Source organism: Crocodylus siamensis, chromosome 1, assembly GCF_052110815.1.
Source record: "Crocodylus siamensis isolate JL-2025a chromosome 1, ASM5211081v1, whole genome shotgun sequence".
NCBI classification, from domain to species: domain Eukaryota; kingdom Metazoa; phylum Chordata; order Crocodylia; family Crocodylidae; genus Crocodylus; species Crocodylus siamensis.
Window position 1 is genome coordinate 88,307,728 of NC_143395.1, and position 288,358 is coordinate 88,596,085.

A 288,358-nucleotide genomic window follows, 5' to 3' on the forward strand; every position below is an offset into this window, starting at 1 on the left:
GCAATAAGCTGGAAAGTAAAGAAGAGTGTTTTCTTTAAATGAAACTTGGGTCAGATCTCTTCCCTAAGTTGTAATGTGTACTTTCTGGAGAACCACACTATCTTGGCAGTGGATGGCCTGCCATGACTGAAGGTAACCCAGGCACTTTTTCTTTTGCTTAGATGTCTATAAACAAGAAATAACATCAGCAGAAATGGACTGTTAAAGTTAAAAATAAGGACTAATAATAGCTATTTTGCTTTAGACAGGGGTGTCCCACTGGTGGTCTGTCGGCTCTTGCGCAGTTGCCACTCTTCATTGTTCCTGTTCCTGCTGCAGCTGCAGGGATCTCTGGTGCAGGATAGCATGGCCCAAGTCAGCTCAGGAAACTTACTGCCTAGATGGGGATAGGGCTGCTTGGGCTGCCACATGGCAGCACCAGCATGGGGGCTTAGGTGAGGAGCTCACACTGCTTGTGCGGTGGTAGCAAGTGTGAGGGGGATGACTTCCCCATATGACAGCAGTGGCCAGAGGTGCTCATTTTACTCTGGAGAGAGGAGGCTGGCAATGCCCATACAGCTGTACATAAACTCACAGCAGCAAGGGGCATTTGCATTGCTAGAGCAAAGGGGTTGCACACAGCTGGGGTCCTGGGAGGCTATGTGGTATGTGGCCCCCAGGACATGAGACCTGCATGTTGTACAGCCTGGGGCTCAGGATCAACTGGGCATGAGGTCCCCAGACACTCTAAAGGTGGACAATCTTGCTTTAAACTAAAGTTTGCAGGTGCTGCTTTATTTACAAAGCCTTTGTGGTTTAAAGTATCCAGAGACTCAGGGTATAAATCTATTTCTGCTATATGTCTACATTGCACATAGTTGTCTAAGTTCTTGACCACATTCAGTCCTGTTTCCCAGGTGCGTGCAGTGCTGAGCAAACCTAGTCATGTAAATAGATCTGCATATGTACTCTGCCTACCAGAAAGGGGCTTCCTTCTTGAATGTGCTTTTAACAGACCATTGGAAAATAATGCAGATAAAATCAAATACTAAGGGAAGATGAAGCTAACTGAACTAGGACAAGCAAAGGATTGGTTACCTGCGTCTTGGGCAAAAAACTTCACGCGTCTTTGTTTTTTTGTGTTTTGTGGTGTGGGGTTGGGGGGTTGCTTTAGGATTTCTTAAAGATGCACTCAATTATCTATGTGCCATGAAATTAATTCTACTTATAAAGTTAGACAATCAGAGCATGCGAATAGTGGACACAGTGTAGTTGAATGGCCCTATCAGACCCCAATTTCTGAATACCACTTGTATGTTCTTTGGTTAGATTGAGGCCTTGTTTTAACCAAAAATTATTTTCTCCACAGACTGTTGTGCTTACTGTTGGCTTCCTGCTTGTCCTTATCTTGCTGATAATATTAAGCGTGTGTGCCGTTCTGCTGTATAGAGGAGGTTTGAACATTCTGCAAATGACTGATAAAGTTCATAGTTGGATTAATAATGAGGTTAGGGAAAGTGTGGGCAGAAGAACGGACCCTTCCAACTGCAGTGAACTCCATAAGAAAATAAACTTCCAGAGGATGTTGAAAAAGGAGCAATTACTGTCCAGAAAATTATAATCTGAATGGATGTGCCATTTTAAGCACTTAGATATTGTGGCAGTGATCACTATAGAAAATCTTGAGAGCAAGAGAGAGAGAGGTTTTCCAGCCCTGGAAATTGCCGAATTGAAAAGGTTAGACTGGATGCAAAGCCTATTCAATGAGACAGCTGCCAGCTGTGTATGTTTGCCAAGTAAATTGTTGGAAATGCTGATTTAAACTGTCCACTGAATACACAAGGCAAATGAAAACTCAGGCACAGATGTCTTGGTCTGGTTGTATGGTGGCTCAGGTGTAAGATGCATCTGCAGTCTCGCCTTTGGGCCCTTTCTTCATGGTGCGCCTTATACCACCTGCCAGGTGGCAGGTTTTCCTACCTTCATGCTCTCCACAGTTTGACCACTCCTACCAGTCCTACCACTTCTACCAGGATTGACAACCACTGCTCTCACAGTCAATGTGACAGGCCCTTCTACAGTGGGTACCTGCAGGAAACTTCACTCCAGGATCTGTGATCAGCTCAAAACAAAGGAACACAGGCCTATAGCACCCAGGCCACCTGAGCCATCAAGTCTAGTCACCTGCTTTTTCAGGCAATGTTAAGTCCAAAAACTGTTTTGTTAAAGAGCAGGAGAGACTAGGGCACCACCAGGGCAGTGGAAAGGAATTTATTATGTTAAAATATGCCGAGATGATCCTAGGAAGGGGATCACCCCCCATGCTGGAGGGAGGCAAAAAAGTGCCCCAAGGCCTATAGGAAAACTTCCTGGTTCCAAATCTGGTGCTCATTTTGGCCCTGAGTATGTGAGCAAAACCCTCCAGCTAGACACCTGAGAGGTTTCTAAGTATTGGTAAAAGCATCACCTCCCCCCAGCTAAACTCCCACCCTCACACCTTCAACTGCAGACAGTGTCTGTTGCTTAAGAAAAAGGTGGAGAGAGGGAGAGGAAAAAATTACTCCAGGAACCAAATAATGCAAGAGTCCTTCTATGCAATCTGTGACAGATGGTAGTGCCAGTGGGGTTTGTGCATGCAACCCTGGAGACCTTTAAGCAGCAATTGCAAATATAGAAGCAAGTCTAGCCAACGACAAGGGAGAAGAATCAGTGTACAGCCAGCTCTCTCAGGAGAGGCTTACAGTGCTGTGCCAGGAGAGAGGTTTAACCTTCAAGAAGATAACCAAGATGCAGCTAGCCAGCCTAAATGAAAAGAGCGGTCAGACCTGCAACTATGGCCCGGTTCCAGATAGGCCTCCAGGACCACAGCCTACTTTGCTAGCAAGGGACTGAAGAGCATCCAAGGAAGGCAGCACCACCATTGGCCGTGGCTACTGGAGCAGCCAGGCTCCACTGAGCCCAGCTGGCCTTACCCAGAGCTGGAAGAGTACATGCTGATACTGAGAGAGGGACCTTGAGAAGGAGCAGCTGAGGGATGGAAGCTGTTAGACTGGAAGAAGGATCATCATGAAGCAATTCAGGTTCCTAGTTCTCACTACTTGGTTTGGGAGACAGTTGAGTTTCACAACTTGAATTGGGTTAGAAACCTTCTTCTGGTGGAAATTGGTCATGAACAAATTTGTATCCATTTGACCTTGTGCCAATATTGTCCATTAGCATAAGTAACCCTTCTCCTAATCAGATATTCATCCCCTGAAGGTATTTAGGAAGAACATGCATTTTCTTTCTCAAGTTTCATTTTGCTAAGGCAAGCCCTTTTAACTCCCCTCATAAATTTTCCATTCCTCTAATGATCCTAGTTAGCTCTGGCCTGCACCTGTTTTAGTTTAAATTATCTTTTAATCAAAGGTATGATAAGAACCTTTATAGAATATTCTAAAAGCAGGGTTTATGAATGGTTTGGACAGTGAGACTTCCATATCTTTCTCTCTCCCTTAAAATGGCCTAAAATTGCCTAAGTCTCATAGCCATATTATATGGCAGCTCATATTAATCTGATCTCTGTTCAGCTCCTCTCTTTCTCTGTTGGCTCCAATTTATGATTGCTAATCTTTTAGCAAAAGTTCTTGGTAGGAATCCCTAAGTGCCTAACTTTGTACTTGTTAATATTTAGCATCATACAGTTTCCTTCACTTTAGTCCACAAGATTATCTAATGTTTCCTGTATAATCTTGGTTGTTCTTCCCAACTTTGTGTCATCTGCAAATGGCATTAGTACATTTCAGTCTTGCACCCAGGTCTCTAATTAAAATCAACAGAACAGGTCCTAAGACACCACAAATAACTTCTCCCCAGGCTGATCACTCCTCTTTCAGGAGTGCTTCAGTGTAAGCAGCTTCTTATTCACCTCAGAATTATAGTATTACTACCTGTCTTCTCCATCTTATCTAGTAATTTCCTGTGAAGTACAGTAGTAAATGCTTTGCTCAACTCTACTGTGTTACTTTTACCTAAGGCAGTTATCCTATCATAGAAGGATTTTAGCCTCATGTGATCGTCCTTGAATAAAATCATGTTGCTTTTTGCCTTGTTTTCTGGTTATCTCCATGTCCAGCATGGGGGGTGATCCCCTTCCCCTTTGAGCCATGTTCCTTTTTTTCCTATGAGATGTGTTCTAGGTTCTTGTATAGTATTGTTTACAAACTAGACTGGAATTACTGACATTACTTTCCCCCTTTTTATCAATATAGGCAATATGTTTGCTCCTCTCCAGTTGACAGATGCATTACAGAGTCATTCTACAGGAGTTGCCATTTCATATGTTTCAATATTCTGGAATGGCCATTATACCCCCTTTTATCATAGTAGTGTTCCAAGTTTTGCTTCTGTCTGAGATCAGTGGTTTTTTTCATTCGCATTAGGAATCCTACCACTATCCTAATTTCATCTTTGTCCTTGCTGAAGACTGAAGCAAAATGTTAATTCAGCACTTGGGCCATGCTTAGATCTTCACTCCATCTTCAGTGTGAAGTGGCCCCACTTATTTTGTCCTATGCTCTCTTTTTATTTGTCTGAACAGCCCTTTGCTGTTTGTTTGTTGGGGGGGGGGTTGGAGGGGGAGATGGGGCAGAATATAGACAAGTTGTCACTTGACTAAGTCTTTGGCCATTCTCACATTAGTTCTGCCTTCTTTGACCATTGAAAAAGATCCTTTTTCCATTCCCTCGATGTCCTTTGCTTACCCTGAAAGCCAAGACCTATTTCACTTTGCACATCTGAATAGCACTTTCCCAGCCCCATAAGTGCCAGTTTGCAATCATGTTTACCCTCTGGTGAAATTGAATTACCTGGGACCTCTGTGTGCATCCCTGCCAGAAACAAAGAGGAGGAGGAGCAGGGTTTCCAATGTTTTAGCCCAATACTCTAGTGGATAGGTAATCCATCTAGATTCTAGGAAGTAGGAGACCCCAGCTATAGGCCTCTCTCACTAAACCTGTTTCCTGTTACAGTACTTCTTCTATAAAGGTTGTCAATATATGCTCAAGAGATCCCAGAGGAAGGCAAAAACTCCCACAATCCAAACCAATCTGACCATGGGGTAAAATTATTTCCTGAACCCAAATGTGATCAGTCTGACCCTGAACGGAGGGGCAAAATCCTCCAGCCAAGAACCTCCAGCTTTGGTCCCAGGATTGGCACTGGTATTGGCACACCCTGCTGTAGGCAACACCCAATGCCTCTGAGGGAGGCTTAAAAACTCCCTGACATGTGTAAGGAGAAAGGAGGAGTAATGGCAACTAGCGAAGCCCCAGAAGCATGGGAAATACCCATAACAGAACATAAGCATAGCTACACCTAGATCATCCCCAACCAGTAACCGTTCAACCTCTTCTTGAACACCTCCACTGATGGAGAGTCCACAAATTCCCTAGGCAGTCGATTCAATTGCCTCACTATTCTCACAGTGAAGAAGGTTTTCCAGATATCCAATCTAAACTTACTTTGTTGCAACTGCAAGTCATTAGTCTGCATCCTCTTCTCTGCAGCAAGAGAGAAAAGGATCTTTCCCTCTTCTTTATGGCAGCCCTTCAAGTATATGAAGGCTGTTATCATGTCCCCTCTGAAGCGCCTTTTCCGCAGGGTGAGCATACCTAGCTCCCTCGGCCTTTTTTCATATAACTTGCTTTCCAATTCCTTTATTATCTCTGTTGCCCACCCCTGGGCCCTCTCTAACTTCTCCTTGTCTTTTTTAAAATGTGGAGCCCAGAACTGTACACAATACTCCAGATGAGGCCTGGGGCCAGGACAGACTCCTGCCATTCTGACATGGACCCATTAATAATTACCCTTTGCTTGTAGTTATTGAGACAGTTACCTATCCACCTTGTAGTAGCTTTATCTAGCTCACATTTCTCTGATTTGTTTATGAGAAGGTCATCTGGGACCTTGCCAAAAACCTTGCTGACGTCCAGATGCACTATATTCACAGCATTCCCTGCATCCACCCATGTAGTTACATTGTCAAAGGAGTTTAACATTGTTTGACATGATTTGTTTTTCTTAAATCCGTGCTGACAAGTGGTCTTCCTTAGGATATGCTGCTGTAATTTCCCAGGTGTTGAGCTGAAGCAACTGGTCTGTAGTTCCCCAGGTCCTCCTTTTTTGCCTTTTTTTAAAAAGGGGCAGTACACTGGCCCTTTTCCAGTCCTCTGGAACCTTGCTGGTCTCCCATGGCCTCATGAAGATCATTGCCAAGGGCTCCAAGATGATCTCTGCCAGTTCCTTCAGTACCCTGGGGTGAAATTCATCCAGTCCTGCTGACCTGAATTCATTCAGACCCATCAAAAACTCTCTGTCTCTTTTGTCATCTCATCCCTCATCTTGCCCCCTTCCTTATCCAGATATTCCTTATTAGGTGTCTGGTTGCAGCTTACAGGAATTAATTGTAAAGACTGCAGCAAAGTAGCTGTTGAATAGCTCTGGCTTCTGTATATCTTCTGTTAGGAGTTCCCCCTGGCTCGTTAGCAGTGGATGCATAGCTTCTTTGTTCTATAAGTACGTTGGCCAGAAAAGGACCCTCTTCTTGTTGTCTTTAATCTCCTTTGCCAGGTACAGCTCATTCTTTTATCTTAGCTTTTGTGATTTTGTCCCCGCAAGTTCTTGCTATTTCGTGATACACTTCCTTGGTGACCTGTCCATTCTTCCACTGCCTGCATGCTTTCCTTTTGTATTTGGGGCATTTTAGAAGCTCCATGTGCAGCTGCATTGGTCTCTTGTAATTTTCCTTGTGCTTCTATCATATTGAGACAGTTTCTTGTTAGGCTTCCAATGCTGTGCCTTTTAGAAGTTCCCAGCCCTCCTGGATGCCTTTATTTTTCAGTATGTCTTCCCATAGTGCCATGTCTTGAGTTAGATGAAATCCACCTTTTTGAAATCTAGCATCCTAATTTTGCTGACCTCATGCTTTCCCTTTCTCAGGATCTGGAATTCTGTTGTATCGTGATCACTTCCTCCCAAGTTACCTATCACCTTCACATCCTCTACCAGTTCTTCCCTATTGGTCAGGACAAGATCCAAAATAGAAGACCCCTATTTGTATTCTCTGCCTTCTGGAACAGAAAGTTGTCCTCTGCACAAGTTAGGAACCAGCTTGACATTTTATGTTTCGCTGCATTGGTCTTCCAGCAGATGTCCAGAAAATTGAAGTCTCCCATCAGTACCATCCCACGGCTTTTAAATAGGTTTCTCATCTTTTTTAAGACTGCCTCATCCACCTCCTCTTACGGATTTGGTGGCCTATAATACATCCCCACCACTCTATCAGTGCTGCATCTTTCACCTTTCATCTTCACCTGAATGCATTCTGCTTTGCTGCCTTCTTCTTGAACCAGGGAACAAGTTTATGTGTTTTTGACATACAAGGCAATACTACCACCTTTTCTCCCAACCCTGTCCCTCTGAAACAGAGTGTAACCCTTGATGTTCACATTCCAGTTGTAAGAGCTGTCCCACGAGGTCTCTGTGATGCCAATCAGTTAATAGTTCTTTTCACAAGGTGCTGCATCCAGCTAATCTTTATTCCCCATATTTCTCACATTTGTATAGATGCATTGCACATATCTTTCGTTTTTACCTGTGTTTCTCTTTTGCACCACTTGTTGCAGCCCTGTAACTCTGTGGCCCTTTCCCAGAGTTAAGTTGCTTCTTTGGACTTCATGGTCTGTTGCTGGAGGGTTTGGATCACCATCCCCTGCAGAACCTAGTTTAAATTAAAGCCCTCCTTAAGAGGTTGGCCAGATGATGCCCAAAGATGCTTTTTATTGTTCTTGTCAGAGAGATCCCATATTTTGATAGCAGTCCTCCTCCCCAGAACATCTACCCACTATTGAAGAAGCCAGAGCCTTCATGTCAATAGCACCATCTCAGCCACACATTCCCTTCCAGAATATAATGGTCTCTGCTAAGGGTTGGAATTGCACTTTGACTCTTGGAGGAGGGGGGGAGGGTCTGGAAAAAAAATTAAACCAGTTAATTGATTAACAAGTCCACCTAGGTGAAGGAGTAATCTGATTGGAGAGCCCCCCCTCCCCCCCCGTTATGATTTTCAAATCTTACAGGGCCCCCCTCTCCCCTCCGAGCTCTCCCTTAATTTGCACCCTGATCTCTGGCTGAACCCTTGGCTTTCACGGGAATAATTGATGAAAATACCACTTGAGCTCCAAACTCCTTAATCCTCCTGCCAAGAACCTCTTGGTTACCTCTGATCTGCTCAGTGTCATTCCCGGCAATATCATTGGTGTCCACATGGACAAGCAGGATGAGGTAGTAGTCTGAAGGATGGATGAGCTGTGGTAGTCCTTCTGTGATGTCCTGGATTCAGACTTCAGGAAGGCAGTGCACCTCCCAGGCCCCCAAATCCAGATGACAAATTGGTGCGTCTGTCCCCCACCATCTGACACCTGAACTGCTTATCCCAGAGCAACTGCTCTCTGCTTACTGCTCAGCTTACTTCAGGATCTAGGCTAGAGCCCAGAAGCCCCTTGTCTAGAGCAGTGTTTATCTCACTGAGTCCCTCGCTACATGTTGCATGTTTTTTTTAATGCAATTCACTGGTTGATCATGCAATAAATTTCCTGGCCACATCTGCAAAGTAATTATCACACAATAAAAATGACTATTCAGTTATAAAAAGAGCCAGCCAGCTATAAAGTAGTGCTTGAAAATGTGTAACAACTCTATAGCTGGTTTCTATCCAGCTTTAATTTGAATGTGCAGCAGGGCCTTGAGATGCACACCATTTAGCTTCTGTTAAATAGAAAAACTTTGAAACTATATATATTTCTTTACGAACCAAGTTATATTTCCTCAGTTGAGTCGAATTCTAGTAATTGAGACGAATTCTGGGGCTGCTTGTTTACTGCACTTTCTTTACTTCTCCTAATAATTTATTTTAAAGAAGAAATTAGACCAGGGATACTCTAAATGACATTTTCCAAGAAAGATCATGTGCCATATTAGGGGAGGTAGTAATCTTTTCATTGTAATTGTGCTCTTACATTTTTTTTAATTAAATGTCCTGAATAAGAGACAGTTAACACTAGCACAGAGAACTGTTCCTGAGTCTGACATGACCTTCCTCATGGCACCATTCTTGTATTTTTGTGTTTGGCATGCTAGAAAGGTTACCACTGAGTACCTCAGCTCCCTATCTTTTGGTTCATCATAATGCTGCTTCATTCTGTTGCTGTTGCTGATTTCAGAACTCAAAACCAGATCATCTGCATAAACAAAATGTGTTGTAGAGGTTTACTACCCCCTCCCCCTCCCCACACCCGCACCCAGCTATGAAAACCAATTGAAATGTAGAAAAAGTTCAGTGAAGGTGTGCGAGGTACCAAGTTACACTGCATTCTTGCTCTGACATAAGAGCACCTAAAATTTCATTGACTGCACTAAGATGTTCCCCCCTGTATACTCTGTCTCTTCTATATGCATTGATGACTTGATTTACCAATGGCTAATACAAACCTGTTATAGTATATTATGTATATGTACTCTGGGACCTTTGAATGGGCTTCATTGTCCTCATAGATTGTAATTGCTTCCATAGTCTTGAATTAAGGTTTGGTTAATGGACTCTAATCTGTCAATTCTTAACTTCGTAGGAAATTGGCTATTGACATAATGAAGAAATGATTTGAGTGCATCATTCCAGTTCATATTTGGGAACACCTTAGCCGGCCAGGGCTGACCCTAATAATTAATAGACTTGAACACTGCATGAGGCTGAAGGTTAAATACTGTCTGCACCTGAAACTTGATCATTATGATAGTGTATTTATAATAATTTTCTTTAAGCCAGTGTGGCTTTAATTATTCTTGTTTAAAACCTTTTCCTCAGTCCTTACATCGTTTTTTAGTTTTGCTCTGCCTCTTGCCAGTCTGTACTTTCTGTTTTGTTTGGGTCTCAACCAGTGGGGTAGGGGGATCTTCTGTCTTCCTGTGTACAACTGCTGGCTGCACAGCAATTCTGGAACCAGGCTGAAGGCAAAGCCCTGCCCACTTCCTCTCTGCTGCTTGAAGAATTCACTCCAAAAATGACCAGTATCGGCCTGACTACCGTGGTTTTGTGTCTTCCCCATGTGACAAGAAGAAAATATGTCAGCTTTTCTTCTTGATGAACACTAACATTTTTTTTTCTCGTACTAGTCATGGAACTTTACAACTAATATCTAACAGAAGCCTGGTGGTTCTGCTTCCTTCAACTTCAGGGCTTATTTAGCCTGCAGGTAAAATTTTCAAAAGTGGTTAAGTGACATAAGAACTGAAGGCCCATTTTCAGAAGTGACTTTGGCACTTTGTAACTTGTCATATTGTATTGTCATATTGACTTCCCAGGGACCTAAGTCAATTGTGAAAATGGGATTTAGGCTCCTAAGTCATGGAGGGCCAGCTCTACAAAGGGATTTACACACATCACTTTGCATCTCTGCATCTGAATTTTAGGCACCTGGCTCCTGGAATCAAATTCACAACCTTGAAATAGTCACCTATGTCCCCTATGCAAGGTCTGGGGAGATTTGGGTGCCTAGGAAGGGGTTCCCTACAGCCAGTTAATTGAGTGGGGATTGGGCAGGTGCCTTGGCTAGCTAATAGGAAATGCTGAAGAGAAGTTTGTGTCTGACAAGCCAAGAGAATAGAATATTTACCCAGGAAGTGGGAGACCTGGGATAAATCCACTTGTTGGTCTAAGACAAGTTCAAACCCACATCTTGTACTTGCCAGGAGAGTGCCCTAACCACCAGGCTCTGGATTAGAAAGCAGGGGAGATACCAACATCCCTTGTCAAAGCTGGGTAACTGGGCAGAAGGAAATGCAAGAGTCATATGGTCAGAGGAAGAGCAAGCAAGAGGGAGCCTGACGCTGCAGTCCAGTCCACTCACCTGATGGAGAGGATACCTAGGTTCTGGTCCAGCTCCCAGGACTGCTTATGGACTTTAAATTTAGCAGTCATTGGATAAAAATCAGAAGCAGAATTGGCATACAGGCTGTACATGACTAAATATTCAACCATGCAAGTGTGTATGGAAAAGTCTGTGTGCCACTGCATTGAATTTAACCAACATTACAGTTTCATTTGGACTCCAACATTCACAGATTTTTAAAGGGAAAACTTCAGACCATGGGACTGGGAGTCAGGACTGTGATGTCTTAGTAGAGGCTCTCCTAATGCCTCACTGTGCGACTTTGAACAAGTTACTGACAAAGTAATTCCTCTTTCACAGCAGGGATGTAGAGGGTGGTTTAATTAGAGCCTGTGCTAAGGTTGATCATTTCTCTTGATGTGATAGAAGTTGGAGAGCATACAGGGACTTCTATACTTATACCTACTTATGTACTTCTGTACTTGTGCCCAGGTCTATTTTTCACCACTGTCATCCAAAGCAGACTTACTTGGAGAAAAAATAATTGCACGATTGATTTTTTTTTTTCTTTTTTTCCCCTCAGCAGCTCAAGATAAAACAGGGCATGCAAAGGTCATATTATGTAAGTCTGAAGGCTGAGAATATGTAACTAGTCCCTGATTATGCTTTTAAGAATACATTTCTACTCAAGCTGCAGATGTTTCATCATATATCATCATCTAGCTCCACCAAGTGTTGAGATTAATCTTCCTGTATAAAAGAGGGAAGAAGGTATTTCTTTTTCTCTAACCCTTTTCCATAGCAACTGGCTAATAAGAAATAATCTGCTTTAAAAAAATCTCCAAATGTTTTAAAAATATCGCATATACAACTTTTGAACATTGCATTGAACGCATGATGGTTTTAAAATTAAAAGCATTGCCCAGAGCAGTTCCTGAGCACAAGAGAAAGAAGTGTATTCACTGCAACCTGTATTTACCTTCTGGTCTTCTGTTGGAATCAGATACAAGCATACCAGCAAATTAAGCCAGGTCGATGACAAGAAAAGTAGAATGCTGGAGCAGTTAGATTCTGGTTGGGTTAGATTTTGTGGGATATTTTTAGAAGTAAAAGAATGAGAAGTGTGTAACAATCCCATCACACACACAGTTTACATTAGCAGGCTTTGTTTCTTCCTCCCCTTCAAGTTTGAGGGCCCTGTTCAGTCCCATGCCCACCCATTCACTCAGAGACATACCTGGGGTAAGCTCCCTTTGTGACTACAGTGACACCCGTTTAAGTCATAGCACCTGACAGGGACAGTTTGAATTTCCTTTCAGTGCATGGACCTAATCTTCCCCAGTAATGAAGGGAGTGTGTCATTTGAAGCAGAATGGGATTAAAGGGGCGGTCTACTTAAAAGTCATACTTCTGCTTGAAAATCTACCTGATATTCTTACAGATGACACCTAAGAGTTAGTGGAATTACCAGCTAGTAGAAGGGAAGGTAAAAAGCCCTGCAACTCCTTCCCCCACAACCCAATTTTTTTACTACATGGGTTTAGTTGCACTTAACCCCCTGCAATGTCAGGATCCACTTTTCAAGTTTCCCAGAGTTCAGTTGTAGGGAGGAAGCCATTCGTTTGGCCCCTTTCTATGCACAAGTGACATTTGGAAACCACTGGAAAATCATGAGTGAGGCTAGGCCACCATGTCATTGATGTTAGTGGAAACTGTGGGTGCTGAATATCTCCAAACAGCAGGCCCAAGGTAACTTGGCACCCAAAAGCTCATGATGCCCAAAATGAGCACTTTGAAACTTTTGTCTGTGTGCTCTCTCCTTTTTTTTTATAAAATGTATTTTTGATTTGTTTCTAGTTTCTTTGCAGCTTTATGATTTTAAATATCTTCCTTTTTCTATAAAAAAGAAATGGACTAAATGCACTTGCCAAGAACAAGGATACAATGCTTATTTTACAGAATGGGAAAGGAGTTTACTAAGTCAATTAGTTGCAAATGATGCTAAGTTTAAAACAGAATTTTACTTAGTGGATTTTAAAATAGGAAGATAAATGTCCTTTTCATTTCCATCCCTAGACCCATTACTATCTGATGACTGATTCAAATGACATTCTATTGTATGCAGGTTTTTTCCCAGCCTCTTCAACAGCCCATTAATGCCTTCCTGTTGAGCATTAAGTGACATGACTGACAGCTTTCACATGTGGTTCATCCTTCCCGTCATCCTTTCCCCAGGGGGAGAATTATCCATGCAGTAAAGTGTTTTGGAAGGCTGCTCTGTGTTTGTATTAGTGAAGGCAAGGCTGAAGAACTGGGCTTTGCCATAAGCACAGAAGGCAGTGATGTTTGTGATTAGTCCTTAATTCCACCATAAAGGACATTTTCAAAAACAACCACCTGTTCTGGGTACTCCAGTTGATGGGTCCCTGACTTTTTATCAGGTAAGGTCTGATTTTCATGTGTGTTAAATAGCAACAGCTGTAATTCAAGACTGAGGGCTACAGGTGGTCTGCAAATGTGGCTGCTTCCCCTGTAGTTACAACTCATGGTAGAAGGGACTGTGTATATTGGGCTAATGCACAAGTCTCCTTCCTTCTCTTTTTTATTTTTATTTTTTTCAAAACAGAAATAATTTAAAGAGCCAGTAAGGAAAGGAGTGTAAGGCTTCATTCTGTGCTGTCAATCCGTAACTGGAATGTGCCTGCAAGTATGATTCAGGCCACAGGGTGGCATTATTGGATCACTGCATACAGGGTATTAATAATCCAGATCTGAAACAAATAGGGAAGGCAGTAAATTGCTTTACAAACCTGAAAGCTGCAAGCCAGTCATGGCTCCCTGGCCTATCCATTGACTAGCTAACTGTCCTGAATATGAGTTCTCATAACTAAGAAATACGTTATCTGGGAGTGGGGCCTTAGACTCCCCTTCAGGTTGTGAACACAGGAAAATAACTATTGAACAGTGATCATATTCCATTCTTTCCTTCACGTATGGATGCTGCCTTGTTATCATGCCTCAGGTAATGACCCTAAGTAGTATCATCCCAACAGTGAAACTCAGGATCTACTCTTTTGTGACACTAGGGTATTTCTGAAGTGAAGGGAAGTACTCCCATTAACCTGAAAAACAGACCGTTACGGTCTTCAGCATTGTTTCTAGCTGACCTGTAGAGAAAGCAGGGATTCCAGGTGACTGGAATTATTATATTTAAAATCTTGAATTTTAGCACTCCTAAGCCTTTGCAAGCTAATTAATGACGTAGCCAATTCATAACCCTCTGCAAGCTGAGGTAAATACTAGTACTCCTATTTCACAGATAGGAAAACTAAGATAGAAAAGAGAGCTTACATGGCTTGATCAGGGCCACAGGAGGCATCCGTGTCAAAACCAGGGTTAGAAGACAGCAGTCCTTTACTTTCAGCTGCACCCTTAGTCCGCTAGACTGTGAATGAAGGCTACGCAGGTATTAGTAGGGACCTACTGAAATCACAATTTTGTGTGTTTTGTGAAAAATGGCAGGCTCTGCAATTTCAGCAGGCTTAGAAAAAAAACAAACAAAACCTTACTAGCAGAGAAAAGGGCAGGAAGCCCTGCAGCCTTGGAGCACAGGGAGGACAAGTGGGCAAGAGCAGGGTAAGATGGAGCAAATGAGAGGCTAAGCCTGTGACAGAGGCTCAGGACAGGTGGCATACTGCTGCAGCATGCTGCAGCCTGAGAAGGATTATGCCATCTGTGCCAGTCTATGGTGTGGGGCAGGACCACCAGGGCTCCGTGGCCAGAGGCATGGGGGAGGCCTACCATGGTAAGCCTGTGAAAATGGTGGCTGGTACCGTGATCTTTGCGTCAGTCTTTCATCAGTCACACGGGATGCCCATGCCTGCTATGGGACAGGGAAATCTGGGTGAGGGGGATCCCCTGCCCTCCATCAATGCTGACCTCGTGAAGGAACACCTTGAGAAGCTGGATACCTTCAAGTCAGCTGGCCCTGACAACCTGCACCCCAGGGTACTCAAGGAGCTGGCAAGCATCATAGCCCAGCCCCTGGCACAGATCTTTGAAAACTCCTGGCGCTCTGGTGTAGTGCCCGAAGACTGGAAGAAGGCCAATGTGGTGCTGATCTTCAAGAAAGGGAGGAGAGTGGATCCGGCTAACTACAGGCCCATTAGCCTGACTTCTATCCTGGGGAAGATCCTAGAAAAGTTTATTAAGGAGGCCATCCTTGAGGGACTGGCCCAGGCTAACATTCTAAGGGACAGCCAGCACGGGTTTGTTGCGGGTAGGTCTTGTTTGACCAATCTCATTTCCTTCCACGACCAGGTGACCTATCACCTGGACAAGGGAGAAGAGATTGATGTCATATATCTTGACTTCAAAAAAGCTTTTGATCTGGTATCCCACGATCACCTCTTGGCCAAACTGCCCAGTTGTGGCCTTGGCTCCACCACGATCCGCTGGCTGGGAAATTGGCTTCGTGGTCGGACCCAGAGGGTTGTGATTGATGGCAGTCACTCATCATGGTGCCGTGTGACCAGTGGGGTCCCTCAAGGCTCTGTCCTGGGACCCATACTGTTCAACATCTTCATTAACGATGTGGACATTGGAGTCAGGAGTGGACTGGCCAAGTTTGCCAATGACACCAAACTTTGGGGCAAAGCATCCACGCCAGAAGATAGGCGGGTGATCCAGGCTGACCTGGACAAGCTCAGCAAATGGGCAGACGAGAACCTGATGGTGTTTAACACCGAAAAATGCAAGGTTCTTCACCTTGGGAGGAAAAACCTGCAGCACCCTTATAGGCTCGGCAGTGCTACGTTGGTTAGCACTACAGAAGAAAGAGACTTGGGGGTCATCATTGACCACAAGATGAACATGAGCCTGCAATGCGATGCTGCGGCTAGTAAAGTGACCAAAATGCTGGCGTGCATCCATAGATGCTTCTCGAGCAAATCCCGGGACGTCATTCTCCCCTTGTACTCGGCCTTGGTGAGGCCGCAGCTGGAGTACTGTGTCCAGTTTTGGGCTCCACAATTCAAAAAGGATGTGGAGAAGCTTGAGAGAGTCCACAGGAGAGCCACGCGCATGATCAGAGGTCAGGAAAACAGATCTTACGATGACAGGCTGAGAGCCACGGGACTCTTTAGCCTGGAAAAGCGCAGGCTCAGGGGTGATCTGATGGCTACCTATAAGTTTATCAGGGGTGACCACCAGGATCTGGGGGAACGTCTGTTCACCAGAGCGCCCCAAGGAATGACGAGGTCGAACGGTCACAAACTCCTGCAAGACCGTTTCAGGCTGGACATAAGGAAGAATTTCTTTACTGTCCGAGCCCCCAAGGTCTGGAACAGTCTGCCAGCGGAGATGGTTCAAGCACCTACATTGAACACCTTCAAGAGTAAATTGGATGCTTATCTTGCTGGGATCCTATGACCCCAGCTGACTTCCTGCCCTTTGGGCAGGGGGCTGGACTTGATGATCTCCCGAGGTCCCTTCCAGCCCTAATGTCTATGAAATCAGCTCACAAAATCACCTGCCTGCTGCCTCATTTTGGATAGGTCCCTAGGTATTAGCAAAAGAGATGGCCCAACTACAGACCTTAAAGCAAAACATGCTATCAGCAGCACAGCATAATTTTGCCACAAACTGGCCTGGGCTTCTCTCAAAAATCATGATATCTTTGACTATGGCTTTAATGTACCCTAGAGTCCACTCCTTGCCTGTGGCTTTTTGGAGTAAGATTGGCATGACAATGATTGTGTTATATATCCAAGATTATCTTTGCAAGGAAAAGGGCTTATTTAAATGTATTTAGAAACTTCTTTTTAAAAGCAGTTTGACCTAGACTGCATTATACTTTCAAATTATATTCTGGTGATACTGAACTCTGGGCTTCACAGGAACCAATGGCTGCTCTGACTTCTGGACAACTTAAAGCTGTGATTTTTTTCCCCACTTCATGAATTAATGAATCTGGTATGTTAGAAGAGAGGTTTTGCTACAAGGGAAGGGGCTTTAGTGGGCACTTTATGCCAGTGATTATAAACAAAGTACCACAGCACCCTGGGCACCTTGAAAGCCTTTTAAGGGTGCCGTGGGGTGCTATGTAATGTTAGCACTGTTAGGTGCGCAAACATGATTCACAAGACAAACCCAGAGATTTCAAACAGGAATCCATGGCACCAGGTTAAAAACATTCTGATCTGTCATTGACTTTCTGAGATCCTCACAACAGAAGAATTGCTCTATTATTTTTCTGTGATCAAAAAACAAGTGAAAACTTAGAGTCGGCATTTGCCAAGGAGTCTTCACCCTAAAAACTCCTTGAGTCTAAAAAAGGTTAAGAACTACTACCTCTGCTATTACTAATTAAATTACTGTGTTTGTGGAGCTAAGAATGTGTTGATAACTTGACAGCCAGGCAATAAAAGATAGGATAAGCTTTTCAAAACTAAGTTGGAAGTGTAACTATACAGTTCCTTTTAGCACTAGCCAGAGTGGTACAAAAGCTTCCACCAGGGCCATCCCTGGGGGTGCAAATAGGGGTGACTGTCCTAGGCCCCGCACTTTGGGGGGCCCTGCGGAGCCAGGCTGGCTTCAAGTCTGGCCGCTCGCCATCCCCACCCCACCACCACCGCTGGTCCGAGCCCCACACAGGCCAATTTGCCCCATGCCCCACACCCTGCTACGATCGTCTCTGGCTTCCACAAAGGGCTGTTCTGCATACAGTCTGGATCTGGCCAGTCCAGGGCCGAGGAGATTCAGTTGAAAGGATAGTCCAAATTACAGAGAAGTGTTGATACTAAGTGCTGCACCCGGGATTTTTTTTTGGAGGGGCTTGAACCCTACTCTCACTGAAAAGGGTTATTAGGGTTAGCCCAAGCTGACCAATAGTGCTGGATAGCACTACCGGCTTGGGGCCTGGCTTGGCTTCAAAGAATATTAGCTAACCAATCAATGAGATTAGAAACAAAAGAAATATAATACCAATAACAACAACAGTATACAAAGCTGTGAGTATATTTACTTTAGAAGAGATACCACCACTTCTGCAATCAAGCAATTAGCTCAAACTCACATACATATGCTCATTACCACTAGGTCCAACAACTCCACAAACAATACAACAGAAGCTTTTCTTCTCACTTATCATAGAGGTAATTTGTAAGACTTCTCCAGCCTGCCCTCCTCTCCACAGAGAGAGAATCATAGAAGTAGGGTTGGAAGGGACCTTGTAGAGATGCAAGTCCGACCCCCTGCCTAGGCAGGAGAAAAACTGGGCTCAAATGACTCCAGCCAGGTAGGCATCAAGCCTCTTCTTAAAGACCCCCAGGGTAGGAGCCAGCACCACTTCCCTTGGAAGTTGGTTCCAGATCCTGGCCGCCCTGACTGAAGTAGTGCCTCCCGGTGTCTAGTCTAAACCTACTCTCTAATAACTTGTGGCCATTATTCCTTGTTACCCCGGGGGAACAAGGTTTCTCCCAAACCCTGCTGGTGAGTTTATAGACAGCCACCAGGTCCCCCCTCAGCCTTCTCCTGTGAAGGCTGAACAGATTAAGGTCCCACAGCCCCTCTTCGTAGGGTCTGCCCTGTTGTCCCTGGATCATGTAGGTGGCCCTCCTCTGGACCCTCTCAATGCTGTCCACATCCCTCCTGAAGTGCGGTGCCCAGAACTGGATACAGTACTCCAGCTGCGGCCTGACCAGTGTCGCATAGAGGGGGAGAATCACTTCCCTGGCCCTGCTTCAGATGCATCTGTGGATGCACGACAAGGTACAGTTAGCCCTACTGACCGTGACCTCACATTGTCGGCCCATGTTCATCTTGGAGTCAATAATGACTACAAGATCCCTTTCTGCCTCTGTGCTCTCAAGAAGGGAGTTTCCCATCTTATAAGTGTGCTGCTGGTTACTACTGCCCAAGTGCAGCACCCTGCACTTGCCAGTATTGAAACGCATCCTGTTTTTGTTAGCCCACCCCTGTGACCTATCCAGGTCTTGCTGCAGTCTTTCTCTCCCTACTAGTGTGCTCACCTCACCCCAGATTTTGGTATCATCAGCAAATTTAAACAGTTTGCTTTTCACCCTGTTGTCCAAATCGCTGATAAAGAAATTGAACAGTGCAGGCCCAAGGACCGAGCCCTGGGGGACTCCACTGCCCACTTCCCCCCAGGTTGAATATGACCCATCCACCACCACCCTCTGAGTACAACCCTTCAACCAATCTGCAATCCATCTGATTGTATAGGCACCAATGTCACAGTCGCCCAATTTTTTAATGAGGATGGGGTGGGAGATGGTGTCAAAGGCCTTGCTGAAGTCCAGAAAGACTACGTCCATGGCGACACCTGCATCCAATGCTTTTGTGACCTGATCATAAAAGGCAATTGGGTTGGTCTGACATGACCTGCCCCTAATGAAACCATGCTGGTTGCCCTTGAACATCATCCCTGAGGACGGCCCATCGCAGTTGTGCTCCATGATGATCTTCTCAAAGAGTTTCCCTAGGATTGAGGTAAGATTGACAGGCCTATAGTTGCCCGGGTCCTCCCTCCTCCCTTTTTTAAAGAGAGAGATATGCCAAGTAAGGCTTTTCAGGCCTCTCTCTCAGTTTAGGCTCTACACTTTTTCTCACAACAGAAAGATTCTTCTGAGAAGCTTTGGAGGCCCTCTCCTCGCCTCACAATAATCCTAAAGTAGCCAGTCTCTTCACATTAGGATTAACCCACAGGCTTTTACCTTTACAAGGAGATCCCCCAGATCTCCAGGGGTGGATGAGGATAGCAGAAGGTATCACCAGTAGAGAACACCTCTCTCCCAAAATACCAAGTACCTTCACCTGTATCCACACCCAAATCACTTGATGCCAAATTTCTCACTAGCTGCACCACTGTGGCTTCTAACATTTTCTTTTATACTCTCTCTCGCATCAGACCGCTCAATGTCATCCAAAGAAAGCAGGTTGCCACTTGTCGCTCATATCAATCAGTTACAATCTTTCATGTTACTACCAATCAAGATTGTTGCTTTCATTTACCTTAGATTCTCCCTGCCATTTTTTATGGTAACACTACTCATGCCTGCTTCTTCTAAGTGGGTCAATAGCTGAAAAGAGGGTTTTGGAAGGGACACCTTTAGGCATGCACATATCTCATGGTACCGAAATCTCTACCGCTACATAAGTAGTAGCGGTAAGGGGTGGGTGAAAGGAGGCATGTCCATGTAGAAGCCAACAGAGAGAGGGAAAATAGCTGAAATGAGCAGATGAGTGCACAGGAAGCATTAAGCAATAGAACAGATGAAAATTGGGTCTAGAGAGAGTGAAATGGAGAATAATGAGAAAAGTAATTAGGTCTCTGAGAAAATGTCAACTGTATATACAAATGCAAAGAGCAAAACAATGAAGGCTATTAATACCTCTATGTGTGGGTATGCCAACAGACTAATGGGTGCCTGTGTGCTGAAAATTGGCCCCAGCTGGGAGGGACAAGATTGGGAAGAAGCTTAGGGATTGGGTTAATGCCAAAGGACAGTATTCAAGAAGGCTGGAGAATATGAAAAATGTAGAGGCTGCTCAAAGGCCAAGTAGTGACCAGATAGCAAAGAATTGCTGTGAGGATATCTGAACTCACAGCTCCTGGATGTTGGCCATTCTGGGATAGGGCTCTTTCAGTTCCTCCTTTTGAAACTGTGTATAAAATATTTAAATATTAATTGAAGCAGAATGTAGAATCAGGGGCTTCCCCTTTCTAGCTGAATGTCCTAATCACTAAATTACAGGGGCATTCTGTCTCTCTCTCTGGCCCAGTAAATATTAATGTGCATCCTGACAGAAGTAGATGCCTCACTACAACTTGGAAGTAGGGCATGTCAGCATATTACAATGCAATGGGATGTGACATCAATGACCAAACCAGTTTGGGCACTGGAAGCAATATTAGCCACATTAGCCATTAGCACAGGGCAATTAATTGTGCTGAAATGCAGGTATATTAGCCAGGGTGGAGCATGCAGAAGGAAAATATTCCTTCCAGATGGGAGCTAGCTTGGCTCTGAATTGGACCAAGTATATACTGGAAGGAATATTCCTTCCAGATAGGAGCTAGCTTGGCCCTGCATTGGACCAAGGATATACTGTACATATCATAACGCCCCTCTGTAAAATTATTCTAGTGACTTTTACAAATCAAAGTGAAACGGCGGTGCTTTTTATTTGGTCCCTTGAGGTCAATCCAGCCAAAGGTTCGGGGAATTAGGGCACAGGTAATTAGCCCAGGTCTCTAGTGATTGTTGTGCTGTCTCTAGCCCAGTCAGTAATTAAAAGCAATGAGAACATGAAGGTCAGGAAACCAGGTCAGGGGTGTGTGGCACTGGCTCTGTGCCCTGCCTCTGCTTCTTGCCTATAAATCTGGCTCCACCTGGCAGTCACCCTCATGCATCTCCCTCAGGGCAGGGTGGGGATTTTCCTTGCATCTAGCTACTTGGCTGCTGCTTGTTAGTTATGCTGCCATTCTCCCACAGAGTGCAGTATCTTCTTGGGGCAGGGTATTTCCATGGGTTTTTTCGGGTTTTTTTGCCTCAGTCCTCTGGCCGATGGAAGGGGATGAACAGTGAGGAGAGGATTAATCCAAATCAGTTCTTCCTGCTTCAGAAGTTCATTGCAGTCTCAAAAGACATCCAACCATGTTCAGATAGTATTTAGTTATGTTATAGTAATAGAATGAGATTCTTGTTTATACTTGGCAATGGGTGCTTTGTTTGAATACAGCTGAAATATTGCCACCACTGGAAAGATGAAGTCCTCAAAACAGGATCTGAAGAATCCAAAGAAAATCTTTAATTATGAGTGTTTTAAAGTTAAAGAAAAGATTTGTGCCCTTGGAGGCTGCAACAAGCCTTAGCAGTAAAGAACTGAATGCACGTGAACTACTTGGGCTCTCTCTTGTGGTTGGCCCCAACAATTTTTAACAGCCTCATAACTCCAGTTACAGCTAATGAAGATGGGCCAGACACAGAGGATCTTCAGCATCTAATGTGGAACTTGGGAAAGGTTAAACATCTAAATCCACAATTACAATCCTGAGCCCCCCTGCTTCCTGCCCCCCCCCCCTTTGCAATGTTCAGTGTTGTGGCAGGTTAATTCCTTTTTTGAACATAGCTCTTAATTTTCAAACTGTAATGATTTAGGCTATTAAATTCACATTAACACAAAGCCTGCACATGGCTTAATTCCTCAGAACAGGACACAAGTTGGACAGAAGTGTCTTGTGCTGGGCCTTGTGTGTACCAAATGTTGAATCCTACTTAGTGTTGAAGGTCATGTGTTTGATCCCTGTTGTAGTCTAGTCTGTGTTTTTACAGTTGTGGTGTATTCCATACCTGTTCCTTTTGATTACAGTATCTCAATTCAACCTCTTCTCTAGGTGAAATAGATGGGAATGTTGGAATCAGTTTTGATGGGAGCTGGGTCTAAACACAATATACCAAAGCCAGTGTTTTTGAAGTATATATGTCCCAGGCAGTAAAACTCAGTCCAGTAAATCTTTTATCCCACAGTGGTAAAATAAAATTGTTATGATGAATGCTGCTAATGGCTGCCACAGAATCTTCTATCTAAAGATAATCCTAGGCTTCATAAAAGTGATTGTGTGTGCCAGGCATCCTCCTTCAGGCTCAGTTGAAGAAGAAATCAAGACTTTTGTGTAGTAAAGCCATCTGGAAACAGTGAGACTACTGTATGATGATTAAGTTGCATGGGAAGTTACAGCCAAGGGTGGACTCAAGGGTTCCCTTGACTGCAAATGCAAGGACAAGGATATTAGGTGCAGTCTCTGTGCATCAGTTTTTTGGGCCTCCGGAAAGGAAGCAGAGAAACGGAGTCTTTGGCACAGAAATCACCGGAATGGTAGTCTTGAGGAGCTATGACCTGGGAAATTGCCTGTTGCCACTTGCTTCTACTGTCTTCAGGGAAACAGCACTGGGTGCTTGATTTTGTAACAAATAAGACTATACCAAGAACATACCTAATTGTTACTGTTTTATCTTCCTAATGGAAACAACAATGCAAGGCCCTGAGTAACCGCTCAGGTAAAGAGGCAACCAAACGGTTAGCAAAAAGCAGCTCTTGAAAGTTTTAGACTACTTCAAAGATGGTATAGATGTTGTTTTTGCAAACTAGTCCCTCTGAGTCTTGTCCACAAGCAAAGGTACTGCTGACACTTCACCAGATCATAACAATCATAAAAAATGACTGATGATTCAGGAATAAAATACATATCAAATATTTAAGCATCAATACGGTGAAAGGAATGTTACAAAAAATCCTCACTCCTATGAAGAATCTGCTGCAGGAGATTGTCTATCTGTAAGAAAAAATACATTTAGAAAAGAATCAGTACCCAAAATATTAAAGGGGTAGAAGCTACAGTATTTTAAAAGTTTTAAGAGAAAGCTGTTCAATCCAGCTAGGTTCGAGATGTCAAGACATAATTTTTGCAGGTCATCTTTGAAGAGGAAAAAAGATTCCAACCCTGCAAGACAGCCTGAAATGTGAATGTCGGATAACTCTGAAGTCTATTAAAGGAGGAAATGGACATTAACGTAAGTCAATGAGCTTTGAGAGAGCTGATTCTCTGGAAAATTAGCTGGATTGCCAGGGTAACCAGATCACAAAAGGCCAAGGAACACCATCAGTGCGCTGAAGGATGCCAAGATTTGCTGAAAAGTTGTATGGGCAACCTAAAATTAAGAGACAAACTGGATGTCCTAGAAAACAGGTTTTACTTCAACAATGTCCCTTTGCTGGAGTCTGTGGCATCATGGAGGCATGTCTACAAGAACTAATACGCAAGCACTTTGGGGTGCATCCACATGAGCGTGCATGTGCCCTTTGAGATGCTGCAACAAGCATGTGCAGGAAGGAAAAAACGTTCCCTGCACTGCAGATTTGCAGTGTGGGGGCAAAAAAACTGCAGGGGGAAAAAAGCAGGGCAGGACACGGTCCTGGACTGTGCCCTGAGGCAACCAGAGGCTTGGTTCTCCACAGAGATGCTCTGGTAGCCATGCTGCGCAGGGGGGCTCTGCCACAAAGCCCCTGTAGCCCCCACAGCCCCTGCTACTGCCGGTGAGTGCCAGGCTTCTTTTTTTTTTTTTTTTTTTTTAAGTGCCAAGAGGCTGGGGTGGGGGTGCAAGCGGAGGGTGGGGCCAGGTGCTGTAGGCATTGGAGGGCTTGGGGGGTGGGACTGGGTTGGGCAGCCATTGAGCCAGCAGTCTGCAGAAGCCAGCAGGTGGGGCAGCAATCTGGAGGGCTGGGGGAGCAAGCAAGGATGGAGCATGTGGGCCCTGTTGGGGGGCTGTGGCCCTGTGGGGGGCAGTCTGAGCTGTGCAGGGGAGCTGTGCCCTGCAGGGGGCAAGGAATCCACCCCTCCTGAGCAGTCCCCCTGCACAGTCCTTCCGTAGTCCACCAACACTTACCCAAACACCCCACGGCCCCCCACATCCTTCCACAGGCACTGACATCCTCCCAGCACACACCCTGCATGCCCAGCTGCCAGACAGGATGATACCTGCAGGCAGGAGCTGTGGCTGCAGGGGCAGCTGTTCCCACATCCTGGTTAGAGAAGGGGTCACAAGGAGCTCTAACTGCTTTATGGTAAGAAAACCAAAGGCAAACAGTAAAACATATAGGTATTTAGAATTCACTTCATTATGATGATAGAGACACTGGTAGACTTCCAAATTACTTTAACACTGTAGATCTATCAACAAAACATTGCCCAACTGATCATTGTCTCTCTGTCTCTCACTTTCTATCTCTCTCTCTATATAATGGTCTTTTGTTTTAATTGTGGTAGAACATGGATTTCAGGGTATTTTACGGAGTGGCTTTGGGATTTTTTTTATCAGGGATTTTTCTGTTTGCAAATAGTGAACACCAGAATTCCTGCTAGGGAGGCAAGTGGCAGGACCCAAGCAGAGGAGCCTGCTCAGAGCCTGGACCTTGGACCCAGCTGGAGGTGGCTGCCCTCCTGGCCAACTGGGGCCAGGAGGACATGCTTTGACAGTTCAAAGCAGGCCACCACACTAGGAACATCTTCTGGGCAATAGCTGCCCAGATGGCCAGACAGGGGGCACACATAGCAGTAGTGCCACCCAAAGGCCAACTCTGCAGCCACAGCCGGCTGGCAGCTGTCCCAGAGGAGCAAATACCTCTACTGGCTGTGCAGTGTCCATCTAGGTCTGGCAGGTGAACAACAGGTCACAGCCAGGCAGCAGCCCCCACTGTCAGACTGCTGCAGTGGGTAGATGGTGCAGGGAACTCTCAGGCTGCTTCAGCAGTCCAGCTGGGCCCCAAAAGCTTGTGAGTCCTGAGCTACATGCCAGGGCAACTTTTTGTACCGATGGGGCCAAGACAGGGCAGCTTTTTATACTGCTGAGGACAGCCCAGGTGCTGGCCCTGGGCTCTAGCTCCCCCTGGATGCAGATCTTGGAGGAGCCAGGCAGGTTTATTTGGCCCCAAGTGGCACAATTTCCCCACACCAAAGTGCATGTCAGGGGAACATGCGATGAGGCAAAAAGCCCCAGGTCAAATTTGCACCACTTCTATTTGAGCGATTGCAAGTGCATGTGCCTGCATGTGTGGATGTGCCCCCGGAGAATTTCTCACACAGCTCAAAACAGGACCTTTCAAGTGCTGGCCCAGAAATTAGGCCTAAGGCAGTTTCATAGATTTCATAGACATTAGGGCTGGAAGGGACCTGAGAAGATCAAGTCCAGCCCCCAGCCCAAAGGGCAGGAAGTCAGCTGTGGTCATAGGATCCCAGCAAGATAAGCATCCCATTTGCTCTTGAAGGTGTTCAATGTAGGTGCTTGAACCACCTCCAATGGCAGGCTGTTCCAGACCTTGGGGGCTCGGACAGTAAAGAAATTCTTCCTTATGTCCAGCCTGAAACGGTCTTGCAGTAGTTTATGACCGTTTGACCTTGTCATCCCTTGGAGCCTTCCCCCAGATACTGGTGCTCACTCCTGATAAACTTATAGGTGGCCATCAGATCACCCCTGAGCCCACGCTTTTCCAGGCTAAGGAGCCCCATGGCTCTCAGCCTGTTGTCATAAGGTCTGTTTTCCTGACTTCTGATCATGTGCATGGCTCTTCTCTGGACTCTCTCAAGCTTCTCCACATCCTTTTTGAATTGTGGAGCCCAAAACTGGACGCAGTACTCCAGCTGCGGCCTCACCAAGGCCGAGTACAAGGGGAAAATGACGTCCCGGGATTTGCTTGAGAAGCAGCTATGGATGCAAGCCAGCGTTTTGGTCGTTTTACTGCAGCATCGCATTGAAGGCCCATGTTAATCTTGTGGTCACTGATGACCCCCAAGTCTCTTTCTTCTGTAGTGCTAACCAGCGTAGCACTGCCAAGCCTATAAGGATGCTGCAGGTTTTTCTTCCCAAGGTGGAGAATCTTGCATTTTTCAGTGTTAAACACCATCAGGTTATCGTCTGCCCATTTGCTGAGCCTGTCCAGGTCAGCCTGGATCACCCACCTGTCTTCTGGCATGGATGCTTTGCCCCAAAGTTTGGTGTCATCGGCAAACTTGGCCAGTGTACTTCTGACTCCAATGTCCACATCATTAATGAAGTTGTTGAAAAATATGGGTCCAAGGACAGAGCCTTGGGGGACCCCACTGGTCACAGGACACCATGATGAGTGACTTCCATCAATTACTACCCTCTGGGTCTGACCACGGAGCCAATTTCCCAGCCAGCGTATCATGGTGGATCCAAGGCCACAGTTGGCCAGTTTCGCTAAGAGGTGATCACGGGATAACAGATTGAAGGCTTTTTTGAAGTCAAGATATATGAGATTGATGTCCAGCTGATAGGTCACCTGGTCATAGAAGCAAATGAGATTGGCCAAGCAAGACCTACCCGCAACAAACCCGTGCTGGCTATCCCTTAGGATGTTGGTGTCGGCAGTCCATTAAGGATGGCCTATTTAGTAAACTTTTCTAAGATCTTCCCCGGGATAGAAGTCAGGCTGATGGGCCTATAGTTAGCCAGATCCACTTTCCTCCCTTACTTGAAGATAGGCACCACATTGGCCTTCTTCAAATCTTCGGGCACTACACCAGAGCGCCAGGAGTTTTCAAAGATCCATGCCAGGTGCTGGGCTATGATGCTTGCCAGCTCCTTGAGTACCCTGAGGTGTAGACTGTCAGGGCCGGCTGACTTGAAGGTATCCAGCCTCTCAAGATGTTCCTCTTTGAGGTCAGCATTAATGGAGGACAGGGGATCTCCCTCACCAGAACCTCCCTGTCCTGTAGCAGGCATAGGCATCCCATGGGACTGATGAAAGACCAACGCAAAGTACCCATTTAATAGATTGGCTTTTTCCTGGGCATCGGTTGTCAGTTGCCCCATCTGGTTCAGCAGCGGTCCAATGTTGCCCTTGCTTTTCCTCCAGCTCCCCACATATCTGAAAAAGAACTTTTTATTGTCCTTGATGCTTGAAGCTAGTTGGAGTTCAGTTGCAGCCTTGGCTTTCCTGGTTTGCTCCCTGCAGGACCGGACCAGTGCAGAATATTCCTCCTTGGAGGTGAATCCTGTCCTCCATCCTTTGTAGGCCTTTCTTTTTAGCCTTAGGAGGTCTGCTAGATCCCTGGAGAGCCAGGGGGGCTGCTGTGCCCTCTTGCTGCCTTTGCTCCATGATGGAAAAGACTTAGTTTGTACATTGAGGATCGCTCCCTTGAGGAGCAACCACTCTTCTTGAACTCCCCTCTCCCTAGGGTCATGGTCCCTAAGGGCCTGACTGACAAGCCTCCTGAGCTTGTCAAAGTCGGCTTTCCTGAAGTCAAGGATTTCCATGTTGCTGACTGAATTGCCAGCTTTACGGCGGATGGTGAAGGTGATCAGCTTGTGGTCGCTGTCACCCAGCTTCCCATCGATCACTAGGTTGCCGATGAGGTCATTCCCAGTAGCCAGAACCAGGTCAAGCAGTGCTTTGCCTCTCATTGGTCCAAAGACTTCTTGAGTCAGGTAGAGTTCATCCACACGTGAGAGGAAACTTTGTGACCTCTCGGATTTTGCTGAGTGATCCTCCCACGAGATGTCCGGGAAATTGAAGTCACCAATGACAACCATGGTCCTGGAGCACGTGGCCTCAGACAGTTCCTGGGCGAACTCCTGGTCAAGCTCAGGACTTCAGGTGGGAGGTCTGTAGTAGACTCCCACCGTTCTGTCCCCTGTGCTGTGTTCCCATGGATTTTAACCCACAGGGTCTCCAGTCGTCCACCCTGGTCACCAATATCAGTTTGCAGGGGCATGTAGCTTTCCTTAGCATAGAGAGCTACACCCCCGCCCCTTTTATCTACACGATCACTCCTGTAGCAGGGTACAGCCATCTATACCTGTGGTCCAGTCATGGGTGGAGTCCCACCAGGTCTCCGTTATCCCTATGATGTCATAATTATTTGCACTGAGCAGGAGGACGAGCAGGAGCGGGATGAGTGGGAGCATTATCCCTATGACACCAGTGCCGCAGTCTTTGGTTCACTACCTGGATCCTCCTCTCCCTCCTCAGCCCATACCCCCAGACTGGGAGGATCAACGAGAACACCACCTGTGCCCCCAGACCCCTTAGCCCCACTTCCAAATCCCTGTAGTGCCTCATGACCCTGCTGGGAGCGCTCCAAGCTGTGTCATTGGTGCCGACGTGAATAAGGAGCATGGGGTAGTGGTCTGTGGGCTGGAGGAGCTTAGCGATCCTCTCCACAATGTCTCGTACACAGACCCCCGGGAAGCAGCAGACTTCCTGGGCTAAGGGGTTGGGGTGGCAGATTACCTTCTCAGTCCCCGTCAGGATGGAGTCTCCCACAACAAACACTTTACGTTTTGTCTTGGGGAGAGTAGGGGCGGTAGCTGCAGTTGAGCCTATGTTGCCTGCGGGAGCTGGCAACTCAGCAGGCTCTGCTGGAGCAGCAAGAGGTGTGTACGTGTTGCTAAGCTCCAGCAGGGCGGGGGCCTTGGTGTGACAGGCCTTAGGGCCCTTGACCACCTTGGTCCATGCCCCTGACTGGACAGAGTGGGAGGTCCCAGAGTCCTCCTTTGTCCTGGAGGGAGACCATGGTCTACCCTCCGGCTCCTGGGGGAGAAGGACCTGGCAGTAGGAATCAATCTCCTGCTCGCAGTCCCTGATGGCATGCAGTCTCTGGACTGTGGCCTGGAGCTCCTCCAGCTGGCGCGCCAGAGACCCCAAAAGGGAACAAACCCCACAAGGAGAGGTGGTCATGCTCCCGGGCCCCAGAGCCTGAAAAAGGGAAGGCAGCCCCTGCAGCCAAGAGCCAGGGGCTCCATCTGCGTGGAGCCCAGAACCATGGGTTCTGTCTGGGTGGCTGTCTCTGAAGTGCCGGAGGGGGGGGCTGCAGAGCCCGAGGGGATCTTCGGGGTGCGGCATGTGCCCATTCGTGTCATGCCTCTGGTAGGCTGGCTATGGCTGGACTGTCTACCCTGGGGGGCTCACAGGCAGGGCCTGAGCCCTCCCGCACAAACCTTGCGCTAACTCACACACCAGCAGACAAGCGCACCTGTTTGTGCAGCCTGTTCGCGTGGCTCCCTGGGGGGCTGGGTGAAGTAGGGGCCTGGGCAGGGTAAGACCTGGCCCGGCTCCACTCAACTGCTTCCTCCCACTCGCTAAGGGGTTAACCCCCTCCCACCACGGGCCCTGCTTACCTCCAGCTGTGCTGGGGGTCAGCGGGGGCTCCATGGCTGCTGGGGGGTCTCTGGGGTGCTTCGGGGGAGCGGGGGTGCAGCAGGCTTTCACCCGCCTGTCTGTTGCTGCTCTGGAGCCTGACTGGGGCTTTTTTGCTGTTGGTGGGCCCTTTTAAACTGCGCTAATGTGCACTGGGCCTGCCGTCGAGGAAGCTGCTCTCAAGCAAGGGTGGGCCCTTGTTGGGCAGAGCTGTTATCCCTCCGTCATGTACTATCATGCATATGACTGAATCCTGTGACCACTGTGCAGAAAGGAAAGAGAAAAGAGGCAAAGCTTAATTTTAACATCAAGGACAAAACAATGAGGTAAAATGAGATAAGCCAAGTAATAAAACATTGCATTTTAACTTTTAGTTAGTCAGCAAGGGACAAAGGAGGTTTTTTTAAGACTGCCCAGAAAACTAAGGATGAATCCAAGCTACAAATCCAAAATATTTTTGTTTGGGCTCCAAATCAAAATATTTTTCTCACGGTTTAGGAAGATTTCAGACCAGTGGCCGGGGGTAGAGTTCTGTTAGCTTTTCCTGTTCCAGCTGTTTGACTTTGTATAGATAATTAAATAGTCATTAGGCTAGAGAGATGGACACTGAATCTATAAGCCAAAGAACAGCCATTTACAGACAATGTGAGAGAACGTGCAAGAGAATGGCAAAGCAGGTGCCTGTACCTAGGTTTCTCAAATCCTAAGCCAGTGCCCTCACCTGTAGAGCAAACAGCTCACTCTTGCTAAAACTGGCAAGTACCCAAGAGTAGTTATAGTTTTGACAAATTGACAATTTTTTTATAAAAAGCATTTAATCAAAACATTCCTGCTCACCTCTAATCTAAATACCATATTAGTGGCAGACTCACCCCATGTGAAATTTCTATGTGGGAGAGTTGACTGTTGCTTTTCAAACCAATCAAGAGGAGGTCCTGATTTTAGAATTTGCTATGGAAAGTCTCTATGGCCTACTATGCCAAAGGTTACCGATAGTACTCAGCCTGGGGGTAAAAGAAAATTAAGGGAAGGGTTCAAGAACAGCTAGGGAAATTAGGAAGCCTACAGAGCAGGTTATTCCAAGGATCTAGATGAAATGAGAACCATCAAAAAGGAAATCCCTCAGGTTCCAGTATCAAAAGAGGGAGTAATGCACTCAAAGCACAAGTGATATGGGAGAATAAATAAGGATAGTGAGAATGGACCAGATGGACTGGGCCACCCTTGGAACCTTTCAATTCACAGTTCAATAGGATGTAAAGACCAGAAGGCAATTGGCACACAGGGTTTTGGGGGGTGGCAAGTGTTACCTTCTGAATCTGCATTGTGAAGAACCCAACAGGAAAGAGGTACCAGTTTTTCAGAAACTTTGGACACATTAACATAGCAATGGCAAGCTGTTGTGTTGACTCTTCTCTTTCACTCTGTGCAGTTCTCTCATAGAATTGAGGCCAGAGAGAACTATCAGATCCTCTAATCTGACCTCCACTATATCACAGACCATTAAATTTCACTGACTCATCTCTCAGTCCGATGGCTTGGATTTGACTACAGCATAACTTTCCTTTTGGCTAAAGTCTATCTTACAGAAAAGTGTCCAGTAGCAAGAGATGGAAAATCCATCATTCCCCTGGGTGCTCTGTTTCAATGGTTAATCATCTTCCCTGCCACAAATGTGTGCCTAGTTCTGAATTTGTATTCGTCTGACTTGACCTTCCCATTATTGGTTGTTCTAAGGCTTTCCTTTCCTAGCTTAAGAAGATTACCTTTAGTATCAGGAATTTTCTCCCCATAAAGTTATGCAATGAAATTGAGCCCACTCTTAATCTTGTTTTTCAGTAGAAAAGCAAATGAGCTCTATAAGATTCTTGCTGTAAAACAGTTTCTGTAGGCCTCAAATCATTTTTTGTCATTCTCTTCTGCAACCCTTCTAGTTTTTTCCATACCTGTTTAACAAGTGGACACCAAGATTATGTGCAGTATTCCAGCACTGATCTCACTAACCTTGGACATCGAGGTAAAATCACTTAACTATTCCTACCGCTACTCCCAAATATATACACATCACTGGATCACATTAGTGCTTTTGTTACAAAGCCACATAGGGAGGTTTCTGTTCATTTGCCTGTCTCCCATGACTCTTAAATCCTTTTGAGAGACTTTAAGATCTCACAAATGACCCCCTTCTGGTTACTCAGTGAGTAACCAATGGTTATGAATTACATTCACTGATTTCCACTTAGGCCACTAGAACTTCATCATGCCCTTATCTCCATCTGTTTTCCTAATAATTTATCAGGCAATGCTGCTTAGTTCAGCATTTCTTCCACTAAATACAGATTACATATTCACCACCACCCTTTGATTTTAATGAAAGTAGGGCTAAACACACACACGGAAGCCTTTCTGTACAGGTTCTTATAATCAAAATAGGTGAAGATCAGCCTAACAAAAACATAATCTCTTGTTTATCTTATGGCATGTGCCTACTCGCAAGGAGACCTGACCTTGGGCAGTAGATAGCAACTGGAGTTTTATATGAGTACTACAGAGTTGTAAGTGCCATCTCTTCTACCAGCTACATTATTAGAGAAGATGACAAAATGTTGAGCATCTCTGATGGCAAAAAATTAGGGTGTACATGTGGAAATACCCAGAAAACTTGGCATCTCAAAGACACAGAAGAGTCAAGCCAGCAAGCCAAGTCCCTTTGAAACCTTGTACTCTTTCCCTTTCAGAACCATTTGTTAAGGGTTTATCTGTTAGAAGTTCAAGAATGAACTGATTCTGTACTAATTGCTGAATTAAAAAGATCTGTTTATATCCCTTCTTAAACCTCACAGTGTGAACCAATAAAACATTTCCTGTTCAGGCTCACTACCTACCTCTGACCTAGTTTTAATCACAAAAATAAACCCAGGAGCCAGAATGGGGTTGCATGATCCAAATATACCCAATTATTGCACAGGCCATTCATTTTGGACCCAAGTTATGCTATACCTTATCAAAGGTCCAGACTGAGTGACCTGATTCAGAGTCAGCTTTCTAACCCCAACAGATCTAATAGAGTTTCAGGTCTGTTATAGGAGCCAGCTCATGCAGAGATGAGCTCAAATTCCAAAATGATCACTGCTTTCAAATTCCAGGGAGGTTCAATCAGGAGGGCAGAGGAAAGGTGTTTCGGGGCAAGATGTTCCCCCTCCCCCACAGGCATACATCTTACTATGAATGAGATTTAAAAAAAAATCAATCTTTGATTTTTATGATTTTTTAAAAAGATGCTTTTGTCTCATTTTCTTCAAAATTCCCCTTCCCACAGATGTGTTTTTCCCATTTTATTAATTTTCCTGTTAGTGGCATACAAATGCAGATTCACAAACCTAGAGCTGAAAAAAGAGAAACATTTCACATGCTGAAGAAATGTATCTGACATCACTTCAGTCTTGCTAGTCTGCTCTCTAGTGTCTTGTCCCTCATTTGCGGCTTCTGCTTAAAGATAAGTTTCACAGAACAGAACTGGACAACAGTACTGTTGTCACCAGGTAGTTCAAAGATCTGTTCTCAGATGATACAGCTTAACACTAGTACAAGTGGAGCTGGATAGGGTCTAAACCAGCCCTACAGCAAAAATTAATATTACAATTATAAGATGTTGACAAAACAATTTTCATATTAATATTCACTGCAATAGCCCCATTTCCTGAGTGGAGGACCACTGCAAGAATATGATGTTATTGCCATCTACGGGCAAGGAGTTGTGTTACCATTCATATTTCACCAAAAAGACATTCCTTTAATTGCTGTCAGAAAATTTCAGTGGGTTTCAACGCATTTTTTAAAGGTCCTGGAACAACTAAGATATATGATCTGAAGAAAAATTAATCAAGCAGTAATTATTTATCATGGAATTTGTGATAACCTTCATTTTGCACTCACTGGAATTTTTCATTTGTGTCTAAACAACTTATTTTTATGCTAGATTGTGAGCAGACCAGAACAGTCATAATAATAAGTGTACAAAGATACAGTGTACACCTGGGGACCTGTGTTCCCAAAACACTGTTCTACCAAAACACTGGAGCTTGCAAGTAAAAAGTTATTCATATCATATATGCATTTTGAATGTCATCTTTAAAGACAGCTGGAAAATATTGACACAAAATAAGGCACAAAATATCTTACAGTGACCCTGAAAACAAAACAATTTATTTCTATTATAAAGTAAATGTAACCCTCTTTTTCTAAAATCTGCTGTAGGATCAAAGGTTTTTCTAGTGCAATACATTCTGTATTACTTTATTGGAGAATATGCAAAACTCCCTTAAATATATAACAAAAATACTTCTTGTCTATTGCTTTTAGCCCAAGAGCTATTTTTGCCTTTAAGAAAGAATGTGATGCTTTTCAGTAAGTACAGCACATCCATATTAACCCTTTCTTTACTGAAAGCTTTTAAAGATTTTGGGGGGAGGGGGTTAGAAATATTACTTTTGCAAGAAATACAAACAAAATGGAACTTTATTTCCTTAGGAGCCTGGAAGGCTGAAACCCTGCTATCATCTAACAAAAAGAAGTATTTTTTGTTAAACCCCAGCTAGCCAGGGATTTATACAGCACGCATCTTCATGGCATTAGGTTATGATGATCAAATGAGGCTGACTGCTAGAATTCTCTGTGAATGGACAAAAGATTTGGGTCATCTTTTAGGCCCAAGCTCTTGTTCTTTACCCTGGCAGGAGCCGTGAGAACTGTGGAGGAAAAAAGCTGAGGCCCTGAGGGCAAAGACTGCCCCATGTCCTGTCACTACACAATGATCAAGTGGCTGAGACATTACAGTGCCAACATGTCTGAAGGAAGATGTATCCAGGCTTCTTTGGACAAGGAAGGTCACTGCCAAACTAAACCTTGAAGGAGCAGTGGTAGAATCAAAGACTGAAGGAAAAAAATCCTCCCTAAGGTCAAAACAAAAGAATTTAGAAAGCATTTCTGAAAGAAAAAAGATCATAAAAATTAGTGCAAGAATAGGCACTTGCAATTATCACAAACATGAGGAAAAGGCACCTATTTACGCTGGCAAATAACCTCCTTTCATGCTGTTTTAAGAGAGATGCATAAATTGGCCTGCGCCTTATGAAAACTGTTTTTGGAATTAAGGTATCCTGAAGTCAATCCCATCATTACCATATACTGTACCATCAACATTGGACTTGTATCTTAACTTTACCACTATTTTAGTATAAGTTGTTTCATAAAAATGTGTGTTATATTTCCCTAGAATATTTAATTTAGGAATATTTTGGTTGATGTGTATACCATATTTCTATGGCCTTTCAAATATTTAGCCTTTTCTGCCTATTGTCACAGATTCATTGGTTCAGAGACATCCCCTCCTTTTAAGCAGATTGGTATCAGCGGTAATCTGAAACAGATTTGGTGACCCCACAGCATTAAATCATGCTTTGTGGTGCTTTATTCCTGCTCCAGAAGACTTTATGCATTAGTGGGTACATAAAATTGCACCGAAGAGATTGACTACACACTGAAAAGTAATAAATGACTCCATATGGTCTTAATTTTTCAGTGCAGTGCACCACTGTTTTAAAGCAATTTGTGTTTAATTTTCCAATTAAAAGACTTTAAATAGATTTTTCTAACACATGGACATGGGCATATATTCACTTCAGGAGTTCTCCCCAGCTGAGAGGCTGGGCAAACTAACAGCTTTCACAGTCAACTGCTGCCCTTGGTCAGCTAGCTAGCAAGGGGACAATTAGCCAAGGTAGTTAATTTTCCCCTCTTTTTACTCAAAAACTGCTTGTGTCGTCATTGCTGCAAAGCAGCAAGGAGCACAGTCTCTGCAAACAAACTGAATAGCACACCTTCCTCCTTAAGCCTCTTGTACTTGAGCACGTCAGTTCTGAACTGCACACCCACCCCAGGTTTCCACTCTACTTGCTAAAAAAATTCCACTTTTATAAAGCAAGCTTTTGCAGTATCTCTTCATTCACATCATTTAAGTTAAACATGCATTTATGTTATAAAAACTATTTAGAAATAGCAACCTCCTGATCAGACCTGTTCCCTGTGTATATTCATAGCCACATTCATTCATATATGCTCACTTAAGTGATATAGAGGTCAGATTTTACTGGGGTTTTTACTCCTGTTAGCTCTTCATATAGTAAAACAGCTGAAAGTGAGCTGGACCAAAGTTCATTTTTGTAGATCAGGAAAAGAGCTATTTACTAAATGGAAATCAAATATTGTTGCAAAGGGGGTCACTTAGCGCATAATACGTTTTACAGAACCTTTGTTATTGCTGACACATATGAAGAAAAGGCTCAAGTCTTCAAAAGTATTTGTAGGGCTAGCAATTATGAACATTTACTCAGTTTCTACTTGGAAACTAAGCATGTTTAACATGGAAGTCACTGACTCAAAGAACAAGGGGCTCCATAGATAGGTATCTACTGAATGCATGATTTTGCAGAAATCGCAAAATTGGGCATTGTCCATGAAATCCACAAAAATCAGGAAAAAGAACAAAAGCAAAAAATAAAAAAACCATTAGGGGTACACCGATAGAGAATTTTTGGGCCAATACCGATGGCTGATTTTTAACGAGCCATACTGGCCCATACCGATCTGATTCTGATATGCAGTTGGGCAGCATGGAGAGCAGCATCCGGTTGGTAAGCAGAAGGGGTGAGGGGGGAGGGAAGGAGCATGGGGGGGGCAGATTAAAGCCGCTGCAGTGAGGGAGGGAGTGGGGTTGGGGCAGGGGCAGGGGCTACACAGCCAAAGAGGAGTGGGGGACAGAGCCATGACTGGCTTGCCCAGAGGGTGTGGGGTGGGCTCCTGCTGCTGCACGCACCCTGGGAAGGCATGAGGGGGTGCCCCTGGATCTGCACATGGAGTGAGGTGGGTGGGCTGCTGCTGCGGGCTGGGGTGTTGCTGGGCTCTTTGCAGAAGGGGGCTAGGCCAGGCTGCACTCAGGGTGGGGCTATAAGGGGGCTGCAGCCACCCCAAAATTGCCATCGCCTCCCCGTAACCCCCAATCTCAACGCTGCCACCACCTGCCCTGAGCACAGCCCGACCCAGTCCCCACACCACGAAGAGTCCGGTGGCACCCTGGTTCCAGCCTGTAGCGGCAGCCCACCCCCGCCCCACACACAGATCCAGGGGCACATGTCCCCCATTCCCTTCTGGGGTGCATGCCGTGGCAGGAGCTGCTGCCCACTTCCTCCCCACCCCAGAAGAGCCGCTCATGGCTCCATCCTGTGCTCCACCCCGGCTGTGCAGCACCTGCCCCTCACTGCAGGGGCCTCAATCTGCACCCCCCATGCCTCTTTCCCCACAACCGACTTGCCAGCCAGACCTGGCTGCTCTCTGGGCTGCGCTCCTGGCCGCCTGCGTGCCGTGGCTGCACGCACATGCAGGGCATTTATTGGTGGCTTTATCGGCCACATGAACAAAAAAAAAGCCGATTGCCAATACAGTCAATTTTCCTTATATCGGTGCTGATAAAATGCTGGTTCCCCAGCAGGAGCCAGCAGTCCTCATGACCGCTGTAGCCCAGCCTTGCATCCTGCCATGGGAAAGGGGAGCCAGCAGTGCCAAGGGGAGCAGCCAAGATGGCAAGCTGCCAAGTGACTGAGACGGCCCTGCCCCTCACTGCCAATCACTAGTGAGGGGCAGGGCTGCACAACACAACCCTCTCAGCCAATCAGTGGTGAGGGGTGGGTCCATCGGGGCCCCCGCAAGCAATCGGCAGTGAGGTGCAGGCTTGCCATGAAAAGGCATTGAAATTGGCTCCATGCACCACAAATGGCCTGAGAAAATCCCTTTCGCTCACTGTGACTGGAGTAGATCCCTTGTCATAGGGCCTTCCCACAGCTGGGCCTCTAGCCTGCTGTGTAGGGCACTCTCCTGGGAAGTATAAGATTTGGACCCCATCAAATGGAGGAAGAAACCAAAATCAGGTTCCTATTTATTGTGCAACTGCTCTATTGACTGTTATACAAAGGGCAGGAACTGCTGCTTCCTCCTCTAGGAACCATGTTTTAAAGAAGTCAGGCAGCCAGGCACAGGTTTTTCAAAGAGCGAATGATAGGTGCTGGCCTCAAGAGTGGCTCCTCCGTACAGCCAGCTCAAGCAGTAAGCCCCAGTGACCAGCAGGGGTGAAGATGCATACGCATCTTCAGTGTTCCTTAGCCTTCTCTAAACAGCTTGTCTCTTACTGTGCTGTATGTTTTGCATCCTGTTCAGAGGGAAAATGAGGCATCCATGCAGTGGACAGGCAACTTAGAACCTACCACCAGTTTCTGGATGCTACTGTGGAGCCCAGGTAACCAAGTTCTTTAATGAACCCAGCCCAGGGAACCTTGTTCTTTAAAATTTTTAACATTTCACAGAAGCTTCTTTTTAAAATGTACAGGAAAAAAAACAAAGAGTCCAAACAAGCATGGAAGATGCTAAATCTTCCCAAAAATAATAACTTGTTTTCACTCGAAAAGATCAAGACATGCCTAAATACATCTATGGATTTAATCGTGTATCTGCTAAATAGGTTAAACGAACCCTACAGAGCTCAGTGGCAGCTTGACCAGGCTCTACCAGTCAGTGGAGGTCAAGTACTGCACATTAGCTGCATACGCTCCCCAAGTGCTGCTCCCACCCTTTCCCCTGGCCAATCTGTTGCTCTGCTTCTTGCGTCCTGCCCTGGGCTCCCTGCCCATTTCACCCCTCTTCTTTCTACTCGCTGCCCTCTGTGCTGCAGTGCCACCTGTCCCTTTCCCCATCTGCTGAAAGGTTTTTTGCTGCGCAAGACCGAGGACCGCAGCACATTTGCCCCGCTTTGAGCCTCTGGATCACAGGTCTGTCTCAGCAGACATTCTGCAGCTTGACCGCAGTCGTGGGCTGGATGCAAACACAACAGGGTCCCTGCCTTGCACAAGGTCACACCACACGGCCCTACCTGTCCTTTCTGGCTTTAAAAAAAAGAAATCCGTAAGGCATATAGCAGTGCCCCTTCCACCTTGCTCTCAGCAGCCAGGGCCTTGTCCGGGGGGGAGTAGTCCCTCTCTTACAGCGTGACCAATGGCCAGCCTAGGTACAGGTGCAATGCAGAGATGCCCAGTGCCCCTCACTTCCCCCCGGGCTGGCTCGCCTCACCAGCTCGGAGGCCCATCCCCAGGCACCGGGGGAGGCGCTGCAAGCTGCATGCATGTATGAATGCAACACACACACACGTGGCCACTGCTCTGCTCCCCCCATCCCCTGTCTATGCTCACGCCCGGAGCCTCCCCGCCCGATGCATTCCCCACTCCCCACACGCAGGTGACCACCCCGGGGCGGCGGTGACGGGCAAGCACCCTGAACCGAGCTCGGCCGCATTTTACTCGATTGTTTATTATTTTGTAGTGGGCGGGGGAGGGGTGTCCGGCTCGACCAATCCGAGACGCCTCGGCCTTGACGGACGGCGCGTTCCGGCCAATGGCGGGCAGAGGGCGGGTCCCTATGGTCACGCGCTTATTTATAGCATGACATCATCTGTTTGCACGCCGCAGCCTAGCTTGGTGGGGAGGGCGGAGCCGTGGGGCGGGGCCTGTGGGGATGGGAGGGGGAAGCGCGGGATGGGCACTGCAGGGGGGAGGGGCGCGCAATGGTAAATGCTGGTGCTGCTAGGGGTCTGCCTGGGCCTGGACCCCAGCCCCACCACCCCCTCGCCTGGCTGCTTGGACTCTACAGTTCCTGCCCACTAACTCTGTTGTGGGGAGCATGGCAGAACCTGGCAAGGGTACTAGGAGGGGTCCTGCTGAGCCCCTCACCTGCCATGTATTTATTTCTAGCAATTAATGCCTTGCTTTCCACTTGCTCTCTGTGCCTCCTACCTTTCTGTGAAGCAGGCTGAGCAGGAGCTTCTAGAGCAGGGAGCATGCCTTCAAATATCTCTGTGAAGTGGCTATTCTAGTATAATGGCAGAGTGATTAAGTAATGAGCAGGTTTTATCATCGCTCTCTGGGGAAACTGAGGCAAAGGTTAAGTGACCTGGTGAGGCTTCAGGGTGAGTCAGTGCCAGAGTGAAGACCAGAGCCCTGTTTCCCAGCTCCTTTGAGGAGCCATAGCTAACCAAATGAAGCACCACCAAAAGCGGTCAGAGGTGTAGGGAACTGAATGAGGAAAATAATAAGGAAGACTGTTTAGTGCTTCTTTGAATTGTGTGTACACGGTAAAAACCTTAATCCTAAAGGTTAAATGCTTTAATGTTATCTAAAGAGAAGCATAAAAGAATGGTTTCTCCCTTTTTAATGCTTGGCAGGTCTTAGCAATTAGGTTCATTTTGCCAGAATGTACAAATTGAACTAGTCCAGGGTACCCCAAGCATTCAAAACCCCAAGTATTGAAAATACATGAGTCTGACTTCAGAAAATCATATATTAGCTTGGAAGTTACAAGATTTAAAAAGATGTTGATTCTGTCTCAGGGTGGTTTCTTTGTGATTTATGCTTTTTGAGCTGCAAGAGTTCATTGGGGGCAGATATCCAAGCTTTACTCTGCATCTATGAGCATTTGAAGCTGCTTATCTGAAATGGAGGCTGACATGGCCACTCAACAGGTCTTCAGGAGCAAGGTTTTAAGAAAAACGCTGAATATTACAAATGGCATAATAAGCTTTTGAAAGTTGGTGATACAAGTTGTTGTTTTTTTATTATAGACACGTTGGGGGGTTCTTGTTTTAGATGTAGTAGGTGGGTGCAAATTTACTTCTCCCATCCTAAGGAAGGTCTACATCTTTTGGCCATTAGTCAGTCCAGAAACTATATGAATTCAATGACAGATTTTCTTAAGCAAGGACAAAAAAATTGAGAGATGTGGTGGACCCAGGGAGTGCAGCACCAGGACGTGAGGCACAGAATGGGCCACAATTGAAAACTGGAGTAGAATCTCCCCATTTCCCTGATCTGCTTCACAATTCAACAGGACTTTTCTCTTTGGCCCTCTGCAAACTTTCCCTTAGATCAGTCAGGTGTTTGCTTATGCCAGCAACTGCAGTCTCTGGGGCTTGTACCACATGGACATCTGAAGATACTTCTTACTGGATGAGGTTCTTATATACATGGAATATTTACCATTTAAAACTTCTCAGCCTTAGGGCCTAGGCCGCAGTTCTTAGCCAAGTCAACTTGGCAGAAAAATGTTCCATAGCAGTTGGGAAAATAATCCTCTCTCCCTTTCTGCAGTAGCAAATGCAACCACTTCCTCTTCTGTTACACTCACTTTTCTCCTCCTTCCCCTCATTAGAATACTCGGTCTGTTTATTTTCAGTTAAAACCCCTCTTTCAGACTTGCTCCTAAACCATGGGTACAAGGAAACAGTGTGGGGTTGCTGTAGTCACCTCTCACAGACTTCTGACACATTCACTGTATAAACTGGTCCCTTGTTTTATTTTATCTGCATGTTGGATGCTGTGCAGTGAATAAGGCAGCTTGACACATGTTAGTGAGGATATAATAAAAAAGATGTGATGCGTTATAGAAGAACTGTATTGTGCTGCATGAGGCAGAATTAAGGTCACATGGCAGCTATAACTTTTGAGTTTACTGACTTGTACATTCTTCCTTTTGCTACCCCAGATATTCCTTTTCTGAATGGATGATTGTTATGTAATAATATTCAACAATAATAGATGTACAGTAATAGTATGCTATAACCACAACGTAACATTATTTTATCTAACAGCAATATACTTTACGATACTTTTACGCAGTAATTAGGAAATGTCTAAGGTTCCCAATGCAACCTTTACCCTGCCCACCACGTGCTCATGAAAGACCATTTATAATCTAATGCTGGGAATTTTGTTTGCATGAAAAGTTCACAAAGGGTGTCAGCCCTATGAAAAAGTTAAGATACTAGAGGAAAAAAAGGAAGATACTCCTACTATGGGGATATTTAATGAGCATTTTTAAGGATACTGCTATAAGCTAGTGCACTATCTTGGGAAAAACTAACTTTTTGAATCACCAGAACGAAAGAAGATTTCTGACAGAGCCAGGCAATGGGATGTCTTGGTCAAGTCTGTGGATGAGTGCTCAAATGAGTGAATCTTTTAAAAAAATCCCTTCCAGTGATTCCCATGGGATCTGCCAGCATACATAGAGAGCAAGGGAGAGAAGCACACACATACACAAGATGTGGCTTTGCCTGGAAGACCTTGCTCTAATAGATTACATGGCTGGGATTTTCAAAAAGGTTCAGTACTGGCCTAACCGTACTCCCGTTCATCTTCTTTCATATGACAGAAATGGTGTCTGTATCTTTATCTTTGTGTGCTTTGGCATCTTTGTTAATTGGGGAGCTCTTGGCTGTCATTGATGTTACCAGGAATTTCTATGTGGAAGTAACTCCTGTCAGTCCCCTCTATTCCCATTGAAGTTGGTGATAAAACTTCCAAAAACTGAGCCCTTTGGAAAATCCCATATATCAGTGTTTGAGGGACCATAAGGCATAACCTTAAGGCTTTGGACTAAATTTTTCTCATTATGCTACTAACTACAATGGGACTACACGGGACTGTGATATGCAGAATTTGGCTCATTTCCCCATGCCCTATGCAGAAGCTTCCCTAGGTAAAAATTACCAGAGTAATTTTTAATTCTGGCTCTACAAAGCAAAACTATAGAAACTAAGTTCTGACACTAAGTTCTGAAGAACCAGTGTCTTGTGGCAATTCCCTCTGATAAGGACTGCATAGCTGGGGGAAGGACATGAAAGGGAAGAATGATCCTGTGGTTAAGGCCTGGGATTGGGATTCAGGAGATCTAGTTTTAGCTCCAAGGTCTGCCACAGACTTCCTGGCACATGACCTCAAAAAAGCCACTTTAATCTCTCTCTGCCTCAATCCTCCATCTGTTTAATAGGGTTAATACTACTTCCTTACACCCTTTGTCTATCTTGCTTATTCATACTGGGCATTGTTTAGTACATGCACAGAGCACACCTAGCCTCTAAGGGCTAAATGCAGCTATGGGGTAATGTCATACAAACAAACAAACAAACTAAATATAATATAATATAATTTGGGCCAAGATTGTCATTTTTCAACTTAGCCCTAAGTGCATCCTCCTGAGACAGTGTGGGAGGATGACTGGAGATTCAGGGATGCATCTCTTCTCTCATCTCTCCATATCTCAGAGCCCACTTGAATCACCAGGTGGTCCAGGAGAATAGTAATAGGTGCTCATCTGGCCCAGCTTGGATAACTGCTGACATCTGGTATCCTTCAGCGGCTGTTCAAATATGGATTGATGGTCTGAGCACGTTTTTACAGTGCCTTGAGAAATGGGGTCTGGGCCATAACTCTTAGGAGCTAACACAATACAAATAATAGTAATCAGTATAGCTTTCATGAACAAATATCAGTATCCCATACGCACCCTATTCATAGACTGAATCACCCTTGTCTTCCTATCAATGGCCTCTCTAGGACAGAATCCAGTGACAGACACATGCACTTTGATGATCCAATATGGACCAAAATTGAAGTCATGTACTGAAATGTGTGCTGCTTTAATTGAAAATAACCTCTGTTATTTACGCCTGCATTATTTATTCCAGTGAATAAAGATTTGCCCCTTACATTTGGATAAATTCAGCTCTATTGTCATACATACTAAAATGTACTAAATCTTGTAGCTGAAATCTCAGCTGTAGCTTATATTTATTGATCCCTCCTTCACACACATAATGCAGCAATGGTGAAACACTCTACATGGGGCCTGGGTTTGTAATGGAGCAAAACCGCATCAATATGGCCAAATCTGAAGGCCCTCCCTAGTATGTAGTTGCCTGCAGAAGGCATGTCAGATGAGGGTCTTACTGTTTTAAAACCATTTAAAATCAAGCTGTGTGCAAACCCCATTGCTCATACATAACTCTAAATAAATTAGAGATAATTTTAATTTGTCTGTTGAGGTCATTCTATCTAGAAACACATTAGAGGCAAACTTACTTTTCAGGCAACTGTCTCTATCCAGGAGCTAGGAAGACATTGCTTTGGTCCTAAACCAAACACAACAAAACAGTAAATACAAATCCCTGCAATTACTAATGCAGATATGCTGCTCAGTATTTATACCTGCATTCAAATGAATAGACTCATATTTAGTAATCTCTGGCTTTTATCAAACCAAGTAATTGGCATAGCCTTCCTTCAAGCTATTTGGGAGGTATTTCTGGTACAGTGTGTACTTGAAAGAGAAAGTGGAATGATATGCACATGTGTACATGCCTGAACATGTGCGAAGTGCTGAATGAAGTTAAAGGAACTTTCAATTTAGGTTTTCTAAAAATAGCTTTCAATTTAAGAGGAACAGAAAATTTAGAACAAAAATTACAACAAACCTTCACCCCCCGCCCTCTTCTCTGCTGTGTGGAAGCTAAATGTTCAACTGTTTTGCTGTAAAGTAATTGAAAACAATACCTGCTGAAATGATGTACTAGTGCCTGAGCACCCTGAGTAGGTTTGACTGAAAGCAAACTATAAACAAAACTGAATGTACTGCACCGGTGCCTGGGGCTTGAGATCAGACATGCAGAAACAAGGGGAATGATAATAAAAAACAGTATTACTTTGCACATGTATAGCTTTTCATCTGAGAATCCTAAAGCCCCTTCCCAACCCTAATCAATACAGCCTCACAACTCTACTGTGAGGCAAGCATGTTCCACGAGCCCTGTGTATGAAGAAGATGAAACTGAGGCAACAGCCAAGATCCCCAAGGTCACTCAGAGTGGGGGTTAGAGCTGAGAAAAAAAGGAAAGCAAATCGGCTGTTCAGGGTGCTTCATGTTTAGTCAGTGAAGGTGTTTGTAGCACAGGCATGGCTTTTTCTGAAGCAGCTTTAACAAAGCAGTGTCTCTTTAAGCCTCCAGAGCTCTCTACATTATGCTCTAAAAGAGGCTGATATTATATACGCTAGTCCTCTCGGCGTCCTGACTTCGCGGGGGGTTGCAGCCAGGCTATTACCCCAGCATTTGCAGGGGACAGAGGCCGATCTGGCCGAGAAAACCGCTTTCTGTCCTGCTGTCGCTTGCAAACTTGTCCCTGGGCTGCCTGCAGCCTGGCTCTTCCCTCCCTGTGGGCGGGGACCAGGCGGCTGCGGGGTTAGGTTGAGACTCCCTGCGTGTGTGTATAACTTTGTGTTGCCGCCGCTGGTTGTTAGGAGAAGGAATGTGGAAGTCAGCGGCCGGCGGGGTGGCGGGCTGCTCGGGCCGGCTGCCGCGGCGATCCCCGCCCTCCCCGCGCCGCTCGCCGAGGCCCCGCGCGGCCGGCGGCCCCGTCCTGCCCGGCCTCTGAAGGGAAGGCGGCCGGGAGCCGGAGAGGCGGCGGGCCAGGGGCAGGAGCCGGGCGGACGCTGGATCCGGACGCGGGCTGGGAGCGGAGGTCGCTGCTGGCGTCCCCCGGGCCGGAGCCTCGCGCTGCCGCGCTCTCCGCCGCTTCCCCCGGTGGTTTTTTCAATGACTTGAGCGACGCTGGGGGGTGGGGGGAGGAAAAGAAAAAACCTGTCAAGATGGCAGCAGCAGGAGCAAGGAGGTTATGAACGTGGTGTTGATGCTGGAGCCAGCCTCGTCCTCCTGGCAGCCCGGCGGCCCCCGGACCTGTTGGAAGACTGCACATTTCACTGGGTTTGGTTCGGATCAGTTGTTTTTTTGGTGATTTTTGGTGGTTGTTTTTTTTTTGCGCCGCCCCCCGCAAGAAGGAGGGGAGGAAGCCCAGAGTGGCGGCTCCTCACCTGTTCCGCTGGATGTGAATTGTTATTGGTATTATTTTTCGCTTTATTTTTTTTTTCGGAGGGGAAGGGAGGGGGGCGGACATAGGAAAGCGACCTGCGGAGCTGTGAGCCCCGTCGGAGGCGGCCAGGACTTCGGTGTGAAGGAGGCAAAAAAGTCATCGGTGCCACTGGAAGGACGTGGCTCCTGCCGCCCGCGGGCAGAGGAGCGCGGGCAGCCGAGCGAGGAGGAAGCGCGGTGCCCACGCGGCGGGGCCGGCCTGGCGCTGGGGGCTGCGGGGAGGGGGCGCTGCCTCCCGCCGCCGGGAGCCGCACGGAGTGAAACATAAACACACACACACCGCACACACCCGCCACACGCAGGCGACACATACACCAGATACACGCGCACGCACAGCACAGCACAACACAACACAACACAGGCGACGCATACGCATAGACACAATCACACAACACACACATAGACACAGACACACGCACACGAGAACAGGGCGCACAGCTACACGCGGGACGCGCGCGCACGGACAGACCCCCCCCCCGCCCCAGAGCCGGCTGCTGGCGGCGCCCGGTCCCAGCCCGCGGGGCGCCACATCTGGTGCATCTGGCGGCGCTCGCGCTCGGCGTGTGCGGGCCGGGCGGGCGGGGGGCGTGGTGCGGGCGCGGGCGGGTGCTGTGCTAGGCAGGATCTTCATGGCGAGCGGGGGCATGTGCGCCCGGCTGCCCCCGGCCTGCTAGGCAGCGAGAGCAGCGGCAGAGCAGCGGCAGCCGCCCGGAGGAGCCGGAGCCGGAGCCGCGAGAAGATGGCAGAGGCGTCGCCGCCCGCGCCCCCGTCGCCGCTGGACGTGGAGTTGGACCCGGAGTTCGAGCCCCAGAGCCGGCCGCGCTCCTGCACTTGGCCGCTGCAGAGGCCCGAGCTGCAAGGCAGCCCGGCCAAGCCCGCGGGGGAGGCGGCCGCCGACGCCGCCTCGATGATCCCCGAGGAGGAGGACGACGACGAGGACGGGGGCGGCTCGGCCATGGCCATCGGCGGCGCCGGGCCCAGCGGCGGGGACGCGGCGCTGGTGCCGGACGAGGCGGCGCGGCTGCTGGCCCCGGGGCCGGGCGCGGGGCCGGCCGGGCTGGGCGCGGGGCCGGGGGCCGCCGCCGCTTCCTCTTCGGCCCCGCGCAAGTGCTCGTCGCGGCGCAACGCGTGGGGCAACCTGTCGTACGCCGACCTGATCACCCGCGCCATCGAGAGCGCCCCGGACAAGCGCCTCACGCTCTCGCAGATCTACGACTGGATGGTGCGCTGCGTGCCCTACTTCAAGGATAAGGGCGACAGCAACAGCTCGGCCGGCTGGAAGGTAGGAAGGAGTGGGGCACCCGACCCGCGAGAGGCTGGGCTGGGGGGCTGCTGCTGAGGGGCGCGCCTGCCCGGCCCTTGCGCGACGAGCGGGGGGAGGGCGGCGGGGGCCACCTGCTCTCCTCAGCCGCTGGGGAGTTCCTCCAAACAGAGACTGTTCTGCCTCCCTTGATAGTTGTCTGGCTTTTCCTACGTGTTAGGGCAGCTGGGGGACCCGTCTGCTACAGAAACACACCGCCCTGCCCATCTCTCTCCCCCCCTTCACTCTGGGCACACGTCCGAACAGCCGGGACCCCGTCCGGACCAAGAGGGAAGGGAGACGGGATCAGCTTTTCTTGCAGATTGTTTACCTCCTGCCTTTGAGAGCACATGGGGTCCGGGCAGTTTTGTTTTTATAAAGAGCTTTCTTTAAAAAAACACGCACTCCGGTGCTAATATTAGACAGCCAAACTTCTTTCTTTCTTTCTCTTCTCTCCTCTTCCTTCTTTCTTTCTGAGCACCCCCCCCCCCAAACTGGTTGCTTTCAGTATTTATTGCGTGTTCTTCTGTGCATATGCCACATGCCCCGTCCTTTAAGCATTCCAGCTGCGCAGAAAGCAGTGTCACTGGCATGATGCAGGGTGGCTATTTAGCAAGGAGGAAAAGGCTGGCTCTCTTCAGTTGCGGCACAGTGCCAATATTGCAAGCCTTTACGGCTAAGCGTCTGACCCAATGCCAGGTGGAGGATTTTTTGAGGAACTTTGATCCTGATCAATGAGGATTGACATTTCCCATCACCTTTTTTCAGTTTTCTCAAATCGGGGAGAGTTTGTATAATAGGCAGAGATAGATCGCATGAAATATTGTCTAAGCTGGAGGATTCCCATAACTCATTCTCATGTTTGAGGCATGGTAAGGGTGGTATGTAAAAGACTTCCCCCCTTCCAAATGGAACTATAGAGGAGAAGTGTTTGTGCTGTATTTGACACAGAAGAAATGTTTTAATTAAAACAAGACCAGTAGCTTTCCTGATTCAAGCCTAGAGTTTCAAAGCCACAGATGTAGTTTAAGCTTTGAGGCCTGTTTTACATAGCACATTTTTATGAGACTCTACAAGCACCATGTAGAAATCTAATATGACACTCCTGGCTTTTCTGCGGTAGCTTGCTATCATTTGCAGAAGTATGGTTTGCAGACCTCAGCTGTTTTCATACCATATCTGTTATGACAAAGCCAGCCTTTTATACTTTTGAGTTTTCAGGAAACTCTTTCAGACCAACCAAAAGAACAAGTTTGTAAAGCAAAAAGCCTGATACCACTTCCATTCAAATGAGTGACAAAACTCCCATTGACTTAAGGAGAAGCGGGATTTGGGCCATAATGTAAAGTGCTGGCATTGATTAGTATGCTTAATACAGTTGAAATTTTTCTGACAATTTATACTGTTAATTTGATATTGATTCCATTTCTGAGCAGCATTAACTGGTACTTGGAGCTAATTAAAACGTTAAAAAGTTGGTTCCTTTGAGATTTCACTGATACGGTGTAGTTCAGAACTTTCTCATCAGAGGATGCATACGTGGTGAAAACTCAGAATCTTGCATGGTGTTGAGGGCAAGTTATCTTTACTACTCGTGGTGACCCATTTGATTGTCTTAACAATCAGTGTGTATTTTGCCTGTGGATGGTAGAGGCCTGGTGAAAGGGGCAAAGGAGAGGTCAGATGCTAATTATTTGCCAGGCAGCCCAGCCTGATGGTGAGTTTAATTCCTGGAGAGGCTAGAGTTCCTTTTAAGGTGTGCATGCACCTTTAAAAGAGGAATAGATCTGCTTCTTGATTAGAACATTAATTTGTGTAAAGCCACTGCTGTTAAAGAGAGGCTGCTTTTCACTCTCTTCAGTACCTAAAACATATTCTGTCTTTTTTTTTACCAGCTTTGTTTCCCTTATGTGTAAGAGCTTTGTGACTGATACCAGTTTTTCATGCTGGATGTTTGGAAATCAGAGGGAAACTGACATTTCAAGTCTGGTAGATATTTCTGTATCATAATGTTTTTTCCCTTTGTCTAAAATATTTTTACAGAAATCATTTCATTTTTGAAGACGAGCACATTTAGCAATGATATTCCCCTTTGGCATCACAATGGAAAATTGTCATTTTAAACAAAGGGAAGAAAATAACTTATTTTTTCTCATAATACATATTATTATATATCAAATATTAATCTTGCTTCCGGTGATACCTGTGATAAAAACATAAGCTGTAAAATAGCTGGGATTATTCTTCCCAAAACAATTATTTTAAAAGTTATAAAGTTGTGACTCTCAGGCAGCTGTGTTTTGGTTTGGTTTTTTGTTTTTTTTGGTCTATAGTATTAAAGCAGAGGTGAATATTCAGTTGTGATTAGGAAGGCAAATATTGCTTTTCCTCTCATTCAGATAAGGTTTGCCCAGTTCACACACTAAGGCTAATTTGCTCCCCATGCCCTGGTGGAACGTTAGCTAATCTAATATTGCCTGATGGATAACTAGAGAATAGCACAGTAAATCTCCTTAGACCCAACATATGCCGTGCACTCTAGTATATCCATGTGCAAGCCATTTTAACACTACCTTGCACACTTCTAGACCATTAGACAGTGATTCAGATACATGACTTGGTACCTGTCCACTGCTCTGGATAGTTATAAAAGTGAACATTTTAACTTCTGGTTTTCTGTGAAAAAATCTTTGAGGGAGAGTGTACGTGCTGCAGTATGTAATGCCACGCATTTAAGTGAATTACATGTAAGGTGTGTTTTGTAGTTTCTTGTTCACCGGGGTTATATCTGTGGCAGTTTTGTAAACTATAGTATCTAATTTCCAGAGTCTTGCATTAAAACTGTGCATGCACAAAATCACTGTCACCACTGCTTTTTATCAACTTTATTAAAATGTTCAGGACTCAGTAACTTTCTTTGCTTAATATGCCCTGAAATGGAAACTACAACCCCCTCTGTGTATGGATTGGAAGAATGCCTAGTTTCACTGTAGCTTTTGCAGATACTTTGGTATCTCTCCCCATAATGTTGTTTTTGTGATTTCTTCTAACAGTAGCATGTGAAATGTAGTCCTTCCTACATAAAGAGTACACTAGGGGGACTATTTTCTTTGTGGTTGAGTACTATCCTAAGACTGTGAAACTGGTCTTTTTATACATAGCTACCAATAATCCTTGAATTTAAATGCAGACCATTTGCTTTGCTTTGTTTTTGCATCACAAGCCTAATTGTTTTCCACCTGTTGCATTTATCTTCCTTATGAAAGGTAAATACCAGCTGCTGCTATTTTTAAAAAAAAATTTTGGAAACTTGTGTTAAGAAAATGATGTTGTGTACAAGAATTTCTTTTAATTCAGCTTTGCTTTTACTGACTAGCTTCTACTGTAGTTCATTAGGTTTTAAAAATAAGGCGGGGGTGGAGGTCTAGTCTCTATTGCTGAGAGAAGAATGAAAAAAAAAACAGAAATTTGTGTGGAATGCTAAGATACATTCAAGTTTGGTCCTTTTTTGGGAGGGGAACAGGACCACTCTCTTCCCTTTCCAGTTCTTTGGGAGCCACTCTTGGTTCTCTAACAGGAGCAGGAGACTAAACTTTTCTGGGACCCTGTCTTCCAATTTAATAAGTAGCAAGGGTAATTTTCCCAGCCTTCCTCTCTAGTCTTACTTTTAGTTCTAAAGTAGTTTAATAATTCACTCAGAAGAGTTTTTGGGCAGAGAACTGTAATCTGACACTTTAGGTACTAACCTATAAAGCATTTCAACAAAAGCTTAATTTTAAGCATACGACTAGCCCCTTGCGAGTTTGGTGGGACCATTCACATGCTAAAAGTTATATATATACTGAGTGCTTTGCTAAAATATGCTCTTAGCATGCCATGCTTTAACAAATTATTTAGTAAGTTCTGTTACAGTGCACGGAGACAAAATAAAGAGAAGACAGTTCCGGCCCCAAATTCTGAATGGACAGATGACACAGTTTTTACATTAGATGAGAGGAAGAGGCTTCAGTGTCAAAGTGATAAATCTTTTCCTTTTTCTTTTTAAGCTTCCAGTAGAAGATAGAGGCATTAAAGCACATAAACTGATGACCTTTGTCATCTTACACAGTATTCATTATTTCACCCACCTCTGCTTTAGGTCTCTGAATACCCTAGATCTAAGTTTTCACTTTCTCTGTAATGTATAGTGAGGTAGTTAGCCATGTTAGTTTGAAGTGAGGCAGAAGGCAGGATAGGGTGGTACTTTATAGAGTTAGTCTGTAAGGTGCCACCCTGCTCTGCCTTCTACCATGTGTATCCAGGGAACTCTTACTAAAGATGCAAGAGGTGTTGGGTAGCTCTCCCAAAGGCGAGCTAGTGAGGAGGGCCTTTACTTGCTGAAGGCCATTCCCAAGAGTGGCTCCCAAGATGCGAGTTTATCACCTTAGTCAATGCCACTGACACCAGTGCAATGCTTGGCCCAAATAGCAAAACTGTTAACTGACCTAGAGCAGTCTTTGTACCAACTGGACTCACTTGCAAGTTTTAAAACTGAAGGGTGAGAATTTAGGTCTAACACCAGCTACCATATATGCCTGTCTTGAAATGTATGGTTTAGGTTAGCTAAAATTGGAATGTAAACTATGTTACCATCTTTTATTGTTGCTACTTTTTTCCCTAGTCCAGAGAAACTGTGGAATGCTATACATGTGCCTGTGCATTTAAAATGCAAATAATTAGGGTTAGCCTCATGGTTTTGCTGACCTGGAAAAACCAGAATTCAAAATCCAGCAGCAGTCCTTTGATTGAGGCTTGCAGGAGCTGGAATGGTTGCATACATTCCTGCCTCTGAATCTAGGATTAATTGACTGGTTGTGGAGGGAGCTGTATTAAATCCCCTTGGAGCAGTAGAGCCATTTTTATGAAGTTTGAGCAGAGCAGATGAGGAGGATAGAAGAGTAACAGTGGAACCAAACCAAACTATGGGAATATGTACTTTGGGAGGGGAGTGGGGAGGACAGGAGAGGGAAGGGAGTAGGGCTTAGAGGGACTGTCCTAAAGATGAGGAAAACTAATGAGGAGTGAGTAAATCACTTTCTTGGCTCACAAACCTGTGCAAGGTGCCCTATAGGAATTTGTTTGCCAACTATTTTATAAAAAAGGCATGAGAAATTTTCTACCAGGATTGCTGGTTATTTCCAATACAGTTACTATAGGTCTTAGTGCAGTGGTCACCAACCAGTGGATCTCAATCCACCGGTAGGTCTCAGAGCTTCTTGCGGTTGATCTCAGAGCCTCTTGGAGTTGATCTGAGGCTGGGGTGCCCAGGTACATGCATGCACATGCCCCAGTCCAGCAGGTCAGTCCATGGGGGAGGGAAGGGGCGGGGGCTAGATTGAGGCCCCCTTGGTGAGAGACAGTGCTGCAGAGGCAGGAGCAGGAGCAGGGGTAAATTGAGTGGGGCCCTGGCCTGGTGCAACTTACCTTCTGGGGAGGTGTGCCCCCAAATAATATTTTCTCCCTCTGCCTCGATCTGCCCCCACCTCCTTCCCTCCCCACAGACTTACCTGTTGGGTGGGGGGAGGGGGAATGGCAGGAGCACACAGTAGATCTTGGGTTGCTTTTAAATGTCAAAGGTGATCTCCTACTTAAAAAGGTTGGAGACCAATGTCTTGGTCTTGGTAATGGCAGCTTTCCAAGGTGGAAACTGAAAAAGTTGCATAATGCAAGTTGCAACTTAGACTAAAGTGTTTACCTGCCTCTCTCCTGCCTTTGTAAGACCTTTTGTCATATAAAATATATCCAAGAACAGTGCATGAAATGGCAGCTTTAATTTCTTTTGGTGGTATTAAGACTAGTTGAATCTGGCTGATCGAAGGTAAACTCTGTGTTCTCCTTTTAATATTTCCTTTTGCAAAGAAAACTGGTTCAAAGAAAAACTGGAACTCTCTAGTTTGCAGTGGAGATAGGCAGCAGTCTCTGTAGATCCCATGACAGAAGGCATATGCAAAGCTCTTGATAAGTACTGAGCCTGTGGAGTGGGCCTACCTGATAAGGCAACACTCGGGTTAGGATGTTTTTGATGTGGCTTTAGTTATGACTGATGATACATGCATGTTACTGTGGTTTACTAGCAAAATAAAACGTTCAAGTAAGGAAAGAGTTAGTCTGTTCGGTAATGCTTGCTCAGCACCACCATGGTTAATCAATTAACTTAGTAGTTGAATTATTTTTAACCACTTATTTCCTCTTTTTGTGCACTTCTTTTACCAACTTGTGCTGTTTATTTTTGTATGTTTCCCCAATCATCCCCCCTCCCCTGCACTTTTCAGTCTTCTCTAAGCTAGGAAAATTAAGCATGTTTAGCAAAGTCCTTAGATACTGCATATTAACTCGTATGTTTTTAAACACCACTTAGCACCTAATGTGAGCAAAGGGTTTGCCTACAGGAGGGGATTTACCTTGAAGTGGGATACTTTGTTCTAACTGCTTTCAACAAACTGGCACTTCATAGCCCATCTAAACAAACATCAACTTTTGCTTCATTTATTCTAAGACATTGTTTCTGCATTGGCTAGAATTTCCTTTGAAGTATGAACACAGTAATTGTGGGTAGGTATCCCAGTCTCCTCTGCAGTTCTGTGAGGCAACGTGCATTGTGGGATTGTCCCTGTGATGCTGGTAGAATACTGCCAGATAACTGAAAGGCATTTATGTCCAGGGATCAAACTCTCAAAATCTCAAACTCTAAAAATCCTGTCGTTCCTCTCTTCCCATTATCCCCAAATCAGATTATGCATGCGTGCATGTGGCACCCCTTGTGTCTTGCTCCCAGCAACCCCAAGCAGGACCTCTTGCAGGCTAGAATGCCACTCATCTGCAAGGGAAACCTGCCTATTCTGCAGAGAACCCAGGCATCCAGGGGCCCTGGCTCCACAGGGAGAGGGAACCCAGGTATCTAGGGCCCTGGGCAAAAGGCATAATCTGTAAGCATTGTCGGCTACAGCAGCCAAAAAAAGCTGATGGCCAATAATGTAATTTCCCCTTTTATCAGTGCTGATCTGATAGGTAACCGTTATATCGGTGCACTTCTGGTCGCTAGTGCTTCATAGGCCTCTTTCCCCTCTGCTAAATTTTCAGATCTGTGGGGAGTGCCCCCCTCTTCAGCTGTATGCCCGATCAGGCCAGCATTTAGGGTTGGTCGCAGCATCCCAGGTCCTACCCAGTACATGGCCCTAGACCTGGCGTGCCATGTCCAACCTTCACATCCTGGCTCTGGAGACACACCATAGGTTGAACTTGACATGCTGAGTCTGGGACCATGGACTGGCCCACTGCTGTGTGCTGCATCAGACCCAGCACGTGGCTCCAGAACCTGCATGTGATCCTAGGTTCAGCGCACAGCTGGCAAGCCAGTGCACAAGGTTGGACCCACTGCATGGCCTTGGCCTCTGTTCTAGCATTCCAGATCAGCTCCACCACATGGCTCCAGGACCGGTACACCAGGCTGGGCCCTACAATGCAGCCCCTAGTCTTGAGAGCCCAGACCTCAGAAACTTACCTGTACTTCAAGGTAAGATCTTTTCTCCTTCCTGGGGCCTTGCAAAAATAGTGTGTGTTTTGTATTTGGAGGCATGTTAAATGTGGGAGAAGAATGAGGTGCTTATTTTACCAACTGAGCAGCTGCAGGATGTGCCTTTGGGAGACCGAAGGTGGACAGAGGTGGATGGTGCTTACTAGCAAGAAGGTTTAAGGCCAGCAAACAATGTGTGACTAAGATTATACCTGCAGTGTTCTGCATAGCATCTGCAAAACCCAGGGATAGAGCTTTGCAAAGATCAGAAGAGGAATATTCAGAGACTTTTCAACATGCTTTGAGCAGTTTGTAAGACACCTTTTCCTATATGGTAATCACCAGGGGCACATTTTCAGAGGCCTTGGGCATCAACTTTGAGGAAAGGGCATTCTGTTTTTTGATATGTGCCTTTCCTAGCATTCTGTATTATTTACTGTAGCTGATGGTACATATCAGCAATAATACAGAATCATGAGCTCTTGGGCTGTCTGGGTTGTTTTTCTGATGAGGTCTTAAGTTTGAGGGCTCTGCCTGCCATGGTCAATTTTAAATAGGAGAGTAGACTTTATTATGCAGGAAATACATTCTATACCCCTTGGTTAATTTTACATAGAAAAGCATCAGGGTGGTTAGGCTTCAGCCTGCATGCCACAAGTGACCTGGGGAGCCTCTGTGTATGCCATATGGCAGATTGGAGCTGGGCAGGGAACACATTTGCAGGTAGGGCAGAGCAACAGATCAGGCAGGGAGCAGAGGGCAGGGAGCAGAAAGAGCAACAGATCAGGTAGGGGAATGGGATCAACAGTAACAAGGGGGCTTTCTCTGTAGCACACTTGAGGGGTGTTATATATTTTTGCTGCATGGATTTTGTGTGATTTGTGTGCCTTAATGAATTTATAAAGTTGTGGATTTGTCTTTCCACCTCAGGGCCAATGTGAATGCCTGGGTGTACTGGCCTAGCGGTTTAATGATCCAAATGCAGGTTTTGTTATACATGGTATGTAGAGCCTTTATAGAGCTTTGTGAATTTTTCAAGTAGTGGAGGTTGGATTTTCATTTTAATGGAAATACTTTGGATTATGGGTGAAAATAAAAAACTTTCAAAAAAAATCCTAAAAGCACAGATGCTTAATTAAGCACAGTGCAGCCAGTGCCCAAAGCAGGAGTTTCAGTGGAAGGACAAGGAACATTTTAGTTGAGAAAGCCAGGAGCATGGGTTCACTATAGGAAAGCTCTCAGTCACTGTCACCAATCTTTCTTCTTGTTGGCATAGAAATCTTGGGGCTGGAGTCATAGGGAGCTCTTTCCGTAGCAGTGCATTAACAACTGAAAGGCATGCCATCTTGGTCTCTCTATCAAACCTTTTGATGAAGGGTAAGTAGAGTCTAGCAAGATGTACATGACTTTTATTCACCAGAATGGACTGTCCTGATGTACACAGCTGAAAGGGCATAGCCATCTATTTTAGGAACTTGGGGGAGGCAGATCTGCCTTGCAGTATTAGAACCCTGCTAGCATACTTTCTTCCTCTAGAGTACCATTTCATATCCCCTGCAGACATGTTCAAAGTTTTCTGTGCCTTTAACATTGTTTGGCAGTGAATCCAAGGCACATTGGAAGTTAACAGTGTTGAAGCCTTTTTAATAGCCCTGTGCTCTGTACAGGTACTCCTCACTTAACGTCATCCCGGTTAAAGTTGTTTTGTTATTACTTCACCGATCTATTACAGAACATACTTGTTTAAAGTCACGCAGTGTTCAGTTATAACATTGTTTGGCTGCTGCCTGCTAGTAGGTAACTACTGTGACGTAATTGGATTTGCTTAACATCGTTTTGCTTAAAGTTTCATTTTTCAAGAACATAACTATGATGTTAAGCAAGGAGTAGCTGTATATCCTACCTAGACTTTGCCTACTGCTGCAATTTACTTTGTAAGTAAATTTATACTAATAATTTGCTACTATTATACTGTTTTGTAAAATTTCTCAGAGAAAGAGCTGCCTTTCTAGGATTTGTTTTGATAAATTGGTCCTCATAACAAAGTTGTACTGATCAACCAAATTAATTGCTTGCTCGAACAAAACACGCTGCTGAAAATACAAATTATGAAACACTTTCCCCACATTAAACGCATTTCTATTGTAGATTCTGGGCGCGTCTACACGTTCTTTAATGCGCCGTAGTTACTGTATCTAGGGTGTACCTGTATTGGTCTAAAGGCAAAAGGAATCAAAACGTGTGGAAGAGGTGATATCTTTTAATAGACCAACTAGATACTTCCAAGCGAACTAGTTTGCAAATATCTAGTTGGTCTAATAAAAGCTGTCACCTCTTCCATGAGTTTTGATTCTGTAGTTACTGTGCATTTAGTTTAGTACTCCCTTAATGAAGTACTAACTTGAATGTGCAGTAATTACATTTACTGCGCAATATCACTGGCACAAGTTTTTTTTGTGACGCTTTCTGTGCAGTAGCCTAATAGCATTGCACGGTAGGTTATTAGTGTGGTTTCTGACTGGCTTGCTACTGTTCCATGTTATTAGGCTACCATGCATTAAGCATCTCGTGTAGATGTGCCCTCTGTGTGGAATCTGGTGCGACTGAAACCTGAACATGCAGCATGGCAGGTAGGCTAAACTGCCTTTTCATGGAAAAAGTAGCTAACAAATACAGCAGGGTTGCCATTTTCTATTTCAAGTCCAAGCTGTGGTCTGGCAGGGAGGGGTTGTTGCTCAGGCAGGAGGACAGGAGTGAGAACTGGGGAAGGGAGAGGCTATGACTGAAGTCTGGCTATCCTGAGGCAGATGAACTTGCTGTTGCATTCTTGATGAATGTGGTCCCTGATTTTTTGGATGTGTGGAAGGAGGTCGTAACCCAAAGAGATGAAGAACAGCACTTGGAAAGAGCACTAACTTATACATATAATACCCAAGTTGGTGGCATGTGATTCTGTAGGGGGTGGGTGGGGGGTGTAGAACCCAGGATTGTATCATAACGTGGAGTAGCAGCAGTAAGTTTCAAGTGTTAATAAAGGCATGCAGAGCGATGCTTGCTGGACTTCTCTGCAGTGCTGCTGGCAGCCAGAGGGTTTTCAGAGACAGAAGGCTGACTGCCAGTGGAAAGAGGGGTGTGCACAACCAGCTCTGTCACTACAGGGTCTGAATTACTCTCAGTTGTCAGGCCTGCAGGGAGCCATTGGTCACGCAGTCTGCAATGTCCTCTTGTCAATTGGCCATGCCAGTCAATGCTGGCGCCTCATTCCAAAATCCTGTCCAGCACCTCAGAGTATGGACAGGTGGCTGGAGCCCTGCCAGGGATCTGTCCGTGTTGTCCTGTTTCCCCCCCACCCCTTGCTTTCTTGTCTTGAAACTTCCGTATCAGTTGGTTTAGTTCAGCTCTGCACAGCATCCTGGTTGTTACCCTGTTCAGTCTTAGCTTTAATTATTCCCTCAAATGCATTTACATTTCCATGTTCGGCTTTGCCTCTCTCCAGAGGGCAAGGAGATCCAAAACCTCAGCATGTCCAGTTGGAGCGCAGCAAGCAGCACTAGCAAAAAATGCTAGGTATGCTTGCTGTGTGTGCTGACTTCTGAAACATGTAAGCTCAAAAGGGTAGAACACGGCTGGGCAGCAGCATTTAAATGGAGAGGTGACGTCTGGTTACCATAACCTAGAGCAGTTGAGGGCACACGGGTAAACAGACCAGTGCACAAGACATTGTGCAAATTGGCATGAGGGGGCTGCTGGAATAGCACCAAAATAATCTGGAGCACAGACAGAACCATATGGACATTAGTACAGTGTAAGTCACTGCGGGATGAAATCATGGCTGAGTCCAACAGGAGTCAGAACAATGCAACAACTTTACATTATTGTAAGTAACCATCTTGTGTGGATGCTGATCTTTCTACATTGATTCAACCTAGTTTACAAAAAGGTGTAAACCACCTGGCTAGACAAACCGGAAGACATTGGGGTTTGATTCTTTTTATGCTGGAGACCATGCTGCACCCATGTGAAGGGCCTTAAATGAAAGTAAGACCTCTTTACATTGCCAGAGACCTTGTCTGCATCAGAACATTTGCTTTATCAGCAAGAAGTATGAAAAGATCACACCCTGTAGTCACAGTAGCTATGCTGGCAAAAAGCCTTGGTGTGGAAGCAGCTAACCTGACAGAAGAGGACTTCTGTTAGTTTAGGTTGTTCAGAGAAAAGGTATAACCATGTTGGTAAGAAAAAAACAACAAGCCCTAAGCCCCTTCATTTAGCAGACATCTTCACTGTGTGGGTTGGCATAGCCATAGCAGCAAAGGCTCTGTAGTGGAAATAAGCCTGTAGTATCATCAACTGGGCTTAATACAAATAAGAATCAGTGTTAACAGTGTTTCAGTATGTGCTAACTGTGCTAGGCCCCACTAAATGTAACCATGAATATGTTGTTAATAGTGTAAAATCTATGTACACTGTAGCCACAAAATCATGATTAAAAATGTGTTAGCTAACGTGTTACCCAACGTAGTTCTTAACACACCATAATTTCCCAGTCCGTACCTAACCTCTATGTGGCTATTTGTCATTGCAATTTACTGTTTTCACAGCTTTGGCAGGTTGGTTTGTGATCCCCACCCCCAAAGGATAAATACTTTAGAATAAAGAAATTATGTAAATAAAGCTACCCTTGTATTAGACTCTTATTTTCATGTTCTCCTAGCATTTGCTTATTTTAACTAGAAGACCTTTTAAATTAGCTTGAAATATACTCCTCTAACTGTACACCCTTCCCTAAAAGTCAGAGAGGGCTATTCCTACACTTACATTACAAAGTCATTCATCTTGGGACTTTGGTGCAGCCCTTAATACCTCTAACTGCCACTTGTTTTGCAAGGCTGCTTTGGATCTTAGCTAACTTTTAGAGAATTTTCCAGGAACTCATAAGAGGAGATGATGCGTTTTCAAGTCATTGCACAAGATGTGGTATCCAAGACATGTAAACTCACAATCCCTGTTTTGTGCCACACAATCTGTTCTATCAGAAGTTTCACTATGCTCTGGAATGCAAAACCATTTGTTCAACATGTCAGGTTTTCAGCTCAATGGTATTCCTTCAGCAGTTCATCAAATCTATAATTGTATGACACAGTTCATCTTATGCTTTTCAAGGAGAATAACACTGATAGTAGTAACAGCATCACCAACTGAAAAGGTGTAAAAACTCTCAAGAAGCCTGTGAATTTCTTTTAAGCAGTTGCTTTTTTCAGTAGCTTGGCATGTATATTTAACTACATTAAATATCCCTTTCTTCTGTCCAAAACATAAAAAATGAGCTAATAGCAGACTGCTGAAAAGGTATGACAGGAGGTTTCAAAGCCAGTATGGAGAGTAGCCAAAAACTAAAAATCTAACATTATTATGGCTGTGTTCAGGTGACATTGTAGCTACAATGGTCCGGGAATTTGTGCCAGAGGCAAGGATTTTTGCAGGTGATATGTTTTATGGGACTAACTTAATGGTTAGGATAGATCTAGGCAAGCTTTAGATTTGCAGTGCATTTTTCTTCAGATTAAAAAGTTTGGTGGAAGAGAGTGTGTTTTAAGGAGGCATCTGAAATGGAAGAAGGAACATATTTTATATGTTTTTAGGGTTGTTGGTTGTAGCCATGTTGCTCAAAGGGACATTATATGTACAATTGGAAAAACCTTTGTCACATGAGGTGGCTTGGGGGAAGAAAAAGAATAGACAGGTATCCATAAACCCGATATGCTGATCCTGGGGATGCAGCTTAAAGATGGAAGAAAAAATTGTTACGTAGTTTAAAAAAAAAAGTTTCACCTGGTTCTTTGTACATTAAAATGCATTTGAAATATATGCCACACTTTTCACACACCAACAAGTAAAGCTAGAATATTGTCCTAGCTGTATATAATAACTAGTATTGGTAGGTAGCGGAGCCTGTACCCTCATTTAATAAGAACAGCTTTGCTTTTGCATTGTATTTTAGATTCTATGGGATGAAATGAAGTTAATTGCAAGAAAAAGTCCTTTGACTTCTTTGTGTCTCATTTAAAATGAACAGGAAATGGCATTGATTGAATGACATATTTTGGCATTATGTATTTTTAATTTTTAATCTTTTCTGTCCAGTGTATTGTAGTTTTCAGATCCTGCTGAAAACCCCAGACTTTATTCACTTTTTTAACTGCAAAATTTCTTTTTACCAAAAGACATTCTGGCAAGTTTGCCTGCTTCTGGGAAGACCTCTTGCCATGCAGCACACTGACAACATTTTTGTACAAAATAGTGACCTGCAAGAAGTTTATAAAATAGGGCACTGAAGGAGTCTAATTTAAAGACAGACAGGGCATAAATCACCACCTCTAGCTGATTGTGAAAGTAAAGGCCAAAGTACAAAAACGTTTCCTAGCTGCTAAAATGAAGCCCTGATAACAGAAGATAAGGTATGTGAAGGACAGAGCTGTATCTGACATTATTATGCTCACTTCTTGGATAATATTTTTAGTACCAAACTGCATACTGCATAAAAGGCTTCTTAGAAAATGAGGTGCCTTGCTTAGGGTATGCTCTACTTATTTTGCAGTGTGTTGTGTTTTTAATTCTGGACTACTGTCAGATAGCATAATACTGAGTAAGTCCCAGATGAATGTGGGTGGTGAAAGGAGAAAAATAATATAAAATAAAGACGGGTGTTATCAACATAACAGTGAATGTTTATCCCATACTTCTGAAAAAAATGGAAGCAGAAAAAAAAACTTTTTCTTTTTTTTCCAAGAAAGAATCTTGAGGGTCAAGAAAGCAACTCTGAACAAAGTTTGGTTGCATACTAAATCTCACAGTGAGTTGATTCAATTGTTCACTAACTGCTGAAAGATAGTAAGAGTTCAAAGGTATCTGAAAGACTTCACAGTCTCATCAGATTCTTGCTTACTTAGGACACCACGATCTGTAGTATCAGTCGCAGCTGCTGGATCCTTGTGTATAAATAGCAAAGAGAAACACAGAACTGGCTAGGTTAGAAAGTTCATTTTGGGTTTTTCTAACAGCTGTGTCAGGATTATGACCCTGACTAAAACTTCGTGCATATCGGGTTTTTTTGCAAGAGCACCCCAAATGTGCAACATGGCAATAGTAATTAATTAAAACAAATACATTGGAAATAGTTTGTTATAATATCATCCAGAGGATACAACAGTTTGCCTATCGGGGGAGCGCATCTACATGTGTTATTAATGTGTAGCAATAGACTTTGGTGCGTTATGCACTGGAGTTTATTGCTCCCAGGTGCACCATTTGAACATGTGACAAGGACCGCAGCACATTGAGCCAGGCTGAAGCAGCCTGAGCTGGCAGGGGACCCTGGGGGTCAGCCTACTAGCCTGCAGCTGCTCCAACCTGGATCAGCATGCTGTGGAGGGGCTGGCTGAGGCACAAGGGTGCTCCAGTGCAGAGCCAGCTGCAAGTACTAACCTGCTGTGTAGTTTGTTAGTTTCCTGAGTTTCCTGCAGCCTAACAGAGCCATATGTGTAGATGCTGAAATGTTTACTGCGGTGCTAATTAGTCTACTACTCAGTAAACATTTGCTGTAGACAGGCCCCGGGGAGTATGATAGCTGTCATTTGAAAAATTAAGCATAGATTTCCTCTGATTACAGTTTAGTTATGACTTGGCACTCCTCTTGCTAAATTATCCATCATATTGATCCCTTGATATCTGGTTTGGGGGTTTTGTTTGTTTTCATTTAAAGCTGTGCTTGTAACTGTGAAGCAAGTCTCAGCAGTATCAAGCCTTCAGTTTTTCCATGTGGTGAATTCAGTACAACAAAGCACCTAGAGGTCTCTTTGGTAGCAATACAGTTCAAAGGCTAGATGTTTCAGCAGTGCATCAGGTTGCTTAGGTTTTGGATGTTGATGCTTTTCAGCTGTTTCTGTACTCTTTTGAATTATGTTTTTAAAAATCATTTTGCAGCTGTGGCTGAGTTGGTTGAGGAGCCACTCCGGATAGTTTTCACTGCTGTTAAGGACCACAGGAAAGTATTAAGTTAGGATGGCAGATTTAAAGCCAAATCCTGCCAACCTTATTTAGTTATTTCTTCTATAGACTGATTGCATACAAAATCTGTGTTAAAAGAAAGTCAAGCACTCAGAATTTAGGAAATACCAAAATGAAGGTTTTCTGTGCAGTTTTACTTTGGTCTCCTTGTGTATGTTCATTATGAAACACTCTGTTTCACACAGTCACATGCTATTTATTCCACAAGACCGTTGCTGGTAGATGAACACAATGCACAAGATGAATGGGGCTCACTTAATATAATATTTTATTCCCATTATTAATGGCATACCATTTGATATTAATATTAATTTCCTCCGGGCTCTCCTGTGCCACTTACCACTGTGGTATCTGTGTGCTTACAAATAAGCGTGCCCCAGCTTCTCATTGCAGACCCTTTGCATAGCATGTATACTCATAATCCATTTTCACAGGCTTCTTATCCTGCTGAGGAGCCCTTGCCCAGCCTGTCCCAGTACAGTCTCCCTCAACCTCTTCATATGCTCTCCTTTCCATACACAAATAGGTTCCTCATTGCCACTGACTTCCCTCACTCCCCTCCCCACCTCCACACCCATTCCCTTGCCTCCACATACTGTCTCCTAGGCCAGGTAGCCCCAGTTCCAGTCCCTGCCTTCCTCTGCGCACACTTCTTAATCCCAGTGTCCTGGTTATCCCTGGTTCCTCATTCCAATTCCTATCCCAGTTTCTGCAAAAATTAAAGTTTGGCAGTGTTATAAACAACTGGAAGCAAGGTTTTACAACAGAAAGTATTGGACAGCCTTAATCATAGATGTTACTAACCACCTTTCATTTACTATTTTTTAAGTTAACCTCATGTAGAGAGAGGCCTGCCTTCTGCCTTATTTATGTAGGTAAACCTGCTTTGCTTTCACTGTGAAAATGTTATTTGCTTTGAATAGCCCCATTCCCTTCATTGTAACTTTTTAAAGTAAGGGCTGCTCATTTTTGTCAGATGCCAAATCAGGCCCTAAATCTGGAGACTTAGATCAGTGTTTCCTAATCTTTTCCAGCCCAAGGCACACTTACATTAATAACATTTTTCTCCAGCACACCTGTTAAGGCATTCCCCATCCTCATACCTAGTGTAGCTTATTAGCCATGGCAAAATTCCACACCAAACCTGTTAATTTCTGACAGCATACTTTTGTGCCGTGACACACAGGTTGGGAAATACTGACTTAGATTTCAGTTTTGCTGTGGGCCTTCCCCAGACAAGATGGTACTTCAGCAGTTCCAGTCCAGTGTGCTGCAGAGTAGTCTTTCAACTTTTGATCAGTTGAGACAGAAGTAGAATCCTCTTCCTTTGCTGGTTGTGAAGGTGGGAGTGAATTAGTAATATTTTTCTCCAGCCTCCTCAACATCCTGAGATTTACTGGAAGACGGATTATGGCTTCCTTGTACTTGAACACACTGGTGAGTGGTTGAAGGTGGAGAAGTGCTCTATGGTATGGACCCTCTTCCACTTCTAACATGCCTACAATAGAACAAAGTCATCAAAATGCCTTCGTTCATTTTAACGGTATTATCAGCCATTTTTTAACTTCTTTAAAGTGTGTACTTTTAATAAAATGTAGGGGGTTTTAAGCATATCTTTTTGATTCTTCATATACTTGTATCTTCTTTTATCAAAGTCTGTATATACACAAAGTCTGTGTATTTCACAAGTGTACATAATTCAAAGTCAAAACTGACCCCTCTTCCTACTCCCATTCTCCTTAACATTAAATATCTATTTTATTCTCCGTCAGTGTTCTTGAGGCCATTTTAGTAGTTCCTCCAGTTGAGGGCTTCACTTAGAGTAGCTGCTATACTTCAGATACAGTTCTTCATTTTCCCAAACTACTGATAGTAACTGTTTAATCACATATCTATGGGTCATACTGCACCAGGATTTTCTGAGTGGTGATGACCTTGAGGAGTATTAAACTGGATGTAATGCTTCCAAGAATGGGAGATGTTTGTGCAATGGAGCTGGTATACATTGCTGAATCAATGACTGGCATTGCTGGCAGGATTTTGCTGCAGGGGAGTCTTGCAACCATATAACGGTCTTTTTTTTAGTGGATAATTTTTAATTGGTGTGTTTTGGTGATTATGGAGTTAGATATTTGTGACCAGGAGGATACCTAAATATATAGTTGCTAAATATTATCCCTACACACTGTATTGTGGCCTTGAGTTTTCTAAAAGTTCTGAGCTGTTTTATGTTCTTAGCAAAATATTATGATGCATCTGTAGGAATATACAATAAACTTTATATAGAATTATTACAAAAATGAGAGAATCACAGCACACTAATTTAATCTCTTCTGAGGTTCATGGTAACAGTATTAACTAGTAATACAATGAAGGACTGTTAGCAGTTTTGTCAGCTAAGCTACTGTGAAGTAAGCCCCTCTGAAATTTTTATAGAAGGTTTTGGGCACACCCAGCTGTTGGCTGCTTCTGAGCAGCCTGATGGTCATGTGACATTGTGTGATCATTTTGCAATGAAGGAAGATACTTTTTATATATGACCTAAGAGATTTTGAATGCATTCCTTCATAGGTATCAAACAGGTGCATTGACCCATTTGTACTATGCAGTTTTTCATGGTGTGTGTTTGAATCTGAAAGCTTGGAGTCAGTTTTATAGATGTTTACTCTTGTTTTGCATTTGCTTTCTTTGCAGGTAGAGTGTGGAATTTTTGACAGGCCTATTACGTTGAAGCACTGTTTACATTAGCACTTGCTTTTGTGGTTTCCAGAGTCACTAGAAACCCTCTATGGAATCAGAGTCCCATAATTCACATTGTGTATTGTTTATTCTGTATGTAATTGACTGTTGAAACATTGCATTCAGTTTAAACACTAGTAAGATATTCTCCAAAATGTCTTTGTTGCAGAAAGCCTTTTAAGAGTTACACGTATAAATAAGTTTACGGAGAAATTAGGACTGCATGAAGGCTGTCATTGGTTAAGAAGCCCCAGAGCAACAGGATTAGATGGTAGAGGGAAAAGGTAGGTTGCCCTGCAAGTTATGCCTCCTGAAGTCAAATCCAACATGTAATTAAAATGTTTTGCTTTCTAGTGTATTCCCTGATATGGCTGTTTATGTGATATGGGAAAGAGAAGCCCAGGACTGATTTGGTAATAAAGCAGGAAGATGTGTCAAGGAAAGGCAGATTCTTTTTTCTCAGACAGTAGAATCCAAGAATTTAATTTTTTGAAAGGAAATATTTTGGATGAGGACTCTGCAGGCCAGCAGAAAACGTTTAGTTTTCTTTTTGCACTTTCATAAAAAAATTGTGTGTATATATGTGTGGATGTTGAGTTGTTTTAGAAACTTGAAATGTAGGTTGTCTTTAAACTGATCTTTGTTTTCTGTTTTCCTGGGCAGTAGCTGCGTAACCAACAATTGGGAGTTCTCTGACGTTATGTGTTTCATAACTGAAAGTTAGGCATTCTTCACAAGCTATCATATTTAGGGTTGTATGTGCAGGCACATACACACACAGAACATTGTTTACTTCCTCTGTAAGTGCTGGGACATTCAGTACTAAGAAGTATGATATGCTTGCATAAACACCAACGCCAGATTTATCTCTGAATCCTATCTTTCCTTTCCAGTCTTGGAAAGTGATTAATTTGTAACACACATTTTGTTCTTGGATTGCAGTGCATTATTTTCTAATCATTTACAGTTTTACAGAACTATTGTGTTGACTTGAAGGAACATTTCTGTCACATACTCAGGACTGTAGGCTGAAGCTTTAGCTATAATTAACATTTTGAAAGAAAGGAATTCTACTGTAGAACTTTAACTAAGGGACTATAACTTCAAAGAAGTTGCATATTTTTCTTTGGATTGTTTGCAAATACTTTTTGCACACTTTTTATGATGAAAACATTCACACTGAGATTACAGATAATTTGTTTGTGTTGTGGTACCAAAGCAATGCCTGATAAATAGCTTTTAGATTTTAAAACACAGTTCAATTCATAGAATGGTATCCCGTGGCAGTTATCAGAGGGTCTGCGTGGGGCTGTAAGGGGGTGAGAATGAAGTAAAATCACTTTTATTTTCCAAACCGTACATAGTTAAAAAGTGTTAACCTATTAAACTGCATTAATAAAGCAACATCAAATGTCTGACAAACAGAAAAATAAAGATATTGGACGTTAAAACAAAATCTATGCAGTCGCAGTGGCATTAGGGCTCTGTGACTTTTATATTTGTTTTAGATTCCAGTTTGTGTGGCATGGGACGGATGAGTGGAGGGTTATTCACCAATCAGTTTGCTGTGGATTGATTAGAGCAGGGGTAGGCAACGCTTTTTGGCAAGAGTGCGGAAAAAACCACAATGTCTGCCTTGGAAGGTGCCAGAGTACCGACATGCTGGAGCAGCTGTTTGCAGCCTCCCAGCTGCAGCTGGCCCACAGAGCCCACAGGGTTTGCAGCCTCCCAGCCACCTGCTGGGAGCAGCCTGGGTTCCATGGTTGGCAGCAGCTGCTTAGAGCCCAGGCTGGCAGTGGTGTGCTGAGTAAAATGGTTTTGCGTGCCATGCTCAGCACGCATGCCGGGGGTTGCTGACCTCTGGATTAGAGCATCAATGTTGATTTCATTTTTTTAAATGGCTAGTGGCTGATAGATGTCCCCAGTTTTTGCAGTAGGTTGGCATGATTTCTCTCCTCTAGGGAGTGATTTTTGTTAATGAACATTTTAAAGTCAACATACAGAGTCATTAATGAAAAGTGAAGTAAAGTTTGAAGGCAGGTAAAAGGAGAGTTAAGGAGGTTCTGAAGTTCTTTAGGGAGACTACAGAAGTGTTTCTGTAAACATCAGGTTGTGTATTCATTCATAAATGCGCATTGGATTTGTGGACAAGGTTCTTTGCGTGAATCTGATATCTTTTATTAGACCAGCTTAAATAGTTGGAAAACAGTTATTAAGCAAGCTTTCGGGTTCAAAAACCCTTTGTCAGGCTAAGGAAATTTCAGCAGTTGGTGTGTGCTCGCTCTTCCTGGATGGAATGAAAAGTAAAGAAGCCAGAGGCTGAATTAAGCCCCAGAGGAATGGTGGATAGCTGTGGAGTGTTTGAGAAGGATGTGGTACCAGATCCTGTGACATACATCTGCCCTCCAGTCCTGTGGCACACAGTAATTTGCTTGTTTGTGCCCCCTAGGAGTGCATTTTATGGAATAAGACAGAGCACTTCTGTAAGTAATACTGGCAAATTTGGTTATAAAGGAGTATTGGTGTAGCAGCAAATAGATTAGGGGTAGGTAGTCATAGTGGAGTATCAGAGAAAGGCTCTCACTACTTTTCCAGTGCCAGTGACTTCCCATTCAATTGTATTAATTCTAAGCCACAATGGAGCTTGTTCCACATCTCAGTCTCCCATCACAGGTTAGCAGTATGGCAGGTTTAGAGCGCACGTAATTGAAGGGAAAACATTCAGTAGCATCACAGGAGCTGAAGATCAAGGTAGGAAAGAAAGCCGAGTGACTCATATGAACCAGCCCTGGTACATGTACCAGTGATTGGGAGCTACTTCATAGTGCATTGGATCATTGTGGACATGAAGTGAGTTGCAGCTCATTTTTGGGAACTCTTGCATAACACATTAAGTTGGCCTGAACACAGATCTGTAGAAATAGAATCTCTCATTTAAATATCTACCCCTCACCCCTTCTATATTCACAACCGCCAAAAAACATGTGGCCTCCTGTTTCCAAAAAAACAGAAGGTGGATTTTCTCTGGTTTTGAAGCGGGTGCCATATCCACCAGTGCAAATAGTAACTTTGTCTCCCTGCACTGGGATTTGATTCAGTAAAACTAAACCACTTGTTGGCCACTGATGGCTGTGATCAGGTGCAGTATCCAGAGCACGCAAGATCTGAGACGCCCAGTAAATCCTTCAGCAATGCCAAGGAGGACCAAGGTTGATGTGTCTGGTATTTTAATTAGTAAGAAACCAAGATTTAATTGAAAATCTAAACCAAACCAACAAAACAACTTCCCCAAACCTTTCAAACCATCTTTATAAATCACAAAGAAGCAAAGAGAACCCTAGCCCCAGGGGATTGGATTTTAAATGATAAACTAATAACCGGGTTAATATTTAATTATAAAAACTTCCTTTCATACTAAAAGTTAATTCTTTCTAATTCTGGTGCCAATCCTCAATGCATCTCCTGTGAGATGCAGAATGGGGCTCAGTTTGAAGAAATACAGTCAGGAATAGGGAAGCTATTCTAACTATAAATAGCTGTGGTAGAAAGGTAGATGTTTGTGTAATAGTACAGTACATATGTGTATTTTAAGAGAACCTGAGAATAGCAGCTGCACTGAAATACGTGACAGTAAAGTCAACTATAGTCCATGATTAAAAAAATAAAACTTCTGCAAATGCTGTAAGTCTAATCTGAAACCTGTTGGTGTTATCTTCACTTGGTAGTACAGAACAGTCTGTGATTTATAAGTGAGCCTGAGAACATGTAGTTCTGGTAACAGGATACTTCTCACTCCTTTTGATATGGAATTGTTTATTGCTGGACCCCAGAAATTTCCTCAGGAATTAGAACTAGGTGACAGTTCTGCTTCACTCCTTTGTAGGAGTGGGTTTTCTTTTGTAAAGCATTGTTTGTTTTACCATGAATGCACCTTTGAATTTTAGACTTGCAGAAGATGCAGACTTGCAGAACCAATGGGACCAACACCAGAGTTCTTACTAGCACTGTAAGGTCAAAAGGATCAGAACCTAAATTAGACTTCTTCCTCAAGCTCAGGTTTGAATCACAAATTCAGGAAGTTGTACATGAAAATCTGTCTGGCACTGTTTCCTCTGTCAGCATTTTTCAGTTAAAAATAATATCTTGTGGTGTAGTCATAAATAATATGGGTTAAATTCTTGGTTTTCATCTTACTAAATTGCTAAAATTTGTCATTTTGAAGGGAAAGGGGAAAAAAAGGTAAGAACAGGAATAATAGGGTGGAGAGCAGTGTGTAGCTCTTAGTCTCAGTCAGTTTTTGAAATTGTGAGTTAGAATTATGGTGTAATGTATTTAACTGCTAAAATTAAAAGCAGCTCTGGAGTGACTTTTCACTATATATATATATGTATATATATTTTAAGGGTCAAATCAAATTGGGTCCACTGGAGTCATATCAGGAGTGGATTTGGTTGATATTTATTGTAAGTATTCAGAAGAAAAAGGTTTTACCTTGACATAAACTTTATTTTTTAAAAACTAGATAATACAAATTAAAAAAAAACAGTTTGGGCCAATCATTTAAAATTCAGTACAAGATATCTGACTGTTCTCTAATTGCAGTCCTGTTTTAGCTTATTGAACAATAACTAGTGACTACAAGTAGGTTTAACTTTTTTTTCTGACATTTTTTAGGAGTAGTGCTTGTCAGGAGAATGAAGGTTCACAGCTGAAAGATAGTATGTTAAAGTGACAAAGGGAAATTGTGTATATCAACAGCTGACCACTAAATAGTTCCTTGAAAGCAGGGTGGGAAGTTTGTGAGTATTTCCCATGAACAATACTAGGGACAGTATCCTCATAAGATAGTGTTTATTTTAATTTCTGTGTTAAGACTGAGAAGGATTTCATGTATTTTGTTGCTGGGATTTGTCAGATACAGTTGAGGCCTTTTATCAGAATTCACCATTTGCTGTGGATTTCAGAGGCCATCCGAGAAGCCATTTAAAGCAGTACAGTTTCTGAGAGCTCTGATAATGGTCAGTGAAAGCAGTAATCCCAGAGGCCTAAGGGGATAATAACAGTCAATAACATGGCTGCCAATCTTTAAGCTTAATCATGACATCTTTAGGCTTGAGGGATGGTTATTTTTCTAAATGTGTCTGTGTGGGGGAGGGAAATACATGTGTGATAAAAAAAATACATATTGCAATGCAATTAACTGAGATTCTTGATAAACAGTATATACCACAATAGATATAAGAAATATATATTGCAATTACATTTGATTTCACTTTGAAAAAAGGATTGCTTTTATTGTTCTGGTGAAAATGATGCAATACTACTGACACATTGGCAAAGACTAGCACATTCTGTGACAGCATACAGTATGTATCCAAACCAGTATCACATGAGATTAAAAGCTTTGTCTAGTAACTTGTCTTTTTGGGGAGAATGTATTACATTCAGCTTCAAGAATGTTTTGAAAGTTGCACTGTAGTTTGGTAAAGCACTGTTTTTGAAAATAGAAATTTTAGATCAAGTCCTGCAACCTCATAAAATGCAAGGGAAACCAGTAGGTTGGTAAAATATTCCTTGTTCTATAAGAAATGAAAACTCTACAACTCTTGGTTCATGATGATACCTTTTATTAGACCAACTAAGAAATCGCAAAAAAATTATCTTTTTCTGCAAGAATTGGTCTAGAGTTTTGCATTTCTTTTTGTCTCAGACCAGCATGGCTGCCAAATACATCCTTGTTCTATAATACGTTCTTGATTCAGGTACAGACTTCTTCAGAATAAATAGGAAAATTTCATATATGATTTTATTCAAAGCAGTCTGTAAGTGGGAAGTGACTGTCAGAAATAATATTAAGTTATGTGTGTGCGCAATTTCTAAACTACTGCTTACCATTTATTACATTTGCTACATTTTAGACATTTTTTTCTGTCAGTTTCCTTTTGTAAAGATGTTTATTCTGTTTTGATTTTTGATTGACTTGTTAGCTACCATACTGGATGGGCAGAGTGACAGAAAAGACCCTCAAGCACAGTTGGGAATAGGAGGTACAAATCTAGTATTCTTTTTGACTGGTTACTGAATTACGCTAAAGTTGACTGCTGACTTCCAAAAGTTGCATAGAGCACAGCAAAAATCAGATAAGAATTAAAATTAAAAGCACAAAACCCAGAAACTTAAGCATAGTAAAATAAAAATAAATCATTAGTTGTGGGGAGCAGGAAGAAAACATTTGATCAAATGTGTGTGGGGTGTATGTTTTGTTTAAATAAGTAAATGGGTAGTTAATACTTCTCAATGCAGACAGAAAATATGGAGTAGGATTTCACAACTATGCTTTATGTGAATTTCAGTTCTGCACACGGTTGCAATTTTGAGTTTTCACAAAAACCTCACAGAAGTACTTCTACCCAGAGCTTGAAGAGGGAAGGCAAATTATTCTGCATGGTCCTGCTGCTGTACTTCAGCTATCATCTGGGTGAATTATTTCTAGAAGTGAGGGGCTAATTTGATCTCCAGGTGCCATTCAGTTGTTGGTCTCTCTGCTAAAGGTGCCAGTAGTCCTTGGGTTAAGGATATCTATCGGTCTTAGTTTTAGAGCTCTTACACCTTAGGATCTAAACACCATCCACTGAAACCTGGAGTAGAACCACCAACTCATTTTACACAGGCCTCTTAGCAGCCCTCATACGGTTACCAGGAGCTGGCCTGGGGCAGGATTTCATCTGATGGCCTAAAAATGAGAAATTTGTTTCCATTACCAGTTCCATCTCTTTGTCTTCAAACTTGGCAGTAGGTTTTTACAAAAATATCTGCTTTAATCATTTGGCTTTATATAAGAGAACAAAAACTAACCCCATGTACTCAGCAACCTATGAAGTGGATGTAGCAGTGGACGTAACATTTGGATTCACTTCATTTTGCATTTTATATACTTTTCTTTTTCTTAATCTATTATTAAGAATTCTTTGAGATTCCTGTGCAGTTTCTCAGATGACTTGCTCAGAGTCGAATCATAGATACAGTAATGGCTGGTTACTTCTTTTTTCTTCTTCTTAGCTGCTTGGGCCATGTTGCTTTTGTTCTTGCTGTCTCCTCCACCTCTAAAAATATATAAAACCAATCAGAGCAGTGTTGTATTGGCTGTTTTCCCATAGGCTTCTGCTGGACCCCTCCCCCTCACCTTATTGGCTAACTGAGTTCAGCTCAGCTCAGCTGACTGGGAGTTAATATAGGTCAGTATAGCAATGTGGAATTGACTAGCTGTTCTCCTTCCCGAATCCAGCTTTGTTTAATCTGGCATGTTTCCAGCTCTTTCTAAATACTACTGTATGCTGAAAGTCTATGCAACATGTCAAAATTAAACCACAGGGACAACGATGATTTTTTTTCTTTTTTAAATAAGTACAATTAGAAAACAAATTAAAGCCACTGCCTAGAAACAGTTGTAAAGATTTCTGATATAAAGGGAATAACTATAATACATTGGAGCTGAGGCCAGGGCCAGATTAACCCTTTAGTAGGCCCTAGGCAAACAAACTATGGGCCCCTACTTTTTTCACTCAATAATTGTAATATGTAAAATAAGCACAACTGGGCCCCTTCTTCACTTAGGGCCCTAGGCGTGTGCCTACTTTGCCTGTACGTTAATTTGTCCCTGACTGAGGCACTATCACAATACTTTCTAAATAAACGTAGTGAGGATCTTTTGGGAAGAATGAAAACATAATGGCTTAGAACTGACTTGAGAGGTGCTCAGCCCCTGAGACTTTCATTGATTTCACAAACTGTGGGCGGCCACAGCACCTCCAAGCAATCAGGTAACTAACTTGTACTTCACTTTGAAGATTGAGGTACTGGACAGGTGTATGGTAGGCAAAATCGGGTTCTTGCACATAGAGCTAATATCATTTACAAAAAGCTTATGGGTGGATGCTAGAAAATGAGTCTTAGTGAGTCAAGACTTTAATATTAGACATTTTCTGAAAGTTGCAGTGTAGTATGAAGTCCGTGTTTCCCTGTTTTTGTAAATGAACACTTGCAGCATAGTATTTGTAAGCAGTGGTTGGTGTGGATTGAAAATTGTTTTTTTCAGTGGCAAGTGAAGAAGCTCTCTAAACTCTTAAGAGTCTAGAGTAAAAAAGGTTTTTACTAAAACTGTCACCTCTGTGTTCAGCAATTAACCTACATTTAACAAATGGCTTGAGAAGGCTGACAAAAGTTTACCAAAAGGGATCCCTCTTCCTAAACAAAAGCTGTGTGAAAATGCCATGACTGATTGGCCTCAACAGTCTGCATTTATTAAACAGTTGTATTCAGGGAAAGGATTTTGTTTTATCTTCTCCCACTGCTGAATGTTGTCTCTTCTCCTCTCATCTCCCACCTTCTCTAGTCTCAATATTATCAATTTTAATTTACTCTGTTATCTTTCTAAATTAGACTGCAAGTTCAATGAAGCAGCAACCTTATTTTATATATGTGAAAAGGGCTGCACACAATGTTTGTGCCATCTAAGCAAAGTAACCCAGACCATTCACAGAGTCACTGCTCTGATACCACCCGTTTTTGTTTGGTTCCTTTCACAGAGCACGAACTCTACTCAGGAAGTAATGGGCTGATGCTGTGTCTGACAAAAGACTTTTTTCCTGCTTTGGAGAAAGTATTCTGGGTAGAGTTGTAACCCCTTCATGTTTCTGTTCATTCCAGTGGAATGGAGACAGAAGTCTGTTTCTTCTCTTGAAACTAAGAGCTTGTCCATATCCCTTTTCTAAAAACAAAGCATTTTCCATGCACCTTGCCATCACCAGTGATGCTCCATGAACAGCAGTGCTAGTGTCAGCTGGTTGTCATTTTAGAAGTCAGGGTAAATTTGCATTTTATACACTAACCAAAGTAGGTAGGTAGATAGATAGATACTTCGGTTAGCCTAGGTGCAAATCTACCCCTGACTTCAGACTAACATGACTAACTACATCTCTCTGTATTAGCTTTAGAAAGACAAGTTGACATGCTAGTTATAATTAGAGCACCTGTTGTTACATGCTGTGGTGGTGAATTATAAAGGGGTGGGTAGTTAATGGAGGTGCATCCATAACTCCAGCTACTGGTATGTTTGCTGAACTGTCCACCCCTCTGAAACATATCCCACTCCATAGAAGTGAGATGATGTTTCTTCTTCCATACTCCTTGGGTCTAATCTGTTGAAAGCAATGGAAAGATTTCTGTTGACTTCAGTAGGTTTGGGTTAGACCTTAAAAGAAGTTTTTTTACAAGGAATTCTCTCTGCCATGGAAATCAGTCTACTTCTAATTTTTCCTGGCATTTTGCATTTGTAATGGACTGCTTAAAGCAGATAACTTAATGACTAATAGTGCCCCTCCTGTGCTTATCTTCACTAGTAATGCTGAGCAATTCTTCACACACCCTAGCAGTTTTTCACACACGAAGAATTTTGCAGAGCAGAAGACGGGGGATGTTTCATCAGGTTCAGTAAAGTGGTTATAGTACCTGCCTTTCAGGATCATTGTGGAGAGGAACAACTTTTGACCTAACCATGCCCAGTTGATCTTTGTTCCTCTCTCCCTCCCTCCTTCCAAATCTTCAAGTCATAGAATCATAAAAAATTAGGGTAATAGAAATCATAGGGAACTTAGGAGGTCATCTAGTCTAGCCTCCTGCTCAAAACAGAACCATCCCCAGCTATAGGATCCCAGCCAAGGCTTTGTCTAGCCAGGACTTAAAAAAAGTCAGAGGAAGGAGATTCCACACTTTCCCTGGTAACCTGTTCCAGTGCTTTACTACCCTCCTAGTGAGAGAGGTTTTCCCAGTATCCAGCCTAGACTTCCCTTGCTGCAACTTGAAACTACTGCTCCTTGTTCTGTCATGTGCCACCACTGAGAACAGACTCTAGCTCCATCCTCTTTGTAATCACCTTTCAGGTAGTTGAAGGCTGCTGTTAAATCTGCTCTCAGTCTTCTCTTCTCCAGACAAAATAAGCTGAGCTCCATTAGCCTCTCTTCATAAGTCATGTGCCCCAGCCCCCTAATAATTTTTATTGCCTTCTGCTGGACTCTCTCCAATTTGTCCACATCCTTTCTGTAGTGGGGAGTCCAAAACTGGACACAGTACTCCAGATGTGGTGTAAGCAGTGCTGAATAAAGGGGAATAATCACTTCCTTCAATCTGCTGGCAACCTCCTATTAATACAGTCCAGCATGCTGTTAGCCTTCTTTGCAACAAGGGCACACTGTTCACTCATATTCAGCTTATTGTCCACTGTAAACCCCAGGTCCTTTTCTGCAGAGCTCCTGCTTAGCCAGTTGGTCCCCAGCCGGTCCAAAACTATGCTGTTAGTTGCATTAGTCTGGGAGCTGACCTCGCCTGTGAAGACTGAGTTAAAAAAGGCCCTGAATACTTTAGCCTTTTGCACATCATCTGTCATCAACTGCCTCCTCCATTCAGTAAGGGGCTCGCATTTTTCCTGATTTTCCTTTTGTTGCTGACATACTTGCGGAAACCTTTTTGTTACACTTCATGTCCTTTGCTAGCTGCAGCTGCAATTCCAGTTGCGCTTTGTCCTTCCTGAGTTCATCCCTGCATGCTCAAGCAATACTCTTATACTCCTTCCTAGTTGTTTTACCAAGTTTCCACTTCTTGTAAGCTTTTTCTTTTGTCTTTTAACTCACTGAAGAGTTCTCTACTAAGCCAAACTGGTCTTCTGCCATGCTAGCTACTGTGCCTGCACATCAGGATTGTTTGTTCCTGTGCCCTCAGTAAGGTTTCTTTGAAATACAACCCACTCTTTTGGACTCCTTTCACCTCAGACTGGCCTTCCAGGAGATCAAAAGGGCTGGATTCTATTATGTGCCTAAGTGGCCTTAGGCAACGGAGTGAGATCTTAATGTTGACTCCCTGAAAAATAGTTAGAAAAACAACTGAAGGTTTTCCTCCTCTGCCTTGGTGCATTTTTATGATTTAGTCTTAAGCCTAAGATGGTGGCATTTTACACAAGCCTAACATGATGGCATCTTACACATTTTTTTCAGGGACTTGTCTGGGCTGGAATGGGATCACACGTAGGCATCTGAATCCATTGAGGTGCCTAGTAGGTGGAACAGGATCTAACCAAAAGCCTATAAGCAAGTTCAGAGAAAGGGAGAAAGCTTTCTCAGTGGAGTTTTGTGCAGCCAACGAACCTCATCTAAACTTGTTTTTGGGTTGTGTGCAGGATGGAGGACTTTCATACAAGTTCATGCGTGCTTTTCACTTAATTTTCCCTCCCTAAAACTACAGCCAATTAAAAAGACATTTGTTGGCTGTCCTCCAGAACCACCAGAGACTAGAGGCCTGGAGGGATTCCTGCTCTAGCCAGGGGGCTGGAGAGAAGGATTCCTTACATGCCTTTGATGTCTCCAAAAGTTCCAGAGGACAGCCAGGTCCTCACTGGATGGATGTCTGTCCATCTTTGATCTCCCTGTAGCAGGGGTGGGGGAAAATGGAGCACCGTGGAATACTGGAAGACCAGGCCTAGTTACCTACTGCGCCCTGGCTACAAAACACCACTGCCTCATACTGCTGCAGTGATTTTGAAGTGTTATGCTGGGGAGGATGCACTTGCAGTTGTGGGGGTACACATCTGGATGGCACTGAAGTGCTCTGACTTTGAAGTGCTACAAATTGAAGCAGAATTTGGAGTGCTCAAAGTACTCATCTTTCCACAGCTTGTAGTTACCTTATATCTACAGGCCTAGCTGTAAAGTAGCTTACAAGAGAAGTAGGGTTCATCTCCACTTTTACCATCTTTACTGCAACCTGACTTGTTACTCTTAAGCAAGATGAATTGGACAGACAGAAATCTAGATGGTGTATGAAAAATTGCAGGTTGTCGTAAGGCTGGCTCAGACTGTGTGCTGTGCTCACGAGAGGCATAGCACTAAGGCCCATGTACCCTAATGAAGCCTAGACAGTTCTATCTTCGAAACAAGCTCCTATAACTACATCAAAAACAAGCCAACTCAGTCCTGAAATGATGGAGTGGTGGGAAATAATAGAAGATAGTTGTTGTATATTTTTCTACCCTAAGGTACTTTCGAGCTCCTAGGGTAGCCTATCTTCGTTACATCTTTAGTGCCAAGAAATTTTCCTTTGTCTTCTGAAGTCTAGCAGCTCATGCCACCATCCTCTCAGTAACTATTCCTTCCTCTTGACTCCTGTACACTGGCAGCAAAGTTTGAAACCGACCAAATAAATATGTAAAATAAAACATATTATAGCTTATGTTTTGTAGGGGTTGGAAATGTATGCCAAGGAAGCAAATGTTATTTTCACCAGTCCTTCACTATTCTCCATACAGTTCTAGCAGGTACTGTTCTCAATTTTCTCAGGAGTCCCTTAATAGGAATTGGAAACTTCTTTAAGGTAGGCATCCAGGTTAGGGGCTTGAATCCAAACAAACCCCTGAAAAAGAAGCTTTGAAACAATGTGGTCCTCTAACAAAATGATGTAGTTAAATACATTTATTGCTTCTACATCTGGACTCACCTACCATTCCTGGGACTAAATACCAAGAGTTGGGGCTATATCAATCCCCAGATATGTTAATTCTAGTAAGCAATGTAGTTGCACCCAAGATCTATAGGAATAATTGAGTGAATTGGTATTTAATCAGAGGTCTGAAATATTATTAAAGTGTAAAGTATTATTAAACTATAATTGCATCTTCTCAGACAGGGCCTTCTAGGATGTTCAAGACTGGATCAGGAAAAGAAAATAAGCATATTTTTTTGTCCTGCTCCCACTCAAAGAATGCAGTGTCTAAACTGCTTGTCTAGCTTTAGATTTTTTTCAGTTTCCCTCGTGTAGTCTCTTTGCTAACAAAATTTAAATATATGTCCCTGCTCAAATGTTGGCTACTCTGGTATGATCTTAGGCCATTTGAAAATGAAGGGTGTTCACACATTGTTATCCTGGATGATTTATAGACATCCTCCCTTGCGTGGAAACATGTAGTCAACCTTTGAAAGAGCGTTGATTATTTAGCAGGCACTTCCTCCGACAGAGTTCCAGGGAGGGAACCTCAATACAGTCCACAGAAGAGGTTAGTTGTAAGTCTTGGGTATCTAGTTACCCCATCTGCATGTGGAGAATGATGGCAGGTCTTTTCTAATGCATAGGTACCTTACAGGAAGGTGGTTCCAAGAAAGCCCAAACAGAACTCACTCTAGGGAAAGTCCCTAGTGAGAGGCCAAGTAAATTAAGTCCAAGAAGATGAATGTGCAAGCCCTTTGAAGACCTGCACATCCTGACTAGGACACTTTTCATAACGGACTGGATAAATCATCAAGATCTAGGAGCTCTCTGGGGCAAGGATTTTACTGATTCTTTCCCAGGTGGGCATGGATATTCAAGCAATGGATTCTTCCATTACAGTGAACCTGATGAGAACTCCCTTTTCTCTGCCACCTGCAGAATCTTACCTGAGAGATAAGTAAACCTTTTATTTTTGTCACCTGTTTACAATTCCTAACCTCAGAGCAAACTTACAGGCTCGGTGGTGCTACGCTACTCAGCACCACGTCTGAAAAGGACTGGGGGGTCATACTTGGCCATAAAATGAATATGAGCCACCAGTGTGATGCTGCAGGTAGTAGAGCAAACAATACGCTGGCATGCATCTACCCATGCATCTCAAGCAAAGCTAAGGAGGTTATTCTCCCACTCTACTTGGCATTGGTGAGGCCATGGTTGGAGTATTGTGTCCAGTTCTGGGCGCTGCATTTCAAGATGGATGTGGAGAAGCTTGAGAGAGTCCAGAGAAGAGCCACTCGTATGATTAGAGGCCTGAAGAGCAAGCCATACAAGGAAAGGCTGATAGATATGGGACTGTTCAGCCTGGAAAAGAGAAGACTTTGGGGTGATTTGGTGGCAGCTTACAAATATATCAGGGGATAGGATCATGGGCTAGGTGAACAATATTCACCAAAGCACCCCGGGGAAAACCAGGAGTAATGGTTATAAATTCCTCAAAGAATCTCACTCATAGCCACCTGTTCAAGTATTTGAACAATTTCATCGTAGTCATGTGGTCTCAAAGAAGAGTTTCACTGGGAAACAAAGTTAATGTAGGGTTACTAAAGGACACGTGATGAGGACACCACTGCCTAGGAGCTGGGGGGACATCCTTTCATTTATTTTTAGGGATTTCAAAGATCTAGTAGCTTGGTTCATGAAATTAAATTGGCAACCTCAAGTGCTGCTATAGTAAAAGACAGCCAATGTTAATGTGAGAAACTACTCATTCAAGGGGTTTATCATGTTTATAATGAATATTATTACAATCCAGTCATGACAACATAATCACGAGTTAGCACCTTAATTTACTTTTAGAGGATGTTGAAATTTTAATAGGCTCTGTGCAGTTCATGTTGGAGAACTATACTCTGCTTCTCTGTATTGTAGTATGTCAACACAAAGGATATAGTTTGGAAATTAAAGTTGTTTTCAGTACCTTTGACATTTTATTGGAGTTTCGTTCTGACTTTTAACACTATTCCATGGCTGAGCAAAAATTACTATCTGCATTTTATACTTTTTAGGAGAACCTATTAGAAAAACACGGAGAGATAACCCTCTCATTTTTCTCTTACCTCTTTCTAACTACATACATTCTGTTACTTTTCTGTAGTGTGAACTAAATCTAAAAAGATAAAAAAGTAATGAAGACCAAAAGGAGTTAAATATTTAAAAGTGAACATTCTTGAAGCAGTTATGTGGCTCTTTTAATCAGATCTGCCACTTAATGTCTTTTTACATAGACCTCTTTTTTTTTTCCTTTCAGGAATCCCTGAACTGACTGTAGGAGATTTCATATGCTACTGTATTGTATAATTACCTCTATCTCCCACTGCACTTTTAAAACATTTCATTACTAAAAAATCTTGCTTTTCCCCTTGGCCTCTCTGCCTAATTAGTGTTTTAAGACACTTGATAAATCCTGTTGAATGTTCACTTTCTTTTTGTTGAATTATTTGAGTAAGTATTACTTAACAATGACTCCTGGATCTGAGCAAGGACAATGCTGACTGGTTGTAAAAAAGAGTTAGTTAGCTGTGTTATAAACGAAGTTGTTAGTTTATAAGGTTTTATATCATTAGTTTAGAACAGAGGCTTGCTTGAGAACTCTGCGTGACTATTTTTTAGTGCTTTGGCTCTCTGTAGCATTTCCAAAGAATAATTGTCCTACCTTTGACACTTTTAATTTTTCCATCTTTTAAAAATTCAAATTAACAGAGAAGTTAGAGACAACTGTTGTAGATTATAAATACACTTTTCCCCTCTCATGAGCAACTTGAGCATTAAGCTCATTTTATCATAAAATGAAAGCCATGCTGTTCTCACTGGACAGCAAAATGGCCGACCTGAGCAAATCTGTTCATTAGCTCTGCAACTTACTTAATTCCCTCCCAAACCAATTATTTCTGAAAGAAGGACCCTGCAAAATATGCTCATTAACATCATTTGAGCTTGAAAACTTAGTCTAGAAAGATTAAACTTTTGTTCTGTATTTGCTGCTGAGATACTCAAATGTAGTGGGAAAAAATGCTTTAGGTTGAAAGTGAGTTTAAAGCTAATAATGAGAGGTGCCATATCTTCATCTCTTACAGCTCCCTCATGTGTGCATATGAACTATCTATATATACCTGTCCAGTTTTTGAACTTCCTTTTTCAGAAAAATGATTGTTTGAAATTCAACATGAAGCTTGAAAGTAGGCAACAAAAATGGCCATTTAAAGTCATCATTTAAAAAACCATGTTATACCCTCTACAGCCATCGTTTATACAATTAAAAGAGTACTTTCAGATATACAGTGGGGGTTAAGCAGCCAACTGCCTTTGGCTGTTACTTGGAGTTGAGCATTTAACTGCCCTTGTGTCTTTGAAAATCTCTGCCTAAGTGATTGTCCTAACATTTATGTGATTTCTCCCCAAAAGGCGTTTATAGAAGTGCTCCAGCAGGCGGGGTGGAGGGGTGCTTTAATGAGTGAGCCACACTAATTAAAAGTGCCCGAGCATCACGTGTATCAGCGTCCCCATGCTGAAAAATGCCAGTGGGGTGCTTTGAAGTAAAGTTCATTGAACAAGTTTTAGTTCAAATTGCCCCACTGCCATTTTTCACTGTGGGGATGACACTGACACATGACACTGGAGGCTGCTGGAGCACGTTAATTTCTGTGCTTCAGCAGATTCAATTAATGGAGTCTGCTCTAACGTGCTGGATTGATAGCACGTTGGTGCAGCCTCGCTGCACATCTGTAGGAGCCCAAAGAGTTTGAAACTAGTGATTTCCAGAGCCAGGAAGCAACACCCTATACAGAGAGTATGCTTTGGTTAAGTTTAATTAACACTTGTATTTGGCTAGTGTTATTTATTTCAATACTTTATCTGTTTGTATATTTTATCTTGTTTTTATTGCACACTTCCTTAAGACTTTTTTGAGGGAGGGTGGTATATAAATCAAATCAGTAAATAACTATTGTTACAAATACCTGTATTATCAGGTGACATTTGCTAGACAAAATATTTGATACAATGTAAAATGTTCTGTATTGAAGATTATAGACTGAACTGATGTGTTTCTCAGAATTCATAAAGGGTTTTTTGGGGGGGGTATGTGTGTGTGTGGGAAGGGATATCACTAACTTTTCCTACCCTGTCCCATAAGCAAACTGCCAGGAAAGCATCATAATTACGTCTCATAGGTTGGAATAATTGTCTTGTCCTATTCCAGGAATCTTTGGGCAATGTAAAATCAGACTTGACTCCCAAAGAGAAATTATTTAATTTATTCAAATAGACAACTGGCTTTCATTTATCGTAAGGCTTCTTTATACCATTCTGGCAGTATAAAATGGGCTTACACATAGAAGTGCACCAATATATTGGTCCGTATTGGATTAGCACTGATAAAAGGAAAATTGGGCATTATTGGCAAGTGACTTTTTTGGCCATTGTAGCCAATAATGTCACTGATAAATACCACCTGCATGCACACAGCCACAGCGTGTATGCAGCCAGGAATGCAGCCCGGCAGCTTTGAGAGCAGTGTCTGGCCAGTAAGTCAGTGGGGGGAAAGGGGCATGGGGGTCAGATCAAGGCCCCCATAGTGAGGAAGGGAGTGGGGCTGAGGAAGGGGTAGACGCTGCCCTGCTGGGGCGGGGTGGGTGGCTCGTCCAGGGGGTGTGGCGGGGTGGGAAGGGGTAGGGGCGGAGGCTCCTTGCCACTAGGCACATCTCCGGGGAAGGTAGGGGGGGTATGTGCTTCCTGGATTTGTGCATGGAGCAAGGGCTGGCTGCCCTCTGCGAGCTCAGGGCCAAGGGCTGCAACAACCTCTTCCCAGTGGCAGGGGCTGGACTGAGGCTGTGTTCTAGGCAGGTGGAGTAGAGCAGGTGGCAGCGGTGCTGGGAGCAGTGGAGATAGGCTATAGCCACCCCAGAATTTGCTGTAGCCCCCTCTCCCAGTGCTGCAACTGCCTGCCTCACCCCCACCCACCCTAAGTGCAGTCCCAGCACAGCCCCGCTTCCAGGAAGAGGCTGGCATAGCCCCTAGCCCCAAGCCCACTGCAGGCAGCCTGCCCTCTCCCTGTGCACAATTCCAGGGGGCACACAATGGCAGGGAGCTGCCCTCCCCCCCACCTCCCTGCACCCCCTGGACAAACTGCCTGCGGCTCCAGCCTGTGCTCCAGCCTGCCCTGGCTGGGTAGTACCTGTCCCTGCCGCAGCCCCACTTCCTCCATCTCTACCCATGGGGGCCTCGATCTGTTCCCAGCATGCCACTTTCCTCTTCTACACCCCTTCCCCCCAACAGACTTACCAGCTGGATGCTGCTTTCCACATTGCTCAGCTGCATATTGGTATTGGTTGATCTGGCTGGTTAATAATTAGCAATCGGTGTCAGCCAAAAAAATCTTTATCGGTGCACTCCTGCTTACACTTTTACATGTACTGTTAGAGCAGCATAAAGGGGCCAAACATATAGATGAGAATCTGGTCTAGAACAGTGTTTCCCAACCTTTTCCAGCCCAAGGCACACTTACATTAATAAAATTTTTCTGTGGCACACCTATTAAGGTATTCCCCATCCTCATATATATTGTAGCTCATTGCCATGGCAAAATTCTGCGCCACACTTGTTCATTTCTGACGGTACACTTTTGTGTCATGGCACAGTGGTTGGGAAACACTGGTATAGAGTGTTCAGCTATTTATGCTTTTGAATTACACTGCTCTAAGGATTGGGACTATGCATGTAAATACTACTAAACATGAGGAAGGGATGGATAATTGGTCTGACATTTTGAAATAATCTTTTGTTTGGGAGTGTGTTTTTAAATTCATGTAGTAAATTAATCTATAGGAGATACCAGTGAGTGCATCTACACATGTGCTTTTACTGTGCAGTAGCCTAATTAGCTCTGCAGTCAAATGTCGCAGTCTACACGTGTGCGGGTATTAGAGTGTATTAAAGTAATTAAAAATTGTGCTAAAGTTTATTTTGTCACCTTAATAGCACATGTAAATGCATCCATAGTGTTTTATTTATTCTTGAGGATATTATATTTTCTCATATACAACATGTTCCCAAGTATGCACTTTGTTTTTTTGAAAGGCAGAATGAAGAAAAGAGCTTTTATACAAAATATGCATAAGTAGCAGTAAGTAACTGAGTAACAGCTTCTGCAGTGCCCTAGGGGAAAAAGGAAGTGTCCATATCCAGCAGCTATGTAGCTCTACATAAAGTACTGCAGGTTACTTACCCCCTCCACACTTCCAGAGGCATAAACTTATTACCATATTTTCTCACTTACTATGCTCACCCCAGTTTTCAGCAGCTGAATGTTGAGGCAAAAAGCACAAGTTTATGCACTAAAATATTTAGTTTGCTTTACATGACTTTTCTCTCTCTCCATTTTAGTGATCTATCAAAATGTGACTTTAATGTGTTCAGTTTGTTTCCTGTCTAAATTAATCAAAGAAAGTGGGGACTACTTAAGTAAGTAAAGTTACATGTATGTGTAAGTAGCTGTAGGATCTGAGTTCAAGTGTCTTCTTGGATGCGTAAGAATAATCAGTGTAACTCAAATAAAAGCCAGATTTTTTTCCCAATATTGCACAGCAGTCCAGTGATTTACCGTAGGAAGTAAGAAAGGAAGTAATAAAGTGGGCCATCTTCTCTTTCTTCATCTTATGTGGAGCTGTTGCAAATTTTCTTAGTGAAATAATAAGAAGTGGTTTGGGATTGACACTAGGAGTAGAAGTGTGCAAAACCTGGGAAAAAGTATTTTTTTGTTTTCTAGGAAAAAAAAGCTATCTTTTGCTTGAAAGTGGCTTTCCAGAGGAGTGTAGCAAACAATCCTATCATAATGCATCTTCTCTTTATTTGCGTGCAGTTGTCACTAGAGATTTGTAACTCTTTTCTTGGTTCATTGTTCCCTGGTTAGTGCGTACTCTCCATTCACTGTTGCCAGAATTAAGATGAAGGCTGCTTTGTTGTCAAAATGGCAGTACTTGTATAGAAATTGGATTGACTCCAACAGAGCTTGCACGATACACTGCAAAACTATTGTCATATGATCCTTTTTATTCCTAAGAAAACTCTGTTCTCAAAAAAAAAGAATAGTTCTTTTTCTGCTTTCTTGTTAGAGAAAAAAATCACGAGAAAGTTCTTTGTATGAATAACTTACTACAAATTTTAAAACTGCATAATTGTTGAATATAATAAAGAGATCAGATTAAGTGAAATGACATTAATGCAGAAATATGGAGACATATATGCTTCATTTTATTTAACAGCAACTTTGATTAAATGTAATGAAGTCACCAGTGTGTGTATGCACATGCAGTTTAACCCCACAAAGAGGGGTAGAAGGCCTGTGTGTGAATGAATGTGAATGAAACGTAAGTCAGAGTGGTGCTGTGTGGTGCTGTGGTTTCTGAGTATCACATTCTCCTTACAATGTACTTATAGTACAGTTTGTAGAAAAGAGATCCTGTCGGTTTACTTGGAATAAGCTTTTCGGGGCAGAGACCATGTTTCTGTTCTATGTTTGTACAATGCCTCAAACGTTTGGGTTTTGATCTATGACTGAGACTCCTGATAGAAAAGAATATAGTAAATGAACAGGATTCATGGTGAAAAATATGTGAGATAATAAAATTCTATCATTCTTAATAACTGAAGCAGTTGTCCTGTTTTTAGAAATATGTGAGGAATTTTGTACTTTACAAGTTGTTGTTCTTCAAAAAGCCAAGCATCTTTTTGTTCTTGGAGAGGTAATAAATAGTGAATTTAAAGGGGGCAAAGCTCCAATGGTAGATTTTAAAAGAATTTTTTCCTGGATTTTGTTTTATATTTATCCGTTCACAGTCAAAAATAAATGCATGTATTTTGTGAAGTTGTCACTTAATCTATTTTAAAACAGCACTAGTAAAAGAACTATTATGCTACCAGGGTTAGAATGTTTGAGAAGTTGTGTAAACTCATGTACATTTTGTAATTGGTGCCATTTTATTTTGTAGTAATTCATGCATTCTCACCACTATGTAAAAAAAAGTCTTGTTTACTCCTGTGATATGAGAACAAGTTTCCGGCTTGGGCTTATATTTTCCAGAAAAAACTTGCATGATTCTTAGTACTCTCAAAACTATTGTTGAGATCTCATCATGAATAGACTGGATTTCATAGCTTTTAGAGCTAGAAACACCAATCATGGTCATCCAGCCTGCTTTCCTGCACAGCATGAGATACAGAACTTCACCAATTAAATCCTGTATTGAGTCCAGAATTCCTGACTGAGTTTGGGTATATTTTTAGAATGACATCTACTCTTAATTTGAAGACATCCAAGACAGAGAATCCCTCATACCCCTTGGAAGCTGTTTTAGTGGCTAATTACGCTATTTATTAATATGTCGAACTTTATTTCTACTCTGAATTTGTCTTGCTTCTACAGCTCCTGGATCCAGTTCTGCTTTTCTCTGCTAGATTAAAGAGCTTTCCATTATCAGCAATCTTTTTCCAGTGTATGGAACCATGATGTGTCAAATTTCAGTCTTCTTTTAAATATTCATTTACTGCTGAAGGTTCCTGAATGCTGTGAAACGAGGTGGTGATATCTCTGAGTCGTGATATCACATGTATGAATTACAAATGATGTTCTAGGAGAATAAAGAAAAAAGCAATGATAAAATCCAATTGCCTGGATTTCCTAATGCTTATTATACTCTCATTGTGCTTTACACAGATTCACAGAAGTTTAGGGCTGGAAGGGACCTTGTGAGATCATTGGGTCCAGCCCCCCTGCTCTGGGCAGGAAAGACTGCTGTCAAATAACCCCAGCAAGGTGTACATCCAGTCTCCTTTTGAAGATCTCCCTAAGCCTTATTTAAATTTATGGTGGACATTTACTGTTCCTGATCAAACTTCAAAATTAAAATAAATACCTTTGTATTGTTTCCTGATACAGTAAGAGTTTGGACTTCAACTTTGCTTCTGTTCAGTGAAGATCTGTTTTAATAGTATGCCTTCAGATGCTATGGAAGTGGTTAGGTTCTCTATTAATACACCCTCAGATAGGAATGAGTTGCACAGCTCAGAGGGAGACCAGAGTTTCACCAGTCTGCCATTCTGGACATCCACTTAACCTGTCTTCTGCTAATATGGACAATTCCACTGTCCTTGAAGATAACATTGGCACATTCATTATCCATAACAGATGAAGAAAGGTGAAAGCAAGAGACTAAAACACAGATGATGGGAATGGGTTTTTGGTTATAGCCATTTTGTTCTAAGGACATAGTCAGGCAAGGCTCTTTGAGTAGATGTGATATCTTTTATTAGACCAACTAAGTAGTTGGAAAAAAGTTCTTAGCAAGCTTTTGGGTGCAGTCACCCTTCTTCAGGCATACGGAGTCTCTGCTGTTCTGAAACTCCAAGAAACGAGAGAAGCTAAAAGTGTGGCAGGATGTCAGTGAGAATGTAAATAGGTAGAAATTAGAAAGACAACAGGTAAAGCAGAAGGTAAAGTGGAGAGGGGAGAGGGAAGAGAGCAGGGGAAAAACACTGAAGGGAAACATTACAGTGATAGAATACAAGGTGGAAAAGAGACTGTCAGTGAAAAAGAAAATAGTTGGAGATCAGGAAAACAGGAATGAGAGAAGCTCAAAGTGTGAGCGGATGTAGTGAAAATATAAATAGGGAGAAAGGAGAAACAAAATGGGGAGGGAGGAGAAAGAAAGCAGGGGGAAAAAGACCAAAGGGAAACATTACAGAGTTAATAATAGTGGGTAAGAAAGAGGCTCTCTATGAAGAAGGAAATAGACAAAGGGCAGAAAAGTAGGGGAGGGGAAGGGAGAAAAGATGGTGGGGAAAGAAAAATGTAAGAGGTCAGGTCAGGCAGGTACCTGTTGAATCAGATGTCAGGCAGGTTGTAATGTGTCATAAATTCAATGGCTATATTGAGTCCATGATTTTTTGTATCCAGTAAATTTATGAAGTGAAGTTTGTAGGCTTGTCTGCAGAAGGTGTTTTGTAAGTTCCCTTTGAGGATTAGAACTGAGAGATTGGAGAGGGAGTGATTGTCCTGTGAGAAGTGTGCCCTGTAGGTAGTTAGGTATTCTTGTCTTTGATAGATTTTCGGTGTGCGTTTATTTTGGTGCACAGATGTTGTTTGGTTTCTCCAACATAGTTTCCGTCAGGGCATTTGGTGCACTGATTAAGATGTATTACATTTTTGGAGGTGCAGCTTTAAGATCCAGGAATGGTGATAGTTTTGTTGTGGGGTGTAGTTGTAGTGGAGATGGTGAAGATGTATTTTGCGTTGTCCTGGCATGGTCTGGATCCATTCAGTGTGGTTTGGGTCATAGGGAGTTTGCTTCTGGTGATGAGGTTAGTGAAGTTTGGTGCTTGTTTGAGCGTTAGGATGGGTAGTTCTGGAAAGATCTCTTTAAGAATTGGGTCTTCTTCTAGTATGGGTTGCAATTGTTTGAGGATTTTCCATGTAGGTTCCAGGGATCAGTTAACACTGTTTTGGCAAGGAGTATAGATCAAGATGATGGGAATTGCATTTTTAATCTGATTGCAGCATAAAGAATGCTTGAAATCTTATGAGAGGGCAGCAATAGAAACAGAGTAAGGATTCTTTCCCTCTCACTACTATGCTGATGGTTCTCAGAAGTGTAACTGTTCAAGGTTGCAAAAGCTGCTGAATCCAAGATGACTCCAGATCCATAATCTTTCTGTAAGATATTTTTGGTCCATTTCATGGGCAAAACTACCTTGACCTCAGCTAGATTTGCAGCCTCGTTGAAGGCTGATGCGAGCCAATTCTGAACTGACTTCAGGTCATTTTGCAGGTGGATTTTAACCAATGCAACCTCATTTGTTGGTAGAACCTTGCAGGAGAGTTGGGAGGGAGAAGAGGGTTTATTGTCAGTAGATTGTCTCCACCTCTCTGGAAAGATTACTGCATCTTGCAGATGGTTGTTGTTGACTTTGGCAATCTCAGCAGTTATTATCTGTCTCTCTCCAGGGAAGACTATTGAGAAAGCTCAGGGTGAAACAGCCCTGACACTGCCCTTACTCTTTAGTTTTTTTTTTGACCTTTTACCCTGTTCTTTAGCCTGATATTGTGCAGGGGCTGTGTTTATCTCAATGGCCAATTAACACCTTTTTGGCAAGGAGTATAGATCAAGAGTCCAGACTGATTGTTTTAGTACTGTTAGCTGCCTTTGGATAGTGTTGACTATGAATTTTTATTGTGTTTGTGGGCTTTGGCATGGATACACAAAATTGTTTTCAGTAAGCTCTATTTTGTTCTTCCTACAAAGACCTCAGAGTTTTTATATTGCTGACCCTTTAGCCCAGCACACCCTTGAGTCCTAGCAGATAGATATTTCAGGTCAGCAGTAGAGAGAAATGAGGCTTTTGGGGCTGCAACACCATCACTATGTTGATTATGCTCATCTGCACTTCTGCTTTATCAGTTCCAAGAGGGACAGTCATTTCCTGTTGCCATCTTCAGTCTGGGGCATTGCCATCTTCAGTCTGGGACAAACACTCAAGTTAAGGCAAAGGTGACTCTGGTAGGTTGCTGGAGGCCCTGGTTGTTTGCTGAATGAAGATGGAAATAGTATTCAGATCCTGGTGCTATATAGAAGCAGCTGAGGAACCAAGAAGACCTTTTCTGTGAATCTCAGATCAAGGACATAACAGATAATTTTATAAAATATGAGCATGGTGGATTGAATATGCTTTCGTGTAAGAATTCCAAATAAATCAATATCTCAGCAGTTTATGAAAAGTGTACACTCTGGTTGTAAACCAGACATTTTAAATGGTAAAGTGAGGTCAGCAGAAGGTTAATTTGGCATCATTTGCAGGTCTGAGAAGGAAGTAAGGATTCCATTTGCGTCTGTAGTGCCAGTTATGTATGTTAGGTTATGTAGCAGGTCCACTGCCAGCTAGAAATTTGGGGACTTCAAAGCCAAATTTCCATGTAAAATGAAAGTTACAAACACTGTTTCTTTCTGTTAGTACCTTGCATTGCAGACAGTACCTGGGTTGGTTTCAGTTTAGGTATTTCTAGAGTGCTAACTCAGTGGTGCACTTTTGAAGTCCTGACCAGAACACTGGCTCTTAACTCTGTCAGTTAAGTATTTTGTAATTCTGATTTTTTAACATTTAAACCCTGGTAAATTTGGTTTTGAGCACAGTAGGTGTAGTGTACTAGAGAAAAGAAAGTTATTTTGTGAAGTTACATTTATGAGTCAGCAGTAGCTCCATGGCAGTTAACACAGTAAGAGGGTATACAGCGTACTTGCACTGAAGCAGTCTAAAAATAGGACACTGCATTGGTCTTCTAAATATTGATCTGTATGGCTGGCATTTGTGATAGGGGAGGGAAACAGAGGTGGTAGGGTAAGACTGGGTTTCTCTTGATTCTCATCATGAGCACACCTAGAAGTCCAAATTTATTACAATAGGTAATGATAGGAAAGATCATGTAAAGCAAGAAGAAATGTAATCAAAATACAATATCTATTATTAGAAATAACTCTGTTGTATATGCCAATGAACAACTACTGAACTTCAGCCTCAATGGTAATGACATTACTTTTTAATATTGTAGCTATCCAAATTAATAAATTAAATGCACTAGTAAATATTTGGGTAAATCCTGATTTACAAGACTTACAAAGAGAAGTTTGTGGTGACCAAAACAATTTCAAAATGTTGAATTTAATATACCTTAAAATACATATATATATGTATAATATGTATGTACAAATATATATTGACATTCTTATGTCTTCCTATTGATCTTTATATTCAACTGTGATGTCATGTATCAACACCAAAAAATGTTGAGGCCACTTTAATGTTTTCTCAAAGTTGAAAAATGTACTGTTTAAGTGGTGGGAACCATAATTATGTTTCTTTGTCTTTATCTTGAGGCTTACTTTACTGGTTCATGTGTAGTTGTGCTCCTCAGAACTTGACAGGACTAAGGTTTCCCCTCAAAGAAAGACCCTTAAGCGTTCCTGCCCTGGGAATTACATTCATCAAAGTCATAGGACTATAACTGCTTGTCTTGGTCCCATTTACACTGGCAAACTGGTATCTGGTGTCAGGCCAAGAACTTATCTTTGGTGTTTCCAGGGTTTTTTCCACTCTTTTTGGTGACCTAGATATTTTGTACATGGTTGCACCCTCAATGAGGAAATAAGAATACAAAATAAAATTTAAGCTGATTTTTAGAAGAGTAAAAAGGGGATGAATCTATTTGTGGTTTCTTTACAACTGCTTTCCCCTAACCTTCATTTTCTCTGTTTTCATCTTTTAGATTTGATTACTAGAAAAGCAGTTGACCTCTTCCAAGTCCTTACCTTTGTCCCATGAATGTAGCAATTTTTAGCAGTTCTAACAGTTCATTAGGTTTTAGACCGGGGCAGGCAATTATTTTGGGCGGAGGGCTGCTAACTGAGTTTCAGCAGGCCATCGAGGGCTGCATGACAGGCAGCCCAGGGCAGATTAATATTAATTTTCTAAATTTTTTAGGGGCCCCGCAGGCCAGATAGAATGGCCTGGCGGGCCACATTTTGCCCACCCCTGTTTTAGACAGATGAGCAGGTTTTTAAAATGTAAGAGAAGGTGCGTGGATTATCTTCATAGTTTAGATTTGCGTCCTCAGAGTTGCACAGTTTTTGCTGTCGTTCAAGGGGCCTGTTTCTTGAAAGCATAATATATATATTGAATAGATTATATACACACAACGCTTCCCGTTATACCTCCAGATAAGGAGAGGCATCTTTGAGTAGCTCCTGAATATCACTTGCAGCACATAAAATTCCTATGGCAATTTTGGTGTGTTTTTGTCTTAATCCAAGTCAACAGTTTTCCAAGTATGTGGTACAAGAGAGGTTATCACAGGTCAGTTAACAGCAGTCTACAAGATCAGTGCAGTTCCCATCTAGCATGTATTAAGAGGATGGGAGTATAGCAGTTAAGATGAGTAAATGGATTAGCTGTAAGCAGCACTATTGTTGGCACTGCCTGGGAATGGATTGTGCACCCAATAGTCATTTTTTGCAAGTGATCTTCCTTCACTCTGATTAAAAAAGGTAACATCAAGAGACATGCCTCTACTGGCATGAATCCTGGAGGAAGATAGCATTTAAAATCAGTAATAGTTCTGGGTAGCTGGAGTAAACTGTTCAAACATAATACCATTTTCAGGAGGGGGGAGAAGGAGAGAGGGATTAAGCCAAGCATATCTCTGTCCATCTCTGTCTGAATGCTTGAGATGTTACAAACAAGTGATTCCTTCCAGGCATACAGTACTGCTATCTTCTCTTAGGACCATCATGCAGCAGCTTTTACCTTTAGCTATTTTTAGTGGTTGAGTACTCTTGGCTTGAGGGGAGTTACACGAAGAAGGTCATTTAGGAGGATGCCTTCGCATTATATTACAAGCACTGTTGGGGAAGGGTAACCTCTTCCTTTAGAAAAACATTTTATGCTTCTGATAGCATAATAGGAATGGTAACATTTTTTGAGATAATATGATACTGAAGCAAAGTGATTGCCAATACAAACTCATAGTTTATACTAGGGTTCTTCAGCGCAGTCAGAGTATCAGGGTTTCAGTGCCCTGCTGTCCTGAACATGAGCATGTGTAGGTTTTCAGAACTATACAGGAGCAGGGAGAAGTCTGCTCTGTTTGTGGTGAAATGTGGGAAAAGGAAAGCTGAAATGCAAACATTTTATGGAGTCAAGAGTTGAGGTTGGTGCATAGTAATGGAGAGGAGAGTGTTGTGTTTTGATGGGAGCAGAGAGCACATAGGAGATGCCTTGCCTTGACTTTCATTTCCTTGCTTTGTGGTTTCTGTTTTATGTATATCAGCAAGTTGTAGAGCAACAGAGCATCATATTTTTTGTTAGTATAGATTTGTTTTCATCTCTTGAAAACATTGAGATAGTTTTACAGCATGGTATGTGTTTAACACCAGTATGACTCACTAAGCTTAAAATCCCTCATATCTGGATTTTTTATTTTTAACCTACTGAGAAGCAGTATCTAACTTTAAGTGAAAGAGATTAAGAAAAAATACTCCTCACTCCTATTTTAAGTCTATTTTTTAATATCTGACAGTACTTTGGGCATAATCCAAAGTGCATTGAGGTCATTTGGTGTTAAATTTAGTGAATTGTGGATCACACCCCTTGTGTCTAGTCATTTGAACTCTTTCTCTTGTATGTAGTCAAATGATTCCATTATTGCTTGCACAGGGAAGCAGGGGAAAGGGAAGTTATATAGAAACAGGATAATGATGATTTGTAAAAAATACAAAAGTGCTGTCACAGGAGAGTTAAGCTAGTCCCTGAAACTACTTTTCTTGCTTGTTTTTTAAAAGTTGTCTAGGTTTTGAGTTGACTGTATTTCTTTGATGCAAGTAGAAGAGAGTTTCCCTCGGGAACTGCACAAATGGAAGTATCATGGTTAAGACACTGCAGCTTTTACGCACATTCCTACTGTTCTTGAAAATATTCTTACTACTTTTGTGAGGCAGAATTGGAGGAGTGAATGAAAAATATTCAGGTCTAGAAGCAGAACTTAGCATCGGAAAGAGTGGGAAAGAAAAACATGTTGCATATTGTGGCAGGGCACTATGTGTGCCTGCCACTTTAAGGCCCTGGAGCTGGCAGCCTCCAGGTGCCTAGTGAGAGCAGCCATTTTAGGCTCAGGGCTGCCTATATAAACAAGGCAATTTGGTTGCTGGAAGGTAGGCAACAACATTGCCTGGCTTGAAGGCTGCTGAGTTTCATCAGGTGGTAAGGAAGGAGCTGTAGGGGATGGTAGGAGGCTCTTGGTCCTGAGTATGATTGGCCACTGCACCCTGCTGGGAGTGGGTGGCCTGGTGGGGCTCCCAGTGGTGTGGGAGCCCCCAGGAAATGCCAGGCCAGTGATTACCCCAGTGAAAGGTGGGTTGGGGCACCTTAACCCCTAGCTCTCACCTTAGGGTGGGTCATGTACACCAGAGGTGGTTGTGGGGGTGCATGCCCTGAAGAGGCAAGTTGGGGCCAGGCATGGCTGTGGCCACCTGAGCCCACCTGTGGAGGGAAGCCCTGAGACCCTGAGTAAAGGGGGTGTTATGAGCAGTGTGGAGCTCCTGGGGGTGGGGGGCAGCTAGAGAGAGAGCTGAGTCCTGACCCCAGTAGGTCCTCCAGTGTGGGGAGGCAGAGTTTGGGTTGAATATAACACCAGTAGTAGTACCACGTCCTGCTGTCTGGGGTGGAGTGGGAGTCCCCTGTGAGACCCTGAAGCCCCAGTCATGGTGTGAGGTACCCCAGCTCCCCATGTCTGTAAAGGAGGACCCAGAGAGGGGGACCCTGGGAAAAGAGTATGGGTCATACAATGAGGCCTGCCAGAGCTTTCCCTGACTGGCCCAGGCGGGGGCCAGAACCAGGAGGGTCAGAAGGGCAAGGAGGCCCACCGAGAGGGATGCCCAAGAGCCAGGGGCCTGGGGTCCTGACTGGCCTGGAGGTGGGCCAGGGCTAGTGTGAGCCAAAGGTCCCAGTGAGGGGACCACACCCAAAGGGGAACTGGTGGCAGGGAGATATGTGGCCTAGTATGACAACGGTAGATTCCACTTGAAGGGAGGAACTCAGTTGGGGGTCTTACAGTAGGATTCTGGGCCCCATCTTGGGGGAACTGGCATGTGTGAGAACATCATGATGTCATCAGCGAGGCTTGGGCTGCGGTGTAGGAGAGGAATGGAGCCGCAGATAGCGCTCCCTAGCAGTGGGGCAGTAACTGGGCCTTCTGCCTTATTACATCTATTAATTTAATCAATTAAGACCAAGGCGTGGTGGGCGGTTTGCCCAAGAACAGGTGGGTAGGCCACACAGATTGCCCCCGGTAGGCCCCCTGTTCATATTATAGTTAATGTATTTCATAATGCACTTTGTGAAGGTGTAATGATCCATTTAAACTCTACCTCAACCATTTTACATCTCAGAGAAATTACTTGTACTTCAGTCCTTCCCTTTGCTCACTGTAGTCCCAATCCTGAAAAGCTTTATGTATATAGGTATAACTATAGTCATGTGAGTAGTGTAACTGAGGTCCGTGGCATTGGGGTTTGAACATCCCTAGTTTGGAATAGTAATAATAATAAATAACAAATTCTGATAAAACCAATCCCACATCCTACTCCAGGGTAGGCAATATTTTTTTTGGCTGAAGTGCTGAAAAAAAACACAACTTCTACCTTGGAAGGTGCTGGAGTGCTGACATGTCAGAGCCTGGAGCAGCTATTTGCAGCCTCCTGTCTGCAGCCAGCCCATGGAGCCCAGTGTGCTTGCAGCCTCCCAGTTGCCTGCTGAGAGCAGCCTGGGCTCCATGGCTGGCAGCAGCTGCTTAGAGCCCGGGCTGGCGGTGGTGTGCTGAGCAGAATGGCCTAGTGTGCCATGCTTGGCATGTGTGCTGGGGGTTGCTGACCCCTGTCTTACTCTGTGCAGGTGGACCTGATGACCTGCACAGAGTTTTTTAATTTCACTTGCATTCTGAGCTGTTTCCCCAATACAGCAGAGCTGCTTTTGAAGTAATGGATGCATGGATCTATCCACATGCAGGATCAGGGCCTAACTGAACATTCAGAAAATGGGTAGAGATTAATGTACCTATTCAAGAAGAATTACTGTTTTGCACTAAATATAGGTTTACCCTGTATTTTTAGGTTCAGTTTTAAGAAAAATACCCCCTCCCTCCCCCAGTATAAATCAATATGTATAGCTAAAGCGCTTGAGCTGCTGTTGATCTTTAAAAAAGTCTCAAAGGAGAATCAAATAACCAAGGAAATGACCCAAAAGCTTAAATGCCAAAAAAAAAGTGCATTAAAATACTAACATATAAGAAGTCCCCTGAAAAATATTCTGATTTTATATTTATTGCATGCACAAAAATATCAGAGATATAAAAGTTGAGATTGTTGGGGGGCCTGATTATACAGGTCAACCCTGTGTATAAATTGAGTGGGTTTTTTTGTTTTGCTTTTTTTTTTTTTTTTAATGGTTCTTTTGGAAGGAAAAAAGGTCAGCTTATAATTGGAACAGTATGGTACTGTTCTCCATCTCAGGAATTGTATCTTTTGTCCCTTTTCTTCTTAGAGACCCCCAAAGCGATCTAGGTCTGTATCAGATTTGTTTCCACATGTAAGTGGAACAAATTTTGCAATTTCTTCAATTTGTGTATATCTTTCTTGATGTCGCTTCTACTGAGTAGTAGGACTGAAAGTCACAGGAGTTATTCAGGACAAGTTGGAAATAGAACAATATTTTTACTTCTCTACGGAACCAAAATGATGGGGAATCAGTGTTATTGCTCTGGCAATAGCATACTTTATTTTTTGTGTGTTTTTTCGATGGACCTAATCACCGTAACATAAAGGTGAAACTTTAGAACATTTTCTTGTCTTTTATTGACAAAGTAGATGAAGTTCTGACTTGAATGAAATTTTGTGTTCATGTGGATTTTGGTATGAACCAGTGAGCAGACTTTGATAAAATTTTGAAGACTGCATATTTAGTAAGGCCCATTAGCAAAGGCTGAAGTTCATATTCTGTTAAGGTATAGTTTGTTTGTTTTTTAAATACCTAACTCCTTTGCTTTCGCCAGGAGAGAGTTGATTCATTTTTTTTGCCACATTAAAGCCTGGTTAAAAAACATTGTAATTGCATAAAGATATGTGTGTATATTCTTGCACCCACACATGAAGGATGGGATTAGGTATTGAAATGATAAGAGTTAGATGAGACACAATGGGCATGTCCAGTCGAGCACAGCCTTACAGTATGTGGTGCTGCAAGCACATTTGTGGCACCACACACAAGTCACCTGTTCTCTACGCTGCAAGGGCACACTGCCCATGCATGTGCTGCTCCCTCTTTTTTGACCCCTGGATATCCAAATGTCTGCGCTAGTCTGGACACGGCCAATGAGAACTAACACAGTTGCTGTATTTTCACAGTGTAAGAAGGTGTCTTTTACTAGCCTATTTAGATTAATAGATTTTAGGGTAGGAAGGACTGTGCAGATCTAGTCTCATTTCCTGCATAAAAAATATAGATATTAACCCAAGTTCACCCAGGAAAATAAATTGTAATAGAATGGGAATACTTTTTTGTAGAAGTTATCAGTGTTTATTTAATGTGGTTACTTTTTTATGCGTCTGGCTTTAGCTCTCAAGATTAGAAATTTCTCCCCCTAATGTAGCTTTTTTTACCTGTAAAGGATTTGGGATCATATAATGCAGTAGTAGCTTGCTATTAATACTTAGAGTGTGTCTACCTTTGCAATTAATGCAAAGCAATAAACTTTGGAACAGTTTGAACTGGAATAAACTACTCTCGGGTGCAAGGTCTACACATGTATGTGAGACAGCAACAATTTGAGTGGGGGTGGAGCAGGCCCGGGTTAACAAGGGGTACCAGCGGTCAGCCCCAGGCTCTGGTTGGCAGCGTTGGTGCACAAGAGTGCTGAAAGTGTGGAGCCATGTAGCTAGGCGGCAGGCAGCAGTCTGGCCCCTGGCTGACAGGGTGGACCAGGCACAGCTTAATGCCTGCAGTCAGCATATGTGCTTTTTAATCACAGTAAATTACCTGTAAGATAGTACTGTTAGGAACAGCACTACCTTACTGCAGCATTAATTAGTTTACTGTGGCCAAATACCATTGCATGTGTAGACAGTGACATTTTTTACTTCATAGCTAATTAGTCTACTTTGCAAGAAAGCCCATGTGTAGATGCAGCCACTGAAAGGTAATTAGCTGTGTTAGTCTTGGGTCAGGCAGAAGGCGGGGCAAGGTGGCCCCTTACAAGCTAACTCATTCAGAAATACATAGGCTTTTGTAGGCAACAGCCTACTTCAACAATATTATGTTATTAATAGCTATGTTAATGACGACAATAGCATTTTGTTGTCAATATTATATACTAGTAGTATTTAACATAACTTGGAAACAAAGTAAATTGGGTAGGCATGTTTAAATTTTTTTTAAATTTGAACCCAAATCCAGAAAGATGTCTATAAATAGAGGCATTAAACTCGCAGGCAAGACTGGAGAGCCTTTTGAATGCACTGTAGTGGGTCAAAGGAGCTACCTGGACTGCATTTTCCCAGCTGTCCATTGTACAGCTGCGCTTCCGTTCTGTTGATGGAGTGATTTAAAAGCAGCATTTCACATCATTTTGTTTCTTTGGCAGTTCCTTCACAAAGAACTTTTGTGAAGCTGCAGTGATCTATCTGAAGTCCATTCCAAGTATTTTAAAGTGTCAGAGGATACTCGTGTGACATACATTCTGGCCTCACTTTATGTAAGGAATTGATGAGTCTCATTTCATGAATGGTAATCAGCCCATTTGTGTTCAGGTATCAAGATATTTCTTATGCAAGTGCTTTTGTTTATATATTTTAAAAAAAAAAAAGCCTCCGTGGCTCACCAAAAGCATCCAGGAATGCCTCCTTGCTAAAAAGGAGGCTTACACCCAATGAAAAGAAGGGGTCATCACCAGGGAGGACTATTCTGTAGTTGCTTGGAGATGTAGGGGGGTAGTTAGGAAGGCCAAGGCAGAGATGAAACTGGGACTAGCTTCCCAGATTTAAGGACAATAAGAAGTCCTTTTTGAAATATGTAGGGGGTAAAAAGAAGGTCCCGGGTAATGTGGGGCCGTTGCAGGACGCGATGGGGAAACTTGGTCGTCACACCAGACGGCAAAGCTAACATGTTTAATGATTTCTTTGCCTCTGTCTTCCTAAGTAGGGACCAGAACAGCCACCTCCCTGCTGGGCCCCCCTTGGGCCCTGGGGGAGGCATACCTGGGCCATGGGTTAGCGAAGATTTAGTTAGGGAGCTTCTGGAGGGGTTGGACGTATTCAAGTCAGCCAGCCTGGATGATCTCCACCCTAGAGTTCTAAAGGAACTGGCCAAGGTCATTGCAAGTCCCCTGGCACGACTTTACGAGCACTCGTGGTGCTCTGGTGAGGTACCGGAGGACTGGAAGAGGGCCAACGTAGTCCCCATCTTCAAAAAAGGCAGGAAGGAAGACCTGGGAAACCATAGGCCAGACCTCGATCCGAGGCAAGCTGTTCGAGAAAATTATGCTGGCGCACATCCACGAGGGGCCAGCATGCTTAGGGGCAACCAACATGGGTTCGTCAGTGGCAGGTCCTGTCAGACCAACCTGGTGGCTTTTTACGATCAGATCATTAGATGCAGGGGTAGCAGTGGACATAGTCTTCCTGGACTTCCGGAAGACTTTTGACACTGTCTCTCACCCCGTTCTCATTAAGAAACTGGGGGGCTGTGGTGTAGACACCCACACAGTCAAATGGGTCGCCAACTGGCTGGTGGGCCGCACCCAGAGGGTGGTAGTGGATAGTTCCTTCTCAACCTGGAAGGACGTGGGCAGCGGGGTTCCACAGGGCTCGGTCCTCAGGCCCGCACTGTTCAACATCTTCATCAGTGATTTGGACGAGGGGGTAAAAAGCACCCCGTTCAAGTTTGCTGATGACACTAAGATATGGGGGGACATGGGCACACTGGAAGGATGCAACAGGCTACAATCAGACCTAGACAGGTTACAAGTGTGGGCGGACGAGAATAGGATGGGTTTCAACACAGACAAGTGCAAGGTGATGCACCTCGGGAGGAACAACTGGCACCATGCCTACAGGTTAGGGAACTCCCCTCTTGTCAGCATGGAGGCAGAAAGGGATCTGGGGGTCATCACTGACTCCAAGATGAGCATGGGCCGGCAGTGTGGAGAGGCAGTCAGGAAGGCCAGCCGCACCTTGGCATGCATCTCGAGCAGGTCCAAGGAGGTGATCCTCTCCCTCTATGCGGCACTGGTCAGGCCGCAGCTGGAGTACTGCATCCAGTTTCATAGATTTCATAGACATTAGGGCTGGAAGGGACCTCGGGAGATCGAGTCCAGCCCCCTGCCCAAAGGGCAGGAAGTCAGCTGGGGTCATAGGATCCCAGCAAGATAAGCATCCAATTTACTCTTGAAGGTGTTCAATGTAGGCGCTTGAACCACCTCCGCTGGCAGACTGTTCCAGACCTTGGGGGCTCGGACAGTAAAGAAATTCTTCCTTATGTCCACCCTGAAACGGTCTTGCAGGAGTTTGTGACCGTTCGACCTCGTCATCCCATGGGACGCTCTGGTGAACAGATGTTCCCCCAGATCCTGGTGGTCACCCCTGATAAACTTGTAGGTGGCCATCAGATCACCCCTGAGCCTGCGCTTTTCCAGGCTAAAGAGTCCCATGGCTCTCAGCCTGTCATCGTAAGATCTGTTTTCCTGACCTCTGATCATGCGCGTGGCTCTCCTGTGGACTCTCTCAAGCTTCTCCACATCCTTTTTGAATTGTGGAGCCCAAAACTGGACGCAGTACTCCAGCTGCGGCCTCACCAAGGCCGAGTACAAGGGGAGAATGACATCCCGGGATCTGCTTGAGAATCATCTATGGATGCACGCCAGCATTTTGGTCGCTTTACTAGCCGCAGCATCGCATTGCAGGCTCATGTTCATCTTGTGGTCAATGATGACCCCCAAGTCTCTTTCTTCTGCAGTGCTATCCAACGTAGCACTGCTGAGCCTATAAGGGTGCTGCAGGTTTTTCCTCCCAAGGTGGAGAACCTTGCATTTTTCGGTGTTAAACACCATGAGGTTCTCGTCTGCCCATTTGCTGAGCCTGTCCAAGTCAGCCTGGATCACCCGCCTATCTTCTGGCATGGATGCTTTGCCCCAAAGTTTGGTGTCATTGGCGAACTTGGCCAGTCCACTCCTGACTCCATTGTCCACATTGTTAATGAAGATGTTGAACAGTATGGGTCCCAGGACAGAGCCTTGAGGGACCCCACTGGTCACAGGGCACCATGATGAGTGACTGCCATCAATCACAACCCTCTGGGTCCGACCATGAAGCCAATTTCCCAGCCAGCGGATCGTGGTGGAGCCAAGGCCACAACTGGGCAGTTTGGCCAAGAGGTGATCATGGGATACCAGATCAAAAGCTTTTTTGAAGTCAAGATATAGGACATCAATCTCTTCTCCCTTGTCCAGGTGATAGGTCACCTGGTCATAGAAGGAAATGAGATTGGTCAAACAAGACTTACCCGCAACAAACCCGTGCTGGCTGTCCGTTCTGGGCACCACACTTCAAGAGGGATGTCGACAGCATGGAGAGGGTCCAGAGGAGGGCCACTCGCATGATCAGGGGACAACAGGGCAGGCCCTATGAGGAGAGGCTACGGGACCTGAACCTGTTCAGCCTCCACAAGAGAAGGCTGAGGGGGGATCTAGTAGCCTGTTATAAACTAGTCAGGGGGGATCAGCAGGCACTGGGGGAGTCACTGTTCCCCCAAGCACAGCCAGGAGTGACCAGGAATAACGGTCACAAGCTGGCAGAGGGTAGGTTTAAGTTAGATATCAGGAGGCGCTACTTCACTGTCAGGGCGGCTAGGGTCTGGAACCAGCTTCCAAGAGAAGTAGTGCAGGCTCCTACCCTGGGGGTGTTTAAGAGGAGGTTAGACGCACATCTTGTTGGGGTTGTTTGACCCCAGTATTCTTTCCTGCCATGGCAGGTGGTCAGATTAGATGATCTGCTCAGGTCCCTTCCGACCCTAGAAACTGTGAAACTATTAAATTCAGCTGGCCTTTTGCTTCTCCCTCTTTACTTCTGTAACAGGTGTTTTGTTTTGTTTTTTGTTTTGTTTTTTTTAAATTACAGTAGTTCACTGAAGTTTATTCTGCAGAAAGGTTAATGCTCTTGGCTCTAGTGAAAGACGAGACCTACATAGGATAATGTACAATGTATGCTTATCTGAAATCATGATTGTGTGATTAATGGTTTTAAGAGTTTTAATCTGATGTATTTTACTCTTAAGCCTATCTATCATAAATGAATTTGAAAAACCTGGCAGGCAACTGCTGGACACAAAGTTGTGAAGTGGCACCAGTTCCCTTAAGTTGTGTATCGATCAGCTGACAAATTTACTTTAGTAAATAAATCTCTGGAGAAAGGGAAAGAATTCTCAAACTACCGGTGTTAAGTCAAAATACATTTCAAATGTGCATGTCTGAAAACAGACCATCTAGATCTTACCACTTTGGGCTCTGGATTTGGAGCTGTTGGTTGTGGAAGGCCAGAATTATCCTTCCCTAACTGGCAGGGGAGGAGTCTACTTTAAGTTACAGTGATTTCCCTTCTGCTGCCTCTTTGGCTTATTGTTCAAACAGCATAGCAGCATACAGGGTGTCTTTTTTTTTTTTTTTTTTTTAAAGATATATTGATAAAATGCATGCTTTATTCACTAGGAATACGGAGACACGTTGATGAACAATTCTGTTTTCTTTCCTTTGACAGCAAGAAGCACAACTGACAGCGTATATTAATATAAGTCAGTGATTTACAACCAGGGTGCCCTTTGTAAAGGTGGTATGGGGTGCTACTCAGTATTGGCCCTGTTAGGTATGCAAATACCTACACACAATTCACAAGATAAACCAAGAGATATTCGATAGGAAACCATAATTTCAAAAACATTCTGACTTTTTTTGTGATCTTCCTGAGTTCTTTGCAGCGGAGATTGCTTTACTTTTCCATAGTCAAAAAACCTAAGTGAAAGATGAGAGCTAGCATTTTCCAAGGGATGCCTTAAGTCTTAAAAAAAAAAAAAAAAAAATTGACAGCCACTAATCTAAGTGTTTAAAATGTCCTGTTGATATCCAGGCACCAACTACAGGGCAGCACACATGTACCTGTATTGGGTAGAATAGGTGCACAGCTGTCAACAATTCTTGATTTCCAAAACCATTTCAAAACCTTTTTTTTTTTTTTCACTGACCAAATGGGCAGACACACATCGGCCGTATTAATAAACAAAATGATAGGAGGCATCTGACTGATTCCATCAATACTCAATATGCCTCTGTGCTCCTGATGACTGAAGTACATATACATTCATACACTTTATGTTCATTTCTTGAAACACCCTATGTGCTACAACATTACTTCCTCCTGCCTCCAGTTCCTGCCATCATACCTACATTTAGGGCTTACTGGATATGAGATGGGGGTTCAGCATAAAGAATCAGATACAGGCCAAAACGCTCTGTAGCAACTTTCCGTTTTTAGAATAGAAGAGTGAGCTACCATAATTTCTTACTTTTTTTAAATTGAGGGATATACTTACTTTATCAAGTAATTCATGTTCCATCTCTAAAGCTGACAGGTAACATGATATGTGACAGTCTTGCAAATGCATTGGAGGAAGCCATCCTGAATTGGCAACTTGGTGGGCTAGTCAATCTCATGGAGTTATATTAGGGAGACAGTATAGCTTAGTGGCTAAAACACTAGGTTGGGAACATGGGGCACTCCAGGGGGGAGGCAGTGCTTTAATTAGAGTGGCTCCACGAGCCCCTGTAATAAAAGCGCCACAGCATCTTATGTATCAGCCATCCCTGCACTTCAAAATGGCAATGGGGGTGCTTGAACTAAAGCTAGTTCAACAAGCTTTAGTTCAAGTGCCTCCACTGCCATGTTTAACCATGGGAATGCTGATACATGAGATGGAGGCGTCTGGAGCATGGTAATTACCACACTCTAGCAGACTTAGTTAATCAAGTCTGCTCTGTCATGCTGTAATTATAGCGCATCGGAGCAGCCTTGGCACTTGTGTACAGACACTCGTAGATTCTATTCCTGACTCTGCCACTGATCTTCTGTATGACCTGGACCAGTAATTTCACTGCTTTGTACCTCTGCTTCTCCATCTGTAAAATAGGAATGATGTAGTGCTTTGACAACTGCAGGTGAAGTGTGCTTTGTAGGAATAAAAAATTACCACTATATCTTCCATCCTAACTTGTAGAATGCTAATAGATATTACATGTGCTATGATATAAAACTGAGAACCCATGCTGTCAATTAAATTGTTACAATGTTATAATTGTTCATTTTATATATGAAATGTGATTTGGTGGACAGTGCAACTAAAATAGGCATGCTGGAACTCCAGAAGATGATGCAAGATCCTTGTCAAGATAAGTCAGTTTATATTTTTCCTTCCTGCCTAGATCACATAATTTAACCTCAGAAGATAGATTTATTGTTCATTTTAAGTAATTAGTTTCAAGTGGCGGGGGGGAGTAAAGATTTCTAAATTGTGGCCAGCTTATTTGGGATGTAGGCATTCCCTTTACAAATCTATAAATGTTGGACCTTGTTATCTTTTGAGTGATGATGGACTGATAACCAGAATTCTAAGTAATTATTTGTTTTGGGAAGATCCAGGTGTTTGTTTCAGTAATAACAATTCTGTTAATTTTTACATTGGGCAGCCAAATACTGTTGGCGTGAATGTGTGTCCTCAGAACTGCTGCTTTTAATTTTGGGGTTTTGGAGCAGAAATGGTGTCCTGTATAAAAGGCAAAACTTTTAACAGGTTCAGACAAGACCAGGCTGTTAGTTTAATCTCAGAATATATGTACTCCACAGTGGAATTTGTTGATTCCATGGTTACAACAACAAAACCAAAAGAATATGTATGTAGCCAGCTTGTGTTTTTATTATTCAAGTTGGAAGACCTTACATAAAAACGAGCTTTAGTGGAAGAGCAAGAAAGAATGTATTGCTGTGCTTGTGCAACTGGAGTTTATGAAATGGGATTGGAAAAATACACAGTATAATTGGGCACATCCTGTACTTAGTGAATCACCAAGCTAGTGCAATAAACATTGCTGCGTTCAGGAACTGAGATCTATAGCCCTGCTCTGCATAAAATTTTGGGCCTTGCGGAAGAAAGTTAACAAACTAAGTTGTTACTTCTCTGCATTGTGTGCTGCACAAAGCTTGTTTTCTTTGAATTTTTTTATATTTTGAGGATAATATTTTATGTATAAATTTATGCCATAGGCATCAGTTCAATTCTAGGACATATCCCTTATATCTGTTTAGAATAATCCGGACAAACTGTTTAAACAACTAGCTACTAAGTACACTTGTCGGAGAATGTTGCTATAAAACAGAAGGTTCCTGTACACCAAAATATAAATTTAGTTAAATGGCATACTTGTAAAAGAACAATAAATTTTCCCAAAAAGTAAAAGCACACTTCCCTCTGACAGAACTTCACAATTGTTTGCCAATTGAAGGAATAAACTTGTGAACACGTCTAAGAAGCTACTGAATTTCCAAGTGACACTTCTTTTAAAGAAAACCTTTAGAAAGGTGAAAAGAAACACAAAAAAATCTGCTTTTGGATGCCCTCATACCTTCCCAGAAAGTCCTTGTTAGCTGTATGTACACATTGACTCAATGGGAGTTGTATGTATAATATTGAGACACAGAATCTGATTTACAGTGGGTGCATCTACATGTGCAATTAATTTGAAGCAATAAACTCTGGAGCAGTTTGAGCCTGAGTAAACTATTCCCAGGTACAGTTTCTACACATCTGCCTAGGGCAGCAATTTGAGCCAAAGCAAAGCAGTTTATGCCAGGGCTATACCTGTCTTGGTCTGCCCTGGGGTCCAGGTGGTAGTAAAGGGGCTGGCTAGGACATGAGAGCACTGCAAGTGCAGTGCTGTGTGGCTAAGCTACAAACAGGAGTCTGGCTCCCTGCTGGCTGGGCTGACAAGGCTCAATTTATACCCGCTGACAGCATCTACACGTATGTTTAATCACAATTACTTACTCAATTTGCAGATGCCCTACACCTGATTTGTGTCTCAGGGCATTGTTAATTAATTTACTGCGGCCTAATGCTGCCACACATGTAGGTGGTGATGCTTTAATCCATGGCTAATAAGCCTACTCTGCAGTAAAGTGCAGGCATAGACGTGGCCAGTGAAAGTCAAACTGCAGCCCATTGTCCAAAATTAGTTTAGCTCTTGGGTAGTCTCTGCCTACCAGCTGTTGCCAAACTGCTTTATTTGTCTTGAATTCAGGTGAAGTCTTCACTCAAAGGCAAGGCATCTAGTAATCAAGGCATATGATGGTATTTGTAGGTTTGGAAGGGACAGCTTTGGGCTCCCTCACTTCCATTCTCTCTCTCCAATATATTGATGGTCCTTTTATGAAGAAGCTTTGGCATTTTCATGTCAGTCAAGGGGATGCAACATGTACCAGAGTGTATTCGGGGTTATGCTCTGGTTCTTTCACAACACAAAAAGTGCTGCAGTAGGTATAGGTTAGGACACTTAAGGAAGAGTCTATACTTCTAGTGAAATCCTTGCACCATGGAAGTTATTGGCAAAACTCAACATTGACTTAAAGGAAGTATTGTCTTACTAGAATGGAGGTCAGGAACATAAAGAAGCTCCTTCTCTCAGGTAAATCTAACCCTTTAAGTACCTCCTAATTGTTAAGATAGGAAGAACAGGGCAGTTTTAGCGATTATTTTTAAACTGAGTGAATTACCCTTTTATTGTAAGATAGTATGTGGTTTCTCTTGGGGTGGAGGGAGGTTTTACTCAACCAGCAGAAACCTTCATGTTAGTCTTCAAGCCAAAGACAGAACTCCTTCTCAGGGAAGTAATGAGAGGAGTTCAGAACATTACATGTGGGGGTAAAATCAATTTTCTTCACTCCTTAATTCAACACAAGTGCAGCAGCAACAGCAGCAGACATATAGCAAGTGACTCATTCTACTATGGTCTTTGAATGGTGAAACTCTTATGTGCTACATCTCCCATGCAGGCATTTTGTTTTCTAATTCTCTGTTCCTAATTCCAAGAAACATGAATAATGAGGCTTTTAGCAGAGAGATGGAAGTCCCTGAGAGACAAATCAGGGGTAGGGCACTCTGTAAATTGAGTGCTGTGTGTAGTTTTAGGGATACATAGAAATAATTGGCTTGAACTTTTGCTCACCCCGCAGATTAAACCCAAAGCTTTTATCAGGTTAAGATAAGGTCCCTCCTTCTTTTTTACTTTAATTAGAGCCTCAGCTCCCTCCTTTTTTAACCCCAAGTTTGCTGTCCTTTCCCTATCTTTGAAGAACCATTTTTAGAGTTCACATCCAAAATCCAATGTTTTAATAAAGGTTTCTTGCCATTGTACAGTTTATCTTCTCTTTTGTGGACACAGATGCAGGGTGAAAAAAAGGTTTTGTATAGGAATATGAAAACTAGAACCTTATAAACTGTTGTGAGGTTTTAGAACTAGAACCTTAAACTGTTTTGGAGGTGTTTTAGTGTATCTGTGGGTGAGGTTTTGTTTTGAGAATGAGAATAAAGTATTAAGCAATTTATACACCTTTTAGAAGACTTTATTTTTTTTAAAGCTTTCTTTGAGAAGGAAGTTTGTTTTCACACACACAAAGAGTGGGACTCATATTTTTAAAATGATGGGTCTTGGATCCTCTGTATAGCATCTTCTGTTCTCAGGCAAACTTTTCTGATGCCCACATGGAAATGAGTGCTTTCTTCTTTCCATGTCATAGCAAAACTCTTCTTGGTACAAGTAGATAGCAAACGAACTAGCTTGAGGTCTGCCCTGGAAAGATATAAATATTCTGGCCTAGTTCCAAGAACATTCAAATTAGGATTAGGTTTTATATTTTATCTAATAATATTCAAGGAAACCTATCAGGGTTACCAGGCTACAAGGGTGTTCACTCAGTAAAGATTGCAAAAAAAGGAAGGAAAAAAAACAAATAGAAACAGTTTTAAAAAATGATTAATAGGGGTTATTTGGAGCAATATATGGAATCTTGAAATTGCATTATATACCTTTTTAATTTATGTAATGATAATATTGAAGTGACAGAGTTTCATAAAGGGAAAAATTCATTCATGCAGACTTTTTTTTATAATTCAGAACAACTTACCTATATTCTTGCCAGTAAAATTCAGGTCAACCAAAGTATAAATTAAATTGCTGTTAATCCAAAACAGAGCTGAAATGTCCACAATGCATATATAACTTATTTCAGACAATATCCTAGAGCCAAACAGTTAATAGACAGTGCATTTTGTCTTTGCCTTCAGATGGCTTCTGCAATCTTGCTCCTACAAATAACTTGTGCTTGACCATAAAGCAAGCTGAGCAGTCCTAATCAACTGGGAAGCCTAGCTGTGAAACACTACAAGACTGCCTTTGAAAGTGTTAATTTAATTTCTGCTAGCTAAAAATGATTTCTTCCTCCTCTATATAGTAGCACTATTTAACCCTCATCCATTCTCATGAAACCATAACCATTGTTGATCTCACGGGGTAACTTGTTACCCCACCTGCATGAGCAAAATGGAACCAAGTGACAACAGTATAAATGTACCAGAATCTATATATTACAACAGATTGTTTGAAAGAGTATTTATGATGATTTGAACCAAAAATATTATTTAACCAGAACTATGAACAACATTTAAACTCTTTAGAGTTTCAAAACCTGAATGAACAGTTTGCTAAGTCTGCAGTTAACACTGTTTTCAAACTAATAATTACTTCCAAAAACATTTTCTAACTGTGGTGCCCTCAGTTGGCACTGTGAGTGTGTTCCCACCCTGTGGTCAGAGTCCCCCCCCCCCCTCAGCTCACCTGCCATGGCTCGATGGAAAATGTAAAAAAAGGGGTTAAGTGGTGTTCCTTCCCCCTCAACCCAAAGACAGGATACTCGTGGGCTTGCCATGGTGGTTCTCAGGGCTCCACCTCCCCTACACGCCATCCAGTCACCAGCAGTGTGCGTCTTTGTGCCGCTGCCCCAACTCAAGGCTGTGGCACATGTGTCAGCCAAAGGGGTATCTGCCCCACAACTGTGGGTATGGCGCAGTCTCCAACAGCCTGGCCACCATAAGCCCTAAGCTGACCCTGAGGCCTAAGATGCTGGCTTCAGGGTCTGAGTAGATGGAGTTGGTCGATTCTCTTAGAGAGAATCACTGCCTTGGAGCCCCTAATGTTCTGGGGCCAGGATTTGCCCATTCCAAGACAGATGCCAGTTACTGCCCCTGCTCCTCTGCTGCAGGGCAGTGTCATTGAGATCACTCCTGCTGGCATAGAATCAATGAGTCGGAAGGGACCTAGACAGATCATCTAGTCCGACCCCCTGCCATGGGCAGGAAGGAGCACTGGGGGTGGGAGGGGTCATAAGACCCCAGCCAGGTGCCTATTCAGTCTCCTCTTGAAGATTTCCAGGGAAGGTGAGAGCACCACCTCTCTGGGAAGCCTATTCCAGGCTCTGGCCACCCTTACAGTGAAGTAGTTCTTCCTAATATCTAACCTAAACCTATCCTCCCTCAGCTTGTGGCCATTGTTCCTGGTGACTCCAAGGGGGGCCCTGGTAAACAGACTTTCCCCGAGTCCCTGCTGTGGCCCCTGATAAGGTTGTGGGCAGCCACAAGATCCACCCCCCCTCAGACTCCTCTTGCAGAGACTGAAGAGATTCAGGTCCCTCAGCCTCTCCTCATAGGGCTGGCCACAGAGGCCCTCAACCATACCTTATGCCAGGTCTTGGTGTGCCTGGTGTTCTCCCAGCTGGTTTTCCCCCTTGCACCTGACTTCCAGTGGGGTTTTTAAGTCTCCCACAGTGGCAGCTTCATGGACAGCTGCTTTAAGAGCTGGTGAAACTCCAGCTTGTGCAGCTCCTTCTCCACTCCAGCCTGCCTAAGAGGTAAGTTCCCGGTGGTGTGGGCGTCCCTGTTCCCTTCTTCAGAAGGGTCTGCCTCCGGTGCTTCTGACCCCCGTGGATGTCTCCCACTGCCACACTAACTGTTTTAAGTAAATATTGTATTCCTCACAAAGTAGCAGTGATATACTGTGGGGCACACAAGCAAATAGCTTACAATCTTCACATCGTTTCTAGGTTTTGCGGTCATCTGTCCTTGGACAAAAAGCACAACGTCCACTTATGCTTGAAGAAGGTTCTACTGGGGTGCATTGTGGCAACTTGTAATTTAGGGCACTGTGAGCGGGTGGGGCCTAGGAGCAGCCGTGAACTCCCTAGCGCCCCCCTACCGTCACGTTAGGGTGGACTCAGCACCCTCAGAATCTCGCCCGCCACGACTTTGCTGTTTAATAGGTTAAATGGGAGGCTGCCTTTGTTCCCCTAGTGAACGGTAAGTGTGTTCTTGCCCCCACTCCAAATGGGGCGCCTCTGTGCACCCCTCCCTTAAAGGGGAGGTTTGGAGGCACGCATACCCTTTAGCACGCCCCAAGCCTCGCAGCTGTTCCGTGGGATGTTGTGCAGTCCCTCGTCCCTCTGGTGCTCTCTCTCCTGGCACCCTGGGCTCATTGCCCGCCTGGCGCCCCCTGGGCCGGGCTCCTACCCACTGGCCTGTTACCGGCGCCCCGGGCCTGTCTCTCTGCTGTCGCCCCCTCTGGGGCCTCGCCCACCCTGGGGCCTATACTGTGCCTCTCACGCTTCGCCCCCTCTAGGGCATCTGCCACGCTCTCTGTGGCAGTTGCCCAGCCTCTGGGCCTGCGTTGCGCTCTCTCTCTCTGCCCGGCTGGGGCCTTGCCCTCTCTGGGGCCCATGCTGCGCTCTCTGCAGCGGTTGCCCAGCCTCTGGGCTTATATCACGCTCTTGGGGCTCAGGTGGCTGTAGCCGTGCCTGACCCCTTGACCTTTCTCTGGGTCTTTTGCCTTCTGGGCACACCACGCCTCTCTCTGGCACAACCCATGCCTCTCCAGTGCAACTGTAGTGCCCTGCTGGCACTGTGCCCTTACTGGGGACCCCCAAGCTGCTGGGGAGCTCCCCTGAGGCCTCCTCGCTCCCCTACAGCCTCACCCAGTCCTCTGGTGTAACTATAACCAAGATGCCAGCCACCTGGCTTCAACATAAAACACAGAGCCTCCAGCTCATAACATAAACACTGAGAACCCCCCCCAGGGCCTCCAACCATACCTCTCATCAAGGTGCTCTCCTCCCCGGCATCATCACAGCCAGTCAGCACCACAATGCTGCCACTACCAATTCAGGCCACTCAGCTCAGCCGCAGAGCTCCTGCTCCTGCAGCTGCCAGAAGGGAACCACTCCTCAGGCTCCAGCCTGGGCTGTTTATAAAGGCCCGGCCCTGCCCCCTTCTGGCCACCTGACCCGCCTGGTTGCCCTGGCAACCGGCACCTGAGCTGCCTGGTTGACTGGCAGCTCGGTTCCTTTTGCTACCATGGCACAAGACACCTTGGTGCTCCTGTGACAGGCAGTCATACCAGACTTGATGGACTTAGATTATGTGTACCCATCATTCTTTGTTTTATTTGTCTGTCAATCAACTGTTCCCCAAGTTCCCGGAAAAAAAAAAAAAAGCACCATCTTCTTAACTGTGATCTTTGCTTCTACTTTGCGTTGTGACCTACCCAAATTATGAGGTTGGCAATGGCAGCCACATCAGCATATGGAAAAATAGTTTCATTGGCCACCTGTTGATTTTCCATCTGCAGGTAGTCATGCGAACTAAGTGGTCAAGTTTGATGGCTGGCTTTCTTTGCTGTCCACGCACTGACAGGTCATGGTGCATGCTTGACAGCAACAGCACAACTTTGGACTTCTTTGGAACATAGGAAACTAGGGTGAGTTCCCCATCAAAAGCAAAGCAGAGTGGAGGATGACTGTTCATTAGCTACAATGGATACCTAAAGTGGACATGAATGAAGTGTGAATGAATGCTGATCTTTCAGATGCATCCACCCGAAGTGGCCAAATAGGTCTAGGCCTGTCATTTATACAGAAATTGCAAGTTTCTCAAATGCGTTAAATGGGCTTGGGGTAAGTTGTTACCTCATGGAAAAACACACTTGGGGTAAAGTTACCCTGGGCAGTTTTTCTTCCACAAAGAACAAACCATTCATGTAAGCTGGCTGTTCTTTGGGGATATCGTGCACTGCAATGCCAGTGACAATGTCCTAAAAATAATTTTTTTTTTAGAATTAATTAACTTTAAGATACTGCACAAAATATGCATCTGGGGTAGGAGATTACCCCATGGGAATATATGAAGGTTAACTGATGTAGTTATTTAGTGTTAAAACTGATGGGAATAGGAATTAGCAAACAGTCTTGAGTAATTGATGAGTAGATTTTTGTAAGGCTGCAATAAAGCCATGATAGGTCTTTTATAGACTTGTGCTTTTTTTTATATTTAATTATGTATTTTATCCTCCTGTCTTTCTCCGGTATTATCCTGAGACTTCAGTTTAGTTCTGCTTTCCTGATCCTCTGCTTCTTTTAGTCTACTCTACTTATGGGACTCCCCAGGTGTGTTTCTGCAAGTGTTTATATGCCAAATGCTACATAGTGTTATTTTAAACAATAATCAGCTTCTCAGAATGAACCATGTCACAGACACTTCTGTGTGTGCATGAAGGTCAATAGACTTGTCAAATTCTCTATTGTAAATCCTGTCACTAAATCAATTGATTTTAATTTAAAAAGTGCTCCTCTTCAGAAGAAATGTATTCTCTTATGTAGACATGATCCAGTGCCCCAATTCAAGAAAAATTCCTGTGACTAATGTTATACTTCCACTGATGATTAATCTTAGGTAATGTACTTTTCATTTTTAACATGTTTGTCGTTTAGTGAAGGATATTTTTATTGATAAAACACTCTCAGTGTAGCCTAGCTTGCTGTAAAAGGGATACCAGAGAGAGTCAGTAGTAGAAAACTCTACTAGGGAGCCAAACCAACAGGAGACAACTATTCTCCTTTATGCACCTATCTCTTTCTTTCCCCAGCACCTCTCCCCTCCAAAATGCATGGAATTTGCCAACATGATGGCTAGAAACAAGACAGGATTTTTCACTCATTGCCATAATTCCCTAAGGGTTATATTCTTAGATGACTTGCTGGTAATGACTTAGTGTACCGTCTGGAAGATAAGCTGACATAATTCATTGCAGGCAGGTCATTCATCCTCTGAGATAACCAGCAACTATATGCCATAGGGAGCAGGAGATAAAGATACTATACATCAGCAGCAGTAGTTCAAGGTTTCAACCTCTCCACCTCCTTCTGTGACCCAGCAGTTCTTTGCAGTTAATTATTCACCCATTTCCCTTCTTCAGAAATAACTGTACTGGCAGCAGTGGGCTGAAGTGAATTCATTCTCGGATTTGGCTTTGCTTTTCAATACAGTGGTAGTGTATCTTCATCTGAAAGCATGCATCTTTTGAATAGCTAAGATACTTCATCTGTGCTTTCATGCCTCTTTTTAAAAGTTATCAAATATTACTTCAGCTTTTGGCGTTCTTGTATTGCGTCTTTTGCTCATCAACTGTTTGAAGCCCAGGAATTAGGAAGGGAAAGCAGGGAATTTAATAACATTAATAGTTTTGAAATTAAAACCAATATTTAGTTTCATGCAAAGGGCTACTTTTATTCCTCTCTCCTTGGAAATTTTCAGTTTGGGTGCCTGGGAAGGCTTGTATGGATACCATTTGTGTGCATAACATTCTTGTTTTAAATAGAAACCCAAAGATCAATGAGTATGTTTTGATTCACATATTTGGTTATTGATAATACTTTTAACCTTCATCTGAGGATTACATGGCTTTCAGTGTCAGTATCTATATTTTAAAATTCCGAAAGTTTTAGAAAAGCGTGCTGTTCGTAGTTAACAAGTATCAGGATCAAATACGGACATGACCCCTTCTCTAACCCAACCTCCCTGAAAGTTACAATTGTTAAATTGAAGTAAACCTTGAGATAACCCATACCCAGGAACCGACAATAACTGATTGGCTCAGCAGGTGCTTTGTGATGACTGAGCTTTAATTAACTATTTTTCCCTCTTGTCTATGCATAGAACAACACAAAAAACTCAGGAAAGCCAGGTCTTTCTGTTGATCACTGGAGATTGCCACAGCAATACACAATTTGTGGTATCACTTTTATATACAAAAGAGGTTCCACAGGGTTTTTTCTTGCTGCTGCTGGTGTTTTTTCCCCAAATTGTGTGGGCTATTTTGCCTTGACTCAGCAGCTCTGAAGAGTACATACTGTACCGCTGTAACTGATAGTCAGGATTGAGAAGTCAAGTGACAGTGATGATAAAAGTAAATATCTTGTATTCTCAGAAGTGATTGGGAGGAGATGGAAGAAGCAGTATCCCATTCTGCTTTTGTTTAAGTCTCTCTTTGCACTGGTACTAATCTGTAACCTTCAGAGCTCTAGTTCTCAAGCGAAACATTAAATAACTGCAGATGAGAAATGAAAAATGTTTTCAATTTCAGTTAATGCTTTTCATTAGTAAAAAGCAAACAAACAAACAAAACCCATACCTGTTCTGTTTACATTAACGAAGACATTGTTGTTCAAATATCTCTGATAAGAATTCTTGTTACAAGCAAATTCAAGGGGTCCGGTCCCCATCAGCAGCTGCTGTAGCACAGACAGAGAACGTCTGAGGCATAAGAGGAGAATGCAAGTCTCAGGGACTCAATCTAAAGTAGCATATTGTAGATGTATTTTCATGCCATTCTGTATGTGAAACAAAGCTTGTCTGTATTGAGACTTGGTAGCAGGCTTCTCAGATTCAAAACTTTTTAAGCATCAGATTTGTACTTCTAAGGTTAGTTCTCAATGAATTTAAATATATTAAGTTTCAAGTTTGGTATCAATGAGGAAGAATTGTCAGAATTACAAGGTTTTAGCTGTTTTCGTTTTATTTGCCATTTTTCATTGAATGTTGTCCCTCGTGCAAAATTCTAGTAAAATTCATGTTCATTTACAGCTTACTGTCAATTTTGTATATAGTGTTTTGTTTTTTGTTTTTTTTTTAAATACAAAAAAGGGATGCTAACTAATGCACTTATTATTTATCGTCTTGTAATTCTTTGCCACTCTGTCATTTATAGTAAGGCACTTGCATGTCAGGATTTGTTTAAAATAAAGGTTTTTGGCTGTTTCATTTAGGAGCCTCCTGTTTTAAGAGTTGTTTGGCAGAGGTGTTTGAGTGGGAACTTTAGGCAGCTGACCCTCAGCCTCCTGCTTGCCCCTGCCAGCAGGGGCCTCCCAGGTGCCCCCATCCTGACTAGGCCAGAGTGCAGCAGCTGCAGCAGCTCCAACTTATGTGGTCGGTGGCAGAGCAAGTCTAGCCCCAGCACAGGCTGGAGGGAGGAGGGGGACCCTGCAAGCCCCTGGTGCCACCAGTCCAGCAACGCAGCTCCCTGCTGCCCCCCAAGGGCCCCTGTGTCCCCTTCCTCCACCCCATTTCCCCGCTAGAAGGGCAGGCACTTCCCTCTTGCCCCTGTGCCCTGGTGCAACCCCAATGCCTAGACACCATTCCCCGGCACAGACAAGCACCTGGCCCCCTTCACACCCATCCCCTCCAGCCCGCCTTCCCCCACTGACAGTCCTGAAGCCCTGGCCCTCCAACCTCCACTCCCCATAGACTTACCAGCATGCAGATTCTGGGACTGCAGGTGCATGTGATGCCCCTGCCTCCAATTGCCCTCCTCCACTACAAAATCCCTGATGTTTGTTCAGATTTTAGAAAACCCTGCCGGATGGACATGGGAAGGCTCAAAAGAGGACGTGTTCGGGAAAACTCAGACATATCATAACCCTAATAACATATAAGTGATCTGTCTTGTGCACAGTTCAGCTGATTATGTAGTTGCTCTTAGTATATTTCAGTCACTTTTTGGCTTACAAAATCCTAGAAAATTAGGGAATGTGGCCAACATGGCATACTGGAGACAAGTAAAGTTCAAGGTAAGAGAGGAGAAGAGAATAGTTTCTGGTGTGAATAGTAATAAATATGCAAGATGAGCATGTTTATAGCATAGTACCTAGAATGAGGGTTATTAAAACAAGCTTGAAGGAGCAAACCAGATTGTCTAAAAATAAGTGAAAGTCTTTTCTACAAGTACTATCTATAATCTGTTGAGAGAGCCTTGTAGAGTGATTTCAAAGGTGCACTAGTTAACACACAATACCTCAGAGTTTGCTATATCTACTCTTGCAAGAAAAATGGATAAGCTAGGCATGATGACGGGTTTTTCAGTTGCTAATACAAAGGAACAGTATTAAGACTACTTATTAGTAGTCTGCCTTTTATTTTGCCAATTTGTTATCTGATCATTAGTGTAAGATGATCTTGTACTGCAAATACAGGAAAGGACAGAGATTTTATTTTTATTTATTTATTTATTTATTTTGACATCCCTGAAGTTAAAATCCTAGTGGAAGGTTGTGTCTTGCTCCTTTGCTGGTGAACTATGCTCTGCTTTGATCTTGTGTTTGTCTCTTGCATGTATGTGTGCACACATGCACACACACACCTGCAAATCCACACACACTTACCAGGTAAAAAAGGAAGCAACACCTACCTCTAAAAGGGTGGCATGGCAGCTGTGCTTTGTATTACCCTCTGTGCTCCTCCAAGGCATTATGTTTGGATGAGTCACAATATCTCCCAGAGCTCTCACGGAGGTAGTGGTCTTTTTCCCCACCAGGAACTGTACCTTTAAGGTGTGAGCAAAGGTTCAAATGCAACGCCATATTAAGGTAGTCCTTTGAACATTCTTTGTTGTTGTAGTCCTTTAATATTGTTCCTGGCATACAGGTCCTTTTATGGTAGGCTACTAAAGCTAACTACTTTAGAGAAGAGAAATAATAGATTTCCTGAGATTCTGGGTTAGATATGGAGGATGATGTAATAAAGATTGAGTGAGGGTTCTGTATCCTATGGATCTGGGAACACAGTAACCTTTCAAATGTCTGACTTGCATGATAGGGCAACTCTAAGAAGATTGGTGAGTGTTGTTTTTCATGAATTGAGCCCCAGTATAGAGGTAAAATCTAAAGGCAAAATTGTATCTCTTGGGAACTACCATCAGCTCAATGTTTGTTAAGATTTGAGATACAGCTCCCAGGAGGTGCATATTAAGATGATCAATGAACTTCTGCTTTGCTTTTAGTATCATATTTTATTTTACATAGAATGTGACATGTTTCCATTTGCAAATACTTTAATATCTATATTTCATAAACATTTTATCATATTTGTATAGATGTTTAAATTAGCATGAGTTGCTTAAAACAAGTGGCATTGAAATGTAGAACCTCCCCTGTGCTTGTCTAGTTATTAGAACACTTTGCTGGGAACCAGGAGCTGCCAGGTGAAACCCCATGTGGATGAGGAGGGCTTGGAGCTTAGGTATCCTGTTCTCTGGGCCAGTGCCCTAACCACCAGGCCTTTGACCTAAAATATACAGAGGTCCTCCTCTTTCATTTTCCTTCCAGCAGGGACATGCACAGGGCAATCCTGTTCCACCACCGGTGCAGACAGAATCCAAATCATGCCTATGTAATAGCTGTGCATGGCTTCAGCTATTACATGTAATTTTCACTTAAGCACATGGAGGTGAAATAGGATTTAGTCCTTAATGCTTATCCCTTAATGTTATTTACCTCTGAGAAGAAATTGGATATCCTAAAATATTTTCCTTCCATTTGAAAAATAAAATATTAAAAAGAATCCAGTATAATATGTATCAGTAGGTTACAACATAGCATGAGGGTATTGTGTTTGGCTCCACAGTATTTCAGTTTATAAAATGGGTAGTCAGTTATAATCTGGCTTTTAACTGATCAAGGCAAAGTTTGATGTAGGAAGTAACAAAGACTATGATTTGGGGAAATATTGAGTCATCTTGTTAAGATCATCCCTTTTCAGGAAAGCACCTAAGTATATGCTTAGATTCAAGCGTGAGTATAAGTTGAACTGTAGAACCTAAAGCACATTCTTCAAGCTAAGTGTATACCTAAGTGCTTTCTTGAAGAGGCATATTTTCTTGATTCAATGCCAAAGAAAAAGAGAAAGCTCCCTCAAACCACACAGAAAATTACAGGATCTTTAATCCCTTTGGGTTTGATTTTTTTCAAAACAGCCTAAGGGAGTTAAGGGCCCAATTCCATTTGCAATTCAATGGACTCCTTTGAAAGTCCCAACTTCTGCTGAGATATTTGCAAAACTGGTGGGGGCTCATGCAGCATGGTTTAGGTATCACACACCAGCACTTCACTTTGATCAGCCCCGGTGTCCAGCATGCTGCTTTTCCAGGATTGTTGAAAACGTCTATGTTTTTGTTGTTGTAAATATTTTGTGGACTAGGAACCGCATCAAAATCCCCAGTCTCCTTTTTAGATGATAACAGACAGTAAAATTTGCCGCCCAAAGAGGGCTACAGAAGTGAGGGAGATGAGCCATCGGACCAGTTAGTTTCTTTCAACTGAAGGACCTTTTGTAAGCTCATGAGATCCATATTGCTTTTTTAGTTGATAAGTGCCTGACTCAAACCTCCCCTCTGCCCCCCACCCCAAACAAACAAAGTAGGAAAGTCTGGATCTGGATCTGAACTACGTATCTAGCTCCTATCCTGTTTATAGGCTGAAGTGAAACCTTGGCTGCAAACATGCTGTAACTTCAGGACAGTGAGTGCTGGTTAGGAAGCTTGGGAACTTGACACATTTAAAGTTTATTTTATGTTTTTATGGCATCAGTAAGAGCAGTGACCCTAACTTCACAATGGGTTCATCTTTGCTCACTAATACTAACTTCATCTTCATGTTCCTCAATGTACTGGTGACTGCTGAACACAGTGCCACTGAGGGTGGAAGCAGTGGCCATTTGGAAGGAATGCTTGTGGAAGAGAAGACTTTGGAATACAATGGGATCACTTTAATTCTGTTTAATATAAATTCCCTCTCTTGGGTGAAAGTTCTAGGTCCCAGGAGCCTCCTGGTGGTAAGGGGATGGAGGGAGTTGTAGGGGCTTGTGCACCATGGCTTGTTCTGGGGGGGGTATGGTCCACAGCTGCCCCCATGGCACTCAACATGGGGCTGCATGAGGGCCGCTCCATCCAGGCCCATTGGCCCTGGCCCCGACTAGTGTGCTGCTGCTGGCAGGGCAATTCCCAGTGTGGCTGCAGCTGACTGGGTGCTGCTCTTGTTTGCTTCACCGCCAGTGGGAGCCACCCAGCTGAAGCTTCTCACCTGCTTTCCTGGAGCAGCTCAGTGGGGGCAGGAGTGGGAGGAGGAGCTGCTGCTGGAGGCAAGGGGAGCAAAGCAGCACCTGGCCAGCTGCAGCTGCATTGAGAACAGCCTTGCCGGATGCTGCGCGTGCTGGCCAGGGCCTGGGTTGATGGAGCTGTTCTGTTCTTCTCACCTCCAGCTGCAGCTCCTCTTCCTGCTCCTGCCCTTGCCCTTTTCCCTGCCCCTTTCCTGCTACACTGCTTCGGTCTGGGGGAAGCTTCAACCTGCTCCAGCCCCCAGCTGCCTTCTACCCACTCTGCCTGCCTGCAAGTGGCTGCTCATCATGCTGGGTGGGCGGAGTGGGAACAGAGCAGTATCTGGCCAGCTGCAGCTTTACTGGGAACAGCCCCATGATGGTAGGGGCCTGGGCTGGCAGAACAGGCAGGAGCGCAGTGTGGGCTGTCTCAGCAGGAGCTGGTGGGGTTCAGCCACTTGTGGAGTGCTCCAGGGGCAGCTACAGGCTGGATCCAGTCAGTTGGTAGGCTGGATCTGGCCTGCAGGTCATATTTTGGGCACCCCTGTCCTGTAAGCACAGAATAGCTCTTAATATCTATAACAATTAAAAGATATGTGGCCTATGGAGTGCATTTATTTTAGCATCCATTAGTACATCTCAGTCCAAACTGAAGGCCATTCTAATCAGGGGCCATGCATGACAGAGCACACTGTATCTCTGAGCTGACTGCTGTATTAAATGTAACTGTAAGAAGAACAGTCTACCTTTCTGCTGGCGAAAGCTTGATTAATCCTTCATTCATTTTTATATATGCAAAAACAAATATGGCCAAACTAAATAGTTCAGATCTCATCCGCTTGCAATTTTTATTATTTGCTTGAGAACCAGCATCTAGACAAAAATATTTTGCCTCTTCCTTTTAACATATTAAACCACTAGTGGGGGATTTTCAAAGACACGTAATCTCCATTCACTTTCAATGGGAGTTGAACAGTTGACTATAGGGGTGCACCGATAGTCGATTTTTAAGGAGATATATATTGGTTGATACTGATCCAATTTCTGATACAGCTGCAAGCTGCTGGTAGTCTGGTGTGGTGGAAGGGGAGGGAGGAAGGAAGGAGCATGGGGGGGCAGATCAACCCCACCCCCCAGTGAGGGAGGAGTAGAGCAGGGGAAGACGCTGCCTAGCCAGGCAGAGCAGGGTAGGCACAGAACAGAGCTGCAGCTTGTCCAGGGGCCATGGGGGGGGAGGGGGGGAGCTCCTGCCTCTGCACGCCCCTGGGGAAGGCATGGGGGGACTTGTGCCCCCTAGATCTGCATGGGGGGGGGACAGGCTGGAGCTGGGGCTGCACAGGGCTCTTCTTGGCAGGGGCTGGGCTCGGCATGCATGGTGGTGGCTCTGGGAGGGGACTCTGGGGGGGGCTGAAGGCTCCCCATATTGCACCTTAGCCCCCCCCCATAGCCTGCTCCCAGTGCCACCGCACACCCCAAGCCCAGCCCCCACCTCCACCCATGCGCTGGGAAGAGCTGGGGCTGTGCTGGGCTGGGAGTGGGCTATGGGGTGGCTGAAGCCCCTCCCAGAGTCCACCCAGAAGAACCCTAGTGCAGCCCTGGCTGCAGTCCACCCACCCTGCGCAGATCTTGAGGGCATGTGCCCCCCTAGCTCCTGCGGGGGGTGCAGCAGTGGGAGCTCCCCCCCTGCCCACCTAGTGCCCCTCTGGACAAGCTGTGGCTCTGTTCCATGCCCACCCTGCCCAGCTGGGCAGCATCTGCCCCTGCCCCACTCCTCCCTCCTTCACTGTGGGGGGGCGTTGATCTGCCCACCCATGCCCCTCCTCCCTCCCCTTTCACCACACCAGGCTCACCAGCTGTAGGCAGCTCTCCAAGCTGCCAGGCAGGCTGTGTCCTCGCTGCCTGCATGCTGTGCTGCAGTTGCACTTGCACACAGATATTTATTGGCCGAAGTACTGGCCACATGGGGCCGATTTCCGATACAGCCAAATTTCTTTATATCAGAGCTGATCCGATATTTGACCGATGTATCGGTACACCTCTAGATGACTACCCTTTGTGCCTCTGAATATCTTCCCTTTGATTTTTGATTCACTGAAAACCTTCCCATTCCAAGGATGGAAGAGTGAATCATTCTTTTAAAATAGTCAGTATAAGCAATTTGGGAGTGGGGATCTTGGCTTGTTAATATCTGTAAAGCTTTCAATAGTCAAACTAAATAAAAATAAATTAACTATCAAACACTGGAACTAGTCTCAGCTTTGTTGCATCTTTTTTTCATTGCTGATCTAATTTGGAATGAGCAAAGCAGACAGCAGGAATGGTTTTTGCTTTGTTCCTTTATCGCGTTTATTTCTTTTTTAGGCCTTGGGTTGGTAGAACTCTACCCCCACCGTGCTGTGACACAAGGCCAGTGGATAGCTCTGATATCACAGCCAAAGTCTGTGCAGAGCAGATTGCAAGAATTTTGCTGACTGGGATTTTTGTGAGCTGAGTTCTACCTATGCTAACTCTGGGTACATGCTTATGTGTGCATGCAAACATTTTACTTTTCAGCCACTTATTCATATTCCACAACTCCTGGCCAGGAAGTTTTCTTTATTTACTACTTCCCTTTTTTCTTTTATTCTTCTAAAGTTTGTTACTTCTTTATGAGCCTCTATTTGCAAGTCTAGACTCTGCAACACCACTCTGACAGCATTAAATTGTCACATAGTCCCTGGTTTTTACTTTCTTTGATTAACAAAATTGACCCTTGCTTTTAAATGTATTTGGTAGGGAGGGCTGTAAATGGAGAAAGAGTTTGTGCGGGTTAAAAGAGTGTCATTATATCAGTAATAAGCAGGTTTCAAATAGCTAGGAAAAAGCTGTAAAAGTGTCATATCAAATACTATTTTAAAACCAAAAAACACTTTGAAAGGAATAAAAAATAGTCCAGATATGATCTTCACTTCATATATTGCATATTTCCTGTCTCTTGCTAATGCCCAGTCCTTGAAAGCAGCAGAAACAGTTAATTTGTCTTTGCTTTGTGTTATGTTCAGTATCAAGTGAAAATGAACAGCAGTATAACATTGCATATAAAACAGTATTGAATTTCTATTGTGCAGTCTGAGACTGCATTTAATATCTGAGGTTGTATCTATACTACTATTTAATGCCACCCCTGGGGATTGTTTTTAGCTATCCCAAGTCACATGAATCATTTTACACACCAAACATGAAAGGAAACACAAGTTGTGGCCCATGCATTCACAGAACGACTTTCTTTCTCTGCTTAAGGCTCTCTAGGAGGCAATCTCCCCCATTACTTCTTCTGAGTAGGACCTTTCCAAGAATCACTTTGTCTGCTACTTGCCTTTCCTTCTGTGCTTGGCTTTCATTGTGGACAACAGAGGAGGAAGTAGGGTATGTAGGAGCCAAAAGACAGAGGCTGGCAAATTTCTTGTGTTTTTGGCTTCTAGGTAGGTGCTGAACACACTGTAGGGGAGGAATGGGCTGAGGGTAGAGGATTTTGGGGGTGGACTGGAGTTCTGCTGAAGGATGAGCTAAGGGGTTTTTAATGTGGCTAGTTAGCAGGTTTGGTTTAGAAGTCAGGCTTGGAAGCAGCCCTGTATAGCAGTAGACCTATACTCCTTGTCTTGAGTCACTAAGTAAAATCCTTGGTATAATTGTCCATATTCTGCTATTGCTCTGCCCTACCCTGTCCTACATGCAAAATCCTATTGGTATTAAACACAGCTCCTATTAAAGCCTGAGGGAACAATAAGTTCCATGGGGTTTTTTTGGGGGGTTTTTTTACACCTGCTTATTTTCTGATGTGCAAGTTCCTAGCACCAACTCAGTGGTTAGTCAGTGGGACGTACATATACCTGCTGCATAGCCATTTCTGACCTGATTCCCAAGGGTATAGTGGTTGGAACAATGGAGTCTTCCCAGTTTGATTTTTACACAACACCTACACGTTACTGTTTTTCAGAATTGTGAGAGCTCCATTCTTGAACAGTGTTTGCTGCATGCAGTTTAAGGTTTTTATACAAGAGGAAGCCAACTCTGTGTCCTTTATGTATGCTGCAACTGATATTAGTTAATTTTTGCCATGCTCATAATTACATTCCAGGTGACAAGTCTGACCTTTTAGAGCCTACAGTAAATTAGGTAGAGTGGGCAAAGGAAGAGTTGGGACAGGCTGGGTTGCAGAGGGGAGATAAAAATCCATGTTTCATACGTACATTGAAATTTATTTAATTTTTCTTTATGGAACTTGTACAGTGTGCCAGACCATATGAAATACATTTTTTTGTATCATCTTTTATCATTTTGTTTTTCTAAGAACATTGGGTGGTACATAGGATAAGGTACAAAAAGAAGGCTCTTGGTATAAGTTTTTGCTTTAATATCACCTGAACTACTCCATTCCAATTACAGAATTTACTTTTTGTGCCAGAGTTGTAAGATTTCATATTAAAAATGTAATTTACAATTATAATAAGACATACTCTAATAACACTTATGCTATAAGTTATTATTTTACATTGCTGGTCAGCTGAAGATACAAATGATGTTTAAGTTGCAGAGGTCTGAATACTGGGTTAAGACAATGGCTTCCATTTAAAAAAATACTAGTTTGCCATCTATTTATGAGAGCAGCATACCAGGAACAGTATAGTCCTGTTTTCTTCATTTTCTCTATATTCAATTAGATGCCTTTTGTCTGAAACACGGCCTGCAAATTGGGAATTGTGTTTGATACTTGCCTGCTTTGTTGGAAGTAGTATTTTAACACTGATTTTTCTTTCAGAGTTCTTTTTCAGTCAAAAAGGGCAGTTTTGTATATTCTGTACCTTAACACTTACCAAAGGGACTTTGGCAGTTCCTCATGGAAGTGATGCTAATCAAATGTTTGACAGATTCACCATCAGTAGCATAGTCAACTTTTTAACAATGACAAAAGCAAAGGCTACATTAAGGTCTTGATTAACCCTGTGGCAGTACAAAGATTGCACCCATTCTGTGTTGGATAGGGCTGCTGCATCCTATGGATACCACTTGCGAGTGAAGGCAAAGCAGCAGTTGTGCTGCTGAACCACCACAAGGGGTTCTGTCAGGAATGGGTAGTTTGATTTCATGGGTAGACAGTAGCTTTACCTTGTAAGTAGGGCTCTGGGCCCTAGACCTTGCCCTTTTCTGGAGCATCCCACTTTTGATCAACTCCAAAATGGTAATGGTTGCTGTGTTTTTATTTTATTAAGGATGCATACCTTCTGGATAGACTTTCCACTAACTACCACGAGATCCATGCCCGAGGCAGATATTACATGGGGTGGACCTGTGTTTTTGTCTTTTCATTTAATCACAATGTGATGAATGACACAAAGGGCTTTGCCCAACTCCTTAACATTCTGCCTTGCCTTCCAGACACTTAACACTGGAAAATTTGAGCTTGCCTAATATAATTTCAGCATTTAAAGGGATTTATCTGGCCACATCTCCATGAACACCCCAGTAAGCTCAACCTCTCCCCCAGTACATGGCATGCATGTGTTCACACAACACAACTGAATGGCAAGTGTACTTCTGACTAAAAAGCATTGCAGATGGACTCAGAGTTGCCTTTTATGTGAGCACCAAATGTAACTGTGGTTAACACAATGTGAGGGCAAGTCAGTATGACTTATATATTCAGAGTGCAGGAAGGAAGGAGCCTTTTCAAGACAAAGAGGGAATAAGGTTTGATCCGTTAGCTATTTTGCTAAAACCCTGCTGTTGTAGTCACTCAGCATGAAACTTACACCCAATTACCAGTGTTGTAATTTATGGTACTATTTATGTCACCTCTGAGTCTGGCCCATAATCTTTCCCTGAGATATTAAAATACTGAGCTAGTGAGTTCTTGACTAATTAGATAAGACTGTTAATAAACGCATCCATAGCAATACCTTTTACTGCCTAGACAGAAATGTAAGTTGCTTTTCTGTGCGTTAAAAGAGTGGAGAATTCTGCATCATAACTGGGTGAACTGAACTGTGTTCTTGAAGCAGTTTGGAAGTGTTTTGTAGGAAAGATAGAAAGGGACACAGCATCCCAACTTGTTTTCCAGAATTGCAGTCCAAAAACACATCTTTACAGTGTTGGCTAGAAACAACAAGAGAGAGAGCAACTGAATGAAGTGGTAAGTGTAAACTTTTAAACAAATGCCAAAAATAAAATCAGCTTACCTTACTTTTTCCACCTTACATAGAAGTTTCCAACCACATCAAGTAAAAAGGCTGAGTGGGTGTATAGTGTTTATTATCACTAAGTTATACATACCACATTAACATGTACATCTTTTTTGTTCCTGACTATTGGTTTTAAAACAGCTTTGACAAGGACAGGGAAAAATATTTAAGATATGCAGACATGATACTTTACCTGATTTTGGGGAGAGGGCTAGCAAAAGCGGTAATAATTTATTCTTTTCTCTATTTTGCCACCTGCTATTGTAGGTTGATTTGAAAGAGAAATTGTGGGAGTACAGAATTCAATGGCGAGGTGTTACTTGCAATTGCAATAAGAGATAGTATTAAGTGTTTCTACATTGATTGTTTTACAGTACTTCCATCATCTTATATAAGTAGTATGAAATCTTTCTGGGTACCAGCAAAAAAAACCCTGAAACCCAGAACTACACCTGTGTGCTGTGAATATGATGCAATTTCTATATTGTAAAACTCCTTTACAGTGAGACTGAACCATAGGTAGAGAGATTTCAAGGGGAGATCTGACGGTGAAAGTGAATCAATGGCTCCGAAAAAGAGAAGGCTCAGTATGAGAGAATGCAAACGAATAAGCCACTCTTGAGTGTCCCATCTCTAAATTAGGAAAGAGACTGAGAAGTGGGTAGAGCAGGATGGGTGTAGATGAGTAGATGGATATGTGTAGGATGCACAAAGCCTATGGTAAGTTTCTGAAAACTGGGAGAGTGTTTTTCTAGTCTATAGACAGGAGCTGGATTGAAATTACTAAAGTCAGTTTAGCTTGAGAGGTGGCGATACATCTGACTAAGAATGAGTTCCACCTACCTGAAGAACAAGAGCATTTTGGCCATGGCATTTTAAGACTCTGTAGGTTGAAAAGTAGAATAACTTGTAATTATATGGAAAGGAAGTGATTAAGGCATGATTAAGGATTTCAGAATAGGTGGAGTAAATTAAGGATGAATGCTACCAAACTTCTCTAGGCAGAAATTCATAAATCACAGAATTGGAGGAGGATTTTGGCGACAAGGTTAAGAGCTGTAAAAGGAGAATGTTGTGCATCTGGAAACATAGGACAAAGAAGACTTTGTTACCTTGCACCATTTTAGTCTTTCATGCTTTGTTTTAGTGTAGCCAGGAGTTGGCAGACTGATAGGAACATGAAATGGATCAGAGACTGAGCGAGCTTAGGCACAGAGTTGGGAGTCATCCTTGTGAAGGTACCCCATTAAAGTATTTTCCCAGAAACTTGACAGTAAACTCTCTGCTACAGGCTTTCAAGTTAGATGTAACTTTTCTGTAAATGTATTATTAGTTTTTCAATGGATGCATTGATAAGGTGATTTTTTTTTCTAATGTATAGCATACCTGCTTTTGAATATAGATGGGTATTCCCTCTTTTTTAAGGAACTAATAAGCAGAAATACAAAAAGAATGGCATCAGCCCTGCCTCACTGCTTTCCTGACTTCATTCCTTAATTGCTGCAGTTTCACTATTTTAGATATATAGATATAATTTTTTCCAATGTCAAAATTTTACCTCATTAAGAAATCAAGAGAAGCTGTAGTGTCCAGTTTTAATCAACCCTCTTTATTTGTTCATGACCTGATGTGACCAAATTTCTGCTCCTGCGGTGATCTCTTTAGGAACAAAAATTTCAACCAGCCTTTTTTTCCATAGAGAGCAATGCCTTGGAGAGCACTTTGAACAGTAGCATTTTCGATGAATGTCAGGAGGAAAGTTGAAAAAAATAACAGCTTTATTTGTTCTGCCTTTTCTTTGAGGGCAAGTTCTACCATAGCTGGGTGGATGGATTCAGGGATTCTTCTAGCCCAGGAACAGTGGGATATTTTGATTATTGTTCTTGCTGTTGCATCATTAACTCACTACTTGTAGGCCTTACAGAAGAAGAAATGAGTTTTTGCTGTTTGAGGGGAAGGCATTTGAGGATTAGGAAAAGTAAAAATATCTTCAGTATCACTGCTGGTCGGATTTCTTTTGAGGAATGAAGCTGTTAGGCACTGTGACACCAGGAAAGGTATCTTACTTCTAGGGTCCAGGAGCAGGGCTCTTATTTCTCTTGTCTCTTCTAAGAGGTTTGACATTTTCAAAATCTGCTTTTCCAGTGGCTCCATATTTCTGCTCTTCTTGCATTTTCCAGACTATCCCTTTCCAGAAAAGGGAATTGTTCATTCGGCTTGGGAGGCACTCATCCAGAGATTTTTTTTAAAGTCCAGGTGGCCTAACTTCAATTGCTCATCTTAACCTGCCCATATTCTTGAATTTCTTGGGTTACTTGGAGACCCAAATGTCTTTAAGAATTGTGTCTTTCCTTTCTTTCCCAGGGTTTTGTCACAGGCTATTGCCAGCATTAGTTTCCACCAGAACTGAAATGCTCATTTCAGACAACTTTGCTTCTTGCTTTTGCCCTTGGCTCTGACCTCTTCATAATTAGGTTGTGACTGATAAAGTATTGGTGGAAGGTTCTCTGATCAATTGGTCATCTTCCCTGTGTCTTAGAGGCATTAAGTTAGCTGTTGTTTCTGAATACAGAATGTTTTCACTGTGCCCTTCCCTAGTTTTTCTTTTTTTTTCCTGTAAAGATATTTAATTTTATAGGCCGTGGCATCCTCTGGTTTTTGTATAAGGTCTAGCTGAAATAAAATAGCTCTTATGCATGCATATTGGTCTAACCTGCCATAGTGAGAGTTGCTTGTAGAGAGAGTTGGAAAGGTGGATGCATCTTACTGTATATAAGGCCCTGCAGCATTGTGTCTGTGGTAGGATCTGATTATAGGAGTTGATACCGAGTTCCTGTCAGTCATAAAGTGAACGGTAGAAATCAAATTAATAGTCAATCTCAGATAATCATATCAATCTAAGGTGTTGCTTTAATGATGAATTAAATAATAGATTCCCTCAATATATGTTGCTTTTTTTACTTTTGATCCCGAGACCTGCAGTGTATAAGGGGATGGTGAAATGACTTTGTGTCTCTCTTACTTTAGTTTGCTTTTGATACCTACAAGCTTGTCTACCTCATCATTTGGGGTGAGTGCTGCAGAGGATGGGTCCTTGTTATAAAATAAAGACACTGGCTTCTTGATACTGTATAGAATGAGATACCGTGATGCCGCATGGTGCTTTCTGTCACTCAACTGTTGTTAGTCATTATAATATTACGTTAAATAATAAATAGTCATTAAATATCACATTAAAAGCATGAGACTATGCAACAGTTCCTTAACATAATTCCAGCAAGGAAATGATGTAGAAGAACAGTTTGCTACAAATGCTAAAACCTGTAATAGCATAAAAGAAATAAAGAAATGCTGCACACCTTAAATCAAGAGCTCCATGGCTGATAGAGCATGACTACTCAAGAATCCTTTCATTTATTTCCAGATAACAGAAAGCTACTACCATTTCAACAAAAAGTCTCCTTTTAAGCCTCAAGCCTGTCATGTGAGCCTCTTCTAAGCAGATACCATAACTAACTTGAAATACGAGGAAAGATCAATCACTTTTAAGTTCTTCATGGCACAGAGTACAAAGATAAGATGCTATTCATTTCTTGCATTGGGCATGAAAGCGATGTACTTTGCACTCAACATTTTGGAGTTTGTCTCATAAAACCCCTTCCCCCTAAATAAATTACTGTGTCACATGTCATGATATCTTGTGATAGTTCTCAACTTAACTTTCATCACTACTGCAAGTACCAAAATAAGGTCAGAACAGAAAAAGACAATTAAAAGTAGAGCAAATAAGCTTGGATTTATAGATTTTAAGGCAAAAAGGGATGGTTACAAGCATAGCATCTGACAGCTGCACAACACCAGCCATAGGGTTTCACACAGTAATTTCTGTTTCAAGCACATCACTTCTGTAGGTGATTAAAATAGGATGCAGTCTTGAGTTAGATTCCTCAGCTGGTAGACCCTCAACTTCTTAAGTTTTTCCAGCAGTTAACTGTCCTCGTTGTTAAGAGTTTGCACCTTCTATTGTGTCTAATTTTGTCTAGTTTTAGTTTCCAAATACTGGATCTTTTTATGGCTTTTTCTGTTAGATAAAAAAAATCCTGAACAGTCACCTGCGTCTTCACAAAATCTTTCTTTTTTTTTTCCAAGTTTCTCACCCTAATTGTTTTGCAGAACTTTTCTTTTTGGAGTTCAGCTGGAGATGAAGAAAACACTCAAATGATGTATAGTAATAGCTTGCACTGTACCTTGCAGTATGCCAAGACTGGCAAGAGTTGCTATATACTAAGTGGAATCATAGAACTCCTAGACTTTTAGTAGTGAAGAACAGTCATTTGTAACACTTGTGGTGCATTTGGTATCTGGTTACATTTATTCCTGGTTTTGGCAGTCAAGCATTGTTTGTTTAGGCTGGCTTGGGAGAGACTTCAACTTGGAAAATTGATTTAATTTTCAGTACCTTAAACGGATCAATACTGACAAAAACAATGTTATGCACTACTTTTTATGGTGTGGTTGAGCCTGTGCAAAGGTAGAATATATCACCTGGTTTGATAAAGGTTTTTAAGTTAGGGGTATGGAGCTACAGGAACAAAGGATGGGAAACTCATAGTAGCATGTACAGAATTGTCTATGCTTTTCCACACAACTAAGCTTTCAGCTAGAAGCGGGATCAGTCATTTGCTTTTATTTTCTCAGTGATGCATACTATTTAAAGCCAAATTCTGACTGTAATGGGATCTTTTTCCTGTCTTTTCCCTAGATGGCTCCTAAAAATCTAGTAATGAAACGTTTTGTCCTCTTGAGTGGTTGGCCTAATTCATGGGGGCTGCCCCCCAGTTCCACAGTCCAAGCACAGTGGTGGTCACTATTTTTACAGTGGAACACGGCAACCCCCTTCCCCCCAGCATCTGATTGACCGAGGGGCCCTGGAAGCTCTGCCTCTCCCAAAGATTGACAGATCTCTGTGGAGAGTCTTGACTTCTGGGGCCCCTTGGTCAATCAGAGGCATGGGGGGAGGGGAAGGGGCTGTGCTCTGCTGCGAAAACCTCTTTTCCCCCTTCACTCCCATGCTTCAGGATGCCAGGCTTCCCATTTCTGTTTTTACTTCCTCCCCCACCCCCCCCAGTTGCTGGCCATTTTCCAGCTTTCTCATGGTCCCTGCACTTTTTCCTCAAGGACTGGGCTTTTTCATGGGGGACCTACCAAATTTGCGGTTTCTGTGGAAATCACTAATTTTGTAGGACTCTACCTATGACAGTATGTTTGGTGGGCCAAATTCTATTGTTAGCATTAAGTGGCTGATTCTGTGGGATGTACTTATCTCCTATTGAGGGAACTTAGCACCTCACAGTGTTCAACATATTGCAGCACATTATTAATCCTGGAGTTGGATCAGTGTCTTGGATTATTTTAGTTAATTTTACTAACAAAATGAGCTGTTAGAGATGCCTTGAATCTTTTATTGATAAGATTTTTAATTTTTTCCAAATGCCAAGATGACAGCAGGAAGTAATTATCATTAGCAATAGTTAGACCTTGGCATTTATTACCTGCCAAACTGCATGCTTCCACGATAAGAAGAAAACTATTTGCACAGACCTTTGTTTGTAAGTGCAGTGCCATGATTCATGATGGAGTCCCTTGGGTTACATCTGTGTGTGAGTGGACTGGAAGAGTTATAGGCCTCCCCACTAGCAGAGTGTTTTGCATTCTTCTCATTGTAGTGCCTTCTTGAGGCACCTTGGTGCTCACTTTTTATGGCTGTCTGGATGGGCTCCACAAAGTGAGTTGCATGCATGTTGTGTTTTTGTATCACTTTTGTCTCAAGTTAGCTTTTGGCCGTTGGGGGGTTCATGGTGAAAATGAAGCAAAACTAGTTAAAATGTTCATAATGTGTTAGTTACTGCCAAAATCTTTTGGCAACCATGGTTACTTTTGGCAACCATACTAAAACTTCTTTACTGTCCGAGCCCTCAAGGCGTGGAATAGACTCCCTCCACAGGTGGTGCAAGTACCTACTCTGGACTCCTTTAAGAAGCCTGAAATTGAAATTGAGCCACCGAGCAATTTTATGGCATTTTAATTGTCAGCGATTTATTTTTAAGAGTCTATGTTATTTTGACACATGGGAGCAGTCTGGAGTGCTCTGACGTGTAAATGCTCCTCAACAGTATAGTAGATATGTTGTATTTTGCACCATATAAAAAAATGTTTTATCTGGTTAAAAAGAGAAAGGGAAAGCAGTGTCACAGTACCGAAATGTGATTAGTTTCAATTAGTGCTTGACGTATATTGAGGTAATCTTTCCTGAAAGGCCTTTGAATTTCCAACTGGAGACTCTTGCCTATTGGCACACAAACTGATTCTTTTTTTTTTTTTGGAAGATTCTGAGTAACAGTTGCCCTTTCTTCACAGGACTTGTACATTTTTGTTTTTGTTTGAGGTCAAAACCATTAAAGACTATGTCAGACCAATGACTAGAACATTTTGTACCGAATGTGAGAGCTTAGGGAGCGGGAAGAGATAATCCCATCTACAATTTTAGGGCCTGATGCTCTCAGTCTCTCCTTAGGTAAGGAGTCCTATAGAGATCACTGGGACCACTAGCATGAACAAAGATTACGTGCAGATCAGGACCAAGCTGTGCTTCTTCTTAAACGATGTAACAACATGGGCAGTTTATTGTATGTTGTCCAGTACTTTAAACGGAAGAAAAATCTTAACCTTGTAAGAGGTTAATTGCATAGAAATTTTGCCTTTTTTGTTATATGGGCAAAAGTTAAGCTAAGCTAAGGTCTGGGCCTGGGGGAATGGCTTTTTAAAAAGGGTGTGCACAAACAGCAGCATTAACATGCATTACACTATCTAGCTCAGAGGAGCACTGTAAATTCATTTGTGCACTTTTCAGGAATTATTTGCATAATTGCTCCAATTCCTTGTTTTCCCATATCTTGTGTAGTTTTTTACATGGTGCAGGGTGAGTTTACACTGTCAGTCAGAAAGCTGGTGTTTTACACTGCCCATGTATTTATTCCTTAGTAATTTAAATGATTAGAGTATAACCTTACTGTTTTGGTGCTATGTTAGCACCTAGCATAAAGTGGTTCTGGTCCATGAATAGGACGCCTACATGCCAGAGTGGTGATAGTGGTAATAGTAATAAAATAATCTATGAAGTCCAGGGTAAATTACAAATTGATACCAATGAATGCATACTACTTTAGAAGTACATACTCTGTCTCTTGAGAGGTGGTGTCCATCACCATTGCAGAATTAGGCACAGAGAGCAGAGGTGCTCTGTTAATGCTTATAACTGGATAGTTTTGGTTTATTTTTTCTACTGCTTACAGTGCACTCATTTTGATAGTGGTGGTATGGGGTTAAGAGTTCCTGTGTTAGTCAAATGAGAAACTCAAATTCTTTCTGTTCCAGCCGGTATAGGCAGAACTTCATGTAAGACAACAGCTGACAATGACAAACACGGCAGCTGCCACAGATGCAGGAAAATACAAGTGTGCAAATACCCCATCTGTTCCCCCCTCCTCTTTTCCTTCTTTGTTGACAACATTACTATTTATTCTACTGAAACCTTATGCAGCTATCACTAACCATCTTCATGAATGTTCAGAACATGCTGAAATACTGGGCTGCCTCCCAATCTCTCCCTCCCTCCTTACTTATGTGTCATGGGAGGAAAAAAAAAACTAGACTGAGATGGGTTTTCCAGGGTCATTTTATTGTAGTCATGCTGATGGCAGCAATTTGTAGCTGAAGCAGCTGACTTGTTAATCTTATAGAAAGATTACATTAAATACTGTGTTTGCTTCCTCAGAGGTGGTGGTCTGTTTGGGTTTTTTTATTTTCTTCTTTTTTTGTCCTCAGTTAGTATTAGTGACTCAGCTGTCATTGATTCTGAAGAGTGGCTAGGGTTATAGCCATGACTGGATGATCTCAAAGAACTCATTCCTACTCAGAATAATTAATATGGTTGATACAAAACTGATAGAAGGCTTCACTTAAGTTCAGAAGGCTATGATTCAAGTCCATGAAATAAATTGAAAGCCAGTTTGTTCTCATCTCCCACCCCCATGTTTATCATATTAAATAAGACCTTGATCTGTGGTAGAGTTAAGCATCTATCTCACTTAGCACACTGGGAGTATTCCCATTGAATCCAATGAAAACTGCTCACACTGTGTAAAGTTAAGAGCATGTGCAAGTCTTTTTCAGGATCAGAATCTTATCTTGTGTGTGGATTGATACAGGCTGAATCAGTGTTTAGAGCTCTGTGAACAGAATGATTTTTTTCTGGTCTTGAAAAGACCTGCTAGAGAAAATTCTCTATTGTTTCATCTCCTTAATCTTACAGCAGATATCCTCAGTGAGATAGTTGCCTGTGTACTTCTAGTAGGAGAGAGAAATCTTGAAGAGAAAGTACCCCTCTTCATTTCTGCATTTTCAAAAAATCTTGTTACATGATTGCAAATGTAAAGACAGCCCCATCTGTATCTGTATGAGAAGGAAAAAAAATGTGTAAAATGTTTGTTTGTTCGCCTTTCAAATATTCTGTATATCAGATTGCATTATTGTACTCCTGGACAGCTTCGTGCACTTGCATTCTCTGTACAGCATGCCTGTCAGTGAATTCATCAGGGAGGGGAAAAAATCCTGATAATTATTGACCAGATCCTCCTTTCTTTCTGGTCTCACCAGTTCAGCTGCTTTTCTAGGGTGCTTGCAACATAAATCTTGTTAATGACAAATCCTATTCTGCCTGTATATTTTTGAGGAATGGCATTCATGAAGTTAGTAATGTAGATGTTTAAAAACAACAGCATGTGCATGCGTGCTCATACACCCACTCAGATCATGATACTTGACATTCTCTATTAATGTCTTGCCTAGGTCTTGTCTTTGTAGGCACTTAACATGCATTATCTTTAAGGTTATGAGTCAGCCCAACTTTATTGTGACCCAAGTCCTCCCAGCAGAGATAGTATACAAGGCACGAGGTGTGGGCATGGAGCCAAGTTCCCGGAAATACAGAGTCTGCTTTAGTTGCAGCAGCAGCCTTGGAGCAGGTGTCTCAGAGACTGGAGGCCATCTGAGAGAACAGACAAATGACACATCCAAAAAAGCAAATGTGTTAATGTCAGCAGGTCCCAGATCATTTTTCCTGGGGTATGGGGCTATTTTTTATGAAGGGATTAGATGTTTTGAGCCAGTACCACCTGGACGGAAAGGGTGGTGGTAAGGGACCAGTTTGTGGTAAACGCAGAGCAAAAACCAAATGAAGCAAAATGCTGCTATACCCAGTCTTACCCTAACATTTTACTTGAATGTATTTTGACTAGTGCTGTTTGTCTGGCTGTCTGTAGGGATTGTAAACTCTTGCTTTCTGGATGATGGCTGGATTTATCCAGCTGTAAGGGTTGGAGTTGGCCTTGGCTTGCTCCCCAAGCAAACCTGTTGAAATCAAGAGATGTTCAAGGGTCAAGATGAATTTGGTCCCAAATTACTCATTGTTTTACTTCACTCAGATGATTGAAACATAAAGCATAGTCCTAAGCATAAGCTAGAGTGTGGGCTGCTCCTCTTCCCACCCATGCATTGGATGACGTGGTGCTAATGTATTGCCTTTCATTGTCTGTGGCCTTGGACAATTACCGCTAAACCTACTCTTCCTATTAATAACATTAAATATTAAGGTACCACTCTAGTTCCAACATCTGCTTGAAAAGAAATGCTTAGTGTGTTACAGGTTCAAACTTGGATCTCTCAACCACTCCACTCACCACTTAGCTATTTGGGATTTGGTGTCAGGGTGTGGTGCTAATAATGTGTTGGAAGTATTTAAACATTTTGACGACAACCTAGCTTTAAAGTCAACACTGAACATCTGTGCTTTGTGAATATTTCCATACGAGTTTCTCAAGTTCAGTAAATAGCTAATGAAAATAGACTTCGTTTATCTGTTCATTTTGCTCCAGTTCTGGGATCTCCTGGGTGGTGGTACTGTTGGCTATTTATGAAACATGGGGATGTTCTGCTTGTTGTATTGGAGGGGTGATTCACTGAAAATGGAACAAGAGTTTACTTTCTATGTGGTCTGCCATGAAGCATATTTTACCTCATGCATTTAAAAGAAAAAGTCTAGTCATATCAGTTATACAGTATATAATTCATCAGCATGTCGGATTAAAGTAAAGAACAGTTCTTGAGATGAATCATGTGAGGAATGAGATTGATTTAAATGTCCAGTGCCTCTTCCCTTTTAAATTAGTTTACTCTGCTTAAGGATTTTATCCAGTATAATTAGTGTATCTAAAACTTTTAAGTCTGCAAAAACTCAGAATGCTGAAAACAGTGGGGAGTGTCCGTCTGGAGGAAATAGAGCTTCTGCTCACATATAACTTGTTCTGTCCAGGCTGCAGACAGGGTATAACTATGTTGAAACTATTCAGCTTTTGTGACTATAGCAGCTGCTTGGTAAGGGGTAAGGTTGTTCCAAAGGATCCTCTTCAGGACTGGTACTCCTGTCTTATAGAACACAGTAATGGCAGGTAGAATAAAGAGTGGATGGGGTAAGGAGTCTTTAAATGGGACTGTATCAGTACTGACTTGTCCAGTTTTTACAACCATCTCACCTACCAAGAGTTTGCAGAAACTAGACATATGTTTATAATTTCTTTCCAAATATTACACTTAAAACTTGGCTGATACTGTGTATGCAATAATTACACATACAGCAATACTTCACCTAGCACATAGATTGAGATGACAACTTTTTATTTCATAAATGTGTTAATGTTTTAGAGTTCCATTATGTCTCAAAGACATACCAGATCATAAATTTGTTGGTAGTAATATAGGCATCCTCTGGTAAGTTTTTATAAAAAGAAGATGCCCATTTTTCCAAACTGTCCCATTGACTCAACCATCGCTTCCTAATCTGCACCCTGATCATATTAGCATTATAATATTTCTCTGCCTATAAATAATTTTTGGTGCAATTCTGCATTTCTCACACCTGCATAAATTCCTATAGAAGCTATCAGCACTAGTATTACACACACATAAGTACTCATAAAAACTACGGTCCCCTACTTCCTTGTCAGACTGTGTTCCACCCCGCATAAAACAATAACCTGTAAGTTATAACCAGTTATCGCTGGACTTATTGGTTAAACGATTAAACATTTAACCATGCACATCCCTAATACAAATAATTAACAACTTTTTTGCTTCTGGAGAGGCCACAGAATCAGATCTCATCTAAAAGGAAACCTTGAAAATCAGTTTAAGTGTTTCCTCAGTTTGTTTTCTACTACAGGGCCTGAGGATGTTTATAAAGAAGTGCTCCTTTTGCTTCATAAGACGCCATCCAAAATGCATCATATTTTAAAATCCAAATTTTTTTTTAAAATCAGATCATCTCCTCTGTTTCAATAATAAACCAATTATGTGCTTTAAATAGCATAGGAAAGGGTTCCTGTTCCAGATTAGTCTTCATAATAGAAAAGCCCAGGGCCATATAAGAGGCTGCCTAAAGGCTATTGCTAGGAGAACTGTTGGGCCATGCCAGCAGTAATGGGCCTGTGCAGGCCTGCTGAAAGTTAGTTAGCCGACAACATGTCGGATCTCTTTCTGTAATCAGCCATATACTAGCTGTAACTGTCACCAGATTTGGAAGGTAATATTTTCAGCTCAGCACCTCCAATTAATACAGCCCACCTAGTTAACAATCTGTTGCTGACCTATCATTTCAGAATTAACTCTTTGGTGAACTAAACTCAAGACGGTATTAAATATGCAGAAATCGCAGGCCCTTGAATAGCTTATTCCAAACTGAGCTAATTAATTTTATTCTTTACCTACAATGATACAATGGATCATCATATAGAATAGGTAGTTTAGTCATTTTCCAGGCTTAGTACACTTAAATAAAATGTGTCAGTTTACAAGAGGTGGTATGTATCGCATTAACTCACCTTATGATCTTTCATATAAAATTAACATTGCCAGCTGGGAATTATTATGGATAGTAGCAGCTCTTGCATTTATTTATAAGGGCGTGAAAGAACACCCACAAATTTATCTAAACAGTCAATGTATATAGTAAAAGCCAACTGTTGAGAATAAAAGAAAATAGTTATTTAGCACTTCATTTCCCACAAAGAATGTGTGAAGGTTTTCTTTTTAATTGATTAAAGGGAATACTTTCTCTCTCAAAAAATGAAGACTGAAGCTTTGCTTTAGACCAGTGGTTTTCAGCTTCTGGTCAGCAGAGCTCTGCTGGTCTGCAGACTATGTCTAAGAGGTCTGCAAACGATGACTGTGATCAAGCAAAAATACATGGAATACCCACACTATAATTCAGAGGGGCCCCACCTCCATTTGAAATTTCGAAAGGGGTCTACACCTCCATTCAATTTTTTTAGGAGTCTGCAAATGAAAGAAGGTTGAAAACCACTGCTTTAGACTAAAACTATAATGCTTATATGAGGCCTACCCCAATGCCCATTTAAAGCTCTGGGTATTCTTTCCTTAAGTCTAGTGGGCATTCGATTACATTTGTGGTGAACATGTTTTATTAGGGATGTGAACGGTTAAATGTTTAATTATTTAACCTGTAAGCCCAGTGATAATTTTTTGCAGGGTGGAATGCAGTCTAGCAGGGAAGGTGGGGGGGTGGAGTAGTTTTGATGAGTACTTAATGTATGTGTAATACTAGTGTTGATTGGTAGTGTATGTGCTTGCTCTTTTGTTGGGGTTGTCTTAAATGGAGGGGGAGAACTGTCAGTTTCCTATTAGAGGAATGTAATGTAATGTCAGAGACCAGCATGATGAAATAAACATTTTAAGTAATATTTTTCAGTCAAAAGAAAAAGGTCACATAAGCTAATGGGATTGGTCACAGGCAGATGTTGATAGGTTAGCTATAGTATCAATATGTAGTGACCACAGTTTTTTCAGAAATTAAGGTTTTATTTTGTTTTGAAAATAAACTAATGTTTGTCTCTTTTAGTTGTGGAGAAAGCATTTTTCTGTGACAACCTGTGTAGCATTGCCTCACTGACCTTGCCAACAGGCAGATGGAAAGATCTGAGGGTAGAAAAGTCCTCCTATTCATTGCAGTGAGTTAACTGTCATTTTAGTAAAAGCATTGAGATTTTCTGGAACTGAGGGTAGATTTTAGGATTGTTAGCAGATTTTGAGTGCATCTTTCAGCACACTCATTCTCTGAACTTGAATGTAAAAGTTAAAAAAGATTGTAACTAAAATCATGAAGTTGGAAGTATAAGCAAAGCCAAAAGGCTATTTTAAGAAAAAAGACTTCTTTAAATTTTCTCTTATCATCCTTAATTCAGCCCACCATGCACAAGGCATTGCAGTGTATAAAACCTTGTTATAGAGAGGACTTGCCAGCGGAAATTTACCAATGGAAATTTCTTTGTTCATTTCAATTAAAGATGTAAATAGAACTAAACATTTTACTTTGTTATGGTAATATATTGTCAGGTTTTGGGTTTTCTATGCGTGGAAAACTGTAGCTAAATTCAGTGTCAGCCAAGTAAAAGTTCTGCATTGCAGGGAATAAATGTGTTAAATGCAGAAGATTTCAGTATTCTAATGAATAGTGCATGTGATTGAATAATGTGGTCCATCGGCCAGGTGCCCGGAGATTGGAAACTAGCTAATGTGGTCCCTATTTATAAGAAAGGAGAACCCAGGAAACTGTTAAGTCCATAAGCCTCACATTGGTCTTGGGGGAGAATTCTTGAAAAAATTATCAAGGATCACATCTGTGAGGGGCCGGCAGGGGAGATCATGCCCAGGGGAAATCAACATGGTTCATCAAAGGCAGGTCCTGCCAGACCAACCTGATGGCCTTTTATGACCAGGTAACTAAATCCCTGGATGATGGTGTCATCGTGGACGTAGTCTTGCTGGACTTTAAGAAGGCCTTTGACACTGTCTCTCACCCCATTCTCATTAATAAATTGATTGACTGTGGCATTGATGCCTACACAGTTGGATGGGTCAAAAGTTGGCTGATGGGGTGCACCCAGAGAGTGGTGGTGGACAGGTTGTACTCTACCTGGCAGGATGTGAATAGTGGGGTCCCCCAGGGCTCGGTCCTGGGGCCTACACTGTTCAACATCTTCATCAGCGACTTGGACGAGGGGGTGGAAAACACGTTGTCCAAGTTTGCCGATGACACCAAGATGTGGGGAGAAGTGGGCACGCTCGAAGGGAGAGACAGGCTGCAATTAGATTTAGACAGACTACAGAAGTGGGCAGATGGTAACAAGATGGGATTCAATTTCAGGTGCCGCACATGGGAAGGAATCCACAGCATACAAACAAGCTGGGGAGCTGCCCCCTTGTGAGCACAGAGGCGGAAAGGGATCTTGGAGTCATTATTGACTCCAAGATGAACATGAGCAGACTGCAGCCAAGAAAGCTAAACGCACCTTGTTGTGCATCCAAAGATGCATCTCAAGCCAGTCCAGAGGTGATCCTCCCCCTCTACGCGACATTGGTCAGGCCACAATTGGAGTATTGCGTCCAGTTCTGGGCACCGCACTGTAAGAAGGATGTGGCTTGCCTTGAGAGGATTCAGAGGAGGGCCACCCACTTGGCTGGAGAGCAACAGAGCAGGCCCTATGAGGAGAGGCTGAGGGACTTGAACCTGTTCAGCCTCAGCAAGAGGAGGCTGAGGGGGGATTTGGCAGCTGCCTACAAACTCGTTAGGGGAGATCAGCAGCAAATAGGAAGGGCCCTATTCCCTCCAGCAGCACCTGGGGTGACGAGGAACAGTGACCAGAAGCTGCTGGAGAATAGGTTCAAGTTAGAGATTAGGAGACACTATTTCACTGTTAGGGTGGCTAGGATTTGGAACCAACTTCCTAGGAAAGTGGTCCTCGCTCCTACCTTGGGTAAATTAAAAAAGAGGTTGGATAAACACCTGTCTAGAGTCATGTGATCCCAGTATGTGCTCCTACCAGTGGCAGGGGGTCAGACTAGATGATCTGTTCAGGTCCCTTCTGACCCCAAACTACTATGAAACGTACAATAAAAATATGTCAATGCTTGTCTCTCCATACACTTTCCAATACTGTAGAATTTCCTGTGTGTTCAAGATTCAGTGCCAATGCGCACCTAAATATTATGAGATCAGCTGTTGGAGGGGGGGTTTTTAATGTCATGATCGAGTTTACACAATAATTAATATCCTATGGCCTTTGTTACACAGATTAGACTTGATTATTGTAATTGGCCCTTCTGGCTTTATGAACTATCATGCCATAGACACTTAGGCCCATTGTGGTATGGAAAACATTGCTCGATCATCTTTCCTCCACATTTTGTCTGTTCAGAGGAAATAGGCAACTTTGTTTCTTCCCACCTGCTCTCTAGGTGTTTTGGAAGATTTCCTTCTCTCCTTCTACATTAAGCAGTGCTGATATTTTTTTATAGGATTTTGGTGACTTCTTTATCCACTCAAACCTTGAAGCTGAAGGTAGAGGACTTTGTTAGTCAATGGTCCTCTTGCTCTGCCTTGAGTCCAGTCTGGTACATCTACAACAAAAAACATGGAGGGTGTGTAGCAGTAAGCGTTGTGGGACCACAGTGCATATGTGTTCCCTTTCCTTGGACCATAACTTTGGTGTGAGGGAGAGGCTTGTGTGTTCCAATAACCCTCAGAGTTACGTTGTCTGGAGTCTTGTACTCCTGGTAGGGTCTCCCCAGCAAACGGATCTGAGGTGAGGTCCCAGACTAAACATGATCCAAACTCCTGAAGACCCCAACAGCAGAACAGGTGTACTTGAGGACCTACTGGTTCTCTGTGGCTATGAAGGCAGATGAAGGCTGCAGTGGGATGGAGGTCCCCAGTTGTCTTGGACGTCCTTGCCACTAGGTTCAGGGCTCCCTTCTGTCAAACTTGTGTTCCCCACGTTAAAAGATGTTATGAACGGGCTTCTGCCAAGGGTTGTTGTCATATCTCCCATAAAACAAGTCCTGTAGTGATGGACGAGTGGCAGTGGGGATAGGAACAGTGATTTCTGGGAGCCCCTAGTCACAAATCTGCATGTAGTGGCAGTTGTGCAATGGTTGTTTTGCGCTTACCGAGACAGAAGTACAATTCGGCAGCTGCAGCTGTGACTGTGCAGTCCTCTTTAGGATCCCCTTTGCTTACCCTGAATGTGGAGGGGGTTAGAAACAGTGCCCCAAATACAGGCTGTTTAATCAACCCCCCTGGCTGAATTACCACATCCAGTGGGATCACTCTACTCACAGCCAAAACTAACAAAATAAAGTACTGAAGTTCGCCTCATGGAATCCCTGCACTCTTATGGGCTCCTCAAACAGTGAGCGTCTTGAAAGAAAAATCGCCATAGTAGCTAGAGAACTTGCAAGATGTGAAATCAGTATTGCTGCCCTAAGTGAGACCTGCTGGGCAGAAGAAGGCCAGCTGAAAGGAGGAGGAGGTGGCTATATATTTTTTTTGGAAAGGAAAGTCACCTGAAGAGAGGTGCATTCACAGGTTTGGCTTTTGTCATCAAGAATAAGACTGTCTGCCAGCTTTCACAACTTCTTGTAGGCATTAACGAACACCTTATGACTCTCCACCTCAAGGTCAGTAAGAACTAGTATGCTATCGTCATTAGTGAGTATGTCCCCACACTTGACAATGAAGAAGTTAACAAAGAACAGTTCTACTGTGCTCTTGACACAGTCCTGACTGCCACTGCCAAGGAAGACAAGCTCAGCCTTATGGGTGACTTCAGTGCAAGAATTGGGCGACACTCTGAACTTTGGAGTGGCAGCACTGGGAAAGAGGAGGTGGGGAAAGTCAACTCCATTAGTGTCTTCCTCCTTGGCAAATGTGCAGAGCATGATGTGCTTATCACGAATACCATCTTCAGCCAGTGACAGATATAAGACCACCTGAAAACATCCAAGCTCCAATCACTGGCACCTTCTTGACTATGTTATTGTCGGAACCCATGATCATACCGTTGTCCATATCACCAAAATCCTGAGAGGTGCAGATGACTGCTGGACAAATCACAGTTTAGTCGGCTCAATCATGGACATGCAGCTTGCACAACAACACTGTAAATAGCTGAAAGGAATGCCTAAGAGATTCCCATCAAGGCACTCCAAGGCCAAGCTAGATGCAAAGTTCTTCAGCCATGCCTTTCTGAAAGGGTCTCTGACCTACCTGACTACATCAGGGACATCCAGGCACATTGGGAGGAACTTAAGAATGTTATTCAGGAGACATGCATTGAATCGGTTGGATATTCCACTTACCTTCACCAAGATTTGTTTAATGAGAACAGTGAGGAAATCCTAGCACTTACCCATCAGAAGACAACTGTGCTCTGCAGCTGGTAAAATGAACCTTACAAATGGCAAAAACAAGAGGCTTAACACTGGCTTAAACCTGTAGTTCAGACAAGGCTACAGAACATCAAGAACAAGTGGTGGCAAGTGATAACCATGGAGATTCAGAGTTTCACTGGCCAACATGACATAAGAAACTTCTTTCAAGCAATAAAAGCTATCCATGGACCATGTTCCAATGGCCCAGCCCCTTTGAAATCCCCGGATGGCTCCACCTTTCTCATAGACAATGTATCCATCAAGCAACACTGGAAGGAGCATTTTAAGACTGTACTCAGCTGTGAATCTGAGATCTCAGCTGCTACCATTGAGTCTGTCCCTCAGTGCCCAGTAATAGAACCTCCTGCTGATCCCCCATCCTTTAAGGAAGTCTGGCATGCCATCACTCAGACCAAGAACAATAAAATGCCAGGCCCTGATGGCATCCCTGCAGACATCTTCAAAGCTGGTAGAACAGCATTAGCACAAAAATTTCACCAACTTCTCATCAAAATATGGGTTAACAAGGAAATTCCACGTGGCTTAAAGAATGTCAACATTGTTACCATCTTCAAGAAAGGGGACAAGTCAGTGTGTGAGACCTACCGAGGCATTGCCCTCCTCTCCGTTGCCAGGAAGATTCTTACTCGCATCCTTTTGAATCGCCTCCTCCTCCTTGCCAAAGATGTCTTTCCAGAATCCCAGTCTGGCTTTAGACCAGTGGTCACCAACCAGTGGATCTCAATCCACTGGTAGATCTCGGAGCCCCTTGGAGTCAATCTGAGGCTGGGGTGGGGAGCTGAGTGCCTGCGTGCATGCATGTGCCTGCGTGCATGCATGCACCCCAGCCCAGCAGGTCAGTCCATGGGAGAGGGAAGGGGCAGGGGCTAGATCAAGGCCCCCGTGGTGAGGGATAGTACTGCAGAAGCAGGGTTAAGTTGAGTGGGGCCCCGACTGGGTGAGACTTACCTGCTGGGGAGGCATGCCCCCCACAAAATTTGATCTGCCCCCCCTTCCTCCCCACAGATTTACCTGCTTGGTAGAGAGGGTGGGGGAGCAGTAATGCACAGTAGATTAAATGGCAAAGGTGGTCTCCTTTTCAAAGAGGTTGGAGACCACTGCTTTAGGCCATCACAGGGTGCCACATTATTTTTGTTGCACGACAGATCCAGGAGAAGTGTAGAGAGCAACACAAGGAGCTGTTTATGACATTCATTGACCTAACCAAGGCCTTTGACTCCATCAATTATGAAGCCTTATGGAAGGTGCTGGTTTAGTTGTCCACTGAAGTTCATCAGTATCCTCGGGCTACTCCATGACAGGATGACTGCCACAGTCCTTTGCAATGGATCAGAGACAGACCCATTCACCATCCATACTGGTGTCAAGCAGAGCTGCGTCATCACCCCAGCCCTTTTCTCTGTCTGTCTTGCTGTGTTTTTGATTCTAATCCATGACCGCCTTCCTCCCAGAATTTGGGTTAAGTATTGAATGGACAGTCAGCTTTTCAACCTGTGCTGTATTCACAGCAAAACAAAAGTTACCAAGGCTGGCATCCCCAACCTTCAGTACGCTGACAACTGTTATCCTTGGGCACACTGAACCCATCCTGTAGTCTACCCTTGACCTTTTCTCAGTTGCCTGTCACAGCTTGGGACTCTCCCTTAACATTGGGAAGACAAAGGTGCTCCATCAGCTTGCCCCAGCACAAGCTACGCCCCCCCCCCCCATTACCATTTGGTGGAGAATCCCTGGAAAACGTCAAGCATTTCCCATACCAAGCAGTCACCTCTCCCAGTCAAGTCAGTATTGATGTAGAAACCAAACACAGGATTTGCTGTGCCAGCATATTCTTTGGAAAGCTGCTTTGCTGTGTCTTTGCTGACCAGTATCTGCAGATGGAAACTAAGATCCTGGTCTACAATGCAGCAGTTATCCCCATGCTTCTCTATGAGTGTGAGATGTATGTGACACATTGAAGCCATCTTAAGTGCCTGGAATGGTTCCATCAGCATTGCCTCAGGAAGATCCTTCACATTAGATGGGAAGGCCACTGCACTAATGCCAGCATTCTCTCTGCAGCTAACATAACCAGCATTGAGGCAAAGATCACGCAACTTCAATTCTGCTGGGCTGGCCACTGTGTGCACACATGGCTGACACTCATCTCTTGAAGCAAGTCCTCTTCTCTCAACTTAGTCATGGTACAACAACCTGCAGAGGCCAGTGGAAATGCTACAACCTTACAAGGTAGGAAGCACTGGCTGGTAACAGGTCTCAACAGCACTGCACCATATATCAAGCTACAACCCACTTCGAAGAGAATTGTCTTGCTAAGGGCTGAGAAACAGCAGAGGAGGAAGGAAAGCGCACAGCATCCTGGCCAGCAGTTTAACACCCCTCACAACTAGTGCCCTGGGGCTAGAGATGGCAGGAGAGCTGAGCCCAGGCTGACAGGACCGCTGGCAGGGGCTCCGCCTGCCACAGGCTCTTTATGCCCCAAGGCCTCATAACCTGCTGCTGTCGCTGGTGGCAGGGGCTGTGGGCACCCACACCTCCCATACACACCCTACATCCCCTCACACACCACAGCCACCCTCTCCCTCCACACATGCTACAACTCTCTCAGCCATCCTGCTCCCCACACATTCACAGCCCCCCACACCAACCCACACCCCACATATCCACACACACCCCTACATGCTCCCCCACCCCACATACCCACACACCCACAGCCCTCCACAAACCTATCCCCACCCACCCATACTCCCCATACTCCCTCTACAATATACAAGAGTAAGACTTCACTTTAAGCTATTATACAATCACCTCTGTACACTAAGCAAACGTATGTAAATAAGGGCAAAATCTTTTTTGAAATCAAATTAATGAATGTTGTAGTAGATGTTTGATTTTTAGAATATAATTTGTTATTTTTCTGGTTCCAAGATGACAAAATCCCTTGCTGAAAGTAGCACTTCTGGGGGCAAGGGAAGGGACTTCTGGTGGCATATGTCAGGGGTTAGGGGGTGGGACTTCCGGTCCCAAGATGGCGACCATGGGGTGGGGCACCTGTCAAGGGGTAGGGCTACCCATGCAGCCCTTGACAGCTTGCCAAAACTGGGTAAGCGGCCCTCCAGCTGAAATAATTGCCTGCCCCTGGTCTCAGAGGTTCTTGGCCTTGTTGTAGTGTTATGTTTCATTTTCAGTTTGTTTCAGTGTAGGTCCTTAGGTTTAATTCCATTTCTAAAAAATAGTAATGTGACTTTCATTGTCTTAGCAAATGCCTCTAATACCCTTTAAAAAGTGCATAGTTGTGCTTTGTAAGATCAATCCTTAAAGCAAATTTTTAGAGTCATTGTTTTAAGTTAATATTGTGTTCTTGGAGTATTCAAATCATGACAGAGAGCTTACGGAAGGGGATGGATAAGACTCATGTCATTGAGGAGCCACCCTTGGTGGCTCCTGATTTTTCTGGCTGTTTCTGAATTGCTAATGTCTGGTTAACATGGAAGGAAAAATCCAGAATAGAAATATAAGAACGTGCATTGGAAACAGATTCTTTATTTTTATTCTTTTACGTACTAAAGTGTGTGTATGCGGGGGTGGGGGTATGTGTTTACACACCCCACACACAGTCTTACAGTATTAACAGGATTTGATGGAAGTGCTCTGCCAAAAGAAGAAAAAAACCCGCCGAGAGTTGCTTCCAATGTCCAATGTGTGCCGGAAGCCCAGGTTTGGCTGTGGGGAATGGAATGTTCTCTGTAGTCCTCCAAGAACAAAAACAGCTGGGAAACAGGCTACCGAGACAGCTTCTCACTTTGAAAAAATAAACAAACGCCATGCAGCCAGTGCTGTCTTTATGAAGTTCATTTCACTTTTCCACACACTCCGTCTGTTTTTTCAGGGTGAGAGGTTGGTTCTGCTTTCCCCTCTCCCTCCTTCCCAACTTCTTTCTAGTCTGTCTCTAAAATTACATTATTTTGATGATCAACATTCATTTCAATCCTTCCACCCGCCCTCACACCCAGTGGAAAAAAGTAAACTGCGACCAGCATGCTCTCCCAGAAGCAAAACAAATGTTAGTTATTAGAGTCCTGTGGTCAGTGGATGACTGTTTGTGAAATAACTGGAAATTTTTGCTGCTAACTGGAAGTGTGATATGTTCAGCCAATTCCCAGACAGTATATATTTTCGACAAGGTTTGTTTTTTCATTAGTGTAATAGTTTAAAACATTCATCTTTTTTAAAAAAGGCAAGCAGCAATTGTTATATATATTTAACAATCCCACTTAATTTTTTAAAATAACGTACTGTTTGAAAGTGCATGTACAGTGGAAAAGGCACTTGGTAACTCAGTCAAAACACAGCTTTATGAAATGTCATATATACATATATGGCGTTTCATAAAGCCGTGTTTTGAGTGAGTTACCAAGTGGCTTTTCCACTGTACATGCACTTCCAAACAGTAAGAGGTTATTAAAAAAAATTAAGTGGGACAGAACAACTGCCTAGAAATTTCTTTAATATGCATGGATTTGTTTCCTCTGCCCTATCAAACACCTCTATTGCAAGTGGTATAGTTGGAGATCCACAGTGTGGGACAGACAAGGTCTGCATTTAATATTTTTCTGAGACTAACGGATTTCAGTGTGTAAATCTTCAGTTAATATTGCTCCATTCAGCCTTAATATTCCTCAGTGCTTTCTATTTTACCTAAGAAGTGGGAAAAATTGCATTTAGGGGAGAAGACTAATTGCAATAAAAGAATTCTTCTGGCTCCTCTGCTAAAACTAAGGTCAGAATCACTTCGCCTTTGAGGCGTGAATAATAAGAGAGTTCCACAAAATAAATCTTTCAGAGTTTGGTCAGCTTTTTCCCTTCCTGTGGGTTTTTTGTGCTTTTTTTTTTTTTTTTTCCTGCTGGCTTATATACCAGTAGTTGGGTCACCCAAGTGCCTGGGACTGGCAGAAATGTATATGTGTCACTGCACTTTTTCTCTTTTTAGAAAGTTGTTAGCTATGTATAATGATAGAGTGACCGTAATACTTTTATGGAAATCTGGGACCCTGACCCTTTACCACCCACCCCCTGGCAGATCCATGCCCCAGGCAGGAGAAGCAGTGCCCAGCTCACTCCTTGCCTCCAGCTGCTGCTTAGGAGGAGCCAGGCTGGGCAATGCAGGTGGGGTGGTGCCAATTTAGGACTTTTGTTTTCATTTTCACCAACCAGCTGGGCCACCGGGATGGCCTACAATATCCAGGACCCTCCCAGTTAAAACTGGGATGTATGGTCACCCTACATAATGAGCCTCTGCTCACTTTTGTGCCAGCTGTGTTCTGTCCCTGCCAGCTCTGAGTTGTTGTTTTTTTGTTGTGATTCACATAGAAGTTGCCTTAATAAATTTACAGATAATATCAAAGATTGACCCTAGCAAATGAATCCATATCAAAACCATTTCATTGTGTATAAGCAAGCGTGTGTATTTCATGCAGACCCAGGGGTTCATGGTGATCTTTTTAAATTTAACCATTTAGGTTGGTGTTACCAAATTCACCTAGCCCTAGGAGCTGGTCTGTGAGCCGGATCTGGACGATGGAGCCGTGTCATCTGGCCCGTGGGGCTGAAATTTGGCAGTGGCAGCAGTAAATGCTGTAGTTCCTTGAGGCACACAGCCACCACACCTCCCACCATCAAATAGTCTGCCCCATAAACAGTACCACCGGCCAGATGACAGCTCTGTGCTCTGACTCCAGCTTGTGAGGTCCCCCTTTAATACTGCCACTGTTCTCCATGCCGCCATATTTCCAGAACCTTGGGAAGACCCATGGGCTTTGTGGGCTGGATCTAACCAGCAGGCTGTATTTTGGTGATCCCTGACTTAAGTGAACATCAGTACAAACAAAAATACATCATACTTAACAAGAAACAGGAAATAAAAATACCACTTGTGTGCAATACAGTTGAGTTAAGGTTGCGAGAGAAAGCATGACTTCTTAAACTTCTGTCTGAGTACTTGGATTCTCTGCTTCTATAATGTATTAACACCAATTACTACATAGCATTTCCCTGCTTTTCTGAAAAGAAAAAAAGTGACAGGAAGGATGGGAAAGTTCTGTGGATATTTAAATTACTTTATTCAGAGCAACACTGCAGACCTGGAAAGCTAACAAATGGGCAATTCATCAAGAGATTCTACGTCCTTCAAAAATACCCACCAAAAGAAAACAAGATGTTCTAATACACTTGAGCAAAATTGGTAACATTGGCAAAAAGCATTATTTTAAAAGCATTCTTTTCCCACTTGAACTGGTTGGTTTCTCCCCACCCTCTTCTCCAATCTCACTGAGGGAAACAAACATCTGGGACTTCTGTGTGTGTGCTCCATTGTATGAGCCACCAGTTCTGATCAGGATATATGCACAGTGGGTGTTTGAATTTTCACATATTTCAAAGATGACTAGGTGGATTTTGCTCCTAAGTTTAAAAAAAAAAATCAATGTCAGGCTGGGGCCAAGAACAGAAATACTCATCCCAGATGGTTTTGTTTGAGAAAATTAAGAGAAGGGGGAGTTAGGTTAGAGGATGGTATTCTACCAACTAATGGTGTTCAGAAATAAGGCTGGCATTCTATAGCCACATGCCAGCACAGAGCCGGCAAACTGAAATTGCTTTCACCATTTCTTTGCTAAGCTATTAGATCTTAGGCTCTTATTAGATCTTATGCTCCGCTTTTATGCTAAGCTATTAGATATATAAGAATATATGCCTTTCTGCAGATATTCCTGCTAAATTCCCATCACCCAAATTTGTACAGTAAAGCTCCAGCTTTAAAATATTTCAATAATGTATACAGCAGATTATTAACCTTCCAAAAACTAGCATTTATGGGCTCGTTAGATAGTGTTGCTTTTTGTCTCACTACCAAGTGCATCTATTCTTAAAATTAACTACTGCTTTAGATTCGTAGATGGGATTTTACAATTTAGCAATCTGTAGCTGAAATAATGAATTAACTGCCATAAAATACTAGACTGACTACAGACCAGCATGTAACTTGGACTCAGCGTTCACCAGCTGCACCTCATCTTGCTAATCTCTAGGCTTTTTTTTTTTTTTTTTTAAGCAGAGGCATTTAAGAGTTAAGTTACACAACTCGCTTTTTATTTTTAAAGTGAGTGGATTCCTTGTTGCGTTGTTGAGAGTGATAAATTGATACCACATGTTGCTTCCAGACAAAAAAGTCTCTGTATTCCAGGGGAAGCACTTGCAGCTGGTGTCTGAGTTAATGGATGGGCTTCGCAAGGTAAACACAGTTTGGAAGAATCTGAAACAAACCCAGGGTAGGAGGGGCTGGGATATTCTTGCATTTTTAAAGACTTAGGGGTCTGCCAGCGTTGCTTGACCCTGATGGAACATTCAAGTACTTTTTAATTGTGAGCTTTTATGAAAAAGAGAAATAAAGCATCTATGTTAAATCTAGTCCATAAGGTCTTAGTGGTGACAAAATGCTTTGCTGTGTCAACTGACCAGTTTGTAATCCTGTCCGAACGTTGAAAGAAATGGGTATCAGGATACGATAGACACATTTGTTCTCTTGAGCACGATTTGGCTGATTCTCTCAAGGGCAACTACCTAAATTCCATGCAGTGGGTAAATCCTTGCCTACTGGACATGAAGTTCACTGCTCTGGAGTCTATAAAAAGTATTGCCCCTATCAGTGAAGATGATCTGTTCTCTGATTATTTACCAGTAAACAGATGTATGTTAATGGACTGTTGTCTGGCACACAAGTGTTGGGTCCTTTTCACACACACATGAGACTGTATAAGGAAGTTGAAGGTACAAATGTGCAAGGAAAGCAAGCAAGTATATGGTGAAGGATCCAGAAGAAAGTGATTGGCATCCTAACCCCTGCTCCTCTAACTCCCACAAGACAAATGTCAGGCCCCAAGCATTTCTTCCTGTGGTCTACCTCCATCAGACTTCTCTTGCCAGGAGTGGTCTGTGATAGGTCTTTTCCAGGATTCTTTACCCTTATGCTACCACAAGTCACATTGCACGTGTTCCCCAATACCAAGTTACAAAAGCACCATTGTCATAGCTTTAAAGCTCCTCCTTGTATTTAGGCCTGGACAAATTTGTTACATGTCTTAATGGCCTAATTCTACCCCTAGTGAAGTCAAAGGCAAAACTCCCACTAATTCAAATGTGAGCAGTTTCCTGTTGTATTTTTGTGTTTTCTTGAGTTTTTGTTTTTCCTTTGTGGTTTGTCACAGTAGTAGTATGCATCTTTAATGCAGATCCTGGTGGGTGAAAATTTTCCAGACTTTTTTACATTTTTAATCTAGTTACATAACTGCATAAACCATGTCTCAAATGGGGTTGCTTCTGCTTAGTTTACAATCTGATATCCTAGTCCCAGCAGCCTACTGTGTGAATAGTCAGTCCTGTTGTATGTCAGTGGCAAGATAGGGCTTTAGTTGACTTGGACAGATACAATAGATGTAACAGTGCTTCCAGCACAGGGAAGCAAAAAAACATTATTGGGGAAGTTAATATGGGAAGGCTATACAAAAGCATTGTATTTTAAGGAAATACTTGATGGGAGAGTGTGAATTGGGGCGAAAGAACTCTGGTGGCCAGTAAATATGCTAAAAGAAAACAATCTTTTTTACAGAAATCGGTGAAGAAAGGCTTTAGGTGGTGGGCAAAGGGCATTTTGTGTAACAGAAGATGGACACAAACTTTTCTATAAGCACCCATTTGTATTAAAAATGATTGTTACATCCTTTCATTACATGTAATACACGATTCTGATTGGAAGATTACCACTCACTTCCATGCACAGAGCACCTTGTCCTGGAAGATGCTAGGCCTGTAGCATGTGTAGTCAGCATAAGTTGAGGCACTGAGCACTTTGGATTTTTAGGGGAAAATATCTATGATAAGGTTACAGCTGGCAGAAATAAGTCTTTCTGCCAGCAGATGACCGGTTGCTTTTGTATTGAAAATCATTGGCTGTTGCCATTTTGGGCAATTTATTTTTGTGTTTGAAGGTATAGAGTCTGCCATTCTTTTATCAATGCCAGTTTTTCTTTGTTGGTTTCTGTAAAAAGACTGTTTTCTTTTGCATAAATATTTGCTAGCTTTGCATGTATAGATTGTGTGCCTAGTCTTAGTTGTGTTCTTGTTGCAGTGGCTTGTAATGATGCATAGCTCTTTCTTTTACTGTGTACAGCTAGACTTAGTCAAGCAAATGGACCCATGTCATAAATGCTCTCCTGTGCAAAGCATCACTGAGGTCAACATGGCATGAGCACAAGAACTCACCCCCCTATATCCAGTTCAGGATCAGAACCTCAGTAGGACATTTTGGTCTCCTTTAAAAAAACTCAATAACTTATTTAAAAGGTCTGTGAGGGTGACCCCAGGGTTTATGGGATGTGGTTAATACCTGTTAAAACAGATTCTTGCCAGACTCAAAATGTGACTAGAACCTCATTAATTTAATAATAAAAATTCATTCCTAACTAGCCTGAGGAACTGTTGCACTGAGAATCAAACCAAATTATCTTTTTTTTTTTTTTTGTATTGTTCTTTGACAGTATTTGAGTTAATAACAGAGACACTGAGACAAATTTCAGTGTAGTATAATTGTAAAGTCTTGTTTGCCATATTGTGCAGGGTTTGTTTTTTATTTCAAGACTGTTCCGAGATGTAATTGAATTTGATTTTTTCTTTTCATTAGAAGACAGTCAAGAATGTGTCTGGGGCTCATGTGTGCAAAGAAGTTAGGGGTGTTGTTCATAACTGAACCTGACCAAAACCACAGCACTTGGGGGGGGGGGGGGGGGGGGGGGGGAAGATTTATGCTTAAAGGAACAGAGAAAAAAAATCAGCTGGGCTGTATTTCTTCACACACCCAACATGTCTTCAGTTCATTTACGTCAAACATCCTTCTATGCTAAAGGCATGAATGCCAAGATGTTTATGAATAATTGTTGGTTGCAAGCGTTCCTTGTCCATTTGAAACTGGAATCCCTTAAGCACTTAGTAAATGGAAAACACTCATTGGGCTTGTTTGATTACACTGAAATCCTGTTGACTTTCTGTTTTTAAAACATGCTGGTGGAACACATGTATTTGTATCTTCCACATAGATAAAGCTGACAGTTGCTAATATTTTAGGGAAAAAAAACTTCTGTGACTTTTTAAACTTGTTCCTATTTAACATACAGCATTAGTACAACTGTATTGCCAAGATAATATGGCATAGCTCCAAAATTCTTTAGCTTACAGATAGAAACAAGAAGCCTAGAAAACCTTTTGCAGACAAATGCTTCTTCCTAGTCCTTTTTTTTTAAGCTGTAGTCCCAGATCTCAGTCTTATTTACACCCATGTGAATTTAGAGCAGTTTTACAAATGTTACCAGGGACTGGTTGTTTTCTGTTCATCTTAGATTTTTTTTGTACTACCATTGATCACCATAGCATGAGTTCACACAGTTTTTTGAGAACATGTGCACCTTGTCCATTGGCGCATAGTCAGAGTTCTGTTTTTTATTCCCCGTGGACAGTTACCTTTGGCATCTGACTAGATTTTGACTTTACTTGACTTTTTAAGGGGACAGTCCTGCTGTTCTAATGATTTTATAGTGGATGAATACCCAACAATTTAAGGAGATCGGGGAGATGTTGTGGGTGTCAAAGCAACAGAGCAGGTACAGTGCTGACATAATTCAGATGCCACCAACAGAATGAAATGGTATACTCCACCTCCACGGTGCAGCTTCTGTGGGAGGACCAGGGGTAGCAATTGCCATCTGCACAGGAGTCTTATAAAGCATATATAATGTTGCATTGCAGTGAAGAATACAGACGCTCTCACATGCTGCAGTGAAAGGCCCAGCCTTTTGACCTGTTTTAGCTAAGTGGTTGCAGTCCTTATTTCAAGGGAGTCAGGACAGTAGTTAGGCTTCTGCCACACATGGATTAAGTGAGCAGTAACTGGCCAATACCCCCACCACACATACATTCTTCCCCCTCTGCAGCAGGGAAGGCAGAGAAGTGGCATCGAATGGAGGAACAACTGGAGGGTTGCTGCTGTGATGAGGGACATGTCAGCCCCCTTTTTTGCTGCCAGTAGGCATAGTGAGCCACCAAAAAAACACCAGTTGTCAGTGGCAAAAAGCAGACATCTCCTCCTGTATAGCAGTGAGTCTCCATCCAATCCTCCACTACACGCTGCAGCTACTTTTCTGCCTTCCTTGCTTCTGGAGCCAGAGAGAGAGCAGGGAAGGTGCAGAGTATGTGTGTGCACATATGGAGAAATAGGATATGGGAGGGAAGGTCATTCCACAGCTCCATTCTGGTGTCCCTTTCTTCATTGGCAGTACCTGGGACTTGTGCCCTACTTATCCACCCGTCGTTATACTACTGGCCTCCAGGGTGTTTTATTTGGTCAACAGGAAGAAAAAGTGCCAGTCCATCAGCCATCAATGGCTGGGACGTGGGGTTCTGTGTTTTTATTTTTCTTCTTGCAGTTGAATGATTTAAGGGGAGCTTACTACCACATTTGAGAGCTAAAATCTGGGCAGTTTGCATCCCCTGCCTGACCAGTTTAAAGCATTAGAATGGCTCAGGGTTTTTATCTGTTCCTCGGGCTTCATTTACTGTTTTTTTGCATGGTGGAGAGTAGACTAGCAGAGGGCGTGGTGCCTGTCTTGATCGCTTGTTTCATTCTTTTTGTACAGAACTCAATCCGGCATAACCTATCACTTCATAGTCGATTCATCAGGGTGCAGAATGAAGGAACCGGGAAAAGCTCTTGGTGGATGATCAACCCAGATGGTGGGAAAGGAGGGAAGGCCCCAAGGAGACGTGCTGTTTCTATGGACAATAGCAACAAGTACACTAAGAGCAGGGGACGAGCCGCTAAGAAGAAGGCAACTCAACAAGCCGCACAAGAAGTGAGTGATGACAGCCCTTCTCAGCTTTCCAAGTGGCCAGGGAGCCCAACATCCCGTAGCAGCGATGAGTTGGATGCCTGGACAGATTTCCGATCTCGTACAAATTCAAATGCTAGTACAATAAGTGGCCGCTTGTCACCCATATTGGCAAGTACTGAACTGGATGATGTTCAGGATGATGATGCTCCACTTTCCCCAATGCTGTACAGTAGTCCATCGAGCTTGTCCCCATCAGTAAATAAGCCGTGTACTGTTGAGTTGCCTCGGCTAACGGATATGGCAGGCACAATGAATTTAAACGATGGACTGACGGATAATCTCATGGATGATCTTCTGGACAATATAACGCTCCCCTCTTCCCAGCAGTCACCTTCTGGGGGGCTGATGCAAAGAAGCTCCAGTTTTCCATATGGCTCCAAAGGTTCGGGTCTTGGTTCTCCATCCAGTAGTTTCAACAATGCTGTGTTTGGACCATCCTCTCTGAATTCCCTCCGCCAGTCTCCCATGCAAACTATACAAGAGAACAAGCAAGCTACCTTTTCCTCCATTTCTCATTACAACAACCAGACACTTCAGGACCTGCTGGCATCTGATTCACCTAGTCACAGTGATGTCATGATGACACAGTCAGATCCGCTCATGTCACAAGCCAGCACTGCTGTGTCTGCCCAAAACTCACGCAGGAATATAATGCTTCGTAATGACCCAATGATGTCATTTGCTGCTCAGTCCAGCCAGGGAAGTTTGGTCAATCAGAACCTGCTCCACCACCAGCATCCATCTCCGAATTCTCCTCTTAGTGGCAGTCGTGCCTTGTCGAATTCAGTCAGTAACATGGGCTTAAATGACACGAACAGCTTGGGGTCAGCCAAACACCAGCAGCAGTCACCTGTCAATCAGTCTATGCAAACACTTTCTGATTCACTCTCAGGCTCTTCTTTGTATTCTGCTGGTGTGAACCTTCCAGTCATGGGACATGATAAATTCCCAAGTGATTTGGACCTGGATATTTTCAATGGGAGCTTGGAATGTGACATGGACTCCATTATCCGCAGTGAGCTCATGGATGCAGACGGGTTGGATTTTAATTTTGATTCCCTCATCTCAGCTCAGAACGTTGTCACTCTAAATGTGGGGAACTTCACTGGTGCTAAACAGGCTTCATCACAGAGTTGGGTGCCTGGCTGAAGGACTGCTGGGAACAGAGGAAATGGGCAAAGCAGGTCAGTACCTTGTAGAAGTAAAATACTAATCTCTTACTTTTTATTGGCAGTCACGCTGAGAAGTTGATAGTTCATATGCATTAATAGTGTTAATATGCTCTGCGGTGAACTTGGAGCCAATTTCTATTCCACCTATCAGGTATCTAAGAGGACTTAGTTGCCTAAATGAAACTCTATTCCACCCTGTTCAAGTCCTGAAAATCCATTAATGAATCTACTTTTATAATGAGTAATCATACCATTAAGATTTAGTCACAAAAAAAGTTGCAAGGGGGAAGACTCACCCACCTTATATATTCAGTGTTTTTGAGGAACTCAAGGCAGAATAGCATCACACTTAAGACTGCACTTAGGTACCTGTGCTCAGATTCCATGACCTCTATCGTTACAGTCCAATCCTGTAGTCTTTCCTGCACATGTTTTCTTTTAATGTCATTAGGAGTTCTCCACAGAACACCAGCAGGCTTGGCCTGTCACACAATTTATTTTTAGATATTACCCTCTTCACGACTTTTTGACCTTTCTAGTTTTGTGGATTTCTCAGCATTACCTTTTTATAAGGAGGGTGAGATCTGTATTTGTAAATCTTGCTCTGGCATCTGTGATCCTTCTTACTCCCCCATGTTGTTTGGGTTTTCACCGTGGCCCATCCATCCAGCTTCTGATACACCCATATTCACTGGATCATGGCATGTGTTCTCCCAAATTGCCCTATTTCCCTTTTTAATTTATTATAAGAAGAGGATAGGTATCCATAGTTTCATAGTAGTTTCATAGTAGGTGGGGTCAGAAGGGACCTGAGTAGATCATCAAGTCCAACCCCCTGCCATGGGCAGGAAAGAAAGCTGGGGTCAAATGACCCCAACTAGGTGATTATCTAGCCTCCTTTTGAAGACCCCCAGGGTAGGAGCAAGCACCACTTCCCTTGGAAGTTTGTTCCAGATCCTAACCACCCTGACTGTGAAGTAGTGCCTCCTAATATCTAGCATGAATCTACTCTCAGTCAACTTATGGCCATTGTTCCTCATTACTCTGGTAGTGCTTGGGGGAACAGCCTGCACTTGCACTTGCACTTGTCAGTATTGAATCCTATCCTGTTGTTATCCGCCCACCCCAGTAACCTGTCTAGGTCTAGTTGCAGCCTGTCCTTCTCCTCCACTGTGCGCACTTCTCCCATCTTAGTGTCGTCCGCGAATTTAAACAAGGTGCTTTTCACCCCCTTGTCCAAGTTGTTGATGAAGATGTTGAACAGTGTGGGCCTGAGGACCGAGCCTTGGGGATCCCACTGCCCACATCCCTCCAGGTCGAAAAAGACCTGTCCGCTACCACTCTATGGGTGTGGCCCTCCAGCCAATTTGTGACCCATCTGACTGTAGGCATTGACACTACAGTTGCGTAATTTCTTAATGAGAATGGGGTGAGAGATGGTGTTGAAGGCCTCCTAAAGTCCAGAAAGACTATGTCCACTGCGACACCTGCGTCCAAGGATTTTGTGACCTGGTCATAGAAGGCCACTACATTGGTCTGACAGGACCTGCCTCGAATGAACCCATGTTGATTGCCCCTAAGCATGATCTCCCCTGCTGGTCCCTCACAGAAGTGCTCCTGGATAATTTTCTCAAAGAGCTTCCTGAGGACCAAGGTAAGACTAACACTAGTTTCCTGGATCCCCCTTCCTCCCTTTTTTGAAAATGGGGGCCACATTGGCCCTTTTCCAGTCCTCATGAAGCCATATCAGGCATCTCACAATGACCTCTGCTAATTCCCTCAGCACTCTGGGGTGGAGATCATCAGGACCTGCTGACTTGAACACGTCTAGACCCACCAGAAGTTCCCCGACTAGGTCCTCACTGACCCTGGGCCTGGCAGCACTGCCCCTGGGTCCATCAAGGATCCCAGTGAGCGGGATGCCCCGGTCCCTGCTGAGAAAGATGGAGGCAAAGAAATTGTTAAAGAAGTTAGCTTTGTCATCTGGTGTGACCACCACCTTTCCTAGCATATCCTGCAGAGGCCCTCCATTACCCAGTACCTTCTTTTTACCCCCTGTGTATTTAAAAAAAGGACTTCTTGTTATCCTTGATCCGTGTCGCTAGTCCCAGTTCCATCTCCGCCTTAGCCTTCCTAACAGCTTCCCTACAATCTCGAGCAATGGAGGTATAATCCTCCATTAGAGAGGCAATGGCCCCTCTCTTCCATTGGGTGTACACCTCCTTTTTAGCTTTGATTTATCCAAATCTAGTAGGATAAAAACAAGCTCTTAATTAGAATGAAGGATTGCTATTAACTTTAGAATGACATTGAGATTATCCCAAAGCAAAGTTCAGAGGAATTAATCTTGTAATTTTGCAGCATACTCTCTAAACTCTCTATTTGTTGTTGGTTTTGGCTTTTCAAGTTCGAAGTTCATTACTTGCTGATGAAGTACCTGTGGCATTTTTTTGTCCACTGCAGAAGTAACTTACTGCTGTTTTCTCTCTGAAAGGAAAAAATAGTGCCCCACACAAAATTTCTTCATTTAGTTTTCAAAGGCTACTTTCTGTAATCGGCTAGATGCTGGGCCGAATCCTTTATTTTATTTAAGAGAGAGAGCTCCAGCAGTTCCTTTGCAGTAGAAGCCATATCTTTTCAGATGCGAGATTGCTAAATTGAAGTGTCAGCAGAAGGCCTTAAGGGAAATACACTGTAGAAGAACACAGCTATAGAATCCTAACCTGATGACCACGACATGAGATACCACTTTAACAAGACTTTAAATGCTACAAAAATTCAAAGTTGTTTTAAGTAGTTTAGGGGAATGATTTTCCTTCCTCAGAACCTAGATCACTTTTCCAAAAAAACTTCCAAAACACCATGACTTGTTGAGGGACCTGTTTTTCCTTTCCACTGTACATGTACTGTTTGGAACTAGAAATCCCAGATCCTGCTGTGATATGTTGAAGTGAAATAGGAACGTTATCCCAATAAAATATCCAAGAGCACTGTTTGCCACTGGCTCTCGAAAACTAAATGCCATAGGCAGTCATGAGCAATCAAATGCATAGGGAAATGATACAATGCTGTGCTTTTGGTAGCATTACTCTGCCACTTACATGTAAAGGATAGCTACATGGAGTGTTGACTGGGCAATGAGAAATAAGCCTGCTGTATAAAAATACCTGCAAAGCACTCTCAGCTGCCTCTTAAGATTGGCGTTTACTATTCGTGGGAAAGAATAGCTGCCTTTATCTTTTTAGGCTGTACATCGAGAATAAAGAAACTAGTGCGTCTGTGTGAAAAGATTTCCTTACAGAGGACACACCATACAAACTCTTCTCAGTGAAGTACTGTCCAGTGTGTGGAAGCCTGTCACTGCCTCTGACAACTGGACCTGATGCTAGTTATTGGGTGCCAGGTGCAGGGGTAGCTGTGATTTTTCTGCTGAATTTGCTGATTATGAATAGTTCCTTGTCCATTAAACAATCCCACTTCAGAATGCGTTTCCATGTGAGCATCTCTTTTTTGGTGTCTCGCACAAAATAGGCAGTAATTCTTAGTTGTTTTTTTCCAGTTATTTTCCAGCTTCAATGTAGCTATACAAAGCCTTGAATTAAATGTTTTTCTAGATAGCTTCATGATCTCAGTAAAAAACCTTTATAAGGCTAAAGTTATAGAAAACAAATTTTCAAGAGAATGTTCCATGAGTTGCAGACAAAACTGCTCTCTGGCTGAGGCTGAATGGATTGTGCAAACTGAACTGTATAGTTGAAATAAAGTTCTGTTTTGTTTTATGTTTAAGATCTATATACTGTAAAACTTACATGGGATTTAGATTGTGTTTTTCTTCTCTTTTATCCACTAGCCTGTTTTTGTTGGGCCAAATAAAAATGTGAGTTTAATTTTTATGCAGATATATTGCATTCCCTGATGCCACTGCCCTATTTAGTGCCTCTGATGCATGCCATGACCAGCATGACCAGAAGGCCCCAAGTGAGATATAACAAGCTATTTCTTTTTTGCCTACATGAAAGAAAGGGAGAAGATTGATGGCCTTTTTTCCCCTATTTCCCTAATCTTTTTTTGTTTAATCAGTTGAGGCCTCTGTTCCTTTAGTTGTATTTCATTTATCTACTTCCCAAGAATACTCAAAGTGCCTCTCTCATACCAATTTTTTTACTTTATTTATCCATAAATGAAAAAATGTCACTCTCTCTTAATGTCTCTTTAGAGTATATCTTACTGTTAAATCAGTGTCTCCTTCTACAGCCTTAGAGTCCTGTATCCCCCTTTTTTTCCTTTGTGCTTGTTCTTACTTATTGAACCTTCACAAAACAACATTGACCAAAAGGGCAGTGCTAAACATGCCTCCAGAGCTAGAATAGTCTGGAATTTTACATACGTCTGAAGTGTCTCAATTTAGCAATTAAGCCGTTGGGAGGAAGGATTTTAATATGTTATCTCATTGGATTCTGCAGGACTCCAATTTCCTCTTGTGCTCAGTGTGATGAGATCAAACCAGAGAACTGAGCCAGATTGATACTGTTTATGAAATACTGGGGCAGCCTCCTTAAAGGATCAAGCCCACTGATACGAACTTTAGTAAAGTAATTGTTCTTTCAGTGTTAGCAGGTTAATGCAGAAATCATTTCATTAGTGACTGTGAACATCACTTTCTCCTGGTACTGTAGGTGGAACGTCTCCACAAAAGCAGGTTGAGAGGAATTTTTACAAGGTTTTCTAACTGCAAGTAAAAATCAGAGACCATTTTGGATTTGTAAAGTTTAGATTGTATGGAATGGTTTGGATAGGGATGATCCTGCCTCAGATTGGGGGTTGGACTAGATGACCTCTGGAAGGCCCGCCCTTCTGATCCTACTTCTCTGTGACCCTATGTCTCTACTCATATTGCAAAGGATAGCATGGTGTTACATCAGAGAGGATGATGGAAACTTCTCTAATGAAACCAAGTTCTCGGGTGTATGAGAAAATGTAATAAGCATTGAAGTACTTGCTGATTTTGTTACTTATAAGTGGAGAAGCCTCTTTGGATGAAATCAACCTACGGTAAAGATTTACACATGGTTATATGTATCATTTAAGGCTTGCTGAAAATTAATTTTAAAAACTTGACTAGCCCAAAGAACAGTGATTCTCAGCCAGGGCACCATGGTACCCTAGGGTGTCTTGTGATACTTTCAAGAGTGTCAAAGGGTGGCATATAATGTTAGCACTGTTAGGTGTACATATATGATCCACAAGAAGGTTTTAGAGATTTCAAATAGGAATCCATAGTGGTTAAAACATTTTGGTCTGCTGTAGTCTTTCTGAGGTCTTTGCAACAGACTAATTGCTCTATTTTTCTGTAGTCAAAAAATGAGTGAAAACTAAGAGTTGGCATTTCTGGATTTTCATGGGGCTGCCTTGAGTCTATTAAGCAGTGCCTTGAGCCCAGCCCCAGGACTCCTGGCTGCCCCCTCTCCTGGCTTCAATTTGGAAATAAAGTTAATCCCAAGTGCCAGCAGCTGACTGTGGCTTCATTTTGGGACTAACGTTATTCTCAAGGGCTGGCAGCCGTGTGGCCGGAGGCTGGAGCTCCCCTCAGTGGCCACAGGGGCGCATGATAGGCTGCTCTGACCTAGGACTAAATTTAGTCCCAAGTCATCTGCCCTTGTAGACAGTGGCTTAATCCTGCTTACTGCACAGTAATTTACTGCACAGTAAATTTAAACCAGCATAAATTCATGTGTATACACACCTAGTGTCATAGAGAGTACTGTTCTGCCTGGACAGGAGTCAGCCCAAGGTAATCTTCTCTCTTTGACTTCTCAGGTATAGGGGTAGCAGGTAGTAATTATCTGGGTTTTTATAATGGAGTCAAGATGTTATTGCTTTTAAAATCTTAAGGGATATTAAATCTACCAAGTAACTAAGGGATTTAAGAGAAGCTTTGTACTGGTATAGGAGTCAGCATGAGCAGAGTATATTGCCATGAGTTTATTGTTAAGGCCTGCTTCAGCAAGCTCCTCTTTAAGCCAGCAGTTAAGGATTGAGTAGAAGATGGGTAAAACATTTGACTCATTATTTGCATATAATAAATTGTGTAGTAAGGGCTGTCAGTACATTAAGCACATGCTCCAAAAACTGGAATTCACAGTGTTGTAGTTGCTGAGGTGTGATACCTTTTATTAGAGGAGTTTGGAATTGGGAGAGATGTTGGTCAGGTCTTCTGGCATAAAACCCAAGGAAGAACATTTTGTGCCCAAAAGTTTGATTAACATCTCTCCTAACTCTAAATATAAGATACCACTTCATCTCTGAAATACTACAAATATATGTCTTTCAACTCGTTGGCATTCAGATCTTCACAGGAGGTGTTTTGCAATTTTCAACATTGACTAACCCTTTTTTATTGCATTCAGTTGCTATTTAAAAAATATGTGTAGCTGCTAGAGGCATCCCAGAGTGTTCTTTTCTTTTACAGTGAATTGTTCCCTTGGTTTCTTCATATTTCAGGGTTTTTTTCCCCAAATTATGTGAATTACAGATCTAAGATATTGCTTCTCCTAAAAGGGACACCTGCTTACCACACACGTACTTAGATCTGAAAAACTTTCCAAGGAGCACCTTCTATTCCTAGTCAAGACTTCAACCCTGAAAACAATAAATGTATTATGTTTCTCTCCCTTCTTTCACAGCATATTTCTTGTAGTCAGCTTCATGTTGCCATGTTAGTCTCTGATCTTGTAAGAAAATTTGGGGGAGCAGTGTTGACAGGCCTGTACACCCACACAGAGTGGGTCCCATTGACTTCCCATGTTCTTGTGAATCTGAACCTTAGGAAGTTTTCTGACTACCTACAGGGTCTCGCATGTGTTGATAAGTGAGGGAAGAGAAACAAATGAAAGCCTAGGAAATCCATTTGTAAAACCACAAAAATTGACAGAGGGATTCAGAAGAGAGTGTAGCACACCATGTGTTTCTAGTTTCATGTATTAGCTGCTGAGTGTTTTGAGTGTGGTGTTTCACCAAGCCTCATAGTATTGTGACCAGGCACTTGCTGTAGTGAAATACATTAAAATAATTCCACTTTATAAAAATACCTTTATCATTAATTTTACATTTTATATATGCACAATTCCAGTTAATAAACTGTACTGGTCCCTGCCTGGAACATGCTTTAATTAAGTGCAGACAGTACACAAATAATCAAATCATGGGTTTGAGAATCAGATTCCTCATCTCTATTCACAGCGAAGAGTTTCTTACTCCTTGAGTCAGAAGGATTATTCACACCATAAGGTGCTCCTCAGTGTGAGTAAAGATACTAGAATCTGACCCCAAAAGATAAGCACTGTGAATTGTTCCTAGCTTCTGGCAGTGGTTTCTGTTTTACCTTAGATTGCATGTTGCTTTTTTGTTTTGTCTTGTATTAACTAAGAAAAATCCCTGAAGATCAACATTCCCAGCCCAAACTTGATAGAGGACAGCAGCCTAACTAGAATCGTATTCCAGCATTGTAAGACTTCAGTGGTTTGGGTGTTTTTCTGTTTTCGTTTTATATTTTTTTAGTACATTATGTTTTGCCATGTGACTCAGCAGCAATAATTAGGCAGAAACTTGCTGTCCCTGCAGATGCCAAGATTACAGGATGACATACTCTCACCAGATGACAGCATAAACTGATATTTTTAGAACAGCCTGCATCAATTGGTCTCCCCAATGCTTTCCTCTTTGTATCAACAGCATTAGGATTTTATTACAGAATGAGCCTTTGTAAATTGTCTTTTACATATGAATGAGCTGTAGTGATCGTTTAGAACTGCAGATTAACATTTGTTCCGAAATGTCCTTTCGCCTAATAGCCCTGATTCTTGCAGGTTGATTTTTTTTTTTTTTTCCCCCAGTACAGCTTGCTGTCTAAATAATCCTTTAAAAAAACCACAGTTTTTTTTTGAAAAGTTATAAATATAGGGATTCATTTTAGAAACACAGTGTCATCCAACTGAGTAAAGGCCAGTATCTTTTTTTATATCACTTTTTCATGTGAATCCAGTGTTCAATTATGGGGGTGAATTGACAGTCCCTGAGGTTATAGTCTCTTCTGTTCATTGTATTTGCAGACTGCACAGGTATCACTCAGACAGCAACAGTGCATATTTTCTTGCATGTGTTCAAACTTGGCCGTTACAGTGATGAGTGTCATAGGTGGAGTGACCACATTATTTTTATGGAAATCTGGGACCATGACCCCACCCCTGGCCAATCCCCATCCCAGGCAGGAGGAGCAGTACCTCACCCAGTCTGCCCCTGCCTCCAGCAGTGCTCAGGAGGAGCAGAGCTGGGCAGTGTGGGTGGGGTGGCACCAGTCTGGGATTTTTGTTTCCATTCTCAGCAACTGGCTGGGCTGCTGCAGTGGCCTCTGAAATCCAGGACTGTCCTGGCCAAACTGGGACATACGGTCACCATAGCCATAGCGGGTGCCTGTAAATAAATGTGTGTCCTCTAGTCAAACGTGGAGACACTAAGTAGTTCAGTCTTCAGGAGCATTTAATTCTTAGTCTTTCTACTCAGCTTGCTAAGTAAGGTAGCAGTTGTGATGGTGGTGTGAGGTGGGCATCTGTTGAGCAATAACTGGAATGAGAATTACTAACCTCGTATATAGCCAGGTTGGTCTGAGACCAGTTTCAAGAAAAAGATATCTTTTCCAGCTGGTTCTAGAAAGAACAGTGGTTGTGTATATATATTTTTTCTTATATTTTCTTTATAGTTTTATCCTGCCTTTTCTTATAGTCCCTTGTTTCAAAAGATTGTTTTTCCTGGCTTTCCAGAGTGATTTATTTCAAGAAAAAGAAGAGAAATTTGATTGAGTGGGAAACCTTCTCTATTGCACCCCCACTTATGGAGCTTGCAATATAGAGCAGCATTTCTCAACCCATGGGTCATTGATCCAAAAGTGGGTCACAAGAATATATGAAAGAGTCACAAACTTTAAAAGTGGATTCTTCTTTAAAGAAGAAAAATATGGGAAACTGGCTTTTCCCTTGCAGTCTGGCAGAGTTCCAGCCTACAAGGGGCTGGTTGGGGCCCCCATGCCCTTCCCTCCCCACCCCACATATTGGTGGTGGGGGGCAGCAGGATGGGAGTGAGGGACACTGGGTCGGGACTGGCCATTGATGTTTACAAATGGGTCCTGGTGCAAAAAAAGTTGAGAACTGCTGATAGAATCTTGCCTCTCCCCTCATCATATCAGCACAATGCACCTACTTAAGTGATTTGTCCTGGCTCATTGACCTGTCATTTTGAATCAGCATCCCTGGAAAATGACAGATCTGTATTTCAGGAAAGACCTTCTTAAAGAGCTGCACACCACACTGACCAGGCAGAGGGAAGAGCAAGCTTTCTGTAAAAATGTTTGGAGTAAGGGAGAGTAGATTTCTTGTTTTCATTCCAGTAGAACCCAGATTTCCTAGTCAGTCAAATTTTTACCCTCCAGCTAGAAAGTCAGCATATGTTCTTCAGCCAGAAAAACTATTTTAAAAAGGCCTTTCTTCTTCTGCATCAGTGCACTTAGGGACCCCTTCCTTTTTAATTCGTACATTAAGAAAAGCCTTAATCTCTTGGTAATATTCCAGATGGTACCAGGAAGTGGACAGGTTACCAAGCCAGCTGGCATACTGGGTCCCATGCAGGATGTGATTTTGATGTCTTGGTGCCATTTCTAGCCCAGCCCTCCAGCGGGCTAACACATCTACTGGGAGAGCAGCATCCAGACACTGCATTATACCTGCAATGCTGAATGCACAGGTTGAATCCTGACCCTACTGCAGTCGATGGAAAAAACTTATTGGCTTCAGTGGTGCCAGGATTTCCTCCATGGTTGCTATCACTCCTCTTCCCCTAAAAGCTTCCTGAGGGAAGGACAGAGTTCTGCCCATTGAATTGTGAGGTAAGAGGCTTAAGGATGTTGTGGAAACATAATGCCTTGTACTTAAACCTTTCTGAGCGTGCTAGGATAGAGGATTAAATACTAGCATATGCAATGGTTCTAAGACAGAAACAATTAAATATTAACAGTACTTATGCTGGAAAACATGTTGTTATTGCTTAACTCCAATGATGAAATACCACTACATAAAAAAGACCAGGATTTCTTTGTGATTATGTATCTCTCTGTAAAGTAATACACTCTAACCTTTAAGAGGAAGAATAGGAGAAAACAGGCAGCTGTTCTCCCTCCTTCCTTTCCTTTACTCTTGCAAAAACAGAATGTTGAGCCCATGGGAAACGGTGGACTTCACTGTTTAAATATTCATACCCATAAGACTACCTCCTCAAAATTCCTTTTGCCAGTGTATTGCCAGTAGTACCCCAACAGATCTGTGGTTTGAATCTGTGCAAAGGCTTATTGTTTGCAGGAGCTAATGAATACAAAGGCTTTCATATTCAGAGTCCTAAACTTCATTCTCTGACAGTGTCATGAGTTTCTGCTGTTCAAGAATATGCATCATTGTTTTGTAGGAAGGACAATCAACATCCTCTTCTATAGAGAGAGAAGCAATACAATGTCTTTGGCCTAATGTGCCAGAATAATGTGTATCCCAAGAGCCAGACATCTTACTGTGGCTCTGGGCAAGTCTTTAATCCCAGAAAAATCCCTCAAGATGATCACATGCAGAGTCTGGGTCAGCACAAAGTCAGAATGTTCAAAACAAGAAAACAAATCTCTGCACATACAGCCCTGAGCGTCAGAAATGGACGCTGACAAGTCCCAATCCCAATGGCAAGACCAGGTACCTGCATTTTGTTTAAGACAAAGCATGATTAGAATTAGATTACTTTGTGCAACTTCATTATTAAACTGAATAACTTTCTTCAATAGTTGTTGGAATTGTAATTGTTCATTGGGTGGCACATGCTACAATGTTGTTGCTTTGGAGCAGCACCAGAATGGGTTAACCTTTCATTTTCCAGGTGCCTATGTAAACTCAAGCATAGCTTTTTTCCAGCTCCCATATTCCTTTGTTATAATTTAGAAAAGACTGCCTCTTTAAACTCCTACTCTATTTTTTGTTGTTCTCTGAACTGGAAAGAAGCAAAATTTTAATGAGCCAAGTTTAAAGAGAGGAAAACCTGAGTCAGAGCATGCTTGATGTTCAGGCCATCTGAAGGAGATTTGTAGAGCTGCCACTTATTCTTTTTTCTGAGCTTGTTGGAGTCTTGATGGAGCTGTCCCTTACAGGATGTTAACCGATCCCAACATCATTTTTAGAGACCATAAAACATCATCACTTCACAATGTGGTATTCCAACCCTGTACCATGCAACCCTGCAATGTGATATGCCAATCCAATATCATTATGCATTGCCACTGCAGTGTCACACTGTGCTATGACATGAAGATTCTTATTCTGTCAGGCAGGGTTGCATGCTGCAAACCTGTCATCAGAGGCATGGCAACCACAGCATTTGCCTCCCTCATTAATTTCTACTTGGCTAACTTGCATTACTCAATATTGAAACTCTGAATACAAATGGCAGATTATTAATCTGAAAGACAAATAGAGATGTAGTTGGAACCATTCAGAATCAAGTATTACTGCATATTGTGGAGAGGATAAAGCTATCTTAACAATGAGAAGAATAACAGTTATTTTCAAATATTTTGCATTTAAGAATAATACGGTAGTTTCTGTTTTGTAAATGAAGGAATGGTCTGTGTCTTAGGGATTGCACAAAATTCTGGGCACTTCCAGATTTCCAGTTGGCTCTGTGATTTATTACTCCCTTTTAAATCTTAGCCTGTAACCTTGTCAAGGAAGCTCCTGCCCATGTCTGTTTGCCCACCACTAAGAGACTTGAAATCTAAAATGACTAACATGAACTTCCTATGCTAGCATCTTCAGTAAACAGGGATCTCATCCCTTTTCCTTCCCATGAAGCAGAGAGAAAAAAGCTATTATTTTGTGTATGGCTACACAGTTGGTTGTGATCACAAAACCAGTACACATATGTACTATGGAACATTTGTCATTGAAGGACAGGAGTTTGCATCAAAATATCTCATGTCACTAGTCTCCAGGTACACTACTCATAAAAATAGTTATTGGGATTCCCTACCTTAGCTTGTAATACCCAGGGAAAAACTGGTATCTCTTTTGGAGACCCAGGAGCTGTGTCATTTTCAAGATATGGGCATCTCTGAACCTTTCAGATTAATTAAGAAGTTATTTCCAGCATAGAAAATATAAGACTATGGTACTGTTTCCAAAGTATAAATACTTAAAGGGCCATATACCTTCTGCTTTACAAATACTGTATTAACTGATTGTTATAGTTACTCAATGGTAAACTCCAATTCGGTATCAGCAGGAGCACATTAACCATGTTTAGCGCCTAGGGAATAGCAATGTGTCACCTTTCCGTTTGGAAGAAATTTCCAGTGTAGCATAATTAACACCTATGGGAATCCAAGGGAGAAAGTAATCTGCATTAGGTGATGCTTCATATTTTGTTTCTTGATTCTTGAGTTGAGATCAGAGCTTGGGGGACTTCATTCCAACTCTAAGTGGTGGAATGAGGGTAGATGGCAGGAAGTGGAAAGTTATTATCATGGGGAGGGAAATCCCAGCTCAAACAACCTAACCACAAAACAAAGTAAAGAGCAGTGGTTCACAACCTGTGGGTAGCTAGTGGGTGCAGAGGTGTGAGAAAAGGGCAGGGTGGGAAATGAAGGGGCTCATTGTCTGACACACAATGCTTGCAAATTGAATAATTTGAAAGAACTGAATCTCTTCCTTCTTTTTTTCTTGCCTTTTCACCTACCAAACTCAGCAAAGCTGTCATCTAGGATTCAAAATATTAGTTGCATGTTACAAAACAAAATGTCAAGCTGCTCCTAGTCTGAATTGGTCAGTATTTAATGTGTTTTGTGATACAAAAAGCAAGGCCATTATTTTTAAGTCCTCTGTTTCTGCCTGTGTTCTTCTCAGGTGGGGGGCGGGGCGAGAAGCAGAAATTGCCTTGCATCGCCTTTGTACCACCATGAAAAGGTTTATGGTGGTACAAAGGCTGAACAAGCAAATGTTTGTACCCCTTATCATGCCACAGATGCCCATAACTTGTAGCACTGAGAAAGGGGACATCAATTTGTGCCACTGTTTAGCAGCTGGTGTCTGTTTACTTCATGCTGTGAGAGCACAGGCAGCCTAGAGCTGCCTGCACTCACCAGCTGCCCCAGGCAGGTGTCTTGGGGCTTGAGGGACCCAGTTCTGTGCACCCTGGAAATTCCCATACAGAGATGCACCCCTAGAATCTCAGGGGTGCATCTCCGTAACCAGGGAAAGTCAGGCTTTCCCTGCTTACAAAGAGAGGCCATGGAGATTTCTCAAGCCCTGGGAGAACTTGTCACCCATAGTCCTGTAGCATTAATGGGTGGAACAGTGGAGAACATGTTTTGCCAAGTGAAAGAGATCAGCTGTGCCAGGGCACATCTAGGTAGACATAATTGACAGAGCACTGTGGGGAAAGCCTAGCACCCCTCTCCTTTTATTATAGTTTTTTGTGTGCAACAGGTCACAATCAGAGAGCATTAGCAGTATGACACCTGTTTTGGTTGGCTGTAGGATGTGAGTGTGTGTTACAGAGCCTACGGGTATCAGCTCCATAGTTAAGGCTGTACTAAGTTTTGCTGGAGTAGTGGGACTAAAAGCCCTCTCTTCAGCACTTCAGTGATTTTGAAACTGGTTTTCAGATTTACCACAGGAACTCTGCAGAGAACAGTAGAATTTTCCATGGAGTATTTTAGAGGCATTTTTCTTAAAATACTCCATGGAAGTAAGTGGACATAGACAGTGGGGAGGTCTGCCCCCCAGCCTTGCAGCCCATGCTAATTCCTCCAAACTCAGACTTCTCTTTTTTTCTGACTTTGCCTTCAGTACATTCTACACTTTTTGCATTGGTTACTTTTGTTCCTACTTCAGCTTTACTTATCCCTCCCATCATGCCAAAAGTAGTAATGAGGGCTGGGAAATAGTGAGGGGACAGCAGCAGGATCCTCACTTGAAGCACTACTAATTCCTCTTCAGAGACAGTCTTCCTCTTGAATCCCCTGCTAACTGAGCAGAATTAGACTAGTATTCTTGGTCAGTACTAGGGCTGTGCAAAGCTTGGTCACTGATTTTGATTCAGAGGAGATTCGGCGGCTGAATCTCCAAATCCAAATCAAATTGGGAGACCCATTAAAAGGTCCAAATTGAATCCTAAGCCTCCAAATCAATTTGGAAAAGATTAGGCTGGGGAGAGGCAGGCACAGCCAGCGACTACAGGTTTTCTTGTGGCTCCTCTGGCTGTGGCTGCCTTTCCCTGGGTGGGGGGAGCTGCAGGAGAAGCCCCCATGGCTGCCCCACCTGGCCCCATCCGCTGCCCAGCACCAGCCACCTTGCACTTCAGAAAAAAGAAAGGAAAAAAAAAAAGCCCCACACTCAATGGTTGCAGCAGGGGCTGTGGGGCCTCCTAGCAGAGATGCCCTGTACACACTCTAATCCCCAATCACCCCCCTCTACCCATCCCTATCCGTGGTGGCCCCCCTGCCCAGCCCCAGCAGTCCAGGAATAAAAAAACCCCCAAAAACTGCACTCGCCAGCAGTAGCACCAGCTGTTGGGGCTCTGGGGCCACGTGGCAGAGCCCCCATGCACAACCCCTGCTCCCGATCTCCGCCCCTGCTCAGCCCTGCCCCCAATGGCTGCCCCGTCCAGCATCCTGGCAATTTAAAAAAAAAAAAAAAAATGTAAAAAAAGCCCCGCACTTGCTGGCTACAGCAGTGGAGATTCAGGGTCTCTGAGATTATGGGGCAGTGGGGAACCCCCACCCACCTGGCACCCACGCGGCTGCTGCCCCATGGCGCAGGTATAGCATGGCTCGGCAGGGCACCACTCACTGTCTGGAAACTGGGGCGGCTTCACGTGTCATCTGGAGCCCAGCAACGCTCAGCCCCAGCGGCCCCAGCTCCCAGGCAGCATCCGGCACCCTGCCAACCCATGCTGCACCGTTCCATGGGGCAGCTGCCACACAGATGCCAGGCAGGCAGGGTGATTGATCCCTGCTGTCCCCCACTGTCTCTATGCTGTCAGAGACCCTGATCCCTGTTGCTGCAACCAGTGAGTGCAGGGCTTTTTTTTTTTTTTTTTTTTTTTTTTAAATTGGCGAGATGCTGGTGCTGGGCGGGCCTTCTCCTGCAGCTCCCCCTGCTTGGGGAGAAGCAGGCACAGCCAGAGGAGCCATGGGAGAACTTGCAGCTGCCTGGCTGTGCCTGCTGCTCCCTGGCTAATCCAAATCTTCGACTCAGCGCTGAATCTCCAATTCTGATTCATCCGAATCGAATGGGGACAGTAATTTAAATCTCTGTCCTCCAAATCAGCCGAATCCGAATCGAATACTTCCCTGTTCGCACAGGCCTACTCAGTATGACTAGGCATTTCCCCAGAGTCCAGGAGAAAACAAAGAATGCCTACTGATTGCACAGGGTGCAGGTGGAGGTAGGTAGACTGTGAGCAGTGGCAAGAAGTGATAAGAGGTGGACAGAGTGTTTATTTCCCTGCATATTGATGGGAAATTCGAGTGCAGCTGTCTTACCTCCAGAATTAACCTACTTCAGGTATTTGTACCAACTTCAGTAGGACATTCCTCAAGTTAGTAGGCTAAGAATTTGTCTTACTTCTTTCATTATCTGCCTGCAAAAGCCATATAAACTGAACGGTGACATATTGCAGTTAGTGACAGTGGAGGCAAATTTCACCTCTGTCATCTGTTGCTCTGATTTAATACTGTCCCTTAATTAGGCCTCACTCATTTTTCAGGTTGCCCAAAATCTTGATACTCATAAGATCACTGAATGATGATGTTTACAGCAGCTACATGCATGACTGAGCGTCCCCATTATTTTCTTCCTCATGGCAACTGTTTCTCAATCTAATTTTTTAAATAAATTGCTAATTTAGTTGCTAAATAATTCATGTGAGTGCTGTTTCAGGTTTACATAATACATTCTTAACTTTCAGCACAGTCCCTGTTGAAGTCAATGAAACTTCTTACTCATGCTGACATGAAGCATGCTTAACTTTAAATCAGGGCTGTCCAACTGGCAGCCTGTGGGCTGCATGTGGCCACAAGGGATTCATTTTCAGCCCCTGGGCTTTCACTTAGTTGCTGCTCTTTCCATTGCTCCAGCTTCAGCAGCAGCCAGTCTCCAGATTCTTCCTCCCTCTTTTAGCTTTCACCTCCTGCCCCCATCCCAGGGAGTGAGGCAGTGCAGTATGGTGCAGCATCATTTGCAGTGCTGTAAGAGCCCATGGCTCAGGGTACCCATGCAGTGCAGGGTGGCAGGAGAGCCTGCAACTGGGGAGCTGAGGCTGAAGCAAGAGTGGCCACATGCACAGTACAGCAGGGAGGGACATTTAAGCGGTCCACAGGGGCACATGGTTCACAGTGGTGTAGCTCTCATAGCATGTGCACCCTGCTAGTGTGGCCATGGAGAATGTGACCCTGGCTACTTAGAAGCTGGAGAGCCCTGATTTAATGGGAGACGGGGGAGAGAGACACATAAGCAGCCAATGGGAAGGGGTATGTCTGAAATCCTACCACCCTCCTGCACTTAGTTGCCCGAGTGTGCCTGGTTCTGGGAGCAAATTCACAATCCCAGGGTAGGCCCCAGGGTTCCCTTAACAGTGACTGGGAAGAGTACAGTGCTTTAGAGCTGAATTTACAACAGCTAGCATGCTGAATGGGAGACGGGGGAGAGAGACACATAAGCAGCCAATGGGAAGGGGTATGTCTGAAATCCTACCACCCTCCTGCGCTTAGTCGCCTGAGTGTGCCTGGAATTCACAGACCTAAACCTACTTTAGGAGCCTAAGTAATTTCCTTGGAAGCAGACTGTTGGCTCGCTCTTTTTCTTTTAGATTTTAGAACACAGCTTCCAATAGTGATGCCACGAGGGAACGTCCTTTATGGACTGTATTAAAGCATTCACCCAAGAAGTGGGACATTTAGGTTCAGTCCCTCTTTAACCTGGCTGGGTTTCAAATCTAGGTCGCCGCCTCCCAGGTGAGTGTCCTAACACCAGGCTATAAGCTAGGCTGGGCTGGGGAGATTCTGTCCTTGCCATTGGAGTTATGCACTCTGTAGAAAGAAATGCAAAATTCATGGAATCAGAGAGCCAGTGAGCAAGCAAGAAGCATAACTGAAGCCCAGTGATGAAGGCAGTCCCTGGGAAGGGAAGCCCTAGGTTCTGCTCTCTGCTCCCACACTGCTTATGTATTAAGATGTTGGCAAAAATACATAAGCAGTATTAAAAGCGGGGACTGAGGCATGGTCCCCTTGTCCCTCGACTCTACTTCTGGGAGAGTGCCCATCTCACTCGGAGCTGGCCTTAGGGGTGGATGACGTGGGTGGCCACCAAGGGTGCCATGGTCAGGAGGGTGCCACACACATATACAACATGCACATGCACATGTATGTACTTACATACGAGGAGCCTGTACTCACAGCACTGCCCTTCCCTGCCGGCCGATCTCCACTTCAGGCAGGAGGATCAGTGCCCAGCTTGCCCCCTGCTTCCAGCTGCTGCTGAGGAAGAACCGGGCCAGGCAATGCCCACCTGCCTGGCCCACCATGCTGCTCTGCCTCTCCACTGGCCTGTGCCCTGCACCCCTGTCCACCTACCTGTCTGCAGCAGTGTCACTGACTGGGGGGCACCAGGGGTCAAGTGCTGATGGTGAGGGATGCCAAAATACAAGCTTGCCCAGAGCACCATTTTCCCTAAGGCCAGCTCTGATCTCACTGATTTTACAGTATCAGGTTCCCTCCTGTTTGTTCTCTGGCCCTGTGAATCTTGCACAATGGCACAGCTTCAACAGGAAGAGACATCTTCCTCATTCCAACCTAGCTTTCAGTCTACCGTGAATTAGAGTGGGAGTGACCAACATTTGGCTTTGGGGTGCCATAACTGGCTCGGGCAGCCTGAGTGTCTGGCATGCGGCAGATTGGGGGGGAAACAGGGCAGCACAGTGGCAGATAGGGCAACAAATCTGGCAGGGAACACAGGGAAAGAAGCAGAAAGCAGAGCAATGATTGGGCAGGGGGAGGGCCCTGGGCAAGTTTGTGGCATGTGTGCCAAAAAGGTTGGCCCCCACTGAACTAGAGTACATGGGTTTGAACCCCTTAGGCTAAGAAGGGCATTGAGCCCTAGTCTTCTACTTCCTGGACAAGTTTTTTAACTACTAGGCTATCATTTAACAAGCGAGCACATCCTCCTACTCCTCCTACAACTGAGCTTGCAGTTGGAGGGGGCACTTAGTCTGTGAATCTACACAAGCCTGGTTATGAAAGAAATGATGAGATGTTTGACTTGGCCAAGATGGTGGCACCTCTGGGCCTATACAGTAATAGAGTTTTAGGCATCTGATTACCTTAACTGGTGAAACTTGGGGTGGTGTGTACGGCCTGTCAGGCTTCTGACCAATTAGGCGGGAATTTGTGGATTGCTCACATGAATTTAGACACCAAAATTCTGCACTTTAGATGCTTAAATTTTCTTTTTTTGAGTCTTTCCCTGTAATAAATTAGGATTTAGACAAGGTGCTAATTTCCCCACCCCAATCGTAAGGGATTAATGCAGGAGTGGGCAAAATACAGCCTGTGGGCCAGATCTGGCCTGCCAGGCACTTTCATCCAGCCCATGGACACCCACCACTGAACTCTAACAGGCCGAGCCCATCTACCCACAATGGTGGGAGCAAGGTGCCCATATATACAGTCACCCCCAACATATCCTTTTGCCAGTACCACAGCAAGGACGTTTGGTGTCCAAGGCAAGCCCGCAGCAGCAGTCTGCCCTCTCCCTGTGCACAGATCTGGGGGGCACACCCCCCATGCTTGTCTGGGAGTGAATGTAGTGGCAGGAACCTCTCTACCCCCATCTCAGCGCCCCCCTAAACAAGCTGCTTGAGGCTCTGTCCTGCACCCTGCCCTGACTGGGCAGCGCCTATTGGTGTCCCTTCGCTTTGGTGCACGGGGCAAGTGCTCAGGTCTCTTCACTTCGGTGTGATGGGGCAGATGCAGGACAGGGGCAAGCTGCAGCAGGGCAGTGGCAGGGAGCTTGGGGCTGGGGCTGGCAGCAGTGTGGAGCCTGTGCCCAGAGTGGTAGCAGGAGTGCAGAGCTCAGCTAGGCAGCATGTGTGTTTGAGGGATGGTGGGGGGTGTGCTGACCTTCCACACATGCCCCCACATGCCATGCAGCCAGCAGGAGTGCTCAGGGTTCTCATGCCTGGCGCAGGTGCTGGCACCCAGTGGCACATAGCTCTGGCCAATGCTGCACATGGGGATAAGGAGTGCAGCCTACCCGGGCCACCTCTGTTGTGGGGGCTCTGCACAATGTGCCTGCAGCTACCACACTTGCATGCCGTCGGGGGAAGCCCTGCACTGGAGACAGCTGCCTTCTCCGCCCCCCTGCCGCACAGGTCCCAAGACTCTACCAGAAGTAGAGGGGAGCCCTACCCTCTCCTTCTCCCCAGAGTCGCAGGACCTGTGTGGCAGGGGGCGGGGAAGGCAGCCGACTCCAACGTGAAGCTTCCCCCAGTGGTGTGAAAGTGCAGAGCCCCCGCGATAGTGGCAGGCCGAGAAGGCTACGCATCTCACCACCGCGCACCACACTGGCCGGAGCCACGCAGTTCCATGTGCCAGCACCTGCAGTGGGCCTGAATGCCCTGAGCGTGCCCACTGGCTAATGCCACTGGCAGTGGGGGCTACGCACCATGTGGGGGAGTGTGTGGGGGGTCCCCACACCGCCCATACCATCCCTCACACCCCACAAACCTCATTCACGCACACACTGCCCCAACAACCTCTCCTCATACACACCCTTCAACATACCCTATGCTCCCCCACATACACACAGCCACACCACCTCCCAAAGCCCCCCACACTCCACCATACATACACAGCACCCACATGCCATTGTACACACATACACACACCCCTTACTGTTCCCATGCGCCCATCCCAACCATACCCCCCCACACAATATACAAGAGTAAGAATTTAATTTGAGTTATTATGCAATCCCCTCCGTATACACAATGCAAACACAAATCTTGGCAAATATTTTTTGTAATAAAATTAAAATATTTTATAGTAGGTGTTTGACTGTTCCAAGATGGCAACTCCCCCCTCCCAAAAGGAGTATTTTTGTGGGGCCAGAGGAGGGACTTCTGGTCCCAATCTGGTGACCAGGGGGAGCGACAACCATCAAGGGGTGGTCCTACAGGTGCAGCCCTCAACAGCTCACCAAAACTGATTAAGCAGGGCTACAACCAAAATAATTGCCCGACCCTGAATTAACAAAAAGTGGGAGAGTCTGATACTTGAAAGAGTGTGTTCTTTTTGTGCTGTATGTGAGTTACCACCCAGATTGTATTATGAAGTATTAGAGCTGACTCACCATCATCAAATGACCTTATAATGACATCATCATGTATTTATCAAGTGAAATCCTTGCTAGTTATGTTTGCCAATAATTTATTCTTTAAAAAGAAAGAAATCAATAGGTGGATCCAGTCAGAAATATACTTATTCGTTATTTTCAGTCTGTTCAAAGCACCTGCATAATTAAGGATAAATCCAGATTTTAATTGGCTAAAATATGCAATCTGCCTGCTTTCAAGGGTATCCTGAATGAAGTTCTTCTCTAACAATGCAGGGATGTGTTATCATCCTGTTGCTCCAATAAGCATCAGCCAAAATGATTACTTTCTGTCAGTCATTTGGTATTAGCAGAATGGCCATATTAATAAAATAAGCAGCACACTGCACCTTAAGAGTGGAGGCCTCAGAGTAGAGGCAGCAACTGTCTGCTCTCACTGATTCCCTGAGCACCTTCATGCCACTCACTCAGTCCCCCACCCTTTTCTAGTCCTAGTGTACTGCAGAGTTTGATTCTAGACTTAACCTTGAGAGGAAGCAACCTCAGCCTCGCTGGAGGTAAGGTAGGGAGTATTGCTGAAAACAGCTTTCTTGTGGCTTCCTCAGGGATATTATCCGTTTCATTTTTACCTTTCTGGCTTGGTTCCTTTCACAGCCCCTTTTGATCTTACACTGTAGCAGGTAATCCAGAAGGAGCAAATGCACAGAGGTATGTGCCATATCCATAAAACAATAGGGATATTTTCCAGTTCATCACAAAAAGCCTCCCTGTGACTCCAAGGGTGGCATGTTACAGATGGCTAGAGTGGTGTTTAATTGCTGACTGAGAAGTTGTATCCAGCCCTCAGGTAAAGTCTGTGGCAAGGGACAGAAGTTACACTTAAACTAGTTTAAGTGATCAAAAACTGGTTCAAATCTGTAACACAGTAGAAATTCAGAGCACTTAAACTACTTTAAAAAAGGCCTAAACTGGTTTAAAATAAACCTGGTTGGATGTTTTATTAGACTGAACTGATTTAAGTCAAACCAGTTAATGGAACTTATGTCCCAGATGCCCACCTGGTTCAAGTTAACTCACAGCCCTCCAGCAGTCCTGCCCCTCTGCTCTGGAGCCAGAGCACTATCACTGCTGCGGCTGGCTGAGAAGGAGGTTCCTGGCTTGGCCACACTGGACCCTAGCCAGGGTCTGCCTGGCCACGGGGAGGCAATCCCTCTCAGTCTTCCCCTCTCCCGCTCTGTTCTGTACTCAAGTGGAGAGCAGGGAAAAACATGGGAGGGGCTGCTTCCCCCAGGCAGACTCTGGATGGGGTCCATGTGGGCCAGGGTAGGAGTTTAAAACCCCTCCTCCATCATATGCAGCAGGCCAGCTGGGTCCTGGGCACAACACCCTCTCTGCTTGAGCAGGGGAAAAACCTCTGAGGGCTTCCCTCCCTTCCCTTCAGCCAAGGCCAGCAGGCTGGGAGGTGTGTTTTAGCACCCTACAACTTCTGGCCTGAGCCACTTCAGGAATGTGGCTGCATTTCCGAAATCAAATGTGAATGTCTGTTCACTTGCTTCTCAGTTCAATCTATGCAGTGTAGACTAACCTACAAAGATTGGATCAATTCAGCCTTAGGCTCGTTGACTGCCTGTACTTAGCCTGTGAAGCCCATGCAGGGCAGCAGTAAGGAACAGGGACCATCTGCTGGATCCTTCCACTGCCCGGCTTGCAGTGTATTGAATTTGTAGATGATTTTATTAGGCACATGTTGTTCAGCTTGGTCCTTGTTTTTCTTTAATTAGAGGTTCTGTTTAGTTTTTCTGAGCAACTAACTCAGTGAAGAATCACACATTAACCCTGACATACTAGAAGCCAGCACTTTTCTGTTACTCAGGGTTGTTGTATGAGACTCCATATATGTCTTGCAGGATGACTTTTAAGTGTTCTGCTACCAAACAGTTAATATTGCCTGTTGGTTTTGATCTTTGGTTCTTTATTTTTTAACCCGTAATAATCTTGTTTTCTTTTCTTCTTTTCCTGCTTCCCCTCCAGGCCCTTAAACTGACACGAGACATTAAAGAGAGAACCCTTTGCCAAATCTGCTGTCAGCAAGTGGACAGTACTGTTTACAGCTTATGACCTTTGTGAACCCTGCATAATTTTCCTAATGAAGCTGAGACTGTTAATGGGCCCCTTACCCGAGTGAAGATCCTCCTGTTTTGGAACTGAACTCATTCTGAAGTATGCAAAATCTTCTTTTTCTTGGATGGTCAAGCACCTATTGTGGAGACCGTGTTGAGCACCATCCTGTCAAGAACACACTGTATAGCCTTTACAGTAGTTATTTGTTATTGAGTCTGTGGTGTTTCAATATATTAATGGTTTATGGGATGTTTTAAGTTGGTGTTTATTTTCAGGGGGTTTCCCCATCTGCCCCCATACCCTCCAATTTGTTTATTTTTATTTAGATGTTTAAATCATTTTCTTTTTCTCTCCTTGGTGAATCTAAGATACAGCAGATGCACAATGAAAGTCCATGCTAATTACCATCACTTAACATTGCTTCCAACACCAACAGGTCCTGAGTATGCATCTTTTGCTACACCAATCAAGAGTGAATGAACTCCAGAGAGAGGTGATTTGTGTGTGGTTTTTCTTGTTTGTTTGTTGATTTTTTTTGCCCCCCCCCTCAAATCTTTTATTAAATATAAATGGTACACATCTGTTTTTCATAAGCTTCAAACCAGGGTTGATTATAAAACAAGGGAAACTATTAAGGTTGAATCCTGTCCAGTGCATCCTGAGCTAGGATGCTTTTCATAGTGTTTACAGATTCAGCACCTGATTTGCTGTAAAACAGATGAGTCTTACCTATTGCTTTATGTTAACACCACTGCCCTGATGGCTGCAGTGAACAGAGTTGGGCTATCTCAGCAGTTCGGAACAAGCTATAAGCTGAGTTGCCCACCCCTTGCCAAGCAAGTTGAACATAACCGGTGAGGATCTGGTTTAAAAAAGAAAAACAGAGGAAATGATAATGTACTATATCACAGAAAAGATACACTCACAGTGCACACATCAGCAGTGACTTGTAGCAGAAACCTCAGAAGTTCAAACACAAATCAATGCAGGGTTAGCATATTGCATCAGTGATTTTTCTTACAAACATATCCTTGATTATTTTTTTCCTTCTCACTATGCGTAATCCAATCTGTAAGAAGAAGCATGGAGAGGGAAAGGCAAGGAAGCAATATCATACAAATGGCTTTTCATGTAGGTGTAGATTGTAATTGGATAAACGACACTGAAAGACGAGGCAGTTTTATATATTTTGCTTATATGGGTTTCTTTTGTAAAATAAATAATGATGAATGAATAAAAGGTATGGTGCTGTATAGATCCTCTCTATAATCTGGAAATTTTGATTACTTTTTATTAGTATATTTTGGCGGGAGGGAGGAATAAAGGGGAGAAAACACCAATGGTACATAAGAACTTGCTATGAAAAAGCTCTGAATAGGACAGTGTATACATAATTCTCCAAAGTGATATATGAAGTTTTTTTTTCTTTGCATAAAAGCATTATGCATATAAATATATAAATATATTTTATTATGTACAGAAACAGATCATTATGCATGAATGTTAGGAAAACAAGCTAGCATTTTAACCCAAAGTTTCAGTGCATGAGTTCCCACTGACATATGTACCATGCAATGTGGAGTGACTCCTTTTGGCCACCATGCACACACACCTACACACAAGTGCACGCACAGAGACTCTTGCACCTGTACCCATTTGTGGGCCCCATCTTGCTCCTTACTTTTCAGTTTCCTGAGGTAATATCGGTGATATAACAGCTCCTAGTGTGATGGAAGTTTTGTTTTGTATTGTAACCTCCTCATGCTTGTGCTGTTCTATTTTCTAGATGAACCTGTTGATTTCATCATGCAGTTTACTGCCTGTGTAAACTCTGTGCAGTTGTGGTTATAGTAGACCCCTAGCATATCAACTCTTCCAAGCAGCTGAGAGTTTATCAATAAAAACAGCAAACCTTTCTTTTTTTAATTAAGGTGGTGTATTTGTTAATGGCAGATTCTAGTTTAGGGGATTTTCTTCATCAGAATTAACTAATGAACAATATTGGTGTCTCCCCTTGAGAAGATACTTCTTGTAGCCAGTTCCCCAAGTTGATAGTGTTGTCCTACAGTTATCTGTTTTAGGGGTTTGTTTCTCTTAAGAGTTCAGGTGTAGGTACCTTTTACCAAAGTTAGTATAGAGCTTCATGACAGTTGTTCATTGCACGCGGTGTGTGTAACGTTATCCGCCAAGTTTTTAGGTACATCGTTAAATGTGAGTTAGGCTGAGGGTATTTTTTCCATTTTTTTGGTCCTCTATCACATTGCTCTAGTGGACTGGAGGAATTCTTTTCTTCAAGCCACTCCACAGCTGCTACTTCAGCACTCGGGCCACACTTAGCCTTTGCACTGCCTCTGTGTCCCGTCTGCAGTGAGGAATGGCTGGCTTCATTTCCTGGATCCCTGCTGTACAGTCACAGATTGCAAGTGAACTCTACACATTCAGATGTTCACCCCTGCAGCCCTCCCTCAATCTGCCCCCACTGCACCCCCCCTTCCATGTTTTGAAGGAGAGAGGGACTGAAGTTGATGAGCAGAAATTGGTTCCAGATTTACAGTTGTACACAATCCCGCAATCTTTATTCAGTAGAAGGCTCCCCTGAAAGCCAGTGGAGTTATCTGCATAGATATGACAGAATTGAGTCATGACTGCCTACTGACAACACAGAACAAGTTGTGTTCAATATTAGGCCTGAGGGGACACAAACTAGTGGCTTTAAGTTTTTATAGGTATGGAAGCTAGTCTTGTCAAAAGGAAGGGAAGGAGTTTGTTTGAAAAGACTAGGCCAAATTCTGCTATGTTAAAGCAATCAGAATGCAGAATAACTCCACTGAAATAAGTGGAGTTAAATCTGGATTTACAATGGCACAGATGAGAGAATAAAATGTGATCCTCTCTGTTTAGACTATGAAGGAAGAGCAGTTGATTCAGAGGCAACCAATCAATGGCAGAGAAGCTAAAAAAAAAAACTTATTTTTTTTTAAATGATGGGCTTGATCCTACTCCTTCTGTATCTGATGATGTCACTTTCCTTGGCCTGCATAGTGTAGGTTGGGCCTCCTTTGTAGAGGAAGAGCCTGTACTTGCTGGGGAGAAGTTGACACTTATTAGAATTTTTCTGTCTCTAATTTCAGTGGCCAAAATTTTGAAACATAAGTGCCTCAAGTCAAGCAACCAAGGCTGGGATTGTAAAAGGATCTGGAGGAGTTACATGCTCTACTCGTTGCTTTTCAGTGGGAGTAGTGTACCTAATTTTTACTGCCCTGTTGGAAAAATTCCAGCCTTTAAATGTAGGTGCTTCCAGAGGTGCTGAATAATGAAAATTCTTATAGAATTCAAAGAGCCACTGTCAAGTATGGATTCAAGTGACTAATCTCACAAATCTGCATTTTTGAAAACTTTGGCCTTTGATTCCAGGAATGCATTTAAGGAGTAAAATTTTCCTCCTGTAATCACGTCCAACAGGTAGTCTCAGAAGAAATATATAGGACATTTGTTTAAATTCTTTGTTTAAAAAAGTTCTGAACAAGTCATGTTTATGCAGTTTGGACAATTGCATGCATCTGTTTTTATTTAATATTCTTTGAGAAACGTTGTCGTATTAATAATTGGTTATTGGCCACTGCCTAACTCCAGAAATAATTGTATGAGTGCTTTAAAAAGCAAAATTTAGGATCTGTATTTCTTAAAATAATGGCATTGCTTGGCAATCAGTCACCTACAATTGTTTTAGTACTTGGTGTACATTAGGAATGCCAACAGAGGTGAAGGGGGACCAGATATATTTAGTTAATATGGGTTGGAAAACAGGATTGTGCATTTGGCTTAATATGTTAAAACTTTTTTTAAAAGTTGCATGATTGGAAAAAATATGTATACAGTATCTGTAAAACTGTTTGATCTGTTTTTGTTTCAATCCATATACAACTGGAAGAATATTAAATTTACAGCCTTATAGTGCATGGCCGAATACAAACTGAAGAACTGAACAGTATCCATTTTCATTTGGACTATGTTTTACTTTCATTTGAAAGGAGACACTATCATGTTGCATTCTTTCTAAGGTTTTTTTATTAATAATAATAATAATAATAATAAATGCTGCCCTGGATGAATATACTACCTTGCTACACAAAGATTGGAAACAAGTTTGTTTTGGGAATCTCCCCCTTTCCAAATGAAGTAGAGATGCAGTGCTTACTCCACTCGGTGTTCGTAGATATTGCCTTGTGTATTCCATTTTAAATTGTAATCTAGTTTGTAAAAGAGATGGTGACGCATGTAAATAAAGCATAATGGATCTCTATATTGAAGATGCAGCCTTGTTTTTATTTTAGTTTATTCTGATGCAGCCATTTACAGCTGAAAAATATGAAGAAAAACTGCAATCAGTGATGTGCCCAGATGTATTGGATTTTTATGGGGCCTAATCTACAGCCCATCTGATAGCAATGAATTTGTTTGTTTATTTATTGGCTTCACTGGCACAGACTGAAGAAACTGCATGGCCTAAGAAGGGAAACTGGAGAGCACAGACCAGGACCTTCTCAGTAACAATCTCCTGACTCAGGAATTCATTCCCACCAGAAATATGGCTAATCCCAAATGCAGCCACAGTTATAAAACCTTTTATATACCTCTTTGTCCAGTTGTCCCATTAACAGTAGGCTGTCATTTCAGGAGTTATTGCGGCTATGTATATCCCCGCTGGAAGTGTGCTAATCTTCAGGGTCCCCTCTCTTTAAGATCATTTTTCAAACTCAGAGCTTAAATATAAAAGAACTTGCCCATGCCCATCCTCACCACCAGCCAACTGACCTTAATGCTGCCCTCACCACAGCAGACTGCAGTCCAGGAGCTGATTGCTGATTTGTAGGGAACCTGGTTTTCTCTGTTAAAAAAAACGACCTTTTCTGATTAAAAAAAAATCTGAACTTCTCTGATTAACTACCCCCCCCAAATCTGCATTTTTCCACTATTAAATGACACCAAACTATGGGGAAGTGCAGCCACCCCAGAGGATAGGCTGGCAATCCAGGCTGACTTTGACAGGCTTACAAGGCAGGTGTATCAAAACCTGATGGCATTCAATGCCAAGAAACACAAAGTGCTCCACCTTGGGAGAAAGAATCCACACTACACTTATATGCTTGGCAGTGCTATGCTAGTTAGCACGGCATCTGAAAGAGACTTGGGGTCATAACTGACCTCAAGATGAGCATGACAAACCAATGTGATGTAGCAGCCGGCAAAGCAAAAAAACTGGCCTGCATCTTCTGATGCATCTCAAACAAGACCCAGGAAGTCATCCTCCTGCTTTACTCAGCCTTGGCGAGACCACTACTGGAATACTGTGTGCGGTTCTGGGCTCTGCAATTCAGAAAGGATGTGGAGAAGCTCGAGAGAGTCCGGAGGAGAGCCACGTGGATGATTAGAGGACAAGAGAGCAGGCCTTATGAGGAGAGGCTCAGAGACATGGGACTCTTCACCCTGGAAAAGCATAGGCTCAGGGGTGACCTGGTGGCAGCCTATAAGTATATAAGGGGTGTGCATCGAGAACTGGGAGAACATCTATTCACCAGGGCACCCCATGAGAAAACTAGGTCCAGCAGTCACAAAATCTTGGAAGACCGTTTTAGGCTGGACATAAGGAAAAACTTCTTTACGGTCCGAGTCCCCAGGGCCTGGAATAGACTTACCCCAGAAGTGGTGCAGGCACCTACTCTGGATTCCTTTAAGAAACACTTGGATGCCTATCTTGTTGGGATCATTTGACTCGATGATTTGGCAAGGTCCCTTCCAGCCCTAATGCCTATGAAATCTATGAAACGCCACTATATATAGGTATCAGTTGCACACAAGGTTTTATTGAAATATTTACAATTTTAAAGTGGTTTGGAAGCCTACCAGTGCCTCAATCATCATAAAATAAATTCTATAACTTATCATGGAAAATCAGAGCTCCCCCTGCCCCCTTCGCTCACCAGGGTGCGGGTCCAGTTGCGGCTTTCACTCCCGCCCCTCCCCTGAGATGTCCCAATATGCCATTGCCCCTCACTTCCAAGCTACAGCCCCCCCCAGCCCTGCAGGTGCCCCTCACTCCTGACCCATAGCCCCTGCTTACCTCCTGGTAGCAGCTTCCCCACTGCACCAGGACGTAGGGCCAACTGTGGTTGTCCCCCTCACTGCTTTGTGCCACTGACATGCCAGTGTCCTGCCCATGCCATTGCCTCTCACCCTCAAGCCACAGCCCTGACAGTGCCCCTGTGCTTTCTGCCATTCCCCAGCCAAGGGAAGCCTGGCTGCAGGCAGGAGGGAGGGAAAGGGAGGAGATGGGGAAGAGGAATGGAGAATGTGATGGGAGTGCAGCAGGGGCCACCCGGGGGCCAGGTAGAGTCTGCTGCAGCTGCCTTTTAACCTTCCAAGTGGGGGCTGCTGCCAACCACCTGCTGACCCCACGCAAGTCCCTGGCCCACTGCAGTGTCCGTCCCATTACCCCTGCCCTGGTGCTCCCAGGTGCTGACCGCCCAAATGGTTCCAGATGGCAGCAGTGGGCGCAGCGCAGCCCAGGGGAGTGGGGCTGACAACTGCGGGCTCACTGCAACTCTGGCCAGCCCCTGCATCTGTCCCCACTGCAGATCCCGGAGCCACTCTGCTGGGATGCACCACAGCCACCCCAACCATTACTGGCCCCAAGCGCTTTGATGCCCCTGCCACCGCCTTCTGGAACCACCTGGGCAGTGAGCACCCGGGAGCAGCGGGACGGGGTAGTGGCGTAGTGACGGGATTTGCATGGGAGCAGCAGGCAGGCAGCAGCAGCCCGCGCTTGGCAGAGGGTAAAAGGTGGCTGGGGCAGACTCCACCTAGTCCCATGGTGCATCCCCCTTTACCTCTCCTCTTCCTCTTCCTCCCCTCCATCCCATTTGCCCTGCCTGTCACCAGGCTTTCCTTTCCCCCGCCCTTTCCAGCAGGGGCAATCAGTGGGCTCCAAAACTCACAAAATAGAGGGATGGGCTGTGCAGGGATCAGGAAATTGCTGGCTTCCTCATTCCCAACTCAGCCCCCTGGCAGAAGGAGTTCCAGCTGCCCTCCAGACCCTGCTTACCCCAAAAGCTGCAGGAGGCAAAGGGAGTTTGAGCCAGCCCTGGTTGGTCTCAGATTCTCAGGCCTCGTCCCCTCCCCCCACCTATAGACAGGGTTTAGGGTTTTGCCCCCTTTTTGCAAGCAGCTCATTGTAGACTGGAACTTTGCCAGCCGGCAGAGAGCTGTTTGCAAAAGGGGAAATGTGGGTTCCCGCTTCAATGGGGAAAATCTGCATTTTTCTCCTTTAAAGGGGAAACCTGTATTTTTCTGCAGGAAATGGGAAACCTGGAGAAAGAGACAGCTGCTCAGGAAGAAACCTGGAAGTAGAAGAGACGCAGTAGTGGGTGCCTTCTCTAGTTTGTGTCATGAAAGAGTAGTGCCTTAGAAGGGGCAGAAGTACAGCGAGGTAACTCACTCCACCAAATGCCAGCTGTTGCACAGAATTCCTGGCGCTCTACATGGGATAATATATGCTCCCTATCTCATCAACCAAAGGAAATATTTACAGCCATGAACTATGGAGGTGTTAGAAATGGAATATTGTTAGAAATGGAGTATTGTTAGAAATGCACAGCTTGCATCTTGCACCTGATAAGAAAGAAACACTGCCAAGGACTTTTTTCCTTGGCCAGCCTTGCCACAGCTCTTCTTATGCTAAATCACAGACTCTCCCCCAGCTTCTCCCTAGCCTTTCTCATGCAGATTACAGAAGCTGGAATTCAACTGACTGTGTCCTTGAAAGGGGGGGGGTTAAACTCTTGGTGACCTATAATAGTCTCTGAGCATGCTCAATTAGCTGATGCATATTTACCTCTCCGCCCTGCATACTTAAGTAGTTAATTATAATGTACATGCGATGGATGTAGTGATGTAACCACATGTATGTTTGTATGAAATGGAAATGAGCTGTAAGAGTTCCTGTTTCTGCACACGTGCCCAGGAGGAAAAAGATAAATACAGCCTGCAAAAATTCCTTGGTGGATTCAGAGTAATCTGAGTTTTTGACTCTGCTCTGACCCTATTTGCAAATACACCTTTTGTGCTGCTAAATGACTGTGTGTCTGAGATCCTTTGCGAGCCTCCAAGAAACAAACCGCAATCTTTTGCATCAGAGGGAGGAAGCCAGCATAAGGGTAAGGAGAGGGAAGGGAGGGGAGCTTCTACTCAAGTGGAGAGGAGAAAGGGTGCTCCTACCCTACCTTGGAGATTACGGGTAGACCAAATGTATGAGGGAGTCCAAAAGGCAAGGGACTCTAGGCTGCATCCATTCTCAAGCACTAGAGAGTGTGTGACAGAGTTGGTGTCCATAAAGCGCACGCGCGCACACACTCTCTCTCTCTCTCTCCCTCCCAGATACAGACATGACACTTTTACCAATATAAATGATTGGAAACCAATCTGTACTCATAACAGAAGTTCAGCACACAAAACCAGTCTATGCTTGTAACAGAACAGCAATTTGGTGCACACAGATTGGTTTAAAAATGGTGGAAGCCAGGCTAAGATCTGTACCCCCCAGGCAAATTTTTGTTGTGTGCGCTATTGATCTAAACTACACTGCTTACAGGAAACCACATAACATGGATTGATTCTGCCTCAGGTTTTTTGAATGTTTGTATGGAGCCATAAGGATTCCTCCCTTAGGTTATAATTGAAGGATTTGGGCATGATACTTGCTGGGACCAGGGAGGCCATTTCTCCCTGGGGAATAAAAGGAGGCGGCAAATGAAATATGTAAAAAAAAATGTTTTACAAACTGAAGCAAAACCTAATTATGGAAAACGAAGCCATAATTTCAGCCATGAGGCCTGCAAGAAGTAATCTGTAATTGAAAAGCAAAGGAGATGCCTGGGTTTTGAAAAATGGCTCCCTCTTTCTCGACTGAATATGCCAGGAGGTCCCATAGTATGGTCCCTTCCCCAAATTGTTTCCTGCCTATATTTCTGACAAGGTGCAATGAACAAGAGCCACAAACAGTGGCAAGAGAGTGGGTGTGGCGGTGGGCTCAAGAATTACAAGTGAAAGGTGGCCACCTAGGTCTGCTTTTCTACTTCTGTGCGGGGAGACTGGACATGGCATGCTCCATTTTAGGAAAATGCCTGGTGTGACCACATTTGCTCAAAGCCTTCTGTGGGCAAAGGGAGCAGCAGTTTTCCTGCCAGCCAAACTAAAACAACAGCAGAGCCTGGGGCAGGCTGCATTATGTTACAAGTAGCACCATCCACCTGACCTGGTCAGAAGGCCTGCTGGCATTGTAGGGAAAAGAGCTGATTTGCGTCAGGTGCAAAGAGGGGGAAGTGGGAAGGAGAAGCTGAGCAAAGTAACCAGTTCATGCTGACATACCTGGGCCTGGCAGTTAATGCCTTTGGGAGAAGGACCTGCTAAGCATGCCTCAGATGACCTCTTTTCAGGGAGTGGACAAGGCAGTGTAGGCTTTGCAGGTGCAGTGAGGCAATTCAAAGTTACCTTTGCTAGAAGATAGGCAATAGCTTAGTTTTCCTGCCCAGCCAGAGCAAGCTGTGTAAAAACTCTTGCAAACATAGCAGCTACAGCAGGACACAGTCTGAATGGATCTAAAGAGGGAGAATGAGGCTTGCAGCTTGTAGGCAGATGGTTCAAAGATGAGTATTTTGCAAGAAAGGCAAGCTCCAGGGTAATTTGTGAGCCAAGCCAGCATAGGCTCTGTGGTTAGATAACCTCCAATTAGATTCCATGTTGCTGTTGCAAAGTGCAATCCCAGTTGCCTTTAGGAGGGAGATGGCCTTGCTAATGCTTGTGGCAACCTTGCAACTGCAGATGCATAATGTTTCTGCCTGCCTGAGGCAGCTGGCCTTGTAAATCAATCTTTTTCTTTTGCACTTCAGGCTAAACTCAAGTTTTTCTCGTGTGCCTAAGCAGTGCATAAGTAGCCACGGAACTGCCAATTTTGGTGCTCACAGTTTAAGATTCTGTTTCCACCTGTGGCAGAATGGGATTGCTCCGTATGCATAGATGCTAGAAAAGACCTGTCCCTTTTAGTGAAATAGCCAAGTGGTTAGGGCATTTGCCCAGGGAGGCAGAAACCAGTTTCTAGGCTCTACTCACCCAAATGGGGTTGTTGGAGCTTCTATCTTTGCTTCCCAGCAAAGTGCGTTGAACACCATGCTGTGCTCTAAGCCAGTGGTTTTCAACCTTTTTTCATTTGCAGATCCTTAAACATTTTTTAATGATGTGCAGACCCCTTTGACATGCTTTTGGTGGATCATAGTTATTTTTCATGGACCCCTTAGACAGTCTGTGGACCTCCAGACTTTGCCCAGAGTACTTTCCGGCCCTCTCAAAGGGGGTGACTGCGCCTTGCTTTTGATATTCATTGGATAAACAGCACCGGGATAGCTTATGCCCCATCAGCAGCAGGAGCCCAGGCTAGACCCAGGGTCTTGTTCCTTCCAAGGCAGTATCCATAACACTGTGCTGGGCTCCTGTCCCTATACATCTTTCCCATCTTGGCTGCGTCAGTAGAAGAGTGCTCTGGGAAATGCCTAGCAATTAAAGTACTTTGATGAGAAGCAGGAGACACAAGCTCAAACCCCCTTTGGGTCAGATGAGACTATAACTTGGGTCCCCTGCATCCTGGGCAAGCATGCTTGTCATTGGGCTAAAAGGTATGACTGAATTTTTGGGATTTGCCTGGTGTTATGTGTGTTCCAGGGCAATTATGTTTGGCCACAGGGCAATCTATTGAATATGCTCAGTAGGGAAGTGCGGGATCAGCCTCACTTTACCGAATTCCAAACTGTGTAATTGCCTAAAACTGCAGTTATGTTGGCCATGAAACTGCCACTTAGGAGCATGAAAGGAAATAGGATCTGGCTCTTACTATTTAAAATGCATTGGTCTAAGAATTGTATCTTTGCAGACTTGGTTAGCTAAAAACTCTGTGAAAAATGTCTGGAATACATTAAACCATCCAGCTGGGACTTGGGTTAAGGAAGTCATCAGCCTGAATCAAGAGAGAGGAATAGGGATGGCCCGGGGCCAAGCAAGTGAAAAGCCCATGGACCACAAGTATATGGCAAGGAATTATGAGAACTTAAGACAAAAGACACGCAACAGAAAGCTACAAATCTATAGGTGTCATGTCATGTTTGGTGTAATTCTCCAAAAGCATGAGAAGCTTTCATAAACAGGGACCCCTCTTATAGCGCAGACGAGGTCTCACAGAACAGATTTTTCTGACCCTGCTATAGTTCTTGTGAAATGCGCAGAAATACAAAATCACACTTTGGTCCGAAACATTTCTCTACAAACATTACAGCTAAGTGCAGACGTTCTAAAAGTTCAAACCTGAATTGATTCAATCTTTGCAGGTTAGTCTAACCTGTGTAGATTGAACCAATTTTCAAGTGCATAGACATTCACTTTTGATTCAGGAAATGCGGGCACATGCCTGCAGTGGCTCAGGCCTGAAGCTGTGTGGCACTAGAGTGAGCCTTCTCTTCCCTTCCACAGTGGCTAAGGGAAACTGAGCTGGGGTGGCCAGGCCCCAGCAGTGCTTGAGTATGATTGGGGAGGGGTTTAAACCCCCATCCTGGCCTGCAGGGACCCCAGCTAGGGTGTGCCTGGAGAGGGGTGGAGAAGCAGCCCTTGCCAGGCTTGGTGGGGGTGGGAGAAGGGGAGGGGAATGTGGCCTGCAGCTGGCACTGGGCAGCGAGAATGGGGGCATGGCCAGACCCCCTCACTCCCTTGGTGGGGGAGGAAGACCCCTGCTCAGCCCAGCCTGGGTGCAGAGAGCCAGGAGCATAGTTTTTCTCCCCCTGCCCCACAGCAGCAGATTGTGGGGTCAGGGGAGGAGGAAAGCCCTTTGTGACAGCCCAGCCTGGCCACTGAGGCAGCGCCACACAGAAACCACCCCCTGGCCCCATGGTGGGGGAGGAAGAGGAGGAGGGAGAGAACCCCGCCTGCTGCAGGAGCTTCCTAACAGCCCAGCCCAGCCTGGGCACGGGGAACAGGGAGCAATCCAGGCACACAGCTCCTGTGGGCCCAGCCTGAGCCCCACCTCCGGCTAGGAAGGGCCCTGCCCCTGGGGCCTTGCCCAGGCTGGCCTTGCTCCACCAGCCTCAACTGGGGCTGAGAGGGGCCGGCTGAGGGCACTGCTGAGGGCAGGCACAGAGGACCCAGCAGAGGCCAGGCAGGGTCCTTCCCAGCAAAGCTGCAACACCAGGATAGCCTGTCCTGGCCTGGGTGTGGGGAGCTGGGAGCAATCCAGGTGCACAGCTCCCATGCCCCAGCCTGAGCCCCAGCTGGCTGGGAAGGGCCCTGTCCCCATGGCCCAGCCCACTCCCACCATCCATCTGCCTCACCTCAGGCTAGGACTGACACAAGCCAGCCTGTGGGCGCTGTTGAGGGTGGGCGCAGAGGGGCTGGGACCCTTCCCAGCCAGTTGGGGCTGGGACCGTGGGAGCTGTGTGCCCAATATTTTCCTGGCTCCCCACACCCAGGCTAGGGCAGGCTGTCTGGGAGCCAGTGCGGCATGTAGGGCTCTCCCCCTCCTCTTTCTCACCCACCACAGGGTGAAGGGGAGGCTTTGTGTGGTGCTGCCTCAGCGGCTTGGGCCGGCCCCTTCAGACCCACCCTCAGCAGTGCCCATGGCAAGGCAGTGGGCAGCTGTGGGCAAGGCAGATGGATGACAGGACCATGCCCTCTGCTGCTGTAGCAGTGAGGGGGGATTAACCTGACAGGGGCTGCTCCTCCTGGCCAGACCCCAGCTGCAGTCCCCAAGGGAGAGGGGAGGGAGGAAGTATAACCCCCCTCCCTGCCCCTTCGCCTTAGGGGGCCATGCCAGGTCAGTGTGTGGCTATGTCCCCGCCCTTGCTCCGGCTAGAAAGCAGAGAAGCAGGGCCAGCCCTGTTCTCTGGAGCAGACAGCACAGCGCAGCCCAGGGCTGCAGAGCATGCTGGGATGCGGGGGGAGTCTGATTTAATTTAAACCAGGAAGGGGTCTGGGACAAATTCCATAAACCGATTTGACCTAAATCAGTTAATTCTTATACTACATTCAACCAGGTTTACCTTTAACCAGTTTTGTCCATATTGAAACTGGTTTATGTGCACTGTATTTATGTTTTGTTACATGTTTAAATCAGTTTCTGATCACTTAAACTGATTTATGTGTAATTTCTGTCCCTACCCTACATGGGGACATCCTTTTTTGTCTCTTTCAAAGCCAGCAGAGTCAGTAGGGGTGGGGAAGCAAGGCATCAGGATCACTTCCTACCCCCACTAAGTCCTCACCCCAGGAACAAATGCAGCTCCAGGGCATTGCCCTTGCAGCAGCAGCAGCTGCATGCACAGACACCTGTAAAAGCAACAGCTGGGGCAGGCAGACCATGCTGTGGCAGCAGTGGCAGAAACAGCAGCCACAGCTGGTGACTTTTCTTTTGAGGGGTTTTGAGTCCTTGGCATAGGTAAGACCTCTGTGCCCTCCCACCCCTCACCCCCTGCACTCTCAAAACCCTCACCTCCCACTACCCCACTCTCCCCTAGGATTTGCTCAGGGTGCAAACACTGCTCATTCTGTCTTTGTTTAAGGCAGACCCAGCTGCCACACTTAATTTAGTTTTAGATGATTTGAAACTTGGCAGCATGCAGTCAAAAACACCCTTAACCTTGGATCAGCCATGTATAATATCCACCATACAAGACTCTCCAGAGACAGTTGCAAAATCTCTCAAGAAAGTCTCAGAGGTGGATGAGGAAAACTTCGTTTTTTTTGATGGAACCAGGCTGATAATTACACAAATCAATATGCAGATATGTAGTTAGCCGTGTTAGTCTGGGGAGATTTGCATTTTATAAACTAACTAAATAAGATATATGTATAGAGCACAAGCTTTTCTAAACTCAACTTCACTTCATCAGATGCAGGTCAAAGATGTCAGACTTGTGTGGGATGGGATACCTTGCACATTTTTCTTCACTGACATGATTGACCTGGAATTCAAGACAACTGATGACAGCATTAGGAGTTGTGAGGAATCAAGCCAAAATGACTCCAATCAGAACATGTTGGCCTTGTTTAATGTCAGGCAGCAAGAACTAGATTATGGGCTGTTCACATTGTGTACCTTAAACCTCTCTTGCTATATTGGTCAGCACATCTGCCAGGACCTTGAGCTCAGTCTTAATCCCCATAAAAAGTATCTTCCACTGAGAAGTATGGATTCATTTTGTAATTATTTTCAAATTTTGCGAAATCCCAGAGAACAAAAATCGCAATGAGCTCTTGCTGAACCCTGTGAAGCAGTTGTGAGCTATTTTGGAGCTTTGCGCCCTACTTGCTGAGCTGCTTGCTAAGCCAGACCAAAGAAGGCAGCATTCCAAAATCATTATTTGGTTGCTGTCCATTTGGAAGATGTTGTAGAAAGTGAGTTAGGAGCTTACACAGCCAATGTAAGGAGTATTCTTGAGATCGAGAGAAGCAGATCTATGGGCAGAGCTTAGTTCAGAATGGGTTTCATCACCCTAAAGACTCAAGTATCACCTGTCAAAAGGAGGATTTCTTGTGTGAGGCTTTACATAAATTAAAATAAAAAGATTCCTTTCTCCCAGAGTTGCATCCCATTGCACCTTTACTTCACCCATCCAAAATATTAATGCAAAATCACCGCCTCTTCTTTCTTTCTCCTGGTGGTTCCACATCTCTCTTCACTCCACTACTCCCTCTGATGTCTCTGTAGGAGCTCAGTGGAATCTGTGTTGTCAAAGTGCTTGCTGAGTAAAAAGGCTGCTCTCATCAAAACTGAAGCATTTCAAAATGTGTCACTTCAATTCATGCTCTGAGAAAAATATTTTAAAATGAATTTTTTATTTGAAAATTTTAATTTATTTTGAAACTATTTTTTTGTATTGGAATGCCATCGTTTTGTCTTTATATTGTTTTAATTTTTGTATTTTCATTATCTTTAAATGATTTCAAGACATGTTGCAGTTCTGAGATGTTTTAATACAGTATTTTCTTTCTAGGTCAAAGTCTCATTTTAGTCAGTACTGTATGCAGCACTTTGCTACTTTGACAGAAAGCAGGGGAAGACTTTGATCTAGAAAATAAGACAAGATGTTTCAATCAGTACTAAATACTGGTTGACCTCGATGACTTTCAAAATAAGACAAAATAACAGAATATTTCAACCATTATGTCATGATGTCAGTAGTGGGGATACACTGCTACTGGCATATTAGGTGATACATATGAGAAGATATACTATTAATGAAGCCACATCTTAAAAATGATTTGTTTGAAAACATATGTTTCAGGCCAGCTATTTAGTAGGATATTTCAGAAATGCTTGTTTTGGTTCCCATTCAAAAAATTGAAATATTGCAATTTCCTATGAAACAAAAATTCCAAGTTTTGAAGCACACTTGTCAGTTCCATATTGACCATAACCACCCATGCTGCGCAGAAGTCACTGCCATCTGGCTAGGTGGCGGCCTTCCTATGTGCATTGCTTCTGTAAGTAGTGGACATTGTTAGAGGTGGGAGATGGAGGAGGCAGGTAGAAATTCTAGTGGTTTCAAAGGAGCTATTGACTGGTTTCTGTGATGTTTGACAAGAAGAATTACTATAGAACTGCCACAATCCCATTTGAAGGGAAAGTAGTTTCTTTCCTCACTTCTTGTCCAGACCTGTTCTGTTATCCAGCAGTTCCTGCTGCTTCTCCACACTCCTATCGCAGCCTGACCTGAAAAAGGATTGGAGTCTGAAATTTCCTCCCACCTCTCCCCTTGCATCTTTATTCTGAAACTGGTGGGATCCAACACACAGATCAAGGAGGGAATTTAAACTTGCACTCCTCCTGCTCTTGATCAAGCAATAATTTACCAACCCCTCCTCCCCCCCCAAAAAAAGACCCAAACTGATAGTGGTATACCTTGCAAAACTGCAAGTCTGAGCTTGAAAAAAGTATGTAAAGAAATGGTGCCAGGAAAGAGAAGAGAAGACACGGTGCATTCATTTAAAGACTTGGGATCTTCATCACGAAGGTCGGACTGCTTACCTCCATTGTGCTCTAACAGGCATGATGCTGTAACTCTTCTTTTGTCACTGTATTTTTTTATTGCTTCGTGCAATTCTTGACTAATAAATAATGAAGGAACAACCTTTTTTTTTTCTTTTATACTTCCTCACTAAGACTGGAAGGTGAAGTTTAAACAAGCTGTTATTTTTAGCAGTTCAATCATAAATGAGAGACAATGGCTGTATTTTTTTGTAGACACGTCTCCAAATAAAATACGCACCTTGTTTCTGGAAGGTAGAATATAGGGGTAAAAAAGACTTTTCCATAGTCTTGGCTAGCTGTATGACATAGACTAACTCCTGGAAATATAGAGCAGCCAGGAAGTGTGGCATCGGGAACTTCTTGGTGTGGCAGACTGTCTCCTGCAACATCACATTTCCTGAATACTTTATGTTTCCACAAGGCTAGCCCTATACCCTTTCAAAAGGTAGTAACAGGATTGTTACTTCTTTACTATAAGTAGTTCTTTATATACATTCCTGTAAACAAGGTGTGATTCCACATTACAAGCCTCATCAAGACATTATCACAGCTCACTTGCTGCTTCAGGCATAAGCCATAGTGCTCAGCCAGTAGTTACAGCTGTTAACACAAGACTCCATCCCTTCAGTATGCTGAGCAGACTCAAAACAGTAGTCATCTTGGCAGGTGCATGACATGCACAGTGTCTCCAGGAGTGCTGCTTTCCCAGAGGAGAAAACAGCTTCCCTGCTTAAAACATGCAACCTAATTTTGGGAGGCTGGTTTTGGGGGGAAATTTGATCTTTGACAAAGTAACAACTTAAGTGCATGAAGGGAATGCTATGGATATAGTGTATCTAAACTTCAGCAAGGCTTTTGACAAGTTTCCACTTGACTTTCTCCTAAACAAATTAGAAAAAAGTAGGCTAAACGAAACTACTATCAAGTGAATAGATAACTGGATCAATAGCTGCAAACAAAGGATAATTATAAATGGATGCATGTCAGAACAGCAGGAGATTTTGAGTGCAGTCCCACAGGGCTCCAGTTCTGTTCAATGCGTACATTAATGATTTGGGTGCTGGAATCGAGAGTGTCTTGAGCAAGTCTGCAGACAACACTAAACTGGGAAGGATGGAGAACACACTGGAGGATAGGAGTGCAATTCAGAAGGAACTTGATAGATTGGAAAGCTGGGATGGAGCTAACACGATGAAGTTCAAAGCTGACAATGAAAAGTGCTCCACATCAGAAGGAATAATCAAAAATACAAATTGGGTGACACCTGGCTAGATGGCAGCACTGTGGAGAAGGATCTGGGGGGGTTTGGTAGATGACAGATTCAATACACAATGGTATAGTGCCCGAAGACTGGAAGAAGGCCAATGTGCTGCCGAACTTCAGGAAAGGGAGGAAAGTGGATCCGGCTAACTATAGGCCCATCAACCTGATTTCTATCCGAGGGAAGGTCTTAGAAAAGTTTATTAAAGAGCCCATCCTTAATGGACTGGCCAATGCTGAGGGATAGCCAGCACGGGTTTGTTGTGGGTAGGTCTTGCTTGACCAATCTCATTGCCTTCTACAGCCAGGTGACCTATCACCTGGACAAGGGAGAAGAGATTGATGTCATATATCTTGACTTCAAAAAAGCCTTTGATCTGGTATCCCATGATCACCACTTGGCAAAACTAGCCAGTTGTGGCCTTGGCTCCACCACAGTCCGCTGGCTGGGAAATTGGCTCCGTGGTTGGACCCAGAGGGTGGTAACTGATGGAAGTCAATCGTCATGGTGCCCTGTGACCAGTGGGGTCCCCCAAGGCTCTGTCCTTGGACCCATATTATTCAACATCTTCATTAATGATGTGGACATTGGAGTCAGAAGCGGATTGACCAAGTTCGCCGATGACACCAAACTCTGGGGCAAAGCAACCACACCTGAAGACAGAAGGCCAATCCAGGGTGACCTGGACAGGCTCAGCAAATGGGCGGACGAGAACCTGATGGTGTTTAACACTGAAAAATGCAAGATTCTCCACCTTGGGAGGCAAAACCTGCAGCATCCTTATAGGCTCAGCAGTGCTACGCTGGTTAGCACTACCGAAGAAAGAGACTTGGGGGTTATCATTGACCACAAGATGAACATGAGACTTCAATGTGATGCTGCGGCTAGTAAAGCAACCAAAACGCTGGCTTGCATCCCTAGCTGCTTCTCAAGCAAATCCCGGGACTTCATTCTTCCCTTGTACTCGGCTTTGGTGAGGCCACAGCTGGAGTACTTCGTCCAGTTTTGGGCTCCACAATTCAAAAAGGATGTGGAGAAGCTTGAGAGAGTCCAGAGAAGAGCCATGCACATGATCAGAGGTCAGGAAAACAGACTGTATGACGACAGGCTGAGAGCCATGGGGCTCTTTAGCCTGGAAAAGCGCAGGCTCAGGGATGATCTGGTGGCCACCTATAAGTTTATCAGGGGTGACCACCAGGATCTGGGGGAACGTTTATTCACCAGAGCACCCCAAGGGATGACGAGGTCGAAGGTTATAAACTACTACAAGACCGTTTCAGGTTGGACATAAGGAAGAATTTCTTTACTGTCTGTGCCCCCAAGGTCTGGAACAGCCTGCCATTGGAGGTGGTTCAAGCACCTACATTGAACACCTTCAAGAGCAAATTGGATGCTTATCTTTCTGGGATCCTATGACCCCAGCTGACTTCCTGCCCTTTGGGCAGGGGGCTGAACTCAATGATCTTCCGAGGTCCCTTCCAGCCCTAATGTCTATGTCTGTGTCTATGAAATACGAGTCTGCAGAATGAGTCTGCAACTGCACAAAAGACAAATGTGTTTTTGGAATGCAGCAATAAAAGAATTAGGTGCAAGACATGAGACACAGAGGGTGCCCCTCTACTTGGCATTGGTTAGGCTTCATCTGGAGTACTGTGTGTAATTTTGGGATCCACATTTTTACAGACATGGAAAAGTTACAGAGGGTCCAGAGGCAGGCAACAAAAATGATCAAGGGCTTGGAAGGCAAGTCATATGATGAAAGTTTGAAGGAAATAGGCATATTCAGCTTGTGGAAAAGGCATTTAAGAAGGGACATGATAGCAGAACTGCCATCAAGAAGAGGGAAAATGTGTTTTCTTTCTTCCTGAAGACAGTAGCACATGGCTTGAAGTTGTAGCAAAGTAGTTTTAGATTGGATATCAGGAAAAGCTTCTTCACTGTTAGAACAGTGAGGCTGTGGAATAGATTGCCTAGGGAAGTTTTGGTCTCTCCATCACTGAAAAGTGTTCAAGAAGAGGTTGGACAGGCATTAGTCAGGGATGATCTAGGCTTAGTTATGCCTATTTTCTACTACTGTTTACCATGCTTCTGGACTTTTGCTGATTGCCACATGGAGCTAGGAGGAAATTTTTTCCTTTCCTGCTGCTACATTTTCCTCAGAATCATTGGGTGTTGTTTGCAGCCAAGGCTTGGGATTGTGACTGGGGTGTGCCAATTATGCTGGGACTTAAACCCAGAGGTTCCTGGCTGGAGGGTCTTGCTCCTTTGCTCAGGGTCAGACCAATCACCGAGTAATTATAGACTACTCAGTCTCACCTCCATCCTTGGAAGGTCTTTGAAAAGATTATAAAGGATCATATTTGTGGGAGTCCAGCAGGAAAAATAATGCAGCAGGGTAACCAGTGTGGATTCATAGCAGATAGACCATGCCTGAGCAACCTGGTTTCATTTTATGACAGGGTCACAAAACGCTTAGACATAGAAGGAGAGGTAGATGTTGTTTTCTTGGATTTTAGCAAGGCCTTTGATACGGTATCTCATCCCATTCTCATAAATCAGTTAAGAGGCTGTAACATAGATGTTTACACGGTCCAGTGGGTGGCAAATTGGCTTAGTGGTCGCACCCAGAGAGTGGTAGTAGACAGGTCATTATCAACATGGAAGGATGTGGGTAGTGGGGTCCTTCAGGGTTCAGGCCTTGGACCTGTACTCTTCAATATCTACGTCAGTGACTTGGATGTGGGTGTGAAGTGTACTCTGTCCAAGTTTGCAGACGATACTAAATTGTGGGGTGAAGTGCACATGATGCAGGCAGACCTGGACAGGTTAGAAAAGTGGGCAGTACACAATAGGATGCAGGACAACAATAACAAGGACAAATGCAGAGTGCTGCACATAGGGCGCAAAAATATCCAGCACACCTACTGGTTAGGACATCACCCTCTCAGCAGCACAGAAGTGGAAAGGGATCTTGGAGTCACAGTGGACTCCAAGATGAACATGAGTCATCAGTGTGACGAAATCATCAGCAAAGCTAATCACACTTTATCATGCATCAGCAGATGTATCACAAATAGATCCAAAGAGGTGATACTTCCTCTCTATGCAGCATTGGTCAGACTGCAGTTTTGGGCACCGTACTTTAAGAAGGATCTTGATAGACTCAAGAGGATCCAGAGGAGGGCCACTTGTATGGTTACGGGCTTATAGAACAAGCCCTATGAGGAGAGACCTGGACCTCTTCAGCATCTGCAAGAGAAGGCTGAGAGGTGTTCTTGTGGCTGCCTACAAATTCATTAGGGGGGCGCAGCAAGGGATTGGCGATTATTCACCAGGGGACCTCTTGAGGTAACAAGGAACAGTGGTCACAAACTGTCAGTGAGCAGATTTAGGCTAGATATCAGGAGAAACTTCTTCACAGTAAGGGTGGCTAAAATTTGGAATGGGCTTCCAAGGGAGATGGTGCTCTCCCCTACCTTGGGGGTGTTTAAGAGAAGGCTGGATAGGCATCTGGCTGGGGTCATCTTAACCCAGCACTCTTTCCTGCCTAGGCAGGGGGTCGGACTCATAGTTTCATAGTTTCTAGGGTCAGAAGGGACCTGAGCAGATCATCGAGTCCGACCCCCTGCCATGGCAGGAAAGAGTACTGGGGTCAAATGACCCCAGCAAGGTGTACATCCAGCCTCCTCTTAAAGGCCCCAAGGTAGGAGCCAGCACCACTTCTCTTGGAAGTTGGTTCCAGATCCTAGCTGCCGTGACAGTGAAGTAGCGTCTCCTGATGTCTAGCCTAAACCTACCCTCTACCAGCTTGTGACCATTATTTCTAGTCACTCCTGGCAGTGCTCAGGGGAACAGGGACATCCCCAGTGCCTGCTGGTCCCCTCTGACTAGTTTGTAACAGGCCACTAGATCCCCCCTCAGCCTTCTCTTGTGGAGGCTGAACAGGTTCAGGTCCCATAGCCTCTCCTCATAGGGCCTGCCCTGCTGCCCCCAATCATGTGCGTGGCCCTCCTCTGGACCCTCTCCATGCTGTCCACATTCCTCTTGAAGTGCGGTGCCCAGAACTGGACCCAGTACTCCAGCTGCGGCCTGACCAGTGCCGCACAGAGGGGAAGGATCACCTCCTTGGACCTGCTCGAGATGCATCTGAGGATGCATGACAAGGTACGGTTGGCCTTCCTGACTGCATCCCCACACTGCCGGCCCATGTTCATCTTGGAGTCAGTGATGACTCCAAGATCCTTTTCTGCCTCTGTACTTGACAAGAAGGGAGTTCCCCAGCCTGTAGATATGGTGCCGGTTGTTCCTCCCCAGACTCGATTATCTGTTGAGGTCCCTTCCAACCCTAGCATCTATAAATCTATGGATCTATTTGAGGACAGGAAGGATTTTTGCCCCATGATCAGATTGGTACAGAATGTGGGGGTTTTTTACCTTCCTCTATAGGCCCTCTTCCTGGGATGTAGCAATGGTATTTTAACAAACTTTGTAGCAGCAGGATGTTGGCCATTTTGGTCTTCCTGCTTTACCTGTGGCAGATTAGGATATTATGCCTGGGTTGGCTGTGTAGTTTGCTATGAGGTTAGACAATGGATTTGTATAAAATGGTTTGGAGAGGGATGATCCTGCCTTTGGCAGGCGATTGGACTAGATGACCTCTGGAGGTCCCTTCCAGCCCTACTTCTCTATGAGTCTTTGATGTATGTGAAAAAATACATTATGTACTGTTAATAACATGCAGTTTTGTACATATGTAAACAACTGAATGTTGTCATTTATAGCAGATTGGGGATTTGCTTAGCTCAAGCAGTTGTCGTTTGCTTGCAGTCTTTGTTTATTGTCCCTGTTTTCCTGAGGCAAACTTCCTCTCAGCAGGAATCAATACAAATAATTAACAACCCAAACAAACAAGTAGCGTGTAGTCTTTTTGCAAACCAATGACAGTGCCTGGGCTTGGGTCTGCAGCCACTAGCTTCTCACTCTTTTCCCTCCATTACTTTCATTCCCGTCTGTGGGGTTTTTTTACAATCTTGGATCCATGGAGAGAGTCCTGGCTTGGGCTTCCAGCTCCAGCTCCAAGACCTTCCTGTCTCTTTTTTGGGCTCAGTCTCTCTGGGAGCCTTTTAACTTCCACAGAGCCAGCTAATTATCCTTGTCAGCTAGCTCAGTCCTCTGGAGCAGACTTGCAGCTGCAGATCCTGAGCCATGCAGCCCTGCTACACCATTATTAAGATACAGTTTTCTGTTACTCATAACATTCAGTCAAGTTGCACCAAGAGACCTTAACCAATATTGGAGCTGCAAACTTCTCAGTCTTGTACACATAATGAAAAGATAGTCATGCTCTTGAAGAGATAACACTTGAGTAATCAGAGGCAGAGAAATGAAATATGTATTGCCCCATGTTTCAAAATCAGAAATGAGTTGGAATGAGATGTGAATTGTCTAAGGTAGCAAGGAACTCTCTTGCAGACCAGGGATTTATGCCCTCTAGGGCCTTAACCAAGAAACTGTCCTCTAGGATTACCAACTGTCTTTAAATTTATGGACATTCAGTAAAAATTCAAATTCAAATTGCTTGCCCATAAAGTCCATTAAAAAAATTAAGCTGTCAGTAAAAACTCTAAGCAGTCTGAGATGATTGAATCCTTGTGGTCAGAAAGAAACTGGGTACAATACTGAAGGACAGACAGAACATAGCAGCACCACCTGGTGTCTAAGCAGGAATGTTTCAACCTACAAGAAGCCTTTTCTCAGTGCTTTGTAGACCTCTTCCCCTCAGCCATGTATTGCTATTACATCCCATCAGCTACCTGTAATACTGCTGGGTTGCAGGTAGGTTTCCTTGGGGGAGCAGGGATGGCATGGGTAAGTCTGGGTGGCCAGCATGATGTAGGGTACATTCTGGGGCATCAGGGTATGGGGGTTAATAAGGGAACCCTTGGGGAGGGGAGGGAGCAGTGTAAAACACTGCTTCATTCAAGCAGGATTGGCAACCCAACAATTTTTTTACTGTAAACGTTTTACTGACAACCAAGCTTTTTTACTATGGATAGTGTTAAGCCTCTACATTTGAGCCCAGCTCTTTTAGCTGGGGCCTACCAAAAGAGTTATATTTACATTATGTAAAATATATATCAGTAAAAAACATGTCAATAAAAAAGTTTGGTTGTCAGTAAAAAAAATTGCAGATTGTCAGGAAAAAAAATTTCTTAGGATAGCAACCCTGTTGTCCTCGTAGTGTAGTATCAAAGTGCTGTCCTGGGTGAAGAGCAGCCAATATTTACAGAATATAAATGTACTATATTCTATAATAATACAATTATAGAATCCTCATAATTAGGAATATTCAGGAATGCATGCATGCTGGTTAACAACAATCAGGAGAAAGGTCACTATTTAGGTTTCATGGAAAAGACAAAACAAAATAATACTTTACTGAATAAAAATAAAAGGACAAAAATCAGACTCATTGTCACTTTTCCAAAGAAGATTGGTACTCAGAATTTCCAACTGAGTTAACAGGCTCAGTGAGTGTCCATTAAGCAGATTTTTATGCTAATGTCCCATTTAGCGACTGGCAATGAGTGCTGCTTATCACCAAGCTAAATTGATTTCCCAAGCAATGTTCCAATGGTGAGGCCATCCTCACTTAAATACTGTACTGGGTTTGTAAAGTTTCAAAATGGTAGTAGTCTGGGGTACAGGATAGAGAGAATAGTTGCTAAGAAATTGTCTGTCAGGTTCTGTGTTTCTTTCAGAAGCTGTTCAGTATGAGCCTGGGAGTGCATACTTTGTCTTCTGGACATGGCTACATGAACACAAATCCTAGTATATTTTACATTTGTTTTGTGAATTACAGGAAGGCACAGACACATAGATATCCTGGAGTAGCTCACAGTATAGATAACCAGATTTGTGTCACTAATAAGTGGCAGGGGAGCAGGTAATAACTTGTTTGTTTCAGTGAATGGCTACCCTGGGATTAATGGCTAGAAGGCATTTAAACTAGGGCTGTCAAATGATTTAAAAAATTGATTGTGATTAGTTGCACAATTAAAAAAATTAGTCACAATTAATTGTGATTTTAATTGCACTGCTAAAAACACAAAATTATGCCAAATTATGCAGGCACTTTGTATGGTTGCAGGGTGGGCTGTGGGGGCGGAGAACTTGTGAAGGTGTGGGGGCTGTGGATGTGGAGGGGTGGGTTTGGAGCCCAGGGAGGGGGGAGGTCCCTGCACACCCTGGCAGAATGCAGGGCACTGTGGGTCAGAAGTGAGGAGCAGCAGCAGGGCTAAGGGGGGGGGGGCTGTAGCTTGGGAGTGAGGGGCATGGGCAGGACATGGGCCCCCCTCACAATCATATTCCCCCCAAAAGGTGTCCTCTTTTTTGAAACTGGAAATATGGCAACCCTACAGGAATGCAGCCCAGTGGGGTGTAGAGCAGTACCCAGCAGCTACATCTGTGGAGGGGATTGGGCAGGGGAAGGGGTGTGTGGGGGGGGGCAAATCGAGGCCCCCATGGTGAGGGGAGGGAGTGGGGCAGGGGCAGGGGTGAATGGGATGGAGCTGTGGGTGCTGCATGCACCCTGGAGAGGCATGGGCAGCATGTGCCCCTGGATTTGTGCACAGGGCAGAGGCAGGCTGCCTGCTGCAAGCTGGGGCTCTGCACCCTGCTGCCTTTGCCTGGGAGCCATGCAATGCCATGTGCCTCCTGCTGATAGGTGGGCAGGGGATGCACAGCTAGCTTGTGGCTCCCAGTGCAAAGGTAGCAGGGTGCAGAGCCCCAGCCCACAGTGGGCAGCCTGCCTTTGCCCTGTGCACAAATCCGGGGGGGTGCATGCCCCCTATGCCTCCCTTGGGGGTGTGCAGTGGTGGGGAGCCATGTCCCCCCCAGCACTCCAGATGAGCTGCTGCACCTCCTTCCCATCCACCCCAGCCCCTGCCCCTGCCCCACTTCCTCCCTTACCATGGGGGACTCAATCTAACCCTCTGCCTCTTCCCTCTTCCCCCACCCTTTGCCCCTCACAGACTTACCTGCTGGGCACTGCACTACACACCGCCGGTCTGTGTTCCGAGCTGCTCATGTGTCTGTGCGCATGCCACCCACCTCCACCTTCCTGCTGTGGCAGCCTGGAGCCTGCACCGAGGCTACCCTGCAGCTCCTCTGCACTGCCACTGCTGCCCCACTCGGCGGCTTGGTAGCAGTGGTGACAGCAGCAGAGCTGAGCCCAGGCGCAGGCTCTAGAACCACATGAGTGATTAACTTAGTAAAAAAATTAATGCAACCAATTAACATGTTAATCACACATGGTAATGGCGATTAATTAACAGCCCTAATTTAAACTAGTGTAATTTACACTGGTAAAGTTTTACCCCTGATTCTTTCAGTGGTAATTCTCCACCGGATTGTGGCAAATTATTCCAGTTTAAGGGATTTCATCATCTATCAGTTACTTATTTACTCCGGTATAATTTCAATTACACCAGTGTAAATTTGTTGTCTGTCTAGCCCTCATCTGTTACTAGAGCCCTTAATTGTTAAGACTCAGATTCACTTGAGATCTCATCCTTAAATCTTTTACCTCTTTAGGCCTCTTCATTAGCTTCTCACGCCTTCCCTGAGGTCTTGGCCTTATTTTATGACAGCTACATTCCCTCTACATTCCCTCCCTCCCTAACAAAGAATAACATTTAAGTTGTTTTAGTGAGCAGTTTTACTTAGGTCTTTCAAGAAAGTGGGTTTGTGAATGGACTCTTCTTACTTACCATATAATTAGCTAGTGAGCCAGCTCTCCATCTATGTGAAAAGACAGCTTTCCATCTATGTGAGAGATGGAAGAACACTGGAATTAAATATTGCTGGATGATGAAGAATAACAACAAATCTCTTAGCTGCTGTTTTGTCACAGAGGTGAAACCTGTTTTTCAAACATCTCCTTTCCTCACAAATGTTGCTGCTGCTTCTCACTGCTACTGAGAAGTTCTTTCTGTAACTTTTGGCCTAAATGTTTCTTTGAAAAACAGCATCTTTTGTACTGTCTGGTTATAAAGGATTCTAATGCAGGTCTACACTTAAAAGTTTGTATTGCTCTAACACAGTGCTGGATTATGACATGCTGAGGCCCTAAGCCATGTCCATTTTAAGAGGCCCCATACGATAAAAATAATCTGATATATTTATATTTTTGTCATATTGCAACAAAAATGTCCATATTTAGAGTTATTTTCCCATATCTCTTTTATCTCCTTTATTTACTAACTGATTATTATAAAACTTGATACTGAGTCATGGTTTTTTTCTTATTTAGAGGCCCCTTATATTGTGAGGCCCTAAGCTGTAGTTTAAGTAGCTTAAACCTAAATCCGGCACTGCTGTAACAGCATCAGTGAGTAGATGGGAGGCAGGGGAGTGAATTTTTATGTATTTTTTAAACTGCAACCAGACAGCTAACAAAATTACTATAAACAAAGAAGAGTAAAATCTGTGGACCAGAATAATCAAAGTGCATTTCAGAGAGCTGTTGACAAATTTGAGTGAATTTAATTCAGCAGGTCTTGACAAAATTTATCCCAAGATACTTACGGAACTGGCTGAAAAAATCTTGAAGCCACTGGTAGTAATAATGACAAAAAAGTTATGTATGAAAGACAAGGTCCCTGAGGAATGGAGAAGGGCTAACTTAGTGCCTATCATTTAAAAGGGAGGAAAGGAGGACCTAGGGAATTATAGACTGGTCAGACCAACTTCAATATTTGAGAAGTTACTAGAACAAATTGTGAAGCTATCAATTCAGAAAAAACCTGGAGGAGGAAGGAGGAGTATCGCTGGAACTAATGTTGATTTGTTAAGAACAAATCATGCTAAAACAATTTGATTTTCTCCATTGACAAGGTTACTAGCTTGATGGATGAGGAGAGTGCAGTTGCTGTAATATACCTGGACTTTAGACTTCCCTTTTCACATGGTCCCAGATAACATTCTTTTAAGTAAACTGGAGAAATATAGATAGAATTACCATTAGATGGATAAATAATTGGTTAAATAGCCACAAGCAAAAAATAATTAAAATGAATCAATATCAGCGTGGTAGGTTTCAAGCAGGATTCCACAGGGGTCTGTTGTGACTCCAGAGTTGTTTAATATTGTTGGTAATGATTTGAATGCCAGAATAGAGAGCTTCATAATCAAGTTTGCAGATGAAACAAAACCAGGAGGGCTTGTAAACACCTGGGAAAATAGAATTAGAATTTTAAAAAATCTTGATAAATGGGAAAACTAACTATAAACAACAACATGAGATTCCAATAGACAAATGTAAGGTGCTATACCTAGGGAACTGAAATCAAAGGCACAACAAAAAAAAAATTGGGAATAACTGATTAGGAAGGCACATTGCTGAGAAGGATGGGCGATCACGGTGGATCACAAATTCGACAGGGATCAACTATGCATTGCTGTCATACATAACAAATAAATGCAGCTTTGATCTGCATTAGTAGATGTGCTGTATGTAAGTAAGACACAAGAGGTGACAGTAGCACTCTTCTTGATGCTCTCCAAACCTAGTGGTCCACAGGGCTAGCCTGGCTAAGATACACAATTGTTGTAGTGAGTGGCACCCAAAGGAGTGAATCACATCTGACTGCCTTTGATTCATCAGTCTGAATATCCATTTAGAGCTGCTCGACTGTGGGCAGCCTTCAGCAGGAGTCTAGAATGCGACTTGAAGTCCAGCAGCCAGAGTGAGGCACTTTTAACAGCTCTGCACCATGCGCCAGACATACAAAGTGCTGGTTGCTAACCACCTACTAAGGCTTTGGACACATTTTGACTTGAGAAAGGAAACTTGTTCAGAGGGTCCAGGAGGGAGGTTGAAGTTTTGCAGGTATTAAAGGGTGATTATCTTTGCTCTGATTGGTGTATGTTGGCTCTGATTAGGTGTATGTCCATAAATTGCTGGAAAAAGTTGCTAGTCCTCACCACTCCAATAAATTTATCTCCAATATGGTAGGACCTGGATTCTTTGCAGAGTTATTAAGTTCTTTATGGTACTATGCAGGTGAGGGGCTGAGAATCATCTATGAAGGACTATGGAGGTTCTCCAGTGTTGGTTGCAGCTTTTATTTCAGAGGGTACCACTTTTCCACTCAGCTGAGTGGGGCCACTGAGGAACTTCAAAGGATGCTGCTTCTCCAGACACTGAAGTAAAAACCTCATCAAATAGATGAGTGGCTTGTTCTTAATTTGGTAACCTTCTGCAACTGGAACAGGTTGTGAATTGCCTGGCTGTGAATGGTCTGGGTTCTACTACATAAGCTAGCACAGATTTCTGTATTTCTATACAGAAATAGAAACTGTTTCTCACGTGAAAATTTTATCTGTGCATTTCATCCAGACCAATGTGAAGGCACCTGTTTTGAATATACATATTTTTTCCCCAAGTCTGACTGCTCATCCTTTGGAAGTGAAGTTTTTTCCAGTCATTCAAGAGCTTGTACCTCTTCTTCCCCTTTTCCTTGAGATACTTGTTCTTAAAAGAACAGTTCCTCCATAGTGGGTGCGTCTACACATTCATTAATGCATCTTAGATATTGTGCATTTAGTTTAGTACTTGCTTAATAAAGTACTAAGTAAATGCACAGTAACTACAGTTGCTGCACAGTAGCACCGGCACATGTTTATTTTGTGATGCTCACTTCACATTAGCCTAATAACACTGTGCAGTAGGCCATTAGCATGATTTTAACCACCATGCTACTGCGCAGTGTTATTAGGCTAATGCACAGTAAGCATCTGGTGTAGACATGCCCAGTAAGGGGGGGAGCTAATTCTGTTTGTCTCTGTCTTCCTAACTTTTACTATTGAGGTCAAGCTACTTAGAGCCTGAGGGAAAGAGCAAGAGCCAGAATGAGAGTTGGTATGTGACTGCATGGGCATTTTTAATTGGTGTGGCTGCCTGCTGGTCAAAGTGACTAAAGAAGTTTTCAGAATAAATAACTAGCTGAAGCAGCAGAAAAATAAATGCAACCAAACTCCTTTTTGTTGGTGTTCTACTGTGGTTACTGTTGTGAGACAGAAATATTGCTAAATAGTCTCAAAGAATTAAAATGTTTTCATATAATCTGGAATGGCAATCATCTGATCAAATCATATATGCATTCCTGTGTATTTTTAGGATACGTGTATGTGTGTGAATGTTGCTTAACAACAGTCCATTATTCAGGCAGGTGTGGCTATCAGCACTGCCATTTGTGGCTCATTCTCCTGAAATAACTTTCTGGACTGTAATCTGTTGAATAGAAGCACTGACCTCATATTACCTTTGTTATTCTGAATGGAAACCTCATAACTAAAACAAATCCCTCAGGGAAGAAATTAACCATTTTGTAGCCTGAAAGAATACTGGAGATGTCTCTTGATTAGGTAGGATCTCAGCAAGCCAAATATTCCTGATTTTTGGTTGTTTTTTTATGTTTGTCTTGGGGGTTTTTTGTCGCATATGTGTTTTGCATGATATTTGTGGAGCAAGGCAGGGAAACATTGTTGGTGGCAGAATGCAGGGGGGAAATGTAGAGACTGTCTGCTGGTTTTAGAATAGCTAAATGCAGAGGAAAATACGAGAGCCCACTGCAGTACTATACAGCTGATGGAGGCCTAAAAAGTACCTCTTAAAGTGAGATGTAGTCTGCCAATGTGTTATTTTGTGTCACCTTGGGAATAAACCATACTTGGTTCATACATTAAAATGTGGTAACATATACAATTTATGAATCTGGTGAGGTAGGTACTGATTTGGTTGCTCTCTCACTTGTTTTACAAGACAAAACAAGTAAATCATGATGGTCACAAAGTAACATTTTACTGAGCAGTAACAAGCCATGAAAATACCTCAACAATGCTTCTATCCTATATACTTCTCCGTGACTGAGGTTCTGGAAGTGAAATTGATAGATGTGGAAGCACAAGTAGAGAGTTTATCAATCCTCTTTGAGAAAGAATGAGGACAGATGCATATTGGAAATGAATGCATGTCTGCTCATAGGATGCTGAGAGAAAGCCTTTGACTGTTTGACCTTGGTTTGTCTTGCAGTGAAGGAAGGCTGTTTACAAGGGGTGGGTTCATCAGACAGAGGAGATCACCTTGGGACACTAACTCACCCACCTAGTGAGGAAGGTTTTAAACTAGACTTGAAGAGAGCTGATAAGAGAAGGCTACAGGTGAGTAATAATAAAAAAATGATCTTGTCAAAGGAATGGAATGTGAGGGAGTAAATAGAAAATGTCATCTAAGGAGAGACACCAGGAAGAACAGTGGGGCAGCCTGCTGAGTATCTGAAATGTCTGTACACTAATGCCTCAAGTGTATGGGGAATAAACAGGAAAAACTTGAAATACACAGTCTTAATACACAGTCAAAGCTATGACATCACTGGTATCACAGAGACTTGTTGGGATAAATCACACGAGTGGAATGTTGATACAGAAGGGTGTAGCTTGTTCAGGAAGGACGAGGAGAGGAGAAGGAGGTGCTGTGCTGTATGCAGGGCCATTCCTAGGGGGGTGAAATGGGGCTATTGCCCCAGGCCCGTGCTTTGGTGGGCCCCGTGGAGCCAGGCAGAGCAGCAGTGGTGCGGAGCCAGCTCCGCATCCAGCTGCTCACTAACCCCCACACTGCCGCCACTGCCACCACTGATGGTGGTAGCACCTTCTTCAGGTCTGGGCCTGTGGGATTGGAGTGGGGATAGGGCCCCGCATCGACTGATTTGCCCCGGGCCCCGCATCCTGCTCAGATTGCCTCTGGCTGTATGTTAAAAATATACATCCCTGTATACTTACCTTGAAGACTAGGAAGAAGTAAGAGGCAACCTTGCTGAATGTCTGTGGGTTGGGTCAAGATAATAGGTGACCAATATAGTCAATGTTGTGGCAGGGGAATACTATAAAATATCTAATCAGGTGAAGGAGGTGGTAGATGAAGGTTTTTTGAACATCTAAAAGACAGACCTGTTGGTAATGGGATGAATTTAATTGCTTAGATATTCTTCAGAAAATCTGCTCAATAGAACACAGAATGCTCATCAGCTTCCTGAGATGTGTTGGGGAACAATTTATCTTTTTTCAGCAAGTGGAGTAAGTTACTGTGGAAGAAGCTATTTTAGATTTGGTTTAGACTAAATGAGAAGTATTGACTGATCTGAGAAAAAGAAAGAATTCATGGTTACTGGAAAAGATTATATTATTAAAGACTCAATGGCAAAATACCCCAATGCAGAGAGAAGATAGAAAGTACAGTAAATGGCTAGCATGGCTACATTTGGAGCTTTTTAATGAAAACCGAAGGAAGCTGTACAAAAGCTTGGATGACTAAGAATGAGTATACAGGAATAACCCAAGGATGTAGGGATAATTTCAGAAATGGGAAATGAGTTACAGGTAATAAAGAACATGAAAGAAAACAAAAAGAGGTTTTCTAAATATATTAGCTGAAGAAGGAAGACAAAGAAAGGTATTGTTAATGGGACAGAAGGACAAATAATGGATGGCTAAGGTTGTTAGGCTTCAACCTTAACAAAAAAAAGATTAATTGTGACCAGAATACTTAATATAAGCTTTATAGGGGGATAGAAAGGTGTGGCAGAACAGGGAAAAGAAAAGTGAAAGAATATTTAGGTAAATCAGGCATACTCAAGTTGGGCATCAGGCTTGTGAGAAGTGGCAAGCATTTGCTTCAAATTTGGATTTGGCCAAGTTGAGGGACAGTGATTCAATTCAGTGATTTGAATCACTGTCCTGAATTGATTTGGCCGAATCTGATTTAAAGATTTGGGTGCTGCCAAATCAGCCGAATCTCTGAATCACACAGGCCCCATCCCCCTCTCACTGTCCCAGCCCTGGCAATGGCTGCTTCTCCCGCCCCAGCTCTTTGAAAAAAAAGCCCCGACTCACTGGGTGCTGCCAGGCATGGGGGCAATCCCCACTGCCCCCGATGCCCTTGGGGGGCTCTGCGAAGAGCCCCTGACCCCCGCCTGCTCCCCAGCCCCCCCCATGGCGGCTCCAGCTGTCCCAGATCCCGGCCCTTAAAAAAAAAACAAAACAGACTCACTGGCAGGATGATCCCGCTGCTGCCCCCCACTGCCCCACTCTGCCCTGCACTGCATGGGGGGTTCTGCGTGAGCCCCCAGAAGCCCCAAGGCTGCAGCAGCTGGTGAGTTCAGGGGGGTTGTTTTTTTCTCTTAAAGGGCTGGGAGCTGGGACAGGCAGGGCAGCCATGGGGGGGCTGGGAGAGTAGATGGAGTTCAGGGGGATCATGGCAGAGCCCCCCACATGGTGTGGGGCAGTGGGGGGCAGCGGGGATCACCCCCCCCCACTTCTAGCAGCACCTGGTGAGTGAGGACTTTTTTTTAAAGGGCCAGGAGCTTTGGAGGCCAGGGCAACCATGGTGGGAGCTGGGGGAGCAGGTGGGGGCTGTTGGGGGGGAGGCTGGGGGAGCAGGCAGGGGATGGGGCCTGGTAGGGGTCCCCCTATGGTCCCCTCCCCACTCCTTCAGCCTCCTTTTCCTCCACCACCTACTTACCAGCATGGAGTCCGGGTCCAGTTCCCTGCTGCAGCAGGTGGGTTGTGCCCGAATCACTGAAGCTCTTCGAATCTTTCCTGAATCAATTCAGAAAGCTTCGAATAGATTTGGACCTTTTAATTGGTTCCCTGATTCGATTCAGAGATTCAGCCACCAACTCGGGCCAAATCTCCTCCAAATCTAATCAGCACTCAAAGCTTTGCACCGCCCTATTGGGCATTATGAAATTTGCTTTAGATTCATAGATTCATAGATTTTAAGGCCGGAAGGGTCCATCGGGTCCATCCCTGCACCAAGCAGGAAAAATAACTAGGGGTCAGGTGACCCCAGCAAGATGACTCTCTTGTCTCCTTCTGAAGATTTTCAGGGCAGGCAATTGTACCACCTCTGGAGGGAGCTTATTCCACAGTCTGGACACCCTGACTATGAATAGGTTTTTGCTAATATTGAGCCTGAATCAATCTTCCAGAAGTTTAGAGCCATTACTCCTAGTTTTCCCCCTCAGGTGTCCTGGTGAATAGTTGCTCACCAAGCCCTTAATGCACTCCCCTAGTGTAGCAGTAAGCTGCTACCAGGCCCTCTCTCAGCCTTCTTTTCCTCAGACTGAAGAGTCCCAGATCCCTCAGCCTTTCCTGATATGGCTTGCTGTGTAAGACTCTGATCAAATGGGTGACTCTTCTTTGGACTCTCTCAAGCTTGTCCACATCCTTGTCAAAGTGTGGCGCCCAGAACTGGATGCAGTACTCCAGCTGCAGTCTTACTAGTGCTGAGTAGAGCGGAAGAATCACCTCCTTGGTTTTGCTGGAGATGCATCGATCGATGCATGCCAGAGTTTTATTTGCCGTACTAGCTACAGCATTACACTACTGGCTTATATTCACGCTGTCATCTATTATTACCCCCAGATCCCTTTCATTCATGGTGCTATTCAGTTTGGTGCCAGCAAGCCTGTAGGTGTTTTGGGTGTTGCTCTTCCCAAGGTGGAGCACTTTACATTTCTCGACATTGAACTTCATTTGATTCCGATCTGCTCAACTTACTAACCTGTCTAAGTCCGCCTGTATCTGTAGCCTATCTTCAAGTGTGACCACATTTCCCCATAAGTTGATGTCGTCCGTGAAGTTGGCCAGTGAGCTCTTCACTCCCACATCCAAATCATTAATAAAGATGTTGAAAATTACTGGACCAAGCACCATCCCCTGCAAGACACCCCTACCCACTTTTTGCCAGGATGACACAGATCCATTTAGTATGACTCTCTGGGTCCTATCCTGCAGCCAGTTTCTCACCCACGTGACTGTTTTGGAGTTAAGCCCACAATCCTCCAATTTTCTTACAAGGACATCATGGGATTCTAAATCAAAGGCCTTTAGGAAGTCTAGGTATACAATGTCAACCTGCTCTCTTGTGTCCTGGTGGTGAGTTACCTGGTCATAGAAGGAGATGAAGTTGGTAAGGCAAGACCTGCCTGCAATGAAGCCATGCTGGCTCTCATTCAGAATCTTACCTTCTGCAAGATTATTGCAGATAAACTCCTTGCTGAACTTTTCTAGGATTTTCCCTAGGATGGAAGTTAGGCTGATTGGCCTATAGTTACCCGGGTCCTCCCTCCTGCCTTTCTTGTGGATGGGCACAACATTGGCCCTCCCTACTAGTGAATTAATCTTGTTGAAATTAGCATTTTTGAAATCTAAGACTTCAATGCTGCTATTAGATTTGTCTGCCATATGTCAGACAGTGAACAAGATGGTTTCATGGTCACTGTTGCCCAGACTTCCCTCTATATTTAAGTTGGTCACCAGGTCATCTCCTTTGGCCAGGATCAAGTCTAGCAGAGCATCACCTCTGGTTGGCCTATGCAACTCCTGAGTCAGGAAGAGCTCCTCAACACGGGTCAGCAAAGATTACAACTGATCCAACTTGACCGAGTGTTCCTCACAGGAGATGTCTGGATAATTAATATTGCCCATGATGACCTTCTCTCGTGTATGTGTGGCCTCACTCAATTCTTGGGTGAACTCCAGATCGAGTTCCTCCCCCTGGTTTGGTGGTCTGTAGTATAGAACTACAATTAGGTCTCTCCCACCGGGCCCTGCCCGCAACTTAACTCAGAGGATTTCAAGATGTTCATTTTTGGAGCTGATGTTGGACTCCAAGGAGATGTACTGCTCTTTCACACAGAAAGCAGCAACACCACCACCTTTCTTCCTCACCCGGTCCCTTCTATGTAGGATGTAGCCCTCTATAGCTCCAGTCGTGTGAGAAGTCCCACCAAGTCTCCGTAATCCCTACTAGATCATAATGCCCACTGGAGAGTACACCCACTAGAGCAACCAAAGAAATCTCTGCACTATTAGCAAATATCTTTGACGACTCATGGAGCATAAGCCTGGAAAGCAAGAAAATGGCAAGCATGGTACTTGCCTTTAGCAAGTAGAAAAGGGGTAGAAAGAGGATCTAAGGAATTATAAACTCATCGTCCTGACTTCAGTACGGAGAAAATACTAGAAAAAATAAACAAACATTTTAATAATAAATAATAAACAATCCCCCTTAGCCCGGGAAGTCTGCTGCTTCCCGGCGGCCCGCGTCCAGGACATTGCGGAGAGGATCCCTAAGCTCCTCCAGCCCACAGACCACTATCCCATGCTTCTTATTCATGTGGGCACCAATGACACGGCTCGGAGTGCTCCCAGCCGGGTCATGAGGTTCTACAGGGATTTGGGAGTGGGTCTAAAGGGTCTGGGGGCACAGGTGGCGTTCTCATCGATCCTCCTGGTCTCGGGGTATGAGTTGAGGAGGGAGAGGAGGATCCAGGTAGTGAACCAAAGACTGCAGCGCTGGTGTCACAGGAGAGGTTTTGGCTTCCATGACCACAGCCTTTTCTTTGACGAGAGAGTCAGCAAGCTGCTGGGAAGAGATGGCCTGCACCTCTCTCCCCTGGGGAGCAGGCTCTTCTCAGCAAGACTGGCTGACCTGCTCCACCGGGCTTTAAACTAAGCCCGCTGGGAGATGGGGACCACTGCCACTGCTGGCCTGCTGAGCAACCCTTACAAAGCCAGCAGGCAAAGGCACTTAAGGGAGCCTACCCCTGCCCCAGCCCTGGTACAATCTGTGGGCAAGGCAAGAGCCCCTAAGGGGACACCTGCCTGCCTGTACACAAATGCCAGAAGCTTAGGGAATAAGCAGGAGGAGCTCGTCCTCCTGCTTAATGCAAATAATTATGATGTCATAGGGATAATGGAGACCTGGTGAGACTCCACCCATGACTGGACCATGGGTATAGATGGCTATACCCTGTACAGGAGGGATCGTGTAGATAAAAGGGGCGGGGTGTAGCTCTCTATGTTAAGGAAAGCTACGTGACCCTGCAAGCTGATATTGGCGACCAGGGTGGACAACTGGAGACCCTCTGGGTTAAAATCCATGAGGAACACGGCACAGGGGACACAACAGTGGGAGTCTACTACAGATCTCCCACCCAAAGTCAAGAGCTTGACCAGGAGTTCGCCCGGAAACTGGCTGAGGCCGCATGCTCCAGGACCATGGTTGTCATAGGTGACTTCAATTACCCGGACATCTTGTAGAAGGATCACTCAGCAAAATCTGAGTGGTTGCAAAGCTTCCTCTCATGCGTGGATGACCTCTACCTGACTCAAGAAGTCTATGGGCCAATGAGAGGTAAAGCGCTGCTCGACCTGGTGCTGGCTAATTGGTGACCTAGTGATTGATGGGAAGCTGGGTGACAGTGACCACAAGCTGATCACCTTCACCATCCACCATTAAGCTGGCAAGTTAGTCAGCAACATGGAAGTCCTTGACTTCAGGAAAGCCAACTTTGACAAGCTCAGGTGGCTTGTCAGTCAGGCCTTAAGGGACCATGACCCCAGGGAGAGGGGAGTTCAAGAAGAGTGGGTGCTCTTCAAGGGACAAATCCTCAATGCACAAGCTAATTCTATTCCATCTCAGAGGAAGGGCAGCAAGAGGGCACTTGCTGGGGGTTTTGGTAGATGACAGATTCAATACACAATGGTGTCGTGCCTGAAGACTGGACGAAGGCCAATGTGGTGCCTATCTTCAAGAAAGGGAGGAAAGTGGAACCAGCTAACTATAGGCCCATTAGCCCAACTTCTATCCTGGGGAAGATCTGAGAAAAGTTTATTAAAATGGCCATCCTTAATGGACTGGCCAACGCCAACATTCTAAGGGATAGCCAGCACGGGTTTGTTGTGGGTAGGTCTTGCTTGACCAATCTCATTTCCTTCTACAACCAGGTGATCTATCAGCTGGACAAGGGAGAAGAGATTGATGTCATATATCTTGACTTCAAAAAAGCCTTCGATCTGGTATCCCATGATCACATCTTGGTGAAACTGGCCAATTGTGGCCTTGGATACACCATGATCTACTGGCTGGGGAATTGGCTCCGTGGTCAGACCCAGAGGGTAGTAATTGATGGAAGTCACTCGTGTCTTGTGACCAGTGTCTTGTGACCAGTGAGGGTCCCCCAAGGCTCGGTCCTTGACCCATATTGTTCAACATCTTCATTAATGATGTGGACATTGGAGTCAGAAGCAGACTGGCCAAGTTCACCGATGACACCAAACTCGGGGGCAAAGCACCCACACCTGAAGACAGGAGGGCGATCCAGGCTGACCTGGACAGGCTCAGCAAATGGGCGGATGAGAACCTGATCATGTTTAACACCGAAAAATACAAGGTTCTCCACCTTGGGAAGAAAAACCTGCAGCATCCTTATAGGCTCAGCAGTGCTACGCAGGGTGGCGCTACGGAAGAAAGAGACTTGGGGGTCATCATTGACCACAAGATGAACATGAGCCTGCAATGTGATGCTGTGGCTAGTAAAGTGACCAAAATGCTGGCTTGCATCCATAGATGCTTCTCGAGCAAATCCCGGGACCTCATTCTCCCCTTGTACTCGGCCTTGGTGAGGCCGCAGCTGGAGTACTGCGTCCAGTTTTGGGCTCCACAATTCAAAAAGGATGTGGAGAAGCTTGAGAGAGTCCAGAGATGTTGAGGTTGAAGGTTATAAACTACTACAAGACTGTTTCAGGCTGGACATAAGGAAGAATTCATTTACTGTCGGAGCACCCAAGGTCTGGAACAGTCTGGCATTGGAGGCGGTTCAAGCACCTGCATTGAACACCTTCATGAGTAAATTGGATGCTTATCTTGCTGGGATCCTACGACCCCAGCTGACTTCCTGCCCTTCGGGCTGGGGGGCTGGACTCGATGATCTTCTGAGGTCCTTTCCAGCCCTAATGTTTATGAAATCTATGAAATGCTATAAGCATCTAGGCCTGGATTCAAAGAGTGATTTATGTGCTACTGCCATTTTTAGTAGCAATTGCTGTACCTCTCTTTTAAAGTGCAACTCAGTGAAGTCTTGCCTAAACGTTTATGTGCGTGTAAGGTCCTATGTCAGCCCATATAGATCCATGCATTTTTGTGCATAGGCATTTTAAAATAGAATGATTGCACTAGCTCTTTTCTCCTTCCATGTTGAATTAGGTATGTATGAATTTTTTCCACACCTTCATAAAAGCCTCCCCAAAAGACGCTTAGGCCAGGTAACATTAAAATACAGAAGAATGACAGATAAAAATATATTAAAATAAACTATAAGATTTTGACTTGATGTGTTAGGTATATGTGAACTATACTTAATAGAGACAGAGGAGCTAGGGACAGGCATTCAAAAAGCCTGAGCCTGAATTGATTCAATCTTTTCAGGTTAGTCTAACCTGGCTAGGCTGAACCAGTCTGTAACCACACAGACATCCCCTCTGGACTGAGGAAATTCAGGCATATGCCTGCAGTGGCTCAGGCTGAAGCCAGGGGGCACAAAACCAACCCTCCCTTCCCTTCTCTAGTGCTGAGCTGAGGGTGGGCGTGGTCAGGCCCCAGCAGGATGCTCTGATTAGGGAGCAGTTCCTCCCACCCCTTGATAAGAGAGCGTTTGTCAGTTCTGTTATCAGCATTTAGCACCCCTTCAGGAAACAAAACCTCTCTCATTAATACAAGCTCTTCTTAAACAACTCTTTCCAAGGAAGGGAACATTCCAAGGAGGGACACCACCAGCTAGTTGTTGATTAGCTCCAAAAAGCCCTAAGCTGACACTGTCCTGTCTGCCTTTGTCCTGTATGCCTTATACATACACCTCTCAGTATTAGCTAGGATACCGCATGCTGGCTAGGTCCATAATGTCGGAGGGAGAGGGTGTTCCCTCTTTGAGCAGCAAGGGCGGGGGTGTCAGGGGAAGCCAAGCAAATGCTCCTGTGCCTGCAAGTCTCCGCCGGAGCTCCGCAAGGGAGCAGAGGGGAGGAGCCAGCCCAGCTCTCTCTAGCAGAGAGCCCAGCCCAGCCCAGCCCAGAGAGCATTCCAGGATGTGGGGGACTCTAATTTTACTTAAGCCAGGAAGGGGTCTGGGACAGACATTGCATAAACTGGTTTGACCCAAATCAGTTAAATCTGATACTACAATCAACCAGGTTTATCTCAAACCAGTTTCAGGCATTTTCAAATGGTTTATGTGCACTGAATGTCTATTCTATTACAAGTTTAAAACTCTTTCTGATCACTTAAAAAAGAGTGCTTTTACAGGAAGTGGGAGGCCTGGGATCTAGGCCCTTCTCAGCCTTGAGAAAGTTTGAATCAACATCTCTCATTCCAGAAACTATTTATTCAATTCACCCATAATTATTTAATGCAAAATGTATATACAGCACTGAGGGTAGGGGCCAGAATCTAGGGCTCACTTCCTCACTCCCATGGGGATTGTCTTCCTCACTGTATTACAAAGCCAATCTCTCTCGATTGTTCTCATTCTATGACTCTTGCACTCCTGGCTACTCAGTGAACCAGCTGTACCAACAGACATGGTTAGTGTCCCCAGCCCTTGCCTAATCTTCTTCAGCGTCCCCAGCCCTTGCCTAATCTTCTTCAGCAATCCCTTGCAGTTGAAGACGATTCTTTTCCATGATTGTTTTATCTGTGGATCTGAAGATAGCTGAAGAGGCCGATCTGGGATTGACAGACTCTGTTGCACTTCAGGCACATGTTTCCAGATGGGGTGGGTGGCTCTGGAGTCTTGATTTGGTCTGTGACATGCTGTTTCTCCCTCTTCCACTATTCCATCTCCTGTTGTTGTCGTAAGGTTTCAAAGTACTAAGATCCTTGCAGCAGACTGTTCCTTCTTTTGGGGTGGTCCTGGGTGATGACCTCCCATAAATTGATGTAAATGTTGTGTTTTTTCAAGTTGGTCTTGAGGACATCCTTGAAGTGCATTCTCTGCCCTCCTCTTGAGTGTATGCCTTGATTGAGCTGGGAGAATAAAACTTGCTTCAGGAGTCTGGAGTAGGACATCCAGGTGATGTGGCTAGCTCAGCAAAGTTGATGGTGGACAATTGTCATCTCAGTGCTCATGGTGTTTGCTGGCAAGAGGACACTAATGTTGGTGCATCTACAAGAAGGTCATCTAGCACTTGGACAAGGTAGGTGTGCGATTCAGCAACTGTAACTGCAACTGAGCAGACCTCTTAAGGATCCTTTCTGCCCACCCCACAGGGGAGGGGGCTAGAAAAGGTGTCCTAAACATAGCCTGTCTACCTTCTTCCTGACTAGATAACTATGTCCAGCAGGACCATCTTTACTGTGGTTGAAATCAGTGAAGACATACAATCAAATTCAGGACCTAGAACATCATGACCCTCATGGACAATCCAAATAGTGAACACTTGGAGCACCACACTACAATCATGTTTCAAGAACTCAGGCGATACAACATTGACATCACTGCTCTGAGAAAGACCCTGCAAGTGGGAAATGGTCAGCTCAAAAGCATGGAGGCAGCTGTACCTTCTTCTGAAAGGGTAAATAGGCAGGAGAATGCTGGCTTCACAGAGTTGGTTTCGCTATCAAGAATGAATTCATAAACCAACTCAACAAGTTCCCTATCAGAATTAATGAATGCCTTATGATTCCCCATCTTAAACTGGCAGGGAGCCAATACGCCACAGTCATCAGCATATATGCCCCAACTCTTGATGCCACCAGTGAAATCAAGGAGGAATTCTAAGGCGGCCTTGACCAAGTCCCTTCTGAATATGGCAAGTAGTAGGTCTCTAGGGATGACTCCTCTACTCCTGTGGCCATAGGCGGTGGAAGCAGGGGGCTAACAGGGCTCAGCCCCCCACAAATGCAGGGCAGCAGATATAGCCAGAAGGTAGCCTGGCCACAGGGGGGAGGGGCATGTGCACACTCAGATACCTGCACATTCGCAGTCAGGATCTCAGGGGGCCCAGCTGAAGGCAGGTAAGTTCTTTTTAATAGGGCTTGGGGGTGGGCAGATCAAGAGTGAAGTATGTGTCACGGTGTGGTGCCATGTGCCTCGCTGCTAGGCCCACCTAGTGGCAGGACACATATGCCACTGCACCACTTTCAAAGCAGTGGCAGCAGCAAGGTGCAGATGCAGGGAGCAGAGGCTGAGCACGCCTGCAGCCTGCTCCACCCTGTGCAAAGATCAGATCGTGATTGCCCCATGACCTGGCCTGGCCAGGGCCCAATTCACCATGAACAGGGCCCTGGCCAGGCTGGGTCATGGTGCAATCAGAGGCCAGCAGCTTATCCAGGGCCATGTCACAAGAGATACAAGACGGGGGGACATGCCTGCTCTTCCCTGGCTCCCCCATGATGCATGCAGCAGCAGAAGCCATCCACCCACACCCCTGGAGGAGCCGCCGGGCTGTGCTGGGTTCTTCCTAGGAATGACTCAGGTCGGGTGCCAGATCCTGGGCAGTGTTCCCTCTAAACTGTGTGGTGTGCACGGCCATGCAGGCGTACTCATGCCACACTGCCAAGCGTGCCTGCATGGCCACACATGCCACACAGCTTAGAAGGAGTGCTGGTCCCAAGGGCTCCACCCTATCTGGCCCGGTGGTGCAGCCAAGGCTGGCCCCAGTCTGGGGCCCGCCGGGTGGTGCGGGGCCAGGGCCAGCCTGGGGCAGTGGTTTACAGAGTACGGTGAGGTGGATACATAACTGGTTGATGTCATCCTCCCGCTGTACATGGTCTTTGTGATGCTGCAGCTGGAGTACTGCATCCAATTCTGGGCTCCACAATTCAAGAAGGATGTCAAGAAGCTTGAGAGAGTCCAGAGGAGAGCCATGCACATGATTAGAGAGAAAAAGAATAGGTCTTATGATGAGATGCCAAGAGCCAAGGGAGTCTTCAGCTTGGAAAAGTGCAGGCTCAGGGGGGATCTGGTGGCTGCCTATAAGTACGTTAGAGGTGTGCATGAGGATCTGGGGGAACACCTGTTCACCAAAGTGCCCCAAGGGATGACAAGGTCCAATGGTCACAAACTCCTCCAAGACCGTTTTAGGCTGGACATAAGGAAAAACATCTTTACTGTCCAAGCCCCCAAAGCCTGGAATAGACTCCCTCCAGAGGTGGTGCAAGCACCTACTCTGGACTTTTTTAATAAACATTTGGATACTTATCTTGCTAGGATCCTTTAACCCTAGCTGACTTCCTGCCCCTGGGGCAGGGGGCTGGACTTGATGAACTTCTGAGGTCCCTTCCAGCCCTAATGTCTATGAAATCTAGGAAATCTACTTTTTTGTGTCAAGGGGATCTGGTGGTTGCCTATAAGTTAGGGGTGTGCATCAGGATCTGGGGGAACGCCTGTTCACCAGAACACCCCAAGGGATAACAAGGACCAAAGGTCATAAACTCCTCTGTGACAGTTTTAGGCTGGACATAAGGAAAACTTCTTTACTGTCCAAGCCCCCAAGGCCTGGAATAGGCTCCCTTCAGAAGTGGTGCAGGCACCTATTCTGGACTCATTCAAGAAACATTTGGATGTTTATCTTGCTGGGATCCTTTGACCCTAGTTGACTTCCTGCCCCTGGAGCAGGGGGCTGGACTTGATGATCTCCAAGGTCCCTTCCAACCCTAATGTCTGTGAATCTATAAATCATGCTGAACCAGTAGTTATCAATGACTCAATGTCTAGTTGGGAGGAAGTATCAAGTGAAGCTTTCCAGAGTTCGTTTTGGACCTGGTACTATTAAACACCTTAATTAATTATTTGGATGCTGGGATTGAACGCACATTTAGCAATTTGCAGATGACACCAAGTTGGGGTTGTAGATGCTAGGTAGAGGGCAAGGGTAGGATCCAGAATGACCTGGGTAGATTGGAAAAAATGGTCTGCAATCAATCAGATGAGAGTCACCTAGGACAAGTGCAAAGTCCTGCACTTGGGACAGTATAATTGCATGCACAGATGCAGACTGGGAAATGATTGACTAAACTGCAGTACTGCAGAGAAGGACCTGGCAGTTACAGTAGACAGTAAGTTGAATATGAGCCAACAGTGTGCTCTTGGAAATAAATAGTGATCAGGATACTGGCCTGTATTAACAGGAGTGTCACTTGCAAATCAAGGGAAGTGATTCTTCTGCTCAGCTCAGCACTGGTGAGGCTTCACCTGGAGTCTGTGTTCAGTTTTGGGCCTCACAATTCAAGAATAATGTGGACAGATTGGAAAAGTTCAGCACAGAATGACCAAAATTATTAGCAATCTGGGAAGCAAGACTTATGAAGAAAGGCTGAAAGAACAAGGGTTATTTAATCTGGAGGAAGAAGACTGAGGAGGGATTTGATAACAGTCTTCAAATACCTGCAGGGCAATTACAGAGAGCATGGAGATGGGCATTTCTTCTTGGCTGTACGGGACAAGACTAGGAACATTGGCCTCAAGCTGCGGCAGAAGAAATTTCGACTGAAGATTAGAACTTTCTGACTATGAGGCTGATTAAGGATTGGAGCAGGCTACCTAGAGAGATTGTGGAAGCTCCATCCTTGGAAATATTCAAGAGCAGGATAGGTAGACATTTGTCTGGGATGGTCCAGAAGGGGTGATCCTGGTTTGAGCAAGGGGTTGAACTGGATGACCTTGTGAGGTCCCTTCTAGCCCTTCTTATGATTCTGTAATGTGGTGGCTACTGTGAATCCCAGTGAGAAGGCACTTAAGCATTTCCACTTCAGAGCCATAGCAAGACAATGCACGATGTCACTATGATTATGTGATTCTTTAAATCCAGACCTCAGAGGATAGAATTATTTTTAAAAAAAGAAAAGAAAGAAACCAAACCAAACCCAAACAAATTAAAATGACATCAACATCGGTTTGTCAAGAATAAACTATATCAAACCAATCTAATTTTCCATTTTGAGAGTGTAAATGGCATAGCACATAAGAGGGATGCAGTAGACACCATGTTTCTGATCTTAAGCTTGATTCTCTCATACGGTATTCTCATAAGCAGTCTGTAAATCTCCTGTGCTGCAGCCTGGGTCAGCTCCATGCCCTGCAGCCCTTATTAAGTGCATTGACCCAGTTACTACTAATCAAGGCCAACTGGCCCCCAGCCCCTTCCCTCTGGTTGGTTCTCGAGCTGCATTTAAGGAACTTCTCCAGCACATGAGCCTTGCTGCACAGTACACTGATCTGCAGTCTCTGAGCAGCTTCTGTCCCAGCAACATCTGTGGCTTCCCTAGTTCCTGACCCTGCCTTTGGTTTACTCCCGGATTTTGACCTTTGGATTCTCTTTGCAGACCTGTTTACTTATTCCTGATCCTGGTTTAGTTTATTCTTGGACATCACCCTGTGGATTATCATTCATACTTGGTAAATAGGTTTATGATTTCTAGGATTCTCTTGTTCCTGGCTTGGCATTTTGACTCCTCACTTGTAGCTGCAACCCTCAGCCTCACACCTAACTCTAGCCACTAGGCTGGCTGGCTTGGTGGATCACGACACAATCTAGGAAAACAATGTTTAGATTACTTCACTATAAGGTAGATGAATAACTGGCTGCAAAGATATCATATTCAAAGTGTAGTTAACAATAGTTTGTGATTACACAGGAAAGACATGCTTAGTGGGGCTCCACAGGGGTCTATGCTAGATTCTTGCTCCATTTGATATTTTAATTAATGACTTTGATGGAAGGGAGACTGTGCTTCTAAAATTTGCATACAACACCAAGCCTGGAGGGGTGGCAGCATGTTAGAGGACAGAATGTAAAATTTAAAATGTTCTTGAAATGGTCTGAAATCAAGAAGATACAATTTAATAGAAGTGTGAATGAAGTGCTACACTAAAGAAGGAAAAATCAAATGCACAGGTACAAAATGCTGCCCCCAGTGGTTTACAAGTTGGACAGCCCTGCTGTAGCAAAAAAGACAAATACCATTCTTGGTTCATCCTACATTTTGGAATATATTAAAAGGAGGATTGTGTTCAAGACATGAGAATAGTTCCATTCTACTTGGTGCCAGAGAGGCCACAGCTGGAGACCGTGTCCAGTTTCGGACTCTACAATTGGGGGAAAAAATGTAGGTATAACTGAACAAAGTCCAGAGGAAAACAACCAAAATATGGAGAGATCCAAAAAGCACAACCTATAAGAAAAGATCAAATGAATTAAATTTGTTTAGAAAATACTGAGTGGGGATATGGTAACAATCTCCTAATATCTAAAAAGTTGTTATAAAGAGGGCAATGTTTCTTCATGGCTACTGAGGGTAGAACAAGAATTAACTTTATAGTAAGACTTAGGTTGGATGTGCTCTAGATAGAAAGATAACTATCATGAACGATGCATGCCCCCAGTGGCTGGGGGGGCACAGCAATGGCAGGAGCAAGCGGCAGCAGTGGAAGTACAGCGGTGGTAAGCAGGGAGCTCTTGCAGATGTTGCTGGCGCTGTTGGCAGCCAGTGGGGTGTGGGGCGGTGGCAAGCACTGACTGTTGGCGACCACCCACAGACTGGTGACAGCCAGTGGCGATCACAGACGGCCTGCAGATGCTACCGTGGGGGGTGGCAAGCGGTAACTGCCCGCAGGTTTTTATAGGGGGTGCACTGCCACACTCAGGGAGTGCACGTGCACCTGCATGCACCTCCTATGCATCACCCCTGATAACTATGAGCATAGTTAAATACAGAACAGGGAGTCTGTGGGATCTCCTTCACTGGAGATTTCCAAGAACTGGGTATATAGACAAATATCTGTTAGGGATTCTGTACTCTGTCTGCCCTTTCAGAACAGGATGATGGAGTTTTTGAGGTCCTTCCATGCCTGCATTTCTATGGATTATATTAAACACTTCAAACCACATAAAGAGAAAGCGTAATATACTGACCACTGCTGACCACTGCTGACCACTGCTGCATGAATCACAGGTCAGTCAGGGGTCCACAGTGGCTGCTGACCAGATGGGGGTTGGGGGTGAAGGGGATGACAAATGATGCTTTACTTTCAGCTTGGTATGCCCAGCACAGAGCATACCCAGAAGAGAAACCGCATCAGTTTGGTCTGGCTCACCCAGCGTCTGTATAGTTTGTGTGCTTCAGCAGGGCTTTTTGGTGCTTTTATCTAATAATTGATTGAATTAGATATTAGAAATGCCAAAAAGCCTTGCTGAAGAACACGGTCTATACAGACACTGGGGAGCTGGGCCAAACTGACAAGCTTCCTCTTCTGCTAAAGTGCTGTGTGTGCAATTTATTTGTTTGGGGGTTTTTTCCCTGCTTCTGTCAGCACCCAGTCTTAGCAATTCTATGCTCACAGAGTTGCTCATGCCTTGAAGGTTAAGGCATACCTCCACCTGATATGTCCTAGACATGTCCATACAGTGCGGTGGCTGCTGGGGTGTAGTAGTTTGCTTTATGAGATTTTTGTAGTACCTGTGTAACATTTAGTGTAGGGGTACTCAACCCTGGGCTCCTTGATCCAGATCTAGCCCAGGGAGCCATGTCCTGTGGTCTGCAGGGCTCCCCACAGGTCCAAAAATTTTGGTGGTAAGGGAGCAGTGGTAGTAATTGCTGCTCCCCTGCTACCAAATTTCCAGACCGGTGGGGGGCCGAGCATGCTATATCAGGAATTCAGCATGCTGGTCTGGGCAGAGGTGGCACAGGACCAATCAGACATACAGGGCCCTCAAAAGTAGCGCAGGGCCCAATTCAGGTATGTGGGACATGGAAGTAGCAAAAGAATGAGCGGAGGCATCATGGGGCCCTGTCCTGGCACATGAGACCTGATCTGGCCTGTGGATCAGCCCTTTGTCATTCATCTGGCTTGCAGGGCCAAAAGGTCTAGTATACTTTGGTATGTATCTGTCTGTCCCTCTGCCTTTTCTTGACTATACCCTTCCTTCCCTCTAAACCCTGAAGCACCAATCTCAGTTCTGGAGAAGATCTGAGAACATTGTCCATTCTCATTTCTCTTTCCTTCTGGTCAAAGTCAGCTTTTTGGAAAGAATGAAGGCTCTCAAGTATACCCTAGCCAAGGCGTCTGACAGACAACAAGGTGGTTCATTTGAAGGACAGCAGACAGGAAAAGATAAGTGAGGACTCCCTCTCCTTCCCCATCACTTCTCCTGCCCCCCTTGTAATTTCTGAATTACACTTGCTTCAGACCTGCTTCGCTGTTTCTAGTTTTGTAGGTGTATTGGGCCACTCTTCAAAGTCCATCCACATCACTGCTCACAGGCTATCAGGTAATTATGGATAATGTGTGTGTAGGGAGAGGGTAGTAAACAGTGCTAAACCTATTGCAGGCAGTGGTGATTCAGCCTGATTAACTGCTCCTAAAGGTGCAAAAGACACAGAGGCTGCAAAGGCCTGAGGCAGTTTAAGGCTGCCTAGGGCTATATGCTGCTGGCCTCTTCACTGTTATAGCTAACTACAGAGCACTGTGGGAAGGTATCCTCCTGGATCAGGAGAAAAAGGACAGCCCTTACCAGGAATGTGTGGGCAAAGCTTGAAGTCTTTATCAAGATTATGCCAGAGGACAAAAGGGATATTCATGCCAAGATCGAACTCGTGTTCTGCAGACATAGAAGGGTGGCTGCGGCTTCCTTGTTCTACAAGCAAATGCAAAGTTAAGCCAGTCGTCATCATCAATCATCTCTACCTCTTTCTACCCCAGAGTACAAACACAACATGCATGTAACTTGTTTTGGATGGGGACTCAGCTGGGAAAATCAAAGCACTTAATTTTCAATGTTGACATTACACGTTTATTTTACAATTTGTTTCACTTTTTTGTTGTTTACAAAGTACTGATTTATGCTAGACATTCTAGATACTTGCCCAGCCCAAAGTAGGCATTTGGGAATTGTTTGGGGTTTCATATAGTATATATGTTCTTTTTTCTTTCTTTTTGTTGTTTTTTTTTGCCTTCATCTATCAGCACATGTTTTTAAGATAGAACACATACTTTCAAAAGCAACTGCTTTGCTTCCAGACCATATGTCTGGCCTGCTATCTTGATGGGGAAAAGGAGATTAAGGTGAGAAAGTGAAGTTTTGGGGGTCTGAAGACCATAGAAAAAGGATACAGTGAACCTAGCTGAGATTTTCTCCTCCCTTAAAGGCTTCTGTCTCTTGGATCAGTCAGGCAAAGCTGGGTCTCAAAGACCCCTGGCTGTTTGTAGGATTTGCAGCTTTTGTATCCTATCCTCATAGATTCATCGCTTCATAGATATTAGGGTTGGAAGGGACCTCAGTAGGTCATCAAGTCCGATCCCCTTCCCTGGGCAGGAAAGAGCACTGAAATCAAATGACCCCAGCTAGGTGCTTGTCTAGCCTCCTCTTAAAGACCCCCAGGGTAGGGGAGAGCACCACCTCCTTTGGAAGCCCATTCCAGATTTTGGCAACCCTTACTGTAAAGAAGTTCTTCCTGATGTCTAACCTGAATCTAATCTGCTCTCTGTCAGTTTGTGGCCATTATTTCTAGTTACTCCAAGGGGTGCTCTGCTAAACAGAGCATCTCCTATCCCTTGGTGTCCACCCCTGATGAATTTGTAGATGGCCACAAAATCACCTCTCAGCCTTCTCTTGTGGAGGCTGAAGAGATGCAGGTCCCTCAATCTCTCCTCGTAGGGCCTTACTTGCAGGCCCCTAATCATATGAGTCGCCCTCCTCTGGACCTCTCAAGGTTATCCACCTCCTTCTTGAAGTATGGCACCCAAAACTGGATGCAGTACTCCAGCTGCGGCCTCACCAGTGCCACATAGAGAGGAACTATCACCTCCCTGGACCTGTTTGTGATGCACCTGTTAGTGCACGATAAAGTGCGGTTAGCTTTACTGATCACTTCATCACATTGACGACTCAAGTTCATCTTAAGAGTCAGCTATGACTCTGAGATCCCTTTCTGCTACAGTGCTGCTGAGAGGGTCATCCCCCAGCCTGTAAGTGTGTTGGTGATTCCTTCTCCCTAGGTGCAGCATTTTGCACTTGTCTTTGTTCGACTGCATCCTAATCTGTTCTGCCGACTTCTCCAACCTGTCCAGATCTGCCTGGATTCATTCCCTGCCCACCAATGTGTTTAATTTACCCCATAACTTGGTGTCATCTGCAAATTTGGACAGAGTGCTCTCCATGCCCTCATCCAAGTCACTGATGAAGACATTGAACAGCAGTGGTCCAAGGACCAAACCTTGGGGAACTCCACTGCCCACATCTTTCCAGGTCAATGCTAACACATCCACCACTTCTGGGTGTGTCCTCAATGAGCTTGTGGCCAGTTTGGCTTGAGGGCTGAAAGAGAGAGGTGAATTAAATGAACTGGGAGATGGAGGATTTGATCCAGAGAATTACCAGACTTAGCTGGAAGGTTTTGACACACCCAGCTGTGATTGAAGACCTGTCCAGCTACTCTCTATATCAAACTCCTCTTCCATAGCACATGTGCATATTCATGCCTATAGCAAATGGTTGGTTTTTACCCTGCCGTGGACTAGGAGGCCAGGAAATGTCTGTTGGAATTGTTAATCAGGCCAAAGAAGACTGATCTGAATCTATAGACTCTCTACACCAGTGTCTGCTGGACATGAGTTCCCTTCAAGCAACCTCAGAGAGCTGCAGCTCCAAACAGTGTCCCCACAGAGATTGTAGAGATGGAGCGCTACTGGTACAGGAGTTATGTTGGTTAGGGAGATACTTCAATTTGACCTGCTTCATCTCCTCGCTTTACCAATAGGAATTAAAACTGAATGTGGTCATATGCAAGGGCATGACGAGTTTTACCAGCAGAGCATTGTAGGGAAGATCTGGTTTAAAAGATGCAGTGGAAAATCCTCATAGAATTCCTTCTTTACACATCTGGGGAAGAATGCATTTTTCTTCAAACAAAACAGATTTTTTGGATGCAACCTTCACATGGAAGGAAGTAAAAAAAAATGATACTATTCCACATACTTGAGTATTACGTAGTTTATGACATGTGTGGGGATGTTTTTTAAAGAAGCTTTTCCCTAGTTCTGTTAATTAAACCCCTCCCTGGAAACATTAAAACGTCAGTAAGCTGGCTGGCTAGAGGCTTTTATTCCCATTCCCCAGTAAGATGATATGTACCATGAACAAATTATGTTGGTTTTTTTGTAGACTTGACGCTCATGTGATTGAACCTGATGTTTTGTATAAGCTAAGCCAAGAGTTTTGAAAGAACACAATGTCAACCTTTTATTCATCATCACTGATTACTCCAACAATACATTTGTGAATGAATGGTAAGAAAGAAGAAAATATTTTCATATATAAGTCATCACCAGCCTATAATTAATTTAGATCGTATCAAAATGGTAATCTGTTTCTGCAAACTCACCGTATAATTTGAAAGGTATAACATTACCACATGGTGAGGGCTTTTTACATTACAAAATTACTTTCATGTTCTAATCAATAGAAACTGATGCCCAGGACACAGGATGAGTTAGGTCAGGAGTCAGTAGTATAAGATAGAGCTTTTAATCTCTAAATCTCTGGTTCAAATCTAGCCCATATTGAAACTGGCTACAAGTTCTAAGAAATCCATTTAACTGAGAAGAAATAAACTTCTTTTTTCCCAGGCTCCTGGAGGAGAAGTTCTAGCTCTCTTTGCAATTGTTTAATATGGAGCAATTCTTTCTTATCTGTAATAATTATCCAGGCATTTGGGAAGGGTTTTAGAACTAGAGGAGTGGAATACTCATGTGAGTATAATCCTCTCTGCATTTCTACAGATTAGAATTAAGCATTTAAAAGGAAGGTTTGGTAGATTTCATTCTTTTTGTGTGACAATAATTAATTTGAGTAGTATATGCAATAACAATAACAATCCAAAGCAGTGAGCACATGAAGCTATTTTGTATCTGGCAAACATTGCATAATTGGCCCCAATGAAATATAGAATATTCACAGAACATACACAGCAGAAAGTGATGAGGTTTTTTTTTCTTTTTTCTTTGTTATGGCATATTTTAGAGTTCTACTGTATTGGACAAGGAAGAAGAGACACCCTTCTTGACAAACTGAAATGAAGCTGGAATTAAATTATTTTAAAAAGCAATGCAACGAAAGTTAACCTTTATTCAAAGTTAACAAAAGCCCTAGACCTGGCATTAATAAATGTGTGCACTAATCCTTCAAATTTGCAATCATCCATGGGTCTAGTTTCTGAAAATAAACCACCTCCTACCAAACTTTATCACCTAAGTAAGAATTTCCTTAGGTAGCAACCACAAAAGCACCAATAATTAAATCACAGAATCCAGAGCAGCTTAACCACAGTTGCCAATATGCCATATGGTCAGCAAGCTGCTGTCCCACGCATTCTGCAGGAAAGTGAACCCAAACTCTACAACCAAGTCCCTATGGTTTCTATCAGTGTTTCAGGAAATCTGTAGCAAATGACAGTAAATTACATCTTAAAAACTGGAGGGTTTTGTTATTTTACTAAATTAACTGTGGTGATAGTGCCATGAGCTCAATATTACCTGAGTTTCAGAGGGGGGAGGAATGAATTGTTTTTCTATTGACATCATGAAACTGAATGGCATTGTGAAAGTGGGGGCGGGGGGAAGAGAAGATGAAGGGCTTGGCAATAGAGGAGAGGACAGTCAGAACTGTTGACACCTGTAGAATGGGTTTGGGTTTGTGGAATAAGCATTTAGGTCACACTTCTGATAAAAAGAACAATAGAATGAAATATGCAGCAATATTGATGCTGAAAGTGTGGAGACTGGCTCCCACCCTGGCCATTTTGCATTACCAGAATGACATACAACTTTGGAAAACCAGCTACCAAGAGGTTCCCCTTTCCCATTCTTTTGCAGCCTCTCATGACAAATCTGCTGCCCTATAACAGGCCCATAGAAGGTAGCTGTGAAGTCATTGCATTGCCGTTTAACTCCTCTCCTCAGAAAGGTTGTAGGCCACCAGGTTGTGAGGCAGATCATGGGTGAGAGGCCAGGTGCTTCAGTACCCTGGGTGGTGAGTAGCAGTGGGGTACACCAAGCTTGCCTGAGCCATGGCTGATTTGGTGCCCTCCTATTCCATCCCCTCTTCTTCCATCCCCTCCTATTCCATCCCCTCTTCCCCTCTACTTGCTTTCCATCCTCACCCTGTGATACCTGAGCACCTCATGATGCTTAGCCAAAACAGGCCTTCTAGGCATCTGAGGTTCGGCTAACCACTGATGCCTGAAGCTAGGTAGGACTGTGTGCAAGCAGGAGGAGGAAAAATGTCTTGCTAGAGAGAAGCGGTGCCACCTGGGAAGGCTTCTTCTCACCCATTGCATCAGCTCTCCTGTTGAGATCAGAGGTTGATTGTAGAAGCAAAATATTAGGCTCTTCAAAATGCTTGTTGTCCTCTTCCCAATGTGGCTAATGCCTCTCTGCCCTACTCTACATGTACTATGAGCAGGAGAGATTTGTGAAAAACCAAAATGGTGAAAAGTTTTTAAATGGCTCTGTGAAGCAACAATGCAAAATCCTTCACCCCAAAACTACCTTAATGAATCCAAGCAGAATGAAAGTCAGAAGGTCTGCCCCCCCTCCGGCCAACTGATTCTAGTCCATCATCTGTAATGTTCATAAACTTTATTTCACAAGGAGCAGTGCTTGAGTGTTGTTTTCTAACATCCTTGGTCTGTCTGGTTTTGTTAGCATCCATTTTTAAGGCTCTCTGGTCTTGCGTTTCCATTATTTACAGAAAAAATAATTAAAAATTGTTATTTCCTAAGAAATTAAATTACAGTGTTTTGAACTAGCAAGCTGCTGTATATCTATCCACAAATGTTAAATAAGATGAGAAGAGCACTAGTGAAGTAACAAGAAATATATTTTAAGCAGTGGGGACTGGGGAGTGGTGAAAACAACACAATTCAAAATAATAGCCATCTCTTTATACCCATTATTTATTTTTAATTGTATTGAAGCAGTGCCTGAGGACCTTACTTGGCATTTGGAGCCAGATGCAGTACTGACAGGTAAGTAGCTACAAATTCTGGCCTGAGCAGTGCAAATCTTGGGCACTGTCACAAATACAACAGGCAGGGTCTGCACCATGGGCGGCAGTTGTAGGGGCTAGGCTGGCTGTAGTGGCTGCAGCAGCTGGGCTGACAGTAGCAGCTGGTGTCCTAATTGTGTACTGCGCATTACGCTATGGGACCCTGTTTTTTTGTGATGGGCTAGAAATGGAGCCCATCCAATGGAGCCCATACTGGCACAGAACCTATTATTGACTCCATGGGCTTAATGTGTATAAAGTCAAGCCCCCATGAAAGTGTTTTCAGAATCAGAGCCTAAAAAGGATGACAAACAAAAAGCGATTTTTTTTCAGAGCACTTCCAGATCTCACTGATTTTCAACTGAAGTGGTGGCATCTCAGAAAATGAGGCCCTGTTATCTCAAAATGGACACTCAAAGCTGAGTGGACACATTTGAAAACATGGCCTGTTTCAGTCTTTCCCAAACAGGGAGGAAAAATACAGAATTTGGTAAATGCTACATCTTTTGGGGAGAGACTTGTACTTGACAGAACCATACACTCACTATTTATAAAGGTATGTTTCTTTAAACATATGTGCTACAAAGACACCATTTCCATAGGACTACCCCAGATGTGCCATAGTCAGACTGCATCGACACAGTGATATTAATGGGGAAGTCTGTGGTGGTGTCCTGTGGAAGTTCAGTTCCATGTACTAGCTCTGATGTATGCTGCAAAAGCAGGCAGTGTGCGCTTTGCAGCATGGATGCGTAGAATGAATGTAATCGAGCCAGCTGCTGACACAGAGGGCTCCTGCGCTTTATTAGACGTTCAGTAGTAGCCTATGGTTTTTAGGAACGAAGGATCAGAGGCCTATAGAGTGCCACGGCTTACCTGCTGGTTGCAAGGGACTGCATTAGCAGGACTGCTGAATTTTGAAAAGGACTGTGCTAGTAAAAAAAGCTATCTGATATGATAATATATGGAACCATTAACTTACTTGTCCCACAATTTAAACCGTTTAGTGGCACTTCTTGAGCAGAACCTAATCTTGGAAGGAAAAGAAACCTACCTGGCACCATTTCCTTGTAGTTGCGTCCCCTACTTTTTTAAAATTATGTGTTAAATTAGTGCTTATTGAGGTATAGAATTAACTGCATGAGATACCACTTGCCATCACATAAGCAAGAAAAGTGTAAGTTTTAATTCACAGCTCTGCCAATGCAACCTTCAATTTTTGTCTGTGGCAGTCTTAAAATTGTTGTGTAAACACTCTCCTAAGCAAAGCTGTCAGCTGTACCAAATGGTGGGATGATTGAGTCATAGACAGGACTAGGATGAGAATGTCAATCTCACTTTGATTTGTGAGGATTTTGTTAACCTGTGCCTCTAGCAGTAAAAGGCTACTGAACTAACTTATACCTCTTCTCTATATTGCAAGTTTTTTTTATCCCATCCTCCCCTTTCTTTTAGAGCACAAAGCCTACAGTTTTGTACTTCTCAAGCTAACAAGTACACTAAAAACCCCAAATTTGCATTTGTGCTACCAAACCCATGGAGCTAGATTCTACCTGTGCTTCTATACATGCAACCCCTGAAGTCAGAATTTGATTCTGGTCAGAGTAATCTGAATTGGAGTTGGAAGGGTCTGGCAGAATCTGGGAAGGCAGAATTATCCTTTGCCTCCTTCCTGTACACCTCTATCCACATAGTGGTAGTTAGTCTGTGGTCACTATTGTAGTCTCCAAGCTGTAAGAGCTCTTGCTGCTGTGTGCTGCAATGGCCAGTGGATCTATATTGCAACAGATCTCCTTGATCACACTACTAGTCCAGCTCTATTCCCTTACTTACCAAACTTCTCTGAATGGCAAAATGCCTGAAAAACTTTTCCCTAGGACTACAAGCTAAAATACACTGTATTGTACAAGACCACTTATCTCAAGAGCAATGGAGCTGGAACTGAGTGTCATAGTAATTGCTAGTTGTAGCTCATGAATTAGGTTATCAAAAACATCTTGGATGATCAAATTACCTACCAGTTTTGTTATGTAGGGGGGCCTCTGTGGCCATGGAGGGAGGGAGTGATTTGTCCCTTGGGACACACATCTCTGGCTCTTTAGGGAACCTTATCAAATTTACATGGACAAATGCAGGATCTTATGAGTCTTCCAGTGTAAGAATAGAAGAGAATAAATGCATGGAACAGCATACAAAATAGTGCACACAGAGTATCACTAGAGAAAAAGAACAATGTATAATGTATGAGCTTCAGTAATTTTTTTATGAACTTTAAAAGTATTACATTAGGGAATGGTGTGTTTATACCCAAAGTTCTAGCAAGGTCAGGGCAGAGTCTGTTAATGATTTTCTTTTTTGGTGGTTATTTAAATGGATTCTTTGCTTAAAACAAAACAAAACAAAAAACTCCCTTTTGTTTTAATATGAATTGTTTGACTTGGATTTAATACTTTCCTCTGTCCCAGTCTAACAAGTTCATGGGGTAGTCAAGCATTGCACTCTACCTCTCCATTGTGTTGTCTTGTACTTTGGCACATATTGTGTTTACAGCCTTGCTGCCACATTCTATTGTGTCCTTTTGCAAGTTCTTTCCTGGTGTGACTCTTAGTTTGCTGCTCTCTACCAGGCAAGAAAAACATGGTCGTTAGAACCAGTCATCCTCAGAAGCAGAATAACATAGCTGGTGCTCAAAGTAACTGCCTCACTTGGGCACTGGTCACTTCCAAGTCTGGCCACAGCTGCAGCCATGTTTTTCTACTGCTTAATCCCCCAAAATCAGCATTCAGGGCAGCTGCCCTAATTGCCCTGTCCTAATGACGTCACTCGTCCTCCCTCACCTGGCTGATATATCCAAACAGAGGGAGATTCCTCCTCATTGCTGCATCAGTAACTGCTTCTTGTTCTCCAGTCCTTTTCCTGATAGTCTCATTTCTGATGTGGTTTTACTAGCTGATTGCTAGCAACCATCTATAACCATTCATTTCAAAGGCCAACAATCTTTGTGTGTTGGCCTTCTTAAACATCCATGTCTCTGCTGCATAGAGCAGGACTGAGAACATGGATGGCTTTGAAAGCCTGACTGTTTTTGTGATGAGGAGTACTCAGAACAGAGTTCAGAAAATGTAGGATTGAAACATGGATCAGACCAGGAAGGAAACTCACTTCTTTTACCTGCAGTCTCTAAATCCATATTTACTTTTTTAATTACTTCTGCAGTACCGCAGTATTTGTGAGGGAGTCTAAAAGGCATTCCTTTCCTGATTATTATTATTTTTTTAAATTGGCAGTTAGCAAGTTTCATGAAGCATGAACTCTGATTGCATTTCCTTTCCTTGCGTATCAGCAGCAGCAATCTGTCGCAGTCAAGGATGATCGTTTTCCATGATTGTCTTATCTGTGGGTCCAAAGATGGCTGATGAGGCCTATACAGAACAGAAAGACTTTGTTGCAGCTCAGGTATGTTCTTCTGTGTGGGGTAGGTAGCTCTGGGCTCTTAGTCTGGTCTACAACACACTGTTTCTGCTGCTCCTGCTTCTCTGTCTCTTCTTGTTGTTGTAAGGTTTCAAAGTACTGAAATCCTTGCAGCAGACTCTTCCTCCACTTGGGGTGGTCTTGGGTGATGGTCTGCCATGAGTTAGTGTTGATGTTGCTTTTTTTTAAGTTGGCCTTGAGGACATCCTTGAAGTGCTTTCTCCACCCTTTTCTTGAGTGTATGCTTTGACTGAGGCGGGAGATTAAACCTTACTCCAGAGTTTCAAGCTGGACATCCGGATGACGTGATCATCTGATATCAACTTCACTAGGCTGGCCATCACCTCAATGCTCTTGGTGTTTGCTTGCGAGGATGCTAATGTTGGTGCATCTGTCTACCCACTGGATTTGAAGGATCTTCTGCAGGCAGCATTGATGGTAACTTGAGGTCAGTGTTCTCTCTAAGCTGTGCGCGTGCGCAGCTGCGCACAAGTAAAAATCTTGTTGCACAGAAACTTTTTAAGGCTGCGCACCTGCCCAAAAAAGAGCTGGGCACAGAGTGCGGCAGAGGCACTGGGGATGGCATGGGACACTTACCAAAGGTAAGCTCCTCACTCATGCAGGACAGGAAGTGGCTTCTCCCTGAGGTGAGGTGAGGTGGGGACTGGCACGGGCTCTGCTGGCTTTGGCGAACTGCTCTGCGGGCTCCACTGACTCCAGAGAAATGCTCCGCTCCTCCACAATGCCTCGGGGAGCAAGGAGGCACAGAGCGTCAGGGCTGGGGAGTGGAGCAGTTCCCCAGAGCCAGTGGAGCAGTTCAGTGGAGCTGGTGAAGCCCACACCAGCCTCCGTCCCCGTCCCCATCCCCACTCGCCTCGCCTCGCCTCAGGCTTTATATGTTGGCAGCAAGGGCTGTGTATAAACAGGGATCTACCTACACTGTGGTGAATGAGAGAGATTTTTGCAGGCTGCTCACAGCGCATGGAGCTGATTTTTTTTTTCATGGCCTTTTTGCAGCAAGCCTGCCCCTCATTTCTGATTGGCTGACAAGGCTGTCAATTGTGTGGCCCTACACCTTGCTGCTGATTGGCTGAGAGGGGTGGGGGCACATGACAGCCAACCTTGTCAGCCAGTCAGCAGTGACGAGAGGGATCGGTACAGCTGCCATCCTCACTGCTCCGCTATGTGCCAGTGCCCTCTCCTCCCCCTTGGCAAGCTGTGAGGCCTGGCTGAAGCAACCATTAAGACAGCTATCTCCCACTGGGAAGCCAGCATTTTATTTTTAATAAGGTTTGGGGTTTTGGTTTTGGTTTTTCATGGATTTTTGCGGAAAATGCCCAATTTTCATGGAATCTACAAAACTGCAATCAATCAGGTCCATAGGTATAAAAAGTCAAGGCAGAAAGTTTTAACTATAGTATACCAGTCTGTAATTTTACATGTGTCACCTTTTAGGATTGGACTTCCTTCATTATGTGACATTACAAATATGCAGGGGTACATTCTTTTTTTTAATCATCTTTTAGTCTGAAAGATTAATTCCTCTGACAGCCAGGCTATTTTCAGTCTTTTAGAAATACAACTATATTTCCAAGGCCTGTGCAATGTTGGGATTAAACCCTTCACTTGAATTAAACAAAATGATAGGATCCTTTCTCTGTAGTCTGTACATAGAGAGGCCAGTTTGACATAGTCATAATACTTCTGAACTGATTCCTTCTATCCCTTTTTCCCCATTGGGAAAAGTTAAAGGCTTCTTCCAAGGCAGTGTACCCATATGGCATTTTTTGGGTGTGTACAGTTATGTAAATATAGGACAGCTTTTCAATAAATGAAATTGAAGCTAAGATAATGTGTCTTAGTCTCTCATTTGTTTCCATTCTATCAGCTGAATCCAAAGTGAATGCTACCCGCTTTGCACGGGCCTAATATTAATGCCTTTTTATGTTCATCTCCTTCTTTACACAGAACAATTCTGGAACCTGTCTTGCATATTTTAATAGTTACTATACTTGGTTCTAACTGGACATATGTATATAGTTACTGCCATGTCTATAAGATGAGATAGCCCTATAACTATTGTAAATTATGCTTGGATGTATCATAAAACAAGAATAAGTATGTAAATTTAGTGAGTTGCCATTTAATGTCGGGGCCACCCACAGTGGGCACCTGGGTTTTTCCTTTTGAGGCAGCTGAGACCAAACAAGGTGCTTCAGACTGAAGAGATGGCTTACTTGGTTCAGAAACCTCTTAGGAGTTTCCTTTACCTGCGACTGGCTCTGGAGACTGACTGGTCATTCTGTTCGGCTTAGTAGATATTTGGCTATGTGTATTCTTTTTCTTTTCACATCTTCTTTTAAGGCCTCAGTTGGTTTTCCCAGCTTTTTGTTTAAATGCTTACTAGCTTTTACTTCAGCTTTTTACCTCAGCTCAGTTTTGATTTAAATTTTCTGTTTTCTAATTACTGGTGCTTTAAAAACTGTTTCCCAATATAGTATCTGGGATGCAAAAAGAAACCAAAGTACAATCTGATCCTGCCGCCTCTTTTATATGACTCTCATGTAGCTTTATTCTAGGTCCCCAGGAAACTAAAAAAAATTCTAGTTCAAGTGCTTGCAGCTAGGAAAGCAGTAAATGTGAAGACTAAAGCTTGGCTCATAATGCAGACTGTTGGTTTCTTGGGTGTGTCATTTTATGCACTCAGAGCAAAGTATGTAGGTAAAGAGACCAAGCCATTCATACTCAGGTCAAAGGAATTCTCACTTACTCCCATATATTTGAAATGATGCTCAGCAAGATATTGTGTTGATCTGTGACTCATCTTGGAAAACAAAGTCCAGACCTAAGCGTGACACACTACTTCACATTTAACCCACTCAAAGGCTTATTCTGTATCCAGAAATAGATGTTATACATAGGCGGACCTGAACTGACATAAGGTTAGACTAACATACTATTTACCTCCTATTTTTCAGCAGATCCTTCTTGATTCATATGGATAAACATCTGGGCCATAATTCCTGTGTACCTGTTCTAACACCCTGACTCATATTTGTGGTATGGGCCTTTTTTGTATGTCATGTGGCATTATGTAACACAACTAATTTCCATGCGGTTCTTTCTCTAGGTGTGTTATTTGGTGTTTTGGGTAAAACCAAGAGCACTTGACCAAAACTCTAGGTATTCTTGACAAGTCCTCAAAAAACTAGCAGGGTACCTTGACTCATTTACAGGCAACCCCTGCTTAGTGCTCTTAATTGGTTCCTGAAAAAACAAGCGTTAACCAAAAGTATTTGACAACCCAAAATGGCAACCACAATTGTTTCTAATGACCCAAGATAATGAAACTCACCGAGTGCTAAGTGAAATTCGGTATCAATTTCAAATGAGCGTTATAGCAAAATAGCAGAGGTTGCCTGTAACCAGAAATTAATAAATAGTTGCCAGTATGACACCTCCAGTAATTACATTCTTAGGTGAGCTAGGTTCACAAAGTAGAAATTCTTTTACATCCCATAGATATGAGGGACTGCTCATGTTCAAAACATATTTAAATAACTTGTATCAGGCCTTTAATTCTTATGCCAAGTCATCCATTTGACTAGAACAAGGCTGTGCAATTAGCCATCTGCAGGCTGCATGTATCCCATGAGGGGTTAATTTGTAGCCCGCAGGCTCCCACCCAGTCACCACTCTCCTCCATTGCTCTGGATGCAGCTGTAGCAGCTGATGTCTCCACACTCCCTTTCCGTCCTCCAACTTCTTGTTCTCATTCCCTGCTCCCCACCCCGCAGTGCAGGGTGACATGGTGCAGCACAGCCGCCAAGGCCAGAGGAGCCCACAGCTCAGGGGACCTGTGTGGCACAGTGCAGTGGGGGAGCCTGTAGCTGGGGAGCTGAGGGCAGGGGCTGGGTGTCTGGGTAGCATGTGACCCGAGTGTGTTGGTGTAGCCCCCACTGGTGCAGTCCTTACAGTGTGTGGCCCCTGACTGCTTAGAAAGTTGGACCACCCTGAACTAAAACATGGCGGTAGGCTTTGTTATTCACTGGCCTTCTCTATGAACACGCAGCTAACAATTCCCTTAGTAATCTGCTTCCTAGATCTCCTTTCTCTCAAACTAACTCCCAACTATTTCCTTCCAATATAGCAATTATCTTATCACTGGTCACTCACTATAATACCCTCCATAAATAACTCAAATGGTATATTGTACTGGGTACCAGCCAGGCTTGTTGCCTACACATTTTATACCTCATCAGGAAAGCTTTCCAGCCCACAATCTTCCTGTTGTAAAAAATATGTATATGCTTATTATCACCCATATATTATTGTGGTGGATGTATTAGAAATGCAGACTGTTTCTACCACCAGCTCTGGAATTTCCTGTCACTGATCATTCACTTGATCCAGTCAGGTTTATAAGCACATGAAATTACTTGTTAGCCCGCAGCTTGGAGTAAGCAACAAGAGAAAGCATACACAAATGGTCTAAAGCTGCCAAAAGGGCTACGGCAATTTAGATTTAATAATCACTGTCCTAAAATGGTATGTTGAACCTAAATTTCAATGTACTCTTAAAAGCAGTTTGACCTATTTTGGGGTATGAGCAACTTCAGTTTTTAGCTAAGATGTGCCAGTACTATGAGGCCAGTACCATGCCCATATTTAGCTAAATATAGGGAACATAATAATAATCAATGGTTATAATGATATAAATGTACTAGATATTGTTAAACCTCTCAAAATACTATATAAATCAACAGTATACAATTATGGTAATAGACACAAAATGATATTACTTCTATTATTTATGTTAGAAAATTAAATCTTAAAAGCAGCTTTGGGGTGAGCTCTGGCACTTTGTATCCTCAGCTGTCCTTTCATAGGTCTGTGTGTACTGTGTCACTGCCCTGCTTATGCAGTCATTTAGGGCACCTGTACATGTGCTGGATGTCTGCTTTGACATGTGCTAATTAGCAAGCGATGGAGCAGACCCGATTAATTAGCATGCTCCAGCAGCCTCCTTATGACATGTATTCAGTGTCCCATGCTTCAAAATGACGGTGGGGGCACTTTACAGCTTATTTAATGAATGAGCCGTTTTGAGCCACAAGGCACTGAATACACGTGATGCTGTGTGCACTTTAGAGTGGCTCTTGGAGCTGCTTTAATTAATGCACCTCCCACCCCAGAGCATGTGTAAAGACACCCTTAGATAGTCAGCTTTGACACATGACTCTGAATATAGATTTCAGTATTTTCACTGTTCAGAATTCACCTTCTCTGATGCATGAACTGGAAACTTGCACGTAATCAGAAGGGATCTCCTTTCAAAAGAGAAAGTCTGAGTTTGTCAATCGGTGATACGAAATCTGGCGGAGATGATTTTGCCTTTTAATTTGAACATTTGTTTGCAAGGCTGATTTTTCTTTTCTGGTTCAGCTGCAATTATTTCTGAGACACTTGCAAACCAGTTAGCAATTAAGAAGTGGCCATTGGCTAGATATAGGTGAAGTCTGAATCTTGGTTCAGTGATAACACATTTTATTAGACCAACTGAGAAATCGCAAAAAAAAAAAAATTCTTTTCTAGGTTTTTTGGGCACATGCACCCTTCTTCAGGCTGAAGGAAAATTTAAATATGGTAAAAGTCCCCTCAGGTAGAAAATAAACTTCGTTTTGCACAGCAGACGCTGAAGGTGGATGTCTGTTCTTCTAGGTCCAGTTTATTTGCAGGCTAACTGAGAGCTGCAAACTGAATACAGTAAGGTATTCTGAAGCAGCTGGTATGGATAGTCAGCATGCAGGTAAGAAGTGCATGTGTGATACAGGCACCCTGAGGGGTTACTCATTTCATTTGTTTTTAAGTCAAGGATTTTGTTTATGTGAGCTGCAAGGCATGGGTTGGCTTTAATAGGGAATAGGGAGAGCACTGTAGACTCCTGGGGAAAGGGTAGATCCAGGAGGGTGCAGTGGTACAGTTACATCCCTCCTTTGATTCCCGCCTCACCCAAACTTTAAAACCAATTGCCTCAGAGGGTTGCAGCATTTCTACTCCGGCAGATTTCATGGTTTATAATCTGTTTGATTCTTGCTAATCTCTCTTCACAGATGTTAAGTGACCCTCTTTTTTGTAATTGTCTTGATGTTCCATTAATCAAGCTTTTCTTTCTTTTGCAAATTTGTCTGTTAGCTGTTCTTGGTAATCTCTCCCTCCTGTTTCACAGCCCTGCAGACTGTTTTTAGTTCTAGCTAAACACCTTAACCTCAGGTGTGCTAATTCTGACTAAGATGTACATTAACTCAGGTGTGAAAATGAGTAACAGCAAAGTGTTGGATCACTGTTAAGATGCTCAAGAAGGCTACATTTTGTATTATGAATCTGAATCAGAGATGCACACTTAACTATAATGGCGACAGGACTAATAAAACAGTATCTTTTTTTGCTATTTTTGCCTAGTTCATTGTGGATTTTTTTTAACTGAATATATAATGTAGCAGATTCGTGTGCATTCCAATAAAGTTGCACTTAGTTTTGCTTTGATTTTAAACTGAATAATATAGCTCTGGGCCCCTAGCATATTAGTAAATCTTCTAGTTTCTCTTTAATTAGAGAAAAATGTATCGGGTACAGCCTGCAGGTCCAGAAGGACTGAACATGGGTGGAGTTTTCAGGCCCAAGAGGAGAGCTGAAGGTTAGGGCAGAGAATGAAATTGAGGTAAGGCACCCTGAGAGCATTCATAGTGTTAAAGACTGGGCCAGATGCAGGTCACCTGATGATGAGCAGGGCAAAATGAGGCACTGTATCACCCTCAGTCTGAGAGCTGCCTCCCATATTTATGAGCTGTTGTCAAGACATGACAGATGAGGCAGGGCAATACCCTGCAAAACCAGAGGGTAAAACAGGCTTGGGGGTTGTCAGAAGGTGCCGTAGTCACTCAGAGGAGAAACTTGTTCTTAAAGTTCAAGGTTTAAAGCCATTTATGTGGATGTCCCCAATGAATTTGACATCCCAAGTTATACAATTACTGAGGATCATAGAGTTCTTCATACAATTCACCTCTGTGTTCCAAGAACCCAGATATATTTCTAAAATGATTTTTTTTCATTTCTTTACTTTTGAGCCTTTGTATCTCTGTATGCAAGGCTAGCAACCGTAATGTGCAATGAATGAATCTAAGAATGCTTTAAACATCTCTTGTAGAGGCACTGATGGAGTTCAGTATTTTCAGAACCACATTTGTGAGATGCTGCCAATCTATTACATTGGTATACAAGGTGGATTATGCAACGATGACTCAGGAATTCTAGGAAGCTAGGATCTTGCCTGCACAGTGAAAGAAAACCAATACTACCAAGCATGGCAGGGGCACCATATGTTGTTATTGAAACAAGGTTTTTAAGAATGGCGCATCTATGTCTTTTTGACGTATCTTTTAGAAATTCTTGGAAAACCTCTCTCTGTGACTCTTCCTGTTGAGTGAAATTTATTTCCAGCAGATGTTTGAATCTGCCATCCTTTTTGAATGAATACAACAGCATCATACAGACTTCACTGGAAAGTGATGAACTCTCATGCCTCCAGATCTTTAATCAACTTTCCCCGAGTTGTTTCAGCTATGGCTTCAATCCTCCTCACTGCCATGCCTCTAGAAAATTGGGCATCTTTCATAACATTGAGACTGTATCATTTATTTATTTTTAAATCATCAACCAATGGATCTGGGGCTATGAGTAGTCTCTCTTTCTGTAGTCTGTCATCTTCAGGTGATTTCTTCTTTTTGGCAAGGAATTCTGCTATCTTGAAAAGATGCAGTAGTTACAGCTTCTGATTTGCTAGCAGGCTTAGTAAAATGTAACTACTCAGGGCACTTTTTCTAAGCCTTTACTTTTATTTTCTGTAAGTTGCTGTCTTGAAGATATTTATAATTGCATTTTTATGCAGTGTTGTACAGTGCCCCTTTGCCCTTGCATTTCTTGGCCAGACACACTAGTTCAACAATGGAGGCAAAGGCACTGACCACTCAATATCACAAAGAAATACTGCTCCTCCCACTGAAGTTATAGGAATTAATTTCTCTTCTCTTTTTTTCTTTTGGTGGTTCACAGGAAGTCATTTGTTTCTAAGGCCCATGCCTAAGATTCACTGCTACTGATGGTCTCTCTTGCTGTCTCTTGCCACAGCCTCAAGTACTATAGGAGTGGGAGAAACCTGTGACCTGGAGGGGCCAAAGAGAGGGGCTCTCTGTGATGTTTCTCCTTATTCTTTATCTGTGTCTTTGTGCCCGTTCTCCAGCTGTCACTTGCTCAAGAAATACAATATCAAGGGACATTCTAGGAGCTGTATCAACTTGTATAAAATAAGAGTTCCTGTTCCACTGGACATAGCACCCAAAGAACATTAAATAATAGGTGGTAGAACAAACAAGCTGGTGAGAGACAGCAGAGGAAGGGACTGTGGAATAACAAAATGACAGGTTGTTCCAGTATTCACAGCCAGTTAAAGCAGTACTTGCAAATTAACCAACCTCGTCTCGGATGCAGTTTTTGTATCATGCAAAGAACATGTGAGCTTGAAAGGGACCTGTAGGAAGCATAAGTGAGTCAGTTTGGGTATTTTCTTAGCACTTGGAGAAAGTTATTAGGAACAGTCAGCATGGATTCACCAAAGGCAAGTTGTGCCTGACCAACCTGATTGCCTTCTGTGATGAGATGACTGGCCCTGTGGGTGCAGGGAAAGCAGCGAACGTGATATATCTTGACTTTAGCAATGTTTTTGATATAGTCTTCAACAACATTCCTGCAAGCAAGCTAAGGAAGTATGGGCTAGATGAAGGGACTCTAAGGTGCATATAAAACTGGCTGGATTGTCAGGCTCAGAGGGTAATAATCAATGGATCACTGTTTAAGTGGGTCAGTCCTGGGGCCAGTTTTGTTCAATATTGTCATCAGTGACCTGGAAGATGGGATTCAGTGCACTCTCAGCAAGTTTGCAGATGATATCAAGCTGGGAGGAGTGGTAGATGCACTGGACGGTAGGGCTAGGATTCAGAGACCTAGATATACTGGAGGATTGGATCAAAAGTTCAATAAGGACAAGTGCAAAGCCTTGCGCTTAGGACAGAACAAACCCATGCACTGGTACAGACTGGGGACCGACTAGCTAAGCAGCAGCTCTGCAGAGAAGGACCTGGGGGTTGCAGTGGACAAGAAGCTGAATGTAAGGTGCCCTTTTCCGTGACCTGTGTTAAACGTAGCTTTTTGAGGGTTAGGGGAGTCCTCACTGCTCTTCCTCAGTGGGGTGCAAGTGAAGTTTCCCCCTCCACTCAAGATAGAACTCAATCCAGTGCTAGCCTCTATCTACAGGACATAGTAGAAATCGGTTTTAGGAATTTGTCCTCTTTGACAAATTTGATAGGAAGTTATTAAAATATTTGTTCATATTTCATTCCTCTATAGGAAGGTGTTCCTTGGGGTTAGTTTTATGGACCACAGAAAGTAAAGTTGCTGTAAATAGCAAGACAATACAGAACAAAACAAAGAACAGTAATTGTTGTTAGTGACACAAGAGTAAAATTCAACTAAAACACATCTTGAGCTATTATGTTCTCTGCACATGTACTCATTTACTGTTGTATGTTGGGAATGCATAAATATCTATAGTGCAGGGAAGAGTTGGCATACTAGATTAGTAGTTCTTAAACAATGGCCCATGTTCCACCCGAGGTTAGTAAGCTCCTGCCTGGTGTACTGTGTTGTGGAACGCTTATGTTGGGGCTGAAGTGCTGAGGGAGGAGGTGTCCTGAGTGGGGTCTCCAGCACAAGGTAATGTGTGCGCAAAATGGCTAAACAATGCAGTAAGAGAACTGGCATATTGCTAGAAACAATCTCAGCTTTCACCAAAGCACACCTCAGCTGATTTCAGGGCTCCTTCAAAAGGTGAGTCACCTTTTCAAAGCTGTCACTGTAGCCAGCGTGCTGAATTGAAAGCATCTGTGCAATGGATTCTTAGAGCTGTGCCCTGCCTCATTGCTGGGTTTTTTTTGGGGGGGTTGGGTTTTTTTGCTGTTAATCTCCTTCTAGCTGTTTCCCACTGACCCCATTGGCACTACTCCTACACAGCCTCCATATGGGTTTATATGGTAGAAGTTGTTTCTGTATAAGGCAGGTATCCATACCTGTGTACATTTCACAGGAAGTAAAACAGATCCAGAAGATTTTGAGAAGATGATTGAAAAGGATGTGAAGTGTATGAACTGGGACTTCTAAATGTTCAATGAAGTTAGTTAAAGCATCCTGGATTCTGTAGCTAGTTGTAGCTCTTGGAGTTTATGAGATCTCCCTCACTCTGCCAAGGGGCATCCTGAGCCCCAGAGTCAGGAAGTGAGGGAGCAGCTGACATTCAAATATGCTGGATTAGGATGTGCATGTAGGATCAAGTGTAGTAAATATCTGAAGTCCCAGACTTAAGAGTTTTTGGGACAGAGAGGATGCTTGCCTATAGTATCTGGAAGCATCTGATCCCCAAGACCTCTGGGCTTGGCCTGCATGTAGGGTGCCATGGATTTGGAAATATCTGAAGTCCCAGGGTGATAGGTCTGGGATGGAGGATGCTCGCCAGTTGTAGTGCCATACGTGGTGTTTTGAATGATTGAGTTCTGCCTGCTCAATCGATATGTTTTTTGGAACGACTGAGTTTTGCTCAATGGATATGATTTAGCTAATCTGATCTGGAACCCAAAATATATTATATAAAAAATTACTTTAAATATCATTTTTATAATATTTTTAAGAGCTACACTCTGCTCTCAAGACATTTGCGGTTCCATATGATTTTTAACCAATGAATTTATTGGGAGAATTTTGTACTGTGACCCACACCTACTTTTTGTTAACAGTCTCAGCTTTCAAAGTCTAAGGGCCAGGGTTTCAATCTGTGTAAACAGTTACACTTCAGTTAAGGTCAAAGGAAAAGGAGGCATTTGTATCGGGTGAGGATCAGGCCCAAAGGCTGTGTTTGGATTCTTGTATAGTAGAAGCCATGAGCCTGAAATTTGCTTCCTTTCTTGGTTTTTGTTTTTGTTGTATAATTCAGTTTGACCTTCAGCAAAAGATCCATCTGTTTTCTTAGGCTTCTTTAAAGCAAGGGTTTGGAAGAGGTGCCTTGTGTTTAAAGGCTGGTTGCGTATAATGATTTTAATCTTTTTCAGTAGCTAAATTTAGAGTGTTTTGCTTGTTGGCAATGTGATGATTCTTTCCCCCCAGATGTAAATGTAAATGTCTGAACATATGATATATTTTTCTATTTGTCTGTCCTCCCAAAAAGGCTCCTGGTACAAATAAAGATGCAGTTGCTGCCCTAAACACCTTTAAAGTTTAAATTTACCGTGACATACAAAATATGGGTCACATATACTCTGGGAGGTGGAGAGGGGGCACTTAATTTAGAGCGGCTCCAAGGGCCACTTTAATTAAAGCTCCTGGAGCATCACATGTGTTAGTGTTCCCGTACTGAAAAATGGTGGTGGGGGTGCTTCCATTAAAGGTTGTTGAACAAGCTTTAGTTAAAGCACCCCTGCTGCCATTATTTGATTGCAGGGATGCTGATGCACATGACGCTGTAGTCTGCTGGAGCATGGTAATGCACTCCAGCAGATTTGATTAATTGAGACTGCTCCAACACACTGTAATTAGAGCATGTCAGAGCAGCCTTGATGCACGTGTATAGGCACCCAGTGATATGTAAAAAGTGTTTATTGGGACCACAGTGGCATACACTTCGCTTAATGGGGCTGTCTTAAGCCAGTGCCAAATGATTCAGAGATACCTATCCAGCTGTTAAATTGATGCAAAATTCCCACCATTGGTCCTTTTTAATGGCAGAGTTTACTACATACATACTAAATGAAGACCATACTGCACATTAAATAAAACCAATATTTGAAAGTCAGTTGAGGTCAAAGAATAGCAGAGCCAGGGACAGGACAAGAGGAGTTTAGCCTTTTTCCCTCCTCCCACCCCTGTCCCACCTTGAGACAGTAACTCACTGCCCCATTAGCTCAGGCTCCTGCTGCAGCTCCCCATGAGCAGTGATCTCTAAGTTCACCTGCTTATTGGGGTAGGGCACAGCCAGAGGCAGCTTTTGTACAGCTCCAGAGCCAAGGGGGTGAACATTGCTGCTGTCTGCCCTTCCCCTTCCTCCCAGCACTAACACCCTGAGTTCTGGAGTCTGGCAAAAGCAGAAGCTCTGACAAATCACACAACCTTTGCAGTGAGGTGAGGTCTGCAGGGCAGGGAAATTGTTCATAGTTAACTCTGAGAAGGCCTCTCCTCCATCCATTACTACAGGGGTTTTCAACCTTTTTGGATCAGTGTATCCTTGGCAGCCAGACATGAAGCACTGTACCACTAGTGGCTGGATGGGAGTGGAGTCGGGGGTGTGGTGGGGGCAGGAGTGGTGCGAGGCCAAATGCAGAGTGACGGCAGCCACTGCCTGTGATCTTTCCCTGCCCCTCATATCTGGTGCCTGTGCAGGATGGTGTGTGGCAGCACTCTGTCCCCACCCACCTGTGTGTACTCCCTAGGTATGTGTACTCTTGGTTGATGACCCCTGCATTACTAAATTTGTACATGCTGTAGCTTAGTGTTTATAAGCACAAGCTAGCCACTAAATTACATTTTTCTTTGTTCTCCCTCAGCAAAATGGTGCGACCAACTTCTAGCTTTTGGAAGCATTTCCACACTGCAAGTTATTCTGAGAAAAAAATGTGATTTGCAAATACTGATGAATGCTACTAGGTTGACCAAATACATTCTTATATGTAAGAAGTGTCCTGCAGACATTAAAAAATCCTTCCTGGGTATAAGTGGGGAGGAGGTAGATCATGATGATGAAAGTGCAAGTAGCTCTTTCCAGTGTTCTTGATTCAGAAGTTGTCCTGCTGCTGCTGCTGCTTCTATAACATCAGCATCACAAAGGGTTGCCCAATCATCATCCTCAAGTAACCAAATATTGCAACCAATCGTATATACAAAAGACTCTCAATAGCTTAATTTGTAGACAAGATGATACCTGAAGATCAGGAAAAAGTTGACCAAGCTCTTGCAAGAGCAATATATTCTTCTGTGACACCACTGTCAATAACTGAAAATGCATACTGGCAGGAAGCTTTTAAATTACTAAGACCATCATACCATTTGCCCAGCAGACATTCTTTGAGCCTCTTTTAGAGTCAGGATATGAATGTGTAATGCAGTCTGTGCAAGGGAAAATCAACGAAGCACTGTGTCTTGCAGTACTTACAGATGGATGGACAAGTGTTCAGGGAGAAGGAATCATAAATTTTGCGATAACACCTCAACCAGTTTTTTATAGAAGCATTGAAACAGGAGAGAACAGGCATACTGCCGAGTAAATCAGTAGTAAAATATGTGAATTCCTACAGAAGACTAGGTGTGGTAAAGTATTTGCTTTGCTGACTGACTGTGCAAGTAACATGAAAGCAGCATGGGAGATCATAATGGATAAATATCCACATATTTCTGCAATAGGATGTGCATCCCATGGGCTAAACTTGCTTCTTAATGACGTCATGAAGTTGGAGACTCTGCAAAAGATCTATAGAAGAGCAAAAGAGGATATAAAACATGTAAAAGCTACTCATATGGTAGCTGCAGTCTTTAAGAAGAAGCAGGAAGAAAAGAATGCAAAGAATACAATAGTGACACTCAAACTCTGTAGTAAAAGAAACAAACTTCGTTTACTAAAAAACAAAGAAGCTGTTCAAGAAACAGTAATAATTGAAGATTTAACGTACCCAGAAGTATAAGGAACACTACTTGATGAGGACGTCTTCTGGGTTCAGCTACAGAACTTCCTCAAGTTTCTAAAGCCAATTTCTTCAGCAGTCACTGCATCTTAATCAGACAGTGCACTTTTGTCAGACATTCCTTACTAAATGACCCAGATAAAATCAACTGTTTTTGAGAGCCTAAGTGTATCTCCACTTACTAGTACAGAAGAAAGAAAAGTGAAAGACTTTATTAACAGACAGGAAGAATTTTGTTGCCAGTCAATTCATGCTGTTGCAAATCTCTTGAATCCGAGATTCACAGGTAAAATGTTAGTGGTGATAGCATTGCTACTGTATTTGACTGGATTACAAAACAAGCAACACACTTAGGACTTGATGTTGGAAAGCTACTTTCAGATGTTGCAGAATACAGAACATTTTCAGGTATTTGGTCTAGGAATGCAGTGTCGGACTCTGCCAAGCATATCCCTCCTGCAGCATGGTGGGAAGGCCTTTGCAAACATAGCCTCTGACTCCTTGCTTCTCACCTGCTCCAGATTCCTCCAGCTTCTGCAGCATGTGAAAGTAACTGGTCTATGTTTGGAAATACTGACACCAAATCAAGAAATAAACTAGTATGTGGAAGAGTAGAGAAACTTATCTCAATCTGGGCAAACCTTCAGTTTTCAGAAGTCCATGAAGATGATAAAAATAAAGGAGCAGAAGAAGCAGAAACTGCTTATAGTAATAGCTCAGAAAATGAGATGGATTAGACAAAGTTTCATGTAGCAAAAATTGTATTCAATGAGTCTTTTTTTTTTTTTTTCCTTTTTTCTCAGCTCTTTTTCTAAAGATGAGTACTTTCTGTATCTGCTCGACACTGTGGAGGAGACTACATCCAGGATACATAATAACTTCCTTTGTTTTACTATAATGTTGATGGGTTCTTCTATTTTCAACTTTAATTTTTGCCTGCTTCTCATAAACTGGCAAAAACTAAGAGGTGCTGGGTTCCTTAGAGTTCAGGAGCTTGTAGGTCCATTTGTAACAAATTAAAAACATTTTAAAGTATACTTTTAAATTTAATAAATATACTAAACATGATGGTTTTATGAGCAAACCAAGTTATACATAATACATTTTATGTTCCTAAAGTAGCAAAGTGATTTTAGATCTGTAAAGGGTGCTAAGATAATAAGTATTGCATATATTTAATTTTTTCCCAAAATGTCTCTCTTTTCTGGGGGAAAAAAATGGGAAAAACAGGTTTTTTTCCATGGCTTCAAAATTTCTAGAAATTTTACATTTCTAGTTGCAATAACGTCAAACAGAGTTTTGTTTGAAGCTGAGTTTGGTCTATCAATGAACCTGAAACGTTTCAGAGAAATAAAAAAAAAAAGAGAAATAGTTTTGTATTGAAAACATTACAGGGAGAACAAAACATTTTTAAGCTTATTTCAGTTGGGACATTGAAATATACAGACAGTGGCTAAACAGTTAAAATGATCTGACAATATCACTGACATTCAGAACATTCTAGAAATAATTCACGCATTTCCAATCATGTAGGTTGTCCCCAAAAATAGTATGTCAAGTCCACAGCCCTGCCTATTAACCTACCAGTTCAGCTTAATTAAGAATATCTATTGTAGTAGATTAAAAGATGAAATAATAGACACAGCTTTGGTTTTTTTTATTATTTAGAAATCTTGCATTTGGATATTTATTTGCTCAAATTCCTGACTTAAATCCTCTATAGCTAAATTCAATGTTTGAAACTTTTTCCCTCCTTTTTGAGCTAAAGGGATCACACTGACTTTATACTAGCTGGTAAATACAGTTACGGTATGTAACTCTTACTTTTTTTTCCCAATGAAGTCTTAATTGTTTTCTTCTTATTTCTGTTTACTATTCAGATGTGTCAAAATGCTGTTAGAAAACAACTTTTTCTGCTCAAAACAAAAATTTCAGTTTGTCAGCCTGCCTTTTATTTTAAACTTCAAGGGTGCATTGCTTCACTCTAAAACTATTTGAATAAGAGAAGCTTCACATGTCCCTCTATGCATTCTTATTTTTCACCTTTTTAAAAAATATTTCTCTCTACTGCTTCTTTGAACCAAGAATTTTGCCAGAAGGAAAATATTTTAATCAAGACCTGCATTTGACTTCACCTGTCTTAATCTTTTTTTTTTAACTGATAAGAAAAATGCAGTGTAAGTTTCCTAAAACCTAAAGGTCAGAGCAACATTAATAATTGATTCAGCCTCAAAAAGAGAGACCATTTGGCATAGGCTCAAAAGACATCCTTTCATTCAGTCCTTACCTTGTAAACTTGTGCATATGGTAACTTTTTAATAGTTCTTCTATTAATGCTGAAATTGTTTAGTAAAGAAAACTAACCACACCAAAGCATGCCAATAAACGCAAATGCAAGCTTCTCCAGACACAGAGAATGTATGTTGCTAATCCACCTGATGATATTTTGTAAAATTCATCACAGTGCCAGCAAGATAACTCTTGCCATATTGTAAGAGAGTTTCACTCTGTAATGATTTGTATACCGTAGGCCCCTTTATTTAAAAGAAAATATATCCTCCTTTATTTAAAAGAATCTGCCCCCCTTTACTTAGAAGGAAAAACAACAAATATTGATTGCACCCAAACTCAGTCCTGCATTTCAGTACACTTCAGTGAGGAGACCTTTGGCAGTAGGTTCTCAATATATACATCTTTGTGATATTTTCAATAGTATAACAATCAAGAATAACATTCAATAGATCTAGGCCTTAATGGAACAGCAAGAAAAATAAATTGCAAAGTCAAAAGTTTCTCAAAAACACTGTGAAGTCCACAAGAGCTTCACTTTTGGGATTATTAGCAACTGTTTCCTCTAAATATGGTAGTTTAGCTGGGTGATTAGGGCACTTTTCTGGGAAGTGGAGCTTTTTAGGGTCCTGGTACAAAGTCAACTTAAATCAATTAGGACATAGGGGGTCCATCTCCTACCCACATCCCAGTTTTGTGTCTATTGATGCAATTTCAATCTAGCAGCAAGGGCTCAGTCTCACTCCAGGTGAAAAGTTAGAGTTTTCCCATTGATTTAAATAGGCACAGAAGCAAATCTGAGATTTGTTAGTGAGGATTGCTTATTTGGGAGTAGTGAAACTGGAAAAGATAGAGAGAAATGCAACAAAGATGATCAGTATGGAGCAGCTGCTCTACCAGGAACAACTGAAAAGGCTAGGACTCTTCCTTTTGGAAAGGGGAAGGCTGAGGAGAGATAAAAGAGGTCTAAAAAATCATGAAGGGCACAATAAAATGAATAAGGAATTGCTATTCACTAAGTCCCAGAATACAAGATCTAGGAGGCACACACTGAGATTAACAGAACACAGGTGTTTTAAACAATCAAGAAGTGCTTCTGAATGCAGCATATGACTAACTTGTAGATCTCATTGTCATAGGTTGTAGAGCCATGATTCTCAGCTGGGTGCCATGAGAGTCCTCCATGGGTACCATAATTCCTAGCCCTTGTGCCAGCAGGTAAGTGATCATTTCTCCTCTCAACCGGTGCCAGGCACCCCAGCATCCCACAGACAACAGTGCCTATGGCTGCTCCCCAACCATTTTCAGCCCCCAAACCATTTCCGCTGTCCTCCACTAGACTGTCTCCAATTTGTCTACCTCCTTTCTATAGTGGGGAGCCCAAAACTGGATACAGTACTCCAGATGTGGCCTCACCAGTGCCAACAGAGGGGAAGAATCACTTCCCTAGACCTGCTGGCAGTGCTCCTAATAATGCAGCCCAGTATGCCGTTAGCCTTCTTGGCAGCAAGGGCACACTGTTGGCTCATATTCAGCTTATTGTCCACTGTAACCCACACACAGATCCTTTTCTGCAGAGCTCCTGCTTAGCCAGTCACTAGCCTTTACCAGTGCATGGGTCTGTTCTGTCCTACATGCAGGACTTTCAACTTGTCCTTATTGAACCACATGACATTTCTTTTTGTCCAATCTTCCAATTTATCAAGGTCTTTCTGAATCCTAGCCCTACCCTCCAACATATGTACAGTAAAAGTTTTGTTATCCAGGACCTATAGGGAATGGGGGGTGCCAGATACCAAAATATGCTGGTTAACTGAGCAGCCTGAATGGGCATCTTTGCCTGTTCAGGCCTCTGCCTCTCCCACCACATCTGGGACGTCCCTACATTTCCTGCTGCATCACCGCTCCTCCCACAGGTCCCAAGGGAGAGTGGCAAACTGAAAGGTACAGGCCTTTAATCAAAGGACAAATATTTAAACTTGAGTGCTTAAGTGAGAACTGCAGCTCTTTAATACCTCTAAAATCAGGCCACTCATTTAGGAACTCAAATCAGGATTTTGGTAAGTTACTTGGGAAATGTGGGCCTACATTTGTAAGACCTGCTTCCTAAATCAAACTGAAAGGGTATGTTTAATTTATACTATATCCAACTGAAACACACCATTCTTATACTAATTGGCACATACTGATGCATAAGTGTAGACCTCTTTCAGTTTTAAAAAGGTCATTCATTTTTCTTATCGGCATTTTCTGATGGATTTTAATTTTAGGTGTTTTTTTGTAGGAAGAATTATTTTGTTACCATATTAAGCTCACAGCATAGATAATATTTTCTAATCTCATCTGGGGAAAGCCACCAGAGGATCTTTCACTATTGCAAAATACTGCTTAAAAAAATCAGCTTTTTTCACTTCATCTCCCTTATGCAACTTATAAATGTGGTTAACCTTATAAAGTGTGATTAGCAAAGAACAAAGAATTCCCCTTCCTTTCTTTATTATGTCTAATTTACATACCTCCACATATTCCAAGTTCAGCTTGATAATATTTAAAGGCCACTGAAGTATGATAAGAATAACTGCTGTACCTCCTGAAGTTTTATGAAATGTATTCCATTAGTCACTTAATATCTGAAAGGCAAAGAAATTTCCACCTAGCAACAGCAAGACTTTTAGGATTACAGTGCATACTTTACAATCTGCAGATTTTGTTGATCTATGACCAAATAGCCTAATCAGAGACTTCAGCAGGATCAGAAAGTTGCTGTCAGGGCTTCTCTTCGTGACTGTAGACTAAATAAAGCATCAAAGACTCATAGAGAAGTAGGTGTGGAAGGGACCTTTAGAAATCATCTAGTCCAACCCCCTGCCTGAGGTAGGATCATCCTTTTCCTAACTATCCTATACAAATCCATTGTCTGCCCTCTTAGCAAAACAACACAGCATCACAGTTTTCCATCCCAAAAGATTGAAAGGATACTGATGGTCAGTCTAATGGCAGAGTAGTGTGTGTCACTATAGGAAAGAATGAAGTAAGGAGACAGCTCTTTGGTACCTGTTCCCTCTCTCAGTGACAACAAAGCGGATCATAGGGTATAACAAGATGTCGCCTTTGTGCCACCATATCAATTTTTATGACAGTGCAAAGGAGAAAGCAAACAGATGTCTATACAATGCTTTGAGCCAAAATGCCCAACTTTGTGGTCTAACAATAGGTGGCTGTAGTTTCTGCTGCTTTATTGCAGCAGAAGTCTATTTACTTTATGGTATGAGAGCATGACCAGTCTGGAGCTGCCCATCTTCTCCAGCTGTCCTGGGTAGACTCTTCTAAGGCTTGAGAGGCCCAATCCTTTATGCCCTGGGAATTCATGCACAAAATTGGGCCCCTCAAGCTCCAGGGACACCTGCCCAGCTTTCCCCACTTACAAAGATGTGTCCCAGAGATTCTGTGGTACCGTGTACATCCACCTAGACTAGGTTAGTGTCATAAAAGCTTTTCTTTACAAGCTTGAATGCTAGAAACCCTGTTCTGGACCCCAGGTTTTCACCAGGAGCAGATTCTGTGGCTGGGGGTTGGCTACTGTATTGCTAGCATTGTTGGTCTCTATTGATATAAATCTGCAGCAGATTCCACAGTGGAAGGATTTCAGGACACCTGCAGAGAGGGGAACTCACCTGGCACACAGCAGCAGCCCTATGACCAAAGAGAACACTTACTCTAACTTTTGCCACTTTTTCATAGCTGTTCACAGACCTGTGCTGCAGGCTCCCATCCGAGGCAAGAATGGGCCCAGCATTTTTTAAATTTAACTAGGAACTGGTCAATACTCCTATTTCCATTTTTAAGTACAAAAAGTGAATTGTCCTTTATAGGCTTGGCAGTATTCAAGGCGGTGGCCAAACAACTTTTAACAGCTTTAAAAGGGGAGGGAGAGCTGCTGCTCAGGAGCCTGCATCAGCTGTTGGGATATAATTATTACATCTCATGCTATTTTACTGATATACCACTGTAATTCCTTTAGTAAATGAAACTGGGTTAAAGTTGCATAGGAAGGATACAACAGACAATGGGTAACTCCAAGGTACCCTGTGCTGCCACCAGATCCTTTGAAGAGTGCCCTGAGATTTGAGGGGATAAGCAGATAAGTATAGGTAAAGGCAGGGATGGGCAAAATATGGCCCGTGGGCCAGATCTGGCCCTCAGGCAATTTCATCCAGCCCGCGGGCACCCACCAACTAATTGTACCCTGCCCAGCCTGCACACCACACTCCCACCCTGGTGGACCGAAGAGCCCTGCCCAGCCAGCACACAGCTTCCGGGTGAAGCTAATGCTGGCTCTGCCGCAGTCACTGGGGGACCTGCTTGGCTTCCCTGGTGTCCCACTCGTTCTGGGCACCAGGAAGGGAAGTGGCAGGGGCAGGGGCAGGGGAGGGCAGGAGCTCAGAGCATGGGGCTGGGGCTGAGGGCAGCCCAGAGCCCGCACCAGCTTATGTCACTATCATTTGATAGCGATACAATTGTTACATCTCTCTGAACCCTAACAGTACTATCTCAGGGTCTGAAAACTATTCTCTTTAACCCTCCCCTTCTGTAGGGTTGGATTTGCATCCCCTTTGTACAGGCAGAGAAGGGAGGCACAGAAAAGATAAATGACTCGCTTAGTGTTATACAGGAAAGCTGGGCTCAAACAAAGAACTGAATTAGATCTCCTGAATCCTTTCCTCTCCTTAAGGGGCAGATGCAGGCTGAACAGAAACACAGCATTTTACTTTTAAGTCTGGGTGACTGAGTATCATTGTGGCACCCATGCCTTATTTTCATGTACACATTCCCACCTTCTCCAAGCAATGGCTTTGAAGAGGGGAGCCTTGACCTGCTTTCTGATTTTACTCAAGAACAAAAGAGGAATTTTAACAGCTCTTCTCTTATTTTTAAATGAAAATATAAGGACCGGCCACATTTGAGGTGCTGATGAGCCTGGCAGCCAGGCAATTAGATGAGAAACTTGAAGGGAGAATAAAATGCCATGTACATTTTGCTATACAATGGATGCGTCTACATGTGTCACTGTTTCATAGTTTCATAGTTTCTAAGGTCGGAAGGGACCTGAGTAGATCATCTAGTCCGACCCCCTGCCAGGGCAGGAAACAATACTGGGGTCAAACAACCCCAGCAAGATGTTCATCTAACCTCCCCTTAAAAGCCCCCAGGGTAGGAGCCAGGACCATCTCTGTTGGAAGTTGGTTCCAGACCCTAGCCGTCCTGACCATGAAGTAGCACCTCCTGATATCTAACCTAAACCTACCCTCTGCCAGCTTGTGACCGTTATTCCTGGTCACTCCTGGCTGTGCTTGGGGGAACAGGGACTACCCCAATGCCTGCTGATCCCCCCTGACTAGTTTATAACAGGCCACTAGATCCCACCTCAGCCTTCTCTTGTGGAGGCTGAACAGGTTCAGGTCCCGTAGCCTGTCCTCATAGGGCCTGCCCTGCTGTCCCCTGATCATGCGAGTGGCCCTCCACTGGACCCTCTCAATGCTGTCCATATCCCTCTTGAAGTGTGGCGCCCAAAACTGGATGCAGTACTCCAGCTGCGGCCTGACCAGTGCTGCATAGAGGGGGAGGATCACCTCTTTGGACCTGCTTGAGATGCACCTGTGGATGCATGACAGGGTACGGTTGGCCTTCCTGACTGCATCCCCACACTGCCGGCCCATGTTCATGCTCCCTTTGATCCTCATTGGGATTACCTTCCTTTGCGCTTGGAGGATTGCCCCCTTAAGGAGCAACCGCTCTCCTTGGACATCTGGCTCCTCTCTGGGACTTCAGCGCATCCCCAACTATCCTCCTTAGCTCGCTGAAGTTTGCCCTTCTAAAGTCTAGGCCTGCTGCCTTACTGCATGCCTTTGCCACCTTGCGCTGGATGGTGAATTCCAGCAGGCGATGATCGCTGTCGCCCAGGTGGTCAAGCACCTGCAGCCCCCTCACCAGGTCATCACCCATGGCCAGCACTAGGTCCAACAAGGCATCTCCCCTGGTGGGGCTGTGCACCTCCTGGGTTAGATGGAGGTCCTGCACTCTGGCCAAGAACCTACGTGAGTGGTCAGACCTGGCTGACTGCTCCTCCCAGCAGATATCCGGGAAGTTCAGGTCCCCCATGACTATCACATCCTTAGCCTTCACCACCTCTGTGAGCTGACCTAAGAATTCCTGGTCAAGCTCTTCTCCCTGGTTGGGAGGTCTGCAGTAGACCCCCACCGTTAAATCTCTCACCCCTCGACCTCTGTGGTGATGTTACTGCGCTGTACTGTGCCGTACATATGGCACATGGTTATTTTTAGCAGTTACTTTGCTGTAGTGGCTCACTATACTGGGGGAGCATGTCACTATGGCAAAATAGCTGTTGGTCATGTGTAGATGCCTGCAGATGCTGTGTTGCAGTAGCATGTTGCTATGGCAATGTAACATCACATGTAGATGCACCCAGTATTTCTGAACAAAATTTGAAGAGGTAGGCGCTCTAAACCCCACTACCAGTGCCAGACATATCCACCATGGCCATGTATGTCATTCATTGTCATAGTATCTGCATCCCTAATGTAGAGTCAAGTTCTGTCATCCTTCCTTAGACTGAACTACACACTTTTAGGTACTCCTGTAGCCAGCCTAACTCCCTCTCCCCTTGCCCCCCACAAATAGAGCATTATTTTATAAATTGTCTTACTTGTTTTGATGGATTTCTGGGAATCGGTAAGAGTATCCCCTGCTTTTGGCACCTCCTAGACTCAGCAGTCTATGTTCACTTTGCTATATGAAAACTTCTGCAGGAGGGCTTATAACTGTACTCCTCACATGGTGGCCTCCAGTAAGCGTGCATGCTTTTTACACTGCATACAGAGCATGCATGCTAACTTGCTCTTGTGGAGTAACCACTAATGCATTTATTTTAGTGGGAGAAAGGAATGAAAGGTTAACCGTGAACCATCAACTCCACTGCTGCTGATATCAACTTTTACTCTTTTCTTGTCTTTTAAACCATGCTTTGCTGCATGTAAGTGAAAGAAGAGTACAAACATACACCAGCTCTACACAGAGTTTTAGTGATGGCTGAGAGATACTTTATGACAGTAAACACTGGATAGCCAAGACACCCTTTCACTGCTAAACAGTGGTTGACATGCTACAAGAAAGGTTTTTTTGAGTAAGAAAAGATCTGGAAAACCAAAGGAAAAGCTGAAGAATTTTACTTAACCTAGGATTATTGCAAACTTGATATAATTAATAGATAATCATAAATTTGCTTGTCATCTGTTAGTTAAACAACAGCTAAATAATCTTCAGGCCTAAAGGGAAAGAGACCTTGTCTGACTACTTCATGCCTTTACACCTCTTCCTGTGGTAAGATGCGTTCGTACAGAATAAGGAGAACTCCAGTCCACACTCTTTTGAGAGGCGCATTTCAGCCCTGTCCCTGCTGTGGAGAAGAAAAGATGTACAGGAGCCCATTTTGACTCATTTAAAAAACATCAGTGTTAGCTCCAGCACAGACCAGGCAACTCTTCCCTAAGCCAACTGAGGCCGGTTCCCAGGAGTCAGGTCCTGAGTGGCAGAGAGAGAAAGCTGGGAACTGTGGCTCTGAGAGATCCAACTATGTCAATGCAACTCACCACACCCGTCTGCTTTCCAGGACTTTTGCATCACTAAAAAAGTGCAGAAGGGGCTGGAATTCTGCTCTGATATTGCAAGTAAACCAGAAAGGAGACAGATTTTGCCATGCACATAAACCTATATGCATGGTACATATACCTATACATTCCGGTAACAGATCTTACTATAATTTATTGAGGTCTTTTACCTTTGTTCCTGCACCCAGGGAAAATGAGAGCTGTTGAGCTCTACTTCGCTTTTGAAGTTGCTGTGTTTCTTTGAATGTTGGCTTTGTTATTTTGAAGTATGAAATTCAATAAAACAGATACATTAAATATGGTGAAAAACACATCTGCAAAGGCTACAAAGCACTTGCGGGGAAATACTCTATGGGCCACAAAAATGTTTAAATATTTTATAGAGGCAAGAAAATGGTTTGACTTTAATTCATTTTAGTTTATTTTTTTACTCAGTTTCAAAAAGGAATGCGGTAGATTTCATCACTCCCACCTTCTCCCCAAATCTGCAGAGCATTTTTCTTTTCTTTTTGAAATTATATTTTCAGAAGGCTATTTTATTATTCATAAAATATGTGTGCACTGTGGTATAACAATTTACCCCTTAGAGTATATTTAATGCCACACCTTGTCACAATATGCCCTAATAAGTACATAAAGCATTTCTTGTGTTTCTAATCTTACGAATAATCCACTCGAGCACTTCCTTTTGGGGGTGGACACCAATAGTAAGGGACTATTTTGGCATCTTTCTTCCAAGCTAAGATGATGAGGCATGTATACCCCACTGAGACAATCAATGATGCCACACACAAAGGAGAAACTCCAAAGACTAGAAATTGATGGGCTTAAATCATTCTACTTGGACATCAAGTGGATTGATTCTCTGGGTTTAAATAGATGTTGCCAACTGAAGCAGGTCAGCTGTGCTGGGATGTGTTTTGGTACAGCTGATCTGCTTCATTGGACAAAGTGCACGTTGCCCCTTGTCCCACCCACTTGCAGCCCAGTGGGACCATACTGAGGGGTGGGAGGGGGGAGATCCCTTCTCCGCACCAGGGGTGGGGAATCCCCACTGAGGCTGTGGGATCCATCCAGCCCCAGGCTAGAGGGATTGTTCCCCCTAGGAGAGGACAGAAGGCGGTTGGGGGCATGTGGTGGGCAGCCAATCAAGGATTAGCCCTGCTTGGCTGCATTTGGGTGCAGTGGCCAGCAGGCTGGGAGGCGTGCTCTAGTGCTCCCCCACACACACCTCCCCCCTGCCTGGCTACTGGTAGGGGCCACGGCAGGTTGCCTTTCTGGTTTCAAAAGTGAATGTCAGCTCACTTTATTATCTGTTCAATCTATGCAGTTTAGAGAAACCTGCAAAGATTGAATCGATTCAGCCTGCGGCTTTTTAACTGTCTGTACTTAGCTCAGTTGTTCAGTACCAAAATCTCCCAGCTTCTTTCCACATAACTTTCAGACTTTTACAAAGTAGTTAACACACTGTCAGTTCAGGAGCATAGGAAGCTGCCCACTGGTTTATTAGATTTCTATACTGCCCTTCCCCAAAAAAGACTCAAGGCAGCTTACAACGCAAGAGAAATAAAAGCAGAGGATAAGGGCATAACACAAACAAAACAAACTTGATTAAAAAAAATAAAAGCCAGGATACTGCATTTGTCTTTCATTTTTTTCAGTGCAATAAAAGTCTCCATTTATTCATTTAATTCAGGGCTGTCCAACTTCAGTGCAGTTGGGGGCCACAAACGGTACTGGTATCTGTCCCCTGGGATACGCACTGCCTGAGCCACGTGCTGCTGCAGATGCCCTCTCTGGGATCCTGCCCTCTGCACAGGCTGTGCCAGGCAATGGGCAGCTCTCCTTCCTGCCACATGGGCTGCTCCTAGGTGGCCTCTAGGGCCTGCAGGCTGCATGCTAGCCCCTCACAGGATATCAGTTGGACAGAACTGATTTAGTTTAACTTGGACTCCCACAGACTCTCCAGCCTGCAGAAACCAGGGACCTTGCCCTATCAAGGGCAGGAAGCAGACCCTTCCTTTGAAGGTCAGTGCTTCTGCTTTACACTGTACTGTTTTGCCATTCATCTTTCTGCACACTCTTAGGCATGGAACATCAGAATTGCATGCCGTGGCTGCCATTTCTTGTTGAGGCTCCTACCTCTTTTATGCGAGTGCCTAACTTTAATAATGTGAATAATCGTTTTGACTACAGTGGAACTACTCACTTACTCATGCATGTGCACAGTTGCCAGGCTGACTGTCAGCTTAGGTCAGCTGGGCCAAATCATGAGATAGGCTAAGTACCTGTTGACCGTTTCAGTACCCGTGAATTTTTAATAGGACTGGGAGATGCTGAATAACCCTCAGGGATTTGGCCTCTGTAGACATTTATGGTCTTAGAGACGTAAGTCTTGTGTCCTGTTCCTGCTGCTACATATATACTCCTAACTGCAGCAGAATCTATTCATGACACCTAGTGGGGCTACACAATGAGTTCTAGCCAAAGCCTTTCTGCAAAGGGTCTTCTAGAGAGCTTGGGACTGTGACTGATAGCTCCCTCGCATGTAGGACAAACTACACCAACCACTTTCTTATTCTAGGCTTCTATTTCTTTTTGTTGACGCAACAAGTGATTGCTCATTTGAGTGGCCACACACCTCTTTTGCTCACTCAAATAGACATTTGCACATTTATCTAGAATTTGGCAAAGCACTATTTGTTTTGCATGCATAGTATAGCCATGTGAGCCCTTTTCCAGGGATAAATAGAAAAACAGACGGGGCTGTTTGAACATGGACATATCCAAGTACCTGGTAGACAGGGAAAGGTCACTACACAAGAATATTATATATGACAGTGAGAAATGTCACGTTCAAAATGTGACCAAAAGGAGAACCTGGATCTTCTTAGGTATTTGGAGGGCTGAAAGAAAATATAATACTGAATTTTACTTAATTTGGCATTGATCCCTGTGTTTTTAAGTGATGCTGTGGTTATTGAACTGCTACCTCTTTCTAATATTTTATTTGATTTATATATTTTAATTGCTGTATATTTTTAAAAGATTTGGGTTTTTTTATATCAATAATGTATTGCTTAATCATAGTATAGTTTCTATAGTGCGTAGAATTTGCCCAACTGCTGTATTGTTTAGTAAAGTAGTGTTCTCAAGCACTACATACTTTGACCATTGTTCATGGGGATCCTTGAGCTAAATCACTGAGTGACTCCATCATGAGGCACATGACTGAAGCACTAATTAAATCTCCAGTGCTCTGTTTCAGTGTAAAACCCTGGAATTATTCTCTGAGGGTAGATTCTTTCCTCTCTGCTTACTCCAAACTCCTGGTCCACATTCATGCTTTAGTTTAAGTATAGCCTTTTTTTTAATGTAACTACGTTTTTCTCCCTGCTCATTCAATACTAAATTAATTTCTGTGCAAGATTCCTCTTTCAAAATCTTCCATTATTCTATTTTGATGATACTGGGGAACTTGTCTAAGTCTACAAAAAGGCAGTCTTTATCCCTGTGAGGCTGTTCACAAAATGGACGGTTTCATACATTAGTGTGGGAGAATTGCCTGGTCCATTCATGTTGATGTGCCAGGTGCATCCACTTACACAGCTCAAAAAGCTACTGCCACCACATCGCCAGGGCCATTGTATATCCTTGAGTGATGTGGCAAGAGGCAAGACTTGAATCTTCTCTGGCAGGGGAAGTGAAAGGAAAGAGACCAATTTCAATGCCTCATAAATACATTTTTATAAAGCCTTCTGCTGTTGAGAGCATTTTAACTCTGTATCAGTTGCTCAGTATGCTGGAGCTTTAAAGAGGGATTAAGGGGGAAAAGGCAGGAGTATGAAGCAAGATTCTGCACTACATCACTTTTCTGAGAAACTGTAAGGAGGTCTAAAGGGAAGCTCAACGATAAATAGAGAGTGACGTTTTCTTCACATTGTCCATAACGAATACATTTGTACATTTGTACACAAACAAAACATTGGAACAAGACGACATGCATGCCTGATGCTGAAGAAAAGCCTGTTTGTGCCTAGGACATTGGACACATTGTTCAAAAAAATAGTTCATCCTTTTGTAAATATTGCCTCTGTATCCATGCCAAGGTTGCTGGTGGTTTGGGTTATCAGCTGAGTAAGCATCAGTCATGCACTTGTTGCATGGGAGGAACTTTAATATGAGCACCAGATTTAAAGAAACAAATTATCCTTGCAAGGCTCATCCTTTCCATTTGTAGTTAATTTTCTCTGCTTTGCTCCTTGGCCCATTTCTGTTAGCCTTGCTCAACTATGAAATCTATGAAACTCTCCTGCCTGTAAGTAGGGTGTGTTGAGCAATATGAAGAGAAAAATTAATCTTCTCCCATTTCTCGTACACATCATGAAGCAGTCATCATCAGAGCTTTTGGGATAAGGAAATCTCATTCATGCCTGGAAATGGACTATTTCATAGGTATTATTCAGAGGCAAAATTTGTCACTTTCTGCACATCTTGTTTTTGCTTTTCTTTTTTTTTCTTTTTTTTGTGTGTGTGTCAAGTAGATGGTCTTTCTGGGCTAAATTCTGGGCAATGGGGGTTTTTTTATTCACTTTTTTTTAATATTTACTATATATAGTTAGTCGAGTCAAATGCTCAGTTCATAACAATGGAGAAACCTGGCCCTATATTGCTTCTAGAAATAACTTTATGTGTCACTGGACATGTCTACATGTGCAATTAATTTGAAGCAATAAACTCCAACATATATTGAGCAGGAGTTTATTGCTCCCGGGGATGTTGTTGGAATGCGTGCCTGGGACTGCAGGACATAGAGCCAGGTTGGAGCAGGCCTGGCTAACAGGAGGCTTGGGGGATCAGCCTGACAGCCTGGGACTGATTTGACCAGGCTCAACATGCTGCACAGGGGCTGGCTGGGGCACAAGGGTGCTGCAGTGTGGGACTGGCCAGCAAGTAGCCCATGTACTGAAGCATTCTCATGCTCCAGTCACCCAGGCCAGTGTCTTCCACAGTTGAGGCCTATATGTGGCTTCTTCAAGAACAAACTGTCCTGAAATACGGGTGCCCCTTCTTTCTGGTGCAGCAGGCAAGCAGGGGCAAAGTCCAGTGTTAAGCCTTTCATAGCTACTAATGAAATGGTGGCAGCTTTTGGGTGTTCAGCCAAAAGCTACTGCCAGTTCATTAGCAACTGTGACTCTGCCCTGCTTGCTTGCTGTCACAGAAAGAATGGGCACCCATTTCGCAGCACAGCTTTGTCATGCTTCTACTCCTCCATGCTTCTATTCCAGTGAAGAAAATCAGGTTTTCTGCTTAAGACATGCACCCCAGTTCTGGAGTCCTGATTTTTTTTTGAGCAAAAAAGGTATGTGTAGTACAATATCTGCATTGACTTCTTTGCTTCCTTCCATCTGTCTATTATTAATATAGTATTAATAAACGTAAAGCTCCAGACTTTGGAGTGAACATGCCTTTGGGGTGTAATATTTTTGATAAACCTGTAGTAGCAGAACTTCTTCAAAACTGTATTTTTTGTTCTATTTTAATGAAACTGCTTTAAATAGCAATAGGCTGCAACCTATTTTCTAGTCCAAAAATATCTTTGTTAGTTAGCATCTGTTGTTAATGCTTTAACTGGCCTAATAACTTCTGAGGATTTTAAAGCTCAGTAGGTAGAGCAAAAGACCCTCCTGGAGGGTGGGAAAGTGGATAAGGTATGAGATCATACAGAGAACTTCAGGTGATTGCTAAAGATCATGTGGGCAGTCACCAGCTGAGTTGGCAACAGATGCTCAGTAGGCCTGTGTGAAGTGGCAAGTATTTGCTTCAGATTTTGATTCAGCCAATTCAGAGGGACAGTGATTTGATTTGGAGATTCGAATTACTGTCCCTATTCAATTTGGCCAAATTAAATCCAAGGATTCGGCGCCACTTCAGAGATTCGGCCATAGACTAAACAGGTAGCAGTTCTCACCATGCTGTACACAGCTGCCTCCAGTTGGTAAGTCCGTTGTGATGGGCCGAGTGGGGAAGAGGGAGGGCTTGGGGCTGGGACTGGGACAAACTACCCAGCTGGGTTAGGGGGGTGTGAGACTCAGGGAGGGGGTGGGGAGGTGCAGGATGCAGGTGTGGCAGAGCTGGGAGCAGGGGCTATGCCATGCTGCCACTTGCCCAGGTGGGGTGGCAGGGGAGGGTGGGGGTGCAATGCAGGCATGGCTTGCTCCAGGTGGAAGGGGGCAAGTGGCAGCAGGGCATAGCCCCCGCTTCCAGCACGGCTGTGCCCACATCCTGTGCCCCCCCCCCACCTCCAGCTGGGCAAGTGGCAGGCTATGGTTTGCTGTGTCCATATCCCACACCACCACCCCTCCCTGAGTCCTGAACCCCCCTGCCCCAGCTGGGCAGCTTATCCCAGCCCCAGCTCCAATCCTTCCCTCCCCATGCCATTTCCCTCCCCCCCACCCACCACAACATACTTACCAGCTGGAGGCAGCTGCGTCCAGCGTGGTGAGGACTGCTGCCTGTTTAGTCTATGGCCGAATCTCCGAAGCAGCGCTGAATCTTTCCCAAATCAATTTAGAGGCTTCTGATTTGATTCAGACCTTTTAACTGGTCTCCTGATTTGATTTGGATTTGGAGATTTTGCCACCAGGTTGGGCCAAATCTGCTCCGAATCAAATCGGCTTCGCAGAGCCCTAACGCTCAGCCAACAGACCCACAACTCTGTGTTTTTTCCAGAAGACCAGGGGTGTCAAACATACAGCTTGTGGGCCAGATCCAGTTCGTGGAGCTGGCTCACAGGGCTTCCAAAGGGACCTAGAATTTGGAGGTGGGGCGAATGGTAGTGAGGCCTGCTGCCAGATCCTCAGCAACAAAGCCTGTTGGGGACATATCAGTGTGTGTGTGGAGCAGTGGCATAGTGAGCTTATTGAGTGCCTGGGGCAGAGGGGGTGGAAAGGGTTTGCTGATCAAAGTAGTTGTGGGGGGGGCGGGTGTGGGGCCAGAAGCATGCAGTGGCTTATCTACCTAGGCTGCTACCATTGCTGCTACTACTACTTAGTGTCAGCTCTCCTGTGGCTGGGCTTCCTCAGACTTGAATTTAGTGCCCCGTTCACTAGGGTTGCGCAAAGCTTCGGTCCCTGATTTGATTCGGCAGAGATTCAGCCTGATTCAGTGCCCGAATCGTTGACTCCAAATTGAACCAGGAGACCCTTGCATCTCTCCAAATTGAATCAGAACCCTCCGAATTGATTCAGAGAGATTTGGAAAGATTCAGTGATTTGGATATAGACACAGCTTTAGGTGTTTTTTCTACATACCTCAAGGTAGCAAGCAGCTCATGCTGCGATGGTGGGGTGGGTGGAGTGTCTCACAGGAGCTCAGGGGGATCCCCAGCACGCTCAGCAGCAGACCCAGAAGTGGACCAGAAGTACTTCCGGTCTGCTTCCGGGTTTGCTGCTGAGCACATGGGGGGTCCCCCTGCACTCCTGTGGGACGCTCCATCTGCCCCAGCATCAGAGCATTCATGAGCTGTGCCTGATACCTCAAGGTATGTAGAAAAAACATTTAAAGCTGCATCTATGGTCGAATCGCTGATTCTCCAAATCAGCATTGGATTGTCAGATTTGGATTAGACCAAATCAAATTGGGGACAGTGATCTGAATCAACGAATCAGATCATTGTTCCTGATTTGAGCTGAATCTGAAACAAATATGGCCCATTTTGCGCACCCCTACCATTCACTCCACACACCCATACATACATATTGGGAACAGGACTATGCCTAACCTGGCAGAGGCTCCAGTGGGGGTGGGAGTACCACTCTGTTTGAGCAACTCACCCTACAACCCCCAAATATACCACTTGGTGTTGAGCTATGCTAGCCAGCTCCTGTGGCCAGACAGGGGCAGCACAGAGTTTTGTCTGCTGTGGCAAAGACTCCTGGAGAGGAGATCCTGGTGCCCCCTGGCAGTTGGTACCCTGCTTACCCCACTGCAGTTATGGTACCAGTGTTGAGGGGAGTAATGGCTGCATTAACTTTCACACTGCCACTTCCCAGCCACTGCCACCAGCTCTAGTTTGGAAGGACCCTGCAGTAAAAATCCTGTCTAGGGACTCAGGTGAGATAGACACCCGTGCACTGGACAATGCTCTTTCATAAGCTTCCATACAGATGAGGTGGTGGTTTCAGGCCAGAAGGGCAGTACAGTTTATTTCAGATCAAAATAAAAGAGTTTCCTAAAGTGAGGCTGATGAAACTGAAATAGAATAAATAGCATCTCCCAGTTTGACAGGGGTCTGTCTCATTGACTCCTAACTGAAAAGAAAAAGTGTCAGTGAGATGAGAATGGGCTTAAAACGTTTATCATATTGTGCTCCAGATTTTAGTTGATGGCATATCATGCTGATTTCTGAAATAATCAATTTTGGGCATTACTATGGATCTCTTTCTCCTCCCATTTGTGGCATTGCAGAAGAGACACTTACTGTGTCAGGAGATGCAGAGTTTGCTGCTCTCTAACATCTCCTGATGATAGACTGAAGTGCAGCCCTACAGCCTTTTACATACTTAACCTTTCTTGAATTTAGCCTAAGGGTCCTATGCATATTCACAGAAAGGGAATGAGGGGGGTATTTGACAGCAGAAAGAAATGGCTTGAATTAATGAATTGGAAGGGGAGGGGGGTGGCAAACTACACCAGTAGGGCCCAATCCTTATGTCAGGTGTGCCACATATTAGTCCCACATCTTCCCTGAGGGCCATTCTGATCTTCTTCCCCTGCCCAAAGGGCTGCTCTGCTATCTATTCCTAGCCTTGTTCTCCCTGCACAATCTGCTTTCTTCTTCCTACCCTATCCCACTGCCTTGCCTGTCTCCTCCCCAGTCTGCCATGTGCCACGCAGAAAGGCCTCCCATGCCACTTGTGGCACCTGTGCCACAGATTACCCACCCCTGAACAATAAGAGCTAGAGCAAATTTTGTTTCTAGTCTCTTATTTCAGAACATAACTGTAAAAGGAAAGGATAGATGTAAATGTAGTTTATGCTCTTTAGTGTCTAAAACCCAGTGCCCCAAAAGACAGACCAAAAGAAGAACAAAAACACACTATCTTGGCATGCTACTAGAGTAACAAAATTCTATGTATCTTGTACTGGATGCTTAATGAATACACTTGACAAGGAATGCAAGAGGCTAAACATAATCACCTGCCAAGAGACTTACTACCCTCACGGCATGTTTCTCTAGTAGTCCTTCGTATCTGATTGAACTTTTTTAAAATTAAATCCACTAAAGCTCACTAAAACAAATACTTGTACCTTGAACAATATAAAATCTGTTGCATGAATAAAGATGCCATGTACACAGTAAAACCCTTTTTGAATATCCAATCAGAATGCAAACCTAATGAATTAGGAGAAAATGTTAGGAAATTAACCGAAAGATAGTGAACATGAGAATTAATTGAAAGAGTGGGACTAAAGGCCCAAATGTTGTTGTCAGGTACATTGGTGAAACCTAGCTAATGCTAATGGGGATAAATAGGTATAACTGAGAACAGAAATTGGCCCACCAACTAGAGGCCTAGCCAACTCTTGAAGTTCCCCACAGCAGAGGTGTATGTGTGTCGAGGGGGGAATTATGCTGGCCACTGGAGAGTGGGAAGAAAGGGAGGGGATGGGGAAAGGAATCTTACCTGCCCCACCTCTCCACACTTGGGCAGGAGCTGCTACTGCTGTGGTTGCTGCTGTAAGTTGCTGCTGCTGGGGGATATTCCTGGTGCTCGATTCACCTGGTCCACCTGGGCACTGAGTTGTGCCTCCCATAGCAAAACCTCCTTGCGGGGGCACGTCATTCCATCCCCATCCTCTGCATGTGCCAGGCTCCTATAGCCAGGCTGTGCAGGGCTGTGTTTGCCATGGCAAAGGCTTCTGGTGGGGAGGGGGCTATAGAGAGACCTTCTCTAAGTCAACACCCAGGGCAGGTTTCCCACTAACCCCACCCTTGTTATGCTACGGCCACTAACTGGAAAAAAAACTACTGTTTAGTAATTTGCATAAGTCTTAGCTCTCTATACTTGTGGTTTTCAACCTTTTTTCATTTGTAGACCCCTAAAATATTTCAAATGGAGGTGTGGACTCCTTTGGAAATTTTAAATGGAAGTGTGTACCCCTTTGAATTGTAAGTGTGGGTATTTATGTACTTTTGATTGATCATAGTCATCTTTTGTGGATCCCTCAGATATAGTCTGCGGACTCTCAAGGGTCCACAGACCAGATTGAAAACCACTGCTCTGTACCATACCTTTGGCTTTCTCTGTCTATCTGACCAAAGTAAAATGAGGAATACTAAAAAAGGAAGAGTGACTGTACAAAAACAAGCTGTGTCTGTTAGATCTCCAGTGTGCTGGTTAGTACAGCATGTAATTTTACTGTATGCTATTTATTTTAAAACCAGTTATCAAGATAATGTGTTGGCTTTTGGCATTGCAGGGAGCTTCTTTGTGCAGCTGAATGTCAAGGATCCTAGGGCCAGTCAGATCTTTGAGTGTGCCTGTTTCCTCTCTTTGTTGGTTAAAGTAACTGAAATAGACCCGTTTTGGATGCAACTCTGAATGGCCCACAATGGATGAATCCTAGACTAATGTGGCACTGTCACCATTGCTGACTTCATGGCATTTCCACTCTATCAGGATTGGTTTAGCTATATCTTGTTAGTCATTCTTTAACCCAATGCCTGCGGCAGAGGTGTGTATGTACTGGGGGAGCTGGGGGAATTACGCTGAACTTCTAGAACCTCTGCCAGGAGAAAGAATGAGAAAACTCCACATTTAGAAATGGTGGAAAAGGAAGAAAAATAAAATATGAAGGACAATACAACCTGCCTTATATTGTTGAAAGATTTCAGTACTGATGCAGTGGCCTAGAGTGTTATTTCAGTATTACTATTAGTTCCTGTTATTCTTCTTGTTATTATTATTATCATCCATAACATAGAACCAGAGGGCTACACAGTTAGGCTGTGCAAAATTTTGACTGCCATTTCATTTTGGTGGTGTTTTGAGTGTTTCAATGCTTGGAACTCCAAATCCAAAATGAAACAGGAGTCATATTGAAATGTTCAAAATGAAACTAAACAAATCAAAATGTTTTGAAGATGTTTCGGTGTTTTGAAGGTTTTTCGAAGCTGGGCTTGCAGAGAAAGAAAGTAAGGAGAGGAAGGGGGAACAGGGCAAAACAGATTGACATCTGCAGCTGGCCAGTGTTTGCCAACTGTCCCTGAGGTCCCTTCCAATCCCAGTGCTCTGGGGGAGGGACCTAAAAAGTTTAAAAATAACATATAAGACTGTGAGTGCCTAAGCTGTCAGCCTCTGTCAGCCTGTCTCTTGCCAGAGAGCAGCATGTGAAAGGCACTGACTCTGGCTGTTTCCTAGCTGCTACTGTCTATCTAGAGAGTGTGTCTAGCTAGGGAGTGGCGACAGACTGAGGAGGAGCAAGGGCAGGGGAGTGGTGCCTGCAGAGATGCATCAGCGTCCCTGTGGTGCTCATGCATTTTGCTTCTTTGCCCAAGCTGGTTTTGGCTCAGCAGTGCAGGCAGGTAGCATATATGGGATCATCTGCCACCGCAGAATGATCCCAGACCATACTACCCCCTCACTTCCCTTTGAGGATCAGGCCTGAGAGATTGAAGACAGGTAGCTGGGTGTTCTTGATTTTGATAGATTTTTAGTGTGCACTTATTCTGGTGCATGGTGTGCACTTATTCCGTTGCATGGTGTCTCCTACGTATTATATGTATTGTGAAGATATCTCCATACTGGAGATATTGTTGGCAGGTTATGCATGTCTTGTCATGGTATGGTCTGGATCCATTGAGTGTGTTTTGGGCTGTAGAAAGTTGGCTTCTGGTGATGAGGTTAGCAAGGTTCAGTGCTTGTTTGAATTTACAAACCAGTTTTTACAGATGAGCCTATGAACTGCACTTCATCAACCTCCTAGGTACAGAAACTCATGGACTCAATATAGGTATTAGAATCATGACGCTCTACAACCTGCTGGACATCTGACTCCCCAAGTACCTCTCCACTTTTACCTGCTACATTCTCTTTCTCCCCTACCCTAGCCTGTCTCTCACCCCCTGATGTCTCCATTTCCATTTTCACTGACTGGCTTTCTTTTCTGCATTGCATGCCAGCCTCTGGCTTCTCTACTATTCCTTCCATCCAGGAAGAGCACACCCCCCCCCGCAACTGCAGGTGCTTCCTCAGCCCCAAAAGCTTGCTAAGATATATTTCTCCAACTGTTCAATTGGTCTACTAAAGGATATCAGGTTGACCCAAAGAACCTTGTCTGCTATGTCCTTAGACCAACATGGCTACAACCTACAACCCTAGCACCTGTCCCTGGTCAGCTGACTGGAAGGAGGCAGGGCCCTGGGCACATCTAAGCCCCAGGGCTGGGGCTGGCAGGGAGAGTTCTCTGGCAGCTGCTGGAGAAGAAGCTCCTGCAGGAAAGGAAAGAAAGGCTCTGTGACAGATTAGCTGCTGAGATGCTAGTGGTACTATGCTGCTTACCTGTTGTTATTTAGAGTGGTGGACTGGACTGATGTTGTAGGAAGAAGAAGGCCTCATTAGGTCACACTACCATGTCATGTAGAGGGCCCAGTGCCAGTGAGGGCGCAGTGGCAGGGGCATAGAGAGCCCAGCAACAATAGAAGGTAGAGTGAGACCGAGACCTCATTAGAGGGACGATATCGATATAATATCTGCAAGGCATGGGGCATGGTAAGGGATGGCTGGAGCCACGCATCTAGCCCATAAGGCTTAGGCTGTCCCCTTGAGGCACCTACTTACAGCAGGTCCCAGCGAGGGGTCCAAGAACCTACAAGGTTTAGTGGGGTCCATTAGGACTGTGACTGAGCTGAAGCTCAAGGGCAGTCTTGTCCAACATACAGCCCGCAGGCTACTATGTGGCCCGCCAAGCCGTTTTCTGAGGCCCTTGGGACAGGCGGGTGGGGGAGGGGAGCTGCCCACCCCCATGGGGCCGGGCTTGTGTGACCTCCCATGTCACGTGAGCCGGGTCCCGCCACCACTCCGAGGGCTGTGCAGCACAGGGCTGCCCTGGCCACGCCTGATGGAACAAGCTGGAGACAGCACCTGCTTTTACTTGTGTCCGACTCAGCCCCTTGCCCCTGGCATCCTGCCTTCCTCCTGGGACCCGCTGGGTTTGGTGGCCACAGGGCTGGAACGGGGTGTGGTGCTCAGTGCAGGCAATCAGCAGGGCAGTCCTGGGGGGGGGCCTCAGCAGGCAGGGTCCTGGTATGATCTCTGTGGGGTGAGGCGACAGGAGCCATGCTGGGCCCCACGCTCCGGGCTTGCAGTGCTGGGGCCACCGGGGCTGTGTGCGTGGGCAGCCAGGCACCATGGTGAGTGAGGCCATGTGGGTGGGTGGGCGAGGGGCTGTGGTGCAGCGGCCGCCCTTGGGCAGCGCTGGCTCATGGGGCTGTGCTGCTCGGGGGTGACCCGGAAGGGGATGGGGATTGTCACTCCCTGCAGCTGGGCTGGGCACTGCTCTCCTGTTGTGGCGGCTGCCTGCGCCCTCCCGGGGGCTGTTTGCCTTTGCCACAGGGAAGTGCAGAGGAGTGAAGCAGCCGGTGTTCCCCTGAGGCCTTCCCCAGCCAGGAGCCGCCTTGGGCAGACCAGGCCTGAGACCCTGCCAGGCTGAAAACCGGCTTCGCTCCCGCAGTTCCACCGCCCCCGTCTCACGTGTTGGTTCAGCCCCAGCCCCAGCCGCATCTGCCTGAGCACTGCCGAGACTTTAGGCAGCAGTGTTGCTGGTATGGGCAAGGCCTGGAGAAGCAGTGGCATAGGTGGCCCCTTGACCTGCGTGAAAGCACCAGCTACATTGGTTTGGTCACATATTTTAACACGGCTGTCAAATACCTTCTGAGACTGCCTTCAAATGGTGGTCGTAATAGGCAGAAGCAGGGCCCCAGCTGTTGGGATGGTGGTCCAGGACATCATTTGCTGTAGCTTGTCACTAGCTGAGCACAGGTGGGGATTTATGCCAGCTTTGCTTTATTTCAGGTTTGTCCAACATACGGCCCACGGGGTGATAAAATATGCATATGGCTCACCAGCCCACTGGGTGATAAAAAGTTCATGATCCGGCCCCACATTCAAAAAGGTTGGACACCCCTGCTCAAGGGCCTCCCTGTGTATTATCTTTTCCAACAAGATGTGGTAGCAGGAGAGAAGAGGAGACACCTGCAGGGTAGAGCTGGGACAATCATTTAATTGACTCAATTAATTGAGTCTGCTTCATGTCTGTGGGAGCATGTTAGTTAATGTGCTCCAGCAACCTCTGCATCACATGTATTCAGTGTCCCTACATTTAAAAATGGCAGCATTGAACAAGCTTTAGTTAAAGTGCCCCCACTGCCATTTTGAAGTGCAGGACACTGAATACACATGATGCTGTGGGTGTTTTAATTAGAGGGGCTCTCAGAGCCACTCTAATTAAAGTGCCCCCCTCCCCTCTACCCCAGAGCACGTGTATAGATGCCTGTGCTGACACTTCCATTGCCTACAGAACTACTGTCAACATAAAGTTCTTAGCAAAAGCTGCAGGCATCGTATCTTAAAAAATTATAAACAGGTATCGATTTTTCCATTAGAAACAGGACTTTATGTATTCTGAAGCCAGTATTACTATTGTATATATTTCTTATTTTGTTACACTTCCCTGAAACCCGTCACAACTTTCAGTAAAGCCAGCACAGTTGCTTGTGAGTCATTGTATTATTAATACATACAGTTAATTTTCTTTTGTTTTTTAACATCTTAGGCTTAGTACCCAGATTCCCCAGTCAAATAGAAAGTGGGCTTACATATCCTCACACCTTGCTTGTCCATTAGGGAAATTTGAGGGAAGGCAGGCTGGTGGGAGGGGAATTTTTCTTCCAAATTCTGTTGACCCTTTTCAAAAAGAAAAAAAAAATGATGCATTTCTGGGCTTAAGAGTCATACAATTATTTTTTTATCAGGGAATTGGGTTCTACCTATCATTCCTCTATTGGCTGCAAGTAGCCGATTGTCTTGGACAAGTCACTTCAGGCTAGATTCACAAAGAGATCATAGGAAAGAAGTGTCAGAAGGGACTTCTTAAGATCATCTAATCTAGCCCAGTTAAGTGTCTATCTAAGCCTGCTCTTGAAAATTTCAGGGCGGGGGGTGGGCATTTGGTGGCAGCTTAGAAATATATCAAGGGTGAACATCAGCATAGGCAAACAACTATTCACCAAAATGCCCCAAGGGAAAACCAGCAGCAATGGTCATAAACTCCTAGAAGAAGGTTTCAGACTGGATATAAGGAAAAACTTCTTCACGGTTTGTGACCAGACTCTGGAATAGCCTGCCAGCAGGAGGTGGTGCAGGCGCCTACCCTGGAGATCTTCAAAAGTAGACTGGATGTACACCTTGCTGGGGTTATTTGACCCCAGCAGTCTTTCCTCCCCAGAGCAGTGGGGCTAGACCCAATGATCTCACAAGGTACCTTTCAGCCCTAAACTTCTGTGAATCTGTAACATGTAAGACAAAGAGCTTTTTCCCCTACACTGACTGGGGGAAAAACCTTCGATTCATAAGTCATGTTTTCCAGGCCTCTAATCACTTTTGTTACTTTCTGTTAAACTCTTACCTATCTATCCACATCTTTCTTGAAATGCAGGATCCAAAACTGGACACACTACTCCAGGTGAGGCCTCACTAGCATAGAGTAGAATGGAAGAATCATTTCCCTTACTTTGCAAGAAACACTCCTATTAATACAACCCAGTATACCATTGGTTTTTTTTTTTTTCAACAGGAACACACTGTTAGCTTATATTCTGTGTATGGTCCAATGTAACTTCCAGGTCCTTCTCTCCAGTACTGCAGCCTAGCCAATTATTCCCCCCTTTGCATTTGTGCATGTAATTATTCAGTCTGAAGTGCAGGACTTTGCACTTGTCCTGACTGAATTTCATCTGAAGGATTTCAGACACTTTTTCCAATTTATCCAGGTTATTCTGGATCCTAGCCCTACCCTCCAGAGTGTCTGCAACTCAACCCAACTTAGTGTTATCCACAAATTTGCTAAGTAGGCACTCAGTCCCATCATCTAAATCGTTAATGTTAGGGACCCTAACAAGGAAATCAGCCTGGGATAATTGCCTAGTTGACCACATTTGCCATGTCTGCTCTACCCCACCCTACCTAATGACCCAGATGGTCACCATTTTGGTCTCCTGCTTGACTGCTGAGGAAAGCAGCCTGCCCATGTAGTTCCATCTGTGGATGCAGGCTGGCCAACAATTGTACTGAAGGTCTGTTCTGGTAAGTTGTTCTGATTCGGTACTTCTGGTTCTGTGGCTTCTGACTCTGCTTGGCTCTGTTCCTGGGCTCCACTTTTCTGGATATTCTCTTGAATCTGATAACTTGGTCTCTGACTCTTGGTTCACCTTAACTTTGGCCTTGACCTTCTGGCAGACCCTGACTGGTTCTTCCTCCTGGTTCCTCCTGACTTCAGCACCGGCTTCTGACTCCCGAACCTTGACTCAACCTGTGATTTGGACTCCGCCCATGGATCTCCCTTTGCATCTGGTAACTTGGTTCATGATTCCTGACTTAGTGTGTGGTCTGGCTCCTGCCCCTCCCCAGTGGCCTAATCATAATGCCAGAACACCCACAACCAAGTCCTTGCAATTAATGAAGATGTTAAACATTACCAAAACCAGCCCCCACCCCAGGGGAATCCACTTATTACCTCTTCCCAACTAGATACTAAGTCACTAATGATCCAATCAGTTATGTATCCACCTTACAGGACTTTAATCTATTCTGTTTCCTTAACTTATTAATGAAAACGTTGATAGTGTCAAAAACCTTGCTAAAGGCTCCACTGCTCTCCCCCAACCCACAGAGCCTGTCATCATAGAAGGAAATCAGGTTGTTCAGGCATGACTTGCTCTTGAATCCATGCTGGCCATTCCTGATTACCTTGTTCTCTTCTAGGTGCTTAGAAATAGATTCTCTGAGGACCTGCCCCATGATCTTTCTAGGTATCAAGGTCAGGCTGACAGGTCCTTAGTTCCATGGATCCTCCTCCTTCGCTTTCTTAAAGATGGGCATTATATTTGCCTTTTCCCAATCATCCAAGATATCATTCAACCTCCATGAGTCTTCAGAGAGGATAGCCCCACTGTGCTCAACCTACAGGCCATGGGATAGATACAGCTTGTGAAGCCCTGTCATCTGGCCACTGCTCCCTTCCTGCCAAATTCCCAATCTCAATGGCCAGATGACATGGCCCCGTGTACTGCATCAGGCAAGCATGTGGGGCTGGAGCAGCAGGCCTGATCTGGCACATGCAGGGCTGGATCTGGGCTAGGTTGGTAGGCCTGATCTAGCATGTGTGACTGATTCTGTGAACTGAATCCACCCAGCCGACTGACCCCACATTTCTCATTTGACCAGAAGCTGAAAAAGGTTGGGTACCACTGTGATAGCCAATGGCTCTGAAATTAACTCAGCCAATTCCCTCACTACCCTGGGGTGTATCTCATCCCATTTTGATATATTTGTAGAATCCCTTTTTGTTTCCTTTTACATCCCTTTGCAAGTTGCATCTCAACACATGCCTTGTTTTTCCTGATTTTTCTCCCTCCATGCCCATGTAACACTCTTATACTCTTCCCTAGTACTATAATAATGTTTCTGCTTTTTGTAGGATTCCTTTTTGAGTTTCAGCTCATTGAAGAGATTGCTGTCTATCCAGGTGAGTCTCTTCTTGCACTTGCCAGTCTTTTGTCGCAACAAGTTAGTTTGTTCATGTGCCCTTAAAAAGCCTTCTTAAATTACAGCCAGCTCTTCCGGACTCCTTTTCTCCTCAGGCTTGCCTCTCAGCAGATTCTGCCCACCAGTTCCCTGAGTTTGTTAAAGTCTAGTTTGAATTAATCTTTCTTGAATAGGATGACCAGAATTATACATAGAATTCCAAATGAGGTTTCACCGTACAATTGCATTAATAGCAGAAATACCTCATCTGACATGTCCTGATATTGCATTTTCTTTATTCATGGCTGCTTCATATGGGTGGCTCATATTCACTCTATGATTATTTAATATACCCAGGTCTCTCTCCTCTCTGGCTTCCAGCTTTTGAGCTAACCAGTTTAATCATTCTAGCTATTAATCCCTAAGTGCAACATTTCATCCTGCCACTTTTTCCAGCATTCAAGGTCATTCAAGTCTTGTATGGTGTTCTGATCCCCTTTCATATTGCTAATACTCACCAGATTTGTTTAATTTTCACAAACTTCATTAGTGCTCCGAGGTCGAATCCAGAGAGTGGTAGTCAACGGAAGTAAATCACGTCGCTCCATGACCAGTGGTGTCCCCCAAGGCTCCATCCTTGGACCTGTTCTCTTTAACGCCTTTATTAACGATGTGGACACTGATGTCAGAAGAGGAATGGCCAAGTTCGCCGATGACACCAAACTTTGGGGTAGATCGTCCACACCCAAGGATAGGCTGGTGATCCAGGCTGACCTTGATAGGCTTAGAAAGTGGGCAGATAAAAACCTGATGATATTCAATATGGAAAAATGTAAGGTACTCCACCTTGGTGCGGGGGGAAAAGCCCCACATCACACTTACAGGCTTGGCAGTGCTACGCTTGCTAGCACCACAGCTAAAAGGGACTTGGGGGTCATGACTAACAACAAGATGAGCATGAGCCACCAATGCGATGTCGCAACTGGTAAAGCGAACAGAACTCTGGCTTGCATCCATAGATGCTTCTCAAGTAAACCTCAGGATGTTGTCCTCCCACTGTATTCAGCCTTGGTGAGGCTGCAGCTGGAGTACTGCATCCAATTCTGGGCTCTACAATTCAGGAAGGATGGGGAGAAGCTTGAGAGAATCCAGAGGAGAGCCACGTGCATGATCAGAGAGCAGGAGAATAGGCCTTATGAAGAGAGGCTGAGAGCCATGGGACTCTTCAGCGTGGAAAAGCACAGGCTCAGGGGTGACCTGGTGGCGGGCTGTAAGTATATAGGGGGTGTGTATCAGGATCTGGCGGAACACCTGTTCACAAAAGTGCTCCAAGGGATGACAAGGTCCAGCAGTCACAAACTCCTCCAAGACTGTTTTAGGCTGGACATAAGGAAAAACATCTTTACTGTCCAAGCCCCCAAAGCCTGGAATAGACTCCCTCCAGAGGTGGTGCAAGCACCTACTTTGGACTTTTTAAATAAACGTTTGGACACTTATCTTGCTAGGATCCTTTAACCCTAGCTGACTTTCTGCCCCTGGGGCAGGGGGCTGGACTTGATGAACTTCTGAGGTCCCTTCCAGCCCTAATGTCTATGAAATCTAAGAAATCTACTTTTTTTGTGTCAAGGTCATTAATGAAAAGGTTTAAGACTGACCATTGAGCTACTCCACTAGATAGCTCCTCCTAACTCAAGAGTCCTTTTGAGCAAAACCCACCATCACCAAGTTTTACCCAATTCATATTACAATTCTTGGATGAACCTCTATCTTCTTCAGCTGAATTAATGATTTCCCAGTTCTCAGCAAATGTTTTAAGGAAATTCAGATAACTTAGATCTAAGGGGGAATAGGATTAAACTATACTGGGATTTTTCTGTTCTGTTCTGTTTCTTTTACCATACTTATCCCCATAGTATCTGAACACCTTCCAATAGTGTATTAAGCAGCATGACTAACATTTTTTAGCTTATTTTCTCCTCCTTCCATCAGGATTAGAACCATGATTTTTGCCTTTTTGTTTCTTTGGGGCTTTTATTTTTTGTTTATGGTGGGGGTTAAGTGTTGTCAGGCTGTGGCTTTGAACCTGACAGCTTGCAGAGGCAAACCCATAGGGGGTGTGGCAAAGTCTCTACTCCCTACCCCTTCACCCCCTTTAGCTGTGCCCATGCATAGCAAATTCTCAGAGCTCATTGGCATGTCATGGGGTTTTGCTGGGAGCCCCACATGTGCTGTGAGTTTTCTGAGTTCATCAGCTGGTTGAGGTGGGTCAAGCAGTTCTGGAGCCTGCTGTTGTTCACTCTTCCCCTCCCTCTTCAGGGAAAAGGAGAAGGATGAGCAGCTGGCAGTGATGCTGGGCCCCTGCCTTCACAGAGCTCCAAAGGCTCTGCTGCCACTCCTCACACCCTCTCCTTCTTTCCCCTGCTGTTGAATTCAAAGGGAGGAGTGGGAAGGAGGGAGAGGAAAAGCAAACAGCTGCAGGCTCCTGAATTACTTGAAAGCAGGGATGCTCCGGGCAGAGGGCAGACCCCGCACTGACCAGCTGGTGCAGCTCCATGGACATGCAGTGATCTCACTGGCATCCAGGATCACAGTGAGGGGTTGTTGTGTGGTGCATGCACAATGAACTCTCTTCACTGCATGTGTGCCATGGCTGAAGGGTTGTAGCTGCACCCCCATCGTGGCAATCTTGGATCCACTCATGGCAGCTGGTGTTGCTGTCAAAATCTGATGCAGCATTCCAAACCAGTTGGCATTTCCTAAGTACTGCAGACTACATGTGCAGAAAAAGAGTGACAATGGCACGAATAACCAAAGCCAGGTCCCCATTAGTCACAATGGGTTGGAGTTGCCAAACCATCCAGAGGTGATAGTGCATTGTTTATGGGAACTGCTTTATGAGTACTTAACATCATGAAGAATCCAAAGAGACTCCTAAATTACAGATCCAATCCACTTGTTATAGGAGCTAGGCAAATAAACTGCACCCCACTGCATCTGACTGTGAATGTCAGATGAATGAATCTGAATGAGGCTTTCTTACCTGATGTACATCTCATAGATTTGATGTTGACAGAGAAAATGAGTGCAATATCACCTGCATCCTTGGTCCTGTGTGAATCTGCAATAAGCCATATGTCCATGAGGAATGAGATGGACTAGCATAGGGGTCCAATTCTAAATGATGAAGTCTATATTGAGTTTTTCATTGCTGATGTGATCATGGACAGGTTTTGTTGTTTGGTGGCAAGTCTCTCATTGATCTGCATCAACTTTAGTCCATGATGCTTTGTGCTGCCTACTTCCACCCTGCATCCAAATTGTATTCTTGTGGAGTGTATGGCAATTAGATGCCTGGAATTTGGTTTCTGATGCTTGCTTTGATTTAGCAAGTGCTCTTTTCCAAAGAGAAGCTGAGAACTACCATACTAAGCTCTATTGCCTCTTTGTAAACCAGCCGCTACAGGATGTCCTGTCTACAAACATTAGAGCAGGTCTGAATCAAACATTGATGCAGTTGCTATATAGATGCACTGCATAGCACAGCTCAGAAACGGAAGGTTGCAAACTGCTTTAAATAACTTATGTGTCCCATTTCAATTTCTGATGTCTTGTGTTTCCTTGTTCTGTGGAGATTCTTCTGAGCACCCAGTAGTCAGCACGTAGACCTTGCAAAGCTCCTGTTGGGTGCTGGGGGTTTAGCAAACCACAGGAATGCTGCGACACTTGGCAAAGACTAGACACAACAAGAACAAGGAATTATGACCTTGTGACAAGCACCTCTTAAAAATCTACAGCTAGAGCGCAGGTGGGGAATCAGGCCTGTGTGATCAGCAGCTCATCGCTAAGAGTAAAAAAGAGTCAACAGCATATTAGACTGAATTAATAGAAGTGTCATTTGCAAATCAAGGGAAGTGATTCTTCCACTGTATTCAGCAGTGGTGAGGCCTCACCTGGAATACTGTGCCCAGTTTTGGGCTCCACACTTCAAAAAAAGTTTGGCCAGATTGGAAAGAGTCCAGCAGAGGAACAAAAAGTATTAGATGCCTGGGAAACATGACTTATGAGGAATGACTGAAAGAACTAGGGCTATTTAGTCTGCAGAAGAGAAGAGTGAAGGGGATTTGGTAACGGTCTTCAAATACCTGAAAGACAATTATAGAAATGATGGAGGTACACTTTTCTCTGTGGCTGTAAGGGACAGGACTAGGAACAGTGGCAGCAGAAATAATTTAGGTTGGAGATTAGAAACAATTTTCTGACTCTGAGGATGGTTAAATATTGGAACTGGCTACCTAGAGCAGTTGTGGAATCTGGAAATCGTCAAAAGCAACTTAGACCAACGCTTAATTGGGCTGATTTAGTCAGGGGTTATCCTGCCTTGAGCAGGTGACTGGATTAGAAAACCTCAGAAGAGCTTGTTCAACCCTACTTGTTGAACAAACTTGTGCTACACATGAAACCAGGTGATGTTGAGCTAATAAAAATACCACGGGATAGCCATCAAAACTGGAACACAGGAAATGAAGGATGTGTTGTTCAGGAGAGGTACAAATAAATATCAAAATGGTGGGTGTCCTGGGGGCCGAGGTAGCAAGGGACACTTACCGGGAGCCCAGGACAGGAGAGACGCAGAGACGGAGGGAGAGCCCGTGCGGCTCGTTAGCCACCTCTATGTACAGCTCCAGCCAGCAGCTGACGGTGATGTCAGATGCCGGCCAGAGGATTTAAAAATGGTGGCCACCGCTCCGGAGGCGGCGGATAGCCTGGGGATCAAGCGGCAGTTAGGGCCAGCGACAGCATGGGATCCCTGAGACAGGCAACGCCGAGCTGATGTGCCGGAGGGAGCAGCAACCCAGAAGGGAAGCCCGACAACGGGGATGCCAGCGGGTCGACTCAGAAGCAACGGATCAGGTGAGCGACTGAAGATTGGGATGACCTAGGAGGATTCAGAGGACCCCGAAGTAAGTTCCGAGATGGTGGGTGCGGGCTCTGCCGAAGAGGAATAAAGGACCGAGGACCACCTGGCTGGAGGGAGATCAGGGCAGGATCGCCGCCAAGACCAGTGGACATCGGTTAAAGGAACGCGATCGGGGCAGCTAGAGAGCAATTAAGGGGAATCCCTTCCCCCTCCCGTTCAGGCCAATAGGGATCTGGTGGAGGGTCAGCGAGGTAGTTAGGATGTCAGTAACTCCAAGTGGGGAGTATCACACCGGGAGAAGGGCTTTGGCGTGGGTCTATAGAGGGTGCGACTGAGGCAGCAGTGCAGGCTATGGTGAAGGGGTCGACATTACGGTCAGAGTATCCAACGGGTTGTGGGATCGAGGACAAAATCCATGTTAGAAGCCTGCAGAAGCAGCACAGAGCAGGCACGGGGAAGTGGAGCCCATAGGTTGCATAAGGCCGGGGTGTAGGGATGGCGGAGCCCCGTGTGCAACCAGCGGGCCAAGCCCGGGCCACGGAGGGACCCGTGAACTAGCCCCACCCCACTGGGAAAACAACAAGTCGTGGCAGGCGAGAGTGGGGTTGGTGACATGGGAGAACGAACACCCACAGTAACAAACGGGTCCAGACAGGGAGTAGCCACCAACCCGGAGGGCAGAGTTCTCAGGAGCAATGCAAGAAGGCCTGTCGGGGACAGTGGGATAAAGCATGGTATGTTAGTGATGTATGTATGCATGTGGTAGACTGTAAAGAAATGTGAAGGGGAGAAAGAGAGAAAATGAAACATCCATTTTGAGGAAGGATGGTGAAAGAGGACCAGTGGTGGTCGTGCTAAGGTTCTGTTATGGATTCCCAGAATGGACATAAGTGAAGATGTCTGGAATGTCATTAGAGAGACTTACAGTGCTACTAGGAGCTATGCTATTTTGGGAGAATTTGATCTCTCACATAAAGATTGGAGAACAAATCTAATAATAATAGTAGGTCCAGTTATTCCTGTATGTGAAAGCCAATAGATTTCTTCACCAACTAGTCACTGAACCAATAAGAGGTGATACTATTTTAGACTCAGTTTTGTTAAGTGATGAGGCCATAACAAAAAAGCTGGTCATACAATATAACTTTACTTTGAGTGGGAACTGTTTGATTCAGTTTAAATTGAGTAAACAAAGATCTATAACAATTGTTTTCAATTGCAAGTTTTCAGTTTCAAAATGGCAAGCTTTGAGCAATTAAGGGAGATACTTAGTGAACCTATCAAAGATATGAATGTGGAATTTCTTTAAATCAAAGGTAGAAAAACTGTTTGGAATCTGCATCTTAAGGGATAGGAAAAATATGCAGGGAGGAGCTTGAGATCTAATTGGATAAATAAGTACCCCCACAAGACAGCAGGAGCAAGCAGAGACTCTAAAAGGAATGGAAAATAAATGGAATTAATCAGCTACATCTGTAGATCAGATGGTACAGGAATAAAGTAGGAATTGCCCAAAATCAATCTGAATTTGATCTTGCAAAGAAACATCTTCTGCAGCTTTATAAATGCAAAGAAGTAAGACATGAGGACACTGCAAAGAGGATGGGGTCAAATTTAAAAATAATCTAAATATGACCTAAAACCTAAATGTAAACTTTCCCTCATTTTTCAATAGGGTTGATGATGTAAAACATGGAGGTAAAGACATGATGGCTAACAAGTATAAGGGTATGGAAATGGAAATTCTTAGTTAAGGTAGAAAAGGTGGGGATTAGTAGAAGAACTGAAAGTAGGTAAGAAATTGGCTGACAGTGAGGTGACAGTGGATTCTAGTAAAGGGGCAAGTTCCAAGTTGAAGGGAGGTTAATAGTGGAGTTCCGAAGTGGACAGGGTCACTGTGCCTCAAAACTATACCAAAGACCTTCACAAAGAGAACAAATGCCTTTGTGGACAAGTTCAAACCATGTCCCACATTGTTGACTTGTGTCCATTTACTGTGCTACCTGGTGGTCTTCAAGCTCTTCACACTAGTGCTGACATCACTTTATGATGGCTGAAACAATATGCCAAAACTGCATATGCTAAAAAAATAAATCAGTGGAGTTTCTCAGTGCCTGATCTTGGGACTTATTTTATTTAATATCTACAAAAAGTAGGAAAGTGTACTAAGGAAATTTGCTGATGTCACAAGTATTGGAGGAGTGTCAGTATAGAGGAGGTCTGGAAATATCATTCAATGTTAATTAAAAAGTGCAAAATGGAAGGTCACAACTTGGGGACTAATAACAAGAGTGCTTTTCATTAGGGAAACCATATGATGGAAACAACAAAGGAGGACAAAGACCATGAGTGTATTACTTGTTCACAAAAAACAGTGAGCCACCAATATGAAGCAGCCCTGATAAAGGTTAAAGTAGTTGTAATATGTGACCATGGACAGATTTGGGGGGCTGTACACTGTGGGGTCAGACCCCCTTCCATTGCATAGTTTACATGCTTGCAACCCTAGTTCCCTGAAGCCTCAGTTCTCCCTGAGGAGTCCAGGCAGAAAGTGAGATCAGACCATGGTGGGGACAGGGTCAAGCATGGCTAGAGCTTCCAGGCTGGTGGGGACACCCAGAGGAGCCAGGTAGGAGGCAGACACAGTAATAAGGTACCTGGTTACCACTTCTGCTATCCCTGGCTGAGCCTGGTGGCCTACACAGATGCTTCCCACACTCCTCAGATAAAGCAGGGCAGGAGGGGCCCTGGGGCTCCCTCCACCCCTTCTTGTGCCCAGATGCATACTTAGAGCAGGAGAGGTGGGAAGGAGAGGTGCTGTTGAGCATTGGAATGGAAGTGGTGCTCACAGCAGGAGGTGTGTAGAGTCTTACCAGCTTCAGGGACTCAAAAAATAGGCCCCTCTGCTCTGCTGCTAATACTGCAGTGGTCTGCTCATCCTGGCTGAACAGGGGAGCACTGAGAGCTGGGGGGCTGAAGCCAGCCCTGAAGCATCAGTTACATCTGCTGTATCCTTGTTTTAAAATCTTAGATCTGCCTGCAGATGTATTGATCACTATATTTTGAGCAGGGAGAGGGAAATTTTAGTGTATTGTACAAAACACTGATAAGACTTCATTTAGAGTACTGTACTATTCTGGTCACCCATATTTAAGAAAGATGAACTAAACGTGGCAGAGGTACAGAGAAGGGTTACAAAGATAATCAGGTCATGGAGACCTTATCTTGGGAGAGAGAACTATAAGAGTTACGCTTGTTTAGCCTAGTACAGTGGTTCTCAACAGTTTGGGACTGAGGCACCTCTTATTGGACACAAGGTACCCCTCCATAACTTTTGTGAATGGAGTGGCACCCTATTTCAACAATTAATTTGTAGCTAACAGTGCTTGCTTCCTGGCAGAGGGGCTGGGCAGTGGGACATTGGAGATCATTCAGGCAAGGACAAGCCTGAGCCTGGGTCATTTACTTTACTCATCTGCTTATCCCCTCAAACCTTGCTTATCACGTCATACCTTGTGGCACCCTTTAGAGGATCTGGCAGCACTCCAGGGTGCCTGGCCATCCTGGTTAAAAATCACTGGCCTAGCAAAATGAAGGTAGAGACTCCATATGCTTTCTCTCCATGTATATGTCAGAGAGTAACCACCAGGGAGAGAGAAGAGCTATTTTAGCTAAAGAACAATGTTGGCACAAGAACAAACGCATATATATATTGGCAATAAGCAAGTTTAGGCTGGAAATGAGAAGAAAGTGTGCAATCATCAAAGCATTGGCTGCTCTGGAACAACCTTTCAACAAGGGTGGTTTTATGATGGAATATGATAACTTTTTGCATGGGATTACATCATCCAGTTGCCTATGAAAAGAGAAATGGCCTCGATGCCTGAGGAGGTCCCATCCTGTCCTGTTTTTTTGTTCCTAATTAAGAATAGAATTGAACCTCAAGACTCTAATTTAAAAAATGTGCACACAAACATACATGAAATCTACCACCTTGGCAGCAAAAGTCAGTAGTGATTTATACCTTTGTACCTCCTCAGTGGATTCAGTGGGGCTGTAGATTAATATAGAGCTTTATCTCCATAATTATTGTGACTGGGTGAATAAACTGGGACTTGCAAACTAGGACTATACAAATTTCCAGTTACATATCTAACTAGTTACGTGCTTGTACAAATACCCAATATACACATGCTATGATAGCAACTGCTTGTGCAATTAGATGCGCAAATGGACACACTTTTTATACATGCTAATTTGAAAACTATGACAACATTTCACTAGAGTGCTTTATTGGTTTAACAGCTGTGTTTAACTGTATTTTAATTCTGAAGCCTTACAGTTGCACAGCATAAAAATACTCCTGCAGCAATAAATGCATTTAAAACTTGTCCTTTTTGTAAAGTGTCAATTTCTGTCCTTGTTAAACCCATACAGTCCATCGCCCTGAGTACCTTTACTCCATACAAAATTGGATTCCTCACTTTCCTGAAAAGAATCCTGATATAATTGTAGCAGTAAAAAGCATGTGACTCATCTAGTCAAATATTTTAGTTTTCAGTCTTAATTTTCTCTCAAAGATCTTTGTGGTCTTACTACGTCACATGCATAGATCCACAAATCCTGTTTGTTTTAGGCTGAGATGATTTGGCCTCATTAGTGCTTTCCATCCCCTCCAGTTTCTGTGGAGTCCCAAGTGCCTCCTTACTTATATTGCAAAAGGAAATCCTCATAAACCCCACAAAGCCCTAAAACAGCTGAGGGCAAAATTGAGCAGATCTCTGCTCTTAGACTCTGCTTTTCTTCTTGTGGCTCTACCACGGATATCAATGGGAGCTCTACATAAGGAGAGCAGGATTTCAAAGCATGGTCTCACTCTTCAGATTTAAGAGAAGTTTGCCCTAAATAATTATTTTTGCCATATTCCGTTTATTTGAGTTTACTATCAAGGGGATTTATTGTCAAGGCTAGCTTCACTGCAACATTGATTCCATCTTGCAGGCTTCAGGTGTTGGAATACTAAACAGAAATGCATTCTGAGGAAAGGGTTATTTTTTTTCTGTTTAAGTTTTCCCTCAGAACATGTTTAATTTGTAAGAGACCTGTCTTTTAACTAGCTTTGGAGGGTAACCTATTTTTTTAATACGAGTTTGAATATATTATGTTGCCTGTTAGGTACAGACATTCAAGCCTGAATTGATTCAGTCTTTGCAGGTTGGTCTAACCTGCATAGATTGAACTGATTTGCAGGTGAACAGACATTCACTTCTTATTCCAGAAATGCAGCCACATGCCTGCAGTGGCCCAGGCAGAAGCTAGGGGGCATTAAAGTGATCCCTCAGCTAAAGGGGGGCATGGCCAGGTCCCCACAGGCTGAATATGATTGAGGAGAAGTTTTAAAGGCCACCTTGGCCTGCAGGGACCCCAGCCAGGGTGTGCCTGGAGGGGGAGGGGAAAATCAGCCCCTGCCAGGGGTCCCCAGCCCCTCCACCCTGCTTACTCACTTGCTGTTCCAGTGGCAGGAGCAGGGACATGGCCAGACCCTGGTAGCCTGAGGGGGAAGAGAGGGCTTAATCCACCATTGCAGGGATGGAGCAGCGCAGGCACTGATATACTCTGCTTGTGCACCTGGGGCCATGGCGGCCAGATGCCAGTAGCCTGAGGGAAAGTGGGGAGTAGTGTGGGCACCAACACAGTGCTGGCTCCATCCCACACTGAAGATCCCCTCAGGCAGGGCCCGCACCACAGTGCCTGAGCCGAGTCCCTCGGAGGAGCGGTGAGTGGGGGGATTAAACCCCCCCCACAATGAGGGGATCAAACCCCTCTTTCCCCTTAGGCTACCGGTGTCTAGCCATGGCCCTGCTCCTGCTGCTGGAGCAGTGAGGGTGGTAGGGGGACTGCCCCTCTGCCAGGTAGACCCAGCTGCAGTCCAGACCAGGGTCTGCCTGATGCCCAGCCACGGGGAGGGGGATGTGACCTGACTGCAGGCATGGAGGGGGGTAGGGGGGAGCTGGGGATAATCATGGATCCCAACTCACTGCTGTCTCCCACTGTGGCAGTGCAGCCTGAGCTGGGGTGGCCCTAGGGGGCAGGAGGTAGTGCCCACTGCCTCCTGCCTCCAGCCCCATGTGGAGGCCATGGTTTGCAGGTGAAGGACTATAGCTAGAGCTTGGCTTACCACCTCCCTTCCTCTCTCGGCAGTGGCAGAGTAAACTATCATGGCGGGCAGAGGTGAAGCACAGTGGTGCCAGGCACTTGGGGTGGGCTGCTGTGGGCCAGTCGCTGGACCGGGTTGCAGTGGTCCATTGTCTCCTCCTGCCACTGTCTAGGCCCTGGGCCCACAGCAGCCACCCCAACCACCCAGTGCCACTGCAAGCAGGTGGCGGGTGACAGGAGCTTCACCCCTGCCTGCCATGATAGTATGCTCTGCTGCTGCCAGGAAAGGGAAGGGGTGGGGAGCTGCACTCCTGCTGCAGTCTGCCTGCAAACCACAGCCCCTTCACAGAGCTGGAAGTGGGAGGTGGTAGGCACTGACCCTCACCCCCTAGGGTCACCCCAGCCTGGGCCATGCTGCCGCCGTGGGAGGCAGCCGTGAGCTGGGCTCTGTGATTAGGCCCAGGTCCCCTCACCCCCCCCCCCCATGCACCTGCAGTCAAGTCACATCCCCACTTCTTGTGGCCAGGCATCGGGCATCACTCACCACTCCTCTGAGGGACTCAGCCCAGGTGCTGGAGTATAGGCCCTGCCTGAAGGGATCTTCAGTGTGGGACAGAGCTAGTGATGTGCCAGTGCCCATCACTGCTGCCACCTGCAATGGGTGATTAACTACTCCCCCTTCATCTCAGGCTACTGGTATCTGGTCACAGTGGCCCCGGGTGCACAAGCAGAGACTATCAGTGCCTGTGCCACACAC

At 44.0% G+C, this 288,358-nt stretch overlaps 1 protein-coding gene across 1 annotated transcript; it reads left to right on the forward strand.

Annotated features, from left to right (window-relative positions):
• Nucleotides 1-44,821: 44,821 nt before the first annotated feature.
• Nucleotides 44,822-182,422, forward strand: FOXO3 (forkhead box O3). The gene is made up of 3 exons (XM_090037657.1): nucleotides 44,822-46,782; nucleotides 154,107-155,545; nucleotides 178,030-182,422. Exons 1-2 carry the CDS (start codon nucleotides 46,240-46,242, stop codon nucleotides 155,508-155,510), a joined length of 1,947 nt encoding a protein of 648 aa, XP_089893783.1. The 5' UTR covers nucleotides 44,822-46,239; the 3' UTR covers nucleotides 155,511-155,545; nucleotides 178,030-182,422.
• The last annotated feature ends 105,936 nt before the right edge of the window (nucleotides 182,423-288,358 follow it).

Coding starts and splice junctions, on each gene's coding strand:
- FOXO3 (XM_090037657.1), top strand. CDS start 46,240: ATGGCAGAGGCGTCGCCGCCCGCGCCCCCGTCGCCGCTGGACGTGGAG. Junction 46,783..154,106: donor ACAGCTCGGCCGGCTGGAAG/GTAGGAAGGAGT, acceptor CTTTTTGTACAG/AACTCAATCCGGCATAACCT.